This window comes from Catharus ustulatus, chromosome 32 (genome assembly GCF_009819885.2).
Source record: "Catharus ustulatus isolate bCatUst1 chromosome 32, bCatUst1.pri.v2, whole genome shotgun sequence".
NCBI classification, from domain to species: Eukaryota; Metazoa; Chordata; class Aves; order Passeriformes; family Turdidae; genus Catharus; species Catharus ustulatus.
Genome location: NC_046252.1, coordinates 1234600 through 1494181, shown reverse-complemented (window position 1 = coordinate 1494181; position 259582 = coordinate 1234600). Strand labels below are relative to the sequence as shown.

The following is a 259582-nucleotide window of genomic DNA, read 5'->3' as shown; positions in this document are numbered from 1 at the left end:
CACACCCATCACACCCCCGTAGTGCCACCCCCGAGTGACATACCCTTAGTGCCAATCCTGTGAGTGCCACCCCTGAATGTCACCCCTGAGTGTCACACTCTGAGTGCCACACCCATTGCCACCCCTGAGTGCCACACCCTGAGGGCCACACCCCCGAGTGTCACCCCGAATGCCACACCCCGTCACACCCCCTGAGTGCCACCTCCTCGATGTCACACCCCTCAATGCCACACCCAAACCCCGCCCACTTTAGCCCGCCCCCAGGTCCCCAAACACCCCCTCAGTCTGGAAAAGGGGCGTGGCCTGGATGGATGGGGCGGACCAATCCCGTGATGGCTGCTCCTGTCCCACCAATGGGAGCTCAGCTTGGGGCTTGGGGGCGGGGCTAGTGGGGTGGAAAGCGCGGGGCTTTACACTGAAGGGGCGGGGCTTTACACAGAAAGGGCGGGGCTTTACCACAGAATGGGGCGTGATTATGCACGGGTGGGAGGGGCCAAAAACCCCGAGCGGGGCTGTGGCCTCCCGTCTGACCCCGCCCCTTTTCAGGGCTCCATCTCAGCAGCCCCCGGCCGCAGGCGCGGGGGGGCCCGGGCGGGCCGGTGGGGAGCCCCCGAGGGCTACAAACCCCCAGCCCGGCCCGTCTCCAACTCCTCGTCCTTCCTGGGCTCCCTGTTCGGCAGCCGCCGCGGGAAAGGCCCCGCCGGGCCCCCCCCAGGCGCGGGGGGTCCCACCTCGGCCCTCGGCCTCCTCATCCTCGGCTTCTTCATCGCATCACCACCACCACGCCCCCCCCGCGGCGACCCCCGAGGGTCCCTCCAGCTGCAGGCCCTGCACGCCCAGTACTTGCCACGGGGCCCCGGGGGGCTGCTGGAGCTGGGGGGGGTCCGGGCCCCCCTCCGCCTCCCCCTTACCCGCAGCAGGCCGCCCCCTCCCACCCGCCCCGCGCCCCCCCCGCCGCTGCCGGCCATCGCCGCCGGGGCCCCCCCGCGCTTCCACGGCGGGCCCACCCCCCCTTATTATCGGCGCCCCCCCAGCAGCACGGCCCCCCCGGAGGGGGGTTCCCACCCCCGCACCCCCATTACACACATTACACCCTGCACCGGCCCGGCAAGAGGGGGGGGGGCTCCGCCCGGCGCCCCCCGGCAGCCGCTGTCCCCCCTGCCCCTCTACAGCCCCGCGCCCGCTCAGCCACGGCTGTCCCACGCGTACCCCCCCGGGCCCCCCCGCACCACCACCCCCCGCCGCCCCCGCGCCCCCGCCCAAGCATTTCGTGTTCGGGGGGGCGGCGGAGGAGTCGGGGGTCCGGCCGGGGGGGCTCTGCGGGGAGGGGGTGGGGGAGCGGCGCCCCCTCCCCATCATCACCATCATCATCATCACCACCACCTACGCGCCCCCTCCCCCACTCGCCCATCCCTCCCCACCCTTCCTACCCCCCCTGCCGCCCCCTTCGCCCACACGCCACTCAGTAGCCCCCACTCGCCCGCCGGCCCCACCTCGCCCCTGGCCCAGGCAGGCCGGGCCCCCCCCAAACCCAAGGGGGGGGAACCGCATCACCACGGTGGTCTGAGCCCCCCCCCGGCAGAGCCCGGACACAACTCGTGGCAGCGATGGACGGTGCCGGCCTGCTGGACGCGGTGGTTATTTTTGTAACCCCCCCGTTCCCCCCCCCCCCCAATCCCACCACCCCCCCCCCCCAAAAAAAAAACCAACCTGCACGTGGCTCGTGTTTGGCTGCTCGCGCCACCCCCCCGGGGGTGAAAGGGGGGGGGGGGAGGGGTCCCTGGACAGCCGGGTGTCCCCCCACCCCCGAACCATCCCGGGGGGTCCGGCAAGCGATGCTGCCCCCCCCTCCCCTCCCCACCCACCCGACCCCCCCCTCGTTCCCAGCTCAGGCTGAATGTCACATGGCACTTTAACCTCCCCCCCCCCTCCTCCCAGCCCCCCCCCCGGCCGCCTGGGGTCCCCCGGGGGTTTTTGGGGAGGGGTCCCAGGCGGCCGGGCCCCCCCCCGGGGAGCCCCCCAGGCACCCGCATGCGCCCGTGCCGGGCCCTGTATATAAGAGACTGTATATTTGATGCTTCATAAACGGACCGGCCGGCCCAGCCCTCGAGCTGTTTTTGGGGGGGTCGGGGGAGGGCGGGGACACGCCTATAGGGGCTATAGGGGATGGGGAGGGGGGCAGGGGGGTTTAAGGGATTGGGAGGTGTAGGGGCTCTTGGGTATAGGGGGTTGTAATAGGGACCATGGGGCTGTGGAGGTTCTGGGGGGCTATAGGGACCATGGGGGCTATAAGGGCCATGGGGCTATAGGGTCTATGGAGGTTATAGGGGCCATGGGGGCTATAGGAGTCCTGGGGATCCAGGGGTCCTTGGGGCTATAGAGGCCATGGGGGCTATAGGGATTCTGGGGGCTATAGGGTCTATAGAGGTTATAGGGATCCTGGGGCTATAGGGTCTGTGGAGGTTATAGGGGCCATGGGGGCTCTAGGGATCCTGGGGGCTATAGGGTCTATACAGGCCATGGGGGCTTATAGGGGTCCTGGGTGCTATAGGGGCTATGGAGGTTATGGGGGCCATGGGGGCTATAGGAGTCCTGGGAGATCCAGGGGTCCTTGGGGCTATAGAGGACATGGGGTCTATAGGGTCTGTGGAGGTTATAGGAGCCATGGGGGCTATAGAGGCCATGGGGCTATAGGGTCTATGGAGGTTATAGGGGCCATGGGGCTATAGAGGCCATGGGGGCTATAGGGTCTATGGAGGTTATAGCAGCCATGAGAGCTATGGGGCTTAGGGTCTATGGAGGTTATAAGGGCCATGGGGGCTATAGGGATCCAGGCAGCTATAGGGTCTGTGGAGGTTGTAGGGGCCATGGGGGCTATAGGAATCCTGAGGGCTATAAGGTCTATGGAGGTTATAGGGGGAATGGGGCTATAGGGATCCTGGCGGCTATAGGGGCTATGAGAGCTATAAGGACCATAGGGGCTATAGGAGTCCTGGGGGATCCAGGGTCCTTGGGGCTATAGAGGCCATGGGGGCTACAGGGATTCTGGGGCTATAAGGTCTGTGGGGATTATAGGGTCTATGGAGGTTGTAGGGGCTATGGGGGCTATAGGGTCTATGGGGGCTATAGGGTCTGTAGGAAGTTATAGAGGCCATGGAGGCTATAGGGTCTATGGAGCTTATAGGGGCCATGGGGGCTATGGGGCTATAGGAGCCATAGGGGCTATAGAGGCCATGGAGGCTATAGGGGGGCTATAGGGATCCTGGGGCTATAGGGTCTGTGGAGGTTATAGGGGCCATGGGGCCTATAGGGTCTATGGGGGGCTATAGGGTCTATGGAGGTTACAAGGGCCATGGGGGCTATAGGAGCCATAGGGGCTATAGAGGCCATGGAGGCTAAAGGGGGAGCTATAGGGATCCTGGGGGCTATAGGGTCTATGCAGGCCATGGGGGCTTAGAGGGGTCCTGGGGGCTATAGGGACCATGGGAGCTATAGGGATCCAGGTGGCTGTAGGGTCTGTGGATGTTATAGGGGCCATGGAGGCTATAGGTCTATGGGGGCTATAGGGGCTAAAGGGGTCCTGGGTGCTATAGGGTCTATGGAGGCTATAGTGGTTCTGGGTGCTATAGGGGTTGTGAGGGCTATAGGGTCTATAGAGGTTATAGGGGCCATGGGGGGCTATAGTGGTCCTGGGTTCTATAGGGGCCATTGGGGCTATAGGGGCCATGGGAGCTATAGGGCACACAGGGATTATAAAGGGCCTGGGGATCCTTAGGGGCTGCAGGGCTATAGGAGATCCAGGGGTTCAGGGTGTTTGTTGGGGTCTGTGGGTGTCCCATGGGTTTATAGGGTAAAGGGAGCACCCCATAGGGGTGGGGGTGTCTATAGGGGTCCATGGGGGTCCTGAGAGTCCATAGGCTCCAAAGGGTTCCATGGGGTCCTGGGGTCCTACAGGGCCCATAGGGATTCATGGGGGGATCCATGGGTGTCAGTGGGGGTTTATAGATCCCAAAGGGGTCCCATAGGGCTCTATAGGGTGCATGAGGGTCCCTGGGGTCCTGGGGTGTCCATAGAGGTCTATAGGGTCCACGGAGGTCCCTGGGGGTCCATTGGGGTCTATAGGGTCCATGGAGGTCCATTGGGGTCTATAGGATCTATAAGGGTCCCTGGAGGTCTATAGGGTCCATGAGGGTCCCTGAGGGTCCATTGGGGTCTATAGGGTCCATAAGGGTCCCATAGGGGTCTATAGGGTCCATAAGGGTCCATAGGGGTCTATAGGGTCCATGAGGGTCCCGGGGGTCTCGAGGAGGCCGCAGAGGTTCGGAGGGGCGTGGCCAAAGGGGGCGTGACTCGACCAAACCCCGCCCCCTCCGTGTGACACCGCCCTCCCCTCTGCCGCCGGCCGCGCATGCGCGGTGCGTCCCTTTAAACGTGCACATCAAGTCCCGGCTCCTCCGCTGACCCAGCCGCGGAGGCGAGCGGTGCCGTGGATCCCTCCGCCGCGAAGGGGCGGAGCCTGAGAACTATTTTCTCCATCCCTCATCCCACCACACCGCTTGCCGCCACCCGGAGCGCGGCGAGGGTGGCTCCAGTGTTGTTCTTCCCTTCTCCCTGTTCCCGCTCTCGCCGGCGGTCGCGGCGCTGTGGCGGCGCTCGGCGCGGTCCCGGTTTCCGCGGCGGAAGGACACGCGCACTCACTGCACCGCCCGCGGCGGCGTGCGCGGCCGCGCCTGCGCAGTGCGCGCGTGCGCGGGCGGGGGGGGGGCGGCAGGAGGAGGAGGATCCAAGATGGCGGCGGCGGCCCGGCCGGGGGGACCGGGCAGGCCTCGGGTGTGAGGCGGGCGGAGCGCGGGGCGGTGGGGCTGGAAGGGCCGGAGGGGCGGCGAAGGGGTCGCGGAGGGACCGGCGGGCGGCGGAGCTCGCGGGTGCTTGTTCTGACCCCCCCTTTCCCCGCGGTTCGGGGGGGGGGGCGGCCCGCGGCCTGTGAGGGGGCGGCGCGGGGGCGGCGGGGCCTCCATGGCCCCCTGAGGGGGTCCCCGCGGGCAGCCCGGGAACCCCCAGCTCCCCTCGGTGCGAGGCATGGAGGAGGGGGAGCAGCAGCGCGCAGGGGCCGGCTGGGCCGAGTGGGGGCCCGGCCCGGGGGGTCCCCGCCGTGGGTCCCCCCGCCGCCCGACGGGGATGAGGAGCCCAAGCGGGGCCGCGGCGCGGAGTGGGGGGGGTCGGAGCCCCCCGGGGACGCGGGGCCTCCCCCGGCCGGCGGCCGCGCCCCCCAAAGCGGCGGGGGACGAGAAGGCCGCGAGCACCCCGCGCCCCCCCCGGGCCGGGGGCGAGCCGCGGGGTAAGGCGGGGGGGGACCCGGCAAAGGGCCCGGGGGCGGCCCGCGGGAGAGGAGCGGAGCCCCCGCAAACCCCCCGAGGAGCGCGGGGCCCGCGGCGGGGAGCGGCCCGGGCCCGGAGGACAAGGCCCGGCGGCCTCTCGGGGGTCCCCGCGGCGGGGCCGGCCCGGAGCAGCGCGGCTGAGTGGGGGTCGTCCTGGTTGCCGGCCGAACCGGGAGCCCCCCGAGGACCTTTTTGCCCCCTCCCGAATGCCCGGTGTTCGAGCCCAGCTGGGCCGAGTTCAGCGACCCCCTGGGTTACATCGCCAAGATCCGCCCGATCGCCGAGAAAAGCGGCATCTGCAAGATCCGACCCCCGGCAGTGAGTACGGGGGGGGGTTTTGGGGAGGGGGGGTCACAATGGGGAACCCCCGTCCTGAGCGGGGCTGGGGGTCCTGACCCGTTGGGTGTGAAATCGTCCCCTTGGTGGGGTCATTTCTTAATTTAGGGGGCGGTCATTGCCCCCCCGTTTTGGGAGCAGTTCGGAATTAGGGGTACTCATCCTCCCGGGGAGAGGTATTTAAATTTGGGGGGATTTTTGCTTTTTTGGAGGTGTTTTGAGTTGGGGGGGTAATTGCCCCCATGGGGTACGGACGTTCCCAGTTTAGAGGGGGGGGTAATTCTCCTCCTCCCGGAGTAATTTCTCATTTAGGTGGATTAATGAACATTCCCATGGAGTAATTTCTCATTTAGGGGGTTAATGAGCCCCATTAGTGGAGTAATTGCCCCCCCGAATGCCTCAATACATCCTGGGGGGGGGGGGAATACCCCGGGGGGGGCAATTATGGACTCGAGGGGGTTAAATACCCCCGAGGTGGGGGCAAAACCTGACCTGGATGAGGGGATAAAAACCCCCTCCCCCCTTTAGGCATAACCTGAGGGGGGGGGCGCATGTGAGCCCCCCCCGATATGGGGCAACCCCGGACACGGGGGTGGATTTTGGGGTGGATTTTGGGGGTCCCGCACACCCCAAACCTCGTGGGGGGGGGGAGGGGGTCCAAACCCCCCAACTCCCCCCATTTCCCCCCCACCCCCCATCGTGGGGGGGGGGGGGGGGTGAGATCCGGGGGTGTCCCCCGGGGATTCCGGGGGGGTCTCGGTTCCCCCCAGCCGGATTTGAGGGGGGGTCCCCCCCCCCCGCGGCCTCACAACAACAACAGTGACACGGCCAATATGGCGGCAGCGCCGAGCCTTTGTCTGCGGCCGCGGGGGGGTCCGGCCGCTCCGGGGGGGGACCCCAGGCTCGGGCAACGACCCCCGGGGTGGGCGACAACCGGGGGGGGCAATGGGGGGGTGGGGCAGATGGCGGCTGAGCCCCCCGTCCGTACCGACCGCGCTGCCCCCTCCCCATTTCCCGGTTTGTTTTCCTGTTTTTGTGGGGGGGGTCGCGTTGTGTGGATGAGGTTTGGGGTTTCTTTGTCCCCCTGGGTGGTTTGGGGGGGTTCTGGTGGGGGAAGAACAGGCCGGGCCGGGCCGGTTCCCCCGGCTCGGGGAGGGAAAGGCTTCCGGGAGGGCCGGGCCGTGCCGTGCTGAGCCGTGCTGAGCCGTGCTGAGCCGTGCTGAGCCGTGCTGAGCCGTGCTGAGCCGTGCTGAGCCGTGCTGAGCCGTGCTGAGCCGGCTGGCGTCACCGGCCCCGCGGGGGCACCCCCGGGTGTCCCCTGGCCGAGGGGGGGGAGCCCCGATTGGGGCCGTGTCCCCCTTGTTTTGTTCTTGTCATCATCTTATTGTGGGGGCTGTGGCTGCTGAGACCCCCTGCCCCCCAAATTTGGGCTGTGTGTTCTCTGTACCCCCAAATTTGGGCTGTGTGTTCCCTGTGCCCCCCTAAATTTGTGTTGTGTGTTCTCTGTGCCCCCCAAATTTGAGCTGTGTGTTCTCTGTGCCCCCTAAATTCAGGCTGTGTGTTCTCCCCCAAATTTGGGCTGTGTGTTCTCCCCCAAATTTGGGCTGTGTGTTCTCTGTGCCCCCCAAATTTGTTGTGTGTTCTCTGTGCTCCCCAAATTTGGGTTGTGTGTTCTCTGTGCCCCCCAAATTTGGGCTATGTGTTCTGTGTTCTCCCCTAAATTTGGGCTGTGTGTTCTCTGTGCCCCCCCAAATTTGGGCTGTGTGTTCTCTGTGCCCCCTAAATTTGGGCTGTGTGTGCTGTGCCCCCTCAAATTTGGGTTGTGTGTGCCCCCCAAATTTGGGCTGTGTGTTCTCTGTGCCCCCCAAATTTGGGCTGTGTGTTCTCTGTGCCCCCCCAAATTTGGGCTGTGTGTTCTCTGTGCCCCCCAAATTTGGGCTGTGTGTTTTCCCCCAAATTTGGGCTGTGTGTGCTGTGCCCCCCAAATTTGGGCTGTGTGTTCTCTGTGCCCCCCCAAATTTGGGCTGTGTGTTCTCTGTGCCCCCCCAAATTTGGGCTGTGTGTTCTCTGTGCTCCCCAAATTTGGGCTGTGTGTTCTCTGTGCCCCCTAAATTCAGGCTGTGTGTTCTGTGCCCCCCAAATTTGGGCTGTGTGTTCTCTGTGCCCCTCAAATTTGGCTGTGTGTTCTCTGTGCTCCCCCAAATTTGGGCTGTGTGTTCTGTGTGCCCCCCAAATTTGGGCTGTGTGTTCTGTGTGCCCCCCAAATTTGGGGCTGTGTGTTCTGTGTGCTCCCCAAATTTGGGCTGTGTGTTCTCTGTGCCCCCCAATTGAGCTGTGTGTTCTCTGTGCCCCCCAATTGAGCTGTGTGTTCTCTGTGCCCCCCCAAATTCGGGCTGTGTGTTCCCCCTGCCCCCCCAAATTTGGGCTGTGTGTTCTCTGTGCCCCCCCAAATTTGGGCTGTGTGTTCTCTGTACCCCCCCAAATTTGGGCTGTGTGTTCTCTGTGGCCCCCAAATTTGGGCTGGGATTCTCTGTGCCCCCTAAATTTGGGCTGTGTGTTCTCTGTGCCCCCCTAAATTTGGGCTGTGTGTTCTCTGTGCCCCCTAAATTTGGGCTGTGTGTGCTGTGCCCCCTCAAATTTGGGTTGTGTGTGCCCCCCAAATTTGGGCTGTGTGTTCTCCCCCAAATTTTGCTCTGTGTTCTCTCTGCCCCCCCAAATTTGGGCTGTGTGTTCTCTGCACCCCCAAATTTGAGCTGTGTGTTCTCTGCTCCCCAAATTTGGGCTGTGTGTTCTCCCACAAATTCGAGCTGGGTGTTCTCTGTGCTCCCAAAATTCAGGCTGTGTGTTCTCCCCCAAATTCAGGCTGTGTGTTCTCCCCCAAATTTGGGCTGTGTGTTCTCTGAGCCCCCCAAATTTGGGTTGTGTGTTCTCCCCCCAAATTAGGGCTGTGTGTTCTCTGTGCCCCCCCTAAATTTGGGCTGTGTGTTCTCTGAGCCCCCCAAATTAGGGCTGTGTGTTCTCTGTGCTCCCCAAATTTGGGCTGTGTGTTTCTCTGTGCCCCCCAAATTTGGGCTGTGTGTTCTCTGTGCCCCCCCAAATTTGGGCTGTGTGTTCTCTGTGCCCCCCAAATTTGGGCTGTGTGTTCTCCCCCAAATTTGGGCTGTGTGTTCTCCCCTAAATTTGGGCTGTGTGTTCTCTGTGCCCCCCCAAATTTGGGCTGTGTGTTTTCTGTGCCCCCCAAATTTGGGTTGTGTGTTCCCCCCCCAATTTGGGCTGTGTGTTCTCTGTGCCCCCCAAATTTGGGCTGGGTGTTCTCTGTGCCCCCCCAAATTTTTTGTGTGTTCTTTGTGCCAGCTTGGGGAGGGAAGGCATTGCTTTTAACTCCCCCCCACCCCCAAATTTGGCCTTTATTCCCCTTTTTTCCCCCTGTGGAGCTCTCAGGGTTGCCCTGTCAGTGCCACACTGGGGGGTCCATGGCTGCTGACCCCCCAAACTCGGGCTGGGTGTCCCCCTGCCCATCCCTGACCCCCCCTTTGCCCCCTCCCCAGGACTGGCAGCCCCCCTTTGCTGTTGAGGTCGACAACTTCAGGTTCACCCCCCGCATCCAGCGGCTCAACGAGCTGGAGGTGAGTGGGGTTGGGGGCACATTGGGGGGGGTTTGGGGCTGATTTTGGGGTCTCACCCCCATCTTTGCCCCCTCATCTCACCCCCCTGCAGGCCCAGACCCGGGTGAAGCTGAACTACCTGGACCAGATCGCCAAATTTTGGGAGATCCAGGGTTCCTCCCTCAAGATTCCCAACGTGGAGCGGCGCATCCTCGACCTCTACAGCCTCAGCAAAGTGAGGAGGGGGCGAAATTGGGGGACCCCCACCCCTGCCTGGGGGGCTGAGCTTGGGGAAGGTGCCCCCCCAGTGGTAATGCTTCCTTTAGGGGGTATTTTCATATTTTTGGGGGTTAATTCCCCCAAAATTAGGGGTGTGTTCCTATCTGAGGGGGGATTGTTCCTCTGGGGGTGTTTTTATTTGGGGGTTAGTTGCCCTCCTTGGGGATGTTTTGCCTTTTAGGAATTTAATTAATTTTTAGGGAAATATTTTGTTGTTTTGCAAGATATTTCTCAGTTTTGGGGGCTAATTGCCCCTGTGTAGGGGGGAATCTTTCTGTAATTATTTTTCCTGGGGGGAGCATTTCCTAATCAGGGAATTAATTACTTCTGGAAGGGGAGAATGTTCCCATTTATGGGAATTAACTCCTTCTGTGGGGGTGTGTTCCCATTTTGGGGTCATGTCCCCAGTTCTGGGGTACAAATCCCAGCTGTGGGCATGGGTGGCCCTGGGGGGGGGGCTGTGGGTGGCCCTGGGGGGGGGCTGTGGGTGGCCCTGGGGGGGCTGTAGGTGGCCCTGGGGGGGGCTGTGGGTGACCCTGGGGGGGCTGTGGGTGACCCTGGGGGGCTGTAGGTGACCCTGGGGGGGCTGTAGGTGGCCCGTGGGTGGCCCTGGGGGGGCTGTGGGTGGCTCTAGGAGGACTGTGGGTGGCCCTGGGAGGGGCTGTAGGTGACCCTGGGCACTCAGTGTCCCCTCACAGGTGGTGATGGAGGAGGGTGTCTATGAGGCCATCTGCAAGGACTGGGGATGGCTCTGGGTGGTTCTGGGATGTCCCTGGGTGTCCCTGAGTGGCCCTGAGTGTCCCTGAGCACTCAGTGTCCCCTCCCAGGTGGCAATGGAGGAGGGTGGCTATGAAGCCATCTGCAAGGACCAGCAGTGGGCACGGGTGGCTCTAGGTGTCCCTGAGTGTCCCTGGGTGGCTCTGGGTGTCCCTGTGCACTCATTGTCCCCTCCCAGGTGGTTATGGGGGAGGGTGGCTATGAAACCATCTGCAAAGACTGGAGGTGGCTCTGGCTGGCTCTGGGGTGTCCCTGAGCACTGTCCCCTCCCAGGTGGTGATGGAGGAGGGTGACTTTAAGGCCATCTGAAAGGACCAGGGGTGGCCCTGGCTGTCCCTGGGATGTCCCTGAGCACTCAGTGTCCCCTCCCAGTGGTGATGGAGGAGGGTGGCTATGAGGCCATCTGCAAGGACTGGCAGTGGTCACAGGTGTCCCTGGCTGGCTCTGGGTGTCCCTGGGTGTCCCTGGCTGGCTCTGGGTGTTCCTGAGTGGCTCTGGCCGGCTCTGGAGCGTCCCTGGCTGTCCCTGAGTGTCCCTGAGCACTGTGTCCCCTCCCAGGTGGTGATGGAGGAGGGTGGCTACGAGGCCATCTGTAAGGACCGCCCGTGGGCACGGTGGCTCTGGGTGTCCCTGAGTGTCCCTGGCTGGCTCTGGGTGTCCTTGGGTGTCCCTGGGTGTCCCTGAGCACTCATAGTGTCCCCTCCCAGGTGATGATGGAGGAGGGTGGCTATGAAGCCATCTGCAAGGACTGGGGATGGTCACAGGTGTCCCTGGCTGGCTCTGGGTGTCCCTGGCTGTCCCTGGGATGTCCCTGAGCACTCAGTGTCCCCTCCCAGGTGGTGATGGAGGAGGGTGGCTATGAAGCCATCTGCAAGGACTGGCAGTGGTCACAGGTGTCCCTGGCTGGCTCTGGGTGTCCCTGAATGTCCCTGACTGGCTCTGGGTGTCCCTGAGTGTCCCTGGCTGGCTCTGGGTGTCCCTGAGTGTCCCTGACTGGCTCTGGGTGTCCCTGAGTGTCCCTGGCTGGCTCTAGGTGGCTCTGGTGGCTACAGGTGGCCCTGAGTGTCCCTGAGCGCTGTGTCCCCTCCCAGCTGGTGATGGAGCAGGGTGGCTATGAAGCCATCTGTAAGGACTGGGGGTGTCCGTGGCTGGCTCTGAAGTGTCCCTGGGTGTCCCTGAGCACTGTGTCACCTCCCAGGTGTTGATGGAGGAGGGTGGCTATGAAGCCATCTGCAAGGACTGGGGATGGTCACAGGTGTCCTTGGCTGGCTCTGGGTGTCCCTGGCTGGCTCTGGGTGTTCCTGAGTGGCTCTGGGTGGCTCTGGGATGTCCCTGGGTGTCCCTGGCATGTCCCTGATCACAGTGTCCCCTCCCAGGTGGTGATGGAGGAGGGTGGCTACGAGGCCATCTGCAAGGACCGCCGGTGGGCGAGGGTGGCTCTGAAGTGTCCCTGGCTGGCACTAGGTGTCCCTGAGTGTCCCTGACCAGCTCTGGGATGTCCCTGAGTGTCCCTGGGGTGTCCCTGATCACAGTGTCCCCTCCCAGGTGGTGATGGAGGAGGGTGGCTACGAAGCCATCTGCAAGGACCGCCGGTGGGCACAGGTGTCCCTGACTGGCTCTGGGATGTCCCTGAGTGTCCCTGGCTGTCCCTGATCACTGTGTCCCCTCCCAGGTGGTGATGGAGGAGGGTGACTCTGAAGTGTCCCTGGCTGGCACTAGGTGTCCCTGGCTGGCTCTGGAGTGTCCCTGGGATGTCCCTGATCACAGTGTCCCCTCCCAGGTGGTGATGGAGGAGGGTGGCTACGAAGCCATCTGCAAGAACTGGGGATGGCTCTGGGTGTCCCTGGCTGGCTCTGGGTGGCTCTGGAGTGTCCCTGGCTGGCTATGGGTGGCTCTGGGATGTCCCTGGCTGTCCCTGGAGTGTCCCTGATCACAGTGTCCCCTCCTAGGTGGTGATGGAGGAGGGTGGCTATGAGGCCATCTGCAAGGACCGCCGGTGGGCGCGCGTGGCCCAGCGCCTCTCGTACCCGTCGGGGAAGAACATCGGCTCTCTGCTGCGGGCGCACTACGAGCGCATCATCTACCCCTACGAGATGTACCAGTCTGGGGCCAACCTGGTGGTGAGTGCAGCCTCTGAAGGGGGGGGGGCTCTGAGGAGACCCCAGACCACGCTGAGGCTCCTCCCCACCCTCCTCCAGCAGTGCCACGCGCGGCCCTTCGAGAGCGAGGAGAAGGACAGGGAGTACAAACCGCACAGCATCCCCCTGCGCCAGTCCGTGCAGCCCTCCAAGTTCAACAGCTACGGCCGGCGTGCCAAGCGCCTGCAGCAGGAGGTGGGCACCCCCAAACCCTCTCCTGGCACCCCAAAAACCCCTCCTGGAACCCCCTGACACTGTTGTCCCACAGCCTGAGCCCACGGAGGAGGATATTGAGAAAAACCCCGAGCTGAAGAAGCTGCAGATTTACGGGGCCGGGCCCAAAATGTTGGGCTTGGGGTTGGTGGCCAAGGATAAGACTCTGAGGAAGAAAGGTATTGGGGACATCCCCTCTGTGGGGGTGCAGGGGTGGTTGGGGCTCCTGAAATCTTTCTGGGGAGCTCTGTGTCCTTTGGGGATTTTTCTGAGATCTCAAACTCCATCCCAGTGCCTCCCAGTCACCCCCAGTCCTTTCCAAACCCCTCAGTAACCCCCAATAAATCAATGATCAATCAAGGACCAATAACCCCCCAACCCCTCAGTAACCCCAATAAATCAATGATCAATAACCCCCCAATATATCAATGACCGATAAATCAGTGACCAATAACCGCCGAATAAATCAATGATCAATAACCCCCCACAAATCAATGACCAATAATTCCCAACCCCTCAGTAACCTTAAAAAATCAATGACCAATAACCCCCCCAACCCCTCATTAACTCCCACTAGATCAATGACCAATAATCCCCAATACATCAATACTCAATAGCTCACTGACCAATAATCCTCAACACATCAATAATCAATAAATCACTGACCAATAACCCCCAACACATCAATAAATCAATGACCAATAACCCCAGCACATCAATACTCAATAACTCACTGAGCAATAACCCCCAACACATCAATAATCAATAAATCACTGACCAATAACCCCTAACACATCAATAATCAATAAATCACTGACCAATAACCCCCAACACATCAATAATCAGTAAATCAATGACCAATAACTTCCAACCCCTCAGTATCCCCCAACAAATCAATGACCAATAACCCCCCAATCCCTCAGTAACCCAAATAAATCAATGACCAATAACCCCCCAACCCCTCATTAACCCCCAGTAGATCAATGACCAATAATCCCCCAATAGCTCACTGACCAATAACCCCCAGCACATCAATTCTCAATAACTCACTGACCAATAACCCCCAGCACATCAATACTCAATAACTCTCTGACCAATAACCCCTGTTACATCAATAATCAATGACTCCCTGATCGATAACCCCCACACATCAATAACCAATAACTCACTGCCCAATAACCCCCAACACATCAATAATCAATAAATCAATGACCAATAACCCCCCAGTCCCTCAGTAACCCCCAATAAATCAATGACCAATAACCCCCCAAAGCACTCAGTAACCCTCAATAAATCAATGACCAATAACCCCTAAACCCCGCATTAACCCCCAAGAGATCAATGATCAATAACCCCCCAACCCCTCAGTAACCTCCAATAAATCACTGAGCAATAACCCTCAGCACATCAATAATCAATAACTCACTGACCAATAACCCCCAACACATCAATGCTCAATAACTCACTGACCAATAACCCCCAACACATCAATAATCAATGAATCACTGACCAATAACCCCCAACCCCTTATTAACCCCCTATCCCAACACGTCAATGATCAATAAATCAGTGACCAATAACCCCCCAATCCCTCATTAACCCCCAGTAGATCAATGACCAATAATCCCCCAATAAATCAATGACCAATAATCCCCTAACCCCTCAGTAACCCCCAATAAATCAATGACCAATAACCCCCCAACCCCTCATTAACTTGCTACCCCAACACATCAATAATCAATAACTCACTGACCAACAATCCCCAATAGCTCACTGACCAATAACCCCGAACACATCAATAATCAATAAATCACTGATCAATAAGCCCCAACACATCAATACTCAATAACTCACTTATCAAAAACCCCCAGCACATCAATAATCAATAAATCACTGACCAATACCCTCCAACACATCAATAATCAATAAATCACTGACCAATAACCCCCAACACATTAATAATCAATAAATCAATGATCAATAACTTCCAACCCCTCAGTATCCCCCAACAAATCAATGACCAATAATCCCCAACACATCAATACTCAATAACTCTCTGACCAATAACCCCTGTTACATCAATAATCAATGACTCCCTGATCAATAACCCCCACACATCAATAACCAATAACTCACTGCCCAATAACCCCTAACACATCAATAATCAATAAATCAATGACCAATAACCCCCAACCCCTCAGTAACCCCAAAAAATCAATGACCAATAACCCCCCAACCCCTCATTAACCCCCAGTAGATCAATGACCAATAACCCCCCAATAAATCAATGACCAATAACCCCTTAGCCCCTCAGTATCCCCCAATAAATCAATGACCAATAACCCCCAACACATCAATACTCAATAACTCACTGCCCAATAACCCCCTACACATCAATAACTGATACATCAATGACCAATAAATCCTAAACCCCTCGTTAACCCCCATATAACTCACTGACCAATAACCCCCAACACATCAATAATCAATAAATCAATGACCAATAACCCCCCAACCCCTCAGTAACCCCAATAACCCCCCCAACCCTTCATTAACCCCCAATAAATCAATGACCAATAACCCCCAACACATCAATACTCAATAACTCCCTGACCAATAACCCCCTACACATCAATAATCAATAAATCAATGACCAATAACCCCTAAACCCCTCAGTAACCCCAAAAAATCAATGACCAATAACCCCCCCAACCCCTCATTAACCCCCAGTACATCAATGACCAATAATCCCCAATAACTCACTGCCCAATAACCCCCAATAAATCACTAATCAATACCCCCCTGATCAATACCCCGCAGACAAGGAGGGTCCCGAGTGCCCCCCCACGGTGGTGGTGAAGGAGGAGCCCCCGGGGGAGCCGCGGGGGTCTCCGGGCGCGCCGGGGCCGCGCGAGGAGCTGCGCCACAGCCCCGAGCCCTGCACCAAGATGACCATGAGGCTGCGGCGCAGCCACAGCAGCAGCAGCCAGTTCGTGAGTAGGGGGCTGGGAGACCCCTCCCCAAATCCTAAATCCCATCCCAAATCCACAGCAGCAGCCAGTTCGTGAGTAGGGGGCTGGGGGACCCCTCCCCAATTCCTAAATCCCATCCCAAATCCTGCCCCAAATCCACAGCAGCAGCCAGTTCGTGAGTAGGGGGCTGGGGGACCCCTCCCCAATTCCTAAATCCCATCCCAAATCCTGCCCCAAATCCACAGCAGCAGCCAGTTCGTGAGTAGGGGGCTGGGGGACCCCTCCCCAATTCCTAAATCCCATCCCAAATCCTGCCCCAAATCCACAGCAGCAGCCAGTTCGTGAGTAGGGGGCTGGGGGACCCCTGCCCCAAATCCCAAACCCCACCCCAAATCCACAGCAGCAGCCAGTTTGTGAGTAGGGGGCTGGGGGACCCCTGCCCCAAATCCCAAACCCCACCCCAAATCCACAGCAGCAGCCAGTTTGTGAGTAGGGGGCTGGGGGACCCCTGCCCCAAATCCTGCCCCAAACCCCACCCCAAATCCCATCCCAAATCCTGCCCCAAATCCACAGCAGCAGCCAGTTCGTGAGTAGGGGGCTGCGGGACCCCTGCCCAAATCCCACCCCAAATCCACTGGAACAGCCAGTTTGTGAGTAGGGGGCTGGGGGACCCCTGCCCCAATTCCCAAATCCCAAACTCCACCCCAAATCCACAGCGGCAGCAGCCAGTTCGTGAGTAGGGGGCTGTGGGAGCCCCGCCCCATTCCTAAATCCCATCCCAAACCCACAGCAGCAGCCAGTTCATGAGTAGGGGGCTGGGGGACCCCTCCCCAAATCCTAAATCCCAAATCCCAAATCCACAGCAGCAGCCAGTTTGTGAGTAGGGGGCTGCTGGGGCTGGGGGACCCCTCCCCAATTCCTAAATCCCATCCCAAATCCACAGCAGCAGCCAGTTCGTGAGTAGGGGGCTGGGGGACCCCTGCCCCAAATCCCAAACCCCACCCCAAATCCACAGCAGCAGCCAGTTCATGAGTAGGGGGCTGGGGGACCCACCCCCCAATTCCCAAACCCCACCCCAAATCCCACCTCAAATCCACAGCAGCAACCAGTTCGTGAGTAGGGGGCTGCGGGACCCCCACCCAAATCCTGCCCCAAACCCCACCCCAAATCCCAAACCCGCCCCCAAATCCTACCCCAAATCCACAGCAGCAGCCAGTTCGTGAGTAGGGGGCTGGGGGACCCCCACCCAAATCCCAAATCCCACCCCAAATCCACAGCGGCAGCAGCCAGTTCGTGAGTAGGGGGCTGTGGGACCCCTCCCCAAATCCTAAATCCCATCCCAAATCCTGCTCCAAATCCCAAATCCACAGCAGCAACCAGTTCGTGAGTAGGGGGCTGGGGGACCCCTCCCCCAATTCCTAAATCCCATCCCAAATCCACAGCAGCAGCCAGTTCGTGAGTAGGGGGCTGGGGCTGGGGAGACCCCTCCCCAATTCCTAAATCCCATCCCAAATCCTAAATCCACAGCAGCAGCCAGTTCGTGAGTAGGGGGCTGGAGGACCCCCACCCAAATCCCACCCCAAACCCCATCCCAAATCCCAAACCCCACCCCAAATCCACAGGAGCAGCCAGTTCATGAGTAGGGGGCTGGGGCTGCAGGGCCCCCTCCCCCAAATCCCACCCCAAATTCCAAACCCCACCCCAAGTCCACAGCAGCAGCCAGTTCGTGAGTAGGGGGCTGGAGGACCCCCACCCAAATCCCACCCCAAACCCCATCCCAAATCCCAAACCCCACCCCAAATCCACAGGAGCAGCCAGTTCATGAGTAGGGGGCTGGGGCTGCAGGGCCCCCTCCCCCAAATCCCACCCCAAATTCCAAACCCCACCCCAAGTCCACAGCAGCAGCCAGTTCGTGAGTAGGGGGCTGGGGCTGGGGGACCCCTCCCCAATTCCCAAATTCCACCCCAAATCCTGCCCCAAATCCCAAATCCACAGCAGCAGCCAGTTCGTGAGTAGGGGGCTGGGGCTGGGGGACCCCTCCCCAATTCCTAAATCCCATCCCAAATCCACAGCAGCAGCCAGTTCGTGAGTAGGGGGCTGGGGGACCCCTCCCCAATTCCTAAATCCCATCCCAAATCCTGCCCCAAATCCCAAATCCACAGCAGCAGCCAGTTCGTGAGTAGGGGACTGTAGGACCCCACCCCAAATCCTGCCCCAAATCCCAAATCCACAGCAACAGCCAGTTTGTGAGTAGGGGGCTGTGGGCCCCCTGCCCCAATTCCCAAATCCCACCCCAAATGCCAAATCCCAGCAGCAGCCAGTTCGTGAGTAGGGGGCTGTGGGACCTCTGCCCCAATTCTCTAATCCATCCCAAACCCCACTCCAAACCCCACCCTAAATCCTGCCCCAAATCCCAAATCTACAGGAGCAGCCAGTTCGTGAGTAGGGGGCTGTGGGACCCCCTCCAAATCCCTCCAAATCCCACCCCCATTCCACAGCAACAGCCAGTTTGTGAGTAGGGGGCTGCTGTGGCTGTGCCAGACTGGGACCCCCACCCCAAATCCTGCCTCCCCCACCCCATCTTGTGGGGTTAGAGCCCCCCTGATCTGTGGGGGTGGGGTTTGGGTCTGTGATTTGTGGGGAGGGGTCTCCTGACCCTCCCCAGTATCCCCCTTGTTTGGTTTCCTGTCGGGGGGGTGGCTCTGATTTGTGAGGAGGGGTCTCCTGACCCTCCCCAAACCCACCTTGTGTCCTGTCCTTGTCCTGTCAGGGGGTTTGGCTCTGTGATTTGTGAGGAGGGGTCTCCTGACCCTCCCCAATCCCCCCTTGTGTGGTTTCCTGTCAGGGGGGCTGGCTCTGATTTGTGAGGAGGGGTCTCCTGACCCTCCCCAATCCCCCTTTCCCCCCCAGGTGTGAGGAGGGGTCTCCTGACTCTCCCCAAATCCCCCTTGTGCTGTGTCCTGTCAGGAGGTTTGACTGTGATTTGTGAGGAGGGGTCTCCTGACCCTCCCCAAACCCTCTTTTCCCCCCAGGTGTGGGGAGGGGTCTCCTGACCCTCCCCAATCCCCCTTGTGTCCTGTCCTGTCAGGAGGTTTGGCTCTGTGGGGAGGGGTCTCCTGACCCTCCTGTCAGGGGGTTTGGCTCTGTGATTTGTGGGGAGGGGTCTCCTGACCCTCCTGTTAGGGGGGTTTGGCTCTGTGATTTGTGAGGAGGGGTCTCCTGACCCTCCTGTCAGGGGGTTTGGCTCTGTGATTTGTGAGGAGGGGTCTCCTGACCCTCCTGTCAGGGGGTTTGGCTCTGTGGTTTGTGAGGAGGGGTCTCCTGACCCTCCTGTCAGGGGGTTTGGCTCTGTGATTTGTGGGGAGGGGTCTCCTGACCCTCCCCAATCCCCCTTGTGTGGTTTCCTGTCAGAGGGGGCCAGCTCTGATTTGTGGGGAGGGGTCTCCTAACCCTCCCCCATCCCCCTTTCCCCCTCCCCAGGTGGATTCCTACATCTGCCGGATCTGCTCGCGGGGGGACGAGGACGACAAGCTGCTGCTGTGTGACGGCTGCGATGACAATTATCACATCTTCTGCCTGCTGCCACCCCTGCCCGAGATCCCCAAGGGCATCTGGCGCTGCCCCAAATGCGTCATGGCGGTGAGGGACGCCTGGGGACACCCCCGGGACCCCCCGTGTGGGGTGGGACCCCCCTTGTGGGTGTCCTGTCCTGTCAGGGGGATTTGGGTCTGTGGGGAGGGGGCTCCTAAATCTCATCCAGGGCTCCCTGTGGGGCTGGGGACCCCCATCTGTGGGGTTAGAGACCCCCTGATCTGTGGGGCTGGGGGCTCCTAAATCTCATCAAGGGCTGGCTGTGGGGCTGGGGGCTCCTAAACCTCATCCAGGGCTGCCTGTGGAGCTGAGACCCCCATCTGTGGGGCTGGGGACCCCCTGATCTGTGGGATGGGGGCTCCTAAACCTCATCGAGGACTTTTTTTAGGGCTGGGGACCCCCCTGATCTGAGACCCCCTTATCTGTGGGGCTGGGACCCCCCTTGTGGGGTGTCCTGTCCTGTCCTGTCAGGGGGGTTTTGGGTCTGTGGGGAGGGGGCTCCTAAATCTCATCCAGGGCTGTTTGTGGGGTTGGGGACCCCCATCTGTGGGGTTAGAGAGCCCCTGATCTGTGGGGCTGGGGGCTCCTAAACCTCACCCAGGGCTGGTTTTAGGGCTGGGGACCCCCCTGATCTTTAGGGCTTGGACCCCCCTTGTGGGGTGTCCTGTCCTGTCAGGGGGATTTGGGTCTGTGATCTGTGGGGTGGGGGCTCCTAAATCTCACCCAGGGCTGTTTGTGGGGTTGGGGACCCCCTGATCTGTGGGGATGGGACCTCACTTGTGGGGTGTTCTGTCCTGTCAGGGGGGGTTTGGGTCTGTGGGGAGGGGGCTCCTAAATCTCATCAAGGGCTCCCTGTGGGGCTGGGACCCCTCTTGTGGGGTTGGGGTCCCCCTGATCTGTGGGGCTGGGGGCTCCCAAATCTCACCCAGGGCTGGTTTTAGGACTGGGGACCCCCCTGATCTTTAGGGCTGGGACCCCCCTTGTGAGGTGTCCTGTCCTGTCAGGGGGGGTTTGGGTCTGTGGGGAGGGGGCTCCTAAATCTCACCCAGGCCTGGCTGTGGGGTTGGGGACCCCCTGATCTATGGGGCTTGGACCCCCCTTGTGGGGTGTCCTGTCCTGTCCTGTCAGGGGGGTTTGGGTCTGTGATCTGTGGGGTGGGGGCTCCTAAATCTCATCCAGGCCTGGCTGTGGGACTGGGGACCCCCCTGGTCTGAGACCCCCTTATCTGTGGGGCTGGGACCCCCCTTGTGTGGTGTCCTGTCCTGTTAGGGGTGTTTGGGTCTGTGGGGAGGGGGCTCCTAAACCTCACCCAGGGCTGTTTGTGGGGCTGGGGACCCCCTGATCTGTAGGGTTTGGACCCCCCCTTGTGGGGTGTCCTGTCTTGTCAGGCAGGTTTGGGTCTGTGATCTGTGGGGTGGGAGCTCCCCTCCCAGTGTCCCCTGACCCCTCCTGATGTCCCCAAGCCCCCCAACCCCTCCCAGTGTCCCCTGACCCCTCCTGATGTCCCCAAGTCCCCTGACCCCTACCAGTGTCTCCTGAGCCCTCTTGGTGGTCCCCAGTGACCCTTCCCTGTGTCCCCAAGCCCTTCTGACCCCCTCCCAGTGTCCCCAATGACCCCTCCTCGTGTCCCCTAACCCCTCCTGATGTCCCCAAACGCTCCTGACCCCTCCCAGTGTCCCCTGACCCCTCCCGGTGTCCCCAAGCCCCCTGATCCTGGTGTTCCCAATGACCCCTCCCGGTGTCCCCAAGCCCCCTGACCCCGGTGTCCCCTGACCCCTCCCGGTGTCCCCAAGCCCCCTGACCCCAGTGTCCCCTGACCCCTCCCGGTGTCCCCAAGCCCCCTGACCCCAGTGTCCCTTGACCCCTCCCAGTGTCCCTGGTGACCCCTCCTGATGTCCCCAAACCCCCTGACCCCGGTGTCCCCAGTGACCCCTCCCGGTGTCCCCAAGCCCCCTGACCCCGGTGTCCCCAGTGACCCCTCCCGGTGTCCCCAAGCCCCCTGACCCCGGTGTCCCCTGACCCCTCCCGGTGTCCCCTGACCCTTCCCGGTGTCCCCAAGCCCCCTGACCCCGGTGTCCCCAAGCCCCCTGACCTCTCCTGACCCCTCCCGGTGTCCCCAAGCCCCCTGACCCCGGTGTCCCCCCCAGGAGTGCAAGCGTCCCCCGGAGGCGTTTGGATTCGAGCAGGCCACGCGCGAGTACACCCTGCAGAGCTTCGGGGAGATGGCCGACGCCTTCAAGGCCGACTACTTCAACATGCCCGTGCACGTGAGTCCCCCAAAACCCCCCAGAATCCCCCCAAAACCCCCAGACCCCCTGGAGCCCCCCCAGACCCCCTGGAGCCCCCCCAGACCCCTCTGCATTCCCCCCAAAACCCCCCCAGGTTCTCTGAGCCCCCTAGAATCCCCTGAGTTCCTCCCTTTGGGGAGATGGATTAAGCCTACTTCAACATGCTCATGGATGTGAGCCCCCCAAAACCCCTCTGGATCCCCCTAAATCCCACCCCAAAACCCCTCTGGATCCCCCCCAAAACCCCCAGACCCCCTGGAGCACCCCCAGATCCCTCTGCATCCCCCAAAACCCCCCTGAGCTCCTCCCTTTGGGGAGATGGGTGAAGCCTTCAAGGCAGACTCCTTCAACATGCTCATGAATGTGAGCCCCCAAAACCCCTCAGGATCCCCCCAAAACCCCTCTGGATCCCCCCCAAAACCCCTCTGATTTCCCCAAAACCCCCAGACCCCCTGGATCCCCCCAGACCCCTCTGCATCCCCCCCAAAACCCCCCAGGTTCCCCTGAGCTCCTCCCTTGAGGAGATGGATTAAGTCTACTTCAACATGCTCATGAATGTGAGCCCCCCAAAACCCCTCTGGATTCCCCAAAACCCCCAGACCCCCTTGAGCCCCCCAGACCTCCCTCCCTTCAATGAGTTGGGTGAAGCCTTCAAGGCTGATTCCTTCCATGTTCTTGTCCACTTGAGCCCCCCAAAACCCTCTGGATCCTCCCCAAAATTCCTCAGGATCCCCCCAGACCCCTCTGCATCCCCACCCAAAACTCCCCAGGTTCCCTGAGCCCCCTAGAATCCCCTGACCCCCTCCCTTTGGGGAGATGGATTAAGCCTACTTCAACATGCTCATGATTGTGAGCCCCCCAAACCCCCTCTGGATCCCCCTAAAACCCCTCTGGATCCCCCCCAAAACCCCTCTGCATTCCCCCCAAAACCCCCAGACCCCCCTGGATCCCCCCAGACCCCTCTGCATCCCCCCCAAAACCCCCCCAGGTTCCCCTGAGCTCCTCCCTTTGGAGAGATGGATTAAGTCTACTTCAACATGCTCATGAATGTGAGCCCCCCAAAACCCCTCTGGATCCCCCTAAATCCCACCCCAAACCCCCTCTGGATCCCCCCAAAACCCCCAGACCCCCTGAGCACCCCCAGACCCCTCTGCATCCCCCCCAAAACCCCCCCAGGTTCTCCTGAGCTCCTCCCTTTGGGGAGATGGGTGAAGCTTTCAAGGCAGACTTCTTCAACATGCTCATGAATGTCAGTCCCCCAAACCCCATCAGGATCCCCCCAAAACCCCCCCAGACCCCTTTGCATCCCCCTCAAAACCTCCAGACCCCCTGGAGCAGCCCCCAGACCCCTCTGCATCCCCCAAAACCCCCCCAGGTTCCCCTGAGCTCCTCCCTTTGGGGAGATGGATTAAGCCTACTTCAACGTGCTCATGAATGTGAGCCCCACAAAACCCCTCTGGATCCCCCCCAAAACTTCTCTGGATTCCCCCTAAATCCCACCCCAAAACCCCTCTGGATCTCCCCCAAAAGCCCCCAGACCCCCTTGAGTCCCCCAGACCTCCCTCCCTTCAATGAGTTGGGTGAAACCTTCAAGGCTGATTCCTTCCATGTTCTTGTCCACGTGAGCCTCCTAAAACTCCTCTGGATCCTCCCCAAAATTCCTCTGGATCCCCCCAGACCCCTCTGCATCCCCCCACCAAATCCCCCCAGGTTCTCTGAGCCCCCTAGAATTCCCTGAGCTCCTCCCTTTGGGGAGATGGATTAAGCCTACTTCAACATGCTCATGAATGTGAGCCCCCCCAAAACCCCCTCTGGATTCCCTCACAATCCCTCTGGATCCTTCCCAAAGCCCCCAGACCCCCCTGAGCACCCCCAGACCCCTCTGCATCTCCCCAAACTCCCCCAGGTTCCCCTGAGCTCCTCCCTTTGGGGTGATGGGTGAAACCTTCAAGGCAGACTGCTTCAACATGCTCATGAATGTCAGCCCCCCCAAAACTTCTCTGGATCCCCCCAAAAGCCCCAGACCCCCTGGAGCCCCCTCAGAGACCCCTCTGCATCCCCCCACCAAAACCCCCCAGGTTCCCTGATCCCCCTAGAATTCCCTGAGCCCCTCCCTTTGGGGAGATGGATTAAGCCTACTTCAATATGCTCATGGATGTGAGCCCCCCAAAACTCCTCTGGATCCCCCCAAAACCCCTCTGGATTCCCCCAAAACTCCTCTGGATCCCCCTAGACCCCTCTGCATCCCCCCCCCAAAACTTCTCTGGATTCCCCAAAACCCCCAGACCCCCTGGAGCACCCCCAGACCCCTCTGCATCCCCCCCTAAACCCCCCCAGGTTCCCCTGAGCTCCTCCCTTTGGGGAGATGGGTGAAGCCTTCAAGGCAGACTCCTTCAACATGCTCATGAATGTCAGTCCCCCAAAACCCCCCCAGACCCCTTTGCATCCCCCTCAAAACCCCCAGACCCCCTGGAGCAGCCCCCAGACCCCTCTGCATCCCCAAAACACCCCCAGTTTCCCCTCAGTTCCTCCCTTTGGGAAGATGGATTAAGCCTACTTCAACATGCTCATGAATGTGAGCCCCCCAAAACCCCTCTGGATCCCCCCCAAACCCCTCTGGATTCCCCCCAAAACTTCTCTGGATTCCCCAAAACCCCCAGACCCCCTTGAGCCCCCCAGACCCCTCTGCATCCCCCCCCAAACCCCCCAGGTTCCCCTGAGCTCCTCCCTTTGGGGAGATGGATTAAGCCTACTTCAACATGCTCATGGATGTGAGCCCCCCAAAACCCCTCTGGATTCCCCCCAAAACCCCTCTGCATTCCCCCAAAACCCCCAGACCCCCTGGAGCACCCCCAGACCCCTCTGCATCCCCCAAAACACCCCCAGGTTCCTCTGAACTCCTCCCTTTGGAGAGATGGATTAAGCCTACTTCAACATGCTCATGAATGTGAGCCCCCCAAAACCCCTCTGGATCCCCCCCAAAACCCCTCTGGATTCCCCCCAAAACTTCTCTGGATTCCCCAAAACCTCCAGACCCCCTGGAGCACCCCCAGACCCCTCTGCATCCCCCCCAAAACCCCCCAGGTTCCCCTGAACCTCTCCCTTTGGGGAGATGGGTGAAGCTTTCAAGGCAGACTCCTTCAACATGCTCATGAATGTGAGCCCCAAAACTCCCTCTGGATCCCCCCAAAACTCCTCTGGATTCCCCAAAACCCCCAGACCCCCTGGAGCCCCCCCAGACCCCCTGGAGCCCCCCCAGACCCCTCTGCATCCCCCAAAGCCCCCCCAGGTTCTCCTGAGCTCCTCCCTTTGGGGAGATGGATTAAGTCTACTTCAACATGCTCATGAATGTGAGCCCCCCAAAACTTCTCTGGATCCCCCTAAATCCCACCCCAAACCCCCTCTGGATCCCCCTAAAACCCCTCTGGATCCTCCCCAAAACTCCTCAGGAATCTCCCAGACCCCTCTGGATCCCCCCAAAAACCCCAGACCCCCTTGAGCCCCCCAGACCTCCCTCCCTTCAATGAGTTGGGTGAAGCCTTCAAGGCTGATTCCTTCCATGTTCTTGTCCACTTGAGCCTCCCAAAACTCCTCTGGATCCCCCACAAAACCATTCTGGACCCTTCTAAGACCCTCAGACTCCACAGACATCTCCAAAACCCCCAAAAATCCTGCAAACCTCCCCAAAATCCCCCTAAACCCCTTCCCCACCTCCACTGAAGCCCCCTACCCACAGATGGTGCCCACAGAGCTGCTGGAGGAGTTCTGGCACCTGGTGAACAACCTCCAAAATCCCCCCTGAAAAACCCACAAAGCTCCCCCAAACCTGCCCTAAAAACCCCAAAACCTCCCCTAAAAACCCCTCAAATCCCCTCCTCATCCACCCTGAAGCCCCCTACCCCCTCCTGACGCCCCCTGCCCACAGATGTTGCCCACAGAGCTGCTGGAGGAGTTCTGGCACCTGCTGAACAATCTCCAAATCCCCCCCAGAAAAACCCACAAAACTCCCCCAAAGCTCGCCTAAAAACCCCAAAACCTGCCCTAAAAACCCCTCAAACCCCCCTCCAAATCCTTCCCCAGCTCCCCCAAAGCCCCCTGCCCCCCCTGAAGCCCCCTACCCACAGATGGTGCCCACAGAGCTGCTGGAGGAGTTTTGGCACCTGCTGAACAGCCTCCAAAATCCCCCCAGAAAAACACGCAAACCTCCCCTAAAAAACCCCAAAACCTCCCCCAAAATCCCCCAAAACCTCCCCAAATCCCCTCAAACCCCACCAAATCCCCTCCCCACCCCCCTGAAGCCCCCTACCCACAGATGGTGCCCATAGAGCTGCTGGAGGAGTTTTGGCAGCTGGTGAACAGCCTCCAAAATCCCCCCAGAAAAACACGCAAACCTGCCCTAAAAACCCCAAAACCTCCCCTAAAAACCCCAAAACCTCCCCTAAAAACCCCAAAACCTCCCCTAAAAACCCCCAAACCCTTCCAAATCCCCCCCCTGAAGCCCCCTGCCCACAGATGTTGCCCACAGAGCTGCTGGAGTTCTGACACCTGGTGATCAGCTTCCAAAAACCCCCCAAAAAACTCACAAAGCTCCCCCAAACCTGCCCTAAAAACCCCAAAACTCCCCTAAAAACCCCTCAAACCCCCCCAAAATCCCCTCCCCACCCCCCCTGAAGCCCCCTGTAGCCCCCTGCCCCAAGATGGTGCCCACAGAGCTGCTGGAGGAGTTCTGACACCTGCTGAACAACCTCCAAATCCTCCCAGAAAAACCCACAAAACTCCCCCAAACCTCCCCTAAAAACCCCAAAACTCCCCTAAAAACCCGTCAAACCCCCCCTAAACCCCTTCCCCACCTCCCCCAACGCCCCCTGCCCCCCCTGAAGCCCCCTGCCCCCAGATGGTGCCCACAGAGCTGGTGGAGGAGTTCTGGCACCTCGTGATCAGCTTCCAAAACCCCCCCAAAAAACCCACAAAGCTCCCCCAAAGCTCCCCTAAAAACCCCAAAACCTCCCCTAAAAACCCCAAAACCTCCCCTAAAAACCCCTCAAACCCCCCTCCAAATCCTTCCCTACCTCCCTCAAAGCCCCCTGCCCCCCCTGAAGCCCCCTGCCCACAGATGGTGCCCACAGAGCTGGTGGAGTTCTGGCACCTGCTGAACAGCTTCCAAAAACCCCCCAAAAAACCCACAAAGCTCCCCCAAACCTGCCCTAAAAACCCCAAAACTCCCCTAAAAACCCCAAAACCTCCCCTAAAAACCCCTCAAACCCTTCCAAATCCCCTCCCCACCCCTCCTGAAGCCCCCTGCCCCCAGATGGTGCCCACGGAGCTGATGGAGGAGTTCTGGCACCTGCTGAACAGTCTCCAAATCCTCCCCAGAAAAACCCACAAAACTCCCCCAAACCTGCCCTAAAAACCCCAAAACCTCCCCTAAAAACCCCTCAAACTCCCCTCCAAATCCTTCCCTACCTCCCCCAAAGCCCCCTGCCCCCCCTGAAACCCCCTGCCCACAGATTGTGCCCACAGAGCTGCTGGAGGAGTTCTGGCACCTGCTGAACAGTCTCCAAATCCCCCAAAAAACCCTCAGAGCTCCCACAAACCTGCCCTAAAAACCCCAAAACCTCCCCTAAAAACCCCTCAAACCCTCCCAAATCCTTCCCCAGCTCCCCCAAAGCCCCCTGCCCCCCCTGAAGCCCCCTGCCCCCAGATGGTGCCCACAGAGCTGCTGGAGGAGTTCTGGCACCTGCTGAACAGTCTCCAAATCCCCCCCAGAAAAACCCACAAAACTCCCCCAAACCTACCCTAAAAACCCCAAAACCTCCCCTAAAAACCCCTCAAACCCTTCCAAATTCCCCCACTGAAACCCCCTGCCCACAGATGGTGCCCACAGAACTGGTGGAGGAGTTCTGGCACCTCGTGATCAACTTCCAAAAACCCCCCAGAAAAACCCACAAAACTCCCCCAAACCTGCCCTAAAAACCCCTCAAACCCCCCTCCAAATCCTTCCCTACCTCCCCCAAAGCCCCCTGCCCCCCCAGAAGCCCCCTGCCAAAAGATGGTGCCCACAGAGCTGGAGGAGTTCTGGCACCGGTGAACAGTCTCCAAATCCCCCCCCCAAAAAACCCACAAAGCTCCCCCAAACCTGCCCTAAAAACCCCAAACCTCCCCTAAAAACCCCTCAAACCCTTCCAAATCCCCCCCCTGAAGCCCCCTGCCCCCAGATGGTGCCCACAGAGCTGCTGGAGGAGTTCTGGCACCTGGTGAACAGCCTCCAAATCCCCCCAGAAAAACCCACAAAACTCCCCCAAACCTGCCCTAAAAACCCCAAACCTCCCCTAAAAACCCCAAAACCTCCCCTAAAAACCCCCCCAAACACCCCAAATCCCCTCCCCTGAAGCCCCCTGCCCCCAGATTGTGCCCACAGACCTGCTGGAGGAGTTTTGGCACCTCGTGATCAGCTTCTAAAAACCCCCCAAAAAACCCACAAAGCTCCCCCAAACCTGCCCTAAAAACCCCAAAAACTCCCCTAAAAACCCCTCAAACCCCCCCAAATCCCCCCCTGAAGCCCCCTGCCCACAGATGGTGCCCACAGAACTGGTGGAGGAGTTCTGACACCTGATGAACAGCCTCCAAAATCCCCCCAGAAAAACACGCAAACCTCCCCTAAAAAACCCCAAAACCTCCCCCAAAATCCCCCCAAACCTCCCCAAATCCCCTCCCCACCTCCCCCAAATCCCCCCCTCACCCCCCTGAAGCCCCCTGCCCCAAGATGGTGCCCACAGAGCTGCTGGAGGAGTTTTGGCACCTGCTGAACAGTCTCCAAATCCTCCAAAAAACCCTCAGAACTCCCCCAAACCTACCCTAAAAATCCCAAAACCTCCCCTAAAAACCCACAAAACCTCCCCAAATCCCCTCAAACCCCACCAAATCCCCTCCCCACCCCTCCTGAAGCCCCCTGCCCCCAGATGGTGCCCACAGAGCTGGTGGTGGAGTTCTGGCACCTCGTGATCAGCTTCCAAAAACCCCCCAGAAAAACCCACAAAGCTCCCCCAAACCTGCCCTAAAAACCCCAAAACCTCCCCTAAAAACCCCTCAAACCCCCCCAAATCCCCTCCCTGAAGCCCCCTACCCCCTCCTGAAGCCCCCTGCCCCCAGATTGTGCCCACAGAGCTGCTGGAGGAGTTCTGGCACCTGCTGAACAACCTCCAAAATCCCCCCAGAAAAACCCACAAAACTCCCCCAAACCTGCCCTAAAAACCCAAAACCTCCCCTAAAAACCCCTCAAACCCCCCCAAATCCTTCCCCAGCTCCCCCAAAGCCCCCTGCCCACAGATGGTGCCCACAGAGCTGGTGGGGGAGTTCTGACACCTGCTGAACAGCCTCCAAAATCCCCCCAGAAAAACACGCAAACCTGCCCTAAAAACCCCAAAACCTCCCCTAAAATCCCCCAAAACCCCCTCCCCATCCCCCAAATCCCCTCCCCACCCCCCTGACGCCCCCTGCCCGCAGATGGTGCCCACAGAGCTGGTGGAGAAGGAGTTCTGGCGCCTGGTGAACAGCATCGAGGAGGACGTGACCGTGGAGTACGGGGCCGACATCCACTCCAAGGAGTTCGGCTCCGGCTTCCCCGTGCGCGACGGGAAACGGCGCCTGTCCCCCGAGGAGGAGGTGGGACATGGGGACTGTCACCTCTTCTGGGTCACTGTCACCTCCCTGTGGGTCACTGTCCCCCGAGGAGGAGGTGGGACATGGGGACTGTCACCTCCCCTGGGTCATTGTCACCTCCCCATGGGTCATTGTCAACTCCCTGTGGGTCACTGTCCCCTGAGGAGGATGTGGGACAGGGGACTGTCACTTCCCTATGGGTCACTGTCACCTCCCCTGGGGTCACTGTCACCTCCCCTGGGTCATTGTCACCTCCCTGGGGTCACTGTCACCTCCCTGGGGTCACTGTCCCCCGAGGAGGAGGTGGGACAGGGTCATTGTCAGCTCCCTGGGGTCATTGTCACCTCCCCATGGGTCACTGTCACCTCCCTGTGGGTCACTGTCCCCCAGGAGGAGGTGGGACGGGGACTGTCACCTCCCCGGGGTCACTGTCACCTCCCCTGGGGTCACTGTCACCTCTCCTGGGGTCACTGTCACCTCTCCTGGTGTCCCTGTCCCCCGAGGAGGAGGTGGGACATAGGGCAGTGTCACCTCCTCTGGGTCACTGTCACCTCCCTGTGGGTCACTGTCACCTCCCCTGGGGACACTGTCACCTCCCCTGGGGTCATTGTCACCTCCCTGGGGACACTGTCACCTCCCTATGGGTCACTGTCCCCCGAGGAGGAGGTGGGACGGGGACTGTCACCTCCCCAGGGTCATTGTCACCTTCCTGGGTCACAGTCCCTCGAGGAGGAGGTGGGACATGGGGCAGTGTCACCTCCGTGTGGGTCATTGTCACCTCCCTGTGGGTCACTGTCACCTCCCTGTGGGTCACTGTCCCCTGAGGAGGGGGTGGCTCAGGGACTGTCACCTCCCCTGGGGTCACTGTCACCTCCCCGGGGTCATTGTCACCTCCCTGTGGGTCACTGTCACCTCCCCTGGGTCACTGTCACCTCCCCGGGGTCACTGTCACCTCCCTGTGGGTCACTGTCACCTCCCCGGGATCATTGTCATCTCCCTGGGTCACTGTCATCTCCCCATGGGTGTCCCTGTCCCCCGAGGAGGAGGTGGGACAGGTGCTGTCACCTCTCTGGGGGGCACAGTGTCCCCTGTCCCCTTAGGGGTGCTGTCCTGGGGTGTCCCTGTCCCCTGGGTGGCCATGTCCCCATGTCCCCAGGAGTACGCAGGCAGTGGCTGGAACCTGAACGTGATGCCAGTCCTGCAGCAGTGACCCTGTCCCTGTGTCCCAGGAGGAATGATGCCATCCCCTGTCCCCTCCTGTCCCCCCTGACCTGTCCCCATGTCCCCAGGAGTACGCAGGCAGTGGCTGGAACCTGAACGTGATGCCAGTGCTGCAGCAGTGACCCTGTCCCCATGTCCCTGTGTCCCCACTGACCTGTCCCCATGTCCCCATGTCCCCAGGAATATGCAGGCAGCGGCTGGAACCTGAACGTGATGCCAGTGCTGCAGCAGTGACCCTGTCCCTGTGTCCCCTGACCTGTCCCCATGTCCCTGTGTCCCCAGGAGTACGCAGGCAGTGGCTGGAACCTGAACGTGATGCCGGTGCTGCAGCAGTGACCCTGTCCCCATGTCCCCACTGACCTGTCCCCATGTCCCCATGTCCCCACTGACCTGTCCCCATGTCCCCATGTCCCCTGACCTGTCCCCATGTCCCTGTGTCCCCAGGAGTACGCAGGCAGTGGCTGGAACCTGAACGTGATGCCAGTGCTGTGCAGTGACCCTGTCCCTGTGTCCCAGGAGGAATGATGCCATCCCCTGTCCCCTCCTGTCCCCCCTGACCTGTCCCCATGTCCCCTCCTGTCCCCAGGAATACGCAGGCAGCGGCTGGAACCTGAACGTGATGCCAGTCCTGCAGCAGTGACCCTGTCTCCATGTCCCCCTCCTGTCCCCATGTCCCCACTGACCTGTCCCCATGTCCCCACTGACCTGTCCCCATGTCCCCTGACCTGTCCCCATGTCCCCAGGAGTACGCAGGCAGTGGCTGGAACCTGAACGTGATGCCAGTCCTGCAGCAGTGACCCTGTCCCCATGTCCCCTTACCTGTCCCCATGTCCCTGTGTCCCCCCTGACCTGTCCCCATGTCCCCAGGAGTACGCAGGCAGTGGCTGGAACCTGAACGTGATGCCAGTCCTGCAGCAGTGACCCTGTCCCCATGTCCCCATGTCCCCTGACCTGTCCCCATGTCCCCTCCTGTCCCCAGGAGTACGCAGGCAGTGGCTGGAACCTGAACGTGATGCCAGTCCTGCAGCAGTGACCCTGTCCCCATGTCCCCATGTCCCCTGACCTGTCCCCATGTCCCCTCCTGTCCCCAGGAGTACGCAGGCAGTGGCTGGAACCTGAACGTGATGCCAGTGCTGCAGCAGTGACCCTGTCCCCATGTCCCCTGACCTGTCCCCATGTCCCCTCCTGTCCCCAGGAGTACGCAGGCAGTGGCTGGAACCTGAACGTGATGCCAGTCCTGCAGCAGTGACCCTGTCCCTGTGTCCCCGTGTCCCCCCTGACCTGTCCCCATGTCCCCATGTCCCCAGGAGTACGCAGGCAGCGACTGGAACCTGAACGTGATGCCAGTGCTGCAGCAGTGACCCTGTCCCCATGTCCCCATGTCCCCACTGACCTGTCCCCATGTCCCCTGACCTGTCCCCATGTCCCCAGGAGTACGCAGGCAGTGGCTGGAACCTGAACGTGATGCCAGTCCTGCAGCAGTGACCCTGTCCCCATGTCCCCTGACCTGTCCCCTGACCTGTCCCCATGTCCCCATGTCCCCTGACCTGTCCCCTCCTGTCCCCATGTCCCCAGGAGTACGCAGGCAGCGGCTGGAACCTGAACGTGATGCCAGTGCTGCAGCAGTGACCCTGTCCCCATGTCCCCTAACCTGTCCCCATGTCCCCATGTCCCCAGGAGTACGCAGGCAGTGGCTGGAACCTGAACGTGATGCCAGTCCTGCAGCAGTCCGTGCTGTGCCACATCAACGCCGACATCTCGGGCATGAAGGTGCCCTGGCTCTACGTGGGCATGGTGTTCTCGGCCTTCTGCTGGCACATCGAGGACCACTGGAGCTACTCCATCAACTACCTCCACTGGTGGGCACTGGGGGGGCACAGGGGGGGCACTTTGGGGTGCCAGGGGGTGACTTTGGGGTGTTTGGGGTGCCAGGAGGGTGACTTTGGGGTGTTTGGGGGATGACTTTGGGGTCTGTGGAGTGCCAGGGGGTGACTTTGGGGTGTTTGGAAGGTGACTTTGGGGTCTGTGGGGTGCCAGGGGGGTGACTTTGGGGTGTTTGGGACATCTGGGGGGTGACTTTGGGCTGTTTGGGGTGCCAAGGGGTGACTTTGGGGTGTTTGGGGGGTGACTTTATGGAGTGCCAGGGAGCGACTTTGGGTGTTTGAGGGTGACTTTGGGGTGTTTGGGGTGTTTGAGACAGTGACTTTGGGGTGTTTGGGGTGTTTGAGACAGTGACTTTGGGGTGTTTGGGGTGCCAGGGGGCGACTTTGGGGTGTTTGGGCGACAACTGTGGGGTGTTTGAGGGGCAACTTTGGGGTGTTTAGGGCATCTGGGGGGTGACTTTGGGGTGGTCAGGGAGGTGATTTTGGGGTCTGTGGGGTGCCAGGGAGGTGACTTTGGGGTGGTTGGGGGGCATTTGGGGGTGACTTTGGGGTCTGTGGGGTGCCAGGAGGGTGACTTTGGGGTGTTTGAGGGGTGACTTTGGGGTCTGTGGGGTGTTTGGGGGGTGACTTTGGGGTGTTTGGGGTGCCAGGGGGTGACTTTGGGGTGTTTGGAAGGTGACTTTGGGGTGTTTAGGGGGTGACTTTGGGGTCTGTGGGGTGCCAGGGGGTGACTTTGGGGTGTTTGGATGCCCAGGGGGTGATTTGGGTGCCTAGGAGGGGCAATTTTGGGGCATTTTGGATACCCAGGGGTGCAACTTTGGGGTGTTTGGGGTGCCAGGTGAACCACTTTGGGGCATTTGGATGCCCAGAGATGTGATATTGGGGCATTTGGATGCTCAGGAAAACAACTTTGGGGTGTTTGGGGTGCCAGGGGGGTGACTTTGGGGTGTTTGGGGTGCCAGGGGGGTGACTTTGGGGTGTTTAGGGGGCAACTGTGGGGTGTTTGAGGGGTGACTTTGGGGTGTTTAGGGCATCTAGGGGATGACTTTGGGGTGTTTGGGGTGCCAGGGGGGTGACTTTGGGGTGTTTGGGGGTGACTTTGGGGTGTTTGGGGTGCCAGGTGAGCGACTTTGGGGCATTTGGATGCCCAGAGATGGGATATTGGGGCATTTGGATGCTCAGGAACACAACTTTGGGGTGTTTGGGGTGCCAGGTGGGCCAATTTTGGGGCATTTGGATGCCCAGAGATGTGATATTGGGGCATTTGGATGCTCAGGAAAACAACTTTGGGGTGTTTGGGGTGCCAGGGAGTGACTTTGGGGTGTTTAGGGGGCAACTGTGGGGTGTTTGAGGGGTAACTTTGGGGTGTTTAGGGCATCTAGGGGATGACTTTGGGGTGTTTAGGTGGTCAGGGGTGCACTGAGGCGGTTTTTGGGGTGGTACAGGGTGAGATAAAGAGGGTTTTGGGGTGCACTGAGGTTTTTGGGGTCCCCCAGGAGTGAGCCCAAGACCTGGTATGGGGTGGAATAAGGAGGTTTAGGGTGGGATGAGAAGATTTTGGGGTGGTACAGGATGGGATTGAGGAGATTTTGGGGTGGTACAGGATACACTCAGCAGGTTTTTGGGGTACACTAAGAAGATTTTTGGGGTACACTCAGCAGGTTTTTGGGGTGGTACAGGGTGGGATAAGGAGGAGGTTTTTGGGGTGCACTCAGCAGGTTTTTGGGGTGGTACAGGGTGGGATAAGGAGGAGGTTTTTGGGGTGCACTCAGCAGGTTTTTGGGGTGGTACAGGGTGGGATAAGGAGGAGGTTTTTGGGGTGCACTCAGCAGGTTTTTGGGGTGGGATAAGGAGGTTTTTAGGGTACACTGAGGAGGTTTTTGGGGTGGTGCAGGGTGGGATAAGGAGGTTTTTAGGGTACACTGAGCAGGTTTTTGGGGCACACTGAGGAGGTTTTTGGGGTCCCCAGGGGCGAGCCCAAGACCTGGTACGGGCTGAAATGAGGAGGTTTTGGGGTGGTACAGGGTACACTCAGCAGGTTTTTGGGGTGGGATAAGGAGGTTTTTGGGGTACACTGAGGAGGGTTTTGGGGTGGTACAGGATGGGAGGAGGAGGTTTTTGGGGTGGTACAAGGTGGGATAAGGAAGTTTTTGGGGCACACTGTGGAGGTTTTTGGGGTACACTCAGTAGGTTTTTGAGGTACACCCAGGGGTGAGCCCAAGACCTGGTATGGGGTGAGATGAGGAGGTTTTGGGGTGGTACAGGGTACACTGAGCAGGTTTTTGGGGTGGGATAAGGAGGTTTTTGGGATGCATGAGGAGAGTTTTGGGGTGGTACAGGATGGGATGAGGTTTTTGGGGTACACTGAGGAGGTTTTTGGGGTCCCCAGGGGTGAGCCCAAGACCTGGTACAGGGTGGGATGAGGAGATTTTGGGGTGATACAGGGTGGGATGAGGAGGTTTTTGGGGTGGGATAAGGAGGTTTTTGGGGTGCACTGAGCAGGTTTTTGGGGTCCCCCCAGGGGTGAGCCCAAGAGCTGGTACAGGGTGGGATGAGGAGGTTTTTGGGGTGGTACAGGATGGAATGAGTGGGTTTTTGGGGTGGGATAAAGAGATTTTGGGGTGGTACAGGAATGGATGAGGAGGTTTTTGGGGTGCACTGAGGAGGTTTTTGGGGTCCCCAGGGGTGAGCCCAAGACCTGGTACGGGGTGGGATGAGGAGATTTTTGGGGTGGGATAAGCAGGTTTTTGGGGTGCACTGAGCAGGTTTTTGGGGTTCCCCCCAGGGGTCAGCCCAAGACCTGGTACGGGGTGGGATGAGGAATTTTTTGGGGTGCACTGAGGAGGTTTTTGGGGTGCACTGAGCAGGTTTTTGGGGCACACTGAGCAGGTTTTTGGGGTGCACTGAGCAGGTTTTTGGGGTCCCCAGGGGTGAGCCCAAGACCTGGTACAGGATGGGATGAGGAGATTTTTGGGGTGGTACAGGATGGGATAAGGAGGTTTTTGGGGTAGTATGGGGTGGGATGAGGAGGTTTTTGGGGTACACTGCGAACGTTTTTGGGGCACACTGAGGAGGTTTTTGGGGTCCCCAGGGGCGAGCCCAAGACCTGGTACGGTGTGGGATGAGGAGGTTTATGGGGTGGTACAGGATGGGATAAGGAGGTTTTTGGGGTGCACTGAGCAGGTTTTTGGGCTCCCCAGGGGCGAGCCCAAGACTTGGTACAGGATGGGATGAGGAGGTTTATGGGGTGGTACAGGATACACTCAGCAGGTTTTTGGGGTACACTAAGAAGATTTTTGGGGTACACTCAGCAGGTTTTTGGGGTGGTACAGGGTGGGATAAGGAGAAGGTTTTTGGGGTGCACTGAGCAGGTTTTTGGGGTTCCCCCCAGGTGTCAGCCCAAGACCTGGTACAGGGTGGGATGAGGAGTTTTTTGGGATGGGATAAGGAGATTTTGGGGTGGTACAGGGTGGGATAAGGAAGTTTTTGGGGCACACTGAGGAGGTTTTTGGGGTACACTCAGCAGGTTTTTGGGGTGGTACAGGGTGGGATAAGGAAGTTTTTGGGGTGCACTGAGCAGGTTTTTGGGGTGCACTGAGGAGGTTTTTGGGGTGGTGCAGGGTGGGATAAGGAGGTTTTTGGGGTACACTCAGCAGGTTTTTGAGGTGCACTGAGCAGGTTTTTGGGGTGCACTGAGGAGGTTTTTGGGGTGCACTGAGGAGGTTTTTGGGGTGCACTGAGCAGGTTTTTGGGGTGCACTGAGCAGGTTTTTGGGGTCCCCAGGGGCGAGCCCAAGACCTGGTACGGCGTGCCGTCCTTCGCGGCCGAGCACCTGGAGGAGGTGATGAAGAAGTTGACGCCGGAGCTGTTCGAGAGCCAGCCCGACCTCCTGCACCAGCTGGTCACCCTCATGAACCCCAACACCCTGATGGCCCACGGTGTCCCCGTGAGTTTGGGGGTGTCCCCTGTCCCCCCCAGGCTCTGTCCCAGCCCAGGTGTGAGCCCAGGTGTGTCCCCAGGTGGTGCGGACCAACCAATGCGCCGGCGAGTTCGTCATCACCTTCCCCCGCGCCTACCACAGCGGCTTCAACCAGGGCTACAACTTTGCTGAGGCTGTCAACTTCTGCACAGCTGACTGGGTGAGCTCTGGGGGGCTCCAAAATGTCTGGGGAGGGGCACCAAAAGTACCTGAGGGGGTCACAGAAAGCTGGGGGAATCAACAGAAAAAAAATTGGGGGAGAGCGAAGAAAAGCGATCATGGAAAAACAGCGAAATCTGGGGGTGGAGGGTATAAAAGGAAAGGAGAATTCAAATTTTAGGGGGGTTAAAAAGTACCTGGGGGGCATAAAAATATCTGGGGAGGGGCACAAAAAATACCTGAGGGGGTCACAGAAAACTGGGGGAATCAACAAAAATAAAATTGGGGAGGGTGAAGAAAAGCGATCATGGAAAAACAGTGAAGTCTGGAGGTGGAGGATGTAAAAAAATGGAGAATTCAAAATTTAGAGGGGATAAAAAGGACCTGGGGGGCATATAAATATCTGGGGAGGGGCACAAAAAATACCTGAGGGGGTCACAGAATAGCTGGGGGAATCAACAAAAAAAAAAAGGGAGAAGAGCAAAGAAAGGCATTCGTGGAAAAACAGCGAAGTCGGGGGGTGGTGGGTGTAAAAAAATGGAGAATTCAAATTTTTAGGGGGGTTAAAAGTGCCTGGGGGGCATAAAATTATCTGAGGAGGGCCACAAAAAGTACCTGAGGGGGTCACAGAATAGCTGGGGGAATCAACAAAAATAAAATTGGGGGAGAGCGAAGAAAAGTGAACAGGGAATCAGTGAAATGTTGGGGTAGAGGGTATAAAAGGAAAGGAGAATTCAAAGTTTAAGGGGGTTAAGAAGTGCCTGGGGGGCTTAAAAATATCTGGGGAGGGGCACAAAAAATACCTGAGTAGGTCACAGAAAACTGGCGGAATCAACAAGAATAAAATTGGGGGAGAGCGAAGAAAAGCGATCATGGGAAAACAGCAAAATCTGGGGGTGGAGGGTGTAAAAAAAAAAAAATGCAAATTTTAGGGGGATTAAACAGTGCCTGGGGGGCTCCAAAATATCTGGTGAGGGGCACAAAAAGTACCTGAGGGGGTCACAGAAAGCTGGGGGAATCAACAAAAAAAAAAAGGGAGGAGAGCAAAGAAAAGCATTCGTGGAAAAACAGCGAAGTCGGGGGGTGGAGGGTGTAAAAAAAAAAAAATGCAAATTTTAGGGGGATTAAAAAGTGCTTGGGGGGCATAAAAATATCGGGGGAGGGGCAGAAAATGGAGTTGGGGGGCACAGAAAGCTGGGGGAATCAACAAAATAAAATTGGGGAGAGTGAAGAAAAGCGTTCATGGAAAAACATGGGGCTGGAGGGTGTAAAAAAATGGAGAATTCAAATTTTAGGGGGATTAAAAAGTGCCTGGGGGGCATAAAAATATCTGGGGAGGGGCACAAAATGGAGCTGGGGGGCACAGAAAGCTGGGGGAATCAACAAGAATAAAATTGGGGAGGGTGAAGAAAAGCGTTCATGGAAAAACAGTGAAGTCGGGGGGTGGAGGGTGTAAAAGGAAAGGAGAATTCAAATTTTAGGGGGGTTAAAAGTACCTGGGGGGCATAAAAATATCGGGGAGGGGCAGAAAATGGAGCTGAGGGGCACAGAAAACTGGGGGAATCAACAAAAATAAAATTGGGGAGGGTGAAGAAAGGCATCCAAGGAAAAACAATGAAATCTGGGGGTAGAGGGCATAAAAAAGGGAGAATTCAAAATTTGGGGGGGTTAAAAAGTGCCTGGGGGCATAAAAATATCAGGGGAAGGGCAGAAAATGGAGCTAGGGGACACAGAAAGCTGGGGGAATCAACAAAAATAAAATTGGGGGAGAGCGAAGAAAAGCGATCATGGAAAAACAGCGAAGTCTGGAGGTGGAGGGTGTAAAAAAATGGAGAATTCAAATTTTAGGGGAATTAAAAAGTGCTTGGGGGGGCATAAAAATATCTGGGGAGGGGCACAAAAAGTACCTGAGGGGGCTCAGAATATCCAGGGGTATAAAAAAAATAAAAAACCTGAAGGAATGAAAAAAAAGAAAAATCTCAGGGGAACAAAAAAATTCTCCAGGTGGAGGCTCTGAAAGAATAAAAGGAACAAAAAAAATCTCAGAGAAGCCCCAAAAACTCCAGGCTGTGTTTGGGGGTGTCCCCCCAGGTTTGGGGGTGCCCAGCTGGGTTCAGGGCTGTGTTTAAGGGGAGGTCCCCCCTTTTTTGGGGTATTAGGGGCACCCCAAAAGCTCTGGGGAAGGGGTGAGGGGTGACAGGGAAGGGCACAGAGGAGTTGGGGGTGTTTAAGGGCACCCCAAAAACTTTGGGGAAGGGGTGAGGGGGGTGTTTGTGCCACCCTCAGGGGGTTCTGGAGGGGTTTAGGGTACAGGGAGCACCCCAAAATCTCCATGGGGGGGTCTGATGTTCCTTTTTTTGCCCCCCCAGGGTATCACAGGGGCAGAGCAGGAAGGGTTGGACCCACAGGGGGAAATTTTTATCCCTCTCAGGGGATCGAGAAGGGTTTGGGGGTGCAGGGGACAGCCTCACTCTTTGAGCCACGTTTCCCTGGCAGGGTTCAGGACTCTCTTTAAAGGGTTTTGGGGGGTCCCCCCATTTTTGTGGCACCCCCTGACCCCCTTTCCAGCTCCCTGCAGGCCGTCAGTGCATCGAACACTGCCCAGTTGAGTTCATGGGGGGATTCCCAGATTTGGGGGTTCAGCTCTGGGGATGCCCAGCTGGGTTCAGGGCTGTGTTTAGGGGTTCCCCAGATTTTGGGCCCCCCCTGACCCCCATTGCAGCTCCCTGCAGGCCGTCAGTGCATCGAGCACTGCCCTGTCAGTGACACAGGGGGTTCAGCCCTTGTTTTAGGGCTGTGTTTAGGGGTTCCCCCAGATTTTGGGGATCCTCTGATCCCCATTCCAGCTCCCTGCAGGCCGACAGTGCATCGAGCACTGCCCTGTCAGTGACACAGGGGGTTCCCAGGTTTGGGGATGCTCAGCTCTGGGTTCAGGGCTGTGTTTAGGGTGTCCCCCCATTTTTGGGGACCCCCTGACCCCCATTGCAGCTCCCTGCAGGCTGTCAGTGCATCGAGCACTGCCCTGTCAGTGACACAAGGGGTTCCCAGGTTTGGGGGTGCCCAGCTCAGTTCAGGGCTGTGTTTAGGGTGTCCCCCCATTTTTGGGATCCCCTGACCCCCTTTCCAACTCCCTGCAGGCAGGCAGTGCATCGAGCATTACCTGATCTGGGGGTACAGAGGGGTTCCAAGGTTTGGGGGTTCAGCAGCTGGGTTCAGGGCTGTGTTTAGGGTGTCCCCCAGATTTTGGGAATGCCCTGACCCCCTCTCCAGCTCCCTGCAGACCGACAGTGCATCGAGCACTGCCCTGTCAGTGACACAGAGGGATATCTCAGATTTGGGGGTTCAGCTCTGGGGATGCCCAGCTGGGTTCAGGGCTGTGTTTAGGGTGTCCCCCCAGATTTTGGGGCCCCCCTGACCCCCTTTTCAGCTCCCTACAGGCCGTCAGTGCATCGAGCACTGCCCAGTTGAGTTCATGGGGGGGTTCCCAGGTTTGGGGGTGCCCAGCTGGGTTCAGGCTGTGTAGAGGTTCCCCCAGATTTTGAGAATGCTCTGACCCCCTTTGCAGCTCCCTGCAGGCCGTCAGTACATCGAGCACTGCCCTGTCAGTGACACAGGGGGATATCTCAGATTTGGGGGTTCAGCAGCTCTGGTTCAGGACTATGTTCAGAGGTTCCCCCAGATTTTTGTGACCCCCTGACCCCCTCTCCAGCTCCCTGCAGGCCGACAGTGCATCGAGCATTACCTGCTCTGGGGGTACAGAGGGGTTCCCAGGTTTGGGGGTGCCCAGCTGGGTTCAGGGTGGTGTTTAGAAGGTTTTGTGGGTCCCCCCATTTTTGTGGCCCCCCTGACCCCCTTTGCAGCTCCCTGCAGGCCGTCAGTGCATCGAGCACTACTCAGTTGAGTTCATGGGGGATTCCCAGGTTTGGGGGTGCCCAGCTCAGTTCAGGGTTGTGTTTAGGGGTTCCCCCAGATTTTGGGGCCCCCCTGACCCCCGTTACAGCTCCCTGCAGGCCGTCACTGCATTGAGCACTGCCCTCTTCAGTGACACAGGGGGTTCAGCCCTTGTTTTAGGGCTGTGTTTAGGGGTTCCCCCCGATTTTGGGGATCCTCTGATCCCCATTCCAACTCCCTGCAGGCCGTCAGTGCATTGAGCACTACCCAGTTCTGTACATGGGGGGGATTCCCAGATTTGGGGGTTCAGCTCTGGGGGTGCCCAACTGGGGTCAGGGATGTGTTCAGAGGGTTTAGGGGTTCCCCCAGATTTTGGGGACCCCCTGACCCCCTTTGCAGCTCCCTACAGGCCATCAGTGCATCGAGCACTGCCCTGTCAGTGACACAGGGGGTTCCCAGGTTTGGAGGTACCCAGCTGGGTTCAGGGCTGTGTTTAGGGTGTCCCCCAGATTTTGGGAATGTTCTGACCCCCTCTCCAGCTCCCTGCAGGCCGTCAGTGCATCGAGCACTGCCCTGTCAGTGACACAGGGGGTTCAGCCCTGGGTTCAGGGCTGTGTTTAGGGGTTCCCCAGATTTTGGGAATGCTCTGACCCCCATTCCAGCTCCCTGCAGGCCGTGAGTGCATCAAGCACTGCCCAGTTGAGTTCATGGGGGATTCCCAGGTTTGGGGGTTCAGCCCTACAATTTGAGCCACGTTTCCCTGGCAGGGTTCAGGACTCAGTTTAAAGGGTTTTGAGGGTCCCCCCATTTTTGGGGACCCCCTGACCCCGTTGCAGCTCCCTGCAGGCCGTCAGTGCATCGAGCACTGCCCTGGCAGTGACACAGGGGGTTCCCAGGTTAGGGGGTTCAGCTCTGCAGTTTGAGCCAGGTTTCCCTGGCAGGGTTCAGGACTCTGTTTAAAGGGTTTTGTGGGTCCCCCCATTTTTGTGGCCCCCCTGACCCCCTTTCCAGCTCCCTGCAGGCCTTCAGTGCATCAAGCACTGCCCAGTTGAGTTCGTGGGGGGGTTCCCAGGTTTGGGGATGCTCAGCTGGGTTCAGGGATGTGTTCAGAGGGTTTAGAGGTTCCCCCATTTTTGGGGACCCCCTGACCCCCATTTCAGCTCCCTGCAGGCTGACAGTGCATCGAGCACTGCCCTGGCAGTGACACAGGGAGTTCAGCTCTGGTTCAGGGCTGTGTTTAGGGGTTCCCCAGATTTTGAGAATGCTCTGATCCCCATTTCAGCTCCCTGCAGGCCGACAGTGCATCGAGCACTACTCAGTTGAGTTCATGGGGGGATTCCCAGATTTGGGGGTTCAGCTCTGGGGGTGCCCAGCTGGGGTCAGGGCTGTGTTTAGAGGTTCCCCCAGACTTTCAGGACCCCCTGACCCCCATTTCAGCTCCCTGCAGGCTGTCAGTGCATCGAGCACTGCCCTGTCAGTGACACAGGGGGTTCAGCCCTGGGTTCAGGGCTGTGTTTAGGGTGTCCCCCAGATTTTGGGAATGCTCTGACCCCCTCTCCAGCTCCCTGCAGGCAGACAGTGCCTCGAGCACTGCCCAGTTGAATTCATGGGGGTTTTCCAGGTTTGGGGATGCTCAGCTCTGGTTCAGGGCTGTGTTTAGGGGTTCCCCCAGATTTTTGTGACCCCCTGACCCCCTTTTCAGCTCCCTGCAGGCCGCCAGTGCATCGAGCACTGCCCTGTCAGTGACACAGGGGGTTCCCAGGTTTGGGGGTGCCCAGCTGGGGTCAGGACTATGTTTAGGGTGTCCCCCAGATTTTGGTGACCCCCTGACCCCCATTTCAGCTCCCTGCAGGCAGACAGTGCATCGAGCACTGCCCTGTTGAATTCATGGGGGGGTTCCCAGATTTGGGGGTTCAGCTCTGGGGGTGCCCAGCTGGGTTCAGGGCTGTGTTTAGGGGTTCCCCAGATTTTGGGAATGCTCTGATCCCCTCTCCAGCTCCCTGCAGGCCGTCAGTGCATCGAGCACTGCCCTGTCAGTGACACTGGGGGTTCAGCCCTGGGTTCAGGGCTGTGTTTAGGGTGTCCCCCAGATTTTTGTGACCCCCTGACCCCCCTTACAGCTCCCTGCAGGCCGTCAGTGCATCGAGCACTGCCCAGTTGAATTCATGGGGGTTTTCCAGGTTTGGGGATGCTCAGCTCTGGTTCAGGGCTGTGTTTAGGGGTTCCCCCAGATTTTGTGACCCCCCTGACCCCTGTTACAGCTCCCTGCAGGCCGACAGTGCATCGAGCACTGCCCTGTCAGTGACACAGGGGGTTCAGCCCTGGGTTCAGGGCTGTGTTTAGGGTGTCCCCCAGATTTTTGTGACCCCCTGACCCCCCTTACAGCTCCCTGCAGGCCGTCAGTGCATCGAGCACTACCCAGTTGAATTCATGGGGGTGTTCCCAGGTTTGGGGGTTCAGCTCTGGGGGTGCCCAGCTGGGTTCAGGGCTGTGTTTAGGGTGTCCCCCAGATTTTGGGGCCCCCCTGACCCCCGTTACAGCTCCCTGCAGGCCGTCAGTGCATCGAGCACTGCCCAGTTGAATTCATGGGGGTTTTCCAGGTTTGGGGGTTCCCAGCTGGGTTCAGGGCTGTGTTTAGGGTGTCCCCCCAGATTTTGGGAATGCTCTGATCCCCATTCCAGCTCCCTGCAGGCCATCAGTGCATCGAGCATTACCTGGTCTGGGGGTACAGAGGGGTTCCCAGCTTTGGGGGTGCCCAGCTGGGTTCAGGGCTGTGTTTAGGGTGTCCCCCCAGATTTTGGGCCCCCCCTGACCCCCTCTCCAGCTCCCTGCAGGCTGTCAGTGCAGCGAGCATTGCCCTGTTGAGTTCATGGGGGGTTCCCAGGTTTGGGGGTTCAGCCCTGCAGTTTGAGCCAGGTTTCCCTGGCAGGGTTCAGGACTCTCTTTAAAGGGTTTTGAGGGTCTCCCCATTTTTGGGACCCCCTGACCCCCTTTCCAAATCCCTGCAGGCCAACAGTGCATCGAGCACTGTCAGTGCCCAGCTCCATTCAGTGCATGGGAGGTGTTCCCAGGTTTGGGGGTTCCCAGGTTTGGGAGTGTTCAACTAGGTTCAAGGTGGGGTTTAGAAGGTTTTGGGGGTTCCCCCATTTTTGGGCCCCCCCTGACCCCTGTTACAGCTCCCTGCAGGCCGACAGTGCATCGAGCACTGCCCTGGCAGTGACACAGGGGGTTCAGGGCTGTGTTTAGGGTGTCCCCCTGTGTTTTTGGCTGTGTTTTTGGGGACCCCCTGACCCCCTTTCCAGTTCCCTGCAGGCAGACAGTGCATCAAGCACTGCCCTGTCAGTGCCCAGCTCCATTCAGTGCATGGGGGGTTCCCAGGTTTGGGGGTGCCCAGCTGGGTTCAGGGCTGTGTTTCGGGGTTCCCCCAGATTTTGGGAATGCTCTGACTCCCGTTGCAGCTCCCTGCAGGCCGTCAGTGCATCGAACACTGCCCTGTCAGTGACACAGGGGGTTCCCAGGTTTGGGGATACAGCCCTGGGGGTTCAGCTCTGGTTCAGGGCTGTGTTTAGGGGTCCCCCAGATTTTGAGAATGCTCTGACCCCCTCTCCAGCTCCCTGCAGGCCGTCAGTGCATTGAGCACTGCTCAGTTCAGTGCATGGTGGGGTTCCAAGGTTTGGAGGTTCAGCAACTGGGTTTAGGGCTGTGTTTAGGGTGTCCCCCAGATTCTGGGGACCCCCTGACCCCCTTTCCAGCTCCCTGCAGGCAGACAGTGCATCGAGCACTGCCAGTCAGTGACACAGCGGGTTCCCAGGTTTGGGGATACAGCCCTGGGGGTTCAGCCCTTGTTTTAGGGCTGTGTTTAGGGTGTCCCCCCGATTTTTGGGACCCCCTGACCCCCGTTGCAGATCCCTGCAGGCCGTCAGTGCATCGAGCACTGCCCTGTCAGTGACACAGGGAGTTCAGCAGCTGCGTTCATGGCTGTGTTTAGGGTGTCCCCCAGATTTTTGGGCCCCCCCTGACCCCCGTTGCAGCTCCCTGCAGGCCGTCAGTGCATTGAGCACTGTCAGTGCCCAGCTCCATTCAGTGCATGGGGGTGTTCCCAGATTTGGGGGTTCAGCCCTGGGGATGCCCAGCTGGGTTCAGGACTGTGTTTAGGGTGTCCCCCAGATTTTGGGAATGCTCTGATCCCCTCTCCAGCTCCCTGCAGGCCGTCAGTGCATCGAGCACTGCCCTGTCAGTGACACAGGGGGTTCAGCTCTGGTTCAGGACTATGTTTAGGGGTTCCCCAGATTTTGAGAATGCTCTGACCCCCGTTGCAGCTCCCTGCAGGCCAACAGTGCATCGAGCACTGCCCTGCCAGTGACACAGAGAAATATCTCAGATTTGGGGGTTCAGCAGCTCTGGTTCAGGACTATGTTTAGAGGTTCCCCCAGACTTTCAGGACCCCCTGACCCCCATTTCAGCTCCCTGCAGGCCGCCAGTGCAGCGAGCATTGCCCTGTTGAGTTCATGGGGGGTTCCCAGGTTTGGGAGTTCAGCTCTGCAGTTTGAGCCAGGTTTCCCTGGCAGGGTTCATGGCTGTGTTTTGAGGTTCCCCCAGATTTTGGACCCCCCCTGACCCCCGTTGCAGCTCCCTGCAGGCCGTCAGTGCATCGAGCATTACCTGATCTGGGGGTACAGAGGGCTTCCAAGGTTTGGGGGTTCAGCCCTGGGTTCAGGGCTGTGTTTAGGGGTTCCCCAGATTTTGAGAACGCTCTGATCCCCTCTCCAGCTCCCTGCAGGCAGACAGTGCATCGAGCACTGCCCTGGCAGTGACACAGGGGGTTCAGCCCTTGTTTTAGGGCTGTGTTTAGAGGTTCCCCCCGATTTTGGGGATCCTCTGATCCCCATTCCAGCTCCCTGCAGGCCGTCAGTGCATCGAGCACTACCCAGTTGAATTCATGGGGGGGTTCCCAGGTTTGGGGGTGGCCAGCTGGGTTCATGGTTGTGTTTAGGGTGTCCCCCAGATTTTGAGAATGCTCTGACCCCTGTTACAGCTCCCTGCAGGCTGTCAGTGCATCGAGCACTGCCCAGTTGAGTTCATGGGGGGTTCCCAGGTTTGGGAGTTCAGCTCTGCAGTTTGAGCCAGGTTTCCCTGGCAGGGTTCATGGCTGTGTTTAGGGGTCCCCCAGATTTTGAGAACGCTCTGATCCCCTCTCCAGCTCCCTGCAGGCCGTCAGTGCATCGAGCACTGCCCTGGCAGTGACACAGGGGGTTCCCAGGTTTGGGGGTGCCCAGCTGGGTTCAGGATGGTGTTTAGAAGGTTTTGTGGGTCCCCCCATTTTTGTGGCCCCCCTGACCCCCATTTCAGCTCCCTGCAGGCCGCCAGTGCATCGAGCACTACCGCCGCCTGCGCCGTTACTGCGTGTTCTCGCACGAGGAGCTGATCTGTAAGATGGCCGCCAGCCCCGAGAAGCTGGACCTGAACCTGGCGGCCGCCGTGCACAAGGAGATGTTCGTGCTGGTGCAGGAGGAGCGCAAGCTGCGCAAGGCCCTGCTGGAAAAGGTGGGGACAGCCCTGGAAATGGGGGGTGGGGGGTCACCTGGGTGGGGGAGGGGTAAGGGGACATCTGGGGTGGGGTCACAGAGGGGTTGGGGGGCCTCGGAATTTCTGGGGAAAGGGTGAGGGGGATGTTTGTGTCACTCTCAGGAGGTCACAGAGGGGTTGGAGGACCCCAAAAGCTCTGGGGAATGGGTGAGGGGCGTGTTGGGGGCACCCTCCAGGGGTCACAGAGGGGTTGGGAGACCCCAAAATTTCTGGGGAAAGGGTGAGGGTTGTGTTTGTGTCACCCTGAGGGTGTCACAGAGGGGTGGGGGGAACCCAAAAGCTCCGAGGAAAGGGTGAGGGTTGTGGTTATGTCACCCTGAGGGGGTCACAGAGAAGTTGGGGGACCCTAAAAGCTCTGGGGAGGGGTGAGGGTTGTGCTTGTGTCACCCTCAGGGGGTTCAGGGTGCTGAGGGAACCCAAAAGTTCTGGAGAAGGGGTGAGGGGGGTGTTGGGGGCACCCTGAGGGGGTCACAGAAGGGTTGGGAGATCCCAAAATCTCTGGGTAAAGGGTGAGGGTTGTGTTTGTGTCACCCTGAGGGGGTTCAGGGTGCTGAGGGAACCCAAAAGTTCTGGGGAAAGGATGAGAGTTGTGTTTGTGCCACCCTCAGGGGGTCACAGAGGGTTTGGGGGACTTGAAAAGCTCTGGGGAAGGGGTGAAAGGGGTGTTAGGGGCACCCCAAAAGCTCTGGGAAAGGGTGAGGGTGGTGGTTGTGTCACCCTCAGGGGCTTGTGAGGGTGTTCAGAGTGCTGAGGGATCCCCAAAAGTTCTGGGGAAGGGGTGAGAGTTGTGGCTGTGTCACCCTGAGGGGGTTGGGAAGGGATTGAGGAACCCCAAAAGCTCTGGGGAAGGTGTGAGGGTGGTGGTTGTGTCACTCTCAGGGTGAGGGTTGTGTTTGTGTCACCCTGAGGGGGTCACAGAGGGGTTAGGGGACCCCAAAAGCTCTGGGGAAAAGGTGAGGGTTGTGTTTGTCACACTGAAGGGGTCACTGAGGGTTTGGGGGACCCCAACAACTTCAAGGAAAGGGTGAGGGTTGTGCTTGTGTCACCCTCAGGGGGTTGTGAAGGGATTGAAGAACCCCAAAAGCTCTGGGGAAGGGTGAGGGTGGTGCTTGTGTCACTCTCTGGGTGAGAGTTGTGTTTGTGCCACCCTGAGGGGGTTCTGAAGGGATTGAGGAACCCCAAAACCTCTGGGGAAGGGTTGAGGGTGGTGTTTGTATCACCCTCGGGGGATTATGGGTCCTTAGGGAACCCCAACATTTCTGGGAAAGGGGTGAGGGAGGTGTTTGTGCCACCCTGAGGGGGTCACAGAGAAGTTGGGGAACCCCAAAAGTTCTGGGGAAGGGGTGGAGAGGGGTGTTTGTCACGTTAAAGGGGTCACAGAAGGTTTGGGGGACCCCAGAATTTCTGGGGAAGGGGTGAGGGTGGTGGTTGTGTCACCCTCAGGGGGTCACAGAGAAGTTGGGGGACAACAGAAGCTTTGGGGAAAGGGTGAGAGGGGTGTTAGGGGCACCCTGAGGGGGTTATGGGTCCTTAGGGAACCCCAAAATTTCTGGGGAAGGGGTGAGAGTTGTGCTTGTGTCACCCTCAGGGGGTCACAGAGGGTTGGGGGGACCCCAAAAGCTCCGAGGAAAGGGTGAGGGTTGTGGTTATGTCACCCTGAGGGGGTCACAGAGGGGTTGGGGAACCCCAGAATTTCTGGGGAAGGAGTGAGGGTTGTGTTTGTGTCGCCCTCAGGGGGTTCTGAAGGGATTGAGGAACCCCAAAAAGCTCTGGGGAGAGGGTGGGAGGGAAGTTTGTGTCACCCTCAGGGAGTTATGGGTCCTTAGGGAACCCCAAAATTTCTGGGGAAAGTGTGAGGGGGGTGTTAGGGGCACTCTCAGGGGGTCACAGAGGGGTTGGGGGCCCCAAAAGCTCTGAGGAAGGGGTGAGGGTGGTGGTTGTGTCACCCTGAGGGGATTATGGAGGGGTTGGGGGACCCCAAAAGTTCTGGGGAAGGGGTGAGGGTTGTGTTTGTGCCACCCTGAGGGAGTTCTGAAGGGATTGAGGAACCCCAAAAGCTCTAGGGAAGGGGTGAGGGTGGTGGTTGTGTCTCTCTCAGGGTGAGAGTTGTGTTTGTGTCACCCTCAGGGAGTCACAGAGGGGTTGGGGGACCCCAAAAGTTCTGGAGAAGGGGTGAGGGTTGTGTTTGTGTCACCCTCAGGGAGTCACAGAGGGGTTGGGGGACTCCAAAAGCTCTGGGGAAAGGGTGAGAGGGGTGTTAGGGGCACCCCAAAAGCACAGGGAAAAGGTGAGGGTGGTGGTTGTGTCTCTCTCAGGGTGAGGGTTGTGCTTGTGCCACCCTGAGGGTGTCACAGAGGGCGTGGGAGGCCCCAAAAGCTCTGGGGAAAGGGTGAGGGTGGTGGTTGTGTCACCCTGAGGGGGTCACAGAGAAGTTGGGGGACCCCAAAAGTTCTGGGGAAGGGGTGGAGAGGGGTGTTTGTCACGTTAAAGGGGTCACAGAGGGTTTGGGGTACCCAGAATTTCTGGGGAAGGGGTGAGGGGGGTGTTAGGGGCACTCTCAGGGGATCACAGAGGGGTGGGGGGACCCCAAAAGCTCTGGGGAAGGGTGAGGGGGATGTTTGTGTCACCCTCAGGGGTTGTGGAGGGGTGGGGGGACCCCAAAAGCTCCAAGGAAAGGGTGAGGGTTGTGGTTATGTCACCCTGAGGGGGTCACAGAGGAGTTGGGGGACCCCAAAAGTTCTGGGGAAGTGGTGGAGGGTTGTGGTTGTGTCACCCTCAGGAGGTCACAGAGGGGTTTGGGGACAACAAAAGTTCTGGGGAAGGGGTGAGGACTGTGTTTGTATCACCCTGAGGAGGTCACAGAGAAGTTGGGGGACCCCAAAAGTTCTGGGGAAGGAGTGGAGGGGGGTGTTTGTCACATTAAAGGGGTCACTGAGGGTTTGGGATACCCAGAATTTCTGGGGAAGGGGTGAGGGGGGTGTTGGGGGCACCCTCCATGGGTCACAGAAGGGTTGGGAGACCCCAAAAGCTCTGGGGAAGGGGTGAGGGATGTGTTTGTGTCACCCTGAGGGGGTTGGGAAGGGATTGAGGAACCCCAAAAGCTCTGGGGAAAGGGTAAGAGGGGTGTTAGGGGCACCCCAAAAGCACTGGGAAAGGGTGAGGGTGGTGGTTGTGTCTCTCTCAGGGTGAGGGTTGTACTTGTGTCACCCTGAGGGGGTTGTGGAGGGGTTGGAGGACCCCAAAATTTCTGGGAAAGTGGTGAGGGGGATGTTTGTGCCACCCTCAGGGGGTTGTGGAAGGTTTGGGTGTGCTGAGGGAACCCCAAAAGTTCTGGGAAGGGGTGAGGAGGGTGTTGGGGGCACCCTCCAGGGGTCACAGAAGGGTTGGGAGACCCCAAAAGCTCTGGGGAAAGGGTGAGGGTTGTGGTTATGTCACCCTCAGGGAGTCACAGAGGGGTTGGGGGACCCCAAAAGTTCTGGGGAAGGGGTGGAGGGGGGTGTTTGTCACGTTAAAGGGGTCACAGAGGGTTTGGGGTACCCAGAATTTCTGGGGAAGGGGGGAGGATTGTGTGTGTGTCACCCTCAGGGGGTTGTGAAGGGATTGAGGAACCCCAAAAGCTCTGGGGAAGGGGTGAGAGGGGTGTTTGTGTCACCCTCAGGGGGTAACAGAGGGGTTGGGGAGGGCCCAGAATTTCTGGGGAAAGGGTGAGGGGGATGTTTGTGCCACTCTCAGGGGGTTGTGAAGAGATTGAGGAACCCCAAAAGCTCTGGGAAAGGGTGAGGGTTGTGTTTGTGCCATCCTCAGGAGGTTATGGAGGGGTTCAGGGTGCTGAGGGAACCCCAAAAGCTCTGGGAAGGGTTGAGGGTGGTGGTTGTGTCACCCTGAGGGGGTTATGGAGGGGTTGGAGGACCCCAAAATTTCTGGGAAAGTGGTGAGGGGGATGTTTGTGCCACCCTCAGGGGGTTGTGGAAGGTTTGGGTGTGCTGAGGGAACCCCAAAAGTTCTGGGGAAGGGGTGAGGGGGGTGTTGGGGGCATCCTCCAGGGGTCACAGAAGGGTTGGGAGACCCCAAAAGCTCTGGGGAAAGGTTGAGGGGGGTGTTTGTGTCACCCTCGGGGGATTATGGGTCCTTAGGGAACCCCAGCATTTCTGGGAAAGGGGTGAGGGGGGTGTTTGTGTCACCCTGAGGGGGTCACAGAGGGACTGGGGGACCCCAAAAGCTCTGGGAAGGGTTGAGAGTCGTGTTTGTGCCACCCTGAGGGGCTTGTGGAGGAGTTGGGGTACAGGGGACACCCCAAAATCTCCATGGGGGGATCTAATATCCCTTTTTTTTTGCCCCCCCAGGGCATCACAGAGGCAGAGCAGGAAGGGTTGGACCCACAGGGGGAATGTGACAGAATTTTTATCCCATTCAGGGGATCAGAATGTGTTTGGAGGTGCAAAAAAATCTCCATGGGGGGGGTCTAATATCCCTTTTTTTGCCCTCCCAGTGCATCCCAGGGGGCAGAGCAGGAAGGGTTGGACCCACAGGGGGGAATTTTTATCCCACTCAGGAGATCAGAATCTGCTTGGGGGTGCAGGGGACACCCCAAAATCTCCATGGGGGGGTCTGATATCCATTTTTTTGCCCCCTCAGACCATCACAGAGACAGAACAGGAAGGGTTGGACCCACGGGGGAGAATTTTTATCCCACTCAGGAGATCAGAATGTGCTTGGGGGAGCAGGGGACACCCCAAAACCTCCATTTGGGGATCTGATATCCAATTTTTTGCCCCCCAGTGCATCCCAGGGGGCAGAACAGGAAGGGTTGAACCCACAGGGGGAATCTGACAGAATTTTTATCCCACTCAGGGGATCAGAATGTGTTTGGAGGTGCAAAAAAATCTCCATGGGGGGGTCTGATGTCCCTTTTTTTGCCCCCCCCAGGGTATCACAGAGACAGAGCAGGAAGGGTTGAACCCACAGGGGGGAATCTGACAGAATTTTTATCCCACTCAGGAGATCAAGAAGGACTTGGGGGTGCAGGGGACACCCCAAAATCTCCATGAAGGGGGTCTAATATCCCTTTTTTTGCCCCCCCAGGGCATCACAGAGGCAGAACAGGAAGGGTTGGACCCACAGGGGGGAATCTTCATCCCACTCAGGGGATCAGAATGTGCTTGGGAGTGCAGGGGACACCCCAAAACCTCCACGGGGGGATCTGATATCCAATTTTTTGCCCCCCAGTGCATCCCATGTGCAGAGGAGGAAGGGTTGGACCCACAGGGGGGAATCTGACAGAATTTTTATCCCACTCAGGGGATCAAGAAGGACTTGGGGGAGTACAGGGGACACCCCAAAACCTCCATGGGGGGGTCTGATATCCATTTTTTTGCCCCCTCAGACCATCACAGAGGTGGAACAGGAAGGGTTGAGGCTGCAGGAGGGAATTTTTATCCCACTCAGGGGATCAAGAAGTGTTTGGGGATGCAGGGGACACCCCAAAACCTCCATGGGGGGGTTTGATATCCATTTTTTTTGCCCTTCCAGTGCATCACAGAGGCAGAGCAGGAAGGGTTGGACCCACAGGGGGAAATTTTTATCCCACTCAGGAGATCAAGAAGTGTTTGGGGATGCAGGGCACACCCCAAAATCTCCACGGGAGGGTCTGATATCCATTTTTTTTTGCCCCCCCAGGGCATCACAGAGGCAGAACGTGAGGCCTTTGAGCTGCTGCCTGATGATGAGAGGCAGTGTGACAAATGCAAGACCACCTGTTTCCTGTCAGCCCTGGCCTGCTACGACTGTCCCCAGGGCCTGGTCTGCCTCTACCACATGGACGACCTGTGCAAGTGCCCCCGCAGCAAGCAGTACCTCAGGTGGGGGGCTGGGGGCTTTGGGGGGGTGGGAGGGGGGTTGGGGGGCTTGGGGGGCTGGGAGAGGGGTTTGGGGGGCTGGGAGAGGGGTTTGGGGGGCTTGGGGGGGCTGGGAGAGGGGTTTGGGGGGCTGGGAGAGGGGTTGGGGGGGTTTGGAGAGGGGTTTGGGGGGCTGGGAGAGGGGTTGGGGGGGTTTGGAGAGGGGTTTGGGGGGCTGGGATAGAAATTTGGGGAGCTTGGAGAGAGGATTTGGGGTCTGGGAGAGGAGTCTGGGGGCTGGGAGAGGGGTTTTGAGGGGCTGAGAAGGATTTTGGGGGGCTTGGAGAGAGGATTTTGGGGAGCTGGGAGGGGGGTTTGAGGGGCTGGGAGAGGGGTTTGGAGAGCTGGGAGGGGAGTTTGGGGGGCTGGGGGAGGGGTTTGGGGGGGCTGGGAAAGAGATTTGGGGGGCTGGGAGAGGGGATTTGGGGGTGCTGATGTGCCCTTGGGGGGCACTGTAAGATTTGGGGTGAGGTTTTGGGGTGTTGGGGACCTTGATGTGACCCTGGGGACACACGTGGGGTCGAACTGGGGGGGCTGTGGGTGCCCCTGGCTGTGATTTGGGGGTGCTGTGGGTGCCCCTGGCTGTGATTTGGGGGTGCCCTGGGTCTGGGGGTGCCCCTGACTGCGATTTGGGGGTGCTGTGACCCCTGGCTGTGATTTTGGGGGGGCTATGGGTCCTGCTGTGACCCCTGGCTGTGATTTGGGGGTGCTGTGAGTCTGGGGGTGCCCCTGGCTGTGATTTGGGGGTGCTGTGAGTCTGGGGGTGCCCCTGGCTGTGATTTGGGGGTGCTGTGAGTCTGGGGGTGCCCCTGGCTGTGATTTGGGGGTGCTCTGGGTCTGGAGGTGCCCCTGGCTGTGATTTGGGGGTGCTCTGGGTCCTGCTGTGATTTGGGGGTGCTGTGACCCCTGGCTGTGATTTGGGGGGGCTGTGGGTCCTGCTGTGACCCCTGGCTGTGATTTGGGGGGACTGTGGATCCTGCTGTGATTTGGGGGTGCCCTGGGTCCTGCTGTGACCCCTGGCTGTGATTTGGGGGGATGCTGTGAGTCTGGGGGTGCCCCTGGCTGTGATTTTGGGGTGCCCTGGGTCTGGGGGTGCCCCTGGCTGTGATTTGAGGGTGCCCTGGGTCTGGGGGTGCCCCTGGCTGTGATTTGGGGGTGCTGTGACCCCTGGCTGTGATTTGGGGGTGCTGTGGGTCCTGCTGTGACCCCTGGCTGTGATTTGGGGGTGCTGTGGGTCTGGGGGTGCCCCTGGCTGTGATTTGGGGGGGGAACTGTGGGTCCTACTGTGCCCCTGGCTGTGATTTGGGGGGACTGTGACCCCTGGCTGTGATTTGGGGGGGCTGTGGGTCCTGCTGTGATTTGGGGGGACTGTGGGTCCTACTGTGCCCCTGACTGCGATTTGGGGGTGCTGTGGCCCCTGGCTGTGATTTGGGGGGACTGTGGGTCCTACTGTGCCCCTGGCTGTGATTTGGGGGGACTGTGGGTCCTACTGTGCCCCTGGCTGTGATTTGGGGGGACTGTGACCCCTGGCTGTGATTTGGGGGGGCTGTGGGTCCTACTCTGACTCTGGCTGTAATTTGGAGGTGCCCTGGCTCTGGGGTTGTCCCTGGCTGTGATTTGGGGGGGGGGGGGTTGACCCCTGGCTGTGATTTTGGGGGTGCCCTGGGTCTGGGGGTGCCCCTGGCTGTGATTTTGGGGGGGCTGTGGGTCTGGGGTTGTCCCTGGCTGTGATTTGGGGGTGCTATGACTCCTGGCTGTGATGTGGGGGTGCCCTGGGTCCTGCTGTGACCCTGGCTGCGATTTGGGGGTACTGTGAGTCCTGCTGTGATTTGGGGGTGCTGTGGGTGCCCCTGGCTGTAATTTGGGGGTGCTGTGGGTCTGGGGGTGCCCTGGCTGTGATTTGGGGGTGCTGTGGGTGCCCCTGGCTGTAATTTGGGGGTGCCCTGGGTCTGGGGGTGCCCTGGCTGCGATTTGGGGGTGCCCTGGGTCCTACTGTGATTTGGGGGTGCCCTGAGTCTGGGGGTGCCCCTGGCTGTGATTTGGGGGTGCCCCTGGCTGTGATTTGGGGGTGCTGTAACTCCTGGCTGTGATCTGGGGGTGCCCCTGGCTGTAATTCGGGGGTGCCCTGGGTCCTGCTGTGATTTGGGGGTGCTGTGACCCCTGGCTGTGATTTGGGGGTGCTCTGAGTCTAGGGGTGCCCCTGGCTGTGATTTGGGAGGGCTATGACCCCTGGCTGTGATTTGGGGGTGCCCCTGGCTGTGATTTGGGGGTGCTGTAACTCCTGGCTGTGATTTGGGGGTGCTGTGACCCCTGGCTGCGATTTGGGGGTGCCCTGGGTCCTGCTGTGACCCCTGGCTGTGATTTGGGGGTGCCCTGGGTCCTGCTGTGACCCCTGGCTGCGATTTGGGGGTGCCCTGGGTCTGGGGGTGCCCTTGGCTGTGACTTGGGGGTACTGTGGGTCTGGGGGTGCCCTTGGCTGTGATTTGGGGGTGCCCCTGTGAAGGCGCACACCCCCACGAGAGAACTCTGTTGATTTTTTGGATCCCAACACCCCAAACCCCGCCCTGTGCTCAGTCTGGGGGTCCCGTTTGTCCCCTTGGGGGGGCGCTGGGTGCCGTGGGGTGACCCCCAGTGCCCCCCAGGTACCGCTACACCCTGGACGAGCTGCCGGCCATGCTGCACAAGCTCAAGGTGCGCGCAGAGTCCTTCGACACCTGGGCCAACAAAGTGCGCATCGCCCTCGAGGTGGAGGACGGCCGCAAGCGCAGTGAGTGGGGCTGGGGGGGAGAATTTGGGGGGCTAAGGGGGGGCTCTGGGGGGTTTTGGGGGGTTAAGGGGGGGATTTGAGGGGCGTTGGGGGGGCTCTGGAGGGGTTTGAGGGGGTTCAGGGGGAGTTTTGGGTGGGGTCAGGGGGCTCTGGGGGGGTTTGGGGAGGGCTCATGGGGGTTTGGAGGGGTTCAGGGGGATTTTGGGAGGGGTTCTGGGGGGGTTTGGGGGAGTACAGGGGGATTTGGAGGGTTAAGGGGGGGATTTGAGGGGCGTTGGGGGGGAATTTGGGGGGTTTGGGGGGCTCAGGGGGATTTGGGGGGCTAAGGGGGGGCTCTGGGGGGTTTTGGGGGGTTAAGGGGGGGATTTGAGGGGGGTTGTGGGGGGTTCAGGGGGATTTATGGGGGTTCAGGGGGGATTTGAGGGGGGTCAGGGGGCTCTGGAGGGTTTTGGGGAGGTTCTGGGGGGGATTTGAGGGGATTTGAGGAGGGCTCAGAGGGGGTTTGGGGGGGTTCAGGGGGGATTTGGGGGGGTCAGAAGGCTCTGAGGTGTTTTGGGAGGTTTGGGGGGGTTCAGGGGGGGCTCTGGAAGGTTATGGGGGGGTTAAGGGGGGGGATTTGAGGGGGGTTGGGGGGGGTTCAGGGGGATTTATGGGGGTTCAGGGGGATTTGAGGGGGTTCAGGGGGCTCTGGAGGGGTTTGGGGGGGCTCATGAGGGTTTGGAGGGGTTCAGGGGGATTTTGGGAGGGGTTCTGGGGGGTTTGGGGGGGCTAAGGGGGGGATTTGAGGGGGTTTTGGGGGATTTGGGGAGGTTATAGGGGGCTCAGGGGGGATTTGAGGGGGTTTGGGGGGGCTCATGGGGGTTTTGGGGGGTTTTGGGGGGGTACAGGGGGGTTTTGGGGGCTAAGGGGGGGATTTGAGGGGGTTTTGGGGGATTTGGGGAGGTTATAGGGGGCTCAGGGGGGCTCTGGAGGGGTTTGGGGGGGTTCAGGGGGGTTTTGGGGGGTTTGGGGGGGTACAGGGGGGTTTTGGGGGCTAAGGGGGGGATTTGAGGGGGTTCAGGGGGGGCTCTGGAGGGGTTTGAGGGGGTTCAGGGGGAGTTTTGGGTGGGGTCAGGGGGCTCTGGGGGGGTTCAGGGGGTGCTCATGAGGGTTTGGAGGGGTACAGGGGGGCTCTGGGGGGTTTTGGGAGGGCTCATGGGGGTTTGGAGGGGTTCAGGGGGGATTTTGGGAGGGGTTCAGGGGGTTCTGGGGGGGTTTGGGGGAGTACAGGGGGATTTGGGGGGGCTAGGGGGGATTTGAGGGGGTTTGGGGAGGGCTCATGAGGGTTTGGGGGGGTTCAGGGGGGCTCTGGAGGGGTTTGGGGGGGTTCAGGGAGGGTTTTGGGAGTGGTTCAGGGGGCTCTGGGGGGGTTTTGGGGGGTTTGGAGGGCTTGGAGGGGTTTTGCGGGCTTCAGGGGTGTGTTTGGGGGCTCAGAGGGGTTTTAGGGAGGCTCAAGGGGGTTTGGGGATGGTCCTGGGGTCTCGGGGGGGGGGTTCTGGGACAGTTCAGGGGTACTCTGGGGTACTCAGGGGCGTTTTGTGGGGTTCAGGGGGGCTTTGGGATGGTTCTGGGGTCTCAGAAGTGTTCAGGGGCGTTTTGGGGAGCTCAGGGGGATGTTCAGGGGTTGGTTTTGGGGGCTCAGGGGGTTCTGGGGGGTTCCAAACCCCGCCCTGACCCCCATCCGTGCCCGGGCAGCGCTGGAGGAGCTGCGGGCGCTGGAGTCAGACGCACAGGAGGCTGTGCAGGGATTTTGGGGGTTCAGGGGGATTTTGGGGGGCTCAGTGAGGAGCTCAGGGCCTTCTGGGGGGCTCAGGGGATTTTCAGGGGTTGATTTTGGGGGCTCAGGGGGTTTTTGCGGGGCTCAGGGTGGGTTCAGGGGGTTCTGGGGGGTTCCAAACCCCACCCTGACCCCCTGACCGTGCCCGGGCAGCGCTGGAGGAGCTGCGGGCGCTGGAGTCGGAGGCGTGGGAGGCTGTGCAGGGATTTTTGGGGTCTCAGGGGATTTGGGGGGCTCAGGGGATTTTTGGGGGGCTCAGGCGGGTTCCAAACCCCGCCCTGACCCCCATCCGTGCCCGGGCAGCGCTGGAGGAGCTGCGGGCGCTGGAGTCAGACGCACGGGAGGCTGTGCAGGGATTTTGGGGGTTCAGGGGGATTTTCGGGGTTCAGGGGGATTTTGGGGGTCTCAGGGGATTTTTGGGGGGCTCAGTGGGAGGCTCAGGGGTTTCTGGGGGGTTCCAAACCCCGCCCTGACCCCCATCCGTGCCCGGGCAGCGCTGGAGGAGCTGCGGGCGCTGGAGTCGGAGGCGCGGGAGCGCAAGTTCCCCGAGAACGAGCTGCTGCACCGCCTCAAGGGCTGCCTGCGCCAGGCCGAGCGCTGCGTCTCCGAGGCGCTGGGGCTCATCAGCTCCCAGGAGACAGGGTCTGTGTCCCCAACTGTCCCCTCGGTGTCCCCAGCTGTCCCCTCAGTGTCCCCAGCTGTCCCCAGCAGCTCGGTGTCGCTGTGCTGGGTCCCTCTCCCTGTGCCTGTCCTGTTGTCTCGGTTTTGTGGTCCTTTTGTGCTTCCCTGTGTCCCTGTGCTGTCCCCACGGACACCCCCATGTCCCTGTGCTGTCCCCATGGGTGCCTTGGTGTCCCTGTCCTGTCCCCATGGACACCTTCATGTCCCTGTGCTGTCCCCACAGATCTTGGACACCTCCATGTCCCTGTCCTGTCCCCATGGACGTTGGACATTCCTGTGTCCCTATCCTGTCCCCATGGACACTTTCATGTCCCCATCCCATTCCCTGTAGATCTTCCACTGTCCCCATCCCCCTCCACGTCCCCATCCCATCCATGTCCCCATCCTGTCCCCTGTACATCTTCCATCTGTCCCCATGTCCCCAACCCATCCCTGTCCCCTCAGTGTCCCCATGGTGTCCCCAGCTGTCCCCAGCTGTCCCCAGCAGCTCGGTGTCGCTGTGCTGGGTCCCTCTCCCTGTGCCTGTCCTGTTGTCTTGGTTTCCTGGTCCTCTTGTGCTTCCCTGTGTCCCTGTCCTGTCCCCATGGACACCTTCATGTCTCCATGCTCTCCCCTGTACATCTTCCATCTGTCCCCATGTCCCCATCCCATCTCTGTCCCCACCATGTCCCCAACTGTCCCCTCAGTGTCCCCAGCTGTCCCCAGCTGTCCCCAGCAGCTCGGTGTCCCCGTGCTGGGTCCCTCTCCCTGTGCCTGTCCTGTTGTATCGGTTTCCTGGTCCTTTTGTGCTTCACTGTGTCCCTGTGCTGTCCCCATGGACACCTTGGTGTCCCTGTGCTGTCCCCATGGACACCTTGCTGTCCCTCTCCTGTCCCCATGGACACCTTCGTACCCTTGTTCTGTCCCCATGGACACTTTGGTGTCCTTGTCCTGTCCTCTGTCTGTGTCCCTGTCCTGTCCCCATGGACACCTTGGTGTCCCTGTCCTGTCCCCATGGACACCTTGGTGTCCCTGTCCTGTCACCATGGACACCTTGGTGTCCCTGTCCTGTCCTCTGTGCATCCTGGACACTCCTGTGTCCCTGTCCTGTCCCCACAGACACCTTCATGTCCCCATCCTGTCCCCATGGATGTTGGACATTCCTGTGTCCCTGTGCTGTCCCCATGGACACCTTGGTGTCTCTGTCCTGTCCCCATGGACAACTTTGTGTGCGTCCCTGTCCACTCTGTGTCCCAGCAGTGTCCCCTGTGTGTCCCAGCAGTGTCCCTGTCCCCTCTGTGTGTCCCAGCAGTGTCCCTGTGTCCCAGCAGTGTCCCTGTCCCCAGTGTCCCTGTGTCCCCGCAGTGTCCCTGTCCCCACAGTGTCCCTGTCCCCACAGTGTCCCTATGTCCCAGCAGTGTCCCCTGTGTGTCCCCTATGTCCCAGCAGTGTCCCTGTCCCCTGTGTGTCCCAGCAGTGTCCCTGTGTCCCCTCTTTGTCCCCTGTGTCCCAGCAGTGTCCCTGTCCCCACAGGGTCCCTGTCCCTGCAGTGTCCCCTGTGTGTCCCCTGTGTCCCAGCAGGGTCCCTGTGTCCCAGCAGTGTCCCTGTCCCCTCTTTGTCCCCTGTGTCCCAGCAGTGTCCCTGTCCCCAGTGTCCCTGTGTCCCAGCAGTGTCCCTGTCCCCTCTGTGTCCCAGCAGTGTCCCCGTGTGTCCCAGCAGTGTCCTTGTCCCCAGTGTCCCTGCAGTGTCCCCTGTGTGTCCCCTGTGTCCCAGCAGTGTCCCTGTGTCCCAGCAGTGTCCCTGTCCCAGCAGTGTCCCTGTCCCAGCAGTGTCCTTGTCCCCTGTGTGTCCCCTGTGTGTCCCAGCAGTGTCCCTGTCCCCACAGTGTCCCCTGTGTGTCCCAGCAGTGTCCCTGTCCCCGCAGGGTCCCTGTGTCCCAGCAGTGTCCCTGTGTCCCAGCAGTGTCCCCTGTGTGTCCCAGCAGTGTCCCTGTCCCCACAGTGTCCCCTGTGTGTCCCAGCAGTGTCCCTGTCCCCTGCAGTGTCCCTATGTCCCAGCAGTGTCCCTGTGTCCCAGCAGTGTCCCTGTCCCCCCCTGTGTGTCCCCTGTGTCCCAGCAGTGTCCCTGTCCCCTCTGTGTCCCAGCAGTGTCCCTGTGTCCCAGCAGTGTCCCTGTGTGTCCCAGCAGTGTCCCTGTGTCCCAGCAGTGTCCCTGTCCCCGCAGGGTCCCCGCGCCGGCGCTGACGCTGGAGGAGCTTCGGGCGTTCCTGGAGCAGATGAACCAACTGCCCTGTGTCATGCACCAGATCGGGGACGTGCAGGTGGGACAGGGCCACCGGGGCCACCGGGGCCACCGGGGTCACACAGGGTCACACAGGGTCCCAGGGGTGTCACACGGGGCCACACGGGGTCCCAGGGGTGTCACACGGGGCCACACAGGGTCACACGGGGTCCCAGGGGTGTCACATGGGGCCACACGGGGTCACTGGGGTCACACAGGGTCACACGGGGTCACACGGGGCCACACGGTGTCCTGGGGGTGTCACACAGGGCCACACGGGACCACACAGGGTCACACAGGGTCCCAGGGGTGTCACACGGGGTCACACGGGGTCACACGGGGTCACATGGGGTCACATGGGGTCACACGGTGTCCTGGGGGTGTCCTGTGTGTCCCAGGGGTGTCACGCAGTGTCCCAGAGTGTCACACAGTGTCCCAAGGGTGTCCTGGGGATGTCACATGGTGTCACTGCATGTCCCAGGGATGTCACATCGTGTCCCAGAGATGTCACACAGTGTCCCAGGGCGTGTTCTGTGGTGTCTCTCCATGTCCCAGGGATGTCACACAGTGTCTCAGAGATGTCACACAGTGTCCCAGGGATGTCACACAGTGTCCCTGCACATCCCAGGGGTGTCCTACAGTGTCCCTGTTTGTCCCAGGGGTGTCACACAGTGTCCTGGGAGTGTCCTGCAGTGTCTCCCTATGTCCCAGGGGTGTCACACGGTGTCCCAGGGGTGTCACATGGTGTCCTGCAGAGTCCCAGGGGTGTCACGCAGTGTCCCAGGGATGTCCCCGTGTGTCCCAGAGTGTCACACAGTGTCCCAAGGGTGTCCTGGGGGTGTCACATGGTGTCACTGCATGTCCCAGGGATGTCACATCGTGTCCCAGGGGTGTCACACGGTGTTCCAGGGGTGTCACACAGTGTCCCTGGGGTGTCCTGTGGTGTCCCTGCTTGTCCCAGGGGTGTCCCAGTGTCCCAGGGGTGTCCCTGCTTGTCCCAGGGGTGTCGCATGCTGTCCCAGGGGTGTCCTACAGTGTCCCTGTTTGTCCCAGGGATGTCACACAGTGTCCTTGGCGTGTCCTGCAGTGTCCCTGCATGTCCCAGGGGTGTCCTACAGTGTCCCTGTTTGTCCCAGGGGTGTCACACCGTGTCCCAGGGGTGTCCTCCAGTGTCCCAGTGGGTGTCCCTGCGTGTCCCAGAGATGTCACACAGTGTCTCAGGGGTGTCACACAGTGTCCTGTGGTGTCCCTGCATGTCCCAGAGATGTCACACAGTGTCCCAGGGATGTCACACAGTGTCCCTGCATGTCCCAGGGGTGTCACACGGTGTCCTGGGGGTGTCCTGCAGAGTCCCAGGGGTGTCATGCAGTGTCACACGGTATCCTAGGGGTGTCCCCGTGTGTCCCGGGGTGTCACACGGTGTCCCAGGGATTTCCTACAGTGTCCTGGGGGTGTCACACAGTGTCCCAGGGGTGTCCCTGCATGTCCCAGGGGTGTCCTGCAGTGTCCCTGCATGTCTCAGAGATGTCACACAGTGTCCTGCGGCTGTCACACAGTGTCCCTGCATGTCCCAGGGGTGTCCTACAGTGTCCCTGTTTGTCCCAGGGATGTCACACAGTGTCCTGGGGGTGTCCTGCAGTGTCCCAGGGGTGTCCCTGCGTGTCCCAGAGATGTCACACAGTGTCTCAGGGATGTCACACAGTGTCCCTGCATGTGCCAGGGGTGTCACACAGTGTCCCAGGAGTGTCCTGCAGTGTCTCTCCATGTCCCAGGGATGTCACACAGTGTCCTGTGGTGTCCCTGCGTGTCCCAGGGGTGTCCTGCAGTGTCCCTGCATGTCCCAGGGATGTCACACAGTGTCCTGGGGGTGTCCTGTGGTGTCCCTGCATGTCCCAGGGATGTCACACGGTGTCCCAGGGGTGTCACACAGTGTCCCTGCATGTCCCAGGGGTGTCACACGGTGTCCTGGGGGTGTCCCTGCATGTCCCAGGGATGTCACACGGTGTCCCAGGGGTGTCACATGGTGTCCCAGGGGTGTCACACAGTGTCCCAGGGGTGTCACACAGTGTCCCTGCACGTCCCAGGGGTGTCACACAGTGTCCCAGGGATGTCACACAGTGTCCCAGGGATGTCACACAGTGTCCCAGGGATGTCACACAGTGTCCTGTGGTGTCCCTGCGTGTCCCAGGGGTGTCACACGGTGTCCCAGGAGTGTCCTGCAGTGTCTCTCCTTGTCCCAGGGATGTCACACAGTGTCCCAGGAGTGTCCTGCAGTGTCTCTCCTTGTCCCAGGGATGTCACACAGTGTCCCAGGGATGTCACACAGTGTCCCTGCATGTGCCAGGGATGTCACATGGTGTCCTGGGGGTGTCCTGCAGTGTCCCTGCATGTCTCAGGGATGTCACACAGTGTCCCGGGGGTGTCACACGGTGTCCCAGGGATGTCACACAGTGTCCCTGCATGTCCCAGGGGTGTCCTACAGTGTCCCTGTTTGTCCCAGGGATGTCACACAGTGTCCCAGGGGTGTCCCTGCAGTGTCCCAGAGGTGTCACACAGTGTCCCTGCATGTCCCAGAGATGTCACACAGTGTCCTGTGGTGTCACACAGTGTCCCAGGGATGTCACACAGTGTCTCAAGGGTGTCACACAGTGTCCCTGCATGTCCCAGGGGTGTCACACGGTGTCCTGGGGGTGTCCCTGCTTGTCCCAGGGGTGTCACGCAGTGTCACACAGTGTCCCTGGGGTGTCCTGCAGTGTCCCTGCATGTCCTAGGGATGTCACACAGTGTCTCAGGGGTGTCACACAGTGTCCCAGGGATGTCACACAGTGTCCCCATTTGTCCCAGGGATGTCACACAGTGTCCTGTGGTGTCCCTGCGTGTCCCAGGGATGTCACACAGTGTCCCTGCACGTCCCAGGGGTGTCACACAGTGTCCCAGGAGTGTCCTGCAGTGTCTCTCCATGTCCCAGGGATGTCACACAGTGTCCCAGGGATGTCACACAGTGTCCCTGCATGTCCCAGGGGTGTCACACGGTGTCCTGGGGGTGTCCTGCAGAGTCCCAGGGGTGTCATGCAGTGTCACACGGTATCCTAGGGGTGTCCGCGTGTGTCCCAGGGTGTCACACAGTGTCCCAGGGGTGTCCTGCAGTGTCCTGGGGGTGTCACACGGTGTCCCAGGGGTGTCACATGGTGTCCTGGGGTGTCCTGCAGAGTCCCAGGGGTGTCACGCAGTGTCCCAGGGGTGTCCCTGTGTGTCCTAGAGTGTCACACAGTGTCTCAGGGATGTCACACAGTGTCCTGGGGGTGTCCCTGCATGTCCCAGGGGTGTCCTACAGTGTCCCTGCATATCCCAGGGGTGTCCTACAGTGTCCCTGCATGTCTCAGAGATGTCACACAGTGTCCCAGGGATGTCACACAGTGTCTCAGGGGTGTCACACAGTGTCCCGGGGATGTCACACAGTGTCCCTGCTTGTCTCAGGGATGTCACACTGGGGGTGTCCCTGCATGTCCCAGAGGTGTCACAAAGTGTCCTGGGGGTGTCCCTGCATGTCCTAGGGATGTCACACAGTGTTCTGCAGTGTCTTTCCATGTCCCAGGGATGTCACAGTGTTCCAGGAGTGTCCCTACATGTCCCAGGGTGTCCCACAGTGTGCCAGGGATGTCACACAGTGTCCTGGGGGTGTCCCTGCATGTCCCAGGGATGTCACACAGTGTCCTGGGGGTGTCTCAGGGTGTCCTGGTGCTGTACCCCTGTGTCCCCACCATGTCCCAGTGCCACCCCTGGCCCGCTGTCTCCACCATGTCCCCGCTGTCCCTGACCCATGTCCCCATGATATCCTTGTGTCTTTGTGTGTCCCCGTGTGTCCCCACAATGTCCCCCCTGTCCCCACGATATCCCTGAGTGTCCCCGTGTATCCCCACCATGTCCCCCCTGTCCCCACGATATCCGTGAGTGTCCCCACCATGTCCCCACCATGTCCCTACTGTCCCTAACCCCTGTCCCCACGATATCCCTGCATGTCCCCGTGTGTCCCCACAATGTCCCCTGAGTGTCCCCGTGTGTCACCACCATGTCCCCCGTGTCCCCACGATGTCCCCACCATGTCCCTGTGTCCCCACCATGTCCCCGCTGTTCCCTGACCCTTGTCCCCACGATGTCCCTGAATGTCCCCGTGTGTCCCCACCATGTCCCCGTGTGTCCCCACCATGTCCCCGTGTGTCCCCACCATGTCCCCACTGTCCCTGACCCCTGTCCCCACGATATCCCTGTGTGTCCCCACAATGTTCCCTCTGTCCCCACCATACCCCTGAGTGTCCCCATATGTCCCCACGATGTCCCCCCTGACCCCACGATATCCCTGCGTGTCCCCGTGTGTCCCCACAATGTCCCCGATCCCTGTCCCCGTGTGTCCCCACGATATCCCTGAGTGTCCCTGTGTGTCCCCACGATATCCCTGTGTGTCCCCATGATATCCCTGTGTGTCCCCACCATGTCCCTGTGTCCCCACCATGTCCCCGCTGTCCCCTGACCCTTGTCCCCACGATGTCCCTGAATGTCCCCGTGTGTCCCCACCATGTCCCCCCTGTCCCCACGATATCCCTGCATGTCCCCGTGTGTCCCCACAATGTCCCCTGATCCCTGTCCCTGTGTGTCCCCACGATATCCCTGCGTGTCCCCGTGTGTCCCCACCATGTCCCCGCTGTCCCTGACCCCTGTCCCCACGATATCCCTGTGTGTCCCCACGATGTCCCCACGATATCCCTGAGTGTCCCCGTGTGTCCCCACGATATCCCTGTGTGTCCCCGTGTGTCCCCACGATATCCCTGCGTGTCCCCGTGTGTCCCCACGATATCCCTGTGTGTCCCCGTGTGTCCCCACGATATCCCTGCGTGTCCCCGTGTGTCCCCACCATGTCCCTGTGTGTCCCCGTGTGTCCCCACCATGTCCCCGCTGTCCCTGACCCCTGTCCCCATATCTCTGAGTGTCCCCGTGTGTCCCCACCATGTCCCCCCGTCTCCACGATATCCCTCAGTGTCCCCACCATGTCCCCACAATGTCCCCCCGTCTCCACAGTATCCCTCAGTGTCCCCACGATGTCCCCACCATGTCCCTGAGTGTCCCCGTGTGTCCCCATGATGTCCCCCCTGTCCCTGACCCCTGTCCCCACGATATCCCTGCGTGTCCCCGTGTGTCACCACCATGTCCCTGTGTGTCCCCGTGTGTCCCCACGATATCCCTGTGTGTCCCCACCATGTCCCCACCATGTCCCCCCTGTCCCCACGATGTCCCCTGACCCCTGACCCCACGATATCCCTGCGTGTCCCCGTGTGTCCCCACCATGTCCCCTGTCCCCACGATATCCCTGAATGTCCCCGTGTGTCCCCACGATGTCCCTGCTGTCCCTGACCCCTGTCCCCACGATATCCCTGAGTGTCCCCATGTGTCCCCACGATATCCCTGTGTGTCCCCACGATGTCCCCACTGTCCCTGACCCCTGTCCCCACGATATCCCTGCGTGTCCCCGTGTGTCCCCACCATGTCCCTGAGTGTCCCCGTGTGTCCCCACCATGTCCCCTGATCCCTGTCCCCGTGTGTCCCCACAATATCCCTGCGTGTCCCCGTGTGTCCCCACCATGTCCCCGCTGTCCCTGACCCCTGTCCCCACGGTATCCCTGCGTGTCCCCACGATGTCCCCACAATGTCCCCCCAACCCCACGATATCCCTGAGTGTCCCCGTGTGTCCCCACCATGTCCCCCCTGTCCCCATGATGATAATCCCTGCGTGTCCCCGTGTGTCCCCACCATGTCCCTGTGTGTCCCCGTGTGTCCCCACCATGTCCCTGCTGTCCCTAATCCCTGTCCCCACGATATCCCTGAATGTCCCTGTGTGTCCCCACCATGTCCCTGAGTGTCCCCGTGTGTCACCACCATGTCCCCCCTGTCCCCACGATGTCCCCTGACCCCTGTCCCCACGATATCCCTGCGTGTCCCTGTGTGTCCCCACGATATCCCTGTGTGTCCCCACCATGTCCCTGTGTGTCCCCGTGTGTCCCCACGATATCCCATCGTGTCCCCACGATGTCCCCCCCGTCCCCACGATATCCCTGCTGTCCCCACCATGTCCCCACAATGTCCCCCCTGTCCCCACGATACCCCTGAGTGTCCCTGTGTGTCCCCACGATGTCCCCTGACCCCTGTCCCCACGATATCCCTGTGTGTCCCCACGATGTCCCCACCATGTCCCCCCTGTCCCCTGTCCCCATGATATCCCTGAGTGTCCCCACCATGTCCCTGTGTGTCCCCCCTGTCCCCACGATATCCCATCGTGTCCCCACGATGTCCCTGCTGTCCCCACGATATCCCTGAGTGTCCCCGTGTATCCCCACGATGTCCCCCCTGTCCCCACGATATCCCTGTGTGTCCCCGTGTGTCCCCACGATATCCCTGCGTGTCCCCACCATGTCCCCACCATGTCCCCCCTGTCCCCACGATATCCCTGAGTGTCCCTGTGTGTCCCCACGATATCCCTACATGTCCCCGTGTGTCCCCACGATATCCCTGCGTGTCCCCACCACGTCCCCACCACATCCCCTGTCCCCGCAGGCACTACTGGAGCGGGTGGAATCCTTCCAGGCCGAGGCTCGGGCCGCTCTGGACGTTCCCCCCTCCACGCCGGGGGCTCTGCAGGAGCTGCTGGAGCGCGGGGCCCGCCTGGGCGTGGAGGTGCCCGAGGGCCGGCGGCTGGAGCTGCAGCTGGCCCAGGCCACCTGGCTGGAGGAGGTGACGGCCACGCTGCGCTCGCCGCGCGCCCGCGTCCCCCTGGCCGTCATGCGCGGCCTGATCCAGGCCGGCCGCACCGTGGCCCCCAGCCCCGCCGTGGACGTGGCCATGGCCGAGCTGCAGGAGCTGCTGACCATCGCCCAGCGCTGGGAGGAGAAGGCTCAGATGTGCCTCGAGGCCAGGTCAGGGGGAGGGGGGTGTACCGGGGGGAGATAGGGGGGGTTGGGGTGGATCTTGGAGGGGAGGGGTTTGGGGTTGTGTCCTGGGTGGGGATAAAGAGGTTGGGGTTGTGTCCTGTGGGGGGATAAAGGGGCTGGGGGCTGTGTCCTGTGGGGGGATAAAGGGGCTGGGGGCTGTGTCCTGTGGGGGGATAAAGGGGCTGGGGGCTGCACCAGGGGGAGATAGGGGGGTTTGGGGGATGGATCTTGTAGGGGAGGGGGCTGGGGATGTGTCCTGGGGGGGAAAAAAGGGGCTGGGGGCTGTACCTCATAGGGGAGGGGGCTGGGGGCTGTGTCCTGTGGGGAAATAAAGGGGTTGGGGGCTGTCCTTGTGTCCCCTGTGTGGGGATAAAGGGGCTGGGGGCTGTGCTTGGGTGGGGATAAAGGGGCTGAGGGCTACACCAAGGGGAGGTGGGGGGGGTTTGGGGGATGGATCTTGGAGGGGAGGGGGCTGGGGTTGTGTCCTGGGGGGGAAAAAAGGGGCTGGGGGCTGCCCTTGTGTCCCCTGTGTGGGGATAAAGGGGCTGGGGGCTGTGTCCTGGGGGGAATAAAGGGGCTGGGGGCTGTGTCCTGGGGGAATAAAGGGGTTGGGGCTGTGTCCTGTGGGGATAAAGGGACTGGGGGCTGTGTCCTGTGTCCCCTGGGTGGGGATAAAGGGGCTGGGGGCTGTACCTCATAGGGGAGGGGGCTGGGGCTGTGTCCTGTGGGGATAAAGGGGCTGGGGGCTACACCAAGGGGAGGTGGGGGGGGTTTGGGGGATGGATCTTGGAGGGGAGGGAGTTGGGGTTGTGTCCTGTGTGGAGATAAAGGGGTTGGGGGCTGCATCCTGTGGGGATAAAGGGGCTGGGGGCTGCACCAAGGGGAGGTGGAGGGGGTTGGGGGATGGATCTCATAGGGGAGGGGGTTGGGGCTATGTCCTGTGGGGGGATAAAGGGGCTGGGGGCTGCAGCACATGGCTTTAAAGGGACATTAAGGGGGCTGGGGGCTGCCCTGGTGTCTCTGTAGGAACAGAAAGGGGCTGGGGGCTGCTCCCCCTGTGCCCAGGAGGGGATAAAGAGGCTGGGGGTGACTCTGGGGAGGGGGATGAAGGTTTGGGGTTGGTGCTGTGGGTCTGGGGGTGACTCTGTGGGGAGGGGGATGAGGGTCTGGGGTTGGTGTCTCTGTGGGGAGGGGGATGAGGGTCTGGGGTTGGTGTCTCTGTGGGGAGGGGGATGAGGGTCTGGGGTTGATGACTCTGTGGGGAGGGGGATGGAGGTTTGGGGTTGGTGTCTCTGTGAGGAGGGGGATGGAGGTCTGGGTTTGATGACTCTGTGGGGAGGGGGATGGAGGTCTGGGGTTGGTGTCTCTGTGGGGAGGGGGATGGAGGTTTGGGGTTGGTGCCCTGGCTCTGGGGGGATCTCTGGGGTCCCAGGAGCTCTGAGGGTGACTCTGTGGGGAGGGGGATGGAGGTTTAGGGTTGGTGTCTCTGTGGGGAGGGGGATGAAGGTTTAGGGTTGGTGACTCTGGGGAGGGGGATGGAGGTCTGGGGTTGCTGCTGTGGGTCTGGGGGTGACTCTGTGGGGAGGGGGATGGAGGTTTGGGGTTGTGTCTCTGGGGAGGGGGATGGAGGTTTGGGGTTGGTGCCCTGGCTCTGGGGGGATCTCTGGGGTGCCAGGAGCTCTGAGGGTGACTCTGTGGGGAGGGGGATGGAGGTCTGGGGTTGTGTCTCTGTGAGGAGGGGGATGAGGGTTTGGGGTTGGTGCCCTGGGTCTGGGGAGGGGGATGGAGGTCTGGGGTTCATGCCCTGGCTCTGGGGGATCTCTGGGGTGCCAGGAGCTTTGAGGGTGTCTCTATGGGGAGGGGGATGGAGGTCTGGGGTTGGTGTCTCTGGGGAGGGGGATGAAGGTTTGGTGTTGGTGTCTCTGTGGGGAGGGGGATGCAGGTTTGGGGTTGGTGTCTCTGTGAGGAGGGGGATGGAGGTCTGGGGTTGGTGTCTCTGTGGGGAGGGGGATGCAGGTTTGGGGTTGGTGCCCTGGCTCTGGGGGGATCTCTGGGGTGCCAGGAGCTCTGGGGGTGTCTCTATGGGGAGGGGGATGAGGGTTTGGGGTTGGTGTCTCTGTGGGGAGGGGGATGGAGGTCTGGGGTTGGTGTCTCTGTGAGGAGGGGGATGGAGGTTTGGGGTTGGTGACTCTGTGGGGAGGGGGATGAAGGTTTGGGGTTGGTGTCTCTGTGGGGAGGGGGATGAGGGTCTGGGGTTGGTGTCTCTGTGAGGAGGGGGATGGAGGTTTGGGGTTGGTGTCTCTATGAGGAGGGGGATGGAGGTTTGGGGTTGGTGTCTCTCTGGGGAGGGGGATGGAGGTCTGGGGTTGGTGCCCTGGGTCTGGGGGTGACTCTGGGGAGGGGGATGGAGGTTTGGGGTTGGTGTCTCTATGAGGAGGGGGATGCAGGTTTGGGGTTGGTGACTCTGTGGGGAGGGGGATGGAGGCCTGGGGTTGGTGCCCTGGCTCTGGGGGATCTCTGGGCTGCCAGGAGCTCTGAGGGTCCCTGGCTCTGACCCCCTGCAGGCAGAAGCACCCCCCAGCCACGCTGGCTGCCATCATCAAGGAGGCCGAGAACATCCCGGCGCTGCTGCCCAACATCCAGGCCCTGAAGGAGGCCCTGGCCAAGGCCCGCGCCTGGATCGCTGATGTGGAGGAGATCCAGGTGGGCTCTGCACCCCCTGGGATCCCTGGAACCCTGCACTGCACCCCCCTGGGACCCCTGGGACCCTGCACTGCACCCCTCTGAGTGTCACTAACCCCTGGGACCCTGCACTGCACCCCTCTGAATGTCACCAACCCCTGGGACCCTGCACTGCACCCACCCTGGTACCCCTGTGACCCTGCACTGCACCCCTTCAGTGCCACCAACCCCTGGGACCCTGCACTGCACCCCTCTGAGTGTCACCAACCCCTGGGACCCTGCACTGCACCCCTCTGAGTGTCACCAACCCCTGGGACCCTGCACTGCACCTCCCCATGAGTGCCACCCACACCTGGGACCCTGCACTGCACCCCATGAGTGTCACCAACCCCTGGGACCCTGCACTGCACCCCTCTGAGTGTCACCAACCCCTGGGACCCTGCACTGCACCCCTCTGAATGTCACCCAACCCCTGGGACCCTGCACTGCACCCCATGAGTGCCACCAACTCCTGGGACCCTGCACTGCACCCCCTCAGTGCCATCCACCCCTGGGACCCTACACTGCACCCCTCTGAATGTCACCCAACCCCTGGGACCCTGCACTGCACCCCTTCAGTGCCACCAACCCCTGGGACCCTGCACTGCACCCTCCTGAGTGTCACCAACCCCTGGGACCCTGCACTGCACCCACCCTGGGACCCCTGGGACCCTGCACTGCACCCACCCTGAGTGCCACCTACCCCTGGGACCCTGCACTGCACCCCCTGGGACCCTGCACTGCACCCCCTCAGTGCCACCAACCCCTGGGACCCTGCACTGCACCCACACTGAGTGCCACCAACCCCTGGGACCCTGCACTGCACCCCCTCAGTGCCACCAACCCCTGGGACCCTGCACTGCACCCACACTGAGTGCCACCAACCCCTGGGACCCTGCACTGCACCCCTCTGAGGGTCACCCACCCCTGGGACCCTGCACTGCACCCCCCTGAGTGTCACCAACCCCTGGGACCCTGCACTGCACCCACCCTGAGTGTCACCAACCCCTGGGACCCTGCACTGCACCCACCCTGAGTGTCACCAACCCCTGGGACCCTGCACTGCACCCCCCTGAGTGCCACCAACCCCTGGGACCCTGCACTGCACCCACCCTGGGACCCCTGGGACCCTGCACTGCACCCCCCTCAGTGCCACCAACCCCTGGGACCCTGCACTGCACCCCCTCAGTGCCACCAACCCCTGGGACCCTGCACTGCACCCCATGAGTGTCACCAACCCCTGGGACCCTGCACTGCACCCCTCTGAGTGCCACCAACCCCTGGGACCCTGCACTGCACCCCATGAGTGTCACCAACCCCTGGGACCCTGCACTGCACCCCTCCATGAGTGCCACCAACCCCTGGGACCCTGCACTGCACCCCCCTCAGTGCCACCAACCCCTGGGACCCTGCACTGCACCCCTCTGAGTGCCACCAACCCCTGGGACCCTGCACTGCACCCACCCTGAGTGCCACCAACCCCTGGGACCCTGCACTGCACCCCCTCAGTGCCACCAACCCCTGGGACCCTGCACTGCACCCCATGAGTGTCACCAACCCCTGGGACCCTGCACTGCACCCCATGAGTGTCACCAACCCCTGGGACCCTGCACTGCACCCCCCTGGGGCACCTGTGCTGTCCCCATGGATCCTGGACACCCCTGTGTCTCCATCCTGTGCTGTCCCCATGGATCCTGGACACCCCTGTGTCCCCATCCTGTGCTGTCCCCATGGACACTGGACACCACTCCTGTGTCCTTGTCCTGAACACTGGACATTCCTGTGTCCCCATGCTGTGCTGTCCTTGTCATGGACACTGGACACTCCTCTGTCCCAATCTTGACCTGTCCCCATGGACACTGGACACTCCTGTGTCCCCATCCTGTCCTGTCCCTGTCCCTGCCACCATGTCCCCATCCTGTCCCATCCCTGTCTCTGCCACATCCCTGCCGTGTCCCCATCCTGTCCCATCCCTGTCTCTGCCACATCCCTGCCGTGTCCCCATCCTGTCCCATCCCTGTCTCTGCCACATCCCTGCCGTGTCCCCATCCTGTCCCATCCCTGTCTCTGCCATGTCCCTGCCACCATGTCCCCATCCTGTCCCATCCCTGTCTCTGCCACATCCCTGCCATGTCCCCATCCTGTCCCATCCCTGTCTCTGCCATGTCCCCATCCTGTCCCATCCCTGTCTCTGCCATGTCCCCATCCTGTCCCATCCTTGTCCCTGCCATGTCCCTGCCATGTCCCCATCCCTGTCCCATCCCTGTCCCTGCCATGTCCCCATCCCTGTCCCTACCACATCCCTGCCATGTCCCCATCCTGTCCCATCCCTGTCTCTGCCATGTCCCTGCCATGTCCCCATCCTATCCCATCCCTGTCTCTGCCATGTCCCCATCCTGTCCCATCCCTGTCCCATCCCTGTCTCTGGCATGTCCTTGCGTGTCCCCATCCTGTCCCTTTTTCTGCCATGTCCCCATCCTGTCCCTCTTTGCCACACCCCTCCCACACCCCCTCCATGCCCCTCATCCCATCCTACCCCACACCCCCGTGCTGACCCCGTGTCCCCCCCAGAACGGTGACCACTACCCGTGCCTGGATGACCTGGAGGGGCTGGTGGCCGTGGGCCGGGACCTGCCGGTGCGGCTGGAGGAGCTGCGGCAGCTCGAGGTGCAGGTCGGCACCGCGCACTCCTGGCGGGACAAGGCCTCCCGCACCTTCCTCAAGAAGAATTCCTGCTACACCCTGCTCGAGGTGGGTGTGGGGTTAGTGAGGGGGTGACAGTGACAGGCAGGACAAACTGAGAAGTCTCTGTATTCTTGATATTTGTAATTTATTGCATAGGGTGTGGGTAAAGAAAGCACTGCTTGGAGCTGCCAGCTCAGAGCAGGGTGTAGGGTGGCAGAAGTTGTAAGAGAACAAGATAAGAGCTAAGAGAAAGAATTAAGAGCTAAAAGAGAGTTAAGAGAAGGAATAAAGAGTTAAGAGAGCGAGTTTCCCTCTACAACACAGTAAATCATCTTCTGTGTTGAATATTCTAATTTCCACTAACCAATCTAATAAAAGACACACCTTGCTCAAGAAGAACTCCTGCTACACCCTGCTCGAGGTGGGTGTGGGGTTAGTGAGGGGGGTGACAGTGACAGGCAGGACAAACTGAGAGATCTCTGTATTCTTGATATTTGTAATTTATAGGGTGTGGGTAAAGAGGGCCCTGCTCAGAGCAGGGCAGAAAGAGAGTGTAGGGTGGTAGAAGTTGTAAGAGGTAAGAGCTAAGAGAAAGAATTAAGAGCTAAAAGAGAGTTAAGAGAAGAAATAAAGAGTTAAGAGAGTGAGTTTCCTGTTATGGCACAATAAATCATCTTCTGTGTTGAATATTCTAATTTCCACTGACCAATCTAATACAAGACACACCTTCCTCAAGGAGAACTCCTGCTACACCCTGCTCGAGGTGGGTGTGGGGTTAGTGAGGTGGGGGGACAGTGACAGGCAGGACAAACTGAGAGATCTCTGTATTCTTGATATTTGTAATTTATAGGGTGTGGGTAAAGAGGGCACTGCTCAGAGCAGGGCAGAGAGTGTAGGGTGGCAGAAGTTGTAAGAGAACAAGGTAAGAGCTAAGAGAAAGAACTAAGAGCTGAGAGATTAAGAGAGTTAAGGAATAAAGAGTTAAGAGAGTGAGTTTCCCCTTACAACACAATAAATAATCTGTGTTGAATATTCTAATTTCCACTGACCAATCTAATACAAGACACACCTTCCTCAAGAAGAACTCCTGCTACACCCTGCTCGAGGTGGGTGTGGGGTTAGTGAGGGGGGTGACAGTGACAGGCAGGACAAACTGAGAGATCTCTGTGTTCTTGAAATTTGGGATTTATTGCATAGGGCGTGGGTAAAGAGGGCACTGCTCAGAACAGGGCAGAGTGTAGGGTGGGAGAAGTTCTGAGTAAGAGCACAAGGTAAGAGCTGAGAGAAAGAATTAAGAGCTAAAAGAGAGTTAAGAGAAGGAAAAAAGAGTTAAGAGAGTGAGTTTCCCCTTACAACACAATAAATCATCTTCTGTCTTCACTATTCTAATTTCCACTAACCAATCTAACACAAGATACAAATTCTCTAACATTCACATGCAACCTATAGAAATTACTTCCCATGTTTTATTACTTTCTTATCTCTAAACCTTACCTTGGACCCTTCCTGGAGAGGTTCTGTGCTGGCTCTTTGGTGTTTGTGACACCTGGCATTAACTGCTGTCATTTCTATCTCACCTATAGTTTCCATCTTGCTGCACAATCACATTGATAAGGTTTTCCTGATTGATCCTCCCCAACCCTGGGGTGTTTGGGGGTGGCCTGGCAGGGCACTGACCCCTCCCTGGTGTCCCCCCAGGTGCTGTGTCCCTGTGCTGACGCCGGCTCGGACAGCAGCAAGAGGCTCAAGTGGCGGCAGGAGCCGGGGCTGTACCGGCTGGACGCCGAGAGCCTGGGGCTGTCAGCGCAGGACCTGCGGGATCCTGGTGCTGTGGTGAGGAGGGGGGACACCAGGACACCCCCCCAGCCTGGCACTGCTCCTGTCCCTGCTGTCCCCACCCCGGGATTGGGGTGTTTGGGGTGGGGGGTGGCATATCCATCCCCAGTCCTTGTCACCTCACATTGCTTATTCCCCCTGTTTGTGGTGGTTTGAGTCACCCAAATGTCCCCAATCCTTGTCACCTCTCACTCCTTTATTCTCCCTGTTTGTGGTGGTTTGGGGTTTGGGTCACCCACATGTCCCCTGTCCCTGTCACCTCTCACATTCCTTATTCCCCCAGGTTTGGTGGTTTGGGGATGGGTCACCCAAATGTCCCCAATCCCTATCACCTCTCACCCCCTGCTGTCCCCCATCCCAGATTTTAGCATTCAGGAATTTGAGGATGGATCACACCCTGCACTCCCCCAATCCCTGTCACCTCTGACCCCCTGCTGTCCCCCCCATATTTTGGCATTCAGGGATTTGGGGATGGGTCACCCACATGTCCCCAATCCCTGTCACCTCTCACTCCCTGCTGTCCCCCCCAGATCGTGGCATTCAGGAGTTTGGGGATGGGGGACACACTGTGACCCCTCAATCCCTGTCACCCCCTGCTGTCCCCACCCCAGATTTTGGCATTCAGCGATTTGGGGATGGGTCACCCACATGTCCCCAATCCCTGTCACCTCTGACCCCCGCTGTCCCCCATCCTAGATCATGGAATTTTGGGTGGGGGACACCCTGTGACCCCCCAGTCCCTCTCACCCCCTGCTGTCCCCTCCAGATTTTGGCATTCAGGGATTTGAGGATGGGTCACCCACATGTCCCCAGTCCCTGTCACCTCTCACATTCCTTATTCCCCTTAGATTGTGGTGGTTTGGGGTTTGGGGATGTGTCACCCACATGTCCCCAATCCCTGTCACCTCTCACATTCCTTATTCCCCCTGTTTGTGGTGGTTTGGGGATGGGTCACCCACATGTCCCCAATCCCTGTCACCTCTCACATTCCTTATTCCCCCTGTTTGTGGTGGTTTGGGGATGGGTCACCCACATGTCCCCAATCCCTGTCACCTCTCACCCCTGCTGTCCCCCCACCAGATCAAAGCATTCAGTGATTTGGGGATGGGTCACACCCTGTGATCCCCCAATCACTGTCACCTCTCACCCCTGCTGTCCCCTACCCTAGATCATGACATTCAGGAATTTGGGATGGGTCACCCACATGTCCCCAGTCCCTGTCACCTCTCAAATTCCTTATTGCCCTTAGATTGTGGTGGTTTGGGTTTTGGGGATGGATCACTCACATGTCCCCAATCCCTGTCACCTCTCACCCCCTGCTGTCCCCCACCCCAGATTTTGACATTCAGGGATTTGGGGATGGGTCATCCACATGTCCCCTGTCACCTCTCAAATTCCTTATTCCCCTTTGATTGTGGTGGTTTGGAGTTTGGGTCACCCACATGTCCCCTGTCCCTGTCACCTCTCACCCCCTGCTGTCCCCCATGCCAGATCATGACATTCAGGAATTTGGGGATGGGTGACACCCTGTGACCCCTCAATCCCTGTCACCCCCTGCTGTCCCCCCCAGATTTTGGCATTCAGGGGTTTGGGGACGGGTCACCCACATGTCCCCAGTCCTCACATTCCTTATTCCTCTTTGATTGTAGTGATTTGGGGTTTGGGGATGGGTCACCCACATGTCCCCAGTCCCTGTCACCTCTCACTCCCTGCTGTCCCCACCCCAGATTTTAGCATTCAGGAATTTGGGGATGGGTCACACCAATCCCAATCCCCCAATCACTGTCACCTCTGACCCCCTACTGCCCTCCCCATATTTTGGCATTCTGGGATTTGGGGTGGGACACACCCTGTGACCCCCCAATCCCTGGCACCCCCTGCTGTCCCCTCTTTGGCATTCAGGGATTTGGGGACGGGTCACCCACATGTCCCCAATCCTCACATTCCTTATTCCTCTTTGATCGTGGTGATTTGGGGTTTGAGGATGGGTCACCCACATGTCCCCAGTCCCTGTCACCTCTCACTCCCTGCTGTCCCTCCCAGATTTTGGCATTCAGGAGTTTGGGGATGGGTGACACCCTGTGACCCCCTCAATCCCTGTCACCCCCTACTGTCCCCACCCCAGATTTTGGCATTCAGGGATTTGGGGATGGGTCACACCCTGCACTCCTCCAATCCCTGTCACCCCCTGCTGTCCCCCCCATATTTTGGCATTCTGGAATTTGAGAATGGGTCACCCACATGTCCCCTGTCCCTGTCACCTCTGACCCCCGCTGTCCCCCATCCTAGATCATGGAATTTTGGGTGGGGGACACCCTGTGACCCCTCAATCCTTGTCACCTCTCACCCCCTGCTGTCCCCCACCCCAAATCACAGCATTCAGGAATTTGGGGATGGGTCACCCACATGTCCCCAGTCCTGTCACCTCTCACCTCTGCTGTCCCCCCCAGATTTTGGCATTCAGGAGTTTAGGAATGGGTCACACCCTGTGACCCCCTCAATCCCTGTCACCCCCTACTGTCCCCCATCCTGGATCGTGGCATTCAGGAATTTGAGGATGAGTCACACCCTGTGATCCCCCAATCCCTGTCACCTCTGACCCCGCTGTCCCCCCTGCTCCAGATCATGACATTCAGGAATTTGGGGATGAGTTACCCACATGTCCCCTGTCACTGTCACCTCTCACATTCCTTATTGCCCTTAGATTGTGGTGGTTTGGGGATGGGTCACCCACATGTCCCCAGTCCCTATCACCCCCTGCTGTCCCCCATCCCAGATTTTGGCATTCGGGAATTTGGGGACGGGTCACCCACATGTCCCCAGTCCCTGTCACCTCTCACATTCCTTATTCCTCCAGGTTTGGTGGTTTGGGGATGTGTCACCCACATGTCCCCAGTCCGTCACCTCTCACCCCCTGCTGTCCCCCACCCCAGATTTTGACATTCAGGGATTTGGGGATGGGTCATCCACATGTCCCCTGTCACCTCTCAAATTCCTTATTCCCCTTTGATTGTGGTGGTTTGGAGTTTGGGTCACCCACATGTCCCCTGTCCCTGTCACCTCTCACCCCCTGCTGTCCCCCATGCCAGATCATGACATTCAGGAATTTGGGGATGGGTGACACCCTGTCACCCCTCAATCCCTGTCACCCCCTGCTGTCCCCCCCAGATTTTGGCATTCAGGAATTTGGGGATGGGACACACCCTACACTCCCCCAATCCCTGTCACCTCTCACCCCCACTGTCCCCCATCCTAGATCATGGAATTTTGGGTGAGGGACACCCTGTGTCCCCTCAATCCCTGTCACCCCCTGCTGTCCCCCCCAGATTTTGGCATTCAGGGATTTGGGGACGGGTCACTCACATGTCCCCAATCCCTATCACCTCTCACCCCCTGCTGTCCCCCATCCCAGATTTTAGCATTCAGAAATTTGGGGATGGCTGACACCCTGCACTCCCCCAATCCCTGTCACTCCCTGCTGTCCCCTCCAGATTTTGGCATTCAGGGATTTGGGGATGGGGTCACCCACATGTCCCCAATCCTCACATTCCTTATTCCTCTTTGATTGTGGTGATTTGGGGTTTGAGGACGGGTCACCCACATGTCCCCAATCCCTGTCACCTCTCACCCCCTGCTGTCCCCCACCGCAGATCATGACATTCAGGAGTTTGAGGATGAGTCACACCCTGCACTCCCCCAATCCCTGTCACCTCTGACCCCCACTGTCCCCCCCAGATCGTGGCGTTCAAGGAGGGCGAGCAGAAGGAGAAGGAGGGCATGCTGCGCCTCCGCCACGCCAACGCCCAGAAAGCCGCGCCCCCCCCTGCCGGGCCCGGGGCCACCATCCTGCGTGTGTGGGCAACCTGCAGGGCCCAGCATGCTGCAGTGCCAGCTCTGCCGGGACTGGTTCCACGGCTCCTGCGTGGCCTGGCCCCGCCTGGGCGCCCAGAAACCGTCACCAGCCTGGTGGGAGTGGGACGCCAAGTTCCTGTGCCCGCTGTGCCAGCGCTCGCGGCGGCCGCGCCTCGAGACCATCCTGGCGCTGCTGGTGGCCCTGCAGAAGCTGCCGGTGAGGCTGCCCGAGGGAGAGGCCCTGCAGTGCCTCACCGAGCGAGCCATCACCTGGCAGGACCGTGCCCGACAGCTCCTGGCGTCCCCGGAGGTGGCCGGGCCGCTGGAGCGCCTGGCGGCGCTGAGGCACCGACTGCACGGGGACAGCGACGGAGCCCTGCGCGAGGCCAGGGGCAACGAGCAGACCAAGGTGGGGATTGGGGGGTTTATAGGGGATTTATGGGGGTTTGGGGGGGATTTATGGGGTTTTGGGGGGATTTATTGGGATTTATGGGGGTTTGTGGTGTCAGGGCACTGCGCGAGGCCGGCCGCAACGAGCAGACCAAGGTGGGGACTGGGGAGTTTATGGGGTTTTGTGTGGATTTATGGGGGTTTGTGTGGATTTATGGCGGTTTGGGGGGTGATTCATGGGGGTTTGTGTGGATTTATGGGGGTTTGGGGGGATTTATGGGGGTTTTGGGGGGATTTATTGGGATTTATGGGGGGTCAGGGCACTGTGCAATGCCAGCCGCAATGAGCAGACCAAGGTGGGGATTGGGGGATTTGGAGGTTGATTTATGGGGGTTTTGGGGGGATTTATGGGGTTTTGGGGGGATTTATGGGGGTTTTGGGGTGATTTATGGGGTTTTGTGGGGGATTTATGGGGGTTTTGGGGGGTTTATGGGGGTTTTGGGGGGATTTATGGGAGGTTGGGGGTGATTTATGGGGGTTTTAGGGGGGATTTATGGGGGTTCCAATTGGGGGATTTGGAGTGTCAGGGCACTGTGCAATGCCAGCCGCAACGAGCAGACCAAGGTGGGGATTGGGGGTTTTGGGGTGATTTATGGGGGAGTTTTGGGGGGATTTATGGGGGGTTTGTGGGGTATTTATGGGATTTGTGGGGATTTATGGGGGGTTTTGGGGTGATTTATGGGGAATTGGGGTGATTTATGGGGGTTTGGGCGTGATTTATGGGGGTTTTAGGGGAATTTGGGGTGTCAGGGCCCTGCGCAATGCCAGCCGCAACGAGCAGACCAAGGTGGGGACTGGAGCATTTGTGTGTATTTATGGGGGTTTGGGAGGGCTTTATGGGGGTTTGTGGGGATTTAAGGTGGTTTTGGGGGGATTTATGGGGGTTTTGGGGGGATTTATGGGGGTTTTGGGGGGATTTATCGGGGGGGTTTGGGGTGTCAGGGCACTGCGTGAGGCCAGCCGCAATGAGCAGACCAAGGTGGGGATTGAGGGGTTTATAGGGGATTTATGGGGGTTTGGGGGGATTTATGGGGTTTTGTGGGGGATTTATGGGGGGTTGGGTGTGATTTATGGGGGTTTTAGGGGGTTTGGGGTGTCAGGGCCCTGCGCGAGGCCAGCCGCAATGAGCAGACCAAGGTGGGGACTGGGGGGTTTTATGGGGGTTTTGGGGGGGGATTTATGGGGGTTTTGGGGGGATTCATGGTGGGTTTTGGGGTGATTTATGGGGGTTGGTGGGGATTTATGGAGGTTTTGGGGTGATTTATGGGGATTTGGGGTGATTTATGGGGGTTTGGGGGGATTTATGGGAGGTTGGGGGTGATTTATGGGAGGTTGGGGGGGATTTATGGGGGTTTTGTGGATTTAAGGGGGTTTTGGGGGGATTTATGGGGGGGTTTGGGGTGTCAGGGCCCTGCGTGAGGCCAGCCGCAACGAGCAGACCAAGGTGGGGATTGAGGGGTTTATAGGGGATTTGTGGGGGTTTGGGGGGGGATTTATGGGGGTTTTGGGGGGATTTGTGGGGGTTTGGGGGTGATTTATGGGGATTTGTGTGGATTTATGGGGGTTTTGGGGGGATGTATGGAGGTTTTGGGGGGATTTATGGGGGGGTTTGGGGTGTCAGGGCACTGTGCAATGCCAGCCGCAACGAGCAGACCAAAGTGGGGATTGAGGGGTTTATGGGGGTTTTAGGGGGATTTATGGGGGTTTTGGGGGTGATTTGTGGAGGTTTGGGGGTGATTTATGGGGGGTTTGGAGGAATTTGGGGTGTCAAGGTCCTGCGTGAGACCAGCCGCAACGAGCAGACCAAGGTGGGGACTGGGGGATTTGTGTGGATTTAAGGGGGTTTGAGGGGGATTTATGGGGGTTTTGGGGGAATTTATGAGGTTTTGCGGGATGTATGGAGGTTTTGGGGGGATTTATGGGGGGGTTTGGGGTGTCAGACCCCTGTGCAAGGCCAACCGCAATGAGCAGACCAAGGTGGGGACTGGGGGCTTATGGGGTTTTGGGGGGATTTATGGAGGTTTGTGGGGATTTATGGAGGGTTTGGGGTGATTTATGGGGGGTTGGGGGGGATTTATGGGGGTTTGGGGGGATTTATGGGGGTTTTGGGGGGATTTATTGGGATTTATGGGGGGTCAGGGCACTGTGCAATGCCAGCCGCAACGAGCAGACCGAGGTGGGGATTGAGGGGTTTATGGGGGTTTTAGGGGGATTTATGGGGGTTTGTGGGGGTTTTGGGGGGATTTATGTGGGTTTGTGGGGGATTTATGGGGGTTTGGGGGGATTTATGGGGGTTTGAGGGGATTTGGGGTGTCAGGGCCCTGTGCGAGGCCAGCCGCAACGAGCAGACCAAGGTGGGGATTGAGGGGATTTATAGGGGATTTATGGGGGTTTGGGGGTGATTTATGGGGGTTTTAGTGGGGATTTATGGGGGTTCCAATTGGGGGATTTGGAGTGTCAGGACACTGTGCAATGCCAGCCGCAACGAGCAGACCAAGGTGGGGACTGGGGGATTTGGAGGTTGATTTATGGGGGTTTTTGGGGGATTTATGGGCGTTTGGGGGAGATTTCTCAGGGTTTTGGGGTGATTTATGGGGATTTGGGGGGATTTATGGGGAATTGGGGTGATTTATGGGGGTTTTAGGGGGGATTTATGGGGGTTCCAATTGGGGGTTTGGGGTGTCAGGGCACTGTGCGAGGCCAGCCGCAACGAGCAGACCAAGGTGGGGTTTGGGGGGATTTATGAGGATTTGGGGGGGATCTATGGGGAATTTGGGGTGATTTAGGGAAATTTGGGGTGTCAGGACCCTGTATGAGGCCAACCACAACAAGCAGACTGAGGAATGGGAATTGGGGCATTTGGGGTGATTTGTGAGTGTTTTGGGATGTCAGGGCCCTGTATGAGACCAAGAATTGGGAATTGAGGGATTTTGGGATGTGATTTGTGGGAATTTTGGGGTGCTGGTGCTCTGTGTGAGACCAGGGATTGGGAATTGGGGGATTTTGGGGTGCTGGTGCTCTGTACAAGACCAACCAAAGGTGGGAAGGTCTAGAGGGCAGTGGGGAGGTGTGGGGCTGATTTTGGGGCTCCAGGGCCAATTTTGGGGTTCCAGGGCAGGTTTTGGGTCTCCAGGGCCGGTTTTGGGGCTCCAGGACCAGTTCTGGGGCTCCAGGGTCAGTTTTGGGGTTCCAGGGCCAGTTTTGGGGCTCCAGGGCAGATTTTGGGGCTCCAGGGCCAGTTTTGGGGTTCCAGTTCTGGTTTTGGGGCTCCAGGGACAGTTTTGGGTTCCAGGACCAGTTTTGAGGCTCCAGGGTTCAGTTTTGGGGCTCCAGGGCCGATTTTGGGGCTCCAGGGTTCAGTTTTGGGGCTCCAGGGTCAGTTTTGGTGCTCCAGGGTCAGTTTTGAGGCTCCAGGGCCAGTTTTGAGGCTCCAGGGACAGTTTTGGGGCTCCAGGGACAGTTTTGAGACTCCAGTTCTGGTTTTGGGACTCCAGGGCCAGTTTTGGGGCTCTAGGGCAGGTTTTGGGGCTCCAGGGCTGGTTTTGGTGCTCCAGGGCTGGTTTTGGGGCTGCAGGGATCCGGTTTGGGGGCTCCAGGGCCAATTTTGAGGCTCCAGGGCCAGTTTTGGGGCTCCTGGGTCAGTTTTTGGGACTCCAGGGTCACTTTTGGGTCTCCAGGGCCAATTTTGAGGCTCCAGGGCTGATTTTGGGGACTCCAGGGCCAGTTTTGGGGCTCTAGGGCAGGTTTTGGGGCTCTAGGGCAGGTTTTGGGGCTGCAGGGCTGGTTTTGGGGCTCCAGGGTCGGTTTTGGGGCTCCACGGTCAGTTTTGAGACTCCAGATCCGGTTTTGGGGGTCCAGGGCCGGTTTTGGGGCTCCAGGGCCAGTTTTGGGTTCCAGGGCCAGTTTTGGGTTCCAGGACCAGTTTTGGGGTTCCAGGGCCAGTTTTGGGGCTCCAGGGTCAGGTTTGGGGCTCCAGGGTCAGTTTTTGGGGCTCCAAGATCAGTTTTGGGGCTCCAGGGCCGGTTTTGGGGCTCCAGGGTCGGTTTTGGGTCTCCAGGGTCAGTTTTGGGGCACCTGGGTCAGTTTTTGGGACTCCAGGGTCAGTTTTGGGTCTCCAGGATTCAGTTTTGGGGTTCCAGGGCAGTTTTTGGTGCTCCAGGGTCAGTTTTGGGTCTCCAGGACCAATTTTGAGGCTCCAGGGCCAATTTTGAGGCTCCAGGGTCAGTTTTTGGGACTCCAGGGCCGGTTTTGGGGCTGGTTTTGGGGCTCCAGGAACAGTTTTGGGTCTCCAGGGTTCAGTTTTGGGGCTTCAGGGTCGGGTTTTGGGGCTCCAGGGTCAGTTTTGGGGCTCCAGGGTTCAGTTTTGGAGCTCCTGGGTCAGTTTTGGGGCTCCAGGGTCAGTTTTTGGTGCTCCAGGTCAGCTTTGGGGTTCCAGGGCCAGTTTATTGGGCTGCAGGGTCAGGTTTGGGGCTCCAGGATCAGTTTTTGGGTCTCCAGAATTCAGTTTTGGGGCTTCAGGGTCAGTTTTGGGGCTCCAGGTCAGCTTTTGGGGCTCCAGGAACAGTTTTGAGACTCCAGATCTGGTTTTGGGACTCCAGGGCCAGTTCTGGGGCTCCAGGGTCAGTTTTTGGGTCTCCAGGGTCAGTTTTGGGGTTCCAGGGTCAGTTTTTGGGTCTCCAGGGTCAGTTTTGGGGTTCCAGGGTCGGTTTTGGGTCTGGGGGAGGCCGAGCTCCCCCCGATCACCCTCCCTCCATCCCCCCAGGTGTCGGTGGAGAACGGGGACGCCCCCAGCCCGGACAAGAACGGCCCCCTGCCCTCGGGTGAGCGGGGCTGGGGGGGATCCACGGTGTCCCTGCAGAGCTGGAGGCTCTGTGTCCCCATGTCCCTGTGGTGTCCCCGTGGTGTCCCCATGTCCCTGTGGTGTCCCCATGTCCCTGTGGTGTCCCCACGATGTCCCCGTGATGTCCCCACAGAGCTGGAGGCGCTGAGCGCGGCGCTGCCGCGGCTGCAGGGCCCGGTGTCCCCATGTCCCTGTGGTGTCCCTGTGGTGTCCCCATGTCCCTGTGGTGTCCCCATGTCTCTGTGGTGTCCCTGTAGTGTCCCCACGATGTCCCCATGATGTCCCCGCAGAGCTGGAGGCGCTGAGCGCGGCGCTGCCGCAGCTGTGGGGCCCGGTGTCCCCATGTCCCTGTGGTGTCCCCATGTCCCTGTGGTGTCCCTGTGGTGTCCCCATGGTGTCCCCACCATGTCCCCATGATGTCCTCCGCAGAGCTGGAGGCGCTGAGTGCGCTCTGTGTCCCCATGTCCCTGTGGTGTCCCCACGATGTCCCCATGGTGTCCCCATGTCCCTGTGGTGTCCCTGTGGTGTCCCCATGTCCCTGTGGTGTCCCCATGGTGTCCCCACCATGTCCCCATGATGTCCTCTGCAGAGCTGGAGGCGCTGAGTGCGCTCTGTGTCCCCATGTCCCTGTGGTGTCCCCACGATGTCCCCACCATGTCCCCGCAGAGCTGGAGGCGCTGAGTGCGGCGCTGCCGCGGCTGCAGGGCCCGGTGTCCCCATGTCCCTGTGGTGTCCCTGTGGTGTCCCCATGATGTCCCCATGATGTCCCCACGATGTCCCCGCAGAGCTGGAGGCGCTGAGTGCGCTCTGTGTCCCCATGTCCCTGTGGTGTCCCCATGGTGTCCCCATGATGTCCCCACGATGTCCCCATGATGTCCCCATGGTGTCCCCGCAGAGCTGGAGGCGCTGAGCGCGGCGCTGCCGCGGCTGCAGGGCCCGGTGCTGGAGCTGGCCGAGGGCACGCGGCGGCCGCTGGAGGAGCTGATGATGGAGGGGGACCTGCTGGAGGTGACGCTGGACGAGGCCCAGAGCATCTGGAGGCTGCTGCAGGCCACGCGCCCGCCCCCGCTGGCCCTGTTCCGCCTGCTGCTCGAGGTACGGACCCCAAACTGAGGGGGGACCCCAACACTGAGCTGGGGATAGGAACAAACCACAAACTGAGCTGGGGATACAAACAAACCCCAAACTGAGCAGGGAACCCCAACACTGAGCTGGGGATACAAACAAACCCCAAAACTGAGCTGGGGATAGGAACAAACCCCAAAACTGAGCTGGGGATAGGAACAAACCCCAACACTGAGCTGGGGATACAGAGCAAACCCCAAAACTCAACTGGGGATAGGAACAAACCCCAACACTGAGCTGGGGATAGGAACAAACCCCTAAAACTTGTCTGGGGATACAGAGCAAACCGCAAAACTGAGCTGGGGATAGGAACAAACCCCAAAACTGAGCTGGGGATACAAACCCCTAAAACTGAGCTGGCGATACAAACAAACCCCAAAACTGAGCAGGGAACCCCTAAAACTGAGCTGGGGATAGGAGCAAACCCCAAAACTGAGCTGGGGATACAGAACAAACCCCAAACTGAGCAGGGAACCCCAAAACTGAGCTGGGGATGGGAACAAACCCCAAACTGAGCTGGGGATAGGAACAAACCCCTAAATCTGAGCTGGGGATAGGAACAAACCCCAAAACTGAGCTGGGGATAGGAACAAACCCCTAAAACTGAGCTGGGGATACAAACAAACCCCTAAATCTGAGCTGGGGATAGGAACAAACCCTAAAACTGAGCTGGGGATACAAACAAACCCCAAACAGAGCTGGGGATAGGAACAAACCCTAAAACAGCTGGGGATAGGAACAAAGCCCTAAATCTGAGCAGGGAACCCCAAAACTGAGCTGGGGATAGGAACAAACCCCTAAAACTTGTCTGGGGATACAGAGCAAACCCCAAAACTGAGCTGGGGATACAGAACAAACCCCTAAAACTGAGTTGGGGATAGGAACAAACCCCAAATCTGAGCTGGGGATAGGAACAAACCCCAAACAGAGTGGGGAGCCCCAAAACTGAGCTGGGGATAGGAATAAATCCCAAAACTGAACTGGGGATAGGAACAAACCCCAAAACTGAGCTGGGGATAGGAACAAACCCTAAAACTGAACTGGGGATGGGAACAAACCCCAAACTGAGCTGGGGATACAGAGCAAACCCCAAAACAGAGCTGGGGATAGGAACAAACCCCTAAAACTGAGCTGGGGATAGGAACAAACCCCAAAACTGAGCTGGGGATAGGAACAAACCCCAAAACTAACTTGGGGATACAAACAAACCCCAAAACTGAGCTGGGGATACAGAACAAACCCCAAACTGAGGGGGGACCCCAAAACTGAGCTGGGGATAGGGGCAAACCCCTAACCTGAGCTGGGGATAGCAACAAACCTCTAAAACTGAGCTGGGGGATAGGAGCAAACCCCAAAACTGAGCTGGGGATACAGAACAAACCCTAAAACTGAGCTGGGGATAGGAACAAACCCCAAAACTGAGTGAGGAGCCCCGAAACTGAGCTGAGGATAGGAACAAACCCCTAAAACTGAGCTGGGGATACAGAACAATCCCCTAAATCTGAGCTGGGGATAGGAACAAACCCCAAAACTGAGCTGGGGATACAAACAAACCCCTAAAACTGAACTGGGGATAGGAACAAACCCCAAACTGAGGGGGGACCCCAAAACTGAGCTGGGGATAGGGGCAAACCCTAAAACTGAGCTGGGGATACAAACAAACCCCAAAACTGAGCTGGGGGTAGGAACAAACCCTAAAACTGAGCTGGGATAGGAACAAACCCCAAAACTGAGCTGGGGATGGGAACAAACCCCAAAACTGAGCTGGGGATACAGAGCAAACCCTAAAACTGAGCTGGGGATAGGAACAAACCCCAAAACTGAGCTGGGGATAGGAACAAACCCCAAAACTGGGCTGGGGATAGGAACAAACCCCAAACTGAGCTGGGGATACAAACAAACCCCTAAACTGAGCTGGGGATAGGAACAAACCCCAACACTGAGCTGGGGATAGGAACAAACCCCAAACTGAGCTGGGGATACCAACAAACCCCTAAATCTGAGCTGGGGATACCAACAAACCCCTAAAACTGAGCTGGGGATAGGAACAAACCCTAAAACTGAGCTGGGGATACAAACAAACCCCAAAACTGAGCTGGGGATACAAACAAACGCCAAAACTGAGCTGGGGATAGGAACAAACCCCTAAAACTGAGCTGGGATAGGAACAAACCCCTAAAACTGAGCTGGGGATAGGAACAAACCCCTAAAACTGAGCTGGGGATACAGAACAAACCCCTAAATCTGAGCTGGGGATACAGAGCAAACCCCAACACTGAGCTGGGGATAGGAACAAATCCCTAAAACTGAGCTGGGGATAGGAACAAACCCCAAACCTGAGCTGGGGATAGGAACAAATCCCAAAACTGAACTGGGGATACAAACAAACCCCAAAACTGGGCTGGGGATACAGAACAAACCCCAAACTGAGGGGAGACCCCAAAACTGAGCTGGGGATAGGAACAAACCCCAAATTTGAACAGGGGATACAGAACAAACTCCTAAAACTGACCTGGGAACCCCAAAACTGACCTGGGGATTCTGAACAAGCCCCAAAACTGACCTGGGGATAGGAACAAACCCCTAAAATTTGTCTAGGGATACAGAACAAACCCCAAAACTGACCCAGAGATCAAAACTGCCCCCAAAACCTGCCCAGGCACCCCCAAAACAGACCCAGGGACCCCCAAAACCTGCCCTGGGATACAGAAACAAACCCCTCTGGGACCCCAAACCTCTCCCTTTGCCCCTACTCACCACAGTGTGAGCATCCCCAAAACCCCTCAGGGACCCCAAATTCCTCCCCATGCCACTTCCCACCAACTCTTCATGGTGAGGGTCACCAAAACCCCTCAAGAACCCCAAAATTCTCCCTTTGCCCCTTCTCACCAACTCCTCAAGGTGAGGATCCCCAAAACCCCTCAAGAACCCCAAAATCCTCCCTTTGCCCCATCCCACCACAGGGTGAGCATCCCCAAAACTCCTCAAGAACCCCAAAATTCTCCCTTTGCCCCATCCCACCACAGGATGAGCATCCCCAAAACCCCTCAGGGACCCCAAATTCCTCCTTCCCCCGCCACTCCAGCCCCTCAGCCCACCCAGGACCCCCCAAACCCGGGTCACCCTGGCAGTGCAGGCAGTTTTGGGGTGCCTGATGGGGTGCGTCCCCCCCAGCTGGAGCAGGCAGAGCGCCGGGGGGCTCGAGCCCGCGGCAGGGACCCCGAGCGGCGCCGCAAGCGCCGGGCGGAGCGCGGCCACCTCCCCTCCGTGGCCAAGGAGGAGCTGGAGCCAAAGAGGAGTCGGGGGCCCGAGGGGGGGGGGGGACCCCCGGGACAGCCCCACAGCCGGGCCCCAGACCCCGGGGGTGAGTGTGGGGGGGGGGTAATGGGGTAAAGAGGGGGTAATGGGGGGGTGTATGGGGTAAAGAGGGGGGTAATGGGGGAGTTTATGGGGTACAGAGGGGGGTAATGGGGTACAGAGGGCAGTTATGGGGGAAATAATGGGGTACAGAGGGGGGTAATGTGGTAAAGAGGGGGGTAATGGGGGAGTTTATGGGGTAAAGAGGGGGATAATGGGGGGATTATGGGGTAAAGAGGGGGGTAATGGGGTACAGAGGGGGGTAATGGGGGAATTATGGGGTAAAGAGGGGGGTTATTGGGGAAATAATGGGGTACAGAGGGTGTTGATGGGGTACAGAGGGGGGTAATGGGATGCAGAGGGGGTAATGGGGGGGAGTTATGGGGTGCAGAGTGGGATTATGGGGGGGGTTATGGGGTAGAGAGGGGGATCATGGGGGAGATTAGGGGGTATAGAGTGGGGTTATGGGGTGCAGAGTGGGGTTATGGGGGGGTAATGGGGTACAGAGGGGGGTTATGGGGGAAATAATGGGGTACAGAGGGTGTTAATGGGGTACAGAGGGGGGTAAAGAGGGGGATTATGGAGTGCAGAGGGGAATAATGGGGAAAATAATGGGGTACAGAGGGGTTATTGGGAGGGTTATGGGGGGTTGTGGGGTACAGAGGGGGGTTATGGGGGAAATAATGGAGTACAGAGAGGGGTTATGGGGTACAGAGTAGTTATTGGGGGGGTTGTGGGGTACAGAGGGGGGTAATGGGGTAAAGAGGGGGGTATGGGGGAGTTTATGGGGTGAAGAGGGGGGTAATGGGGTACAGAGGGCAGTTATGGGGGAAATAATGGGGTACAGAAGGGTTATTGGGAGGGTTATGGGGTACAGAGGGGGGTAATGGGGGAATTATGGGGTAAAGAGGGGGGTTGTGGGGTTCAGAGGGGGGTTATGGGGGAAATAATGGGGTAAAGAGGGTGTTAATGGGGTGCAGAGGGGGTAATGGGGGAAATAATAGGGTACAGAGGGGGTAATGGGGGGATTATGGGGTACAGAGTGGGGTTATTGGGGGGGTTATGGGGTACAGAGGGGGGTAATGGGGTAAAGAGGGGGTAATGGGGGGGATTATGGGGTACAGAGGGTGGTAATGTGGTAAAGAGGGGGTAATGGGAGGGATTATGGGGTACAGTGGGGGTAATGGGGGGTTGTGGGGTACAGAGGGGGGTAATGGGGGAAATAATGGGGTACAGAGAGAGGTTTTGGGGTACAAAGTAGTTATTGGGGGGGTTATGGGGTACAGAGGGGGGTAATGGGGTAAAGAGGGGGGTAATGGGGGGGGATTATGGGGTAAAGAGGGGGGTAATGGGGGACTTATGGGGAAAAGAGGGGGGTTGTGGGGTTCAGAGGGGGGTTATGGGGGAAATAAGGGGGTATAGAGGGGGTAATGGGGGGTTATGGGGTAAAGAGGGGGGTAATGGGGTACAGAGGGGGTAATGGGGGGAGTTATGGGGTGCAGAGTGGGATTATGGGGGGGTTATGGGGTACAGAGGGGGATCATGGGGGAGATTATGGGGTATGGAGTGGGGTTATGATGGGGTAGTGGCATACATAGAGGGGTTATGGGGGGACTATGGGGTGCAGAGGGGAATAATGGGGGAAATAATGGGGTACAGAAGGGTTATTGGGAGGGTTATGGGGTACAGAGGGGGGTAATGGGGGCTTGTGGGGTACAGAGGGGGGTTATGGGGGAAATAATGGGGTACAAAGGGGGGTAATGGGGGAATTATGGGGTACAGAGGGGGGTAAAGAGGGGGATTATGGGGTGCAGAGGGGAATAATGGGGTACAGAGGGGTTATTGGGAGGGTTATGGGGGGTTGTGGGGTACAGAGGGGTGTTATGGGGGAAATAATGGAGTACAGAGAGGGGTTTTGGGGTACAGAGTAGTTATTGGGGGGGTTATGGGGTACAGAGGGGGATAATGGGGGAAATAATGGGGTACAGAGAAGGATTATGGGGTACAGAGTAGTTATTGGGGGGGTTATGGGATACAGAGGGGGATAATGGGGTACAAAGGGGGGTAATGGGGGAAATAATGGGGTGCAGAGGGTGGTAATGGGGGAGTTATGGGGTACAGAGGGGGGTAATGGGGTACAGAGGGTGGTAATGGGGGGATTGTGGGGTGCAGAGGGGGTAATGGGGTGCAGAGGGGTTAATGGGGGGGGATTGTGGGGTACAGAGGGGGGTAATGGGGGGATTGTGGGGTGCAGAGGGGGGATTTATGGGGTCTGGAGGGGTTTAATGGGGGATTACAGGGTGCAGAGGGGGCTGATGGGGTACAGAGGGGGTAATGGGGGGGTTATGGGGTACAGGGGGAGTTATGGGGGTGCATGGTGTGATTTTGGGGTGAGAGGGGTGCAGGATGAGAACTGGGGTGTTTATGGGGGAGTTATGGGGGTCCATGATGTGATTTTGGGGTGAGGGGGGTGCAGGATGAGAACTGGGGTGTCTGTGGGGGATTTTTGGGGTGAGATCACTCCATGAGGAGCAGGGACAGGTTCTGGGGTGCACAGGAGGGGACTTTGGGGGGGTTCCCCCATATTGGGGTACAGGGGAAGGAGCTGCCCTGATGATTTTGGGGTTGTCCCCCCTAAACCTTGTCCCCTGTGCCCTCCCCCCACCCAGGACTCGTGACGTGGAGCCCCCAGCTCGGACGGACGCGGTGACAGCGGTGGGGATGAACTGGGGGGGCCACACCGGGCCCTCCCCCACCCTGGGACCCCCCCCCCCCGACCCCTCCCCAATTTTGGGGGGCTCTCCCCTTCCCCCTCCTCCCCTCCCCCCCCCCCGCGATGTAATTATTTGAGTTGTTTCTTTTGTATCGTTCAGCCCCGGGGGGGTCTCACACAGCTGGGGGGGGGTCCCGGGGGGAGGGGGAGGGGTCCCCCCAAAATGGGGAGGGGGGGCCCCAACCAGCACAGCAGGGCCAGCCCCCCCCCCCACCCCTCCCACACCGGGTTTTTTATAGGATTGGGGGGTGGGGGCTGGGGTGGGATTTGGGGCCCCCCTGCCCCCCCCTGCCGACACTAACAAGGCTCGAGCTCTTTGTAGCGGGGCGGGGGCGGGGGGTCCTTATTTTATTGTATTATGATTTTTTTTATTATTATTAAACTTTGGAGGTTAAAAAAAAAAAAGGGGGGTTGGAGGTTATTGGGGGGTTGGGATTTTGGGGGGGAGTTTGGGATTTTGGGGGGGTTTGGGATTTTGGGGGTTCAGGGTTATTTGGGTTTGGAATTTTGAGGGTTTGGAATTTTGAGGGATTTGAATTTTAGGGGTTCAGGGTTATTGGGATTTGTAATTTTGGGGTTCAGGGTTTCTGGGGTTCAGGGTTATTTGGGTTTGAAATTTTGAGGGTTTAGGATTTTGAGGGATTTGAATTTTAGGGGTTCAGGGTTATTTGGGTTTGAAATTTTGAGGGTTTAGGATTTTGAGAGATGTGAATTTTGGAGGTTCAGGGTTATTTGGATTTGTAATTCTGGGGGTTCAGGGTTATTTGGATTTGAAATTTTGAGGCTTTGGAATTTTGGGGGGTTTGGGATTTTGGGGGGTTCGGGATTTTGGGGGTTCAGGGTTATTTGGGTTTGGAATTTTGGGGGTTTGGGATTTTGAGAGGTTCAGGATTTTGGGGGGTTTGGAATTTTGGGGTTTCAGGGTTATTTGGATTCGTAATTTTGGGGGTTCAGGGTTTCTGGGGTTCAGGGTTATTTGGGTTTGATATTTTGAGGGTTTGGGATTTTGAAGGATTTGAATTTTAGGGGTTCAGGGTTATTTGGGTTTGAAATTTTGAGGCTTTGAAATTTTGGGGGGTTTGGGATTTTGGGGGGTTCGGGATTTTGGGGGTTCAGGTTTATTTGGGTTTGGAATTTTGGGGGTTTGGGATTTTGAGAGGTTCAGGATTTGGGGGAGTTTGGAATTTTGGGGGTTCAGGGTTATTTGAATTCGTAATTTTGGGGGTTCAGGGTTTCTGGGGTTCAGGGTTATTTGGGTTTGAAATTTTGAGGGTTTAGGATTTTGAGGGATGTGAATTTTGGGGGTTCAGGGTTATTTGGGTTTGGAATTTTGGGGGTTTAGGATTTTGAGGGATGTGAATTTGGGGGTTCAGGGTTACTTGGATTTGTAATTCTGGGGGTTCAGGGTTATTTGGATTTGAAATTTTGAGGCTTTGGAATTTTGGGGGGTTTGGGATTTTGGGGGGTTTGGGATTTTGGGGGTGCAGGGTTATTTGGGTTTGGAATTTTGAGGGTTTGGGATTTTGGGGGGTTTGGAATTTTGGGAGCTCAGGGTTATTTGGGTTTGAAATTTTGAGGGTTCAGGGTTATTTGGATTTGAAATTTTGAGGCTTTGAAATTTTGAGGCTTTGGAATTTTGGGGGGTTTGGGATTTTGGGGGTTCAGGGTTATTTGGGTTTGGAATTTTGGGGGTTAGGGATTTTGAGAGGTTCAGGATTTTGGGGGGTTTGGGATTTTGGGGGTTCAGGGTTATTTGGATTTGAAATTTTGAGGCTTTGGAATTTTGGGGGGTTTGGAATTTTGGGAGCTCAGGGTTATTGGGAGTTTGTAATTTTGGGCGTTCAGGGTTATTTGGGTTTGGAATTCTGAGGGTTTGAGATTTTGGGAGGTTTGGAATTTTGGGGGGTTTGGAATTAAGGAGGTTCAGGGTTTGGAGCTGTTCAGAAATTTGGGGGGTTCAGTGTTTGGGGGTGTTCGGAATTTTGAGGGTTCAAGTTTATTTGGGGTTCAGGATTTTGAGGATTCAGGATTTTGGGGAGTTTGGAATTTAGGGGGTTTGGGATTTTAGGGGTTTGGGATTTTAGGGGTTCAGAGTTTGGGGGTGTTTGGAATTTTGGGGGTTCAGGATTATTTGGGGTTCGGAATTTTGGGAGTTCAGCATTTGGGGGGTCATGGTTATTTGGGGGTTCAGGGTTTGGGGGGGTTGGGGATTTTGGGGGTTCAGTGTTTTGGAGTTTGAGGGTTATTTGAGGTTTGGGATTTTGGGGGTTCAGGGTTATTTGGGGTTCTGAATTTTGGGAGTTCAGGATTTAGGGGGTTCAGGGTTATTTGGGGGTGCAGTGGGGGGTTCAGGGTTTGGGGATTGTGGGGGTTCAGTGTTTTGGAGTTTGAGGGTTATTTGAGATTTGGGATTTTGGGGGTTCAGTGTTTGAGGGTTGGGGATTTTTGGGGCTCAGGGTTTGGAGTTTCAGGGTTTTTTGGCGTTCAGGATTTTGGAGTTCAGAATTTTGGGAGTTTGGAATTTTGGGAGTTCAGGGTTTTTTTGAGGATCAGGATTTTGGGGGTTCAGGGTTATTTGGGGTTCGGTATTTTGGGGGTTCAGTGTTATTTGAGGTTCTGAATTTTGGGGGTTCAGGGTTATTTGGGGTTCAGAATTTTGGAGTTCAGAATTTTGGGGAGTTCGGAATTTTGGGAGTTCAGGGTTTTTTGAGGATCGGGATTTTGGGGGTTCAGTGTTTGGGGGTGTTCAGAATTTTGGGGGTTCAGGGTTTTTTGAGGATCGGGATTTTGAGGGTTCAGTGTTATTTGAGGTTCTGAATTTTGGGGGTTCAGGGTAATTTGGGTTTGGGGATTTTGGGGTTCACCCAACCCGAACTCCCCGCGCAGCCTCGCGGGGGCGCTCGCGGTGCCACTCACGGTCGGTGCCGCCTCCCCATTGGCCGCCGGCTCCACCAATGGGAGCGCGGGAGGGGCGGGGCCTGCACAGCGCGGGAAAGATGGGAGCGGTGCCTGCGCAACGTGGGGGGGCGGGGCCTGCACAGCGCGGGAAAATTGGGGTGGGGGGGCGGGGCCTGCACAGCGCGGGAAAATTGGGGTGGGGGGGCCTGCACAGAGCGGGAAACTCCACTCGGGGCGAGACCTGGTCCGGAGCGACGAACTCTCCGCGAGGTGAAAAACGCGCTCTCGTGAGGAAAAATTCACCTTTCCTAAGGTAAGAGCCTGCTTTTCTGAGGTAAAACCTTCCCCCCTCAGGTTAAACACGCCCTTTCCGGAAGTAAAATTCCCCGTTCTAAGGTGTGACTTGTTCTATCATGTCATAAAACCCAACCCTGTGAGGTAAAATCTGCGTTCCTGAGGTTAAAGTCCACTTTTCTGAGGTAAAGCGCTTTCTTGATGGGAACAGGTGTTTTTTCATGAGGTAAAACCCAATTCTGTGAGGTAAAAGTCCACTTTTCTGAGGTAAAACGCCGCTTTCTTGAAGGGAACAGGTGTTTTTTCATGCGATAAAAACCAATTCTGTGAGGTAAAAGTCCACTTTTCTGAGGTAAAACACTGCTTTCTTGAAGAGATCAGGTGTTTTTTCATGAGGTAAAACCCAATTCTGTGAGGTGAAAGTCCACTTTTCTGAGGTAAAGCGCTTTCTTGAAGGGAACAGGTGTTTTTTCATGCGGTAAAACTCAATTCTGTGAGGTAAAAACCCACTTTTCTGAGGTAAAACCTTCCCCCTTTAGGTTAAACACGCCCTTTCCGGAAGTAAAATTCCCCGTTCTAAGGTGTGACTTGTTCTTTCATGTCATAAAACCCAACCCTGTGAGGTACAATCTGCTTTCCTGAGGTTAAAGTCCACTTTTCTGAGGTAAAACACCGCTTTCTTGAAGAGAACAGGTGTTTTTTCATGCGGTAAAACTCAATTCTGTGAGGTAAAAGTCCACTTTTCTGAGGTAAAAAGCCGCTTTCTTGAAGGGAACAGGTGTTTTTTCATGAGGTAAAACTCAATTCTGTGAGGTGAAAGTCCACTTTTCTGAGGTAAAGCGCTTTCTTGAAGGGAACAGGTGTTTTTTCATGCGGTAAAACTCAATTCTGTGAGGTAAAAATCCACTTTTCTGAGGTAAAACCTTCCCCCTTTAGGTTAAACACGCCCTTTCCGGAAGTAAAATTCCCCGTTCTAAGGTGTGACTTGTTCTATCATGAGGTTAAAGTCCACTTTTCTGAGGTAAAGCGCTTTCTTGAAGGGAACAGGTGTTTTTTCATGAGGTAAAACCCAATTCTGTGAGGTAAAAGTCCACTTTTCTGAGGTAAAACGCCTTTTTTCATGAAAATAACAATTATTTTTATGACGTAAAACCCAATTCTGTGAGGTAAAACCCCACTTTTCTGAGGTAAAACGTCGCTTTCATGAAGAGAACAGGTGTTTTTTCATGAGGTAAAACCCAATTCTGTGAGGTAAAAGTCCACTTTTGTGAGGTAAAACGCCTTTTTTCATGAAAATAACAATTATTTTTATGACGTAAAACCCAATTCTGTGAGGTAAAACCCCACTTTTCTGAGGTAAAACGTCGCTTTCATGAAGAGAACAGGTGTTTTTTCATGAGGTAAAACCCAATTCTGTGAGGTAAAAGTCCACTTTTGTGAGGTAAAACGCCTTTTTTCATGAAGAGAACAATTATTTTTATGAGGTAAAACCCAATTCTGTGAGGTGAAAGTCCACTTTTCTGTGGTAAAAAGCCGCTTTCTTGAAGAGAACAGGTGTTTTTTCATGCGGTAAAACCCAATTCTGTGAGGTAAAAATCCACTTTTCTGAGGTAAAACGCCTTTTTTCATGAAGAGAACAATTATTTTTATGAGGTAAAACCCAATTCTGTGAGGTAAAAGTCCACTTTTCTGAGGTAAAACCTTCCCCCCTCAGGTTAAACACGCCCTTTCCGGAAGTAAAATTCCCCGTTCTAAGGTGTGACTTGTTCTATCATGAGATAAAACCCAACCCTGTGAGGTAAAATCTGCGTTCCTGAGGTTAAAGTCCACTTTTCTGAGGTAAAGCGCTTTCTTGAAGAGAACAGGTGTTTTTTCATGCGGTAAAACTCAATTCTGTGAGGTAAAAGTCCACTTTTCTGAGGTAAAACGCCGCTTTCTTGAAGGGAACAGGTGTTTTTTCATGAGGTAAAACTCAATTCTGTGAGGTGAAAGTCCACTTTTCTGAGGTAAAACGCCTTTTTTCATGAAAATAACAATTCTTTTTATGAGGCAAAACCCAATTCTGTGAGGTAAGAACCCACTTTTCTGAGGTAAAACCTTCCCCCCTTAGGTTAAACACGCCCTTTCTGGAAGTAAAATTCCCCGTTCTAAGGTGTGACTTGTTCTATCATGAGATAAAACCCAACCCTGTGAGGTAAAATCTGCGTTCCTGAGGTTAAAGTCCACTTTTCTGAGGTAAAACGCCGCTTTCTTGAAGAGAACAGGTGTTTTTTCATGAGGTAAAACTCAATTCTGTGCGGTGAAATCCACTTTTCTGAGGTAAAACGCCTCTTTCTTGAAGAGAACAATTATTTTTATGAGGTAAAACCCAATTCTGTGAGGTAAAAGTCCACTTTTCTGAGGTAAAATGCCTTTTTTCATGAAAATATCAATTCTTTTTATGAGGTAAAACCCAATTCTGTAAGGTAAAAACCCACTTTTCTGAGGTAAAACCTTCCCCCCTTAGGTTAAACACGCCCTTTCCGGAAGTAAAATTCCCCGTTCTAAGGTGTGACTTGTTCTTTCATGTCATAAAACCCAACCCTGTGAGGTAAAATCTGCGTTCCTGAGGTTAAAGTCCACTTTTCTGAGGTAAAGCGCCACTTTCTTGAAGAGAACAGGTGTTTTTTCATGAGGTAAAACCCAATTCTGTGAGGTAAAAACCCACTTTTCTGAGGTAAAACGCCTTTTTTCATGAAAATAACAATTCTTTTTATGAGGCAAAACCCAATTCTGTTAGGTAAAAGTCCACTTTTCTGAGGTAAAACACCGCTTTCTTGAACAGAACAGGTGTTTTTTCATGAGGTAAAACTCAATTCTGTGAGGTAAAAGTCCACTTTTCTGAGGTAAAACGCCGCTTTCTTGAAGGGAACAGGTGTTTTTTCGTGAGGTAAAACCCAATTCTGTGAGGTAAAAGTCCACTTTTCTGAGGTAAAACGCCGCTTTCTTGAAGGGAACAGGTGTTTTTTCGTGAGGTAAAACCCAATTCTGTGAGGTAAAAGTCCACTTTTCCGAGGTAAAACCTTCCCCCCTCAGGTTAAACACGCCCTTTCCGGAAGTAAAATTCCCCGTTCTAAGGTGTGACTTGTTCTATCATGTCATAAAACCCAACCCTGTGAGGTAAAATCTGCGTTCCTGAGGTTAAAGTCCACTTTTGTGAAGTAAAACGCTTTCTTGAAGAGAACAGGTGTTTTTTCATGAGGTAAAACCCACTTCTGTGAGGTAAAAGTCCACTTTTCTGAGGTAAAACGCCTTTTCTCATGAAGAGAACATTTCTTTTTATGAGGTAAAACCCAATTCTGTGAGGTAAAAGTCCACTTTTCTGAGGTAAAACGCCTCTTTCGTGAAGAGAACAATTATTTTTATGAGGTAAAACCCAATTCTGTGAGGTAAAAACCCACTTTTCTGAGGTGAAACGCCGCTTTCTTGAAGAGAACAATTATTTTTATGAGGTAAAACTCAATTCTATGAGGTAAAAGTCCACTTTTCTGAGGTAAAACGCCTTTTTTCATGAAAATATCAATTCTTTTTATGAGGTAAAACCCAATTCTGTGAGGTAAAAACCCACTTCTCTGAGGTAAAACGCCGCTTTCTTGAAGGGAACAGGTGTTTTTTCATGAGGTAAAACTCAATTCTGTGAGGTGGAAGTCCACTTTTCTGAGGTAAAATGCCGCTTTCTTGAAGAGAACAGGTGTTTTTTCATGAGGTAAAACCCAATTCTGTGAGGTAAAAGTCCACTTTTCTGAGGTAAAACGCCTTCTTTCATGAATAGAACAATTCTTTTTATGAGGTAAAACCCAATTCTGTGAGGTAAAAATCCACTTTTCTGAGGTAAAACCTTCCCCCCTTTAGGTTAAACACGCCCTTTCCGGAAGTAAAATTCCCCGTTCTAAGGTGTGACTTGTTCTATCATGAGATAAAACCCAACCCTGTGAGGTAAAATCTGCGTTCCTGAGGTTAAAGTCCACTTTTCTGAGGTAAAACGCTGCTTTCTTGAAGAGAACAGGTGTTTTTTCATGAGGTAAAACCCAATTCTGTGCGGTAAAAGTCCACTTTTCTGAGGTAAAACGCCTTTTTTCATGAAAATATCAATTATTTTTATGAGGTAAAACCCAATTCTGTGAGGTAAAAATCCACTTTTCTGAGGTAAAGCGCTTTCTTGAAGGGAACAGGTGTTTTTTCATGCGGTAAAACTCAATTCTGTGAGGTAAAAGTCCACTTTTCTGAGGTAAAATGCCTTTTTTCATGAAAATATAAATTATTTTTATGAGGTAAAACCCAATTCTGTGAGGTAAAAGTCCACTTTTCTGAGGTAAAACGCCTTTTTTCATGAAGAGAACAATTATTTTTATGAGGTAAAACCCAATTCTGTGAGGTAAAAGTCCACTTTTCTGAGGTAAAACGCCTTTTTTCATGAAAATAACAATTCTTTTTATGAGGTAAAACCCAATTCTGTGAGGTGAAAGTCCACTTTTCTGAGGTAAAACGCCGCTTTCTTGAAGAGAACAGGTGTTTTTTTATGAGGTAAAACCCAATTCTGTGAGGTAAAAACCCACTTTTCTGAGGTAAAACCTTCCCCCCTCAGGTTAAACACGCCCTTTCCGGAAGTAAAATTCCCCGTTCTAAGGTGTGACCTGTTCTTTCATGAGATAAAACCCAACCCTGTGAGGTAAAATCTGCGTTCCTGAGGTTAAAGTCCACTTTTCTGAGGTAAAACGCCGCTTTCTTGAAGAGAACAATTATTTTTATGAGGTAAAACCCAATTCTGTGAGGTAAAAGTCCACTTTTGTGAGGTAAAACGCCTTTTTTCATGAAGAGAACAGGTGTTTTTTCATGAGGTAAAACCCAATTCTGTGAGGTAAAAGTCCATTTTTCTGAGGTAAAACGCCCCTTTTATGAAGAGAACAATTTTTTTTTATGAGGTAAAACCCAATTCTGTGAGGTAAAAGTCCACTTTCCTGAGGTAAAACGCCTTTTTTCATGAATAGAACAATTATTTTTATGAGGTAAAACCCAATTCTGTGAGGTAAAAACCCACTTTTCTGAGGTAAAACCTTCCGCCTCAGGTTAAACACGCCCTTTCCGGAAGTAAAATTCCCCGTTCTAAGGTGTGACTTGTTCTATCATGAGATAAAACCCAACCCTGTGAGGTAAAATCTGCGTTCCTGAGGTTAAAGTCCACTTTTCTGAGGTAAAACGTCGCTTTCATGAAGAGAACAATTATTTTTATGAGGTAAAACCCAATTCTGTGAGGTAAAAGTCCACTTTTCTGAGGTAAAACGCCCCTTTTATGAAGAGAACAATTTTTTTTTATGAGGTAAAACCCAATTCTGTGAGATAAAAACCCACTTTTCTGAGGTAAAACGCCGCTTTCTTGAAGAGAACAATTTTTTTTATGAGGTAAAACCCAATTCTGTGAGGTAAAAGTCCACTTTTCTGAGGTAAAACGCCTTTTTTCATGAAGAGAACAATTATTTTTATGAGGTAAAACCCAATTCTGTGAGGTGAAAGTCCACTTTTCTGAGGTAAAACGCCTTTTTTCATGAAAATATCAATTCTTTTCATGAGGTAAAACCCTCTTTAAGTAAGGTAATTTTCACATTTCTGAGGCAATGTCTGCTGCCCTCAGGTGAAAAGTTCTTTCCTTACGGTAAATCTGTGTTCCACGAGGTAAAACTTGTCCCTTTCTTGAGGTAAACACCTCATTTATGAGGTAGAATTCACCTTTCCTGAGATAAAAATCCCTTCCTGTGGGCAGAAATGCATTTTCCTAAGGTAAAACCCTTTTCTGTGAGGTAAAATTCACTTTTCTTGTGGGAAATTCCATTTTGTGACGTAAAACACCCCTTCCATGAGGTAAAATCCTCCTTTCTGGGGCATAAAATGTTCTTTCATGAGGTAAAACCCTCTTTTGTGAGGCAAAATTTACCTTTCCTTGGGTAAAAAAAAACCTTTTGGGGAGGTAAAATTCCCCTCCTTGAGGAGAAAAATTAATAGTTAAACCTTGTTTTATGGGGTAAACTTTACTTTTCCTGAAGTAGAACATTCTTTTCTTTAGATAAAACCCTTATCTCTGAGGTAAAATTCACTTTTCTTGAGGTAAAAATCCACTTCTTGTGAGGTAAAATTCACTTTTTCTCAGATTATAAAAATCCTCGCGTGCCGGGGCCGGGCGGGAGTGTCGGGAGGGCGCCTGGGGCTGTGTTTAAATCTGTTAAAATATTTACAAATTCAGCACCTGCCAGTAAACTCCACGATCACAGGATTCTGTTACTATTTCGTTACTTGGTTGCACAGGGCGCGAATCTTCGCGGCAAAAAAAAAAAAGTGCGCCTTATAGTCCGGTGCGCCTTATGGTCGTGAAATTACTGTAATTTTTTTTCTAGAGGAAAACACCTTTTTTTTTTATAATTTTTTTAAATGTAACTCCCTCGTTTTTCTAAATTGTGGCAAAATCCCTCTTTTTTTTTTTGAGGGGAAAAAGTCCTTTTTGAGGAAAAAAATTGTTGTTTTGGAGGGTATGTGTGGTTTTAGGTGGGTTTTTTGAGGGAAATTTTTTGTGGTAAATTCATCTTTTCCTCAGGAAAAAACTTTTCTGATGATGTTTCCCTCCCCATCAAGGCATAGCTCTGTTCTAGACAAAAAAAATTCCTTTTTTTTGAGGTAAATCCCTTCCTTTTTTGAGGCACCCTCCCTTTCCCTGAGGAAAACACAGTTTGATTATTTTGAAGGAAAACACATTTCTCGCTTTTGAGTAAAAACTTTCTTTTTTTTGAGCTGAACACCCCTTTCCTGAGGGAAAAAAACCACTTTTCTTCAGGAAAAAAACATCCCTGAGACAAATATTCTTTTTCCAGAGAAAAACCCTAAGAAATTTTTAAATCCTGTTGATAAAAATCCCTTTTTTTCCCTGAGGTAACATCGCCCCCACACGGGCTGGTGCCGGGTTCTAGAGCTGGCCTTGCAGTGCTGGGTTCTAGAGCTGGCATCTGTGTGCTGGGTTCCAGAGCTGCCCAGACGATGCTGGGTTCTAGAGCCACTCTTGATGTGCCAGGTTCTAGAGCCAGCCTGATGGTGCTGGGTTCTAGAGTTGGCCTGGCAGTCCCCCAGTTCTAGAGCTGGTGTCGGCGTGTTGGGTTCTAGAGCCAGCATCTGAGTGCTGTGTTTTAGACCTGGCCTGATGGGCCCGGGTTCTAGAGCTGGTATTAGAATGCTGGATTCTAGATCTGACTTTGGAGTGCCAGGTTCTAGAGAGTCCACACACGGTGCTGGGCTGCTAGGTTCTAGAGCCAGCTTCAGATTGGCGGGTTCTAGAGCTGACATGGTGGTGCCAGGTTTGAGAGCTGGTCTTGGTGGGTTGGGTTCTAGAGCTGGTGTTGGTGTGCTGGGTTCTAGAGCCAGCATCTGAGTGCTGGGTTGTAGAGCCTGCCTTGGAACACCTTGTTCTAGAGCCGGCATGGTGACAACGGTTTCTAGAGTTGGCCTGGCTGTCACCAGTTCTAGAGATGGCCTTGGTATGCCTGGTGCTAGAGCCAGTGTCCATGTGCTGGGTTCTAGAGCCAGCCTGACAGCGCCGGGTTCTAGAGCATGCCTCAAAGTGCTGTGTTCTAGAGCCAGTCAGACAGCCCTGGTTTCTAGAGCTGGTTGTGACATGCCAGGTTCTAGAACATACTTCAGAGTGCCAGGTTCTAGAGCGTACACACACTGTGCTGCATTCTAGAGCCTGCATTACAGCACCAGGTTCTAGAGACTGCCTGATGATTCTGGGTTCTAGAGCCAGCCTCGGTGTTCCGTGTTCTAGAGTTGGCCTGGTGCTCCCCATTTCTAGAGCCGGTTCAGGGGGGTGTGTGCATGCCCGATTCTAGATCAGGTGTTGGGGGTGCTGGGCTCTAGACCCGGCCTCTGCCAGGTTCTAGACCTGGCCTCAGCATGCAGGGTTCTAGAGAGCGTGTGGTGCTGGGTTCTAGAGCTGGCCAGGCAGCCTCAGAGTGCCGGGTTTGAGAGCCAGCCTCTGTGTGCCATGTTCTAGAGCTGGCTTGGCGGGCCCGGGTTCTAGAGCCAGCCTCGGTGTGCTGGGTTCTAGAGCCAGCCTGGCATCACTGGGTTCTAGATCCAGCATCTGGTCACCATGTTCTAGAGCTGGTCTAGCACCCCTGGGTTCTAGAGCTAGCCTGGCACCCCTGGGTTCTAGAGCCAGCATGTGTGTGCCATGTTCTAGATCCAGCCTGGCACCCCTGCGTTCTAGAGCCAGCATGTGTGTGCCATGTTCTAGATCCAGCCTGGCACCCTGGGTTCTAGAGCCAGCACGTGTGTGCCATGTTCTAGAGCCAGCCTGGCACCCCTGGGTTCTAGAGCCAGCACGTGTGTGCCATGTTCTAGATCCAGCCTGGCACCCCTGGGTTCTAGAGCCGGCCCATCCACCCCCGTTGTGCCCGGCTCCAGCTCACGGTGCCAGGTTCTAGACCCCTCCCCAGCCCATCTCGTCGGCCAGCTCCTCCTCGGCCGGCGGCCGCAGCGGTTCCTCGTCGCTGTAGACGGCGGGCGTGGGCGCGGGCGCGGCGCGGCGCCGGGTCAGCAGGTCGGCGGCCGCGCTCTCCATCTCGTCCATCGTCATGTCGCACGCGTCCGCGATCTCGCGCTTGGCCACGGCCACGAACTTGGGGTCGCGGGCGAACAGGCCGAGCCCCTCCGAGATCAGCACCTGGGTGGGGAGGGGGCGAGGGGGGGGCGCTGGTACCGGCACCGGGGGAGTCCCTGTGTCCCCACCGTGACCCTGCCGTGTCCCTGTGTCCCCACTATGTCCCCGTGTCCACGCCGTGTCCCTGCCGTGTCCCTGTGTCCCCGCCGTGTCCCTGCGTACTCACCATGTCCTTGTGTCCCTGCCCTGTCCCTGTGTCCCCGCCATGTCCGCGCCGTGTCCCCGTGTCCTTGCCGTGTCCCTGTCCTTACTGAGTGCATCCACCAGGCTGTCAGCTAAGCTGTGCCACCCCATGTCCCCCACCAGGCTGTCAGCCAAGCCATGTCATCCCAAGTCCCCCCATGTCCCCCACACATGTCCCCAACCAGGCTGTTGGCAATGTCACCCCATGTCCCCCCATGTCCCCCTACCCATGTCCCCCCACTCATGTCCCCCACTCACGGCCTCCACCAGGCTGTCAGCTCAGCAATGTCACCCCAAGTCCCCTCCATGTCCCCAACCAGGCTGTCAGCAATGTCACCCCATGTCCCCCAACCCATGTCCCCCACTCACAGCCTCCACCAGGCTGCCAGCTGAGCAATGTCCCCCCGTGTCCCCCCCATGTCCCCCACTCACGGCCTCCACCAGGCTGTCAGCTGAGCAATGTCACCCCATGTCCCCCCGTGTCCCCCCACCATGTCCCCCACTCACAGCCTCCACCAGGCTGTCGGCAATGTCACCCCCTGTCCCTACTCATGTCCCCCCACTCATGTCCTCCACCAGGCTGTTGGCAATGTCACCCCGTGTCCCCCCCCGTGTCCCCCCACCCGTGTCCCCCACTCACAGCCTCCACCAGGCTGTCAGCTCAGCAATGTCACCCCATGTCCCCCCACCCATGTCCCCCACCAGGCTGTCAGCTGAGCAATGTCATCCCCAGTTCCCCCCCCATGTCCCCCACCAGGCTGTCAGCAATGTCACCCCATGTCCCTCAACCCATGTCCCCCACTCATGTCCTCCACCAGGCTGTCAGCTGAGCAATGTCACCCCATGTCCCCCTACCCATGTCTGCCACTCATGTCCTCCACCAGGCTGTTGGCAGTGTCACCCCGTGTCACCCCCATGTCCCCCACTCACAGCCCCCACCAGGCTGTCAGCCAAGCAATGTCACCCCGTGTCCCCCCGTGTCCCCCCACCCGTGTCCCCCACTCACGGCCTCCACCAGGCTGTTGGCAATGTCACCCTGTGTCCCCCAACTCATGTCCCCCACTCACAGCCTCCACCAGGCTGTCAGCTGAGCAATGTCACCCCATGTCCCCCTACCCATGTCTGTCACTCATGTCCTCCACCAGGCTGTCAGCAATGTCAACCCCTGTCCCTACTCATGTCCCCCCACTCATGTCCTCCACCAGGCTGTTGGCAGTGTCACCCCGTGTCACCCCCATGTCCCCCCCGCCATGTCCCCCACTCACAGCCTCCACCAGGCTGTCAGCTGAGCAATGTCACCCCAAGTCCCCTCCATGTTCCCAACCAGGCTGTCAGCTGAGCAATGTCACCCATGTCCCCCACTCACGGCCTCCACCAGGCTGTTGGCAATGTCACCCATGTCCCCCCGTGTCCCCAACTCACGGCCTCCACCAGGCTGTCAGCTCAGCAATGTCACCCCATGTCCCCCCCGCCATGTCCCCCACTCACAGCCTCCACCAGGCTGTCAGCTGAGCAATGTCCCCCCGTGTCCCCCCACCCATGTCCCCAACTCACAGCCTCCACCAGGCTGTTGGCAATGTCACCCCGTGTCCCCCCCGTGTCCCCCCACCCGTGTCCCCCACTCACAGCCTCCACCAGGCTGTCGGCCGAGCCTCGGGCCAGCGCCTCGTGGGGCGCGCAGGGTCGCAGTCGCAGCGGCGCGGGGGGGAACCAGCGGTTGAGGGGGGGCAGGCTGCCCCCCGCCCCCGCCGCCGGAGCCCCCTCCACCAGGATGAGCGGCGCGTACAGAACGTGCCCGCGGGCCGGGGCCGCCCAGGCCTGCGAGGAGCCCCCCAGGCGCCAGGTCTCGGAGCTGCCGTAGCCCTGGGGGCGGCAGGGGGTCAGTACGGGGGTGGCACTGTCACAGTGTCCCCCCCCCCGCTCCGTCTGTCCCAGCTCCAGCGGTACCTGCGGGCGGGCGGGGCCCGGCGGGCCCGAGGGGTTGTAGGTGCCCGGGATGGGCTCGTCCTCGCAGCTACCCTGGCGCCGCAGGCACTGGATGGTGAACGAGGGCTTGCGGCCTGGGGGGCAGCGGGGAGGGTCAGTCCCGGCCAGGGACCCTCGGGAACACCGGGAAGGGTCACCCACACCGGCCAGGGATCCTTGGGAACACCGGGAAGGGTCAGCCCCGGGCCAGGGACCCTCGGGAACAGCGGGCAGGGTCACCCACCCTGGCCAGGGGTCCTCGGGAACACCGGGAAGGGTCAGCCCCGGGCAGGGACCCTCGGGGAAACCGGGCAGGGTCAGTCCCGGCCAGGGACCCTCGGGAACACCGGGAAGGGTCAGCCCCGGGCAGGGACCCTCAAGGAAACCCTGCAGGGTCAGCCCCGGCCAGGGATCCTCGAGAACACCGGGAAGGGTCAGCCCCCGGCCAGGGACCCTCGGGAACACCGGGCAGGGTCAGCCCCCGGCCAGGGACCCTCGGGAACACCGGGCAGGGTCACCCACCCCGGCCAGGGACCCTCGGGAACACCGGGCAGGGTCACCCACCCCGGCCAGGGACCCTCGGGAACACCGGGGTCACGCACCCCGGCCAGGGACCCTCCGAAAAAACGGAGCAGGGTCACCCACCCCGGCCAGGGACCCTCGGGGAAACGGAGCAGGGTCAGCCCCGGCCAGAGACCCTCGGGAACACCGGGCAGGGTCAACCCGGGCAGGGACCCTCGGGAACACCGGGCAGGGTCAGTCCCGGCCAGGGACCCTCGAGGAAACCGGGAAGGGTCAGCCCCGGCCAGGGACCCTCGGGAACACCGGGGTCACGCACCCCGGGCAGGGACCCTCGGGGAAACGGAGCAGGGTCAGCCCCGGGCAGGGACCCTCAAGGAAACCCTGCAGGGTCAGTCCCGGCCAGGGACCCTCGAGGAAACCGGACAGGGTCAGCCCCGGGCAGGGACCCTCGGGAACACCGGGAAGGGTCAGCCCTGCCCAGGGACCCTCGGGAACACCGGGGTCACCCACCCCGGCCAGGGACCCTCGGGAACACCGGGAAGGGTCAGCCCCGGGCAGGGACCCTCAAGGAAACCCTGCAGGGTCAGCTCTGCCCAGGGATCCTCGGGAACACCGGGAATGGTCACCCACCCCGGCCAGGGACCCTCGGGAACACCGGGCAGGGTCAGCCCCGGCCAGGGATCCTCCGGAAAACCAAGCAGGAGCCCTTCGGGCTATCGGAGGGCACCGGGCAGAGTGACTCCCGGCTCTCGGAACCTTCCGGGGCACCTGGGGACACCAGGAGGGGTCACCCCCACCGATCAGGGACTGCGGGACATCACCATCGGCCACCGACTCTGCAGGGCACCACCGAGGGACATCTCCCCGCTCCATCAGCCCCAGGGACCCTCCCGGGCTACCGGGGAACCATCCCGGGCTACGGGAGGAGCTTTGTCAGCGCTGCCGGAGGGTGTCTCTGGAGGCCCCGGCCCCTCGCAAGCCCCCCGCCCCTTTCCCGGCCGTACCCGCGGGGGTGGGGGGCAGGAGCCGGCGCCGTTTCAGCTGCTGCCCCTCGCGAGCGCCGCTGCCCAGCGCGAAGTGCCGGGGGGGCAGCGGCAGCGACCCCCCCCGGGGCAGCTCCGCCTCCCAGCGCGGGGGTCCCGGTGCCCTGGGGGGAACAAGGGGGGTCAGCCGGGGCTGGGGACACCCCCTTCCCCCAGCGCCCCCTCCCCAGTTACAGGCACAGGCCCCTCCTTGCGGGGATGCCAGCCCGGCACGGGGACAGCGACAGGGCTGACGGGACCCCCTCCCCCCTGCAGGGACCCCTCCAGATGGGGATCCCTCCCCTCTCCAGGGGCTCGGGGGTCGCGGTACCTGTCCCCAGCCCAGCGGTGCCGGGGCGGTGCCGGCCTCTCCAGGTCCTCGTCGTGGCTGACGTCCCCCGGGTCCCCTCCCGGCTCCTCCACGTCCTCGGCGGGGGCTTCCTCGTCCTGTTCGCCGCCCTCGGAGCGCCGCCTGCGCACGGAGCCGTGAGCACCGCCCCGTCCTCCCCGGGGAACCCGTGTCGGGGTGTCCCCAGCCCCCCCGTACCTGCCGCCAGGGCGGGGGGCTCCCCCGTGGGAAGGGGGCGCGGGTTCCTCCCCCTCGGTGGGGGCCGGGCTGGGGACGGGGGGCGGCTCCGAGAGCAGCGGGGAGCCCGGGGCAGAGCCGTACAGCGTCTCGGGGGCCTGCGGGGAGAGGCGGGGTCGGTGGGCGGGGCCACGGCACAGGTGTGGGGGGCGTGGCCATGGAACAGGTGAGGATGGTGGGCGTGGCCATGGGACAGGTGAGGATGGGGGCGTGGCCATGGGACAGGTGAGGATGGGGGCGTGGCCATGGGACAGGTGTGGGGGCGTGGCCATTGGACAGGTGATAATGGTGGGCGGGGCCACGACACAGGTGTGGGGGCGTGGCCATGGGACATGTGAGGTGGGCGTGGCCAATGGACAGGTATAGATGTGGGCGTGGCCAATTGACAGGTATAGATGGTGGGCGTGGCCAAATGGACAGGTATAGATGGTGGGCGTGGCCAAGTGACAGGTGTGGATGGTGGGCGTGGCCATGGGACAGGTATAGATGGTGGGCGTGGCCATGGGACAGGTGAGGATGGTGGGCGTGGCCATGGGATGTGTGGTATTTGGTGTGGATTTTGGACAGGCGTGGCTAGTGGGCGTGGCCATAGGACAGGTGTGCTGGGTGGGGATGGCCATGTGACAGGTGTGTTGGGTGTGGCCATGTGACAGGTGTGCTGGGCGTGGCCATAGGACAGGTATTGTGGGTGTGGCCATAGGACAGGTATTGTGGGTGTGGCCATAGCACAGGTGTGCTGGGCGTGGCCATAGAACAGGTGTGCTGGGTGGGCGTGGCCATAGGACAGGTGTGCTGGGTGTGGCCATAGCACAGGTGTGCTGGGCGTGGCCATAGGACAGGTATTGTGGGTGTGGCCATGTGACAGGTGTGCTGGGCGTGGCCATAGGACAGGTATTGTGGGTGTGGCCATGTGACAGGTGTGCTGGGCGTGGCCATAGCACAGGTGTGCTGGGCATGGCCATGTGACAGGTGTGGTGGGCGTGGCCATGTGACAGGTGTGGTGGGTGGGCGTGGCCATAGGACAGGTATTGTGGGCGTGGCCATGTGACAGGTGTGCTGGGCGTGGCCATGTGACAGGTGTGCTGAGTGGGCGTGGCCAGGGTGGGCGTGGCTCACTGCATAGGTGAGTGGCTCCTCCGAAGGGGCGTCCCCGCCCTCATCGCCCTCCAGGTCACTCAGTGCCCGGCGCATCTCAGGGCCCAGCGCCTGCAGCGTCTGCAGCCCGGCCTGGGGGGACACAGGAGGGTCGGGGGGGGTCACCTGGTGACACCTGGGACCCCCCCCCCAGCCCCGCCCCGGGGGTGTCGCACCTGCAGCGCACACTCATTGCTGGGCCCCGCGCTGGCCCCCAGCATCCCCCGCTCCTTGCGCCGCCGGAACTTGCGGAAATAATCCTGGATCAAGAATGTGGCGTAGAACTTCCCGACGGTGACCTCCTCCTCTGGGGACACGGAGGGTCAGGGGACAGCTGGGGGGGGTCTGAGGGGACAGGGGAGGGGACACGGCCCTCACACACCCTCGGGTGGGGGGATGACCTCGTCCAGCAGCTTCGGCTTCGTCCTCTTCCAGATCTTCTTCACCACTGCCCGGAGCTCCTTGTTGGCCACATCCAGGTTCCCTGCAGGGAGGGGACACAGTGGGGGGGGGGGGACACACAGCCATGACTGTCACCCCCTGCTGTCCCCTGTCCCCCCCACCCCAGACCCTCCCAGCTCCCAACCTTCCGTCTTGATCTTGAGGGAGGTGCGGACCAGCGCGAAGAGCGTGGCGTTGAAGGTGACGGTCCCGTCCGAGTTGAGGGGCATGTTCATGGCCACCAGGCGCTGGGCAGGGGACAAGAGGGGGTGAATCTGCGTGGCTCCTCCCCACCAGGAACCCCCCAAATCCCCCCAGAACCCCCCCAGACCTTGCAGGCCACGCGGTGTGGGCAGAGCTTCCCGAAGCCCAGCGGGGGCTGGATCCGGCGCAGCAGCGTCACCACGTCCAGGTGCTTGATGCGGCCCCTGGGGAGGGGGACAGGGGGTCACAGGTGGTCTGGACACCTGAGCTCCCCCAGGCTGGGGACAAGGGGACAGTTACACACTTGGCTGCGGGGTCGTACTCGGACCACACGCGCTTGAACTCGTCCAGGTGGTGCGGGCCCAGGATGGACCAGTCGCGCGTCAGGTAATCGAAGTTGTCCATGATCACAGCCACGAACAGGTTGATGATCTGGGGGGGGTCAGGAGGGGTCAGGATGCCCATGGGGGTGCTGAGGGTGCGGGGCAGGATCCTGTGTCTCACCAGGAAGGCGCAGAGCATGAAGAAGCTGATGAAGTAGGCGATGGCGAAGTTGCTGCCGCAGGTGAACTCCTCCCCTGGGCCCGCGTCCGACTCGGGGTCGCAGCGCTTGCCCGGCAGGCTGGCCAGCATGATCTCCTGCCACGCCTCCCCCGTGGCACACCTGCACCCCAGGGCACACACCTGTACCTCTGTGGGGCACACCTGCACCCCTATGGCACATCTGTACCTCTGTGGGACACACCTGTACCCCTGTGACACACCTGTACCTCTGTGGGACACACCTGCACCCCAGGGGACACACCTGTGCCTCTGGGGCACGTGTACCTCTGTGGGGCACACCTGTACCCCTTGACACACCTGTACCCCTGTGGCACACTCCTGTACCCCTGTGACACACCTGTACCCATGGGGCACACCTGTACCTCTAGGGCACACCTGTACCCCTGTGGCACACCTGTACCCCTGGGACACACCTGTACCCCTATGGGACACACCTGTACCCATGGGGCACACCTGTACCTCTGTGGGGCACACCTGTACCCCTATGGGACACACCTGTACCCATGGGGCACACCTGTACCCCTGTGACACACCTGTACTCATGGGGCACACCTGTACCCCTGTGGCACACCTGTACCCATGGGACACACCTGTACCCCTGTGACACACCTGTACCCCTATAGGACACCTATACCCATGTGACACACCTGTACCCATGGGGCACACCTGTACCCCTGTGACACACCTGTACCCCTGTGGGGCACACCTGTACCCCTGTGACACACTTGTATCCATGGGGCACACCTGTATCCATGGGACACACCTGTACCCCTGTGACACACCTGTATCCATGGGGCACACCTGTATCCATGGGGCACACCTGTATCCCTATGGGACATATCTGTACCCCTGTGACACACCTGTGGGGCACACCTGTACCCCTATGGGGCACACCTGTACCCCTGTGGGACACACCTGTACCTCTGTGGGACACACCTGTACCCCTATGGGACACCTGTACCCCTGTGACACACCTGTACCCATGGGGCACACCTGTATCCATGGGGCACACCTGTACCTCTGTGACACACTTGTACCCAAGGGGCACACCTGTACCCCTGTGACACACCTGTACCTCTGTGGGACACACCTGTACCTCTGTGGGACACACCTGTACCTCTGTGACACACTTGTATCCCTATGGGACACACCTGTACCCATGGTTCACCTGTACTTCTGTGGGACACACCTGTATCCATGGGGCACACCTGTACCCCTATGGGACACCTGCACTTCTGTGGGGCACACCTGTATCCCTATGGGACACCTACACCCCAGGGGACACACCTGTACCCATGGGGCACACCTGTACCCCTATGGCACACCTGTACCTCTGTGACACATCTGTATCCATGGGGCACACCTGTATCCCTGGGGCACACCTGTACCCCTATGGGACACCTGTACCCATGGGGCACACCTGTACCTCTGTGGGACACACCTGTATCCCTGTGGCACACCTGTACCTCTGTGACACACCTGTACCCATGGGGCACACCTGTACCCCAGGGGACACACCTGTGCCTCTGGGGCACGTGTACCTCTGTGACACACCTGTATCCATGGGGCACACCTGTATCCCTATGGAACACACCTGTACCTCTGTGGGGCACACCTGTACCCCTATGGGACACCTGTACCTCTGGGGCACACCTGTACCCCTGTGGGACACCTGTACCCCTGTGACACACCTGTATCCATGGGACACCTGTACCCCAGGGGACACCTGTACCCATGGGGCACACCTGTACCCCTATGGCACACCTGTACCTCTGTGACACACCTGTACCCCTGTGACACACCTGTACCCATGGGGCACACCTGTACCCCTGTGACACACCTGTACCCAAGGGGCACACCTGTACCCCAGGGGACACACCTGTACCTCTGTGACACACCTGTATCCATGGGGCACACCTGTACCTCTGTGGGACACACCTGTACCTCTGTGACACACCTGTATCCATGGGGCACACCTGTACCTCTGTGACACATCTGTACCTCTGTGGGGCACACCTGTACCCCTGTGACACACCTGTACCCCTATGGGACACACCTGTACCCCTGTGACACACCTGTACCCCTGTGACACACCTGTACCCCTATGGGACACACCTGTACCCCTGTGACACACCTGTACCTCTGTGACACACCTGTACCCCTATGGGACACACCTGTACCCCTGTGACACACCTGTACCCCTATGGGACACACCTGTACCTCTGTGACACACCTGTACCTCTGTGACACACCTGTACCCCTATGGGACACACCTGTACCCAAGGGACACACCTGTACCCCTATGGCACACCTGTACCCCTGTGACACACCTGTACCCCTGTGACACACCTGTACCCCTATGGGACACACCTGTACCTCTGTGACACACCTGTACCTCTGTGACACACCTGTACCCCTATGGGACACACCTGTACCCAAGGGACACACCTGTATCCCTGTGACACACCTGTATCCCTGTGACACACCTGTACCCCTGTGGGACACACCTGTATCCCAACCCCCCAGCCCCACCTGAAGAGCAGCAGCACGGCCTGGGGAAAGGTCTGGAAGTTGTTGTTGCGGTTGATCTGGGTCCCGTCCTGCAGCGCCACCTTCCCGAAGGTCTGGGGGGGACAGAGCAGGCCTGGGTGGCCGGGGGCTCACAGGACACGACCCCCCACATCCCTGGGACCCCTCACACCTCCCCCAGGACCCCTCACACCCCCCAGGACCCCTCACCTGCATCCCGATGACGGCGTAGATGAAGAAGATCATAGCGATGAGCAGAGCGACGTAGGGCAGGGCCTGGAGACAGAGCAGGGGTCAGGGGGTGCTGTCCCCCACTCCATGTCCCCTGTGTCCCCCCCCCGTGTCCCCCCCATCCCACCTGGAAGGATTTGACGAAGGTCCAGAGCAGGGTGCGGATGCCCTCGCCCTTGGAGAGCAGCTTCACCAAGCGCATGACGCGGAAGAGGCGGAAGAAGGTGATGGAGATGCGGGAGCTGTCCTCCGAGCTCTGCGGGGAGCAGGGGTCAGGGGCACCCCAAAACCCTGCTCAGCCCCCCCCCAGAAATCCCCCAGATGGGGACACCTCTCCCTACCTCACCAACGTGTCCCCCGTTCTGTGACAGGCAGGTGGGACGGTGGAAATGGAGACGATGGAGATGATGGAGACGGAGATGATGGAGACAACGGAGATGGAGACAATGGAGGTGGATATGATGGAGATGATGGAGGTGGAGACGGAGATGATGGAGGTGGAGACAGAAGGACATGAGGACACGGACAGGGAGACACCCAGACATCCAGCACCACCCCAAAACACGAACCCCCTGAGCCAGGGGACAAGGAGGGTGACTCACGTTGACCTCGGTGACGGCGATGTCCACCACGCTGCCCACCACGATGAGGGCGTCGAAGGTGTTCCAGGCGTCACAGAAATAATGCTGGGGGTAGAGGGGAGGTGGGCAGGACCCCTCAGTGTGACAGTCCCACTGCCCTGTGTGACCCTCAGTGTGACAGCCCCCCTGCCCTGTGTCACCCCCTGTGAGGGTCAGTCTGAAGATTGCCTGATCTGCCTCACAATCATCCTCAGAGACTCTTGAGACCCCTGGACCCCACCCCTCACTGTGGGCAGGAGTTCTGCTCTGGCCAAGGTGGGTGCTTGCCAAGGGACTGTGTCAGGTTTGTGCTGCACTGTCACGGTACAACGGACTCGGGCAGGTACAGGGCTGGAACAGCCAAACTTTCTGCACCTGATTCTTGAAGCCATGGTCCTCTGAACACAACAGTCCATAGAGCTCCCCTCCACCTTTTGGCCAGTGGCCCCTCGCCTTGAAATGAACTATAAAATTATTACTCTCTGAAGAGACTTTGAGACTTCTTTCTCCCCATGGGTGGAAGACATCGCTGGATGATCTGAGGACGTCCCATCTGTTGGTAGCTGTTCCACTATTCTTTCTGTCTCTCTGTCTCTCTCTGTCTCCCTCTCTTTGCCACTCTTTTATGTCTCTTTTTCTCACCATTACCCCAAAACAGAATTGTTGACCCTCAATAAATTGCTTTGCTGCTTGCTGCTGAACAGAACCTTGGTCTCTTGTGTTGTCCTTTGCACCCCGCGGTCGAACGAACCATCACGACCCCGCTCAGGTTGTGTGGACCGTGACACCCCCTGTGACAGCCCCTCTGTCCTGTGTCACCTCCAGTGTGACAGCCCCCCTGTCCTGTGTCACCTCCAGTGTGACAGCCCTCCTGCCATGTGTCACCTCCAGTGTGACAGCCCCCCTGTCCTGTGTCACCTCCAGTGTGACAGCCCTCCTGCCATGTGTCACCTCCAGTGTGACAGCCCCCCTGTCCTGTGTCACCTCCAGTGTGACAGCTCCCGTGCCCTGTGTCACCCCCTGTGAGGGTCAGTCTGAAGATTGCCTGATCTGCCTCACAATCATCGTCAGAGACTCTTGAGACCCCTGGGCCCCACCTCTCACTCTGGGCAGGAGTTCTGCTCTGGCCAAGGTGGGTGCTTGCCAAGGGACTGTGTAGAGCTGTGTGTGCTGCACTGTCACGGTACAATGGACTCGGACAGGTACGGGGCTACAACAGCCGAACTTTCTGCACCTGATTCTTGAAGCCATGGTCCTCTGAACACAACAGTCCATAAATCTCCCCTCCACCTTTTGGCCAGAGGCCCCTCGCCTTGAAATGGACTGTAAAATTATTGCTCTCCAAAGAGACTTTGAGACTTCTTTCTCCCCATGGATGGAAAACATCGCTGGATGATCCGAGGACGTCCCATCTCTTGGTAGCTGTTCCCCCTATTCTTTCTGTCTCTCTCTCTCTTTGTCACCCTTTTATCTCTCTCCTTCTCACCATTACCCCAAAACTGAATTGTTGACCCTCAATAAATTGCTTTGCTGCTTCCTGCTGAACAAAACCTTGGTCTCTTGTGTTGTCCTTTGCACCCCGCGGTCGAACGAACCATCACGACCCCGTTCAGGTTGTGCGGACTGTGACACCCCCTGTGACAGTCCCCTTTCCCTGTGTCACCCTCAGTGTGACAGCACCCTGCCCTGTGTCACCCCCCAGTGTGACAACCCTCTGCCCTGTGTCACCTCCAGTGTGACAGCCCCCCTGCCCTGTGTCACCCCCTGTGAGGGGTCAGTCCGAAGATCGCCTGATCTGCCTCACAATCATCGTCAGAGACTCTTGAGAGCCCTGGGCAGGAGTTCTGCTCTGGCCAAGGTGGGTGCTTGCCAAGGGACTGTGCAGAGCTGTGTGTGCTGCACTGTCACGGTACAATGGACTCGGGCAGGTACAGGGCTACAACACCCGAACTTTCTGCACCTGATTCTTGAAGCCATGGTCCTCTGAACACAACAGTCCATAAATCTCCCCTCCACCTTTTGGCCAGCGGCCACTCGCCTTGAAATGGACTGTAAAATTATTGCTCTCCAAAGAGACTTTGAGACTTCTTTCTCCCCACGGATGGAAGACATCGCTGGATGGTCCAAGGACATCCCATCTCTTGGTAGCTGTTCCCCCTATTCTTTCTCTCTCTCTCTCTCTCTCTTTGTCACCTTTTTATCTCTCTCACCATTACCCCAAAACTGAATTGTTGACCCTCAATAAATTGCTTTGCTACTTGTTGCTGAACAGAACCTCGGTCTCTTGTGTTGTCCTTTGCACCCCACGGTCGAACGAACCATCACGACCCCAGTCAGGTTGTGTGGACCGTGACACCCCCTGTGACAGCCCCCCTGCCCTGTGACACCCCCTGTGACAGCCCCCCTGCCCTGTGTCAGCCCCAGTGTGACAGTCCCCCTGCCCTGTGTGACCCTCAGTGTGACAGCCCCCTGCCCTGTGTGACCTCCAGTGTGACAACCCCCTGCCCTGTGTGACCCTCAGTGTGACAGTCCCCCTGCCCTGTGTCACCTCCAGTGTGACAGCCTCCCTGCCCTGTGTGACTCTCAGTGTGACAGCCCCCCTGTCCTGTGTCACCTCCAGTGTGACAGCCCCCCTGCTGTGTGACACCCCCCTGTGACAGTCCCCCTGCCCTGTGTCACCTCCAGTGTGACAGCCCCCCTGCCCTGTGTGACCCCCTGTAAGGGTCAGTCCCAAGATCGCCTGATCTGCCTCACAATCATCATCAGAGACCCTTGAGAGCCCTGGACCCCTCCTCTCACTGTGGGCAGGAGTTCTGCTCTGGCCAAGGTGGGTGCTTGCCAAGGGGCTGTGTAGAGCTGTGTGTGCTGTGCTGTCACGGTACAAGGGACTCGGGCAGGTACAGGGCAGAACAGCCGAACTTTCTGCACCTGATTCTTGAAGCCATGGTCCTCTGAACACAACAGTCCATAAATCTCCCCTCCACCTTTTGGTCAGAGGCCCCTCACCTTGAAATGGACTGTAAAATTATTGCTCTCCAAAGAGACTTTGAGACTTCTTTCTCCCCATGGGTGGAAGACATCGCTGGATGATCCAAGGATGTCCCATCTGTTGGTAGCTGTTCCCCCTATTCTTTCTGTCTCTCTGTCTCTCTTTGTCACCTTTTTATCTCTCTCTTTGTCACCATTACCTCAAAACTGAATTGTTGACCCTTAATAAATTGCTTTGCTGCTTGTTACTGAAAGAATCTTAGTCTCTTGTGTTGTCCTTTGCACCCCGTGGTCGAACGAACCATCACGACCCCGCTCAGGTTGTGTGGACTGTGACACCTCCTGTGACAGTCCCCCTGTCCTGTCACCTCCAGTGTGACAACCCCCTGCCCTGTGTCACCCTCAGTGTGACAGCCCCCCTGCCCTGTGTCACCTCCAGTGTGACAGCCCCCTGCCCTGTGTGACCCTCAGTGTGACAGTCCCCTGTCCTGTGTCACCCCCTGTGAGGGTCAGTCCTAAGATTGCCTGATCTGCCTCACAATCATCGTCAGAGACTCTTGAGAGCCCTGGACCCCACCTCTCACTCTGGGCAGGAGTTCTGCTCTGGCCAAGGTGGGTGCTTGCCAAGGGACTGTGTAGAGCTGTGTGTGCTGCACTGTCACGGTACAATGGACTCGGGCAGGTACGGGGCAGAACAGCCGAACTTTCTGCACCTGATTCTTGAAGCCATGGTCCTCTGAACACAACAGTCCATAAATCTCCCCTCCACCTTTTGGCCAGTGGCCCCTCGCCTTGAAATGAACTATAAAATTATTGCTCTCCAAAGAGACTTTGAGACTTTTTCTCCCCATGGGTGGAAGACATCGCTGGATGATCCGAGGACGTCCCATCTGTTGGTAGCTGTTCCCCCTATTCTTTCTCTCTCTCTCTCTCTCTTCGCCACCCTTTTATGTCTCTTTTTCTCACCATTACCCCAAAACTGAATTGTTGACCCTCAATAAATCGCTTTGCTGCCTGTTGCTGAACAGAACCTTGGTCTCTTGTGTTGTCCTTTGCACCTCGTGGTCGAACGAACCATCACGACCCCGGTCAGGTTGTGCGGCTGTGACACCCCCCTGTGACAGCCCCCTGCCATGTGTCACCTCCAGTGTGACAGCCCCCTGCCCTGTGTGACCCTCAGTGTGACAGTCCCCCTGCCCTGTGTCACCCTCAGTGTGACAGCCACCCTGCCCTGTGTCACCCCCTGTGAGGATCAGTCTGAAGATTGCCTGATCTGCCTCACAATCATCCTCAGAGACTCTTGAGACCCCTGGACCCCACCTCTCACTCTGGGCAGGAGTTCTGCTCTGGCCAAGGTGGGTGCTTGCCAAGGGGCTGTGTAGAGCTGTGTGTGCTGCACTGTCACGGTACAATGGACTGGGACAGGCACAGGGCTGGAACAGCCGAACTTCCTGCACCTGATTCTTGAAGCCATGGTCCTCTGAACACAACAGTCCATAAATCTCCCCTCCACCTTTTGGCCAGAGGCCCCTCGCCTTGGAAAATGACTATAAAATTATTGCTCTCCAAAGAGACTTTGAGACTTTTTTCTCCCCATGGGTGGAAGACATCGCCGGATGATCCAAGGATGTCCCATCTGTTGGTAGCTGTTCCCCCTATTCTTTCTGTCTGTCTCTCTCTGTCTCCCTCTCTTCGCCACCCTTTTATCTCTCTTTTTCTCACCATTACTCCAAAACTGAATTGTTGTTCCTCAATAAACTGCTTTGCTGCTTCCTGCTGAACAGAACCTTGGTCTCTTGTGTTCTCCTTTGCACCCCGCGGTCGAACGAACCATCACGACCCCCGCTCAGGTTGTGCGAACTGTGACACCCCCTGTGACAGCCCCTCTGCCCTGTGTGACCCTCAGTGTGACAGCCCCCTGCCATGTGTGACCTCCAGTGTGACAGCCACCCTGCCCTGTGTGACCCTCAGTGTGACAGCCCCCCTGCCCTGTGTCACCTCCAGTGTGACAGCCCCCTGCCCTGTGTCAGCCCCAGTGTGACAGTCCCCTGCCCTGTGTGACCCTCAGTGTGACAGCCCCCTGCCCTGTGTGACCTCCAGTGTGACAGCCCCCTGCCGTGTGTGACCCTCAGTGTGACAGCCCCCTGCCCTGTGTGACCCTCAGTGTGACAGCCCCCTGCCCTGTGTCACCTCCAGTGTGACAGCCCCCCTGCCATGTGTGACCTCCAGTGTGACAGCCCCCCTGTCGTGTGTGACCCTCAGTGTGACAGCCCCCCTGCCCTGTGTGACCCTCAGTGTGACAGCCCCCTGCCCTGTGTGACCCTCAGTGTGACAGCCCCCCTGCCCTGTGTCACCCTCAGTGTGACAGCCCCCCTGCCCTGTGTCACCTCCAGTGTGACAGCCCCCTGCCCTGTGTGACCTCCAGTGTGACAGCCCTCCTGTCGTGTGCGACCCTCAGTGTGACAGCCCCCTTGCCCTGTGTCACACCCCTGTGACAGCCCCCCTGCTGTGTGACACCCCTCTGTGACAGTCCCCTTTCCCTGTGTCACCCCCAGTGCGACAGCCTCCCCTCCCTTGTGTCACTCACCCTGTGTCACCCCCAGTGTGACAGCCCTCCTGCCATGTGTCACACCCCCCTGTGATAGCCCCGTTTCCCTGTGTCACCCCCAGTGTGACAATCCCCCTGTCCCTTGTCATCCCCCTGTGCCACCCTCCACCCTGTGTCACCCCCCTGTGCCACCCCTCGCCCCGTGTCACCCCCAGTGTGACAATGCCCCTGCCCTGTGTCACCTCCCTGTGCCACCCCTCGCCCCATGTCACCCCCCAGTGTGACAATCCCCCTGTCCCGTGTCACCCCCCTGTGCCACACCCCTGCCCTGTGTCACACCCCAGTGTGACAATCCCCCTGCCGTGTGTCACACTCTGGTGTGACAATCCCCCTGCTCTGTGTCACACCCCTGTGCCACACCTCTGCCCTGTGTCACCTCCCTGTGCTACCCCTCACCCTGTGTCACCCCCCGTGCCACCCCTCGCCCCGTGTCACCCCCCAGTGTGACAATCCCCCTGCTCTGTGTCACACCCCTGTGCCACACCTCTGCCCTGTGTCACCCCCCAGTGTGACAACCCCCCTGCCCTGTGTCACACTCTGGTGTGACAATCCCCCTCGCCCTGTGTCACCCCCCTGTGCCACACCTCTGCCCTGTGTCACCCCCAGTGTGACAATCCCCCTGTCCCATGTCACCCCCCAGTGCCACCCCTGTCCCGTGTCCCCCCCAGTGCCACCCCCGGGCGTACCCGCGGTTTGAAGGCGATGATCTTGAGCACCATCTCCACGGTGAAGAGCCCCGTGAACACCATGTTCAGCAGGTCCATCACGTAGTTGAAGGGCTTGGACTGCTCGTAGTGCTGGGAGGGGACACGGGGGTCTGGCACTGTCCCCTGTGTGACCCCCCAGGTGTCCCCCCAGGTGTCCCCCCACCCACCTGCACGGCCAGCGCGATGGTGTTGAGCAGGATGAGCACGAACATGATGTACTCGAAGGCGGTGGAGTTGACCATGGCCCACACGCGGTACTGGGTGCGGTTCTTGGGGATGTAGCGGCGCAGCGGCTGCGCCTTGAGCGCGTACTCCACGCACTGCCGCTGCGGGGACACGGGGACAGCTTGGGGACAGTGCAGGGACACGGCCAGCACACTGCCACCTCACGCACTGCCGCTGCGGGGACACGGGGACAGCTTGGGGACAGCGCTGGGACACGGCCAGCCCACGCACTGCCGCTGTGGGGACATGGGGACAGCTTGGGGACAGCGCGGGGACACGGCCAGCACACTGTCACACACTGCCACCCCACGCACTGCCACTGGGGGGACACGGGGACAGCTTGGGGACAGTGCAGGGACACGGCCAGCACACTGCCACTCCACGCACTGCCGCTGTGGGGACACGGGGACAGCTTGGGGACAGCGCTGGGACACGGCCAGTACACTGTCACACACTGCCACCCCACACACTGCCACTGGGGGGACACGGGGACAGCGTGGGGACGGCTTGGGGACACGGCCAGCACACTGTCACACACTGCCACTCCACGCACTGCCGCCGCGGGGACACGGGGACAGCTTGGGGACAGTGCTGGGACACGGCCACCTCAATGCCACACACTGCCATCCCACACACTGCCGCTGGGGGACACGGGGACAGCTTGGGGACAGTGTGGGGACATGGCCACCCCACACACTGCCGCTGCAGGGACAGCTTGGGGACACGGCCAGCCCACTGCCACCCCACACACTGCCGCTGCGGGGACACGGGGACAGCTTGGGGACAGCGCGGGGACACGGCCAGCACACTGCCACACACTGCCACCCCACACACTGCCGCTGCGAGGACATGGGGACAGCTTGGGGACAGTGTGGGGACACGGCCAGCCCACTGTCACCCCATGCACTGCCGCTGCGGGGACACGGGGACAGCTTGGGGACAGCGCGGGGACACGGTCAGCACACTGTCACACACTGCCACCCCACACACTGCCGCTGCGGGGACACGGGGACAGCTTGGGGACAGCGTTGGGACACGGCCAGCACACTGTCACACACTGCCACCCCACGCACTGCCGCTGTGGGGACACGGGGACAGTGTGGGGACAGCGCTGGGACACCGCCAGCACACTGTCACACACTGCCATCCCACACACTGCCGCTGTGGGGACATGGGGACAGCTTGGGGACAGCGCTGGGACACGGCCACCCCACACACTGCCGCTGTGGGGACACGGGGACAGCTTGGGGACAGCGCTGGGACACGGTCAGCCCACTGCCAGGCCACACACTGCTGCTGCAGGGACACGGGGACAGCTTGGGGACAGCACTGGGACACGGCCACCTCAATGCCACACTCTGCCACCCAACACACTGCCACTGGGGGGACACGGGGACAGCGCTGGGACAGCATTGGGACATGGCCAGCCCGCTGCCATCCCACGCATTGCCGTTGGGGGGACACGGGGACAGCTTGGGGACAGCGTTGGGACATGGCCAGCCCACTGTCACACACTGCCACCCCATGCATTGCCGTTGGGGGGACACGGGGACAGCTTGGGGACAGCGCGGGGACACGGCCAGCCCACTGCCACCCCACACACTGCTGCTGCGGGGACACAGGGACAGCTTGGGGACAGCGTTGGGACACGGCCAGCACACTGCCACACACTGCCATCCCACGCATTGCCGCTGGGGGGACACGGGGACAGCTTGGGGACAGTGTGGGGACACGGCCACCCCACACACTGCCACCTGGGGGACACGGGGACAGCTTGGGGACAGTGCAGGGACACGGCCACCTCAATGCCACACACTGCCATCCCACACACTGCCACTGGGGGGACACGGGGACAGCGTTGGGACATGGCCAGCCCGCTGCCATCCCATGCATTGCCGCTGGGGGGACACGGGGACAGCTTGGGGACAGCGCTGGGACACGGCCAGCACACTGTCACACACTGCCATCCCACACACTGCCACTGGGGGGACACGGGGACAGCTTGGGGACAGCGCAGGGACACGGTCAGCACACTGCCACCCCACGCACTGCCGCTGCGGGGACACGGGGACAGCTTGGGGACAGCTTGGGGACACGGCCAGCACACTGCCACCCCACGCACTGCCGCTGTGGGGACACGGGGACAGCTTGGGGACAGCGCTGGGACGCGGCCACCTCATTGCCACACACTGCCACCCCACGCACTGCCGCTGTGGGGACACGGGGACAGCTTGGGGACAGCGCAGGGACACGGTCAGCACACTGCCACCCCACGCACTGCCGCTGCGGGGACACAGGGACAGCTTGGGGACAGCTTGGGGACACGGCCAGCACACTGCCACCTCACGCACTGCCGCTGTGGGGACACGGGGACAGCGCTGGGACAGCATTGGGACATGGCCAGCCCGCTGCCATCCCATGCATTGCCGCTGTGGGGACACGGGGACAGCTTGGGGACAGCGCTGGGACGCGGCCACCTCATTGCCACACACTGCCACCCCACACACTGCCGCTGGGGGGACACGAGGACAGCTTGGGGACACGGCCAGCCCACTGCCACCCCACACACTGCCACCTGGGGGACACGGGGACAGCACGGGGTCAGCGCTGGGACACGGCCACCTCAATGCCACACACTGCCATCCCACACACTGCCACTGGGGGGACACGGGGACAACTTGGGGACAACATTGGGACATGGTCAGCCCACTGCCCCCCACACACTGCTGCTGCGGGGACACGGGGACAGCTTGGGGACAGCATTGGGACATGTCCAGCCCGCTGCCATCCCACGCATTGCCGCTGTGGGGACACGGGGACAGCGCGGGGACACGGCCACTGCCACACACTGCCGCTGGGGGGACATGGGGATGGCATGGGACAGCACGGGACCATGGGGGCACCACAGGGTCATGGGGACACTGCAGGGCCATGGGGACATCACAGAGGCAAGGGGACACCATAGGGCCACAGGGACACCACAGAGCCATGGGGACAGCACAGATCCAAGGGGACACCACAGAGCTGTGGGGACACCACAGGACCATGGGGACACCACAGATCCAAGGGGACACTGCAGATCCAAGGGGACACCACAGAGCCGTGGGGACACCACAGGACCATGGGGACACCACAGAGCTGTGGGGACACCACAGGACCATGGGGACACCACAGATCCAAGGGGACACTGCAGATCCAAGGGGACACCACAGAGCCGTGGGGACACCACAGGACCATGGGGACACCACAGATCCAAGGGGACACCACAGAGCCAAGGGGACATCACAGAGTCATGGGGACACCACAGAGCCGTGGGGACACCACAGAGCCGTGGGGACACCACAAAGCCAAGGGGACACCACAGTGTCATGGGGACACCACAGATCCAAGGGGACACCACAGAGCCAAGGGGACACCACAGAGCCATGGGGACACCACAGGATCACAGGGACACCACAGATCCAAGGGGACACCACAGGGACACCACAGATCCAAGGGGACACCACACAGCCATGGGGACACCACAGAGCCAAGGGGACACCACAGATCCAAGGGGACACCACAGAGCCAAGGGGACACCACAGGACCACGGGGACACCACAGATCCAAGGGGACACCACAGATCCATGGGGACACCACAGAGCTGTGGGGACACCACAGAGCCATGGGGACACCACAGGGACACCACAGATCCAAGGGGACACCACAGAGTCATGGGGACACCGCAGGGACACCACAGAGCCGTGGGGACACCACAGATCCATGGGGACACCACAGGTCCAAGGGGACACCACAGAGCCATGGGGACACCGCAGGGTCACAGGGACACCGCAGGGTCATGGGGACACCACAGGGCTCTGGGGACACCACAGATCCATGGGGACACCACAGATCCAAGGGGACACCACAGAGCTGTGGGGACACCACAGGACCATGGGGACACCACAGGATCATGGGGACAGCACAGAGTCATGGGGACACCACAGAGCCATGGGGACACCACAGAGTCACGGGGACACCACAGGGACACCATAGATCCAAGGGGACACCACAGAGCCATGGGGACACCACAGATCCAAGGGGACACCACAGGATCATGGGGACACCACAGATCCAAGGGGACACCACAGGACCATGGGGACACCACAGATCCAAGGGGACACCACAGAGTCATGGGGACACCGCAGATCCAAGGGGACACCACAGATCCAAGGGGACACCACAGAGCTGTGGGGACACCACAGAGCTGTGGGGACACCACAATGTCGTGGGGACACCACAGAGCCACGAGGACACCACAGAGCCATGGGGACACCACAGGATCACGGGGACATCACAGCCCCACGTCCCCACACCTGGTTCTTGTCGAGCTCGCAGTTGCGGTACTCGCTCTCGCCCTGCGCGCGGAAGGTGATGATGACGAAGCCCACGAAGATGTTCATCATGAAGAAGGCGATGACGATGATGTAGACGATGAAGAAGATGGAGATCTCCACCCGGTAGTTGTAGATGGGCCCCTGGTTCTCGGCGTTGGCGTCGATGGCCTTGTAGAGCAGCCTGGGGAGGGGGGACACGGTGATGGGACTGTCCCCACAGGGGGTGGCAGTGTCCCCGTGCCCTCCCCGGGGACTCACGCGGGCCACCCCTCGAAGGTGGACACGGTGAACAGCGCCATCATCCCCGCCAGGACGTTGTCGAAGTTGAAGTCGCTGTTGAGCCAGAGGCGCTCCCGTACCGAGGGGTGGGACACGTCCCCGTCCTTGTACACCAGGAATGTCCCCCTGGGATGGGGACACGGGGACAATGAGGGTGAGACACCCCATGGACACTGCCACCGCTGAGGGGTGGGACACGTCCCCGTCCTTGTACTCCAGGAATGTCCCCCTGGGATGGGGACAGTGAGGGTGAGACATCCCATGGACACTGCCACCACCGAGGGGTGGGACATGTCTCTGCCCTTGTACACCAGGAATGTCCCCCTGGGATGGGGACATGGGGACAGTGAGGGTTATACATCCCATGGACACTGCCACCACTGAGGGGTGGGACACGTCCCTGCCTTTGTACACCAGGAATGTCCCCCTGGGATGGGGACATGGGGACAGTCAGGGTGAGACCCCAACAGGACACTGCCACCACCAAGGGGTGGGACACATCACCGTCCTTGTACACCAGGAATGTCCCCCTGGGATGGGGACATGGGGACAGTAAGGGTGAGACACCCCCTGGGATGGGGACATGGGGACAATGAGGGTGAGACAACCCCTGGGATGGGGACACGGGGACGATGAGGGTGAGACCCCAACAGGACACTGCCACCACCAAGGGGTGGGACACGTCCCCGTCCTTGTACTCCAGGAATGTCCCCCTGGGATGGGGACACGAGGACAATGAGGGTGAGACCCCAACAGGACACTGCCACCACCAAGGGGTGGGACACATCCCTGTCCCTGTACACCAGGAGTGTTTGACAGGGACATGGGGACAGTGATGGTGGGATCCCAACAGGACACTGCCACCACTGAGGGGTGGGACACGTCACCATCCTTGTATTCCAGGAATGTCTCCCTGGGATGGGGAGATGGGGACAGTCAGGGTGAGACCCTCCTTGGGACAGGGACATGGGGACAATGAGGGTGAGACACCCCATGGGATGGGGACATGGGGACAAGGAGGGTGAGACCCCAACAGGACACTGCCACCACTGAGGGGTGGGACACATCACCGTCCTTGTACACCAGGAATGTCCCCCTGGGATGGGGACAGTGAGAGTGAGACACCCCATGGACACTGCCACCACCGAGGGGTGGGACATGTCCCTGTCCTTGTACACCAGGAATGTCCCCCTGGGATGGGGACATGGGGACAGTGAGAGTGAGACCCCCCCAGGGACAGGGACAAGGGGCAGTGAGGGTGAGACCCCAACAGGACACTGCCACCACCGAGGGGTGGGACACATCACCGTCCTTGTACACCAGGAATGTCCCTCTGGGATGGAGACACGGGGACAGTGAGGGTGAGACCCCCCATGGGACAGGGACAAGGGGCAGTGAGGGTGAGACCCCAACAGGACACTGCCACCACCGAGGGGTGGGACACGTCCCTTCCCTTGTACACCAGGGATGTTTGACAGGGACACAGGGACAGTGATGGTGAGACCCCCCCAGGGACAAGGGGCAGTGCGGGTGAGACCCCAACAGAACACTGTCACCACTGAGGGGTGGGACACGTCCCCGTCCTTGTACACCAGGAATGTCCCCCTGGGATGGGGACACGGGGACATTGATGGTGGGATCCCAACAGGACACTGCCACCACTGAGGGGTGGGACATGTCCCCATCCTTGTACACCAGGAATGTCCCCCTGAGATGGGGACATGGGGACAATGAGGGTGAGACCCCAACAGGACACTGCCACCACTGAGGGGTGGGACACGTCCCCGTCCTTGTACACCAGGAATGTCCCCCTGGGATGGGGACACGGGGACAGTCAGGGTGAGACCTCCCATGGGACAGGGACATGGGGACAGTGAGGGTGAGACACCAACAGGACACTGCCACCACCGATGGGCGGGACATGTCCCTGCCCTTGTACTCCAGGAATGTTTGATGGGGACATGGGGACATTGATGGTGGGATCCCAACGGGACACTGCCACCACCAAGGGGTGGGACACGTCCCTGTCCTTGTACACCAGGAATGTCCCCTGGGATGGGGACATGGGGACAGTCAGGGTGAGACCCTCCTTGGGACAGGGACATGGGGACAATGAGGGTGAGACCCCCCCAGGGACAGGGACATGGGGACAGTGATGGTGAGACCCCAACAGGACACTGCCACCACCGACAGGTGGGACATGTCCCTGCCCTTGTACTCCAGGAATGTCCCCCTGGGATGGGGACACAGGGACAGTGAGGGTGAGACCCCAGCACGGGGTGGGACACCGTGGGGACACCTCTGGAGTGAGATTTGAGGTGCAGGGGTCACTTTGGGCTGTGGGGACATTTTGGGGGTGACACTCACTTGCACTCTCCTGGCGTGTGCTTGGCCTCGTCGGTGCAGCTGTAGAACTTGCCCTGGGGGGACAGGGGGGTCAGGGACACCCCTCGGGGGGGTGGGGACACCCTTCAGGGGTTGGGGACACCTCGGGGGGGGGTGGGGACACCTCGGGGGGGAGGGGACCCCACCTTGAAGAGCTGCACCCCGATGCAGGCGAACATGAACTGCAGCAGCGTGGTGACGATCATGATGTTCCCGATGGTGCGGATGGCCACGAACACGCACTGCACCACGTGCTGGGGACGGGACAGGGACAGGGACAGTGTCACCGGGGCGTGGGGACAGGGACAGGGACAGGGACAGTGTCACCGGGGCGTGGGGACAGGGACAGGGACAGTGTCACCGGGGCGTGGGGACAGGGACAGGGACAGGGACAGTGTCACCGGGGCATGGGGACAGGGACAGGGACAGTGTCATCGGGGCATGGGGACAGGGACAGGGAGAGTGTCACCAGGGCGTGGGGATGGGACAGGGACAGGGACAGGGACAGTGTCACCAGGGTATGGGGACAGGGACAGGGACAGGGACAGTGTCACCAGGGCATGGCGACAGAGACAGGGACAGGGACAGGGACAGGGACAGTGTCACCGGGGCATGGGGACAGGGACAGGGACAGTGTCACCAGGGTATGGGGACAGGGACAGGGACAGGGACAGTGTCACCGGGGCGTGGGGACAGGGACAGGGACAGGGACAGGGACAGTGTCACTGGGGTGTGGGGACAGGGACAGGAACAGGGACAGGGACAGTGCCACCGGGGCATGGGGACAGAGACAGGGACAGTGTCACTGGGGCATAGGGACAGGGACAGGGACAGGGACAGGGACAGGGACAGTGTCACTGGGGGACAGGGACAGTGACAGTGTCACCAGGGCATGGGGACAGGGACAGGGACAGGGACAGGGACAGGGACAGTGTCACCAGGGCATGGGGACAGGGACAGGGACAGGGACAGGGACAGGGACAGTGTCACCGGGGCGTGGGGACAGGGACAGGGACAGTGTCACCGGGGCATGGAGACAGGGACAGGGACAGTGCCACTGGGGCGTGGGGACAGGGACAGGGACAGGGACAGTGTCACCGGGGCATGGCGACAGAGACAGGGACAGGGACAGGGACAGTGTCACTGGGGCATGGGGACAGGGACAGGGAGAGGGACAGGGACAGTGTCACCGGGGCATGGGGACAGGGACAGGGACAGGGACAGGGACAGTGTCACCGGGGCGTGGGGACAGGGACAGGGACAGGGACAGTGTCACCGGGGCATGGGGACAGGGACAGGGACAGGGACAGGGACAGTGTCACCGGGGCGTGGGGACAGGGACAGGGACAGGGACAGGGACAGTGTCACCGGGGCATGGGGACAGGGACAGGGACAGGGACAGTGTCACCGGGGCATGGGGACAGTGCCACTGGGGCATGGGGACAGGGACAGGGACAGTGTCACCGGGGCATGGGGACAGGGACAGGGACAGTGTCACCACAGCATGGGGACAGGGACAGTGTCACTGGGGCACGGTGATGCCATGTGCTGCAGACAGGACAGGGACAGGGACAGTGTCACCCAGGCATGGGGACAGGGTCAGGGACAGGAACAGGGACAGTGTCACTCAGGCATGGGGACAGGGTCAGTGTCACCAGGGCACAGGGACAGTGACAGTGTCACCGGGGCATGGTGACAACAGTGGTTTCTGGTGACCCAGGGACATGGGGACAAGGACAGTGGGACAGTGTGACATGGGACACCGAGGCCACTGTGTGCTGGGGACACCTGTGACATTGCCACCTTGGGGCACTGGGGACCCTGGTGCCACCAACAGCATGGCGTGCTGGGGCGCTCCCAGTGCTCCCAGTGCCTCCCAGTCCCTCCCAGTGCTCCCAGTCCCTCCCAGTGTCCCCAGTGCTCCCAGTCCCTTCCACTGCTCCCAAATCCCTCCCAGTGCCCCCAGTACCTCCCAGTGTTCCCAGTCCCTCCCAGTCCCTCCCAGTGCTGCCAGTGCCTCCCAGTCCCTCCCAGTGTCCCCAGTGCTCCCAGTGTCCCCAGTGCTCCCAGTCCCTTCCAGTGATCCCAGTGCTCCCAGTTCCTCCCAGTCCCTCCCAGTGCTCCCAGTGCTCCCAGTCCCTCCCAGTGCTCCCAGTGCTCCCAGTCCCTCCCAGTTCTCCCAGTCCCTCCCAGTGCCTTCCAGCCCTCCCAGTGCTCCCAGTCCCTCCCAGTGCTCCCAGTCCCAGTCCCTTCCAGTGATCCCAATCTCTCCCAGTGCTCCCAGTGCTCCCAGTCCCTCCCAGTGCTCCCAGTCCCAGTCCCTTCCAGTGATCCCAATCTCTCCCAGTGCTCCCAGTGCTCCCAGTGCCTCCCAGTGCTCCCAGTCCCAGTCCCTTCCAGTGATCCCAATCTCTCCCAGTGCTCCCAGTGCATACCAGTGTCCCCAGTGCTCCCAGTCCTTCCCAGTTCTCCCAGTGCTCCCAGTCCCTCCCAGTCCTTCCCAGTGCTCCCAGTGCCTCCCAGTCCCTCCCAGTGCTCCCAGTCCCTCCCAGTGCTCCCAGTGCTCCCAGTCCCTCCCAGTTCTCCCAGTCCCTCCCAGTTCTCCCAGTCCCTCCCAGTCCCTCCCAGTGCCTCCCAGTCCCTCCCAGTTCTCCCAGTCCCTCCCAGTGCTCCCAGTCCCTCCCAGCATTCCCAGTCCCTCCCAGTGCCTTCCAGCCCTTCCCAGTGCTCCCAGTCCCAGTCCCTTCCAGTGATCCCAATCTCTCCCAGTGCTCCCAGTGCCTCCCAGTGCTCCCAGTGCCTCCCAGTGCTCCCAGTGCCTCCCAGTTCTCCCAGTCCCTCCCAGTTCTCCCAGTCCCTCCCAGTCCCTCCCAGTCCCTCCCAGTGCCTCCCAGTTCTCCCAGTCCCTCCCAGTGCCTCCCAGTGCTCCCAGTCCCTCCCAGTGCTCCCAGTGCCTCCCAGTGCTCCCAGTCCCTCCCAGTCCCTCCCAGTCTCTCCCAGTGCTCCCAGTGCTCCCAGCATTCCCAGTGCTCCCAGTCCCTCCCAGTGCTCCCAGTCCTTCCCAGTGCTCCCAGTCCCTCCCAGTGCTCCCAGTCCCTCCCAGTGCTCCCAGTCCCTCCCAGTTCTCCCAGTCCCTCCCAGTTCTCCCAGTCCTCCCAGTGCCTCCCAGTGCTCCCAGTCCCTCCCAGTGCTCCCAGTCCCTCCCAGCCCTCCCAGTTCTCCCAGTCCCTCCCAGTCCCTCCCAGCATTCCCAGTCCTTCCCAGTGCTCCCAGTCCCTCCCAGTCCCTCCCAGTGTCCCCAGTGCTCCCAGTGCCTCCCAGTGCTCCCAGTTGCCCACCTTGAGGCCCTTGGCCCTGTTGATTGCTCGCAGCGGCCTCAGGACCCGCAGCACCCGCAGGATCTTCACCACCGAGATGGCGCTGGAGCTGCCCGGGGACACACCAGTGCTCCCAGTAACGCCCCCAGTGCTCCCAGTAACGCCCTCAGTGCTCCCAGTAACGCCCTCAGTGCTCCCAGTAACGCCCCCAGTGCTCCCAGTAACGTCCCCATGCTCCCAGTAACGCCCCCAGTGCTCCCAGTAACACTCCCAGTGCTCCCAGTAACATCCTCAGTGCTCCCAGTAACGCCCCCAGTGCTCCCAGTAACGTCCTCAGTGCTCCCAGTAATGTCCCCAGTGCTCCCAGTAACGTCCCCAGTGCTCCCAGTAACGCCCCCAGTGCTCCCAGTAACGCCCCCAGTGCCCCCAGTAACGCCCCCAGTGCTCCCAGTGCCCCCCAGTGCTCCCAGTAACGTCCCCAGTGCTCCCAGTAATGCCCCCAGTGCTCCCAGTAACGCCCTCAGTGCTCCCAGTAACGCCCCCAGTGCTCCCAGTAACACCCCAGTGCTCCCAGTAACGCCCCCAGTGCTCCCAGTAATGCCCCCAGTGCTCCCAGTAACGCCCTCAGTGCTCCCAGTAACGCCCCCAGTGCTCCCAGTAACGCCCTCAGTGCTCCCAGTAATGCCTCCAGTGCTCCCAGTAACGCCCCCAGTGCTCCCAGTAACGCCCCCAGTGCTCCCAGTAACGTCCTCAGTGCTCCCAGTAACGCCCCCAGTGCTCCCAGTAACATCCTCAGTGCTCCCAGTAACGTCCCCAGTGCTCCCAGTAACGCCCCCAGTGCTCCCAGTAACGCCCTCAGTGCTCCCAGCAGTGCTCCCAGTGTTGAGCCTGACCCCTCCCAGTGCTCCCAGTGCTCCCAGTGTTGAGCCTGACCCCTCCCAGTGCCCCCCAGTGCTCCCCGCGGTGCTCCCAGTGCTCCCAGTGTTGAACCTGACTCCTCCCAGTGCTCCCCAGTGCTCCCAGTGCCCCCAGTGTTGAACCTGACCCCTCCCAGTGCTCCCCAGTGCCCCCCAGTGCCCCCAGCGGTGCTCCCAGTGCTCCCAGTGCCCCTAGTGGGGCTTCCAGTGTTGAGTCTGACCCCTCCCAGTGCTCCCAGTACTCCCAGTGGTGCTCCCAGTGCCCTCAGTGCTGAGCCTGACCCCTCCCAGTGCCCCCCAGTGCCCCCAGCGGTGCTCCCAGTGCTCCCAGCGCTGAGCCTGACCCCTCCCAGTGCTCCCAGTGTTGAGCCTGACCCCTCCCAGTTTCCCCAGTGCTCCCAGTGCTCCCAGTGTTGAGCCTGACCCCTCCCAGTGCTCCCAGTGGTGCTCCCAGTGCTCCCAGTGTTGAACCTGACCCCTCCCAGTGCTCCCAGTGTTGAGCCTGACCCCTCCCAGTTTCCCCAGTGCTCCCAGTGCTCCCAGTGTTGAGCCTGACCCCTCCCAGTGCTCCCAGCGGTGCTCCCAATGCCCCCCAGTGCTCCCAGTGCTCCCAGTGCTCCCCAGTGCCCCCCAGTGCTCCCAGTGCTGAGTCTGATCCCTCCCAGTGCCCCCCAGTGCTCCCAGCAGTGCTCCCAGTGCTCCCAGTGTTGAGCCTGACCCCTCCCAGTGCTCCCAGCGGTGCTCCCAGTGCTCCCAGTGTTGAGTCTGATCCCTCCCAGTGCCCCCCAGTGCTCCCAGTGCTCCCAGTGTTGAACCTGACCCCTCCCAGTGCTCCCAGTGCTCCCAGTGGTGCTCCCAGTGCTCCCAGTGTTGAGCCTGACCCCTCCCAGTGCCCCCCAGTGCTCCCAGCGGTGACCCCATTGCCCCCCAGTGCTCCCAGTGGTGCCCCCAGTGCCCCCCCAGTGCTCCCAGCGGTGCTCCCAGTGCCCCCCAGCGCTCCCAGTGCTCCCAGTGCTCCCAGCGGTGCTCCCAGTGTTGAGCCTGACCCTTCCCAGTGCTCCCAGTGTTGAGCCTGACCACTCCCAGTGCTCCCAATGCCCCCCAGTGCTCCCAGCGGTGCTCCCAGTGCTCCCAGTTGCCCCCAGCTCACTGCATGCCGAAGGAGATGAGGGACACGCCGACCACCAGCACGTCCAGGAGGTTGAACCAGTTGCGGAGGAAGGAGCCTTTGTGCAGGAACCCCCCGAACACCGTCATCTGTGGGACAGCGTGAGCCCCGCGCTGGGGACACCCCAAATCCTGGGCACCCCAAATCCTGGGCACCCCAAATCCTGGGGACCCCAAATCCTGGGAGCCCCAAATCCTGGGGACCCCAAATCCTGGGGACACCCCAAATCCTGGGAACCCCAAATCCTGGGAACCCCAAATCCTGGGAACCCTAAATCCTGGGGACCCCAAATCCTGGGAACCCCCAAATCCTGGGGACTCCAAATCGTGGGAACCCCACAAACCCTGAGAACTCTCCACCCCAAATCCTGGGGACCCCAAATCCTGGGAACCCCACAAACCCTGAGAACTCTCCACCCCAAATCCTGGGGACCCCAAATCCTGGGAACCCCAAATCCTGGGAACCTCAAATCCTGGGAAAACCAAATCCTGGGGACACCCCAAACCCTGGGGACCTCATATCCTGGGGACACCCCAAATCCTGGGAACCCCAAATCCTGGGGACACCCCAAATCCTGGGGACTCCAAATCCTGGGAACCCCACAAACCCTGAGAACTCTCCACCCCAAATCCTGGGGACACCCCAAATCCTGGGGACCCCAAATCCTGGGAGCCCCAAATCCTGGGAACTCTCCACCCCAAATCCTGGGGACACCCCAAATCCTGGGAAGCCCAAGTCCTGGGAACCCCACAAACCCTGAGAACTCTCCACCCCAAATCCTGGGGACACCCCAAATCCTGGGGACCCCAAATCCTGGGGACCCCAAATCCTGGGAACCCCAAATCCTGGGAACTCTCAACCCCAAATCCTGGGAACCCCCAAACCCCGGGAACCCCAAAAACCCTGAGAACCCTCCACCCCAAAATCCTGGGAACCCCCAAATCCTGGGAGCCCCAAATCCTGGGAACCCCCATCCCAAAATCCTGGGAACTCTCAATCCCAAACCCTGGGAACCCCCAAACCCCAGGAACCCCAAAAACCCTGAGAACCCTCCACCCCAAACCCCAGGAACCCCACAAATCCTGGGAACTCTCTACCCCAAATCCTGGGGACCCCCCAAACCTTGGGAACACTCCCCCCAAACCCTGAGAACCCTCCATCCCAAATCCCAGGAACCCCACAAACCCTGGGAACCCCAAAAACCCTGAGAACCCTCCACCCCAAACCCCGGGAACCCCTCTCAAAACCCTGAGAACCCTCTATCCCAAATCCCAGGAACCCCCCAAACCCTGGGAACCCCCATCCCAAACTCATGGAACCCCCCAAACCCTGGGAACCCCAAACCCCAGCGATCCCCCCGCACCTTGAGCAGAATCTCCACGGTGAAGATGGAGGTGAAGGCGTAGTCGAAATAACCCAGGATCTGCAGGGTGGGGTGGGGAGGGGGCAACGGGGTGACCCCCACCCCCCTCAAACCCCCCCTCAAACCCCCCTCAAACCCCCCCCAACCTCCTGGACCCCCCCAAACCCCCCCAGATTTCCCCCCCAACCCCCCATTTCTGCCCCCCAATTCCAGGCGTGCAGATCCCGCACGGTTACGGGGGAATTCCCCCAGTTCTCCCAGTCCCTCCCAGTTCCCCCAGTCCCTCCCAGTTCCCCCAGTCCCTCCCAGTTCCCCCAGTCCCTCCCAGTAGCCCACGTGGTTGCGGGGCGAGTGGGCTCGCACGGGGTCCTCCGCGGCCAGGGAGATGCTGCTGAGGATGATGAAGACGAGGATGAGGTTGGTGAAGATGTGGTGGTTGATCAGGGCGTGGCACTTCACCCGCAGCCTGCGCCGGGCACACGTCAGCTCCCAGTGCTCCCAGTGCTCCCAGTTTGTGCAGTCCCAGTGCTCCCAGTGCTCCCATTTCGTGCAGTCCCAGTGCTCCCAGTGCTCGCAGTCCCAGTGCTCCCAGTCCCCCCAGTTCGTGCAGTCCCAGGGCTCTCAGTTTGTGCAGTCCCAGTGCTCCCAGTGCTCCCAGTTTGTGCAGTCCCAGTGCTCCCAGTCCCCCCAGTTCGTGCAGCCCCACTGCTCCCAGTCCCCCCAGTGCTTCCAGTGCTCCCAGTGCTCCCAGTGCTCTCAGTCCCCCCAGTTTGTGCAGTCCCAGTGTTCCCAGTGCTCCCAGTTTGTGCAGTCCCAGTGCTCCCAGTGCTCCCAGTGCCCCCAGTCCCTCAGTGCTCTCAGTCCCCCCAGTGCTCCCAGTCCCTCAGTGCTCCCAGTGCTCCCAGTTCGTGCAGCCCCAGTGCTCCCAGTGCTCGCAGTCCCAGTGCTCCCAGTCCCCCCGGTTCGTGCCGTCCCAGTGCTCCCAGTCCCTCAGTGCTCCCAGTTCCCCCAGTTTGGGCAGTCCCAGTGTTCCCAGTTCCCCCAGTTTGGGCAGTCCCAGTGTACCCAGTCCCCCCAGTTCGTGCAGCATCAGTGCTCCCAGTGCTCCCATTTCGTGCATTCCCAGTGCTCCCAGTCCCCCCAGTGCTTCCAGTCCCTCAATACTCCCAGTCCCCCCAGTTTGTGCAGTCCCAGTGCCCCCAGTGCTCCCACTGCTCCCAGTCCCCTCAGTGCTCCCAGTCCCTCAATGCTCCCAGTGCTCCCAGTGCTCCCAGTCCCTCAATGCTCCCAGTGCTCCCAGTGCTCCCAGTCCCTCAGTGCTCCCAGTTCCCCCAGTTCGTGCAGTCCCAGGGCTCCCAGTTCGTGCAGTCCCAGTGCTCCCAGTGCCCCCCGTGCTCCCAGTTTGTGCAGCCCCAGTGTTCCCAGTCCCCCCAGTTCGTGCAGCACCAGTGTCCCCAGTGTCCCCAGTACTCTCAGCACATGTCCCCAGTGTCCCCAGTGCCCCCAGTGTCCCCAGTGCCCCCAGTGCTCTCAGCACCAGTGTCCCCAGTGCTCTCAGCACATGTCCCCAGTGTCCCCAGTGCCCCCAGTGTCCCCAGTGCCCCCAGTGTCCCCAGTGCTCCCAGTCCCTCAGTGCTCCCACTCCCCCCAGTTTGTGCAGTCCCAGTGTCCCCAGTGTCCCCAGTACTCTCAGCACATGTCCCCAGTGCCCCCAGTGCCCCCAGTGCCCCCAGTGTCCCCAGTGCCCTCAGTGCTCTCAGCACCAGTGCCCCCAGTGCTCTCAGCACATGTCCCCAGTGTCCCCAGTGTCCCCAGTGTCTCCAGTGCCCCCAGTGCCCCCAGTGTCCCCAGTGTCCCCAGTGCCCAGTGGCACTCACGGGTTGGTGCTGCTCAGCACGAAGAAGGCGCTGCCCTCGGGGATCGGGGTCACCTTGGGCTTGGGGGCCTCCTCCAGGGACTCCAGCCGGGCCCTGCCCAGGCTGTCCCGCTCCCCCCCGGCCTCCTCGTCCCCTGCAAGGGACCCGGTGTCTGGTCATTGTCACACCCCATGGACCCCGCGTTCAGTCATTGTCACACCCCAGGGACCTCCTGTCTGGTCATTGTGACACCCCAGGGACCCCGTGTCTGGTCATTGTCACACCCCAGGGACCCCGTGTCTGGGCATTGTCACACCCCAGGGACCCCGTGTCTGGTCATTGTCACACCCCAGGGACCCCGTGTCTGGTCACTGTCACACCCCAGGGACCCCGTGTCTGGTCATTGTCACACCCCAGGGACCCCGTGTCTGGTCATTGTCACACCCCAGGGACCCCGTGTCTGGTCATTGTCACACCCCAGGGACCCCGTGTCTGGTCATTGTCACACCCCAGGGACCCCGTGTTCAGCCATTGTCACACCCCAGGGACCCCGTGTCTGGTCATTGTCACACCCCAGGGACCCCGTGTCCTGTCACTGTCACACCCCAGGGACCCCGTGTCTGGTCACTGTCACACCCCAGGGACCCCGTGTCTGGTCATTGTCACACCCCAGGGACCCCGTGTCTGGTCACTGTCACACCCCAGGGACCCCGTGTTCAGTCATTGTCACACCCCAGGGACCCCGTGTCTGGTCATTGTCACACCCCAGGGACCCCGTGTCTGGTCACTGTCACACCCCAGGGACCTCCTGTCTGGTCATTGTCACACCCCAGGGACCCCGTGTCTGGTCACTGTCACACCCCAGGGACCTCCCGTCCAGCCATTGTCACACCCCAGGGACTCCGTGTCTGGTCATTGTCACACCCCAGGGACCCCGTGTCCTGTCACTGTCACACCCCAGGGACCCCGTGTTCAGTCACTGTCACACCCCAGGGACCCCGTGCCTGGTCATTGTCACACCCCAGGGACCCCGTGTCCTGTCACTGTCACACCCCAGGGACCCCGTGTTCAGTCACTGTCACACCCCAGGGACCCCGTGTTCAGTTGTCACACCCCAGGGACCCCGTGCCTGGTCATTGTCACACCCCAGGGACCCCGTGTTCAGTCATTGTCACACCCCAGGGACCCCTTGTCCGGTCATTGTCACACCCCCAGGGTCCCTGTCTCTGGGCATTGTCACCTCCCCACCTCAACACTGTCACCTCCCCAGGGTCCCCTTGTCCAAGCACTGTCACCTTCCCCCCCTTTGTCCAGGCACTGTCACCTCCCCAGGGACCCTGTCTCTGGGCGTTGTCACTTCCCCTTGTCCAGGCACTGTCACCTCCCCAGGGTCCCTTTGTCCAGCCACTGTCACCTCCCCAGGGTCCCTGTCTCTGGGCATTGTCACCTCCCCACCCTAGGCACTGTCACCTCCCCAGTGTCCCCTTGTCCCGGCACTGTCACCTCCCCAGGGTCCCCTTGTCCAGCCACTGTCACCTCTCCAGGGTCCCTGTCTCTGGGCATTGTCACCTCCCCACCTCAACACTGTCACCTCCCCAGTGTCCCCTTGTCCAGGCACTGTCACCTTCCCAGGGTCCCTGTCTCTGGGCATTGTCACCTCCCCACCTCAACACTGTCACCTCTCCAGGGTCCCCTTGTCCAGCCACTGTCACCTCCCCAGGGTCCCTTTGTCCAGGCACTGTCACCTCCCCAGGGTCCCTGTCTCTGGGCACTGTCACCTCCCCACCCCAGGCACTGTCACCTCCCCAGTGTCCCCTTGTCCCGGCACTGTCACCTCCCCAGGGTCCCTTTGTCCAGCCACTGTCACCTCCCCAGGGTCCCTTTGTCCAGCCACTGTCACCTCCCCAGGGTCCCTGTCTCTGGGCACTGTCACCTCCCCATCTCAACACTGTCACCTCTCCAGGGACCCCAGGTCCAGTCACTGTCACCTCCCCAGTGTCCCCTTGTCCAGGCACTGTCACCTCCCCAGGGTCCCTGTCTCTGGGCATTGTCACCTCCCCACCCCAAGCTGGGCATTGTCACCTCCCCAGGGACCCCTTGTCCCGGCACTGTCACCTCCCCAGTGTCCCCTTGTCCAGGCACTGTCACCTCCCCAGGGTCCCTGTCTCTGGGCACTGTCACCTCCCCACCTCAACACTGTCACCTCTCCAGGGTCCCTTTGTCCAGCCACTGTCACCTCTCCAGTGTCCCTTTGTCCAGCCACTGTCACACCCCAGGGTCCCTGTCTCTGGGCATTGTCACCTCCCCACCCCAGGCACTGTCACCTCCCCCAGGGTCCCCTTGTCCAGCCACTGTCACCTCCCCAGGGTCCCTGTCTCTGGGCATTGTCACCTCCCCACCTCAACACTGTCACCTCTCCAGGGACTCCATGTCCCGTCACTGTCACCTCTCCAGGGTCCCTGTCTCTGGGCACTGTCACCTCCCCACCTCAACACTGTCACCTCTCCAGGGTCCCCTTGTCCAGCCACTGTCACCTCCCCAGGGTCCCCTTGTCCAGGCACTGTCACCTCCCCAGGGTCCCTGTCTCTGGGCACTGTCACCTCCCCACCTCAACACTGTCACCTCTCCAGGGTCCCCTTGTCCAGCCACTGTCACCTCCCCAGGGTCCCCTTGTCCAGCCACTGTCACCTCCCCAGGGTCCCTTTGTCCAGGCACTGTCACCTCCCCAGGGTCCCTGTCTCTGGGCATTGTCACCTCCCCACCTCAACACTGTCACCTCCCCAGTGTCCCCTTGTCCAGGCACTGTCACCTTCCCAGGGTCCCTGTCTCTGGGCATTGTCACCTCCCCACCTCAACACTGTCACCTCCCCAGTGTCCCCTTGTCCAGCCACTGTCACCTCCCCAGGGTCCCCTTGTCCAGGCACTGTCACCTCCCCCTGGGAACCCCCACCCCAGGCACTGCCACCCCCTGCAGGGACCCCATCTCAACACTGTCACCTCTCCAGTGTCCCTTTGTCCAGGCACTGTCACCTCCCCAGGGTCCCTGTCTCTGGGCACTGTCACCTCCCCACCCCAGGCACTGTCACCTCCCCAGTGTCCCCTTGTCCCGGCACTGTCACCTCCCCAGGGTCCCCTTGTCCAGCCACTGTCACCTCCCCAGGGTCCCTGTCTCTGGGCATTGTCACCTCCCCACCTCAACACTGTCACCTCTCCAGGGTCCCTTTGTCCAGCCACTGTCACCTCCCCAGTGTCCCTTTGTCCAGGCACTGTCACCTCCCCAGGGTCCCTGTCTCTGGGCACTGTCACCTCCCCACCTCAACACTGTCACCTCTCCAGGGTCCCCTTGTCCAGCCACTGTCACCTCCCCACCCCAAGCTGGGCATTGTCACCTCCCCAGTGTCCCCATGTCCAGGCACTGTCACCTCTCCAGTGTCCCTGTCTCTGGGCACTGTCACCTCCCCAGTGTCCCCATGTCCAGGCACTGTCACCTCCCCCTGGGAACCCCCACCCCGGGCACTGCCACCCCCTGCCGGGACCCATCTCACGTCACTGTCACCTCCCCCGGCACCCTGATGTTCTGTCACACCCCCCCTTCCAGGGACCCCCACATCAGGGCACTGCCACCCCCCAGTGTCCCCAATGTCCCCAGTGTCCCCAATGTCCGGGTGTCACCTTCCTCCGCCTCTTCCTCCTCCTCCTCTTCGTCCTGCGGCTGATCCCCCTCAATCTGGGGAGGGGAGGGGGAGGGGTGAGGGCTGTGCACCCTTGGGGGGCAGGGAGGGACCCCCAGGACCCCCCAATCATTGTCACCCCCCCCCCAGGGACCCCTCCTCACCTTCACAGCCACGTCCTGTCCCTCTGTCCCCGCTTCTGCCTCCCCGGCCTTGTCCCTGGGGTGGGGAAAAGGGGGGGCTCAGCCAGGGGGTCCCGGGGGTCCCAGGGGCTGGGTGTCCCCTCAGTCACCCCAAAAAGAGTCCCAAGATTTGGGTGTCCCCCTCAGTCACCCCAAAAAGGATCCCGGGGGTCCCGGGGGTCCCAGGGGCTGGGTGCCCCCTCAGTCACCCCAAAAAGGATCCCGGGGGTCCTGGGGGTCCTAGGGGCTGGGTGCCCCCTCAGTCACCCCCAAAAAGGGTCCCAGGGTTCCCAGGGGCTGGGTGCCCCCTCAGTCACCCCAAAAAGGGTCCCAAGGGCTGGGTGTCCCCCTCAGTCACCCCAAAAAGGGTCCCGGGGGTCCCAGGGGCTGGGTGCCCCCTCAGTCACCCCCAAAAAGGGTCCCAGGGGCTGGGTGCCCCCCTCAGTCACCCCAAAAAGGGTCCCAAGATTTGGGTGCCCCCCTCAGTCACCCCAAAAAGGATCCCAGGGGCTGGGTGTCCCCCTCAGTCACCCCCAAAAAGGGTCCCAGGGGTTGGATGCCCCCCTCAGTCACCCCAAAAAGGATCCCAGGGGCTGGGTGTCCCCTCAGTCACCCCAAAAGGGTCCCAGGGGCTGGGTGTCCCCTCAGTCACCCCAAAAGGGTCCCGGGGGTCCGGGCTCACTTTTTGTCCCCCCCCGAGTTGATGTTGTCACCGTCCGCCAGGTTGTCCACAGCGATGGCCAAGAAGACGTTGAGGAGGATGTCTGAGGGGAGGGAGGGGCTCACCAGTGCTCCCTGTATCCTCCCAGTATCCTCCCAGTCCCTCCCAGTGCCTCCAGTCCCTCCCAGTGATGCCAGTTCCTCCCAGTCCCTCCCAGTCCCTCCCAGTCCCTCCCAGTGCCTCCCAGTCCCTCCCACTCCCTCCCAGTCCCTCCCACTCCCTCCCAGTCCCTCCCACTCCCTCCCAGTCCCTCCCAGTTCCCCCAGTCCCTCCCAGTCCCTCCCAGTGCTCCCAGTCCCTCCCAGTCCCTCCCTGTTTCTCCCAGTCCCTCCCAGTGCCTCCCAGTGCCCCCAGCCCCTCCCAGTCCCTCCCAGTCCCTCCCAGTGCTCCCAGTGCTCCCAGTCCCTCCCAGTCCTCCCAGTGCCCCCAGTTCCCCCAGTCCCTCCCAGTCCCTCCCAGTTCCCCCAGTCCCTCCCAGTGCCCCCAGTGTCCCCAGTCCCTCCCAGTCCCTCCCACTCCCTCCCAGTGATCCCAGTGCCCCCAGTGTCCCCAGTCCCTCTCAGTTCCCCCAGTGTCCCCAGTCCCTCCCAGTTCCCCCAGTCCCTCCCAGTCCCTCCCAGTCCCTCCCAGTCCCTCCCAGTTCCCCCAGTGTCCCCAGTCCCTCCCAGTTCCCCCAATGCCCCCAGTCCCTCCCAGTGCCCCCAGCTCCTCCCAGTCCCTCCCAGTGCCCCCAGTCCCTCCCAGTTCCCCCAGTCCCTCCCAGTCCCTCCCAGTGCCCACGCACAGTTGCCGCAGATGAAGAGGATGACGAAGTAGACGCAGACGAGCATCCCGGGGAACACGGGGCCGCCGTAGGCCATGATCCCATCGTACATCACCGCGTTCCAGTCCTCCCCCGTCAGGATCTGGGGGAGTTGGGGGGTCCCCAAACACCAGGGGCACCCCAAAACCTCAGTGCCACCCCTCACCAGTGCTCCCAGTACAGCGCTGCCTCCCAGTTCTGGGTGTGCAGCCTCACCCCAAGGTGGTGATGGGACGGTTTGAGGGGGGCTCGTGGGTTTTGGGGTCTCCCTGCAGGTTTAGGGGACCTGTGGATGATACAATTCTTCCAAAACCATCTTCCCCTGGAACTTGCTGTAGTAGATAAGGTCTCCTAGATACCAAGGTTGAGCCAAATTCCTTAAGAATTTGGTCACTCTCCTAACACTTTGGAAGATAATTACAGTAATTTCACGATTATAAGCCGCACTGAGTATAAGCCGCACTTCTGGGTTTCAGCAACTTTTTGTTCTTTGTCCATACATAATCTGCACCTGATTATAAGCCGCATGTTACAATACAAAAGGGATCTGTTCTATCACCATCTGTTGGGGGTGGGGCAGTGATCCTTATCTCTGTGGGAGATATTCTGTTAATGAGCCATCCATCGAAACCAGGCAGGGCATTGTTCTTTATCTTTGTGGGGATATCTCCTGTTAATGGCCAAATTTTATAAACCAGGCAGGGCATTGTTCTTTATCTCTGTGGGATCTCTCCTGTTCATGACCAAATTTTATAAACCAGGCAGGGCATTGTTCTTTATCTCATGGGATATCTCCTGTTCATGGCCATGTTTTATAAACCAGGCAGGGCAGTGTTCTTTATCTCATGGGATCTCTCCTGTTCATGACCAAATTTTATAAACCAGGCAGGGCATTGTTCTTTATCTCTGTGGGATATCTCCTGTTTATGACCAAATTTTATAAACCAGGCAGGGCAGTGTTCTTTATCTCTGTGGGGATATCTCCTGTTCATGGCCATGTTTTATAAACCAGGCAGGGCATTGTTCTTTATCTCCATGGGATATCTGCTGTTAATGGCCAAATTTTATAAACCAGGCAGGGCATTGTTCTTTATCTTTGTGGGGATATCTGCTGTTAATGGCCATGTTTATAAACCAGACAGGGCATTGTTCTTTATCTCTGTGGGGATATCTCCTGTTAATGGCCATGTTTTATAAACCAGGCAGGGCAGTGTTCTCTATCTCCATGGGATATCTCCTGTTCATGACCAAATTTTATAAACCAGCTGGGGCAGTGTTCTTTATCTCTGTGGGGATATCTGCTGTTAATGGCCATGTTTTATAAACCAGGCAGGGCACAGTTCTTTATCTCCATGGGATATCTCCTGTTCATGGCCATGTTTTATAAACCAGGCAGGGCAGTGTTCTTTATCTTTGTGGGGATATCTCCTGTTTATGACCAAATTTTATAAACCAGGCAGGGCAGTGTTCTTTATCTTTTCACAACCCATCCTTCCTCCAGCCAGTCATTTTCTGCTCATGGCCATTGAGTCCCACTGTGGCACTGATAAAATTTCTGCATCCCATTGAAAGTTGCTCCAGCCAGGGGGAAGGGCCCAACATTTCTTACCAAGATAAAAACAGAGGTTTTGGGACACTAATGGAGCCCCTTTCTCCACTGGACTCCAGAGGAAAAATCAGATTTCTCCACATCACCACTGGAGCTCCGGAGGGAAACTGCACCTTGTACAGGAGCACTGCTCCAACTGAGCCACATCTGTCACTACAAAAGGACTACAGCCACTATTTAATCACTATTTAAACTGCTGCCAACACCCTGCTTGACGGGTGTCAGGTTGTATCTGACTGTGTCAGGGTTTGGGGTTTGTTCTTTGTAGTGCTGTATTTCTATTTTAATTTCCCTAGTAAAGAATTGTTATTCCTAATTCCCATATCTTTGCCTGAAATCCCCTTGATTTCAAAATTATAATAATTTGGAGGGAGGGGGTTTACATTCTCCATTTCAAAGAGAAGCTCCTGCCTTTCTCAGCAGACACCTGTCCTCCAAACTAAAACAACAACTTTTTGTTCTTTGTCCATAAATAAGCCGCACCTGATTATAAGCCGCACTTTGGACCAAAATTTTAGTCAAAATGGTGCAGCTTATAATTATGAAATTACTGTTAGCCTGTATAATTGGTCAGTTCACCTTTAGAATTTCTCACTCAGATTGGATGCTGTTCTTTGTATAAAATTTATTGGCTGTAGTTTGAATCCCCCCTGAACTTATAAATATGACTTTGTTCGGAGAGAATCCTGCTTGATACCCTTGGCATGAAATAAAAATTTTTGTGGAACTCATCAAGCAAGGCTCTGGTCTTTCTCTGCTGGATAAATGTGATTTTCTGAGAGATGTCTAAATGATATCAGCACTCTCAACTCCTGATAAAACAACCACCAGGGACCAAAAAAAAGCCACAGGGACCCGCGAGATTCAAGGTCCCTCACGGCTGTTGGGATCTCTCACAGTTTTTAGGGTCTCCAGTGGGTCTGGAGTCTCCCACAGATTCCAGGTTTCCCCATAGTTTGGGGGTTTCCTCGTGACTGTTCATTTTGGGGTCTCCCCACAAATTTCAGGGACACCCTGCAGGCTTTGGGGTCTCTTTGAGGGATTTCAGGATCCCCCCCCATTCATTGTGGGGTCTCCCCACAAATTTCAGGGACACCCTGCAGGTTTTGGGGTCTCCCTGAGGGATTTTAGGATCCCCCACAAATTTCAGAGCCTCCCATGGATTTCAGGGACACCCTGCAGGCTTTGGGGTCTCCCTGAGGGATTTTAGGATCCCCCATTCATTTTGGGGTCTCCCCACAAATTTCAGGGACACCCTGCAGGTTTGGGGTCTCCCCGAGGGATTTTAGGATCCCCCACTCATTTTGGGGTCTCCCCACAAATTTCAGAGCCTCCCAGGAATTTTAGGGACACCCTGCAGGCTTTGGGGTCTCTTTGAGGGATTTCAGGATCCCCCCCCATTCATTGTGGGGTCTCCCCACAAATTTCAGGGACACCCTGCAGGTTTTGGGGTCTCCCTGAGAGATTTTAGGATCCCCCACTCATTTTGGGGTCTCCCCACAAATTTCAGAGCCTCCCAGGAATTTTAGGGACACCCTGCAGGCTTTGGGGTCTCCCTGAGGGATTTTAGGATCCCCCATTCATTTTGGGGTCTCCTGAAAAATTTCAGGGACACCCTGCAGGCTTTGGGGTCTCCCTGAAGGATTTTAGGATCCCCCATTCACTTTGGGGTCTCCCCACAAATTTCAGGGACACCCTGCAGGTTTTGGGGTCTCCCTGAGGGATTTTAGGATCCCCCATTCATTCTGGGGTCTCCCCACAAATTTCAGGGACACCCTGCAGGCTTTGGGGTCTCCCTGAAGGATTTTAGGATCTCCCATTCATTTTGGGGTCTCCCCACAAATTTTAGGGACACCCTGTAGGTTTTGGGGTCTCCCCGAGGGATTTTAGGATCCCCCATTCATTTTGGGGTCTCCCCAGAAATTTCAGGGACACCCTGCAGGCTTTGGGGTCTCCCTGAAGGATTTCAGGATCCCCCATTCATTTGGGGTCTCCCCAGAAATTTCAGGGACACCCTGCAGGCTTTGGGGTCTCCCTGAGATATTTTAGGATCACCCATTCATTTTGGGGTCTCCCCACAAATTTCAGAGCCTCCCAGGGGTTTCAGGGACACCCTGCAGGTTTTGGGGTCCCCCTGAAGGATTTTAGGATCCCCCATTCATTTTGGGGTCTCCCCACAAATTTCAGGGACACCCTGCAGGTTTTGGGGTCTCTTTGAGGGATTTCAGGATCCCCCACAAATTTCAGAGCCTCCCATGAATTTCAGGGACACCCTGCAGGTTTTGGGGTCCCCCTGAGGGATTTTATGATCCCCCCCATTCATTTTGGGGTCTCCCCACAAATTTCAGGGACACCCTGCAGGCTTTGGGGTCTCCCTGAGGGATTTTAGGATCCCCCATTCATTTTGGGGTCTCCCCACAAATTCCAGGGACACCCTGGCGGCTTTGGGGTCTCCCTGAAGGATTTTAGGATCCCTCCCCATCCATTTTGGGGTCTCTCTGAGGGATTTTAGGATCCCCCATTCACTTTCGGGTCTCCCCGAGGGATTTTAGGGTCCCCCATCATTTTGGGGTACCTGGAACACGGTGAGCAGGGCCTGGGGGAAGGTGTCGAAGGTGCTGCGCTTGGTCTGGGTCTCGTCGAAGCTGAAGCGGCCCCCGAAGAGCTGCATGCCCAGCAGGGCGAAGATGATGATGAAGAGGAAGAGCAGCAGCAGCAGGGAGGCGATGGATTTCATGGAGTTCAGCAGCGACCCCACCAGGTTGCTCAGCGATGCCCAGTGCCTGCGGGACACGGGGGTTACTGGGGGCACTGGGAGCACTGGGAAGGGCTGGATGGACAGTGCAGAGCCAACAAATGGAGGAGCTGACCCAGGAACTGGGGTTACTGGGAGCACTGGGAGCACTGGGAAGGGCTGGATGGACAGTGCAGAGCCAACACCGGGTGGAGCTGGCCCAGGAACTGGGGTTACTGGGAGCACTGGGAGCACTGGGAAGGGCTGGATGCACAGTGCAGAGCCAACACCGGGTGGAGCTGGTCCAGGAACTGGGAGCACTGGGAGCACTGGGAAGGGCTGGATGGACAGTGCAGAGCCAACACCTGGTGGAGCTGGTCCAGGAACTGGGAGTACTGGGAGAACTGGGAGAACTGGGAAGGGTTGGATGGACAGTGCAGAGCCAACACCTGGTGTAACTGGCCCAGAAACTGGGAGCACTGGGAGCACTGGGAGCACTGGGAAGGGCTGGATGGACAGTGCAGAGCCAACATCTGGAGGAGCTGGCCCAGGGACTGGGGTTACTGGGAGCACTGGGAGCACTGGGAGCACTGGGAAGGGCTGGATGGACAATGTAGAACCAACACCCGGTGTAGCTGGCCCAGGAACTGGGATTACTGGGGCTACTGGGAGCACTGGGAGCACTGGGAGCACTGGGAAGGGCTGGATGCACAGTGTAGAGCAAACACCTGGTGGACCTGGTCCAGGAACTGGGAGCACTGGGAGCACTGGGAGCACTGGGAGCACTGGGAGCACTGGGAGCACTGGGAGCACTGGGAGCACTGGGAAGGGCTGGATGCACAGTGCAGAGCCAACACCGGGTGGAGCTGGCCCAGGAACTGGGGTTACTGGGAGCACTGGGAGCACTGGGAAGGGTTGGATGGACAGTGCAGAGCCAACACCTGGTGGAGCTGGCCCAGGAACTGGGAGCACTGGGAGCACTGGGAGCACTGGGAAGGGCTGGATGGACAGTGCAGAGCCAACACCGGGTGGAGCTGACCCAGGAACTGGGGTTACTGGGAGCACTGGGAGCACTGGGAGCACTGGGAAGAGCTGGATGGACAGTGCAGAGTCAACATCTGGAGGAGCTGGCCCAGGAACTGGGAGCACTGGGAGCACTGGGAAGGGCTGGATGCACAATGCAGAGCCAACACCTGGAGGAGCTGACCCAGGAACTGGGAGCACTGGGAGCACTGGGAGCACTGGGAGCACTGGGAAGGGTTGGATGGACAGGGAGAGCCAACACCTGGTGGAGCTGGTCCAGGATCTGGGGTTACTGGGAGTACTGGGAGCACTGGGAGCACTGGGAGCACTGGGAAGGGCTGGATGGACAGTGCAGAGCCAACACCTGGTGGAGCTGACCCAGGAACTGGGAGCACTGGGAGCACTGGGAGCACTGGGAAGGGCTGGATGGACAGTGCAGAGCCAACACCTGGTGGAACTGACCCACGAACTGGGGTTACTGGGAGCACTGGGAGCACTGGGAAGGGCTGGATGCACAGTGCAGAGCCAACACCTGGTGGAGCTGATCCACAGCTTGCTCAGCAATGCCCAGGGACTGGGAGCACTGGGAGCACTGGGAGCACTGGGAAAGGCTGGATGGACAGTGCAGAGCCAACACCTGGTGGAGCTGGCCCAGGAACTGGGATTACTGGGGCTACTGGGAGCACTGGGAGCACTGGGAAGGGCTGGATGGACAATGCAGAGCCAACACCTCATGGAGCTGACCCAGGAACTGGGGTTACTGGGAGCACTGGGAGCACTGGGAGCATTGGGAAGGGCTGGATGGACAGTGCAGAGACAACACCTGGTGGAGCTGATCCACAGCTTGCTCAGCAATGCCCAGGGACTGGGAGCACTGGGAGCACTGGGAGCACTGGGAGCACTGGGAAGGGCTGGATGGACAGTGCAGAGCCAACACCCAGTGCTGGGGGGTGTTGCACTATTGGGGTGTCACCAGTTTGGGACATCACAGCATTAGGGCATCACTGCTTTGGGACATCGCAGGGTTGGGGCGTTGGGGTGTTGGGACATTGTTACAGTGTTTGGGTGTCCTGGTGTGGGGACATTGCAGTTGTCACAGTGTCCTGGTGTCAGGGTGTCAGGACATGGCACTGTGTGTCCTGGTATTGGGATGTCCTGTTTCCTGGTGTCCTGTTGTTGGGCTGTCCTGTTGTCGGGGTGCCCTGGTGTTGGGATGTCCTGGTGTCCCAGTGTTGGGGCACTGGGGTGTCCCATTGTTGGGGTGTCCCAGTGTCAGGGTGTCCCAGTATTGGGGTGTCCTGGTGTTGGGGTGTCTCACTGTTGCAGCACCAGGCCGTCAGGCCATGGCTCTGTCCCAGTATTGGGGTGTCCCACTATCGGGCTGTCCCGCTGTTGGGCTGTCCCGCCGCCGCAGGCCCAGGCTGTCAGGTCGTGGCTCTGTCCTGGTATTGGGCTGTCCCGGTATTGGGATGTCCCGGTATTGGGGTGTCCCAGTGTCAGGGTGTCCCGGTGTCGGGGTGTCCCGGTATTGGGGTGTCCAGTGTCAGGCTGTCCCACTTCCACAGCACTGGGCCATCAGGCCATGGCTCTGTCCTGGTATTGGAGTGTCCTCTTTTTGGGGTGTCCCAGTATCGGGCTGTCCCGCTATCGGACTGTCCTGTTTTCGGGCTGTCCCGCTATCGGGTTGTCCCCTGCCGAGCCCCACACTGTCTGGCCATGGCTCTGTCCCAGTATCGGGGTATCCCTGTGGCAGGGTGTCCCGCTATCGGGCTGTCCCATTTTCGGGCTGTCCCGGTATTGGGGTATCCCATTTTAGGACTGTCCCACTATTGGGCTGTCCCACTATCGGGCTGTCCCATTATCGGGCTGTCCTGCTATCGGTCTGTCCCACTATCGGTCTGTCCCACTATTGGTCTGTCCCACTATCGGGCTGTCCCGCTGTCCGGCTGTCCCGCTGTCGGGCTGTCCCGCTATCGGACTGTCCTACTGCCAAGCCCCACACTGTCAGGCCATGGCTCTGTCCCGTTTTCGGGGTGTCCCGGTATTGGGGTGTCCCACTGTCGGGCTGTCCCGCTATCGGGATGTCCCGTTTTCAGGCTGTCCCGTTTTCAGGTTGTCCCGCTATCGGGCTGTCCGCTGCCGAGCCCTGGGCTGTCAGGCCACGACTCTGTCCCAGTATCGGGGTATCCCAGTGTCAGGGTGTCCCAGTGTCGGGTTGTCCCGTTTTTGGGCTGTCCCGCTGTCGGGATGTCCCGCTGCCGCAGCCCGGGGCTGTCAGGCCATGGCTCTGTCCCAGTATTGGGGTGTCCCCTTTTTGGGGTGTCCCGCTGTCGGACTGTCCTGCTGCCAAGCCCCGCGCTGTCTGGCCATGGCTCTGTCCCGTTTTCGGGCTGTCCCGCTATTGGGCTGTCCCGTTTTTGGGCTGTCCCGCTATCGGGCTGTCTGCTGCCGAGCCCCGGGCTGTCAGGCCACGACTCTGTCCCAGTGTCAGGGTGTCCCAGTGTCAGGGTGTCCCAGTGTCGGGTTGTCCCGTTTTTGGGCTGTCCCGCTGTCGGGGTATCCCGCTATCGGACTGTCCCGTTTTTGGACTATCCCGCTATCGGGCTGTCCCGCTATCGCAGCCCCGGGTTGTCAGGCCATGGCTCTGTCCCAGTATTGGGATATCCCGTTTTTGGACTATCCCGCTATCGCGCTGTCCCTCTGCCGAGCCCCGCGCTGTCTGGCCGTGGTTCTGTCCCGTTTTCGGGGTGTCCCGGTATTGGGGTGTCCCGTTTTTGGGCTGTCCCGCTATCAAGCTGTCCCGTTTTTGGACTATCCCGCTATCGGACTGTCACCTGCCGAGCACCGGGCTGTCAGGCCATGGCTCTGTCCAGTTTTCGGGATGTCCCAGTATTGGGGCATCCCGTTTTGGGACTGTCCCGCTATCGGGCTGTCCCGTTTTTGGGCTGTCCCGCTATCGGGCTGTCCCGTTTTTGGACTATCACGCTATCGGGCTGTCCCGTTTTGGACTATCCCGCTATCGCGCTGTCCCCTGCCGAGCCCCGCGCTGTCAGACCATGGCTCTGTCCCGTTTTTGGACTATCCCGCTATCGAGCTGTCCCGCTATCGGGCTGTCCCGTTTTTGGACTATCCCGCTATCGGGCTGTCCCGTTTTTGGACTATCCCGCTATCGCGCTGTCCCCTGCCGAGCCCCGCGCCGCCTGTCGCTCACCGGGTCACCTTGAAGACGCGCAGCAGGCGCACGCAGCGCAGCACGGAGATGCCGAGCGGCTCCATGGCCCCGCGCTCCACCAGCGCGGTCTCCAGCACGCCCCCGCACACCACGAAGCAGTCGAAGCGGTTGAAGAAACTCGCGAAGTAACACGAGGGGCCGAGCGCGTAGAGCTTCAGCACCATCTCGGCGGCGAAGAGCGACAGCAGCGCCTTGTTGGCGTAGGCTGGGGAGGGGACACCGGGGGGGACACGGCCGGGTCACCCCCGAGCCAGGGAGGGGGCGGGGGAGCGCCCAGAGCTCGGGGGGGGACGGGAGCACTGGGGGATGCCGGGGGGTGTGGGGAGTTTGGGGGGTACTGGGGGTGTTGGGGGGTACTGGGGAGGGTGGGGAGCACTGGGAGGTGTCGGGGGCACTGGGAGGTGTCGGGGGGCACTGGGAGGTGTCGGAGGGCACTGGGAGGTTTTGGGGGGCACTGGCAGGATTTGGGTAGCACCGGGAGGTGTTGGGGGGTACCTCAGGATTTGGGAGGCACCGGGAGGTGTTGGGGGGCACCGGGAGGTGTCGGGGCGTACCACAGGATTTGGGAAGTACTGGCAGGTGTTGGGCGGCACTGGGAGGTGTCGGGAGGCACTGGGAGGTGGCGGACGGCACTGGGAGGTGTCGAGGGGTACCGCAGGATTTGGGCGGCACTGGGAGGTGCTGGGGGGCACCGGGAGGTGTTGAGCGGCACTGGGAGGTGTCGGGGGGCACCGGGAGGTTTGAGAGACACTGGGAGGTGTTGGGTGGCACTGGGAGGTGTCGGGGGACACTGGGGAGGCATTGGGTGGCACTGGGAGGTGGCGGGGGGCACTAGAGAGGTGTCGGGGGGCAAGGCAGGTGTCAGGGGGCACTGGGGAGGTGTTGGGTGGCACTGGGAGGTGTTGGGTGGCACTGGGAAGTGTGGGGGGGCACTGGAGAGTTTGGGAGGCACTGGGGAGGTGTTGGGGGGCACTGGGAGGTGTTGGGTGGCACTGGGAAGTGTGGGGGGGGCACTGGAGAGTTTGGGAGGCACTGGGGAGGTGTTGGGGGGCGCTGGGGAGGTTGGGCGGCACTGGGAGGTGTTGGGCGGCACTGGGAGGTGTTGGGTGGCACTGGGAGGTGTCGGGGGGCACTGGGAGGTGGCGGACGGCACTGGGAGGTGTCGGGGGGTACCTCAGGATTTGGGAGGCACTGGCAGGTTTTGGGCTGCACTGGGACGTGTCGGGGGCCACTGGAGAGTTTTGGGAGGCACTGGGAGGTGTTGGGTGGCACTGGGGAGGTTGGGGGGCACTGGGAGGTGTCAGGGGGCGCTGGGGAGACTGGGGGGCAGTGGGAGGTGTTGGGCGGCACTGGGAGGTGTCGGGGGGTATTGAGAGGTGTCGGGGAGTACCTCAGGATTTGGGAGGCACTGGGAAGTGTTGGGAGGCACTGGGGAGGTTGGGCGGCACTGGGAGGTGTCGGGGGGCACTGGGGAGGTGTCGGGGGGTACCGCAGGATTTGGGAAGTACTGGCAAGTGTCGGGCGGCACCGGGAGGTGTCGGGGGGCACTGGGGAGGTTGGGAGGCACTGGGAGGTGTCGGGGGCACTGGGAACTCTCCGGGGGTACCGCAGGATTTGGGAGGCACTGGGAGGTGTCGGGGGCACCTCAGGATTTGGGAGGCACAGGGAGGTGTCGGGGGGCACTGAGGAGGTGTTGGGGGACACTGGGAGGTGTTGAGGGGTACCGCAGGATTTGGGAGGCACCGGGAGGTGTCGGGGGGCACCTCAGGATTTGGGAGGCACCGGGAGGTGTCGGGAGGCACTGGGAGGTGTCGGGGGGTACCGCAGGATTTGGGAAGTACTGGCAGGTGTCGGGGAGCGCCTCAGGATTTGGGCGGCATTGGGAGGTGTCGGAGGCACTGAGGAGGTGTCGGGTGGCACTGGGAAGTGTCGGGGAGCACTGGAGAGTTTGGGAGGCACTGGGGAGGTTGGGCGGCACTGGGAGGTGTCAGGGGACACTGGAGAGGTGTCGCGGAGCACCTCAGGATTTGGGAGGCACTGGCAGGTTTTGGGCTGCACTGGGACGTGTCGGGGGCCACTGGAGAGTTTTGGGGGTACTGGGAGGTGACAGGGGGCACCGGGAGGTGTTGGGTGGCACTGGGAGGTGTCGGGGGGTACCGCAGGATTTGGGAAGTACTGGCAGGTGTTGGGCGGCACTGGGAGGTGTCAGGGGACACCAGGAGGTGTCGGGGGGCACCTCAGGATTTGGGAGGCACTGGGAGGTGTTGGGAGGCACTGGGAGATGTCGGGGGGCACTGGGAGGTTTTGGGGGACACTGGGAGGTGTCGGGTGGCACTGGGAGGTGTCGGGGCGCACCGCAGCCTTTGGGTGGCACTGGCAGGTTTTGGGGGGCACCGAGAGGTGTCAGGGGTCACCAGGACGATCCCGGGGGCCGTACCCTGTGTCTCGGTGAGCCAGGGCGGCTGCCCGTGGTGCTCGGAGGCGATGGTCAGCGTGTTGAGGAACACGAGCAGCAGCACGGTCCAGTAGAAGGACACGGATTTCACGGCAGCGCGGCAGCGCCGGCGCCACAGGCGGTTCAGGCGGCGCAGGCGGCGGCTGGGGGGGCAGAGGGGAATTTGGGGGACAAAAAGGGGGTTTGGGGGACAAAAAGGGGGTTTGGGGGACAGAGAGGGGGTTTGGGGGGACAGAAACAGCCCCACATCACGTGGGAGGAGGTGAAGGGTGTTTGGGTTGGGGGGGGAATTTAGGGGTCACACAGAATCCCAGAATCACCAGGTTGGAAGTGACCACGGTTACCGAGCCCAATTAACCCAAATTAACCACAATTAACCACAATTAACCACAATTAATTAACCACGGCACCGAGAGCCACGTCCAGTTTTTTTTTTTTAAACACATCCAGAGATGGTGATTCTGCCACCTCTCCGGGCAGATATTCCAGTACTTCATCACTCTTTCCATAAAAAAAACTTTTATCCTAATATCCAACCTTTATTTCCCTCAAGGTAGGGACAAGGAGGGGGATGGGAATTCGGGGTAGAGGGGGTGTTTTGGGGAACGTGGAGGAATTTGGGGTACAGGATGGTGGGAGGGGCTGGGAGGCTTTAGGGGGGTCCCACTGCAGCCCTCCCCCCTTTTTTTCCACACCCCCCCATTCATCTCCCCACTCACCAGAATTTTGTCTTTGTAATTTTGCCCCTGGGGAAAGAAAAGCAGAGTCACCCCAAAATTTGGGGATTCTGAGGGGGTCCCTTGGCCATGGGGGAATATCTAGGGGGGTGCTGGGGTCGGGTTTGGTTTTGGGGGGCGTAGAGGATCCCTGAGGCTATGGGGGGTGTTGAGGTACCTGGGGGTGGTCATAAAGGCGCTGGGATCATTTTTGGGGTCCTGGGGGGAGTATGGGGGGTCCATGGGGCTATGGAGGGGTCCCAGAGGGCTTTGAGGGGCTGTGGGGGTCAGCTCTGGGGTCTCAGGGGGGCATCTGGGGGTGGGGTCGCTCAGGCTATGAGCGGTATTGAGGGGATACGGGAGGGTCCCAAATTATTCTGAGGTGTTGTTGGTGTCAGGTTTGGGGTCCCAGGGATCTGTGGGGTGTCCCTGGGGTCATGGGGGGATCCCTGGTAGGGTCGGGGGTCCCGTGACCCCCCTGGGGCTCACAGGCAGCGGTCACAGGCGGTCGGAGTTGTCTCCTCATCCCCCACAGTCTCCGTGTTGACCGAGGTGGTCTCGCTGCCGGGGAGGCTGGCTGGGGAGGGGGCACCGCTCAGCCGGGGGGCTTGGGGTGCCCGGCCCGGGGGGATTTGGGGTGCTCGGCCCCAGGGGGATTTGGGGGTGCCCAGCCCCAGGGGATTTGGAGTCCCCAGACCCGGGGGGCTTGGGGTGCCCGACCCCAGGGAGCTTGGGGTGCCCAGGTCTGCGGGATTGGGGTGCCCAGGTCTGTGGGATTTGGGGTACCCAGCCCCAGGGGATATGGAATGTCAGGGTTCAGGGGATTTGGAGTACCCAGCCCTGGGGGGATTTGGGGGTGCCCAGTCCCGGGGGGATTGAGGGTACCTAGACCCAGGGGATTTGGGGTTCCCAGCCCCAGGGGATTTGGGGGTGTTCAGCCCCGGGTGATTTGGGGGTGCCCAGGTCTGGGGGATTGGGGTGTCAAGATCCAGGGGATTTGGGAGTGCCCAGTCCCGGGGGGTTTGGGGTGCCCGACCCCAGGGGAATTGGGGTGCCCAGGTCTGTGGGATTTGGGGTGCCCAGACCCACGGGATTTGGAATGTCAGGGTTCAGGGGATTTGGGGTACCCAGCCCTGGGGGTGGGATTGGGGTGCCCAGGTGTGGGGGATATGGGGGTGCCCAGCCCCGGGGGGTTTGGGGTGCCCAGGTCTGGGGGATTTGGGGTGCCCAGCCCCGGGGGATTTGGGGTGCCCAGGTCTGGGGGATTTGGGGGTGCCCAGGTCTGGGGGATTTGGGGTTCCCAGCTCTGGGGGATTTGGGGTGCCCGGACCCAGGGGATTTGGGGTGCCCAGACCCAGGGGATTTGGGGTGCCCAGATCTGGGGAATTTGGGGTGCCCAGACCCAGGGGATTCGGGTGCCCAGGTCTGGGGGATTTGGGGTGCCCAGGTCTGGGGGGTATGGGGGTGTCCAGCCCTGGGGGTGGGATTGGGGGGCCCAGCCCTGGGGGAATTTGGGGTGCCCAGACCCAGGGGATTTGGGGTTCCCAGCCCCAGGGGATTTGGGGTGCCCAGCCCGAGGGGATTTGGGGTGCCTGGGTCTGGGGGTTTGGGGTGCCCAGACCCAGGGGATTGGGGTGCCCAGGTCTGGGGGATGTGGGGTGCTCGGCCCCAGGGGATTTGGGGTTCCCAGCCCCGGGGGGATTGGGGTGCCCAGGTCTGGGGAATTTGGGGGTGCCCAGACACAGGGGATTGGGGGTGCCCAGCCACGGGGGGTTAGGGGTGCCCAGGTCTGGGGGGATTTGGGGTGCCCAGGTCTGGGGGTTTGGGGAGCCCAGCCCTGGGGGGTTTGGGGTGCCCGACCAAGGGGGATTTGGAGTCCCCAGACCCGGGGGGCTTGGGGTGCCCGACCCCAGGGGATTTGGAATGTCAGGGTTCAGGGGATCTGGGGTACCCAGCCCTGGAGGGATTTGGGGGTGCCCAGGTCTAGGGGGATTGGGGTGCCCAGCCTCAGGGGATTTGGGGTGCCCAGCCCCGGGGGATTTGGGGTTCCCAGGTCTGTGGGATTTGGGGCTCCCAGCCCCAGGGGATTTGGGGATGCCCAGACCTGGGGGGGTTTTGGGGGTGCCCAGGTCTGGGGAATTTGGGGGTGCCTAGCCCCAGGGGATTTGGGGTGCCCAGCCCGAGGGGATTTGGGGTGCTCGGCCCCGGGGGATTTGGGGGGCCCAGCCCCGGGGGGATTTGGGGGTGCCAAGACCCAGGGGATTTGGGGTGCCCAGGTCTGGGGGATTTGGGGTGTGAGACCCGGGGGATTTGGGGTTCCCAGCCCCGGGGGGATTGGGGTGCCCAGGTCTGGGGAATTTGGGGGTGCCTAGCCCCAGGGGATTTGGGGTGCCCAGCCCCAGGGGATTTGGAGTCCCCAGACCCGGGGGGCTTGGGGTGCCCGACCCCAGGGAGCTTGGGGTGCCCAGGTCTGCGGGATTGGGGTGCCCAGGTCTGTGGGATTTGGGGTACCCAGCCCCAGGGGATTTGGAATGTCAGGGTTCAGGGGATTTGGAGTACCCAGCCCTGGGGGGATTTGGGGGTGCCCAGTCCCGGGGGGATTGAGGGTACCTAGACCCAGGGGATTTGGGGTTCCCAGCCCCAGGGGATTTGGGGGTGTTCAGCCCCGGGTGATTTGGGGGTGCCCAGGTCTGGGGGATTGGGGTGTCAAGATCCAGGGGATTTGGGAGTGCCCAGTCCCGGGGGGTTTGGGGTGCCCGACCCCAGGGGAATTGGGGTGCCCAGGTCTGTGGGATTTGGGGTGCCCAGACCCACGGGATTTGGAATGTCAGGGTTCAGGGGATTTGGGGTACCCAGCCCTGGGGGTGGGATTGGGGTGCCCAGGTGTGGGGGATATGGGGGTGCCCAGCCCCGGGGGGTTTGGGGTGCCCGACCCCAGGGGAATTGGGGTGCCCAGGTCTGTGGGATTTGGGGTACCCAGCCCCAGGGGATTTGGAATGTCAGGGTTCAGGGGATTTGGGGTACCCAGCCCTGGGGGGATTTGGGGGTGCCCAGGTCTAGGGGGATTGGGGTGCCCAGCCTCAGGGGATTTGGGGTGCCCAGGTCTGGGGGATTTGGGGTGCCCAGCCCCGGGGGATTTGGGGTGCCCAGGTCTGGGGGATTTGGGGGTGCCCAGGTCTGGGGGATTTGGGGTTCCCAGCTCTGGGGGATTTGGGGTGCCCGGACCCAGGGGATTTGGGGTGCCCAGACCCAGGGGATTTGGAATGTCAGGGTTCAGGGGATTTGGGGTACCCAGCCCTGGAGGGATTTGGGGGTGCCCAGGTCTAGGGGGATTGGGGTGCCCAGCCTCAGGGGATTTGGGGTGCCCAGCCCCGGGGGATTTGGGGTTCCCAGGTCTGTGGGATTTGGGGCTCCCAGCCCCAGGGGATTTGGGGATGCCCAGACCTGGGGGGGTTTTGGGGGTGCCCAGGTCTGGGGAATTTGGGGGTGCCTAGCCCCAGGGGATTTGGGGTGCCCAGCCCGAGGGGATTTGGGGTGCTCGGCCCCGGGGGATTTGGGGGGCCCAGCCCCGGGGGGATTTGGGGGTGCCAAGACCCAGGGGATTTGGGGTGCCCAGGTCTGGGGGATTTGGGGTGTGAGACCCGGGGGATTTGGGGTTCCCAGCCCCGGGGGGATTGGGGTGCCCAGGTCTGGGGAATTTGGGGGTGCCTAGCCCCAGGGGATTTGGGGTGCCCAGGTCTGGGGGATTTGGGGTGCCCAGGTCTGGAGGATTTGGAGTGCCCAGTCCCAGGGGGTTTTGGGGGTGCCCAGGTCTGGGGAATTTGGGGGTGCCCAGCCCCGGGGGTTTGGGGTGCCCGGCCCCAGGGGATTGGGGTGCCCAGGTCTGGGGGATTTGGGGTGCCCAGGTCTGGGAGATTTTGGTGTGCCCAGCCTCAGGGGGATTTGGAGTCCCTAGCCCCGGGGGGATTTGGGATTCCCAGCCCCGGGGGATTTGGGGTGCCCGGCCCCAGGGGATTTGGGGTGCCCAGGTCTGGGGGGATTTGGGGGTGCCCAGGTCTGGGAATTTGGGGGTGCCTAGCCCCAGGGGACTTGGGGTGCCCAGGTCTGGGGGGTTTGGGGTGCCCAGGTCTGGAGGATTTGGAGTGCCCAGTCCCAGGGGATTTGGGGTGCCCAGACCCAGGGGATTCGGGTGCCCAGGTCTGGGGGATTTGGGGTGCCCAGACCCAGGGGATTGGGGTGCCTAGGTCTGTGGGATTTGGGGTGCCCAGGTCTGGGATATTGTGGGGTGCCCAGACCCAGGGGATTTGGGGGTGCCCGGCCCCAGGTGATTTGGGGGTGCCCAGACCTGGGGGGGTTTTGGGGGTGCCCAGGTCTGGGGGGATTGGAGTGCCCAGCCCCGGGGGTTTGGGGTGCCCGACCCCAGGGGAATTGAGGTGCCAAGACCCAGGGGATTTGGAATGTCAGGGTTCAGGGAATTTGGGGTGCCCAGCCCGGGGAAGGGCGTGGTTGGGGTGCCCAGGCCTGGGCAATTTGAGATGTCAGGATTCAGGAAATTTGGAGATGCCCAGTCCAAGGAATTCAGAGTGCCCAGGTCTGCATTCAGGAAATTTGGGATGCCTGTGTTCAGGGAATTTGGCATGCCCAGGTCTGGAGGATTTTCAGGTACCCAGGTTCAGGGAATTTGGGGGGTCTGAGTTCAGGGAATTTGGGGATGCCTAGGTCAAGGGAACTTGGGGTGTCCAGGCTCAGGAAATTTGGAGTGTCCAGGCTCAGGGAATTTGGAGTGTCAGGGCTCAGGAAATTTGGGGTGTCAGGGCTCAGGGAATTTGGGGTGTCCAGGCTCAGGGAATTTGAGATGCTTGGGTTCAGGGAACTCGGTGTGTCCAGGCTCAGGGAATTTGGGGTGTGAGGGCTCAGGAAATTTGGGGTGTCCAGGCTCAGGGAATTTGGGGTGTCCAGGCTCAGGGAATTTGAGATGCTTGGGTTCAGGGAACTCGGTGTGTTCAAGCTCAGGAAATTTGGGGTGTCCAGGCTCAGGAAATTTGGGGTGTCCAGGCTCAGGGAATTTGAGATGCTTGGGTCCAGGGAACTTGGTGTGTTCAAGCTCAGGAAATTTGGAGTGTCCAGGCTCAGGGAATTTGAGATGCTTGGGTTCAGGGAACTCGGTGTGTCCAGGCTCAGGAAATTTGGAGTGTCAGGGCTCAGGGAATTTGGGATGTCCAGGCTAAGGGAATTTGGGGATGTCCAGGCTCAGGAAATTTGGGGATGTCTAGGTCCAGAGAATTTGAGCTGCTTGGGTTCAGGGAACTTTTTGTGTCCAGGCTCAGGAAATTTGGAGTGTCCAGGCTCAGGGAATTTGAGATGCTTGGGTTCAGGGAACTTGGTGTGTTCAAGCTCAGGAAATTTGGGGTGTCAGGGCTCAGGAAATTTGGGGTGTCCAGGCTCAGGGAATTTGGGGTGTCAGGGCTCAGGGAATTTGGAGTGTCCAGGCTCCGGGAATTTGGGGTGTCAGGGCTCAGGGAATTTGGGATGTCCAGGCTCAGGGAATTTGGAGTGTCCAGGCTCAGGGAATTTGAGCTGCTTGGGTTCAGGGAACTTTGTGTGTCCAGGCTCAGGGAATTTGTTGTGTCCAGGCTCAGGAAATTTGGTGTGTCCAGGCTCAGGAAATTTGGGGTGTCCAGGCTCAGGGAATTTGGGGTGTCAGGGCTCAGGGAATTCGGGATGTCCAGGCTCAGGGAATTTGGGGTGTCCAGGCTCAGGGAATTTGGGGTGTCAGGGCTCAGGGAATTTGGGGTGTCAGGGCTCAGGAAATTTGGGGTGTCCAGATCCAGAGAATTTGAGCTGCTTGGGTTCAGGGAACTTTGTGTGTCCAGGCTCAGGAAATTTGGGGTGTCAGGGCTCAGGAAATTTGGGGTGTCCAGGCTCAGGAAATTTGGGGTGTCAGGGCTCAGGAAATTTGGAGTGTCCAGGCTCAGGGAATTTGGGGTGTCCAGGCTCAGGGAATTTGAGCTGCTTGGGTTCAGGGAACTTTGTGCGTCCAGGCTCAGGAAATTTGGGATGTCCAGGCTCAGGGAATTTGAGATGTCCAGGCTCAGGGAATTTGGGGTGTCCAGGCTCAGGAAATTTGAGATGTCCAGGCTCAGGGAATTTGGAGTGTCCAGGCTCAGGGAATTTGGGATGTCCAAGCTCAGGGAATTTGAGCTGCTTGAGTTCAGGGAACTTTGTGTGTTCAAGCTCAGGAAATTTGAGGATGCCTAGGTCCAGAGAATTTGGGATGCTTGGGTTCAGGGAATTTGAGGTGCCAAATTCCCAGCTCTGGGGGATTTAAGGGTGCCCAGCCCAGGGGATATGGAGTGTCTGGGCTCAGGGTACCGTGGGTATCAGTGGAGTGACTCGCGTGGCGCAGCCACTTCAGCCTCGGCTTCCTCTTCCCCATCAGGTCCTCAGCGGTCAGGCCTGGGGGAAAGGAGGGTCACAGAGGTTTGGGGGGCTCAGCATTTGAGGATTGCCCCCTCCCAGCCCCACTCACGGTGCTTCTCGTGCTCCCCCTCCTCCTCATCCCCCTCCAGCTCAGCCTGGGTGATCCAATCCATGTAGCCCCGCAGATCTTCCTCCAGCTGCTGCTTCTCCCGAAGCTTCTGGAAATCCCCACGAGCCTTGGCTTTCTCTCTCTCCTTGGAGAATTCCCTGGGGATGGGGGGGACAGGTGTGACCCCCCAAAAACACCCAGGATGTGACTCGTGCCCCCCTGGCCTCACTCACCCGCTCAGCACCCCCAGCACCAGGTTGAGGACGAAGAAGGAGCCGAAGATGACGAGGCTGACGAAGTAAATCCAGGGCAGCTCGTGGCCCATCGCGTCCTGCATCTGTGGGGGGAAATTTGGGGTGATGGGGGTGGGGGGAAAACCCCAAATCCCTGCTCAGGTGAGGCCAGTGACATCCAGCAGGGAGGTTTGGGGCTCTGCTCTGGCCCTGGGGAGGTTTGGGGAGGGTTTGGGGTCTCAGGGATTTGTGTGAGGATTCTGGTGAGGATTTTGGGGGCGCTCAGTGATTTCTGTGAGGATTTTGAGGAGGCTCAGGGATTTGTGTGAGGATTTTGGGGGGCTCAGTGATTTGTGTGAGGATTTTGGGGGGCTCAGGGATGTGTATGAGGATTCTGGGGGCTCAAGGAGAGGTTATAAAGATTTGGGGGGCTCAGGGAAGGGCTGTGAGGATTTTGGCATCTCAGGGAGAGGATGTGAGGATTTTGTGGAGCTCAGGGATTTGTGTGAGGATTTTGGGGTCAGGGATTTGTGTGAGGATTCTGGGGGGCTCAGGGATTTGTGTGAGGATTTAGGGGAGCTCGGGGAGGGGATGTGAGGATTTTGGGGGGCTCAGGGATTTGTGTGAGGATTTTAGGGGCACTCAGTGATTTGTGTGAGCACTTTGTGGAGCTCAGGGATTTGTGTGAGGATTTTGGGGGGCTCAAGGAGAGGTTATGAGGATTTTGGGGTCTCAGTGATTTGTGTGAGGATTTTGGGGTCTCAGGGATTTGTGTGAGGATTTTGAGGGGCTCAGGGAGGGGCTGTGAAGTTTTTGGGGGCTCAGGGATTTCTGTGAGGATTTTAGGGGCGCTCAGTGATTAGTGTGAGCACTTTGAGGAGCTCAGGCTCTCACCCAGTACAGCACATCGGTCCAGCCCTCCATGGTGATGCACTGGATTTGGGGGCTCAGGGAGGGGCTGTGAGGATTTTGGGGGGCTCAGAGATTTGTGTGAGGATTTTGGGGGGCTCAAGGATTTGTGTGAAGATTTTAGGGGCTCAAGGAGGGGTTGTGAGGATTTTGGGGGCTCAGGGATTTGTGTTAGGATTTAGGGGGGCTCAGGAATTTGTGTGAGGATTTTGGGGGCTCAGGGATTTGTGTGAGGATTTTGGGGGCTCAGGGATTTGTGTTAGGATTTAGGGGGGCTCAGGAATTTGTGTGAGGATCTGGGGGACTCAGGGAGGGCTTGTGAGGATTGTGGGGGGCTCAGGGATGTGTGTGAGCACTTTGAGGAGCTCAGGGATTTGTGTGAGGATTTTGGGGGCTCAGGGATGTGTGTGACAATGCTGGGGGGCTCAGGGAGGGGTTGTGAGGATTCTGGAGTCTCAGTGATTTGTGTGATGATTTTGAGGAGGCTCAGGGAGGGGTTGTGAAGATTTTAGGGGTGCTCAGTGATTTGTGTGAGCACTTTGAGGGGCTCAAGGAGATGTTACAAGGATTTAGGGGGGCTCAGGGAGGGGTTGTGAGGATTTGGGGTCTCAGTGATTTGTGTGAGGATTTTGGGGGGCTCAGGGATGTGTGTGAGGATTTTGAAGGGGTTCAGGGATTTGTGTGAGGATTTTGGGGGCTCAGGGATTTGTGTGAGGATTTTAGGGGCGCTCAGTGATTTGTGTGAGGATTTAGGGGGCTCAAGGATGTGTGAGAGGATTCTGGGGTCTCTGATTTGTGTGAGGATTTTGGGGTCTCAGGGATTTGTGTGAGGATTTTGGGGGGCTCAGTGATTTGTGTGAGCACTTTGAGGAGCTCAGGGATTTGTGTGAGGATTTTGAGGAGGCTCAGGGATGTGTGTGAGGATTTAGGGAGACTCAGGGAGGGGATGTGAGGATTTAGGGGGGCTCAGGGAGGGATTGTGAAGATTTTGTGGGGCTCATTGACTTGTGTAAGGATTTTGGGGGTCTCAGGGATTTGTGTGAGAATTTGGGGGACTCAAGGAGGGGTTGTGAAGATTTTGGGGGCTCAGGGATTTGTGTGAGGATTTTGGGGGCTCAGGGATGTGTGTGAGGATTTAGGAGCGCTCAGTGATTTGTGTGAGGACTTTGGGGTCTCAGGGATTTGTGTGAGGATTTAGGGGAGCTCAGGGAGGGGTTGTGAGGATTTTGAAGAGGCACAGGGATTTGTGTGAGGATTCTGAGGGGCTCAGGGAGGGGATGTGAGGATTTGTGGGGCTCAGGGATTTGTGTGAGGATTTTGAGGAGGCTCAGGGATGTGTGAGAGGATTTTGGGGTCTCAGTGATTTGTGTGAGGATTTTGGGGGACTCAGGGATTTGAGAGAGGAATTTGGGGGACTCAGGGATTTGTGTTAGGATTTAGGGGGGGCTCAGGGATTTGTGTGAGGATTTTGGGGGGCTCAGAGAGGGGCTGTGAGGATTCTGGGGTCTCAGGGATTTGTGTGAGGATTTTGGGGGCTCAGGGATTTGTGTGAGGATTTTGGGGGGCTCAGGGATTTGTGTGAGGATTTAGGGGGACTCAGGGAGGGGATGTGAGGATTCTGGGGTCTCAGGGAGGGGTTGTGAGGATTCTGGAGTCTCAGTGATTTGTGTGATGATTTTGAGGAGGCTCAGGGTGGGGCTGTGAAGATTTTAGGGGCGCTCAGTGATTTGTGTGAGCACTTTGAGGGGCTCAAGGAGATGTTACAAGGATTTAGGGGGGCTCAGGGAGGGGTTGTGAGGATTTTAGGAGTGCTCAGTGATTTGTGTGAGCACTTTGAGGAGCTCAGGGATGTGTGTGAGGATTTTGAGGGGGTTCAGGGATTTCTGGGAGGATTTTAGGGGTGCTCAGTGATTTATGTGAGCACTTTGGGGGCTCAGGGGTCTCACCCAATAAAGCACATCACTCCAGTTCTCCATGGTGATGAACTGCATTTGGGGACTCAGTGATTTGTGTGAGGATTCTGGGGGGCTCAGGGATTTCTGTGAGGATTTTAGGAGCGCTCAGTGATTAGTGTGAGGATTTTGGGGTCTCAGTGATTTGTGTGAGGATTTTGGGGGGCTCAGGGAGGGGCTGTGAAGATTTTGGGGGCTCAGGGATTTCTGTGAGGATTTTAGGGGGTCTCAGGGATTTGTGTGAGCACTTTGAGGAGCTCAGGAACCTCACCCAGTACAGCACATCGGTCCAGCCCTCCATGGTGATGCACTGGATTTGGGGACTCAGGGAGGGGCTGTGAGGATTTTGGGGGGCTCAGGGAGGGGATGTGAGGATTTGGGGGGCTCAGGGATTTCTGTGAGGATTTTAGGGGGGCTCAGTGATTTGTGTGAGCACTTTGAGGGGCTCAAGGAGATGTTACAAGGATTTGGGGGGGCTCAGGGAGGGGCTGTGAGGATTTTAGGAGCGCTCAGTGATTTGTGTGAGCACTTTGAGGAGCCCAGGAGCCTCACCCAGTAGAGCACATCGGTCCAGCCCTCCATGGTGATGCACTGGATTTGAGGGCTCAGGGAGGGGCTGTGAGGATTTTGGGGGGCTCAGGGATTTGTGAGAGGATTCTGGGGTCTCAGGGATTTGTGTGAGGATTTTGGGGGGCTCAGAGAGGGGCTGTGAGGATTCTGGGGTCTCAGGGATTTGTGTTAGGATTTAGGGGGGCTCAGGGATTTCTGTGAGGAATTTGGGGGGCTCAGGGATTTCTGTGAGGATTTTGGTTGGCTCAGGGATTTGTGTGAGGATTCTGGGGGTCTCAGGGATTTGTGTGAGGATTTTGGGGGGCTCAGAGAGGGGCTATGAGGATTTTGGCGGCTCAGGGATTTGTGTGAGGATTTAGGGGTCTCAGGGATTTGTGTGAGGATTTTGGGGGGCTCAGAGAGGGGCTGTGAGGATTCTGGGGTCTCAGGGATTTGTGTTAGGATTTAGGGGGGCTCAGGGATTTCTGTGAGGAATTTGGGGGGCTCAGGGATTTCTGTGAGGATTTTGGGGGGCTCAGAGAGGGGCTGTGAGGATTCTGGAGTCTCAGTGATTTGTGTGATGATTTTGAGGAGGCTCAGGGAGGGGCTGTGAAGATTTTAGGAGCGCTCAGTGATTTGTGTGAGGATTTAGGGGGGCTCAGGGATTTGTGTGAAGATTTTGGGGGCTCAGGGATTTGTGTGAGGATTCTGGGGTCTCAGGGATGTGTGTGTGGATTTTGGGGGCTCAGGGATATGTGTGAGGATTCTGGAGTCTCAGCAATTTGTGTGAGGATTTTGGGGGCTCAGTGATTTGTGTGAGCACTCTGAGGAGCTCAGGGATTTGTGTGAGGATTCTGGGGGTCTCAGGGATTTCTGTGAGGATTTTGGGGAGCTCAGGGATTTGTGTGAGGATTCTGGGGTCTCAGTGATTTGTGTGAGGATTTTGGGGGCTCAGGGATTTGTGTGAGGATTTAGGGGTCTCAGGGATGTGTGTGAGGATTCTGGGGGGCTCAGGGAGGGGCTGTGAGGATTTTGGGGGGCTCAGGGACGTGTGTGAGGATTTGGGGGGCTCAAGGATGTGTGAGAGGATTCTGGGGTCTCAGGGATTTGTGTGAGGATTTTGGGGGACTCAGAGATTTGAGGGAGGAATTTGGGGGTCTCAGGGATTTGAGGGAGGAATTTGGGGGTCTCAGGGATTTGTGTGAGGATTTTGGGGGCTCAAGGAGAGGTTATGAGGATTTTGGGGGACTCAGGGAGGGGTTGTGAGGATTTTAGGAGCGCTCAGTGATTTGTGTGAGGATTTTGGGGGGCTCAGGGAGGGGTTGTGAAGATTTTAGGGGGGGCTCAGTGATTTGTGTGAGCACTTTGAGGGGCTCAAGGAGATGTTACAAGGATTTAGGGGGGCTCAGGGAGGGGCTGTGAGGATTTTAGGAGCGCTCAGTGATTTGTGTGAGCACTTTGAGGGGCTCAGGGATTTGTGTGAGGATTTGGGGGGCTCAGAGAGGGGCTGTGAGGATTCTGGGGGCTCAGGGATTTGTGTGAGCACTTTGAGGAGCTCAGGGATTTGTGTGAGGATTTTGGGGGCTCAGGGATGTGTGTGACAATGCTGGGGGGCTCAGGGAGGGGTTGTGAGGATTCTGGAGTCTCAGTGATTTGTGTGATGATTTTGAGGAGGCTCAGGGTGGGGCTGTGAAGATTTTAGGGGCGCTCAGTGATTTGTGTGAGCACTTTGAGGGGCTCAAGGAGATGTTACAAGGATTTAGGGGGGCTCAGGGAGGGGTTGTGAGGATTTTAGGAGTGCTCAGTGATTTGTGTGAGCACTTTGAGGAGCTCAGGGATGTGTGTGAGGATTTTGAGGGGGTTCAGGGATTTCTGGGAGGATTTTAGGGGTGCTCAGTGATTTATGTGAGCACTTTGGGGGCTCAGGGGTCTCACCCAATAAAGCACATCACTCCAGTTCTCCATGGTGATGAACTGCATTTGGGGACTCAGTGATTTGTGTGAGGATTCTGGGGGGCTCAGGGATTTCTGTGAGGATTTTAGGAGCGCTCAGTGATTAGTGTGAGGATTTTGGGGTCTCAGTGATTTGTGTGAGGATTTTGGGGGGCTCAGGGAGGGGCTGTGAAGATTTTGGGGGCTCAGGGATTTCTGTGAGGATTTTAGGGGGTCTCAGGGATTTGTGTGAGCACTTTGAGGAGCTCAGGAACCTCACCCAGTACAGCACATCGGTCCAGCCCTCCATGGTGATGCACTGGATTTGGGGACTCAGGGAGGGGCTGTGAGGATTTTGGGGGGCTCAGGGAGGGGATGTGAGGATTTGGGGGGCTCAGGGATTTCTGTGAGGATTTTAGGGGGGCTCAGTGATTTGTGTGAGCACTTTGAGAAGCCCAGGAGTCTCACCCAATAAAGCACATCGGTCCAGCTCTCCATGGTGATGCACTGGATTTGGGGAGCTCAGGGAGGGGTTGTGAAGATTTTAGGGGTGCTCAGTGATTTGTGTGAGCACTTTGAGGGGCTCAAGGAGATGTTACAAGGATTTGGGGGGGCTCAGGGAGGGGCTGTGAGGATTTTAGGAGCGCTCAGTGATTTGTGTGAGCACTTTGAGGAGCTCAGGCTCTCACCCAGTACAGCACATCGGTCCAGCCCTCCATGGTGATGCACTGGATTTGAGGGCTCAGGGATGGGTGTGAGGATTTTGGGGGGCTCAGGGATTTGTGTGAGGATTTTGGGGGGCTCAGAGAGGGGCTGTGAGGATTCTGGGGTCTCAGGGATTTGTGTTAGGATTTAGGGGGGCTCAGGGATTTCTGTGAGGAATTTGGAGAGGCACAGGGATTTCTGTGAGGATTTTGGGGGGCTCAGGGATTTGTGTGAGGATTCTGGGGGTCTCAGGGATTTCTGTGAGGATTTTGGGGAGCTCAGGGATTTGTGTGAGGATTCTGGGGTCTCAGTGATTTGTGTGAGGATTCTGGGGTCTCAGTGATTTGTGTGAGGATTTTGGGGAGCTCAGGGATTTGTGTGAGGATTCTGGGGTCTCAGGGATTTGTGTGAGGATTTTGGGGGGCTCAGAGAGGGGCTATGAGGATTTTGGGGGCTCAGGGATTTGTGTGAGGATTTAGGGGTCTCAGGGATGTGTGTGAGGATTCTGGGGGGCTCAGGGAGGGGCTGTGAGGATTTTGGGCGGCTCAAGGATGTGTGAGAGGATTCTGGGGGTCTCAGGGATTTGTGTGAGGATTTTGGGGGACTCAGAGATTTGAGGGAGGAATTTGGGGGTCTCAGGGATTTGTGTGAGGATTTTTAGGGGCTCAGGGATTTGTGTGAGGATTTTGGGGGACTCAGGGATTTGAGGGAGGAATTTGGGGGTCTCAGGGATTTGTGTGAGGATTCTGGGGTCTCAGTGATTTGTGTGAGGATTTTGGGGGGCTCAGGGATTTGTGTGAGGATTTTGGGGGCTCAAGGAGAGGTTATGAGGATTTTGGGGGACTCAGGGAGGGGATGTGAGGATTTTAGGAGCGCTCAGTGATTTGTGTGAGCACTTTGAGGGGCTCAAGGAGATGTTACAAGGATTTAGGGGGGCTCAGGGAGGGGCTGTGAGGATTTTAGGAGCGCTCAGTGATTTGTGTGAGCACTTTGAGGGGCTCAGGGATTTGTGTGAGGATTTGGGGGGCTCAGAGAGGGGCTGTGAGGATTCTGGGGGCTCAGGGATTTGTGTGAGCACTTTGAGGAGCTCAGGGATTTGTGTGAGGATTTTGGGGGCTCAGGGATGTGTGTGACAATGCTGGGGGGCTCAGGGAGGGGTTGTGAGGATTCTGGAGTCTCAGTGATTTGTGTGATGATTTTGAGGAGGCTCAAGGAGGGGCTGTGAGGATTTTAGGAGCGCTCAGTGATTTGTGTGAGCACTTTGAGGAGCCCAGGAACCTCACCCAGTAAAGCACATCGGTCCAGCCCTCCATGGTGATGCACTGGATTTGGGGGACTCAGGGAGGGGTTGTGAAGATTTTGGGGGCTCAGGGATTTCTGTGAGGATTTTAGGGGCGCTCAGTGATTTGTGTGAGCACTTTGAGGAGCTCAGGGATTTGTGTGAGGATTTTGGGGGCTCAGGGATTTGATTGAGGATTCTGGGGGGCTCAGGGAGGGGCTGTGAAGATTTTAGGGGTGCTCAGTGATTTGTGTGAGGATTTTGGGGGGCTCAGGGATTTGTGTGAGGATTTTGGGGGCTCAGTGATTTGTGTGAGGATTTTGGGGGGCTCAGGGATTTGTGTGAGGATTTTAGGAGGGCTCAGTGATTTGTGTGAGGATTTTGGGGGGCTCAGGGATTTGTGTGAGGATTTAGGGGGGCTCAGGAATTTGTGTGAGGATTTTAGGAGGGCTCAGTGATTTGTGTGAGGATTTTGGGGGGCTCAGGGATTTGTGTGAGAATTTGGGGGACTCAAGGAGGGGTTGTGAAGATTTTGGGGGCTCAGGGATGTGTGTGAAGATTTTGAGGGGGTTCAGGGATTTCTGTGAGGATTTTAGGGGCGCTCAGTGATTAGTGTGAGCACTTTGAGGAGCTCAGGGATTTGTGTGAGGATTTTGGGGGCTCAGTGATTTGTGTGACAATGCTGGGGGGCTCAGGGAGGGGTTGTGAGGATTCTGGAGTCTCAGTGATTTGTGTGATGATTTTGAGGAGGCTCAGGGATGTGTGTGAGGATTTTGGGGGCTCAGGGATTTCTGTGAGGATTTTAGGGGTGCTCAGTGATTTGTGTGTGCACTCTGAGGAGCTCAGGGATTTGTGTGAGGATTTTGGGGGCTCAAGGATGTGTGAGAGGATTCTGGGGTCTCAGGGATTTGTGTGTGGATTCTGGGGTCTCAGGGATTTGTGTGAGGATTTTGGGGGACTCAGGGATTTGAGGGAGGATTTTGGGGGGCTCAGGGATTTGTGTGAGGATTTTGGGGTCTCAATGATTTGTGTGAGGATTTGGGGGGGCTCAGGGATGTGTGTGAGGATTCTGGGGGCTCAAGGAGAGGTTATGAGGATTTTGGGGTCTCAGGGATTTGTGTGAGGATTTTGGGGGACTCAGAGATTTGAGGGAGGAATTTGGGGGTCTCAGGGATTTGAGGGAGGAATTTGGGGGTCTCAGGGATTTGTGTGAGGATTCTGGGGGGCTCAGGGAGGGGTTGTGAAGATTCTGGAGTCTCAGGGATTTGTGTGAAGATTTTGGGGGTTCAGGGATTTCTGTGAGGATTTTAGGGGTGCTCAGTGATTTGTGTGAGCACTTTGAGGGGCTCAAGGAGATGTTACAAGGATTTAGGGGGGCTCAGGGAGGAGTTGTGAGGATTTGGGGGCTCAGGGATTTCTGTGAGGATTTTAGGGACACTCAGTGATTGTGTGAGCACTTTGAGGAGCCCAGGAGCCTCACCCAGTACAGCACATCGGTCCAGCCCTCCATGGTGATGCACTGGAACACGGTGAGCATGGCGAAGAAGAAGTTGTCGAAGTTGGTGATGCCGCCGTTGGGGCCCTCCCAGCGGCCGCGGCACTCGGTGTTGTTCTGCAGGCAGGCGCGGCCGTGGCCCGAGAAGGCGCAGGGGGACGGATCGTCCTCCGACTCCAGGTCTGGGGACAGGCGACAGCGGGACCTGGGGACAGCTCCGGGCGGGGCGAGCCCGCTCGGTGCCCTCACACAGCTCCGGGGACAGCTCTGGTGACAGCTCTGGGGACAGCTCCGGGGACAGCTCTGGGGACAGCTCTGGGGACAGCTCTGGGGACAGCTCTGGAGACAGCTCCTGTCCCCACCCACAGCTCCGGGGACAGCTCCGGGGACAGCTCCGGGGACAGCTCTGGGGACAGCTCTGGGGACAGCTCCGGGGACAGCTAAGGGACAGCTCCGGTGACAGCTCTGGGGACAACTCCGGGGACAGCTCTGGGGACAGCTCCGGGGACAGATCCTGTCCCCTCTCCTGTCCCCTCTCACAGCTCCTGTCCCCTCTCAGCTCCTGTCCCCTCTCCTGTCCCCTGTCAGCTCCTGTCCCCTCTCCTGTCCCCTCACAGCTCCTGTCCCCTCTCACAGCTCCTGTCCCCTCTCCTGTCCCCTCTCCTGTCCCCTCTCAGCTCCTGTCCCCTCTCCTGCCCCATCACAGCTCCTGTCCCCTCTCCTGTCCCCTCTCACAGCTCCTGCCCCATCACAGCTCCTGTCCCCTCTCCTGCCCCATCACAGCTCCTGTCCCCTCTCCTGTCCCCTCTCACAGCTCCTGTCCCTTCTCCTGTCCCCTCTCCTGTCACCTCTCCTGTCCCCACTCACAGCTCCTGTCCCCTCACAGCTCCTGTCCCCTCTCCTGTCCCCTCTCCTGTCCCCTCTCACAGCTCCTGTCCCCTCTCCTGTCCCCTCACAGCTCCTGTCCCCCTCACAGCTCCTGTCCCCTCTCCTGTCCCCTCTCACAGCTCCTGTCCCCTCTCCTGTCCCCTCACAGCTCCTGTCCCCTCTCCTGTCCCCTCTCACAGCTCCTGTCCCCTCTCCTGTCCCCACTCACAGCTCCTGTCCCCTCACAGCTCCTGTCCCCTCACAGCTCCTGTCCCCTCTCCTGTCCCCTCACAGCTCCTGTCCCCTCTCCTGTCCCCTCTCCTGTCCCCTCACAGCTCCTGTCCCCTCTCACAGCTCCTGTCCCCTCTCCTGTCCCCTCTCACAGCTCCTGTCCCCACTCACAGCTCCTGTCCCCTCTCACAACTCCTGTCCCCACTCACAGCTCCTGTCCCCATCACAGCTCCTGTCCCCATCACAGCTCCTGTCCCCTCTCCTGTCCCCTCTCCTGTCCCCTCTCACAGCTCCTGTCCCCTCACAGCTCCTGTCCCCATCACAGCTCCTGTCCCCTCTCCTGTCCCCTCACAGCTCCTGTCCCCACTCACAGCTCCTGTCCCCTCTCCTGTCCCCTCTCCTGTCCCCTCTCACAGCTCCTGTCCCCACTCACAGCTCCTGTCCCCTCTCCTGTCCCCTCACAGCTCCTGTCCCCTCACAGCTCCTGTCCCCTCTCCTGTCCCATCACAGCTCCTGTCCCCTCTCACAGCTCCTGTCCCCACTCACAGCTCCTGTCCCCTCTCCTGTCCCCTCTCCTGTCCCATCACAGCTCCTGTCCCCTCTCACAGCTCCTGTCCCCTCTCCTGTCCCCTCTCAGCTCCTGTCCCCTCACAGCTCCTGTCCCCTCTCCTGTCCCCTCTCCTGTCCCCTCACAGCTCCTGTCCCCTCTCCTGTCCCCTCTCCTGTCCCCTCACAGCTCCTGTCCCCTCTCCTGTCCCCTCTCACAGCTCCTGTCCCCTCTCAGCTCCTGTCCCCTCTCCTGTCCCCTCTCCTGTCCGCTCTCCTGTCCCCTCTCACAGCTCCTGTCCCATCACAGCTCCTGTCCCCTCTCCTGTCCCCTCTCCTGTCCCCTCACAGCTCCTGTCCCCACTCACAGCTCCTGTCCCCTCTCCTGTCCCCTCTCAGCTCCTGTCCCCTCTCCTGTCCCCTCACAGCTCCTGTCCCCTCGCCTGTTCCCCACTCACAGCTCCTGTCCCCTCTCCTGTCCCCTCTCCTGTCCCCTCTCCTGTCCCCTCTCACAGCTCCTGTCCCCTCACAGCTCCTGTCCCCTCTCCTGTCCCCTCACAGCTCCTGTCCCCTCTCACAGCTCCTGTCCCCATCACAGCTCCTGTCCCCTCTCCTGTCCCCATCACAGCTCCTGTCCCCTCTCCTGTCCCCTCACAGCTCCTGTCCCCTCACAGCTGCTGTCCCCAAGTGTAATTCCTGTCCCCGCTGTCCATTCCCTGTCCCTGAGCTCCTCTCCCACCTGCACTCAGACCCCTGCTGTCCCCACTCTTGTCCCTCCCGGCTGCTCACACCCTGATGTTGCTGTCCCAGGAGCCTTGTAGGGGATCAGGGGTGCTGGGGTGTTCTGGGGGGCTGCTCAGGGAATTCAGGGGTTTCTCAGTGTGTTAAGGACCCCCAGGGACACCTCCTGAGGGATCCTCAGTGCTGGGGAGGTCTCAGGGGTTTTAAGTGAATCTCATTGAGGGCTGTCCCTGGGTGATGCTGGGGCAGGGTGGTGCTTTAAGGGGGTCTCAGTGTGTTAAAGAGCCCCAGAACTGCTGGGGTGTCCCTGGGGGATCCCCAGTGCTCAGGGGGGATGATATCAGGAGTTTTAGGGTGTCTCAGTGTGAGGTGAGGGTGGGGCTTTATGGGGGTCTCAGACTGTTAAAGAGACCCAGAACCCTGCTGAGGTGTCCCTGGGGGATCCCCAGTGCTCAGGGGGGATGATCTCAAGAGTTTTAGGGTGTCTCAGTGTGGGATGTCCCTGGGGGAACCTCAGTGCTCATGGGGGATAATCTCAGGAGTTTTAGGGTGTCTCAGTGTGAGGTGTCCCTGGGTCTCAGGAGTTTTAGGGTGTCTCAGTGTGAGGTGTCCCTGGGTCTCAGGAGTTTCAGGGTGTCTCAGTGTGAGGTGTCCCTGGGGGATCCCCAGTGCTCAGGAGGGATGATCTCAGGAGTTTTAGGGTGTATCAGTGTGGGGTGTCCCTGGGTCTCAGGAGTTTTAGGGTGTCTCAGTGTGGGGTGAGTGTGGGGTTTTAAGGGGGTCTCAGTGAGTTAAAGAGCCCCAGAACCTGCTGGGGTGTCCCTGGGGGATCCCCAGTGCTCAGGGGGGATGATCTCAGGAGTTTTAGGCTGTCTCAGTGTGGGGTGAGGGTGGGGCTTTAAGGGGATCTCAGACTGTTAAAGAGCCCAGAACCTGCTGGGGTGTCCCTGGGTCTCAGGAGTTTTAGGGTGTCTCAGTGTGGGGGTGTCCCTGGGGGATCCCCAGTGCTCAGGGGGATGATCTCAGGAGTTTTAGGGTGTCTCAGTGTGGGGTGAGGGTGGGGCTTTAAGGGGGTCTCAATGTGTTAAAGAGCCCCAGAACCTGCTGAGGCATCCCTGGGGGATCCCCAGTGTTCAGGGGGATGATCTCAAGAGTTTTAGGGTGTCTCAGTGTGGGGTGTCTCAGTGCGGGATCCCCAGTGCTCAGGGGGGATGATCTCAGGAGTTTCAGGGTGTCTCAATGTGAGGTGTCTCAGTGTGGGATCCCCAGTGCTCAGGAGAGATGATCTCAGGAGTTTCAGGGTGTCTCAATGTGGGATGTCCCTGGGGGAACCCCAGTGCTCATGGGGGATGATCTCAGGAGTTTTAGGGTGTCTCAGTGTGGGGTAGGGTGGGGTTTTATGAGGGTGTCAGTGTGCTAAAGAGCCCCAGAACTGCTGGGGTGTCCCTGGGTCTCAGGAGTTTTAGGGTGTCTCAATGTGGGGTGTCCCTGGGTGATCCCCAGTGCTCAGGGGGGATGATCTCAGGAGTTTTAGGGTGTCTCAGTGTGGGATGTCCCTGGGGAATCCCCAGTGCTCATGGGGATGATCTCAGGAGTTTTAGGGTGTCTCAATGTGGGATGTCCCTGGGTGATCCCCAGTGCTCAGGGGGATGATCTCAGGAGTTTTAGGGTGTCTCAGTGTGAGGTGAAGGTGGGGTTTTATGAGGGTGTCAGTGTGTTAAAGAGCCCCAGAACCTGCTGGGGTGTCCCTGGGTCTCAGGAGTTTCAGGGTGTCTCAGTGTGGGATCCCCAGTGCTCAGGGGGGATGATCTCAGGAATTTCAGGGTGTCTCAGTGTGGGGTGTCCCTGGGGGATCCCCAGTGCTCAGGGGGGATGATCTCAGGAGTTTTAGGGTGTCTCAATGTGAGGTGTCCCTGGTGGATCCCGGTCCCTGGGCTGGGACACCTGAGAGCACTGAGGGACCCCTGAGCAGGATCCCTGACTCTGGGGGTGTCCCAGGGCAGGGGGGGACACCCGGGGTGACCCCCCTGTGCCTACCAGAGCCGATGAAGAAGCAGGTCTTGTGCATGCGGCCGATGAAGAGCTCGAGGCCGATGATGGCGTAGATGATGATGACGAAGAGTACGAGCAGCGCGATGTGCAGCAGCGGCACCATCGCCTTCATGATGGAGTTGAGCACGATGTGGAGGCCTGGGGGAGGCACGGGGGGGTCGGCAGGAGGTTGAGGAGGACCCCAAACCCCCCCATTCCCTGCGGGGTCTCACTGGGGACGCCGGAGACGAGGCGCAGCGGGCGCAGCACGCGGAAGGCGCGCAGGGCCTTGACGTCGAAGCCGCCCGGTTTGCCGCTCATGTGGTGAGCGTCGCCCGGTTTGTGGGACACCTGCTCCAGGATCACGCTGAACAGCCTGTGGGGACATCAGAGTGTCACTCAGCTCTGTCCTCACCTCCTCACCTGGCTGTCCCCGTCCCCAGAGAGGCGCTGACCCCACGATGACGATGACGAAGTCGAGCAGGTTCCAGCCGTTGCGGATGTAGGCGCTGGGGTGCAGCACCAGCCCGTAGGCGATGATCTTCAGGAACGTCTCCACCGTGAAGATGATGAGGAACACGTACTCCACCTGCTCCTGGAGGGGGGACACGGCGGGCAGGGGTCACCCAGTGTCCCCTTCCCCTTTTGGGGACCCTCCTACCCCGACACCCTGACCCCTTTTTCAGGAGGGCGTTGCAGGACAGCTCTGTCCCCTCTCTGCTCACGGTGTCCCCTTCCCTGGGGATCAGGGACATTTCCTGTCCCCTCTCTGCTCACGGTGTCCCCTTCCCTGGGGATCAGGGACATTTGAGGACCCTCATTGATCCCCCCCCACCCCTTCCAGCACCCCCAGGGGATGTTCGGGGATCCCCCTCCCAGGATGTTCTGCTGAGAGATGTTTGTCCCTTTTTGGGGACAAGAGAGGGGACACTTAGGAACCGCCCTACATCCCCTTCCTTTTGGGGACAAGGACACTCGGGGACCCCTCAGCCCCTCCCACCTGCCAGCGCCCCCCTCCCCTGGGTACAACACTTCAGGACCCCCCCTCAGGACCACCCTCAGCTTTCCCTTTGCCCGTGCACGAGTGACAGGGGGGACATTTGGGGTGTCATGCCCCAGTGGCTCCTCCCTCGGGGTGACAAGGGACATTCCCCCCCCTCCCCCCCCTCCCAGTGTCCCCTCTGTGGGTGACTGGGGCGGCTCAGCCGGGATTAACCCCCCCGGCGGCGGCAAAGCGGATTAAGGAGCGGCACAGAAGTGTGCCAGGGGACACGTGTGACACACCGACCCCCCCCGCCGTGTCCCCGCACGGTGCCACCTCTGTCACCTCCAGCCCCACCACGAGGTGTCACCGCCCAGCCCAGGAGCAGTGAAGGTGCTGGCAGGGTGGGGGGCGTCCCCCGTTCCTGGGGGGGTCTGGGGGCGCTCACCAGGTTGTGGTTGGAGGCGTTGGAATCATCCTCGGGGAAGGGGATGTAAACCCCCAGGGCCACGCAGTTGGCGAAGATGGTGGCGAGGATGAGGATGTCAAAGGGTCTGGGGGGAAAAGGGGGGGGTAGCAGGTGTGGAGGGGTCCCCAAACCCCCCTGAGCCCCCCCAAACTCCCCAAATTCCCACTCACTCCCACTCCACGATGCTGATGGTGAACCCCAGCCCCCCAAAGCCCCCCGAAGCCCCCGAGCCCCCCACTCACTTCCACTCCACCATGCTGATGCTGGCCCCCCAAACCCCCCCACCCCCCCCAAACCTCCTCAGCCCACCCAAAGCCCCCCAAGCCCCCCACTCACTTCCACCCCATGATGCTGATCCTGGCCCCCAGCCCCCCTAAACCCCCCCCCGAAGCCCCCCAGCCCCCCACTCACTTCCACTCCACCATGCTGATGCTGGCCCCCAGCCCCCCCCAAACCTCCCCAGCCCCCCAAAATCCCCCCAGCCCCCCCTAGCCCCCCACTCACTTCCACCCCACGATTCTGACAGGGGCCCTCAGCCCCCCCCAGCCCCCCACTCACTTCCACCCCACGATGCTGACAGTGGCCCCCCAAACCCCCCAGTCCCCCCAAACCTCCCCAGCCCCCCTGAAGCCCCCAAAGCCCCCCCTGAGCCCCCCAGCCCCCCACTCACTTCCACTCCACGATGCTGATGGTGGCCCCCAGTCCCCAAAGCCCCCCCAACCCCCCCCAAATCCCCACTCACTTCCACTCCACGATGCTGATGGTGGCCCCCAGCCCCCCCCAAACCTCCCCAGGCCCCCCAAACCCCCCAAGGCCCCCCCAAAGCCCCCCAAATCCCCCCACTCACTTCTACCAGACAATGCTGATGGTGTCCCTCAGCCCCTCCAAACCCCCCTGAGACCCCCCAGCCCCCCACTCACTTCCACTCCACGATTCTGACAGTGGCCCCAAACCCCCCCCAGCCCCCCACTCACTTCCACTCCACGATGCCGATGGTGGCCCCCAAAACTCCCCAAAACCCCCCCAAATTCCCCCAGCCCCCCACTCACTTCCACTCCACAATGCCGATGGTGGCCCCCAGCCCCTCCAAATCCCCCCAGCCTCCCTGAGCCCCCCACTCACTTCCCACGATTCTGACAGTGGCCCCCAGCCCCAGAAATCCCCCCAAACCCCTCCAGCCCCCCCACTCGCTTCCACTCCAGATGTTGATGGTGGCCCCCAGCCCCCCCCAAACCTCCCCAGATCCCCCAAATCCCCCCAACCCCCGAGCCCCCCATTCACTTCCACTCCACGATGCTGATGCTGGCCCCCAAAATTCCCCAACCCCCCCCCAAATTCCCCCAGCCCCCCACTCACTTCCACCCCACGATGCTGATGCTGGCCCCCAGCCCCCCCAAACCCCCCAGCCCCCCCTAGCCCCCCACTCACTCCCACTCCACGATGCTGACAGTGGCCCCCAGCCCCCAAAATCCCCCCAAACCCCCCCAGCCCCCCACTCACTTCCACTCCAGATGTTGATGGTGGCCCCCAGCCCCTCCAAACCCCCCAAAGCCCCCCACTCACTTCCCACGATTCTGACAGTGGCCCCCAGCCCCAAAATCCCCCCCAAACCCCCGAGCCCCCCACTCACTTCCACCCCACAATGCTGATGGTGTCCCCCAGCCCCCCCAAAACCCCCCAGCCTCCCTGAGCACCCCCAGCCCCCCTGAGCCCCCCACTCACTCCCACTCCACGATGCTGATGGTGGCCCCCAGCCCCCCCAAACCTCCCTAGCCTCCCCAAACCCCCCCAGCCCCCCACTCACTTCCACTCCACGATGCTGATGGTGGCCCCCCAAACCCCCCCACCCCTCCAAACCCCCCCAGCCCCCCCAAAGCCCCCCAGCTCCCCACTCACTTCCACTCCACGATGCTGATGGTGAATCCCAGCCCCCCAAATCCCCCCAAACCCCCCAGCTCCCCACTCACTTCCACTCCACGATGTCGACGGTGGCCCCCAAACCCCCCAAACCCCCCCAAACCCGCCAAAGCCCCCCCAAATTCCCACTCACTTCCACTCCACGATGCTGATGGTGGCTCCCAGCCCCCCTCAAACCCCCCCAAGCCCCCCCAAACCCCCCGAGCCCCCCACTCACTTCCACTCCACCATGCTGATGGTGGCCCCCAGCCCCCCCAAAACCCCCCAGCCCCCCACTCACTTCCACTCCACGATGGTGATGGTGTCCCCCAGCCCCCCAAAACCCGCCTGAGACCCCCCAGCCCCCCACTCACCTCTACCAGACAATGCTGATGGTGTCCCTCAGCCCCTCAAAGCCCCCCTGAGACCCCCCAGCCCCCCACTCACTTCCACTCCACAATGCTGATGGTGGCCCCCCAAACCCCCCCAGCCCCCCAAAACCTCCTCAGCCCCCCAAACCCCCCAAGCCCCCCACTCACTTCCACTCCACGATGCTGATGGTGCCCCCTAGCCCCCCCAAACCCCCCCAAACCCCCCAAAGATCCCCCCAAATCCCCACTCACTTCCACTCCACGATGCTGATGGTGAACCCCAGCCCCTCCAAACCCCCCTGAGAATCCCCCAAATCCCCCGAGCCCCCCACTCACTTCCACTCCACAATGCCGATGGTGGCCCCCAGCCCCTCCAAATCCCCCCAGCCTCCCTGAGCCCCCCACTCACTTCCCACGATTCTGACAGTGGCCCCCAGCCCCAAAATCCCCCCCAAACCCCCGAGCCCCCCACTCACTTCCACCCCACAATGCTGATGGTGTCCCCCAGCCCCCCCAAAACCCCCCAGCCTCCCTGAGCACCCCCAGCCCCCCTGAGCCCCCCACTCACTCCCACTCCACGATGCTGATGGTGGCCCCCAGCCCCCCCAAACCTCCCTAGCCTCCCCAAACCCCCCCAGCCCCCCACTCACTTCCACTCCACGATGCTGATGCTGGCCCCCAGTTTCCCCAAACCCCCCAGCCCCCCACTCACTTCCACCCCACGATGCTGATGGTGGCCCCCAAAACTCCCCAAAACCCCCCCAGCCCCCCACTCACTTCGACTCCACGATGCTGATGGTGGCTCCCAGCCCCCCTCAAACCTCCCCAGTCCCTCCAAACCTCCCCAGCCCCCCCAAATCCCCCCAAGCCCCCCACTCACTTCCACCCCACAATGCTGACAGTGTCCTCCAGTCCACCCAAACCCCCCCAGCCCCCCACTCACTTCCACCCCACGATGCTGATGGTGTTCCCCAGCCCCCCCAAACCTTCCCAAACCCCCCAAAGCCCCCCCAAATTCCCACTCACTTCCACCCCACGATGCTGATGGTGAATCCCAGCCCCTCCAAACTCCCCCAGACCCCCCCCTAGCCCCCCACTCACTTCCACTCCACGATGCTGACAGTGGCCCCCAGCCCCCCCAGCCCCCCCAAACCCCCCAAAGCCCCCGAGCCCCCCACTCACTTCCACTCCACGATGCTGATGCTGGCCCCCAGCCCCCAAACCCCCCCAAACCCCCCAAAGATCCCCCCAAATCCCCACTCACTTCCACTCCACGATGCTGATGGTGGCCCCCCAAACCCCCCATCCCCCCCCGAGCCCCCCACTCACTTCCATTCCACGATGCTGATGGTGTCCCCCAGACCCCCCCAAACCTCCCCAGGCCCCCCAAACCCCCCAAAGCCCCCCCAAAGCCCCCCAGCCCCCCACTCACTTCCACTCCACGATGCTGATGCTGGCCCCCAGCCCCACCAAACCCCCCCCAGCCCCCCCAAATCCCCACTCACTTCCACCCCACGATGCTGATGGTGCCTCCCAGCCCCCAAACCCCCCCAAACCCCCCAAAGCCCCCCAAATCCCCACTCACTTCCACTCCACGATGCTGACAGTGGTCCCCAGCCCCCCCAAATCCCCACTCACTTCCACTCCACGATGCTGATGGTGGCTCCCAGCCCCCCCAAACCTCCCCAGATCCCTCAAATCCCCCCAACCCCCCTGAGCCCCCCACTCACTTCCACTCCACGATGCTGATGGTGCCCCCCAGCCCCCCAAACCCCCCAAAGCCCCCCCAAACCCCCCAGCCCCCCACTCACTTCCACTCCACGATGCTGATGGCCGCCCGGCGGATGGGGTTGTTGAGTCGGAGGCAGAAGAGGGCGCGGGGGGAGCGATGGACACCCCCGGTGCCCCCCTGACCTTTGTGTTTGGGGTGGGGGGGGCGGCGCTGTCGCTGCCCCGGGGGGGTCCCGCCGCCCCCCGCCCCCCCGGGGCCATCGCTGGAGCCCCAGCCCAGGGGCTGCCCCATGGCCTCGGCCAAGGGTGACAACTCCTTGGGGGGGCCTGTGGGGGACAAGGGGTGGTCAAGGATAGCGAGGGACCCTCCCCCCAAAACCATTCTGAGACCCTCAAACCCTCCTGCTCCTTCCAAGAGCCTCACACCCCTGAACACACCAATCCCGTAGAGCAGAATCCCTTCCAAGTCTTTCTGGGACCCTTCCAGACTGCTCCTGTCTCCCCCGGATTCCTCCTGGACACCCCCAACCCTCCTGAAACCCTTCAAACCCTCCTGAGCCCCCCTAAATCTCCCAGGACACCCCCAACCCTCCTGAAACCCTTCAAACCCTCCTGGATCCCCCAACCCCTCCTGAAACCCTTCAAACCCTCATGGACACCCCCAACACCTCCTGGACCTCCTCAAACCCTCCTGGGCAGCCCCAAAACCCTCCTGAACACCCCACATCCCTCCTCAAACCCTTCAACCCCTCCTGGACACCCTCCAAAACCCTCCTGGACCCCCCAAAACCCTTCTAAAACCCTTCAAACCCTCCTGGACACCCCAAACCTTCCAGGAAACCCCCAAGCCATTCTGAAAACGTTCAAACCCTTCTGGGCTCCCCCAAAACCCTCCTGGACACCCCCAAACCCTCCTTAAGCCCTTCAAACCCTCATGGACCTCCCCAAAACCTTCCAGGGGCTTCTGAAACCCTTCAAACCCTCATGGACCCCCCAAAAAACCCTCCTGGACACCCCCAACCCCCTTACAAAAGCCTTACAAAACCTCCTGGACACCCCAAAACACCCCTGCCACCCCCAAACCTTTCAGGACACCCCAAACTCCTCCTGAAATCCTTCAAACCCTCCTGGACCCCCCAAAACCCTCCTGAAACCCTTCAAACCCTTCTGGGCACCCCCAAACCTTCCAGCCCTTCTGAAACCCTTCAAACCCTCATGGACCCCCCAAACCCCTCCTGGACACCCCAAACCCCTCCTGAAACCCCTCAAACCCTCCTGAGCCCCGCCACACCTTCCAGGACACTCCCAAGCCCTTCTGAAACCCTTCAAACCCTCCTGGACACCCCCAAAATCCTCCTGGACACCCCCAAACCTTCCAGGACACCCCCAGGCGCTTCTGAAACCCTTCAAACCCTCCTGAGCCACCCAAACCCTTCCTGGACTTCCTCAAACCATCCTGGGCCCCCCAAAAACTCTCCTGAAACCCTTCAAACCCTCCTGGACCTCCCAAACCCCTTCCAAAACCCTTCAAACCCTCTTGGACCCCCCTAAAACCCTCCTGGGCACCCCCAAACCTTCCAGGACACCCCCAGGCGCTTCTGAAACCCTTCAAAGCCTCTTGGACCCCCCAAAACCCTCCTGGACACCCCCAACCCCTTCCAAAACCCTTACAAAACCTCCTGGACACCCCAAAACACCCCTGCCCCCCCCAAACCTTTCAAGACACCCCAAACCCCTCCTGAAATCCTTCAAACCCTCCTGGCCCCACCAAAAACCGTCCTGGAGCCCCCCAAAACCCCTTCTGGACCTTCTCAAACCCTCCTGAGCCCCACAAAACCTTCCTGGACACCCCCAAACCTTCCTGGACACCCCCAACCTCTCCTGGACCTCCTCAAACCCTCCTGGGCGCCCCAAAACCATCCTGGACCCCACCAAACCCTCCTGAAACCCTTCAAACCCTCCTGGACACCCCAAAAACCCTCCTGAAATCCTTCAAACCCTCACAGACCCCCCAACACCTCCTGGACACCCCAAAACCTTCCAGGACACCCCCAGGCGCTTCTGAAACCCTTCAAACCCTCATAGACCTCCCCAAAACCGTCCTGGACACCCCCAAACTCTCCTGACACCCTTCAAACCTTCCTGGGCCCCCTCAAAACCCTCCTGGACACCCTAAAACCCTCCTGGACATCCCAACCCCTCCTGGACCTCCTCAAACCTTCCTGAGCCCCCCCAAACCTTCCAGGACACCCCAAATCCCTCCTGAAACCCTTCAAACCCTCCTGGACACCCCAAAACACCCCTGCCCCCTCCAAACCTTCCAGGACACCCCCAACCCCTCCTGAAACCCTTCAAACCCTCCTGGACAACCCAAACCGTCCTGGACCCCCCAAACCCCTTCTGGACCTCCTCAAACACCCCTGCCCCCCCAGAACCCCTTCCAAAACCCTTCAAAGCCTCGTGGACCCCCCCAAAACCCTCCCGGACACCCCCAACCCCTCTACCCCGCAAACCCTTCCAACCCTGGGACCCCCAGACACGCAGTGCCCACCTCTGAGCCCCCATCCCATAAACCACGGACCCTCAGGAACACTCAGGGACCCCCCCAAACCCTCAGAGACCCCCCCTCAAATCCTCAAAGCCCCCCAGACTCACCCTCTCCGTTCTCCTCTGACTCTGACATGCTGGGGGGGTTTGGGGGGGCTTCTGGAGGGGTGGGGGAGGTTTGGGGGTGTCTGGGAGGGATGGGAGGGGGGTCCAAAGGAATTTCAAGGGGATTTGTGGGGTCTGTTGGGGTTTGGGATCATCGAGGGGGTGGATTGGGGGGCGGTCGGGGGAGTTTAGGGGGGTTTAGGGGGGTTCGGGGGTATTTAGGGGGGTCCGGGGGTGTTTAGGGGGGATCAGGGGACTTCTGGGGTGTTTAGGGGGGATCAGGGGGGTTCGGGGGTGTTTTTTTATGGGGGGTTTGGGGGTGTTTAGGGGGGATCAGGGGGGTTTGGGGGTGTTTAGGGGGGATCAGGAGGGTTCTGGGGTGTTTGTTTAGGGGGGGATTTGGGGGTGTTTAGGGAGATTTGGGGGTGTTTAGGGGGGTTTAGGGGGGTTCGAGGGTGTTTAGGGGGGATCAGGGGGGTTCAGGGCTGTTTGTTTAGGGGGGTTCAGGGGTATTTGGGGGTGTTTAGGTGGGTCGGGGCTGTTTGGGGGGGTTTAGGGGGGTTGGAGGGTGTTTAGGGGAGATCAAGGGGGTTCTGGAGTGTTTGTTTAGAGGGTTTCAGGGGTATTTAGGGGGGTTCAGGGGTGTTTGGGGGTGTTTAGGGGGGATCAGGAGGGTTCTGGGGTGTTTAGGGGGGTTCGGGGGTGTTTGGGGGGGCTCAGGGGGCTCGGGGGGTTTGTTTAGGGGAGGTTCGGGGTTTTTAGGGGGTTCAGGGGTATTTAGGGAGGGTTCGGGGGTGTTTAGTGGGGATCAGGAGGGTTCGGGAGTGGTTTTTTGGCGGGGTTCAGGGGTGTTTGGGGGTGTTTAGGGGGGTTCAGGGGGGTTCGGGGAGGTTGGTTTAGGAGGGTTCTGGGGTGTTTAGGGGGGTTCAGGGGTGTTTGGGGGGTTTAGGGGGGATCAGGGGGGTTCGGGAGTGGTTTGTTTAGGGAGGTTTGGGGGTGTTTAGGAGGGTTCTGGGGTGTTTAGGGGATTCAGGGGGGTTTGGGGGGCTCAGGGGGTTCAGGAGTGGATTTTTAGGGGGGTTCAGGGGTGTTTAGGGAGGGTTCGGGGGTGTTTAGGGGCGATCAGGGGGTTCGGGAGTGTATTTTTGGGGGGTTCAGGGGTGTCTGGGGGGATTCAGGGGTGTTTAGGGGGATTCAGGGGGGTTCGGGAGTGGTTTTTTAGGGGGTTTCAGGGGTGTTTGGGGGGTTTAGGGGGGCTCAGGGGGTTCGGGAGTGGATTTTTAGGGGGTTTCAGGGGTCTCTGGGGCGGCTCGCGGAGTCTGCAGGCACCGGGATCTCTCCGAGGCCTCCCCAGGGCTCGTCCCTGCTCGTCCCTGCCGGGGATTATCGGGGATTAACGGGGGGGGGCTCGGGGACAGCGCTGCCCACGTGTCCCGGAACACGCGTGGGAGAGGCCGGGACAGAGAGGGGACGGGGACGGGGACAGGTGTGGGACAGGTGTGGGGATGGGACAGGTGTGGGGATGGGGACAGGTGTGGGGATGGGGACAGGTGTGGGGACAGGTGTGGGATGGGGACAGGTGTGGGGATGGGGACAGGTGTGGAGATGGGGACAGGTGTGGGGATGGGGACAGGTGTGGGGACAGGGACAGGTGTGGGGATGGGGACAGGTGTGGGGATGGGGACAGGTGTGAGGATGGGACAGGTGTGGGGGTGGGGACAGGTGTGGGGACAGGGACAGGAGTGGGGATGGGGACAGGTGTGGGGACAGGTGTGGGGATGGGGACAGGTGTGGGGGATGGGGACAGGTGTGGGGATGGGGACAGGTGTGAGGGATGGGGACAGGTGTGGGGGATGGGGACAGGTGTGGGGATGGGGACAGGTGTGGGGGATGGGGACAAGTGTGGGACAGGTGTGGGGTTGGGGACAGGTGTGGGGACAGGTGTGGGGATGGGACAGGTGTGGGACAGGTGTGGGGATGGGACAGGTGTGGGGATGGGGACAGGTGTGGGGACAGGTGTGGGGATGGGACAGGTGTGGGGACAGGTGTGGGACTGGGACAGGTGTGGGGGATGGGGACAGGTGTGGGGATGGGGACAGGTGTGGGGATGGGGACAGGTGTGGGACAGATGTGGGGGATGGGGACAGGTGTGGGGATGGGACAGGTGTGGGGATGGGGACAGGTGTGGGGACAGGTGTGGGGATGGGGACAGGTGTGGGGATGGGGACAGGTGTGGGACAGATGTGGGGGATGGGGACAGGTGTGGGGATGGGACAGGTGTGGGGATGGGGACAGGTGTGGGACAGGTGTGGGGATGGGACAGGTGTGGGATGGGGACAGGTGTGGGGACAGGTGTGGGGGTGGGGACAGGTGTGGGGATGGGGACAGGTGTGGGACTGGGACAGGTGTGGGGATGGGGACAGGTGTGGGGATGGGGACAGGTGTGGGGACAGGTGTGGAGATGGGGACAGGTGTGGGGATGGGGACAGGTGTGAGTGATGGGGACAGGTGTGGGACAGGGACAGGTGTGAGTGATGGGGACAGGTGTGGGACAGGTGTGGGGATGGGACAGGTGTGGGGACGGGGATGGGACAGGTGTGGGGATGGGGACAGGTGTGGGGATGGGACAGGTGTGGGGACAGGTGTGGGGATGGGGACAGGTGTGGGACTGGGGACAGGTGTGGAGATGGGGACAGGTGTGGGGATGGGGACAGGTGTGAGTGATGGGGACAGGTGTGGGACAGGGACAGGTGTGAGTGATGGGGACAGGTGTGGGGACAGGTGTGGGACTGGAACAGGTGTGGGGATGGGGACAGGTGTGGGATGGGGACAGGTGTGGGACAGGGACAGGTGTGGGGATGGGGACAGGTGTGGGGACAGGTGTGGGGATGGGGACAGGTGTGAGGGTGGGACAGGTGTGGGGACAGGTGTGGGACAGGTGTGGGGAACTGGGACAGGTGTGGGGATGGGGACAGGTGTGGGGATGGGGACAGGTGTGGGACAGATGTGGGGGATGGGGACAGGTGTGGGGATGGGACAGGTGTGGGGACAGGTGTGGGGGACTGGGACAGGTGTGGGATGGGGACAGGTGTGGGGATGGGTCAGGTGTGGGGACGGGGACAGGTGTGGGACAGGTGTGGGATGGGGACAGGTGTGGGATGGGGACAGGTGTGGGACTGGGACAGGTGTGGGGGACAGGGACAGGTGTGGGGACAGGTGTGGGGATGGGGACAGATGTGGGGACAGGTGTGGGGATGGGGACAGGTGTGGGGGATGGGACAGGTGTGGGGGTGGGGACAGGTGTGGGATGGGGACAGGTGTGGGACAGGTGTGGGGATGGGGACAGGTGAGAGGGACAGGGACAGGTGTGGGGATGGGGACAGGTGTGGGGACAGGTGTGGGAACTGGGACAGGTGTGGGGATGGGGACAGGGACGGGGACAGGTGTGGGGATGGGGACAGGTGTGGGGACAGGTGTGGGACTGGGGACAGGTGTGGGGATGGGGACAGGTGTGGGGATGGGGACAGGTGTGGGGACAGGTGTGGGGATGGGACAGGTGTGGGGACAGGTGTGAGGGTGGGACAGGTGTGGGGGATGGGGACAGGTGTGGGGAATGAGGACAGGTGAGAGGGATGGCGTCACACCCATGTGAAGGGACAGGAACAGGTGTGTGAGGGACGCGATGCCACCACATCCCACAGGTGTCACACTGTCCCCAACAGGCGCCATTTTCCCCTCAGACCCCACAGCTGCCATTTCCACAGAATCACACAATTGTTCAGGTCGGATAAAACCCCCAAAACCATCGGCTCCCCTCGTTCCTCCTGCACTGCCAGGGCCACCCCTGAACGTGTCCCCAGCTGCCACATCCACACATTTCTCCCCTCAGCCGCCCCTCACAGGTTCCATCTCCCCGACCGCCCTCATGGGCTCCGTCTTCCCCCTCAGCAGCCCCACACGTGACATTTTCTGCTCTCCCACCCCTCACGGGCACCGTTTTCCCCTCAGACACCTCCTGGATGCCATTCCTTCCCCTCATCCCCTCATCCCCTCACGGCCTCCCTCACACCCCGCCCGCCATTTTCCCACCCTTCGCGCCCCTGCAATTTCCCGCCACAAGCCGCTGCCTACAACTCCCATCATGCTCCGCTACCGCCGCCTACAATTCCCGTCATGCTCCGCTACTTCCGCCTACAACTCCCATCACGCTCCGCCATTGCCGCCTACAACTCCCGTCATGCTCTGCTACTGCCGCCTACAACTCCCATCATGCTCCGCTACTGCAGCCTACAACTCCCATCATGTCCCGCGCTTCCACCGCCTCTGCCTACAACTCCCATCGTGCCCCGCGCGCGGCGCCTCGCCCCTTTCCCCTCACGTGACCGCGGCGGTCGCGCGCTGGGTGCGGGAGCCCCCCCGCTCTCTCCTCATTCCCCCCTCCCGCAGAATTTGGGGACCCCCCCGAGCCCCCCCAGCCATGGAGGAGGTGGACAAGATCCTGATCCACTCCCTGCGCCAGGCGGGGACGTGAGTGGGGCGGGAACGGGAGGATTTGGGTGGGGGGGACCCGACCCGCGGGGATATGGGGGGGTGGGGGGTCAGGGTGGGGGAGCCTGGGGGGGGGGGTCTGGGGAATCTGGGGAGTCTGGAAGGGCAGAGGGACACCCCGATGGAGTTTGGGTGGGGGTCCCTGGGCGAGATTCGGGGGTCTGACTGGATATTTGGGGGTCCCTGAGAGGGGGATTGGGCGCAGACCCTTTTGGTGGGGGTAGATTTGGGGGGTCTCTGGGGGACACGAACACTTTTGGGAGTCTGGGGGAAGATGGGGTGTGGGGGCTCACCCTGAGGGTTTGGGTTATGGGATTGCTGTGCCCCGCGGGGAGGGGGAGTCAGGATTTGGGGGTGCCCAGGGAGGGGCTGTCAGGGTCTGAGGATGCTCAGGGTCTGGGGGTGTTCGGGGTCTGGGGGCTGTCAGGGACTGGGGGTGCTCAGGGTCGGGGGATGCTCAGGATCTGGGGGCTCTCAGGGTCTGGGGGCTCTCAGGGTCTGGTGGCTGTCAGGGGTTTGGGGGTGCTCAGGGTCTGGGGGTGTTCAGGGTCTGGGGGCTCTCAGTATTTGGGGGTACTCGAGGTGTCCCCACAGCCATTCCCCACATGGAAGGGGCTGTCAGGGTCTGAGGGCTGTCAGGGTCTGGGGGCTGTCAGGGTCTGGGGGTGCTCAGGGGGTCCCCACGGCCGTGCTCCCCCCCAGGGCCGTGCCCCCCACATAGAGGGGACTGTCAGGATTTGGGGGCTCTCAGGGTCTGGGGGCTCTCAGGGTCTGGGGGTGCTCAGGGGAGTCCCCACAGCCGTGCCCCCCACATGGAGGAGGCTCTCAGGGTCTGGGGGCTGTCAGGATTTGGGGGTGTTCAGGGGCTCCCCACAGCCGTGCTTCCCCCCCAGGGCCGTGCCCCACATGGAGGGGGCTGTCAGGATTTGGGGGTGCTCAGGGTCTGGGGGTGTTCAGGGTCTGGGGGCTCTCAGTATCTAGGGGCTCTCAGGGGTCTGGGGGTGCTCAAGGTCTGGGGGCTCTCAGTATCTAGGGGCTCTCAGGGGTCTGGGGGTGTTCAAGGTCTGGGGGCTGTCAGTATCTGGGGGCTCTCAGGGTCTGGGGGTGTTCAGGGTCTGGGGTCTCTCAGTATCTGGGGGTGCTCGAGGTGTCCCCACAGCCATTGCCCACATGGAAGGGGCTGTCACAGTCTGGGGGCTCTCAGGGTCTGAGGGTGCTCAGGATTTGGGGGTGCTCAGGGTCTGGGGGCTCTCAGGGTCTGGGGGTGCTCAGGGTCTGGAGGTGCTCAGGGGGATCCCACGGCCATGCCCTGCAGCGAGGGGGCTGTCAGGGTTTGGTGGCTGTCAGGGTCTGGGGGGTGTTCAGGGTCTGGGGGTGCTCAGGGTCAGGGGGCTGTCAGGGTCTGGGGGCTGTCAGAGTCTGAGGGTTCTCAGGGTCTGGGGGCTCTCAGGGTCTGGGGGTGTTCAGGGGCATCCCCATGGCCGTGCCCCACATGGAGGGGGCTTTCAGGGATCTGGGGGTGTTCAGGGTCTGGGGGCTCTCAGGGTCTGGGGGTGCTCAGGGTCTGGGGGCTGTCAGAGTCTGGGGGTGCTCAGGGGCTCCCCATGGCCATTCCCACATGGAAGGGGCTGTCAGGGGTCTGGGGTCTCTCAGGATCTGGGGATTTTCAGGGTCTGGGGGTGCTCAGGGGCTCCCCACGGCCATTCCCACATGGAAGGTGCTGTCAGGGGTCTGGGGGCTCTCAGGGTCTGGGGATTTTCAGGGTCTGGGGGCTGTCGGGGTCTGGGGGCTCTCAGGGTCTGGGGATTTTCAGGGTCTGGGGGCTGTCGAGGTCTGGGGTTGCTCAGGGTCTGGGGATTTTCAGGGTCTGGGGTCTCTCAGGGTCTGGGGGCTGTCAGGGTCTAGGGGTGCTCAGGGGCTCCCCACAGCCGTGCCCCGCAAGGAGGGGGCTGTCAGGATTTGGGGGTGCTCAGTGTCTGGGGGCTCTCAGTGTCTGGGGGCTCTCAGGGTCTGGGGGCTGTCAGGGTCTGGGGGCTCTCAGTGTCTGGGGGCGCTCAGGGTCTGGGGACTTTCAGGGCCTGAGGATGCTCAGGGTCTGGGGGCTGTCAGGGTCTGGGGGTGCTCGGGGGGGTCCCCACGGCCATTCCCCACATGGAGGGGGCTGTCAGGGTCTGGGGGCTCTCAAGGTCTGGGGGTGTTCAGGGTCTGGGGGTGCTCAGGGGCTCCCCACGGCCATGCCCCACGTGGAGGGGGCTGTCAGGGGTTTGGGGGTGTTCAGGGTCTGGGGGCTCTCAGGGTCGGGGGGTGTTCAGGGTCTGGGGTGTTCAGGGTCTGGGGGCTCTCAGGGTCGGGGGGTGTTCAGGGGCGTCCCCATGGCCGTGCCCCACATGGAGGGGGCTCTCAGGGTCTGGGGGCTGTCAGAGTCTGGGGGTGCTCAGGGTCTGGGGGTTGTCCGGGTCTGGGGGCTGTCGGGGTCTGGGGGTGCTCAGGGGGGTTCCCGTGGCCATTCCCCGCAAGGAGGGGGCTGTCAGTATCTGGGGGCTGTCAGGGTCTGGGGGTGCTCAGGGTCTGGGGGTGCTCAGGGTCTGGGGGCTCTCAGGGTCTGGGGGCTGTCAGGATCTGGGGATTTTCAGGGTCTGGGGGCTGTCAGGGTCTAGGGGCTCTCAGTATCTGGGGGCTCTCAGGGGTCTGGGGATGTTCAGGGTCTGGGGGCTGGCAGGATCTGGGGTTGCTCAAGGTCTGGGGGTGTCAGGGTCTGGGGGCTCTCAGGGTCTGGGGGTGCTCAGGGGGATCCCACGGCCATACCCTGCAGCGAGGGGGCTGTCAGGGTCTGGGGGCTCTCAGGGTCTGGGAGTTCTCAGGGCCCCCCCACAACCATTCCCCCCCCCAGGGCCGTGCCCCCCGAGGTGCAGAGCGTTCGGGACCTGACCCCGGAGCTGGTGGTGGAGGCGGCCGTGCGCTGTGTCCGGGCCGTGCGCCCCGCGCTGGGCACCGCCCTGAGCCCCCTGCTGCCCCCCGGCATCTCCGCCCGCTTCCGCCTCGCCTCCGACCTCGCTGCCGCCTGCCAGGTACCCCAGAACCCCCCAAAAACGGGGATCCCCTCACCTCTGGGCACCCCAAATCTCGCTGCCGCCTGCCAGGTACCCCAAAACACCCCAAAAACGGGGATCCCCTCACCTCTGGGTACCCCAAATCTCGGTACTGCCTGCCAGGTACCCCAGAACCCTGGGACACCCCAAAAACGGGGATCCCCTCACCTCTGGGTACCCCAAATCTCGCTGCCGCCTGCCAGGTACCCCAGAACCCCGGGACACCCCAAAAACGGGGATCCCCTCACCTCTGGGCACCCCAAATCTCGCTGCCGCCTGCCAGGTACCCCAGAACCCCGGGACACCCCAAAAACGGGGATCCCCTCACCTCTGGGTACCCCAAATCTCGCTGCCGCCTGCCAGGTACCCCAAAACCCCGGGACACCCCAAAAACGGGGATCCCCTCACCTCTGGGCACCCCAAATCTCGCTGCCACCTGCCAGGTACCCCAAAAACGGGGATCCCCTCACCTCTGGGCACCCCAAATCTCGCTGCCGCCTGCCAGGTACCCCAAAAACCGGGACACCCCAAAAACGGGGATCCCCTCACCTCTGGGTACCCCAGATCTCGCTGCCGCCTGCTAGGTACCCCAGAACCCCGGGACACCCCAAAAACGGGGATCCCCTCACCTCTGGGCACCCCAAATCTCGCTGCTGCCTGCCAGGTACCCCAGAACACCCCAAAAACGGGGATCCCCTCACCTCTGGGCACCCCAAATCTCGCTGCCGCCTGCCAGGTACCCCAGAACCCCGGAACACCCCAAAAACGGGGATCCCCTCACCTCTGGGTACCCCAAATCTCGCTGCCGCCTGCCAGGTACCCCAGAACCCCGGGACACCCCAAAAACGGGGATCCCCTCACCTCTGGGTACCCCAAATCTCGCTGCCGCCTGCCAGGTACCCCAGAACCCCGGGACACCCCAAAAACGGGGATCCCCTCACCTCTGGGCACCCCAAATCTCGCTGCCGCCTGCCAGGTACCCCAGAACCCCGGGACACCCCAAAAACGGGGATCCCCTCACCTCTGGGTACCCCAAATCTCGCTGCCACCTGCCAGGTACCCCAAAAACGGGGATCCCCTCACCTCTGGGCACCCCAGATCTCGCTGCCGCCTGCCAGGTACCCCAAAAACCGGGACACCCCAAAAACGGGGATCCCCTCACCTCTGGGTACCCCAAATCTCGCTGCCACCTGCCAGGTACCCCAAAAACGGGGATCCCCTCACCTCTGGGCACCCCAGATCTCGCTGCCGCCTGCCAGGTACCCCAAAAACCGGGATCACCTCAAAAACGGGGATCCCCTCACCTCTGGGCACCCCAAATCTCGCTGCCGCCTGCCAGGTACCCCAGAACCCCGGGACACCCCAAAAACGGGGATCCCCTCACCTCTGGGCACCCCAAATCTCGCTGCCGCCTGCCAGGTACCCCAAAAACCGGGACACCCCAAAAACGGGGATCCCCTCACCTCTGGGCACCCCAAATCTCGCTGCCGCCTGCCAGGTACCCCAGAACCCCGGGACACCCCAAAAACCGGGATCACCACACCAATCACCTGGGATTTTTGTGGGGTTTGTGGTACCAAATCCTCAGTACCGCCAGCAAATCATCAAAAGGGTGGGACATCAATAATTTTGGGTGTTCTCATTCCCACAGGAGTTGGGATTTGGGGGTGACGTGGGGTACCAGACCTTCCTCTACAGCTCCGAGCACGACACGCGGCGCCTGCTCCTCTTCCTCGTGGAGAAACTCCCGCGGGACGAGGGCGAGCGCGGCGCCGAACCCCCCGGTGCGGATTTGGGGAGGGGTTTTCTCTCTGGGATTTTGGGGGGATTTTGAGCTTTTGAAGGGTTTGTCCCCCCCCAGGGAAATCGGGGGCGTTGCTCAGAGCCATCGGTGCCCGGATCCAGGAGCAGCTGGGGACGCCCTGGGTGCCCCCCCTGTGCCGCACGCCGCGGCTGCAGCGGCTGCAGGTGAGCTGGGGGGGGTCCTGGGGGGCTTCCCTCTTCGTTTGGGGGGGTAATTAACTCATTCATTAACTCTGTGCAGGGTGCAAGTCACCTCCGTCCTTTCACTACCTGTCCCCTGGTGCTGCCACAAAGTGGGGGATCCCCAGGTGAGAGCTGGGGGGGTTGGGGGATCCCCAGGTGAGAGCTGGGGGGGTTTGGGGGATCCCCAGGTGGGTTGGGGGATCCCCAGGGGGGTTTGGGGATCTCCAGGGGGGGTTTGGGGGATCCCCAGGGGGGTTTGGGGGATCCCCAGGTGAGAACTGGGGGGGTTTGGGGGATCCCCAGGGGGGTTTGGGGGATCCCCAGGGGGGTTTGGGGATCTCCAGGGGGGGTTTGGGGGATCCCCAGGGGGGTTTGGGGGATCCCCAGGTGAGAACTGGGGGGGTTTGGGGGATCCCCAGGGCGGTTTGGGGAATCCCCAGGTAAGAAAACTGGGGTTTGGGATTTGGGGATCCCCAGGGGGATTTGGGGGATCCCCAGGTGAGAGCTGGGGGGATTTGGGGATACCCAGGGGGGTTTGAGGGATCTCCAGGGGGGTTTGGGGATCCCCAAGGGGGTTTGGGGGATCCCCAGGTGAGAGCTGGGGGGGTTTGGGGGATCCCCAGGGGGTTTGGGGGATCCCCAGGTAAGAACTGGGGGGGTTTGGGGATACCCAGGGGGGTTTGGGGGATCCCCAAGGGGGTTTGGGGATCCCCAGGTAGGAGCTGGGGGGGTTTGGGGGATCCCCAGGAGGGTTGGGGTGATCTCCAGGGGGGTTTGGGGATCCCCAAGGGGGTTTGGGGATCCCCAGGTGAGAGCTGGGGGGGTTTGGGGATCCCCAGGGGGGTTTGGGGATCCTCAGGGGGGTTTGGGGGATCCCCAGGGGGGTTTGGGGATCCCCAGGGGGGTTTGGGGGATCCCCAGGGGGTTTGGGGGATCTCCAGGGGGTTTGGGGGATCCTCAGGTGAGAGCTGGAGGGGTTTGGGGGATCCCCAGGTAGGAACTGGGGGGGTTTGGGGGATCCCCAGGGGGATTTTGGGCATCCCCAGGTAAGAGCTGGGGGGGTTGGGGAATCCCCAGGGGGTTTGGGGGATCTCCAGGGGGGTTTGGGGGATCCCCAGGTAAGGTTTGGGGTTTGGGGGATCCCCAGGTAAGAAAACTGGGGTTTGGGGTTTGGGGGATCCCCAAGGGGGTTTGGGGGATCCCCAGGTGAGAACTGGGGGGTTTGGGGGATCCCCAGGGGGGTTTGGGGATCCCCAGTGGGGTTTGGGGGATCCCCAGGGGGGTTTGGGGATCCCCAGGGGGGTTTGGGGGATCCCCAGGTAAGAAAACTGGGGGGTTGGGGGGTCCCCAGGGGGGTTTTGGGAATCCCCAGGTAAGAACTGGAGGTTTTGGGATGTTGGGGGGAGGTCGTTGTTGCCTCAAATTTGGGGATGTCCCTGTGAAATCTGGGGGTGACATTTGAGGGTTCTGTACCCCAAAAAAAAGAGGTGTCACAATTTTGGGGAGAGGGCGATGATTTGGGGACGAGTTGATGATTTGGGGACGAGTTGATGATTTGGGGACGAGTTGATGATTTGGGATCTCCTTGTTTTTGGGGGTGGGTTTCTGCTCATCCCCTGCTGTCCCCCCACAGAGCTGCAGGAATATTTTGGGGGTGCTGCCCCCCCAGTGCCAGCACAGCCCCCCCTTTCCCTGCTGACCCCCCCAGCCCTGCTGGAGGCGCACACGGCCCAGCTCAGCGCCCGCCACGACTGGGACGCCGAGTGGGGGGGTCCCGGCCTGGCCTCACGCCTGCCCCCCCAGGTGAGACCCCCACGGGTGAGACCCCCACGGGTGAGACCCCCACGGGTGAGACCCCCACGGGGGGCTGGGGGTCCCCAGGGTTTGGGGGGGGGGGGGCTCTGGGTTCCCTTTTTCTCACTGCCAGGAGTTTGAGGGAGGCTCAGAGGGATTTTGGGGTGCCCTGATCTATCCCTCCCATCCCTAGACAGGGTCAGGGAGGCTCTGGGGGATTTTGGGGTGCCCTGGTCCATCCTCCCCATCCCTAGACAGGATCAAGGGAGCTCTGGGGGGATCACTGGAGGATTTTGGGGTGCCCTGACCCATCCCCACAATGCCCAGGCAGGGTCAGGGGGGGCCCAGAGGGATTTTGGGGTGCCCTGACCAATCCCCTCCCATGCCTAGGGAGGCTCTGGGGGGGCTCTGGGGGATTTTGGGGTGCCCTGATCCATCCCTCCCCATGCCCAGGCAGGGTCAGGGGGGGCACAGAGGGGATTTTGGGGTGCCCTGACCAATCCCCCTCCATGCCCAGGCAGGGTCAGGGGGGGCCCAGAGGGATTTTGGGGTGCCCTGACCAATCCTCCCCATCTCTAGACAGGGTCAGAGGGGTTCTGGGGGGGCACAGAGGGATTTTGGGGTGCCCTGACCAATCCCCCTCGTACCCAGGCAAGGTTGGGGGAGCACTGAAGGGTTTTGGGGTGCCCTGATCCATCCCTTCCATTTCTAGACAGGGTCAGGGGGACTCTGGGGGATTTTGGGGTGCCCTGACCAATCCCCACCATACCCAGGCAGGGTCAGGGGGGCTCTGGGGGAGCACAGAGAGATTTTCGGGTGCCCTGACCAATCTCCCATACCCGGTCAGGGGGGCTCTGGGGGATTTTGGGGTGCCCTGACCAATCCTCCCCCATGCTCAGGCAGGATCTGGGGGGCACAAAGGAATTTTGGGGTGCCCTGATCCATCCCCCAATGCCCAGGCAGGGTCAGGGGGCTCTTGGGGGGGCCTAGAGGGATTTTGGGGTGCCCTGATCCATCCCCTCCATGCACAGGCAGGGCTGGGGGGGCACAGAGGGATTTTGGGGTGCCCTGACCAATCTCCCCCATCTCTAGACAGGGTCAGGGGGGCACAGGGGGATTTTGGGGTGCCCTGATCCATCCCCACCATGCCCAGGCAGAGTCAGGGGGGCTCTGGGGAAGCACAGAGAGATTTTGGGGTGCCCTGGTCCATCCCCACCATGCCCAGGTAGGGTCAGGGGGGGCACAGAGGAATTTTGGGGTACCCTGACCGACCCCCCCAATGCCCAGGCAGGGTCAGGGGGGCTCTGGGGGGGCACAGTCAGATTTTGGGGTGCCCTGATCCATCCCCCCACCATGCCCAGGCAGGATCTGGGGGCCCAGAGGGATATTGGGGTGCCCTGATCCATCCCTCCCATCCCTAGACAGGGTCAGGGGGGCACAGGGGGTTTTGGGGTGCCCTGACCAATCCCCCATCATACCCAGGCAAGGTTGGGGGAGCACTGGAGGGTTTTGGGGTGCCCTGATCCATCCCTCCCACCTCTAGACAGGGTCAGGGGGGCTCTGAGGGGGCACAGGGGGATTTTGGGGTGCCCTGATCCATCCCTCCCATCTCTAACCAGGGTCAGGGGGGCTCTGGGGGGGCACAGAGAGATTTTGGGGTGCCCTGATCCATCCCTCTCCATACCCAGGCAGGGTCAGGGGGGCACAGGGGGATTTTGGGGTGCCCTGATCCATCCCCACCATGCCCAGGCAGGGTCAGGGGGGTTCTGGGGGGCACAGAGGGATTTTGGGGTGCCCTGACCAATCTCCCCCATGCCCAGGCAGGGTCAGGGGGGGCACAGAGGGATTTTGGGGTGCCCTGATCCATCCCCCACATCTCTAGACAGGATCAGGGGGGCTCTGGGAGGGCCACAAAGGAATTTTGGGGTGCCCTGATCCATCCCCACCATACCCAGGCAGGGTCAGGGGGGTTCTATGGGGGGCACAGAGGGATTTTGGGGTGCCCTGACTGATCCCCCCATGCCCAGGCAGGGTCTGGGGGGCACAGTGGGATTTTGGGGTGCCCTGATCCACCCTCCCCATCCCTAGACAGGGTCAGGGGGGCTCTGGGGGGGGCACAGAGGGATTTTGGGGTGCCTTGACTGACCCCCCCCCCCCCCATGCTCAGGCAGAGTCAGGGGGGCACAGAGGGAATTTGGGGTGCCCTGACCAATCTCCCATACCTGGTCAGGGGGGCTCTGGGGGATTTTGGGGTGCCCTGATCCATGCCCCCATGCCCAGGCAGGGTCTGGGGGATTTTGAGGTGCCCTGACCAATCCCCTCCCATCCCTAGGGAGGCTCTGGGAGGGGCACAGGGGGATTTTGGGGTGCCCTAATCCATCCCTCCCATCCCTAACCAGGGTCAGGGGGGCCCAGAGGGATTTTGGGGTGCCCTGACCAATCCCCCTCATACCCAGGCAAGGTTGGGGGAGCACTGGGGGGTTTTGGGGTGCCCTGATCCATCCCCCCCATACCCAGGCAGGGTCAGGGGGGCACAGAGAGATTTTGGGGTGCCCTGATCCATCCCTCCCATCTCTAGACAGGGTCAGGGGAGCTCTGGGGGGGCACAGAGAGATTTTGGGGTGTCCTGATCCATCCCTCTCCATACCCAGGCAGGGTCAGGGGGGCACAGGGGGATTTTGGGATGCCCTGACCAATCCCCCCCCATCCCTAGACAGGGTCAGGGGGGCTCTGGGGGGTTTTGAGGTGCCCTGATCCATCCCCACCATACCCAGGCAGGGTCTGGGGGGGCCACAGGGGGATTTTGGGGTGCCCTGATCCATCCCCCCTCCCATCTCTAGACAGGGTCAGGGGGGCTCTGGGGGATTTTGGGGTACCCTGACCAATCCCTCCCATCCCTAGACAGGGTCAGGGGGACTCTGGGGGATTTTGGGGTGCCCTGATCCATCCCTCCCCATGCCCAGGCAGGGTCAGGGGGGCACAGAGGGATTTTGGGGTGCCTTGACTGACCCCCCCCATGCTCAGACAGGGTCAGGGGGGGTCTGGGAGGGGCACAGGGGGATTTTGGGGTGCCCTGATCCATCCCTCCCATCCCTAGACAGAATCAGGGGGGCTCTGGGGGGGGCACAGAGAGATTTTGGGGTACCCTGACCAATCCTCCCATACCCAGGCAGATTCAGGGGGGGCTCTGTGAGGGACTTCCTCTGTACTATGAGCTTATTTTGGGGTGGCTATTGAGATTTTTGGGGGTCCCTACACCTCTGACCCCTCCCCATTTTATTCTCCCCCCCCTCCCCAGGAGTACCTGGAGCGAAAGCGGCTCCGGGCGCGGCTCCGGGCGCTGGAGCCCCTGCGCCAGGCCTGTCCCCCCCTCCCCCAGGGACCCTCAGGGCCCCCCCTGGACCCTGCCTGGCTCCAGGAGGCTTTTGGGGCTGGGGGAGTCGGGGGGGCCCTGCCCAAGGGGTCCAGATTCACCCGCAGCCAGCACCTGACCCACCAGCAGGTGTGGGGAGGGGGGGTGGGGGGGTTGGGGGGGCTGGGGGGCATTTTTGGGGGGCTGGGGGTGGTTTTGGTGGGTCTGGGGGTTGGTTTGGGGGGGCTGTGGGGTGTTTATGGGGGGCTGGGGTTGGTTTTGGGGGGTCTGGGGGTTGGTTTGGGGGGCTGTGGGGTGTTTTTGGGGGCCTGGGTTGGTTTTAGGGGGTCTGGGGTTGGTTTTGGGGAGTCTGGAGTTGGATTTGGGGGGCTGTGGGGTGTTTTTGGGGGAGTCTGGGGTTGGTTTTGGGGAGCTGAGGCTTTGTTTGGGGGGCTAGGGGGTGTTTATGGGGGACTGGGGGTGGTTTTGGGGGAGTCTGGGGTTGGTTTTGGGGGGGGCTGGGGGGTGTTCTTGGGGGACTGGGTTGTATTTAGGGGGTCTGAGGGTTGGATTTGAGGGCCTGGGGTTGGTTTTAGGGGGCTGGGGCTTTGTTTGAGGGGTCTGGGGGGTGTTTTAGGGGGCTGGGGCTTTGTTTGGGGGGGGCTGGGGCTTTGTTTGGGGGCGCTGTGGGGTGTTTTTGGGGGCCTGGATTGGATTTAGGGAGTCTGAGGGTTGGATTTGGGGATCTGGGGTTGGATTTGGGGTGTCTGGGGTTTGGTTTTGGGGGGTCTGGGGGTGTTTTTGGGGAGCTGGGGCTTTGTTTGGGGGGTCTGGGGGTTGGATTTGGGGGGTCTGGGAGTGGTTTGGGGGGTCTGGGGGTGATTTTGGGGCACTGGGGATTGGTTTTGGGGGGGCTGGGGGTGTTTTGGGGAGTCTGGGGTTGGTTTTGAGGGGTCTGGGGGTTGTTTTGGAGGGACTGTAGGAACTGGTTGGGGGGCTGGAGGTTGTTTTCGAGGGGCTGGAGTTGGTTTTGGGGAGTTTGAGGTTGGTTTTGGGGGGTCTGGGGGTTGTTTTGGAGATACTGTAGGGGCTGGGGCTTTGTTTGGGGGGGCTGTGGGGTGTTTTTGGGGGGCTATGGGTTGGATTTGGGGGTCTGGGGTTGGATTTGGGGGCTGTGGGTTGGTTTTGGGGGGGCTGTGGGTTGGATTTGGGGGCTGTGGGTTGTTTTTGGGGGCTGGGGTTGGATTTGGGGGTCTGGGGGTTGTTTTGGGGGGACTGTAGGCGCTGGGGCTTTATTTGAGGGGGACTGGGGGTCGTTTTTGGGGGGCTGGGGGTGGTTTGGGGGGGTCTGGGGGTTGGTGTTGGGGGTCTGGGGGTGTTTTTGGGGGGCTGGGGGTGGTTTTAGGGGTCTAGGGGTGTTTTTGGGGGGCTGGGGGTTGGTTTTGGGGGTCTGGGGGTTGGATTTGGGGGGTCTTGGGGGTGTTCTTGGGGGACTGGGGGTGTTTTAGGGGGGCTGGGGCTTTGTCTGGGGGTTGTTTTTGAGGGGCTGGAGCTTTTTTGGGGGGACTGGGGGTGGTTTTGGGGGAGTCTGGGGTTGGTGTTGGGGGGCTGTGGGGTGTTTTTGGGAAGCTGGGGCTTTGTTTGGGGGGCTAGGGAGTGTTTTTGTGGGGCTGTGGGTTGGGTTTGGGGGACTGGGGGTTGATCTGGGGGGCTGGGGTTGGTTTTTGGGGGGCCTGGGGTTGGATTTGGGGAGCCTGGGTTGGATTTAGGGGCTCTGAGGGTTGGATTTGAGGGGCTGGGGTTGGTTTTGGGGAGTCTAGGATTGGTTTTGGGGGGCTGGGGGTTGTTTTGGGGGGACTGTAGGAGCTGGGGCTTTATTTGAGGGGGACTGGGAGTCGTTTTTGGGGGGCTGGGGCTTTATTTGGGGGACTGGGGGTTGATTTGGGGGTCTGGGGTTGGATTTGGGGGGCTGTGGGGTGTTTGTGGGGGGCTGGGGGTGGTTTTGGGGGCCTGGGTTGGATGTGAGGGCCTGGGGTTGGATTTGGGGGGGCTGGGGCTTTGTTTGGTGGCTAGGGGTTGTTTTTGGGGAGTCTGGGGGTGTTTGTGGGGGGTCTGGGGTTGGTTTTGGGGGGCTGTGGGGTGTTTGTGGGGGGCTGGGGATTGGTTTGGGGGGTCTGGGGGGTGTTTTAGGGGGGCTGGGGCTTTGTTTGGGGGGGCTGGGGTTGGTTTTGGGGGGCTGGGGGTTGTTTTGAGGGGACTGTAGGGGCTGGGGCTTTGAGGGGGACTGGGGGTGTTTATGGGGGGCTGGGGGTGTTTTAGGGGGGCTGGGGGTTGGTTTGGGGGGGCTGTGGGGTGTTTTTGGGGGCCTGGGTTGGATTTAGGGGGTCTGAGGGTTGGATTTGAGGGCCTGGGGTTGGTTTTAGGGGGCCTGGGGTTGATTTTGGGGGGCTGGGGGTTGATTTTGGGGGACTGGGGTTGGTTTTATGGGGCTGGGGGTATTTCTGTGGGGCTGGAGCTTTGTTTGGAGGGGGCTGTGGGGTGTTTATGAGGGGCTGGGGTTGGTTTTGGGGGGTCTGGGGGTTGTTTTGGGGGGACTGTAGGAGCTGGGGCTTTATTTGAGGGGGACTGGGGGGTCGTTTTTGGGGGGCTGGGGTTGGTTTTGAGGGGGCTGGGGTTGGATTTGGGTGGCTGGGGGTTGGTTTTGGGGAGTCTAGGGTTGGTTTTGGGGAGCTGAGGCTTTGTTTGGGGGGCTGTGGGGTGTTTTGTGGGGCTGGGGCTTTGTTTGGGGGGGGCTGGGGTTGTTTTGGGAGGTCTGGGAGTTGTTTAGGAAGGGCTCTAGGAGCTGGGGCTTTGTTTGGGGGAACTGAGGGGGTGTTTTTGGGGGGCTGGGGTTGTTTTGGGGGGTCTGGGGGGTGTTTTGGAGGGACTGTAACAGCTGGGGCTTTATTTGGGGGGGGCTGTGGGTTTTTTTGGGGGGGCTGGGGGATGTTTAGGAAGGGCTGTAGGAGCTGGGGCTTTGTTTGGGGGGACTGGGGGGGTATTTTTAGAGGGCTAGGGTTGGTTTTGGGGGGCTGGGGTTGATTTTGGAGGGACTGTAGGAGCTGGTTGGGGGGCCTGGGGCTTTGTTTGGGGGCTGTGGGTTGGTTTTGGGGGTCTGGGGTTGGATTTGAGGGGCTGTGGAGTGTTTTTGGGGGGCTGGGGTCCGTTTTTGGGGGGTCTGGGGTTGGATTTGGGGGTCTGGGGTTGGATTTGGGGGTCTGTGGGTTGGATTTGGGGGTCTGGGGTTGGATTTGGGGGTCTGTGGGTTGTTTTTGGGGGGTCTGGGGTTGGATTTGGGGGTCTGTGGGTTGGATTTGGGGGTCTGTGGGTTGGATTTGGGGGTCTGTGGGTTGTTTTTTGGGGGTCTGGGGTTGTTCTGCCCCCTCCCCAGCCCCTGACCCGCTCTGGGGTCCCCTCCCCAGGACCCCCAGGTGCTGCTGCAGCAGCTCCAGGCAGCGACCGAGACCCTTCAGAGCCCCACGGGCCCCCAGGAGGTGAGGGGGGGGGTTGGTCAGTCTGGGCCCCCTGGTCACTGATTGGTCACTCTGGGCCCTCTGGTCACTGGGTGGTCACTCTGGGCCCTCTGGTCACTGGGTGGTCACTCTGGGCCCTCTGGTCACTGATTGGTCACTCTGGGCCCTCTGGTCACTGGGTGGTCACTCTGGGCCCTCTGGTCACTGATTGGTCACTCTGGGCCCTCTGGTCACTGGGTGGTCACTCTGGGCCTCTGGTCACTGGGTGGTCACTCTGGGCCCTCTGGTCACTGAGTGGTCACTCTGAACCCCCTGATGACTGATTGGTCACTCCAGCCCCTCTGGTCACTGATTGGTCACTCTGGGCCTCTGGTCACTGATTGGTCACTCTGACCCCCCTGGTCACTGAGTGGTCACTCTGGACCCACGGATGGCTCTGAGTGGTCACTCTGACCCCACTGGTCACTGATTGGTCACTCTGGCCCCCCACTGGTCACTGAGTGGTCACTTTGGACCCCACTGGTGACTGAGTGGTCACTCTGACCCCTCTGGTCACTGAGTGGTCACTCTGGACCCCACTGGTCACTGAGTGGTCACTCCAGACCCCACTGATGGCTCTGGGTGGTCACTCTGAACCCCACTGATGACCAGTGGTCACTCTGGACCCCACTGGTCACTCTGAGTGGTCACTCTGGACCCACTGATGGTTCTGGGTGGTCACTCTGGACTCACTGGTCACCAGTGGTCACTCTGGACCCCACTGATGGTTGAGTGGTCACTCTGGACCCCTCTGGTGGCTCTGAGTGGTCACTCCAGCCCCTCTGGTGACTGAGTGGTCACTCCAGCCCCACTGGTGGCTCTGAGTGGTCACTCTGGACCCCACTGGTCACTGATTGGTTACTCAGACCCCCCTGATGGCTGAGTGGTCACTCTGGACCCACTGATGTCTCTGGGTGGTCAGTTTGGACCCCACTGGTCACTGATTGGTCACTCTGGACCCCACTGATGGCTCTGGGTGGTCAGTCTGAACCCACTGATGACTGAATGGTCACTCTGACCCCACTGGTCACTGATTGGTCACTCTGGACTCAGTGGTCTCTGAGTGGTCACTCTGGACCCACTGATAGCTCTGGGTGATCACTCTGGACCCCTCTGGTCACTGAGTGGTCACTCTGGACCCCACTGGTCACTGAGTGGTCACTCTGGACCCCACTGATGACCAGTGGTCACTCCAGACCCCGCTGGTCACTGAGTGGTCACTCTGGACCCACAGATGGCTCTGAGTGGTCACTCCAGCCCCACTGATGGCTCTGGGTGGTCACTCTGGACCCACTGATGTCTCTGGGTGGTCAGTTTGGATCCCACTGGTCACTGATTGGTCACTCTGACCCCCCCTCTGGTCACTGAGTGGTCACTCTGACCCCCCTGGTCACTGAGTGGTCACTCTGACCCCACTGGTCACTGGGTGGTCACTCTGGGCCCTCTGGTCACTGGGTGGTCACTCTGGGCCACTGGTCACTGATTGGTCACTCTGGGCCCTCTGGTCACTGAGTGGTCACTCTGGGCCCTCTGGTCACTGAGTGGTCACTCTGGGCCCTCTGGTCACTGATTGGTCACTCCAGACCCCACTGGTCACTGATTGGTCACTCCAGACCCCCCTAGTCACTGATTGGTCACTCTGGACCCCTCTGGTGGCTCTGAGTGGTCACTCTGGACCCCCCTAGTGATCAGTGGTCACTCTGGACCCCCGATAGCTGAGTGGTCACTCTGGACTCAATGGTGGTCTCTGAGTGGTCACTCTGGACCCACTGATAGCTCTGGGTGATCACTCTGGACCCCTCTGGTCACTGAGTGGTCACTCTGAACCCACTGGTCACTGAGTGGTCACTCTGACCCCACTGGTCACTGATTGGTCACTTTGGACCCCACTGGTCACTGATTGGTCACTCTGAACCCACTGGTCACTGAGTGGTCACTCTGACCCCACTGGTCACTGATTGGTCACTTTGGACCCCACTGGTCACTGAATGCTCACTCTGGACCCCCTGATGGCTGAGTGGTCACTCTGTACTCATTGGTGGCTCTGAGTGGTCACTCTGGACCCACTGATGACCAGTGGTCACTCCAGCCCCACTGGTCACTGATTGGTCACTCTGACCCCCACTGGTCACTGATTGGTCACTCTGACCCCACTGGTGGCTCTGAGTGGTCACTCCAGCCCCTCTGGTGGCTCTGATTGGTCACTCTGCCCCCCCCCGATGGCTGATTGGTCACTCTGGCCCCCTGGTCACTGAGTGGTCACTCTGACCCCCCTGGTCACTGATTGGTCACTCTGACCCCCCTGGTCACTGAGTGGTCACTCTGGACTCACTGATGGCTCTGGGTGGTCACTCCAGCCCCTCTGGTGGCTCTGAGTGGTCACTTTGGACTCACTGGTGACCAGTGGTCACTCTGGACCCCAGTGCTGGCTCTGAGTGGTCACTCTGGACCCCCCTGGTCACTGAGTGGTCACTCTGCCCCCCCCGATAGCTGAGTGGTCACTCTGGACTCAATGGTGGCTCTGAATGGTCACTCCAGGCCCCATGGTGGCTCTGAGTGGTCACTCTGACCCCCCTGGTCACTGAGTGGTCACTCTGACCCCCCTGGTCACTGATTGGTCACTCTGACCCCCCCTCTGGTCACTGATTGGTCACTCCAGACCCCCCTGGTCACTGATTGGTCACTCCAGCCCCCCTGGTCACTGAGTGGTCACTCTGACCCCACTGGTCACTGAGTGGTCACTCTGCCCCCCCTGTGGTCACTGATTGGTCACTCTGACCCCCCTGGTCACTGATTGGTCACTCTGACCCCCCCTCTGGTCACTGAATGGTCACTCTGACCCCCCTGGTCACTGATTGGTCACTCTGGACCCCACTGGTCACTGAGTGGTCACTCCAGGCCCCATGGTGGCTCTGATTGGTCACTCTGACCCCCCTGGTCACTGAGTGGTCACTCTGACCCCCCAGGCCCCCCGGTCCCATCCGGCCGCCGAGGAGGAGGCGGCGCTGGAGCAGAGCCTGGCCCGGCTGGAGGCCGAGCTCGAGGGGTGCCGGGGGCAGATCCGGGCGGCGCAGCTCAGCCTCAACCAGGTGGGCACGGCCAGGGGGCTGGGGGGGTTTGGGGTGCCCTGACAGACCCCTCCCCATCCCTAGACAGGGTCAGGGGGGCTGGGGGGCACAGGGGGGTTTGGGGTGCCCTGATCCATCCCCAGGCAGGGTCAGGGGGGCTCTGGGGGGCCACAGGGGTTTTGGGGTGCCCTGATCCATCCTCCCCCATGCCCAGGCAGGGTCAAGGGGGACTCTGGGTGGGCACAAAGGGGTTTTGGGGCGCCCTGACCAACCCTCCATACCCACCCAGAAGTACAGGGGGGCACTGGGGGGGCACAGAGGGATTTTGGGGTGTCCTGATCCATCCCTAGACAGGGTCAGGGGGGCTCTGGGGTGGCACAGGGGGGTTTTGGGGTGCCCTGATCCATCCCCCCCATGCCCACTCAGAAGTACAGGGGGTCTCTGGGGGGGCACAAAGGGATTTTGGGGTGCCCTGATCCATCCCCAGGCAGAGTCAGAGGGGCTGGGGGTGGGCACAGTGTGATTTTTGGGGTGCCCTGATCCATCCTCCCCCATACCCACCCAGAAGTACAGGGGGGCTCTGGGGGGTTTTGGGGTGCCCTGACCAATCTCCTCCCATGCCCAGGCAGGGTCAGAGTGTCTCTGGGATGGGCACAGTCGGATTTTTGGGGTGCCCTGCTCCATCCTCCCCACTCCTAGCAAGGGTCAGGGGGGCTCTGGGGGATTTTGGGGTGCCCTGTCCAATCCCCCCCATGCCCAGGCAGGGTCTGGGGTGCACAAGGGGGTTTTGGGGTGCCCTGATCCTTCCCCCCCATGCCCACTCAGAAGTACAGAGGGTCTCTGGGTGGGCATAGAGGGGTTTTGGGGTGCCCTGACAGACCCCTCCCCATTCCCAGGCAGGGTCTGGAGGAGCACAGAGGGATTTTGGGGTGCCCTGATCCATCCCTAGACAGGCTCAGGGGGGCTCTGGGGTGGCTCTGAGTGGTTTTGGGGTGCTCTGACCCATCTTCCCCCATGCCCACTCAAAAGTACAGGGGAGCACAGAGTGATTTTTGGGGTGCCCTGATCCATCCCTCCATATCCACTCAGAAGTACAGAGGGTCTCTGGGGGTACACAGAGGGATTTTGGGGTGTCCTGATCCATCCCTAGACAGGGTCAGGGGGGCTCTGGGTGGCACAGAGGGGATTTTGGGGTGCCCTGACCAACCCTCCATACCCACTCAGAAGTACAGGGGGGCACTGGGGGGTTTTGGGGTGCCCTGATCCATCCCTAGACAGGGTCAGGGGGGCTCTGGGAGGGGCACAGAGGGGTTTTGGGGTGCCCTGATCCATCCTCCCCATCCCTAGACAGGGTCAGGGGGGCTCTGGGGTGGCTCTGGGTGGTTTTGGGGTGCTCTGACCCATCTTCCCCCATGCCCAGGCAGGGTCAGGGGTGCACAGAGGGATTTTTGGGGTGCCCTGACCAACCCTCCATACCCACCCAGAAGTACAGGGGGGCACTGGGGGGTTTTGGGGTGCCCTGATCCATCCCCTCCATGCCCAGGCAGGGTCAGGGGGGCTCTGGGATGGGCACAGTCGGATTTTTGGGGTGCCCTGATCCATCCTCCCCACTCCTAGCAAGGGTCAGGGGGGCTCTGGGGGTGCACTGGAGGATTTTGGGGTGCCCTGACTGATCCCCCCCATACCCACTCAGAAGTACAGAGGGGCACTGGGGGGACACTGGAGGGTTTTAGGGTGCCCTGATCCATCCCCACCATGTCCAGGCAGGGTTAGAGGGTCTCTGAAGGGGCACAGGGAGATTTTGGGGTGCCCTGATCCACCCTCCCCATCCCTAGACAGGGTCATGGGGGCTCTGGGGGTGCCCTGATCCATCTTCCCCCATGCCCAGGCAGGGTCTGGGGAGCACAGAGTGATTTTTGGGGTGCCCTGATCTACCCTCCCCATCCCTAGACAGGGTTAGGGGGGCACAGGGGGTACACAGAGGGATTTTGGGGTGCCCTGATCCATCCCTCCCATGCCCAGGCAGGGTCAGGGGAGCACTGGGTGGGCACAGAGGGGATTTTGGGGTGCCCTGATCCATCCCCTCCATACCCACTCAGAAGTACAGGGGGGCACTGGAGGGTTTTGGGGTGCCCTGATCCATCCCTAGACAGGGTCAAGGGGGCTCTGGGTGGCACACTGAAGGATTTTGGGGTGCCCTGATCCATCCCCCCCATGCCCAGGCAGGGTCAGAGGGACTGGGGGTGGGCACAGTCAGATTTTGGGGTGCCCTCACTGATCCCCCCCATGCCCAGGCAGGGTCTGGGGGGCACAGTGTGATTTTGGGGTGCCCTGATCCACCCTCCCCATCCCTAGACAGGGTCAGGGGGTCTCTGGGTGGGCACTGGAGGATTTTGGGGTGCCCTGACCGGTTTCCCCCACATACCCAGGCAGGGTCAGGGAGGCACAGAGTGATTTTTGGGGTGCCTTGACCAACCCTCCATACCCACTCAGAAGTACAGGGGGGCTCTGGGGGGGGCACAGAGGGATTTTGGGGTGCCCTGACCAACCCTCCCCATCCCTAGACAGGGTCAGGGGGCTCTGGGTGGGCACAGAGGAGTTTTGGGGTGCCCTGATCCATCCTCCATACCCACTCAGAAGTGCAGAGGGGCACTGGGGGGGCACAGAGGGATTTTGGGGTGTCCTGACTGATCCCCCCCATGCCTAGACAGGGTGTGGGGGGCACAGTGTGATTTTTGGGGTGCCCTGATCCATCCCTCCATACCCACCCAGAAGTACAGGGGGGCACTGGGGGGGCACAGAGGGATTTTGGGGTGTCCTGATCCATCCCTAGACAGGGTCAGGGGGGCTCTGGGGTGGCACTGGAGGATTTTGGGGTGCTCTGACCCATCTTCCCCCATGCCCAGGCAGGGTCTGGGGAGCACAGAGTGATTTTTGGGGTGCCCTGACCAACTCTCCATACCCACTCAGAAGTGCAGGGGGGTGCTGGGGTGTTTTGGGGTGCCCTGATCCATCCCCCCATCCCTAGCCAGGGTCAGAGGGGCTGGGGTTGGGCACAGTGTAATTTTGGGGTGCCCTGATCAATCTCCCCAATCCCTAGACAGGATCAGGGGGGCTCTGGGGGTGCCTTGATCCATCCCCCCCATGCCCACTCAGAAGTACAGAGGGTCTCTGGATGGGCACAGTCGGATTTTTGGGGTGCCCTGATCCATCCTTCCCATCCCTAGACAGGATCAGGGTGGCTCTGGGGGTGCCCTGATCCATCCTCCCATACCCAGGCAGGGTCAGAGGGACTGGGGGTGGGAACAGTCAGATTTTGGGGTGCCCTGACTGATCCCCCCCCATACCCAGGCAGGGTCTGGGGGGCACAGTGTGATTTTGGGGTGCCCTGATCCATCCTCCCCATCCCTAGACAGGGTCAGGGGGGCTCTGGGTGGGCACTGGAGGATTTTGGGGTGCTCTGACCCATCCCCCCAATGCCCAGGCAGGGTCAGAGTGTCTCTGGGATGGGCACAGTCGGATTTTTGGGGTGCCCTGACTGATCCCCCCATGCCCAGGCAGGGTCTGGGGGGCACAGGGGGATTTTGGGGTGCCCTGATCCATCTTCCCCCATGCCCACTCAGAAGTACAGAGGGTCTCTGGGGTGGCACAGAGGAATTTTGGGGTGCCCTGATCCATCCCCCCCATACCCACTCAGAAGTACAGAGTGTCTCTGGGAGGATCACTGGATGATTTTGGGGTGCCCTGACCAGTTCTCCCCCATACCCAGGCTGAGGCCGAGGTGCAGCAGGGCCGGGGGGCTCTGGGGGGACGTGAGGACGCGCTGAGGGTCAAGGCCAGGGCGGTGGAGCTGCTCCCAGACGCCCAGAACAACATGGCCAAGCTGCAGGTGAGGGGCTGGGGGGGGTCTGGGGGTCCCAGCAGATGTGGGGAGGGGTTTGGGGGGTCCCAGCAGATGTGGGGAGGGGTTTGGGGCAGGATTTGGGGGTCCCAGCAAATGTGGGGAGGGGTTTGGGGGTCCCAGCAGATGTGGGGAGGGATTTGGGGGAGGATTTGGGGGTCCCAGCAGATGTGGGGAGGATTTGGGGGTCCCAGCAGATGTGGGAAGGGGTTTGAGGGGGGATTTGGGGGTCCCAGCAGATGTGGGAAGGGGTTTGGGGGGGGATTTGGGGGTCCCAGCAGATGTGGGGAGGGGTTTGGGGGTCCCAGTAGATGTGGGGAGGGGTTTGGGGGGGGATTTGGGGGTCCCAACAAATGTGGGGAGGGGTTTGGGGGACCCAGCAAATGTGGGGAGGGGTTTGGGGCAGGATTTGGGGGTCCCAACAAATGTGGGGAGGGGTTTGGGGGTCCCAGCAAATGTGGGGAGGGGTTTGGGGGTCCCAGCAGATGTGGGGAGGGGTTTGGGGGGGGATTTGGGGGTCCCAGCAGATGTGGGGAGGGGTTTGGGGGTCCCAGCAGATGTGGGGAGAGATTTGAGGGAGGATTTGGGGGTCCCAGCAGATGTGGGGAGGAGTTTGAAGGGGGATTTTGGGGGTCCCAGTAGATGTGGGGAGAGATTTGGGGGAGGATTTGGGGGTCCCAGCAGATGTGGGGAGGGATTTGGGGGGGGATTTGGGGGTCCCAGCAGATGTGGGGAGGGGCTCAGTGAGGATTTGGGGGTCCCAGCAGATGTGGGGAGGGGATTGGGGGAGGATTTGGGGGTCCCAGCAAATGTGGGGAGGGGATTGGGGGAGGATTTGGGGGTCCCAGCAAATGTGGGGAGGGGTTTGGGGGAGGATTTGGGGGTCCCAGCAGATGTGGGGAGGGGTTTGGGGGTCCCAGCAGATGTGGGGAGGGGTTTGGGGGTCCCAGCAGATGTGGGGAGGGGTTTGAAGGGGGATTTGGGGGTCCCAGCTGATGTGGGGAGGGGTTTGGGGGTCCCAGCAGATGTGGGGAGGATTTGGGGGAGGATTTGGGGGTCCCAGCAGATGTGGGGAGGATTTGGGGGGGGGATTTGGGGTCTCAGTGGGGGGCAGGTGAAGGAGGGTGGTTTTGGGGGGTCTCAGCAGTTTGGGGGGGATTTGGGGGTGTCAGTTTGGGGGGTGTCTGGGGGGTGTCACCGGTTTGGGGGGACAGTTTGGGGGGTCTCAGCAGTTTTGGGGTGTCAGTCCGGGGGGGTCTCAGTGGTTTTGAGGTGTCAGTCCGGGGGTCTCAGCAGTTTTGGGGGGTGTCAGAAGTTTGGGGGTGCATTGCAGGGGGTGTCAGCAATGTGGGGGGGGTCTCAGCAGTTTGTGGGGATCAGTCCGGGGGTCTCAGCCATTCGGGGGGGGGTCAGTCCGGGGGGGTCTCAGCGGTTTTGGGGGGTCAGTCCGGGGGTCTCAGCAGTTTTGGGGTGTCAGTCCGGGGGTCTCAGCCATTCGGGGGGGGGTCAGTCCGGGGGTGTCAGCAGTCTGGGGGCGGGGGTCTCAGCAGTTTTGGGGTGTCAGTCCGGGGGTCTCAGCGGTTTGGGGGGTCAGTCCGGGGGGTCTCAGCAGATTTGGGGTGTCAGTCCGGGGGTCTCACCCATTCAGGGGTGTCAGTCCGGGGGTCTCAGTGGTTTTGGGGGGGTCTCAGCAGTTTTGGGGTGTCAGTCCGGGGGTCTCAGCGGTTTGGGGGGTCAGTCCGGGGGTCTCAGGGCTCTCAGCAGTTTGGGGTGTCAGTCCAGGGGAGTCTCAGCAGTTTTGGGGTGTCAGTCCGGGGGGGTCTCAGCAGTGTGGGGGGGTCAGTCCGGGGGTCTCAGCAGTTTTGGTGGGGGGGTCTCAGAAGTTTGGGGGGTCGGTCCGGGGGTCTCAGGGGTCTCAGTGGTTTTGGGGTGTCAGTCCGGGGGTCTCAGCAGATTTGGGGGGTCAGTCCGGGGGGTCTCAGCGGTTTTGGGGGGTCAGTCCGGGGGTCTCAGCCATTCGGGGGGGGTCAGTCCGGGGGGGTCTCAACGATTTTGGGGTGTCAGTCCGGGGGTCTCAGCAGTTTTGGGGGGGGTCTCAGTGGTTTTGGGGTGTCAGTCCGGGGGTCTCAGCGTTTTTGTGGGGTCAGTCTGGGGGTCTCAGGGGTCTCAGTAGTCTGGAGGGGTCAGTCGGGGGGTGTCAGCAGTTTGAGGGAGTGTCAGGAATTTGGGGATGCATTCCAGGGGGTCTCAGCAGTTTTAGGGGGTCAGTCCGGGGGTCTCAGTGGTTTTGGGGGGTCGGTGCGGGGGTCTCAGCAGTTTTGGAGGGGGGGTCTCAGCAGATTTGGGGTGTCAGTCCGGGGGTCTCAGCCTTTTGGGGGGGTCTCAGCAGTTTTGGGGGGTCACTCCGGGGGTCTCAGCAGTTTGGGGGGTCAGTCCGGGGGTCTCAGCAGTTTGGGGGGTCGGTCCGGGGGTCTCAGCAGTTTGGGGGGTCGGTCCGGGGGTCTGAGTGGTTTGGGGTGTCAGTCCGGGGGTCTCACCCATCCGGGGGTCCCTGGCCCTGCCCACAGCTGGTGGTGGGGTCTCAGCAGTTTTGGGGGGGATCTCAGCGGTTTTGGGGGGTCAGTCCGGGGGTCTCAGCAGTTTTGTGGGGTCAGTCCGGGGGTCTCAGCCGTTCGGGGGGGGTCATTCCGGGGGTCTCACCCATCCGGGGGTCCCTGTCCCCGCCCCCAGCTGGTGGTGGAGTCCAGCAGCCGCCGCATCGTCAGCCTGGCCGGGCAGTGGGAGCGGCACCGCGGGCCCCTCCTGGCCGAGTTCCGGCAGCTGCGAGCCCTGCGCGACTCTGCCCAGGTACCGAGACCCTCCCTGGGGCTGGGCTGGGGGCTGGGGGCTGGGCTGGCGGGGCTGGGGGCTGGGCTGGCAGGGGTGGGGGCTGCAGCTGCCTCTCCACACGGTTTGGGGGGCCCTCGTTCTCTAATGGGGGATTTGGGGGTCCCCAGTTCCTTCCCTGGCTGGTTTTGGGGTTTTTGGGATCCCTTCCCCAGTGGATTTGGGGGTCCCCAGGTCCCTCCCAGGTTGATTTTGGGGGTTCCTGGGGTATGCCCCCCATGGGTTTAGGGCTGCCCAGGTCCCTCCCTGGGTGATTTTGGGGTTCCTGGGATCCCTTCCCCATGGATTTGGGGGTTCCCAGGTCCCTCCCTATTTCGTTTTGGGGTTCCTGGGGTCTCTGAAGTTCCTTTGTAGTAAGTTTGGGGTGCCCAAATTCCCCAAAATAGGGTTTAGGGGTTCCTGAGATCCCTTCCCCATGGGTTTGGGGTTTCCCTGGTTGGTTTTGGGGTCCCTGTGGTCTCTGAAGTCTCTCTGTAGTGGGTTTGGGGTGCCCAGATTCCCCAAAATGGGATTTGAGGGTTCCTGGGGTCCCTTCCCCCACAGGTTTGGGGCTTCCCTGGTTGGTTTTGGGGTTCCTGGGGTCCCTTCCCCATGGGTTTGGGGCTTCCCTGGTTGGTTTTGGGGTCCCTGAGGCCTCTGAAGTCCCTCTGTAGTGGGTTTGGGGTGCCCAGATTGCCCAAAATAGGGTTTGGGGTTCCTGGGGTACGCCCCCCATGGGTTTAGGGCTGCCCAGGTCCCTCCCTGGGTGGTTTTGGGGTTCCTGAGACCCCTTTGCCACAGGTTTGGGGCTTCCCTGGTTAGTTTTGGGGTTCCTGGGGTCCCTTCCCCCACAGATTTGGGGCTCCCCAGGTTGGTTTTGGGGCTCCTGGGCTCTCCCCTCCATGGGTTTGGGGCTCCCCAGGTCCTTCCCTGGGTGGTTTTGGGGTTCCTGAGATCCCTTCCCCACGGGTTTGGGGCTTCCCTTGTTGGTTTTGGGGTTCTTGGGGTCCCTTCCCCAGTGGATCTGGGGGTCTCCAGGTCCTTCCCTGGTTTATTTTGGGGTTCCTGGGGTCCCTTCCCTATGGGTTTGGGGCTCCCCAGGTCCCTCCCTGGTTGGTTTTGGGGTCCCTGTGGTCTCTGAAGTTCCTCTGTAGTGGGTTTGGAGTGCCCAGATTGCCCAAAATGGGGTTTGGAAGTTTCTGGGGTCCCTTCCCCAGTGGATCTGGGGGTCTCCAGGTCTCTCCCTAGATGGTTTTGGAGTTCCTGAGATCCCTTTGCTAGGGGTTTGGGGTTTCCCTGGTTGGTTTTGGGGTTCCTGGGGTCCCTTCCCCAGTGGATTTGGGGGACCCCAGGTCCTTCCCTGGTTGGTTTTGGGGTCCCTGGGGCTTCTGAAGTTCCTTTGTAGTGGATTTGGGGTGCCCAAATTCCCCAAAATAGGGTTTGGGGTTTCTGGGGTCCCTTCCCCACGGGTTTGGGGCTCCCCAGGTTGGTTTTGGGGCTCCTGGGCTCTCCCCTCCATGGGTTTGGGGCTGCCCAGGTCCCTCCCAGGTTGATTTGGGGGTTCCTAAGATCCATTTGCCAGGAGTTTGGGGATTCTCTGGTTGGTTTTGGGGTTCCTGTGGTCTCTGAAGTCCCTTTGTAGTGGATTTGGGATGCCCAGATTGCCCAAAATAGGGTTTGGGGGTTCCTGGGGTCCCTTCCCCACGGGTTTGGGACTGCCCAGATCCTTCCCTGGTTGGTTTTGGGGTTCCTGAGATTCCTTTGTCACGGGTTTGGGGCTTCCCTGGTTGGTTTTGGGGTTCTCAGGGTCCATTCCCCAGTGGATTTGGGGGTCCCCAGATTCCTCCCTGGTTAGTTTTGGGGTTCCTGCAGCCTCTGAAATTCCTTTGTAGTGGGTTTGGTGTGCCCAGATTCTCCAAAATAGGGTTTGGGGGTTCCTGGGGTCCCTTCCCCAGTGGATTTGGGGGTCCCCAGGTCCCTCCCTGGGTGGTTTTGGGGTTCCTGGGGTCCCTTTGCCATGGGTTTGGGGCTTCCCTGGTTTATTTTGGGATTCCTGGGGTCCATTCCCTATGGGTTTGGGGCTCCCCAGGTCCCTCCCTGGTTGGTTTTGGGGTCCCTGTGGTCTCTGAAGTTCCTCTGTAGTGGGTTTGGAGTGCCCAGATTGCCCAAAATGGGGTTTGGAAGTTTCTGGGGTCCCTTCCCCAGTGGATCTGGGGGTCTCCAGGTCTCTCCCTAGATGGTTTTGGAGTTCCTGAGATCCCTTTGCTAGGGGTTTGGGGTTTCCCTGGTTGGTTTTGGGGTCCCTGGGGCTTCTGAAGTTCCTTTGTATTGGGTTTGGGGTGCCCAGATTCCCCTAAATAGGGTTTTGGGGTTCCTGGGGTCCCTTCCCCATTGGTTTGGGGGTCTCCAGGTCCCTCCCTGGTTGGTTTGGGGTCCCTGTGGTCTCTGAAGTTCCTTTGTAGTGGATTTGGGATGCCCAAATTCCCCAAAATAGGGTTTGGGGGTTCCTGGGGTCCCTTCCCCAGTGGATTTGGGGCTGCCCAGGTCCCTCCCTGGTTGATTTGGGGGTTCCTGAGATCCCTTTCCCACAGGTTTGGGGCTTCTCTGGTTGGTTTTGGGGTTCCTGTGGTCCGTTCCCCGCGGGTTTGGGGCTCCCCAGTCCCTCCCTGACTGGTTTTGGGGTTCCTGAGACTCCTTTGCCACGGGTTTGGGGCTTCCCTGTCTGGTTTTGGGGTTCCTGGGGTCCCTGCCCCACAGGTTTGGGGCTGCCCAGGTCCCTCCCAGGTTGATTTGGGGGTTCCTGAGATTCCTTTGCCAGGAGTTTGGGGCTTCCCTGGTTGGTTTTGGGGTCCCTGGGGCTTCTGAAGTTCCTTTGTAGTGGGTTTGGAGTGCCCAGATTCCCCTAAATAGGGTTTTGGGGTTCCTGGGGTCCCTTCCCCAGTGGATTTGGGGGTCCCCAGGTCCTTCCCTGGTTGGTTTTGGGGTTCCTGAGATCTCTTCCCCACGAGTTTGGGGCTGCCCAAGTCCCTCCCTGGTTGGTTTTGGGGTCCCCATGGTCTCTGAAGTTCCTCTGTAGTGGGTTTGAGGTGCCCAGATTGCCCAAAATGGGGTTTGGGGGTTCCTGGGCTCTCTCTCCCCCATGGGTTTGGGGCTCCCCAATCCCTCCCTGGGTGGTTTTGGGGTTCTCAGGGTCCCTTCCCCACGGGTTTGGGTGTCCCCAGGTCCCTCCCTGGTTGGTTTTGGGGTCCCCATGGTCTCTGAAGTCCCTTTGTAGTGGATTTGGGGTGCCCAAATTCCCCTAAATAGGGTTTTGGGGTTCCTGGGGTCCCTTCCCCACGGGTTTGGGGTTCCTGGGCTCTCTCCTCCATGGATTTGGGGCTCCCCAGGTCCCTCCCAGGCAGATCCTGGGACCCCCTGGTTCCTCTGAGATCTCTTCTCAGTAAGTTTGGGGTGCTCAGTTTCCCCCAAAACCGGGGTGCCTGCTGTCCATTCCCTCTGGGTTTTGGGATCCCCAGGTCTCCTTGGTAGGTTTTAGGGTTCCTTGGGGTTTTGGGGTCTCTTCCCAGGAAGTTTTGGGGTCCCTGGAGAGCATTCCCTGTGCCCTTTGGGGTCCCCACATCTTTCCCTCGTTTATTTTGGGTTCCTCTCATGATTTTGTGACCCTGGAGCGCATTTTTGACCACTCTGGCGTGTCCAGTTCCACCTCCTGGTCGGGTTTGGGGGTTCCCTGTCCCCCCTGGACCCGAGGTGATTTTGGGGACCCCCCCCGTGTCCCCCACCCAGCGAGAGTCGTCGCGGCGCCTGGCGGAGACGCGGGCGCTGCTCCAGCGCAGCCGCGCGGCCGCCGAGGAGGCGCGGAGGAAAGAGACTCTGCACGGGCAGCTGGTGAGACTGGGGGCACTGGGGGCACTGGGGGGCACTGGGGGGGCACTGGGGGGCACTGGGGGGGCACTGGGGGGGAACACTGAGGTGTTCTGGTGGCACTGGGGGGGCACCCTGAGGTGTTCTGGTGGGACTGGGGGCACTGGGAGGGCACTGGGAGGCACTGGGGGACACCCCGAGGTGTTCTGGTGGGCACTGGGGGGGCACTGGGGGCACTGGGGGGGAACCCTGAGGTGTTCTGGTGGGACTGGGAGGCACTGGGGGGACACCCTGAGGTGTTCTGGGGGTCACTGGGGGACACCCTGAGGCGTTCTGGGGGCACTGGGAGGTGCTGGGAGGGCACTGGGGGGGCACTGGGAGGGCACTGGGAGGCACCCAGAGGTGTTCTGGTGGGACTGGGGGGCACCCAGAGGTGTTCTGGGGGCACTGGGAGGCACCCAGAGGTGTTCTGGTGGGACTGGGGGCACTGGGAGGGCACCCTGAAGTGTTTTGGGGGGCACTGGGGGGCACTGGGAGGCACCCTGAGGTGTTCTGGTGGGACTGGGGGGGCACTGGAGGGCACTGGGGGGGCACCCTGAGGTGTTCTGGGTGGCACTGGGGTGTCCTGGAGGGTCCCTGGGGGGCACCCCGACGTGTTTTAAGGGGACTCAGGGGTCACTGAGGGGCACCCTGAGGTGTTTTTGGGTGGCTCAGGGGTCACTGGGGAGGTTTGGAGGGTCACTGGGGGGCACCCTGAGGTGGTTTTGGGGGCTCAGGGGGCACTGGGGGGACACCCTGAGGTGTTTTTGGGAGGCTCAGGGGTCACCCCAAGGTGTTTTGGAGGGACTCAGGGGTCATTGTGAGGCACCCTGAGGTGATTTTGGGTGGCCCAGGGGTCACTGGAGTGGCCTGGAGGGTCACTGAGGAGACCCTTGAGGCGTTTTTGGGGGGCTTAGGGACCACTAGGGATGTCTGGAAAGTCACCGAGGGGCACCCCGAGGTGTTTTGGAGGGACTCAGCGTCATTGGGGGACACCCTGAGGTGTTTTGGGGGACTCAGGGGTCACTGTGGGGGCACCCTGAGGTGTTCTGGTGGGACTGGGGGCACTGGGGGGGCACCCTGAGGTGTTCTGGTGGGACTGGGGGAACTGGGGTGGCACCCTGGAGGTGTTTTGGGGGGTTCAGAGGTCACTGAAGGGCACCCTGAGGTGTTTTGGGGGGACTGGGGGCACTGGGGGGGACTGGGGGGGCACCCTGAGGTGTTCTGGGGGGCACCCTGAGGTGTTTTGAGGGGCTCAGGGGTCACTGGGATGGCCTGGAGGGTCACTGAGGGGACCCTTGAGGTGTTTTTGAGGGGCTCAGGGGTCATTGTGAGGCACCTAGAGGTGATTTTGGGAGCCTCAGGGGTCACTGGGGTGGCCTGAGGGGCACCCTGAGGTGATTTTGGGGGGCTCAGGGGTCACCCCGAGGTGTTTTTGGGGGCTCAGGGGGCACTGGGGGGCCCTGGGGGGAACCCTGAGGTGTTCTGGTGGGACTGGGGGGGCACCCTGAGGTGTTCTGGTGGGACTGGGGGGGGCACCCTGAGGTGTTTCAAGGGGCTCAGGGGTCACTGGGGAGGTCTGAAGGGTCACTGGGGGGGCACCCTGAGGTGTTCTGGGGGGTTCAGAGGTCACTGAGGGGCACCCTGAGGTGTTTTTGGGGGGCTCAGGGGTCACTGGGGATGCCTGCAAGGTCACTGGGGGGGCACCCTGAGGTATTTTGGGGGGTTCAGAGGTTGCTGGGGGGCACCCTGAGGTGTTCTGGTGGGACTGGGGGCACTGGGGGGCACTGGAGGGGAACCCTGAGGTGTTCTGGGTGGCTCAGGGATCACTGGGGAGGTTTGGAGGGTCGCTGGGGGCACCCTGAGGTGTTTTGGGGGACACTGAGGGGCACCTTGAGGTGTTTTTGGGGGACTCAGGGGTCACTGGGGGGCACCCCGAGGTGTTTTTGGTGGGACTCAGGGGTCACTGAGGAGACCCTTGAGGTGGTTTTGGGGAGGTTTAGGGACCACTGGGAAGGTTTGGAGGGTCACTGGGGGCACCCTGAGGGGTTTTGGGGGGTTCAGATGTTGCTGGGGGACACCCCAAGGTGTTCTGGTGGCACTGGGAGGGCACTGGGGGGCACCCTGAGGTGTTCTGGTGGGACTGGGGGCACTGGGGGGGCACTGGGGGGCACTGGGGGGCACCCTGAGGGGTTCTGGGGGCACTGGGGGGGAACCCTGAGGTGTTCTGGTGGGACTGGGGGCACTGGGGGGGCACTGGGGGGCACTGGGGGGGCACTGGGGGGGGAACCCTGAGGTGTTCTGGTGGGACTGGAGGGGACTGGGGGGTCACTGAGGAGACCCTTGAGGTGTTTTTGAGGGGCTCAGGGGTCATTGTGAGGCACCTAGAGGTGATTTTGGGAGCCTCAGGGGTCACTGGGGTGGCCTGAGGGGCACCCTGAGGTGATTTTGGGGGGATCAGGGGTCACCCCGAGGTGTTTTTGGGGGCTCAGGGGGCACTGGGGGGGCCGGGGGGGCACCCTGAGGTGTTCTGGTGGCACTGGGGGGCACTGGGGGGGCACCCTGGAGGTATTTTGGGGGGTTCAGAGGTCACTGAAGGGCACCCCAAGGAGTTTTTGGGGGGCTCAGGGGTCACTAGGGAGGTCTGAAGGGTCACTGGGGGGGCACCCTGAGGTGTTTTGGGGGGTTCAGAGGTTGCTGGGGAGCACCCAGAGGTGTTTTGGGTGGCTCAGGGGTCACCTCGAGGTGTTTTGGGGGGGCTCAAGGGTCACTGAGGGCCACCCTGAGGTGTTTTGAGGAGGCTCAGGGGTCACAGGAGTGGCCTGGGGAGCACCCCGAGGTGTTTTGGGGGGCACTGGGGGGCACCCCGAGGTGTTTTTTGGGGGACTCGGGGGTCACTGAGGAGACCCTTGAGGTGTTTTTGGGGGGCTTAGGGACCACTGGGGAGGTTTGGAGGGTCACTGGGGGGCACCCCGAGGTGTTTTGGGGGGCTCAGGGAGGTTTTTGAGGTGCTATGGGAAGTTTCTGGGGGTGCCCAGGCGATTTTGGAGGTGCCTGGGGGGATTTTTGGGGGTGCCCAGGAGATTTGGGGGGGCTCAGGAAGGTTTTTGAGTTGCCCAGGGGAATTTTTGGGGTGCCCAGGTGATTTTAGGGTGCCCTGGGGGATGTTTTGGGGGTACCCAGGAGATTCTGGGGGTGCCCAGGGAGGTTTTTGAGGTGCCCATGGGGAGTTTTTGGAGGTGCCCAGGTGATTTTGGGAGGCTCAGGGAATTTTTTGGGGTGCCCAGAGAAGTTTGGGGCTCAGGGAGGTTTTGGGGTGCCCAGGGGATTTTGGGAGGGGCTCAGGAAGGTTTTTGAGGTACCACGGGGGATTTTTAGGGGTGCCCCGGGGATTTTGGGGTGCCCAGGAGATTTTAGAGGTGCCCAGTGGGGTTTTGGGGTGCCCAGAGGATCGGGGGGGGCCCTCAGGGATATTTTGGGATGCCCAGGTGATTTTAGGGGTGCCCAGGGGGAGCTTTTGGGGATTCTGGGGGGCTCAGGGAGGTTTTTGGGGTGCCCAGGAGATTTTGGGTGACTCAGGGATGTTTTGAGGAGCCATGGGGATTTTTTTGGTGACTCAGGGAATTTTTTGGGGTGCCCATAGGAGTTTGGGGCTCAGGGAGGTTTTGGGGGTCCTCAGGTGATTTAGGGGTGCCCAGGTGATTTTGGAGGTGCCTGGGGGGATTTTTGGGGTGCCCAGGGGGAGTTTTTGGGATGCCCAGGTGATTTTAGGGTGCCCAGGGGGATGTTTTGGGGGTACCCAGGAGATTCTGGGGTGCTCAGGGAGGTTTTTGAGGTGCCCAGGTGATTTTGGAGGTGCCCAGTGGGGTTTTGGGGTGCCCAGAGGAATTTGGGGGGTGCCCAGAGGATCTGGGGGTGGCCTCAGGGATATTTTGGGATGCCCAGGTGATTTTTGAGGTGCCCAGGGGGAGCTTTTGGGGATTCTGGGGGGCTCAGGGAGGTTTTTGGGGTGCCCAGGAGATTTTAGGGTGCCCAGAGGGATGTTTTGGGGTACCCAGGAGATTCTGGGGTGCTCAGGGAGGGTTTGAGTTGCCCAGGTGATTTTGGAGGTGCCCAGGGGGATTTTTGGGGTACCCAGAGGATCTGGGGGGGGCCCTCAGGGATATTTTGGGGTGCCCAGGTGATTTTAGGGTGCCCAGGGGGATGTTTTGGGGGTACCCAGGAGATTCTGGGGTGCTCAGGGAGGTTTTTTGAGGTGCCAGGGGGATTTTTGGGAGTGCCCAGGTGATTTTAGGGGGCTCAGGGAGAATTTTGAGATGCCATGGGGAGTTTTTTTGGGGTGCCCAGGAGATTCTGGGGGGCTCAGGGAGGTTTTTGAGTTGCCCAGAGGATTTTTGGGGGTGCCCATGGGGAGTTTTTGGGGGTGCCCAAGAGATTTTGGGGTGCCCAGAGGATCTGGGGGGGTGCCCAGGAGAATTTTTGGGGATGCCCTCAGGGATATTTTGGGGTGCCCAGGAGATTCTGGGGGGCTCAGGAAGGTTTTTGAGGGGCTCAGGGAGGTTTTTCAGGTGCCCATGGGGATTTTTGGGGTGCCCAGGAGAATTTTTGGGGTCTCATTCCCCCCCTCCCCACAGCTGGCCGAGCTGGAGGCGCTGCCCAGGGACGTTTCCCGCGCCGTTTACACGCAGAGAATCCTGGAGATCGTGGGGAACATCCGCAAACAGAAGGAGGAGATCGGCAAGGTGGGGCTGGGGGGGCATTCTGGGGGGGCTCTGACGATTTTTGGGGGGCTCTGACAGTTTGAGGAGACCCCAACTCTTTTTAGAGGGGCAGGGAGGGAATTTTGGGGTCCCTCAGGCTGCCTAAGGGAGTTGGAGTTTGGTGCTGCTTGAGGTTTTTGGGGGGGCTCTGACAATTTTTGGGGGGGCTGTGAGCACCCCGAAATTGGGGAGGGGTCCCTGCCAAGGCTGAGACCCCCCTGGGGACCCCAACTCGTGTTTGGGGGGGACAGAGAAAGAATTTTGGGGTCCCTCAAGCAGCCTAAAGGGGGTTGGAGTTTGGTGCTGTTTGAGGTTTTTGGGGGGGCTCTGACAGTTTTTGGGGGATCTTTGAGCACCCCGAAATTGGGGAGGGGTCCCTGCCAAGGCTGAGACCCCCTGGGGACCCCTCCCCACCAGATTTTGGAGGACACAAGGGCGCTGCAGAAGGAGATCAACGCCCTGGTGGGGAAACTGGAGAGGACGTTCAGCGTCACCGACGAGCTGCTCTTCAAGGTGGGGACAGGGACCCCCAAAATGGGGAGGGGGGGGACACGGGGACACCTAAAATAGGGGGAGGGGGACACAGGGACCCCCAAAATTGGGGAGGGGGAGACACAGGGACCCCCAAAATTGGGGAGGGGGAGACACAGGGACCCCCAAAATGGGGTGGGGGGGGACAGAGACCCCTAAAATGGGAGGTGGAGGGACACAGGGATCCCCAAAATTGGGTGTGGAGGGGCACAGGGATCCCCAAAATTGGGGAGAGGGGCTCAGGGACCCCCAAAATGGGGTGGGGGGGGGCACAGGGACCCCTAAAATTGGGGTGGGGAGACACAGGGACCCCCAAAATTGGGGATGGAGGGGGACAGGGATCCCCAAAATTGGGGTGGGGGACACAGGGACCCCCAAAATGGAGTGGGGGGAGGACAGGGACCCCCAAAATTGGGGTGGGGGGACACAGGGACCCCCAAAATTGGGGAGGGGGGGACACAAGGACCCCCAAAATTGGGGTGAGGGGACACAGGGATCCCCAAAATTGGGGAGGGGGACACAGGGACCCCCAAAATTGGGGAGGGGGGACACAGGGACCCCCAAAATTGGGTGGGGGGGACACAGGGACCCCTAAAATGGGGATGAGGGGACACAGGGACCCCCAAAATTGGGGTGGGGGGGGATACAGAGACCCCTAAAATGGGGTGGGGGACACAGGGACCCCCAAAATTGGGGTGGGGGAGACACGGGGACCCCCAAAATTGGGGGAGGGGGGGACACAGGGACCCCCAAAATTGGGGTGGGGGGACACAGGGACCCCCAAAATTGGGGTGGGGGGCACAGGGATCCCCAAAATGTTGGTTGGGGGGTCTCAGGGACCCCCAAAATTGGGGTGGGGGGCACAGGGACCCCCAGAATTGGGGTGGGGGGCACGGGGACCCCCAAAATTGGGGTGAGGGGACACAGGGACCCCCAAAATGGGGGGAGGGGCACAGGGACCCCCAAAATGGGGTGGGGGGGCACAGGGACCCCCAAAATGGGGTGGGGGGAGGACAGGGACCCCCAAAATGGGGTGGGGGGGGCACAGGGACCCCCAAAATTGGGGAGGGGGGGCACAGGGACCCCCAAAATTGGGGGGAGGGGGACACAGGGACCCCCAAAATTGGGGGGAGGGGGACACAGGGACCCCCAAAATGGGGTGGGGGGCTCAGGGACCCCCAAAATGGGGTGGGGGGAGGACAGGGACCCCCAAAATGGGGTGGGGGGGGCACAGGGACCCCCAAAATTGGGGTGGGGGGGACACAGGGACCCCCAAAATTGGGGAGGGGGGGCACAGGGACCCCCAAAATTGGGGGGAGGGGGACACAGGGACCCCCAAAATTGGGGGGGAGGGGGACACAGGGACCCCCAAAATGGGGTGGGGGGCTCAGGGACCCCCAAAATGGGGTGGGGGGAGGACAGGGACCCCCAAAATGGGGTGGGGGGGGCACAGGGACCCCCAAAATTGGGGTGGAGGGGGGCACAGGGACCCCCAAAATTGGGGTGGGGGGACACAGGGACCCCCAAAATTGGGGAGGGGGACACGGGGACCCCCAAAATTGGGGAGGGGGACACAGGGACCCCCAAAATGGGGGTGGGGGGACACGGGGACCCCCAAAATTGGGGTGGGGGGGACACAGGGACCCCCAAAATTGGGTGGGGGGGGACACAGGGACCCCTAAAATGGGGGTGGGGGGACACAGGGACTCCCAAAATTGGGGGGAGGGGGACACAGGGACTCCCAAAATGGGGGTGGGGGGACACAGGGACCCCCAAAATTGGGGAGAGGGGCTCAGGGACCCCTAAAATGGGGGTGGGGGGTGGCACAGGGACCCCCAAAATGGGGGTGGGGGGGCTCAGGGACCCCCAAAATGGGGGTGGGAGGGGCACAGAGACCCCCAAAATGGGGAGTTGAGGGCACAGAGACCCCCAAAATTGGGGGGAGGGGGACACAGGGACCCCTAAAATTGGGGTGGAGGAGACACAGGGACCCCCAAAATTGGGGAGGGGGACACAGGGAACCCCAAAATGGGGGTGGGGGGCACAGGGACCCCCAAAATTGTGGAGGGGGACACAGGGACCCCTAAAATTGGGTGAGGGGAGGACACAGGGACCCCCAAACTTGGGGTGGGGGGACACAGGAACCCCCAAAATGGGGATGGGGGGGAGGACAGGGACCCCCAAAATTGGGGTGGGGGACACAGGGACCCCCAAAATTGGGGTGGGGGACACAGGGACCCCCAAAATGTGGGAGGGGGGACACAGGGACCCCCAAAATGGGGAGTTGAGGGCACAGAGACCCCCAAAATGTGGGTGGGAGGGGCACAGAGACCCCCAAAATGGGGGTGAGGGGACACAGGGACCCCCAAAATTGGGGTGAGGGGACACAGGGACCCCCAAAATTGGGGTGGGGGGCACAGGGACCCCCAAAATTGGGGTGAGGGGACACAGGGACCCCCAAAATTGGGGTGAGGGGACACAGGGACACCCAAAATGGGGTGGGGGGGACACAGGGATCCCCCAAAATTGGGGTGGGGGGCACAGGGACCCCCAAAATTGGGGTGAGGGGACACAGGGACACCCAAAATGGGGTGGGGGGGACACAGGGACCCCCAAAATGGGGTGGAGGGGGGCACAGGGATCCCTAAAATGGGGTGGGGGGGGACACAGGGACCCCCAAAATTGGGGGGAGGGGGACACAGGGATCCCCAAAATTGGGGAGGGGGACACAGGGACCCCCAAAATTGGGGTGGAGGGCACAGGGACCCCCAAAATGGGGTGGGGGGACACAGGGACCCCCAAAATTGGGGTGGGGGGGGCACAGGGACCCCCAAAATGGGGATGGGGGGCTCCCCCAAAATGAGGTGGGGGGGCACAGGGACCCCCAAAATTGGGGTGGGGGACACAGGGATCCCCAAAATTGGGGAGGGGGCACAGGGACCCCCAAAATTGGGGGGAGGGGGACACAGGGATCCCCAAAATTGTGGGGAGGGGGACACAGGGACCCCTAAAATGGGGAGAGGGGGACACAGGGACCCTCAAAATGGGGGGAGAGGGGCACAGGGACCCCCAAAATTGGGGGAGGGGGACACAGGGACCCCCAAAATGGGGTGGGGGGGACACAAGGACCCCTAAAATTGGGGTGGAGGGCACAGGGATCCCCAAAATTGGGGGGAGGGGACACAGGGACCCCCAAAATTGGGGTGGGGGGCTCAGGGACTCCCAAAATTGGGGTGGGGGGTGGCACAGAGATCCCCAAAATATGGGTGGGGGGGCACAGAGACCCCCAAAATGGGGATGGGGGGCACACCCAAAATGGGGTGGGGGACACAGGGACCCCCAAAATGGGGGAGAGGGGCACAGAGACCCCCCAAAATTGGGGTGGGGGGACACAGGGACCCCCAAAATTGGGTGAGGGGCACAGGGACCCCCAAAATGGGGGGAGGGGGACACAGGGACCCCCAAAATGGGGATGGGGGGCACACCCAAAATGGGGTGGGGGGCACAGGGACCCCCAAAATTGGGGGAGAGGGGCACAGGGATCCCCAAAATTGTGGGGGGGGGACACAGGGACCCCTAAAATGGGGTGGGGGGGCACAGGGACCCCTAAAATTGGGGTGGAGGGGGCACAGGGACCCCCAAAATTGGGGTGGGGGGACACAGGGACCCCCAAAATTGGGGTGGGGGGACACAGGGACCCCCAAAATGGGGTGGGGGGCACAGGGACCCCTAAAATGGGGGGAGTGGAACACAGGGACCCCCAAAATTGGGGTGGGGGACACAGGGATCTCCAAAATGGGGATGGGGACACAGGGACCCCCAAAATGGGGGTGGAGGGGCACAGGGACCCCCAAAATGGGGTGGGGGACACAGGGACCCTCAAAATTGGGGTGGGGGGGGACAGGGACCCCCAAAATGGGGATGAGGGGACACAGGGACCCCCAAAATGGGGTGGGGGGGTCACAGTGGGATTTGGGGAGGGGGCTGGGGGGGGAGGGGAGCATTCAGTGGCACTCTGTGTATGGGGTGAGGGGCTGGGACCCCCCCCAAATTGTCACATGTGCCCCCTAAAGTGGCCAAACTGTGCCACCTAAAGTGTCCCAGTGACCCCCCCAAACTGTCACATGTGCCCCCCAAAGTCTCCCTGTACCCCCCAAACCATCTCAGTGCCCCCCAAAGTGTCCCTATACCCCCCAAACTGTGCCCCCTAAACTGTCCCTGTGCCCCTCAGACTATCTCAGTGCCCCCCCAAAGTGTCCCTGTACCCCAAAACTGTGCCCCACAAACTGTCCCTGTGCCCCCCAAAGTGTCCCTGTGCCCCCCAAACTGTGTCCCCAAAGTGTCCCTGTGCCCCCCAAACTGTACCCCCAAAATGTCCCTGTACCCCCTAAACTGTCCCTATGCCCCCCAAATATGTCCCTGTACCCCCCAAACTGTGCCCCCCAAAGTGTCCCTGTGCCGCCCAAATTGTCACATGTGCCCCCCAAAGTGTCCCTGTGGCCCCCCAAACCATCTCAGTGACCCCCCAGTGTCCCTGTGCCCCCTAAACTGTCCCTGTCCCTCCAAATCGTCCCAGTGCCCCCCAAACCATCTCAGTGCCCCCCCAATATGTCCCTGTGCCCCCCAAAATGTGCCCTCAAAATGTCCCTGTACCCCCCCAAGCCATCTCAGTGACCCCCCCAGTGTCCCTGTGTCCCCAAACTGTCCCTGTGCCCCCCAAATTGTCACATGTGCCCCCCCAAAGTGGCCAAACTGTGCCACCTAAAGTGTCCCTGTGCCCCCAAACCATCCCAGTGCCCCCCAAATATGTCCCTGTACCCCCAAAAGTGTCCCTGTACCCCCTAAACTGTGCCCCACAAACCGTCCCTGTACCCCCAAACCATCTCAGTGCCCCCCAAAAGTGTCTCAGTGCCCCCCTAAAGTGGCCAAACTGTGTCCCCAAAGTGTCCCAGTGCCCCCTCAAAGTGTCCCTGTACCCCCCAAACTGTGCCCCCTAAACTGTCCCTGTGCCCCCCCAAACTCTCCCAGTGCCTCCCCAGTGTCCCTGTGCCCCCCAAAGTGTCCCTGTACCCCAAAACTGTGCCCCACAAACTGTCCCTGTCCCCGCAAAGTGTCCAAACTGTGCCACCTAAAGTGTCCCAGTGACCCCCAAAGTGTCCCTATACCCCCCAAACTGTGTCCCCAAAAGTGTCCCTGTGCCCCCCAAACTGTCCCTGTACCCCCAAAGTGTCCCTGTGCCCCCAAATTGTGGCCCACAAAGTGTCCCTGTGCCCCCAAAATGTCCCTGTGCCCCCAAACTGTGCCCCCTAAACTGTCCCTGTGCCCCTCAGACTATCTCAGTGCCCCCCAAAGTGTCCAAACTGTGCCCCCCAAAGTGTCCCTGTCCCCCAAATCGTCCCAGTGCCCCTCCAAATTGTCCCTGTGCACCCCCCAAACCATCTCAGTGCCCCCCAAAGTGTCCCATGTGCCCCCTAAAGTGGCCAAACTGTGCCACCTAAAGTGTCCCTGTGCTCCCCCAAACTGTCCCTGTACCCCCCAAACCATCCCTGTACCCCCAAAGTTTCTCTGTGTCCCCCAAACTGTCCCTGTGCCCCCCAAACTGTGCCCAACTGTCCCTGTGCCCCCCCAAACCATCTCAGTGCCCCCCAAAGTGTCCCTGTGCCCCCAAAGTGTCTCAATGCCCCCCGCTCTGTCCCCCCAGGACGCCAAGCGGGACGAGGTGGTCAGGAAAGCCTACAAGTACCTGGCAGCTCTGCACGAGGTGAGGGGGGGTCCAGCAGGAGCTGGGGGGGTCTCTGGGGGAAAAGGGGGCGCTGGAATTTGGGGAGGGGTCCCTATAACCCCCTGTGTTTGCCTCCCCCCACCCCAGAACTGTGCCCAGCTGATCCAGACCATCGAGGACACCGGGACCATCCAGAGGGAGATCCGGGACCTGGAGGAGCAGGTGGGGCTGGGGGGGCTGGGGGGCTCAGTTTGGGGGGCTTGGGGGGGTTGGGGGGCTCGGGCAGGGTGGATTGAGGGGGTTGGGGGGCTCAGTTTGGGGGGCTTGGGGGGTTGGGGGGCTCGGTCTGGGGGACAGGGTGGATTTTGGGGGGCTTGGGGGGATTGGGGGGCTCGGTTTGGGGGCTTGGAGGGCTTGGGGGGGATTGGGGGGCTTGGGGAGGCTTGGAGGGCTTGGGGGGCTCGGGCAGGGTGGATTGAGGGGCTTGAGGGGCTCGGTTTAGGGGCTTGGGGGGCTTGGGGGGCTCGGGCTGGGGGGCTTGGGGTGGTTGGAGGGCACAGTTTGGGGGACAGGGGGATTGGGGGGCTCGGTTTGGGGGTTTGAGGGGGTTGGGGGGCTCAGTCTGGGGGGCTTGGGGAGATTGGGGGGTTTGGTTTGGGGGGGCAGGGGGCTTGGGGGGCTCAGTCTGGAGGACACAGTTTGTGGGGCAGGGGGGCTTGGGGGGTTGGGGGCTTGGTCTAGGGGGTTTGGGGGGCTTGGGGGCTCGGTCTGGGGGGGCAGGGAGTGTTGGGGGCTCGGTCTGGAGGGTTTGGGGGGTTTGGGGGGCTCGGTCTGGGGGCTTGGGGGGTTAGGGGAGCTTGGTTTGGGGGGTCTGGGGAGATTGGGGGGCTTGGTTTGGGGGGCAGGGGGGCTTGGGGAGCTCGGTCTGGGGGATGTGGGGGGCTTGGGGGGCTTGGGGGGCTCAGTTTGGGGGGTTTAGGGGGCTTGGTTTGGGGGGCAGGGGTATTGGGGGGCTTGGTCTGGGGAGCTTGGGGGCTCGGTTTGGGGGGGCAGGGGGATTGGGGGCTTGGGGGGGCTCGGTCTGGGGGGCAGGGAGTGTTGGGGGGCTCAGTCTGGAGGGTTTGGGGGGCTCGGTTTGGGGGGCTCGGTCTGGGGAGATTGGGGGGGCTCGGTTTGGGGGGTTTGGGGGCTTGGGGGACTTCGGGGCTTGGGCTGGGGGGCAGGAGGGTTGGGGGGCTTGGGGACTCGGTCTGGGATCTTGGGGGGCTCGGTTTGGGGGGCAGGGGGGTTTGGGGGCTTGGTCTGGGGGGCTTGGGGGGGTTGGGGGGGCTTGGTTGGGGTGTTTTGGGGGGCACAGTTTGGGGGGCAGGGGGGCTTGGGGGGCTCGGTCTGGGGGGATTGGGGGGGTTGGGGGGTTTGGTTTGGGGGGTTTGGGGGACTTGGTTTGAGGGGTTAGGGTGTACTGGGGACCCCAAAGGCCAGAGGGATTTTTTCCCCCCCTCCCATTTCTCCCCCTCATTTTCCCCCTCCCATTTTTTTCCCTTAATTCTTACCCCCCCACAATTCCCTCTCCCATTTTCCCCCCTAATTTTTCCCCCCCATTTTTCCCTCCCATTTCCCCCCCACTTTTTACCCCACATTTTCCCCCTCCCATTTTTCCCTCTCATTTCTTCTCCCATTCCTCCCTCCAATTTTCCCTCTCCCAATTTGCCCCCCCAATTTTTACCCCTCATTTCCCCTCTCCCATTTTTCCCCCTATTTTTCCCCCCCCCCAATTCTTCCCTCACATTTTCCCCCTCCCATTTCTCCCCCTAATTTTTACTCCTCGTTTTCCCCCTCCCATTTTCCTCTCTAATTTTTACCCCCCAACTTTTCCCCCTCATTTCTTCCCCTACATTTTCCCCCTCCCATTTTTACCCCCCCCAATTTTTCCCCCCTCATTTTCCCCCTCCCATTTTTGTCCCTCAATTTCCCCCCCCCATTTCTTCCCCCACATTTTCCCCCTCCCATTCCCCCTCCCACATTTTTTCCCCTACATTTTCCCCCTCCCATTTTCCCCCCTAATTTTTCTCCATTTCCCCCCCCACTTTTAACCCCACATTTTCCTCCTCCCATTTTTACCCTTAATTTTTCCCTCCCATTTTTACCCCCCAATTTTTACTCCTCATTTTCCCCCTCTCATTTTTTCCCTTAATTTTTACCCCCCAACTTTTCCCCCTCATTTTCCCCCTCCCATTCCCCCCCACACATTTTTTCCCCACATTTTCCCCCCTAATTTTTTTCCCCCATTTTTCCCTCCCAATTTTCCCCCCTATATTTCCCCCTCCCACTTTGCCCCCCCATTTTTTAACCCCGTTTTCCCCTCTCTCGTTTTCCCCCCACAACTTTGGCCCACTCCAATTTTTACTCTTCATTTCCCCCCCACTTTTTTGCCCCCCAATTTTTCCCCTTAATTTTTACCCCCCAACTTTTCCCCTTAATTTTTACCCCCCAACTTTTCCCCCTCGTTTTCCCCTTCCCATTCTTCCCCCCCCATTTCTTCCCCCACATTTTCCCCCCTCCCCTTTCACCCCCCCAATTTTTACTCCTCATTTTCCCCTTCCCATTTTTACCCCCCTATTTTTCCCCCCATTTTTTCCCCTACATTTCCCCCCCCATTTTTTTCCTCCCCATTTTCCCCCCTACATTTTCTTGCCCATTTTTTCTCCCCACATTTTTCCCCTCCCATTTCCCCCCTAATTTTTACCTCCCATTTTTCATTCCAAATTTCCCCCCTCATTTTCCCCCTCCCATTTTTCCCCCTATTTTTCCCTCCCATTCCTTCCCCCTCATTTCCCCCCTCCCATTTTCCCCTCTAATTTTTACCTCCTATTTTGCCCCCCCATTTCTTCCCCCTCATTTTCCCCCTCCCATTTTTGCCCCCCCCAATTTTTCCCCACATTTTCCCCCTCCCATTTCTCCCCCCCAATTTTTACTCATTTTCCCCCTCCCATTTTTGCCCCCCTATTTTTCCCCCCATTCCTTCCCCCTCATTTCCCCCTCCCATTCCCCCCCCATTTTTTCCCCTACATTTTCCCCCTCCCATTTTCCCCCCTAATTTTTCCCCTCCATTTTTCCCTCCCATTTTCCCCCCCACTTTTTCACCCCACATTTTCCTCCTCCCATTTTTCCCTCTCATTCCCTCTCCCATTCCCCCCTCCCATTTTGCCCCCCCAATTTCTACTCCTCATTTTCCCCCTCCCATTTTTTCCCTTAATTTTTACCCCCCAACTTTTCCCCCTCATTTTCCCCCTCCCACTTTGCCCCCCCAATTTTTACCCAATTTTCCCCCTCCCATTTCCCCCCCTAATTTTTACCTCCCATTTTTCATTCCCAATTTTCCCCCCTCATTTTTCCCCCCCATTTCTTCCCCCACATTTCCCCCCCATTTTTCCCCCCTATTTTTTCCCCCCTCATTTTTTTTACCCCCCCAGATTGAGGGTGAGAGCAGCTCCAAGCTCCCGGCCAGCCTGGAGCGGATCCTCAGCGACTGCCGCGCGCTGCGCGAGGAGAACGCGCTGCTGGCTGCCCGTGCCCGCCACGCCTGACCCCAAAATCTGGGGGGGATCTGCACCCCAAAACCCCCTCCCACACAGCACGGTTTGGGGGTGTAACCCCCTCCCCAAAATGCACCCACAATGAGAACGGGGAGAAATTTCTACATGAAGTTTATTGTTTCAATAAACACCGGTGCCGCAGTTTGGGGGTGTCCTGTTGTTCGTGGCAGGGAGGATTTGGGGGTGTCCGAGGATTTGAGGATTTGGGGGTGTCCTGTTCCTCCTGGGATGGGAGTGTGGGGTCGTTTTTGGGGTTTTCCCCCCTCTCTCAACTTCGTGGGGGCATAAAATACTTGAGGTCACAATCCCTGCGGAGGTTACACAGCGTGGTTATGGGGGGGGTGTTGTGCACTCCCCGGGTTTTTGGGGTGTTTTGGGGGGGTTGTTGTGCACTCCCCGGGTTTTTGGGATGTTCTGGGGGTTGGTTTTGGGGTACCTGAGGTAACGCTGGCCCCGCTTGCGCCGGAACTCGGCCTCGTCCACGGTCCAGACGGCGCCGCGCGCGGCCTCGACCCGCACGAAGCATTTGTGCAGGCTCAGGTTGTGACGTACGGCGTTCTGGGGGGGAAAGGGGACACCCCAAAATCGGGGAGGGACCCCAGAATTGGGGAGGGGGCTGGACAGCACCCCCTGATATTCCCTGAGGGGTTTTGGGGGGTTTTTTAGGGGTTTGGAGGGTGTTAGGGAGGGGTGCGGGTCTCTGCTGTGGGAGATTTTTGGGGTTCTAAGGAGGTTTTGAGGGTGTTAGGGATTATGGGGGTCTCTGCTGAGGGAGATTTTGGGGTTCTAGGGGGGTTTTAGGGGTTTGGAAGGTGTTAGAGAAGGGTGGGGGTCTCTGCTGTGGGAGATTTTAGGGGGTTCTAGGGGGTTTTTTAGGGGTTTTGAGGTTTTGAGGGTGTTAGGGATTATGGGGGTCTCTGCTTTGGGAGATTTTGGGGGGTTCTAGGGGGGTTTTTTAAGGGTTCTGAGGTTTTTAGGGTGTTAGGGAGGGGTGGGGGTCTCTGCTGTGGGAGATTTTTGGAGTTCTAAGGAGGTTTTTAGTGTGTTAGGGATTATGGGGGTCTCTGTTTTGGGAGATTTTGGGGGGTTCCAGGGGGGTTTTAGGGGTTTTTTAGGGTGTTAGGGATTATGGGGGTCTCTGTTTTGGGAGATTTTGGGGGGTTCTAGGGGGTTTTAGGGGTTTTTAGGGTGTTAGGGATTATGGGGGTCTCTGTTTTGGGAGATTTTGGGGGGTTCCAGGGGGGTTTTAAGGGTTTTGAGGGTGTTAGGGATTATGGGGGTCTCTGTTTTGGGAGATTTTGGGGGGTTCCAGGGGGGTTTTAGGGGTTTTAAGGGTGTTGGGGAAGGGTGGGGGTCTCTGCTGTGGGAGATTTTGGGGGGTTTTTAGATTTTTTGAGGGTGTTAGGGAGGGGGGAGGTCTCTGCTGTGGGAGATTTTGGGGGGTTCTAAGAAGGTTTTTAGGGTGTTAGGGATTATGGGGGTCTCTGTTTTGGGAGATTTGGGGGGTTCTAAGGAGGTTTTAGGGGTTTTTAGGGTGTTAGGGATTATGGGGGTCTCTGCTGTGGCAGATTTTGGGGTGCCACCCCCGTTTTGAGGGTCCCACGTGTGGTGTGGTGACATTTTGTGCAGGCTCAGGTTGTGACGTACGGCGTTCTGGGGGGGGAAAGGGGACACCCCAAAATCGGGGAGGGACCCCAGAACTGGGGAGGGGGCTGGACAGCACCCCCTGATATTGCCTGAGGGGTTTTTGGGGGTTTTAAGGGTGTTAGGGAGGGGTGGGGGTCTCTGTTTTGGGAGATTTTGGGGGTTCTAGGGGGGTTTTTTTAGGGGTTTGGAGGGTGTTAGGGATTATGGGGGTCTCTGCTGTGGGAGATTTTGGGGGTTCTAAGGAGGTTTTAGGGGTTTGGAAGGTGTTAGGGAGGGGTGGGGGTCTCTGCTGAGGGAGATTTTGGGGGGTTCCAGGGGGTTTTTTTTGGGGTTTTGAGGTTTTTAGGGTGTTAGGGAGGGGTGGGGGTCTCTGCTGAGGGAGATTTTGGGGGGTTCCAGGGGGGGTTTTAGGGGTTTTAAGGGTGTTGGGGATTATGGGGGTCTCTGTTTTGGGAGATTTTGGGGGTTCTAAGGAGGTTTTAGGGGTTTTTAGGGTGTTAGGGATTATGGGGGTCTGTGCTGAAGGAGATTTTGGGGGTTCTAGGGAGGTTTTAGGGGGTTGGATTGTGTTAGAGAAGGATGGGGGTCTCTGCTGTGGGAGATTTTGGGGGTTCTAGGGGGGTTTTAGGGGTTTTAGGGTGTTAGGGATTATGGGGGTCTCTGTTTTGGGAGATTTTGGGGGTTCTAGGGGGATTTTAGGGGTTTTTAGGGTGTTAGGGATTATGGGGGTCTCTGCTGTGGGACATTTTGGGGTGCCACCCCTATTTTGGGGGGGTCCCACGTGTGGTGTGGTCACATTTTGTGCAGGCTCAGGTTGTGACGTACGGCGTTCTGGGGGGGAAAGGGGACACCCCAAAATCGGGGAGGGACCCCAGAATTAGGGGAGGGGGCTGGACAGCACCCCCTGATATTCCCTGAGGGGTTTTTGGGGGTTTTAAGGGTGTTAGGGAGGGGGGAGGTCTCTGCTGTGGGAGATTTTGGGGGGTTTTTAGATTTTTTGAGGGTGTTAGGGATTATGGGGATCTCTGCTGAGGGAGATTTTGGGGGGTTCTAAAGAGGTTTTAGGGGTTTTTAGGGTGTTAGGGATTATGGGGGTCTCTGTTTTGGGAGATTTTGGGGGGTTCTAGGGGGGCTTTAGGGGTTTGGAAGGTGTTAGGGAGGGGTGGGGGTCTCTGCTGTGGGAGATTTTGGGGGGTTCTAGGGGGGTTTTTTAGGGGTTTTGAGGGTGTTAGGGAGGGGTGGGGGTCTCTGCTGAGGGAGATTTTGGGGGTTCTAGGGGGGTTATAGGGGTTTTTAGGGTGTCAGGGATTATGGGGGTCTCTGCTGAGGGAGATTTTGGGGGTTCTAGAGAGGTTTTAGGGGGTTGGAGGGTGTTAGAAAAGGGTGGGGGTCTCTGTTTTGGGAGATTTTGGGGGGTTCTAGGGAGGTTTTAGGGGTTTTTAGGGTGTTAGGGATTATGGGGGTCTCTGCTGTGGGAGATTTTGGGGGTTCCAGGGGGGCTTTAGGGGTTTTTAGGGTGTTAGGGATTATGGGGGTCTCTGCTGTGGGACATTTTGGGGGGTTCTAAGGAGGTTTTTTAGGGGTTTTTAGGGTGTTAGGGATTATGGGGGTCTCTGCTGTGGGAGATTTTGGGGGTTCTAGGGAGGTTTTAGGGGTTTTTAGGGTGTTAGGGATTATGGGGGTCTCTGCTGTGGGAGATTTTGGGGGGTTCCAGGGGGATTTTAGGGGTTTTAGGGTGTTACGGATTATGGGGGTCTCTGCTGTGGGAGATTTTGGGGGGTTTTTAGATTTTTTGAGGGTGTTAGGGAGGGGGGAGGTCTCTGCTGAGGGAGATTTTGGGGGGTTCCAGGGGGGTTTTAGGGGTTTTAGGGTGTTAGGGATTATGGGGGTCTCTGTTTTGGGAGATTTTGGGGTGCCACCCCCCTTTTGGGGGTCCCACGTGTGGTGTGGTGACATTTTGTGCAGGCTCAGGTTGTGACGTACGGCGTTCTGGGGGGGAAAGGGGACACCCCAAAATCGGGGAGGGACCCCAGAACTGGGGAGGGGGCTGGAGAGCACCCCCTGATATTGCCTGAGGGGTTTTGGGGGATTTTTTAGGGGTGTTTAGGGTGTTAGGGAGGGGTGGGGGTCTCTGCTGTGGGAGATTTTGGGGGTTCTAGGGGGGTTTTGGGGGGTTGGAGGGTGTTAGGGATTATGGGGGTCTCTGCTGTGGGAGATTTTGGAGGTTCTAAGAAGGTTTTTAGGGTGTTAGGGATTATAGGGGTCTCTGCTGAGGGAGATTTTGGGGGTTCTAAGGAGGTTTTAGGGGTTTGGAAGGTGTTAGGGAGGGGTGAGGGTCTCTGCTGAGGGAGATTTTGGGGGGTTCTAGGGGGGTTTTTTAGGGGTTTTGAGGTTTTTAGGGTATTAGGGATTATGGGGGTCTCTGCTGAGGGAGATTTTGGGGGTTCTAGAGAGGTTTTAGGGGGTTGGAGGGATGTTAGAGAAGGGTGGGGGTCTCTGTTGAGGGAGATTTTGGGGGTTCTAAGGAGGTTTTAGGGGTTTTTAGGGTGTTAGGGATTATGGGGGTCTCTGCTGAGGGAGATTTTGGGGTGCCACCCCCGTTTTGGGGGTCCCACGTGTGGTGTGGTGACATTTTGTGCAGGCTCAGGTTGTGACGTACGGCGTTCTGGGGGGGGGAAAGGGGACACCCCAAAATCGGGGAGGGACCCCAGAACTGGGGAGGGGGCTGGACAGCACCCCCTGATATTCCCTGAGGGGTTTTTGGGGGTTTTGAGGGTGTTAGGGAGGGGTGGGGGTCTCTGCTGTGGGAGATTTTGGGGGTTCTAAGGAGGTTTTGGGGGTTTTTAGGGTTTTAGGGATTATGGGGGTCTCTGTTTTGGGAGATTTTGGGGGGTTTTAGGGGGGTTTTTTAGGGGTTTTGAGGTTTTTAAGGTTTTAGGGATTATGGGGGTCTCTGCTGTGGGAGATTTTGGGGTGCCACCCCCGTTTTGGGGGTCCCACGTGTGGTGTGGTCACATTTTGGGGTGCAGGGGGGGGTTGGGGTGTCCCAGGAGTTTGTGGAAGTCCCAGGGATGTTTGGGGGTTTTGGGGGGTTCCAGGGTGGTTTTTGGGGTGTTGGGGATGGCAGGAATGTTTGTGTGTTCTGGGGACACGTGGGGGTCATGGGGGTGTGTTTGGGGGGGGTTGTTTGGGGTTCCTGGGGTGTGTTTGGGGTCCCGAGGGGTTGTTTGGGGGTCCCAGGGTGTGTTTGGGGGTCTCAGAGGGTTCCAGGAGGTACTTCAGAGGTCCCAGGGTTGTTGTTTTGGGGGTCCCAGGAGGTTGTTTGGGGGTCCTGAGGGGTCCCAGAGGTGGTTCAGGTTTCCTGGGATTGTTTTGGGGGTCCTGGGGTTGTTGTTTCGGGGGTCCAGGGTTGTGTTTGGGGATCCCGGGCTGTGGTTGGGGTTCTGGGAGGTTCCTGGGCTGTGTTTGGGGGTCCGGGGCGTTGTTTCAGGGGTCCCAGGGGTTGTTTGGGGGTCCCAGGGAATTCCCAGGGTGTGTTTAGGGGTCCTGGGGGGCTGTTTGGGGGTCCCAGGGGGTTGTTTCAGGGGTCCCAGGGTGTTGTTTCGGGGGTCCCGGGGGCTGTTCGGGGGTCCCAGGCTGTGTTTGGGGGTCCCAGGGTGTTGTTTGGGGGTCCCGGGGGTTGTTTCAGGGGTCCCAGGGTGTTGTCTGGGGGGTCCCGGGGGGTCCCAGGCTGTGTTTGGGGGTCCCGGGGTGTTGTTTGGGGGTCCCAGAGTGTTGTTTTGGAGGTCCCAGGGAGTTCCCAGGGTGTTGTTTTGGGGGTCCTAGGGGGTCCCCGGGGGGTTGTTTGGGGGTCCCGGGGATTGTTTCAGGGGTCCCAGGGGATTGTTTGGGGGTCCCAGGGAGTTCCCAGGGTGTGTTTGGGGGTCCCGGGGGCTGTTTGGGGATCCCAGGGTGTTGTTTCGGTGGTCCCGGGGGGTCCCGGGGGATCCCGAGGAGTTCCCAGGGTGTTGTTTGGGGGGTCCCGGGGGGTCCCAGGGGCTTGTTTCTGGGGTCCCAGGGGGCTGTTTGGGGGTCCCAGGGTGTTGTTTCTGGGGTCCCGGGGGTCCCGAGGGTTGTTTCGGGAGTCCCGGGGGTCCCGGGAGCTGTTTGGGGGTCCCAGGGGGTTTTTGGGGGGTCCCGGGGGTTGTTTGGGGGTCCCGGGGGTCCCGAGGGTTGTTTCGGGGGTCCCAGGGGTTGTTTTGGGGGTCCCGGGGGTCCCGAGGGTTGTTTCGGGGGTCCCAGGGTGTTGTTTTGGAGGTCCCAGGGAGTTCCCAGGGTGTTGTTTCGGGGGTCCCAGGCTGTGTTTGGGGGTCCCAGGGGGCTGTTTGGGGGTCCCGGGGCGTTCCCGGGGGTTGTTCAGGAGTCCCGGGGGGTCCCAGGGTATTGTTTCGGGGGTCCCAGGGTGTTGTTTTGGGGGGTCCCGGGGGTCCCGGGGGTTATTTCGGGGGTCCCAGGGGTTGTTTTGGGGGTCCCGGGGGTCCCGGGGGTTATTTCGGGGGTCCCAGGGGGTTGTTTGGGGGGTCCCAGGGGCTGTTTGGGGGTCCCAGGCTGTGTTTGGGGGTCCCAGGGTGTTGTTTGGGGGTCCCGGGGGCTGTTCGGGGGTCCCAGGGTGTTGTTTGGGGGTCCCGGGGGTTGTTTTGGGGGGTCCCGAGGAGGTCCCAGGCTGTGTTTGGGGGTCCCAGGGTGTTGTTTTGGGGGTCCTGGGCTGTGCTTGGGGGTCCTGGGGGGTCCCAGGGGGTTGTTTCGGGGGTCCCAGGGGCTGTTTGGGGGTCCCGGGTGTTGTTTCGGGGGTCCCAGGGGTTGTTTTGGGGGGTCCCGGGGGTCCCAGGGGTTGTTTTGGGGGTCCCGGGGGTCCCAGGGGTTGTTTTGGGGGGTCCCGGGGGTCCCAGGGGTTGTTTTGGGGGGTCCCGGGGGTCCCAGGGGTTGTTTTGGGGGGTCCCCACCTTCCAGGTGCGGGTGTTGTGCCGGAAGAAGCCGAACCTGCGGCTGAACCAGTGATAAATCTCCGCCAGGGGGCGCTGCCGCTGCGGGGACTCCAGGATGGCCTGGGGGGGGCGGGGACATTGGGGACACATTGGGGACATTGGGGACATTGGGGACATTGGGGACATTGGGGACATTGGGGGGCATTGGGGGGCATTGGGGACATTGGGGACATTGGGGACACATTGGGGACATGGGGGACATGGGGGACATAGGGGACATTGGGGACACATTGGGGACATTGGGGGACATTGGGGACCTTGGGGACATTGGAGGCATGGGGGGACATTGGGGACACTGTGGGGTACAGGGGACATTTGGGACACTGGGAATATTGGGGACACTGCGGGGACATTGGGGAAATTGGGGACATTGGGGGACATTGGGGGGACATTGGGGACATTGGGGGACATTGGGGACATTGGGGACATGGGGGGACATTGGGGGGTATTGGGGGACATTGGGGGACATGGGGAGATACAGGGAACACTGGGGACATTGGGGACATTTGGGACATTTGGGACATTAGGGACACTGGGGACATTGGGGACATTGGGGACATTGGGGGGACATTGGGGGACATTGGGGACATGGCGGACATTGGGGACACTGTGGGGTACAGGGGACATTTGGGACACTGGGAATATTGGGGACACTGCGGGGATATTGGGGAAATTGGGGACACTGGGGACATGGGGGGATACAGGGGACATTGGGGGCATGGGGGACATTGAGGGACACTGGGGGTATTGGGGACATAGGGGACATTGGGGGACATTGGGGATATTTGGGACGTGGAGGACATTGGGGACACTGGAGATATTGGGGACACTGCAGGGATATAGGGGACATTGGGGACCCGGGTGGGATATAGGGGACATTGGGGACACTGGGGGGACACTGGGGAACATGGGGGGACATTGGGGACACTGGGAATATTGAGGACACTGAGGTGATATTGGGGACATTGGGGACACTGGGGACATTGGGGGATACAGGGGACATTGGGGACATTGGGGACACTGGGGACATTGGGGACATTGGGGGCATGGGGGACACTGGGGATATTGGGGACATTGTGGGGATACAGAGGACACTGGGGACACTGGGGGGACACAGGAGACACTGGGGACATTGGGGACACCGGGGGCACACAGGGGACATTGGGCACATTGAGGGGCCAGGACAGAGTTGGGGACAAACTTTTGGGGGAGCTTTGGGGACAGTTTAGGACGGTTTAGGGGAGCAGTGTGAGGACATTTGGGGGTGGCTCTGGGGAGGATCCAGGGTACAGCACACATCTGGGGACATTTTAGGGGAGCATGACACGTTTGGGGACATTGGAGGTGACATTGTGGGTGGCCTTTGGGGACAATTTGAGGGGTTGGGGACATGGAGGAGCCCCAAGATGGGGAAATTTGGGGTGGGGGGGGGAAGCTACAGGGAAACTTGGGGGGCAATTCCCGGAGGGGAGAGCGGGGCTGGGGGGGTTTGGGGGTGCACAGGGGGGGATGTGGGGAACCCGGGGGGGTTTGGGGGTGCAGGGAGAGTTTGGGGTTCAGGAGGGGTTTGGGGGAAGCCTGGAGGGGTTTGGGGGTGCAGGGGAGGGGTTTGGGGGTGCAGGGGGGGGATGTGAGGAACCCAGGGGTGATGTGGGGGTGCAGGGAGGTTTGGGGGTGCAGAGGGGGGGATGTGGGGAGCCCAGAGGGGTTTGAGGGTTCAGGGGGGTTTGGGGGTGCAGGGGAGGTTTGGGGTTCAGGGGAGGATTTGGGGGTGCAGGGGAGGATTTGGGGGTGCAGGGGGGGTTTGGGGGTACAGGGGGGTTTGGGGGTTCAGGGGGGGGATGTGGGGAGCCTAGAGGGGGTTGTGGGGAGCCTGGAGGGGTTTGGGGGTTCAGGGGTGGTTTGGGGGTGCAGGGGGAGGGTTTGGGGGTTCAGGGGAGGGGTTGGGGGTTCAGGGGAGGGTTTGGGGGTGCAGGGGAGGTTTGGGGGTGCAGGGGGGTTTTGGGGGTGCAGAGGGGGGGATGTGAGGAACCCAGGGGGGGATTTTGGGGGTTCAGGGGAGGTTTGGGGGTTCAGGGGGGGGATGTGGGGAGCCCGGGGGGGTTTGGGGGTGCAGGGGAGGTTTGGGGGTTCAGGAGGGGATGTGGGGAGCCCAGGGGGGGATGTGGGGAGCCCGGGGGAGGATTTGGGGGTGCATGGGGGGGAGGTGGGGAGCCTGGAGGGGTTTGGGGGTTCGGGGGTTGGGGGTGCAGGGGGGAGTTTGGGGGTACAGGGGGAGGTTTGGGGGTGCAGGGGGGAGTTGTGGGGAGCCCAGGGAGGGTTTGGGGGTTCAGGGGGGGTTTGGGGGTGCAGGGAGAGTTTGGGGATGTGGGGTGGGTTTGGGGGTTTAGGGTGGGTTTTAGGGTGGGTTTGGGGGTACAGGGGAGGTTTGGTGATGCAGGGGGGTTTTGGGGGTGCAGAGGGGGGGATGTGAGGAACCCAGGGGGGGATTTTGGGGGTTCAGGGGAGGTTTGGGGGTTCAGGGGAGGGTTTGGGGTTGCAGGGGAGGTTTGGGGGTGCACATGGGGGGGTTTGGGGGTGCAGGGGGGTTTGGGGGAAGCCTGGGGGGGTTTGGGGGTGCAGGGGAGGGGATATGGGGAGCCTGGGGGGGATTTCAGGGTTCAGGGGAGGATTTGGGGGTTCAGGGGGGAGCTGTGGGGAGCCCGGGGGGGATTTGGGGGTTCAGGAGGGTGTTTGGGGGTGCAAGGGGGATTTGGGGTGCAGGGGGGTTTAGGGGTTCAGGGGAGGGGATGTGGGGAGCCTGGAGGGGTTTGGGGGTTCAGGGGAGGGTTTGTGGGTGCAGGGGGGGTTTGGGGGTTCAGGGGGGGGATGTGGGGAGCCTGGGGTGGGTTTGGGGGTGCACAGGGGGGATTTGGGGGTTCAGGAGGGGTTTGGGGGTTCAGGGGGGGTTTGGGGTACAGGGGGGGGATGTGGGGAGGCTGGGGGGGTTTGGGGGTACAGGGGGGGTTTGGGGGTTCAGGAGGGGATGTGGGGAGGCTGGGGGGGTTTGGGGGTGCAGGGGAGGTTTGGGGGTTCAGGGGGGATGATGTGGGGAGCCCGGGGAGGATTTGGGGGTGCAGGGGGGTTTGGGGGAAGCCTGGGGGGGTTTGGGGGTTCAGGAGGGGATGTGGGGGTTCAGGGGAGGTTTGGGGGTTCAGGGGGGGGATGTGGGGAGCCCGGGGGGGATTTGGGGGTTCAGGGGGATTTGGGGTGCACTCACCCAGCGGATGAGCGTGGCGTAGGTGTAGGGGGGCCGGGCAGTGCTCAGCCTGTAATACTCCAATTCTGGGGGGGTCGGGGGGGGGGTCAGCCTCACCCAGCCCCCTCCCCTTATTTAGGGGGACACCCCCACCCCCCCAAAGCCGGCACTCACCTGGGTAGAGCCCCCCACGCTCCCAGGGGGGGGGCAGCATCACCTCGGGGTCCCCCTCAGCCTCAGCAGGGGCTGCAGGAGCCCAAAGCGGGGGGAGCCCGGCCTGGCCCTTCCCGGGGGGGCCCTGGAGGGGTGGGGGGACACAGGCATTGATGGGAGGGGGTCCCAACCCCCCTCCCCAGTTTTTTTGGGGGGTGTTTATTCCCCTTACCGTGCTGGGGGGGCCCCTCCGGAGGAGCTGAGCCTGTAAGAGCCCCAGGCGGTGCCGCTCCCGGGCCAGCTGGGGGGGAACAAATTTGGGGGGGTTAAAAAACGGGGTTTGGGGGGGGACAAATTTGGGGGGTCACACTCGGGGTTTGGGGGGTCACACACGGAGTTTGGGGGGGGACAAATTTGGGGGGGGAAAAGGTTTGGGGGGGTCACACACCGGGTTTGGGGGGTCACACACGGGGTTTGGGGGGTCACACACAGGTTTGGGGGGTCACACACCGGGTTTGGGGGGGGACAGGTTTGGGGGGTCACACACGGGGTTTGGGGGGGGACAAATTTGGGGGGTCACACACAGGGTTTGGGGGGGGGAAAAGGTTTGGGGGGTCACACACCGGGTTTGGGGGTCACACACCGGGTTTGGGGGGGTCACACACCGGGTTTGGGGGTCACACACCAGGTTTGGGGGTCACACACGGGGTTTGGGGGTCACACACCGGGTTTTGGGGGGGGAAAAGGTTTGGGGGGTCACACACGGGGTTTGGAGGGGGACAAATTTGGGGGGTCACACACGGGGTTTGGGGGGGACAGGTTTGGGGGGTCACACACGGGGTTTGGGGGGTCACACACGGGGTTTGGGGGGGACAGGTTTGGGGGTCACACACCGGGTTTGGGGGGGGACAGGGTTTGGGGGGGGAAAAGGTTTGGGGGGGTCACACACCGGGTTTGGGGGTCACACACGGGGTTTGGGGGGGGACAGGGTTTGGGGGGTCACACTCGGGGTTTGGGGGGTCACACTCGGGGTTTGGGGGGTTTGGAGGGGTCACACACGGGGTTTGGGGGGGGAAAAGGTTTGGGGGGGTCACACACGGGGTTTGGGGGTCACACACCGGTTTGGGGGGGGACAGGTTTGGGGAGTCACACACCGGGTTTGGGGGGGTCACACACCGGGTTTGGGGGTCACACTCGGGGTTTGGGGGTCACACACGGGGTTTGGGGGTCACACTCGGGGTTTGGGGGTCACACACGGGGTTTGGGGGGGTCACACACGGGGTTTGGGGGTCACACATGGGATTTGGGGGGGACAGGGTTTGGGGGGTCACACACCGAGTTTGGGGGTCACACACCGGGTTTGGGGGTCACACTCGGGGTTTGGGGGTCACACACGGGGTTTGGGGGTCACACTCGGGGTTTGGGGGTCACACACGGGGTTTGGGGGGTCACACACGGGGTTTGGGGGGTCACACTCGGGGTTTGGGGGGGGACAGGGTTTGGGGGGGTCACACACCGGGTTTGGGGGGCACACTCGGGGTTTGGGGGGTCACACACGGGGTTTGGGGGTCACACACCGGGTTTGGGGGGGGACAGGTTTGGAGGGGTTAAAACACGGGGTTTGGGGGGGGGAAAGGTTTGGGGGTCACACATGGGATTTGGGGGGTCACACACCGGGTTTGGGGAGGGAAAAGGTTTGGGGGTCACACACCGGGTTTGGGGGGGGGAAAGGTTTGGGGGTCACACTCGGGTTTGGGGGGTCAGACACGGGGTTTGGGGGGTCACACACCGGGTTTGGGGGGGGTCACACTCGGGTTTGGGGGTCACACACCGGGTTTGGGGGGGGTCACACTCGGGGTTTGGGGGGGGAAAAGGTTTGGGGGGGTCACACATGGGATTTGGGGGGTCACACACCGGGTTTGGGGGTCACACACCGGGTTGGGGGGGTGGTACAGGGTTTGGGGGTCACACACGGGGTTTGGGGGGTCACACTCGGGGTTTGGGGGTCACACACAGGGTTTGGGGGGTCACACACCGGGTTTGGGGGTCATGGGGGTGGTACAGGGTTTGGGGGGTCACAGGGTTGGTCAGGGGGATGAGTTGGGGGGTGCAGGTTTGGGGGGGCACAGGGAGGAGGTGGTTTGGGGGTCCCAGATCTGGGGGGGACACAAAGGGCACAGGTTTGGGGGTTCTGAAATCTGGGGGGAACAGGAGTGGAACAAGTTTGGGGGGTCCCAGATCTGGAGGGGACAGGGAGGACATGGTTTGGGTGGCACAGATCTGGGGGGCACAAGAACAGCACAGGTTTGGGGGGATGCAGGTTTGGGGGGGCACATGGAGGATGTGGTTTGGGGGGTCCCAGAACTGAGGGGAACAGGAATGGAACAGGATTTGGGGGACACAGATCTGGGGGGGACAGGAGTGGAACAGATTTGGGGGGTCCCAGAACTGGGAGGGGACAGGAATGGCACAAGTTTTGGGGGATGCAGGTTTGGGGGGGCACAGGGAGGATGTGGTTTGGGGGGTCCCAGATCTGGGGGGGACAGGAATGGAACAGGATATGGGGGACACAGATCTGGGGGGGACAGGAGTGGAACAGGATGGGGGGGACACAAAGGGCACACAGTTTTGGGGGTTCTGAAATCTGGGGGGAACAGGAGTGGAACAGATTTGGGGGGTCCCAGATCTGGGGGAGACACAAAGGGCACAGGATTGGGATACACAGATCTGGGGGTACAGGAGTGGAACAGGTTTTGGGGATGCAGGTTTGGGGGGGCACAGGGAGGACGTGATTTGGGGGGTCCCAGATCTGGGGGGTACATGGAGGATGTGATTTGGGGGGGACACAGATCTGGGGGGGACACAAAGGGCACAGGTTTGGGGGGACACAGACCTGGAGGGGACAGGAGTGGTACAGGTTTGGGGGAGCACAGGGAGGACATGGTTTGGGGGGTCCCAGAACTGGGGGGACCACAAAGGGCACAGGTTTGGGGGGTCCCAGATCTGGGAGGCACAGGAATGGCACAGGTTTGGGGGACACAGATCTGGGGGGACAGGAGTGGCACAGGTTTGGGGGGGCACAGGGAGGTCGTGGTTTGGGGGGGTCCCAGATCTGGGGGGGACAGGAGTGGAACAGGATTTGGGGGGGACACAGAATTAGGGGCCACAGGAATGGCACAGGTTCGAGGGGACACAGATCTGGGGGCACAGGAATGGCACAAGTTTGGGGGGATGCAGGGAGGATGTAATTTGGGGGGGACACAAAGGGCACAGGTTTGGGTGGGCACAGATCCGGGGGGCACAAGAACAGCACAGGTTTGGGGGATGCAGGTTTGGGGGGGCACAGGGAGGATGTGGTTTGGGAGGTCCCAGATCTGGGGGGGACACAAAGGGCACAGGATTGGGGGACACAGATCTGGGGGGACAGGAGTGGCACAGGTTTGGGGGGGACACAGATCTGGGGGGACAGGAAAGGCACACGATTGGGTGGGCATAGATCTGGGGGGGACACAAAGGGCACAGATTTGGGGGTTCTAAAATCTGGGGGGGACAGGAGTGGAACAGGTTTGGGGGGGCACAGGGAGGATGTGATTTTTGGGGGGAACACAAAGGGCACAGGTTTGGGTGGGCACAGATCCGGGGGGCACAGGAACAGCACAGCTTTGGGGGAGGAGTTATTTTTTTGGGGAGGAAGTCCCAAAAAGGACACTTGGGGGTCCCAAGGCACTTGGGATAGGGGCCGGATCATGATTTGGGGAGGGGGTCAGGGGGGATTTTCGGGGTCCCCTCACCTGCTGCTCCAGCTCCTGGATCCTCTCCAGCTGCCGCAGGCACTGAGCCACCTCCCCCGGCTCACGGCGGGGGGGCCTGGGGGCGATTTTTGGGGATTGGGGAGGTGAGGAAAAATTGGGGATCCCCCCCCAAACCCCCCCCAAGACCCCCCCCAAGACCCCCCACTCACCTGGGGGGCTGCGCAGCGCCGGGGGGCGGTGGGGGGGGGTCGCTGCTGGCAGGGGCTGGGGAGGGGTCTCTATCGCGGCCGGGGGGGTCTTTAGGACCCCATTCAAAACCTGGAGGAGTTTTTGGGGGGGTTCCCAAAAGGGGAGGAGACCCCCGGAAGAGGGGAAGGGTGGGGGAGGGGTCTGAGGGGGGGGCTCACCGTGCGCTGGGGGCAGCCGGGTTCGCATCACCAACACCCCGGGGTGCAGCAGGGGGGGGCACGACCCCCCCTCGGGTGGCACCTGTGAATTTGGGGGGGGGGAAAACAGAGGTGAAACCCCCTCCCCATCATGATGCACACCCCAAAGCCCCCTCCCCAAATTGCTGTTGGGGTCTGTCCCGTACCTGGGTGCGCCGTGGGACCCCCCCGTCCGCGCGGGTCAGCACCGTGGGTCGGTCCTGGGGGGCGCGGGGGGGGCGGCGCTGCCTGGGGGGGGGGGGGGGGGGGGGGTCAGGGGGGGTGAGACCCCTCCCCATCGCTCCCCTCCCCCTCCCCAAGGTGTGACACACGCGTGTGCCAGGCCTGGACACGTGTCCCCTGTGTCACCGCCGCTCCCAGTGACCTCCCAGTGCTCCCAGTAACGTCCCAGTGCTCCCAGTGACCTCCCAGTGCTCCCAGTGACCTCCCAGTGCTCCCAGTGAGCTCCCAGTGCTCCCAGTAACGTCCCAGTGCTCCCAGTAACGTCCCAGTGCTCCCAGTGACCTCCCAGTGCTCCCAGTGACCTCCCAGTGCTCCCAGTGACCTCCCAGTGCTCCCAGTAACGTCCCAGTGCTCCCAGTGTCCTCCCAGTGCTCCCAGTAACCTCCCAGTGCTCCCAGTAACCTCCCAGTGCTCCCAGTGACCTCCCAGTGCTCCCAGTGAGCTCCCAGTGCTCCCAGTGACTTCCCAGTGCTCCCAGTAACGTCCCAGTGCTCCCAGTGTCCTCCCAGTGCTCCCAGTGACCTCCCAGTGCTCCCAGTGACCTCCCAGTGACCTCCCAGTGCTCCCAGTAACGTCCCAGTGCTCCCAGTGAGCTCCCAGTGCTCCCAGTAACGTCCCAGTGCTCCCAGTGACCTCCCAGTGCTCCCAGTAACGTCCCAGTGCTCCCAGTATGGGCTGAGCCCGCTCCCATCTTGCACTGGTGCTGCTCATCCCATCCACCGTCACCCTGCTGGGATCCCAGTCCATCCCAGTTCATCCCAGTCCATCCCAGTCCATCCCAGTCCCTCCCAGTCCCTCCCAGTCCATCCCAGTCACTCCCAGTCCCTCCCAGTCCCTCCCAGTCCCTCCCAGTCCATCCCAGTCCATCCCAGCAAGCACCGAGTCAATCCCAGTTTCCCCCAGTCCTTTCCAGTATTCCCAGTGAGCCGCAGTCCCTCCCAGTCCTTCCCAGTGCCTCCCAATCCCTCCCAGTATCTCCCCAGTCCATCCCAGTCTATTCCCAGTGCCTCCCAATCCCACCCAGTATCAATCCAGTGCCCCCCTGTCCCATCCAGCATCACACCAGTACCCCCCAGTATCCCCCAGTGCCTCCCAGTCCCTCCCAGTATCAATCCTGTGCCCCCCAATCCCACCCAGCATCACCCCAGTACCCCATAGAGTGCTCCCAGTACCTCCCAGTCCCACCCAGTATCAATCCCGTGCCCCTCCAGTCCCACTTAGCATCACACCAGAACCCCCCAGTGTGCTCCCAGTACCTCCCAGTATCAATCCAGTACCTCCCAGTCCCACCCAGCATCACCCCAGTGCCCTCCAGTGTGCTCCCAGTGCCTCCCAGTCCCTCCCAGTCCCACCCAGCATCACGCCAGTACACCCCAGTCCCTCCCAGTACCAATCCTGTGTCCCCCAGTCCCACCCAGCATCACCCAGTATCCCCCGGTGGTGCTCCCAGTGCCTTCCAGTGCCTCCCAGTCCCTCCCAGTATCAATCCTGTGCCCCCCAGTCCCACCCAGCATCACCCCAGTACCCCCCAGTGTGCTCCCAGTCCATTCCAGTGTGCTCCCAGTGCCTCCCAGTCCCTCCCAGTGCCCCCCAGTGTGCTCCCAGTGCCTCCCAGTATCAATTTTGTGCCCTCCCAGTCCCACCCAGTATAAATCCTGTGCCCCCCAGTCCCACCCAGCATCACACCAGTGATCCCCAGCTCACCAGCATCACCCCCCAGTATGCTCCCAGTGCCTCCCAGTGCCTCCCAGTGCCTTCCACTCCCTCCCAGTCCCTCCCAGTATCAATCCTGTGACCCCCAGTCCCACCCAGCATCACACCAGTACCCCCCAGTGTGCTCCCAGTGCCTCCCAGTCCCACCCAGTATCAATCCTGTGCCCCCCAGTCCCATCCATCATCACCCCACAACCCCCCAGTGTGTTCCCAGTGCCTCCCAGTCCTTCCCAGTCCCACCCAGTACCAATCCTGTGCCCCCCAGTCCCACCCAGCATCACATCAGTACCCCTCAGTGTGCTCCCAGTGCCCCCCAGTCCCTCCCAGTATCACACCAGTACCCCCCAGTGTGCTCCCAGTCCCTCCCAGTCCCACCCAGCATCACACCAGTACCCCCAGTGTGCTCCCAGTGCTTCCCAGTCCCTCCCAGTCCCACCCAGTATCAAATCTGTGCCCCCAGTCCCTCCCAGTATCACACCAGTGCCCTCCAGTGTGCTCCCAGTGCCTCCCAGTCCCTCCCAGTATCAATCCTGTGCCCCCCCAGTCCCACCCAGCATCACCCCAGTACCCTCCAGTGTGCTCCCAGTGCCTCCCAGTGCCCTCCACTCCCTCCCAGTCCCACCCAGTATCAATCCTGTGCCCCACAGTCCCATCCAGCATCACACCAGAACCCCCCAGTGTGCTCCCAGTGCCTCCCAGTCCCACCCAGTATAAAATCTGTGCCCCCAGTCCCTCCCAGTATCAATCCTGTGCCCCCCAGTCCCACCCAGCATCACACCAGTGCCCTCCAGTGTGCTCCCAGTGCCTCCCAGTGCCTCCCAGTCCCTCCCAGTATCAATCCTGTGCCCCCCAGTCCCACTCAGCATCACCCAGTATCCCCCGGTGGTGCTCCCAGTCCCACCCAGTATCAATCCAGTACCCCCCAGTCCCACCCAGTAGCAATCCTGTGCCCCCCAGTGTGCTCCCAGTGCCTCCCAGTCCCTCCCAGTCCCATCCAGCATCACGCCAGTACACCCCAGTGTGCTCCCAGTCCCTCCCAGTATCAAATCTGTGCCCCCCCAGTCCCACTTAGCATCACACCAGTACCCCCCAGTGTGCTCCCAGTGCCTCCCAGTCCCTCCCAGTGCCCCCCAGTGTGCTCCCAGTGCCTCCCAGTATCAATCTTGTGCCCCCCAGTCCCACCCAGCATCACACCAGTACCCCCCAGTGTGCTCCCAGTGCCTCCCAGTCCCTCCCAGTATCAATCCAGTACCTCCCAGTCCCACCCAGCATCACGCCAGTACCTGTCAGTGTGCTCCCAGTGCCTCCCAGTCCCACCCAGTCCCATCCAGCATCACGCCAGTACACCCCAGTGCCTCCCACTCCCTCCCAGTATCAAATCTGTGTCCCCCCAGTCCCACCCAGTATCAATCCAGTACCCCTCAGTGTGCTCCCAGTGCCCCCCAGTCACATCCAGCATCACACCAGTACACCCCAGTGCCTCCCAGTCCCTCCCAGTGCCTTCCACTCCCTCCCAGTCCCACCCAGTATCACACCAGTACCCCGCAGTGTGCTCCCAGTGCCTCCCAGTATCAATTCTGTGCCCCCCCAGTCCCACCCAGTAGCAATCCTGTGCCCCCCAGTGTGCTCCCAGTGCCTCCCAGTGCCCCCCAGTCCCTCCCAGTGCCCCCCAGTCCCTCCCAGTGCCCCCCAGTGTGCTCCCAGTCCCTCCCAGTGTGCTCCCAGTACCCCCCAGTGCCTCCCAGTCCCACCCAGTCCCATCCAGCATCACCCCAGTACCCCCCAGTGTGCTCCCAGTGCTCCCCAGTCCCTCCCAGTCCCTCCCAGTGCCCCGCAGTGTGCTCCCAGTCCCTCCCAGTGCCCCCCAGTGCCCCCCAGTGTGCTCCCAGTCCCTCCCAGTGCCTCCCAGTCCCTCCCAGTCCCTCCCAGTGCCCCCCAGTCCCTCCCAGTGACCCCCAGTGTGTTCCCAGTCCCTCCCAGTCCCTCCCAGTGCCCCCCAGTCCCTCCCAGTGCCCCCCAGTCCCTCCCAGTGACCCCCAGTGTGTTCCCAGTCCCTCCCAGTGCCCCCCAGTCCCTCCCAGTCCCTCCCAGTCCCCCCCAGTGCCCCAGCTCACGGCTCCCGGGCTCCCGCCATGGCTCTGGGCGACACCGGGCGCTTCCACCCCCGATTTATAGACGGGAAACCACAGCCCTGAGTCACGGCGGGGGCGGGGGGCCGGGCTGGGCCCCCCCAGACCCCAACAGGCAGCCAGGACAGACACCCCAAAAAGCAGAGAAATGCCCCAAAACAACAAAAAAAAACGCCCTGAAATGTGCGGGGTGAAGCGGCGCAAAATAGGAATAAACGGCACAAATGGGGAGGGTGGAGACGCCCCAAAATGCAGAAAAATGCCCTAAAAAGAGCAGATAAAACACCACAAATTGGCCAGAGATATTTAAGAAATTAATCAAAACAGACATCCTGAAAGAACCAGGGAGAAAATCCTCAAAATTTGCAGAAATTCCCCGAAATGGCGACACCCTGAATCGGTTGGACACCCCAAAATGCAGAAAAATGCCCTAAAAATACCAGATAAAACACCACAAATTGGTCAGAAATATTTAAGAAATTAATCAAAATAGAGACACCCTGAAAGAACCAGGGAGAAGCTCGTCAAAATTTGCAGAAATTCCCCGAAATGGCGACACCTTGAATCGGTTGGACACCCCAAAATGCAGAAAAATGCCCTAAAAAGAGCAGATAAAACACCACAAATTGGCCAGAGATATTTAAGAAATTAATCAAAATAGAGACACCTTGAAAGAACCAGGAAGAAACTCCTCAAAATTTGCAGAAATTCCCCAAAATGGTGACACCTTAAATCGGTTGGACACCCCAAAATGCAGGAAAATACCCTAAAAAGAGCAGATAAAACACCACAAATTGGCCAGAGATATTTAAGAAATTAATCAAAACAGACATCCTGAAAGAACCAGGGAGAAGCTCCTCAAAATTTGCAGAAATTCCCCGAAACGGCGACACCCTGAATCGGTTGGACACCCCAAAATGCAAAAAAATGCCCTAAAAATACCAGATAAAACATCACAAATTGGCCAGAGATATTTAAGAAATTAATCAAAACAGACATCCTGAAAGAACCAGGGAGAAACTCCTCAAAATTTGTAGAAATTCCCCGAAATGACGACACCTTGAATTGGTTGGACACCCCAAAATGCAGAAAAATGCCCTAAAAAGAGCAGATAAAACACCACAAATTGGCCAGAGATATTTAAGAAATTAATCAAAAGAGAGACACCCCAAAATGCAGAGAAATGTTCCCAAATTATGAAGCACAGACACCCCAAAACAGCCAGGCAGAGACGCCCCAAAATCCCAAAAAAATGCCCCAAAACAACAGAGCAGAAACGCCCCAAATGCCCAGAGAGAGACAACAAAAAATGAGGAGAAAAGGCTCAAAATGAGGAGAAAAGACTCAAAATAATGGAAATAATGGCACAGCCACCCCAGAATGGTGAGAGAAATCCCAAAATGAGGCAAAATGCCCCAAAAAATGGCTAAGGAAACACAAAAATGAGGCAAAATGCCCAAAAAATGGTTAAGGAAACCCAAAAATGAGGCAAAATGCCCCAAAAAATGGTTAAGGAAACCCAAAAATGAGGCAAAATGCCCCAAAAATTGGCTAAGGAAACCTAAAAATGAGGCAAAATGCCCCAAAAAATGGTTAAGGAAACCTAAAAATGAGGCAAAATGCCCCAAAAAATGGTTAAGGAAACCTAAAAATGAGGCAGAATGCCCCAAAAAATGGCTAAGGAAACCTAAAAATGAGGCAAAATGCCCCAAAAATGAGGCAGAATGCCCCAAAAATAGCTAAGGAAAACCAAAAATGAGGCAAAATGCCCCAAAAAATGGTTAAGGAAACCCAAAAATGAGGCAAAATGCCCCAAAAATTGGCTAAGGAAACCTAAAAATGAGGCAAAATGCCCCAAAAAATGGTTAAGGAAACCTAAAAATGAGGCAAAATGCCCCAAAAATTGGCTAAAGAAATCTAAAAATGAGGCAAAATGCCCCAAAAAATGGCTAAAGAAACACAAAAATGAGGCAAAATGCCCCAAAAATTGGCTAAAGAAACCTAAAAATGAGGTAAAATGCCACAAAACAGCCAGGCATAAACACCCTAAAAATGGTCGTAAAGAGGTAATTAAAAATGTGGAGAAACCCCAAAAAAACTGGGCAGGGACGCCCCAGATTTGTCAGGCAGAAAAAACCCAAAATGTCTCAATAGAGCCCCCAAAATAAGGAGAAAAACCCCAAAACAACCAGGCAAAAACACCCTAAAAAAACCCAAATATTCACCCGAAAATGGCCAGGCAGAAACGCCCCGAACCGACCAGGCTGAGACGAGGAGAAACGCCCTCAAATAAACTCAAAAATACCCCAAAAAATTCAATAAAACACCGCAAAATTGGTGGGTAGAGATACCCCTAAACCAACCAGGCAGAAAAATCCCAAAATCGGAGTTTTGAACCTTTTGGGGGTCCCAAAAATTGTGGAAATTTGTTCTTCCCCCCCCCTCATTTCCCATCCCCCACAAACTCCGTCAGAAATGCCCCAAAGTGACGCTGTCGGAAAAATCAGCTTTAACACCTCCTCTAAAAATCCGATAAACGGCCCCAAATCGTTCGGGTTCCTCCAAAATCCTTAAAATCTTCTCAGAAAAGGGGAAAGACTCCCCCCACCCAAATTTTGTTTTTTTTTTCCACCTTCAGGCCCTGAGTTTTGTCCCATTTTTTTTTTTTTTCAATGCAAACGGCCTCAAATCCATGGTTAAAAATCAATTTTTTTGACGTTTTTTGTCGTTTTCCAGCCCCGAATTCACCGGGTTTTACCCCAGAGCAGCTCTGGGTGTAGCACCCTGGACCCCTCCCCATTTTCGGGGTGGGGTTGGGAGTTTTTTTCACCCCCCCAGGGAATTCCCCAGCTCGAAAAGACGTGAAACTGAGGCCGAGGTGGCAGGAAATAAGGAGGGGAGGGGGGTGGATTTTTGATTTTTGATTTTTGGAGGGGGGGTGGAGCAGAGTTGGTGTTTGCCCACCCCATGGGGACCCTCGTGGGGAGGGGGTTTAAGGCACAGCCCCCTCCCCAAAATCTGCTGCACCTCGATTTTTATGGACCCCCAGTGATGTCAGAGAACCTGGAGGGGGTCCTGGGCTTCTCTTCCATCAGCACCCGAATTTTCATTTGTGCCGAGGCTCGGTTTTATTTTATTTTATTTTTTTTATTTTTTTTTGGTGGGGGGGGGATGAAGGGAACCCCCAGTACCGCACCCAGGGGTGCAGCGTGGGGAGCTCGGAGCCCCCCAAATCTCCAGGACCCCCCAAAAACCCCTTGGGAGAGAGACAAAGCCCCCCTAGAGACCCTACCCCCACCCAAGGGGAGCAGATATTGGGGGGGGGGGTCCCTCTTTGTTCCTCCACACCCTGGGGACACATCAAAGCACCCCCCAATCTCCAAGACTCCCCAAAATATCTTTGGGGTACCCAGGGGACCCCAAAAATCTGCAGACACTGGGGGGGGACATGATTTGCTCCCCAAGAATGGTCCTTTACCCCCTCCCCTTTGTGACCCCGACTCTCCTGGGGGTCCCCCCAATCTCCAGGACACCCCAAAACATCTCTGGGGCCCTAAGGGGACCCCGATTCACTCTCAGTGCTCCCCAAACTGTGGTGGGGGACACGTTTTGCCCCCCCAGAAATGGTCCTTTACCCCCTCCCCTTTGTGACCCCGACCCTCCTGGGGTCCCCCCAATCTCCAGGACTCCCCAAAACATCTCCAGGGCACTCAGGGGACCCCGATTCACTCTCAACGCTCCCCAAACTCTGGGGGGGACACGCTTTGCCCCCCCCAGAATGGCCCTTTACCCCCTCCCCTTTGTGACCCCGACCCTCGGGGGGTCCCCCCAATCTCCAGGACACCCCCAAACATCTCTGGGACCCTAAGGGGACCCCGATTCACTCTCAGCGCTCCCCAAACTCTGGGGGGGGACACGCTTTGCTCCCCAGGAATGCCCCTTTAACCCCTCCCCTTTGTGACCCCGACCCTCGGGGGTCCCCCCAATCTCCAGGACTCCCCAAAACATCTCCGGGACACCCAGGGGACCCCGATTCACTCTCAGTGCTCCCCAAACTCTGGGGGGGGACATGATTTGCTCCCCAAGAATGGCCCTTTACCCCCTCCCCTTTGTGACCCCGACCCTCCTGGGGTCCCCCCAATCTCCAGGACTCCCTCCGGGTGTCCCCTCAATCTCCAGGACACCCCAAGACATCCCCGGGGGTACCCAGGGGACCTCGATTCACTCTCAACGCTCCCCAAACTCTGGGGGTGGGACACGCTTTGCCCCCCAAGAATGGCCCTTTACCCCCTCCCCCTTGTGACCTCGATCCTCTGGGGGGGTCTCCCCAATCTCCAGGACACCCCAAAACATCTCTGGGACTCTAAGGGTACCTCGATTCACTCTCAGCATTGTCCAAACATCCCCGGGGCACTCAGGGGACCCCGATTCACTCTCAACGCTCCCCAAACATCCTCGGGGCACCCAGGGGACCCCGATTCGCTCTCAGTGCTCCCCAAAAATCTGCAGACACTGGGGGGGACATGGTTTGCTCCCCCAGAATGGCCCTTTAACCCCTCCTCCCCCTTGTGACCTCGATCCTCTGGGGGTCCCCCCAATCTCCAGGACTCCCTCCGGGTGTCCCCTCAATCTCCAGGACACCCCCAAACATCTCTGGGACCCTAAGGGGACCCCGATTCACTCTCAGCGCTCCCCAAACTGTGGTGGGGGACACGCTTTGCTCCCCAGGAATGCCCCTTTAACCCCTCCCCTTTGTGACCCCGACCCTCGGGGGTCCCCCCCAGTGTCCAAGAGCCCCTCAATGAACCCAGCACAGCATGGGGGGGGGTTCCCCTTTCACAGCCCCTCCCCCAAGGACCCCCAACTCTCCCCCCATCCCCATCCCCGCTGGCCCCGCCCCTGGCCCCGCCCCCCGGGCCTGGCCCCGCCCCCGCGCTGCGGCTCCCGGCCCCGCCCCTCCGCCATGGCCCGGGCTCCCGCCTCCGCCCCGGCGCCCCCCCCGTGGCCGGACTCCCGGCGTGCCCCGCGCGGGGGGGGCCCCTCCCAGCCCCCCCCGCGCCCCGGGACCCCCCCCCAAACCCCCGGGACCCCCCCCTCAACCCCTCATGACCCCTCAACCGCTGGGACCCCTCTCCCACCTTCCTCGACCCCGTCCCCCCCACTCCCGGAGATCCCCGAGCCCCCTCCGGGGGTCCCCGAAGGTCTCGGTGCGCCCCCCCCGGGGGATCCCGACAGCCCCGCGCCCCCCGGTGTGGGCGGGGGGTCCCGGCGGGTTCTTTTCGCCGACGCTCTGGGGCTGCCCCTGACCCGCTTGCGGCAATACCGGCCCTGGGACCCTCGGGGGCGGGGGGGGCCGCCGGGGGGGGGCGGGGGGGGGCTCCCCGTAAGTGGGGAGGGGGGCGCGGTGGGAGAGCCGCCCCCCCCCGGGATCTGGATGAGGCCTGGGAAGGGCAGGTAAGAGATGGGAGGGGGGGAGGATCTGCATGGGGGACCCCCAAAAATGGGGTCAACCCCTCAACCCCCCCCTCCCCCGCATGTGCCCCCCGAATTTTTTTTTGGGGGGGGGCTGTGGCGCATGTCTGGGTTCCCCCCGGACCCCTCGGGCCCCGGATGTGGGTCACATTTTGGGGGGGGGGTGTGCAAATGCTGCTCCCCCAGCCCTAATTTGGGGTGGGGGGGTTGGGGGGCAATGAGTCCTCTCCGGTGACCCCCCCCACACCCGTGTCCCCCCAAAAGGCCACAGGAGGCAGAGGACGTGCAGCCCCCACCCCCCGACCACAGCACAGGTAAGTATCGCTGCCCCAGCAAATTTGGGGGGGGGGTGCACCCCCAATTACTGGGGCACCCTCCAGTTTTGGGGGGATCCCCCCGAATTTTGGGGGTCCCTCACCCTCCCCTTTCTCTCCCACAGAGCCTGACCCTGCCCCAACGCCCCCCCAGGATGCGGAGCAGCCCCCAGCACAGGTGAGACAACACCCTCCCCTCCCCAAAAGTGGGGTACCCCCCTCCCCACAAGGAGGGGGGCTCCCCGAGGATGGGGGTACCCCAAACTGTGCCCCCCACCCCTCTCAGGGCGCCGAGGACGAGGCGGTGGCGCGGGAGCTGGAGCAGCTCTACCTGTCCCACCTGCGCCGGCTGCGGGGGGACCCCGGCGACAGCGACCCCCCCCCGAGAAACGGGGGTCCCCCCTTTCCCGAGCGAGCCCCCAACACCTCGCTGGCCAACGAGATGGCCCTGCGCTATGAAGGGGGGGGACGCTGCAGCCCCCCGGTGCTGCTGGGGAGGGGGGGGGCCGGTGGAGGGAGCGCTGGTGGTGCCGGCGCGGCCCCCCCGGGGGAGGGGGAGCAGTTTGGGGGGTGCCCTGAGGGGGTGCGGGGTGGTTCTGGCCTTGGCCGTGCTGGTCCCGGTGGCCTGGGGGGACGGGGGGGGTCCCACGGCCGCGCTGGCCTTGGGGCTTTACCTGGCGCTGGCCTGGCTCACGTGAAATTGGGGGGGGGGGATAAAACCCAAATGTCACCACCCAAAATTGTCACCTCCCAAATCGTCACAGCACTTTCCCCCCCCCCCATCTCACCTTGGAGAAAAGCGTTGGACACCCCTAAATCCATCGGGGGAGGGGGGGAGGCTGAGTTGCGATGGAAGGGCACCCCCGAATTGTCCCCAACCACTCTGGGGGGTGTGGGGGCACTGTCACTTTGTGGGACCCCCCCCCCCACCCCCACTCATGTGCACCCCACCCGGGTTTTGGGGCGCCCCTGTGTACATACAGCCATGGAACGACGGTGTCCCCGAGTTCTTGTCATGGGGGGCGCTTTGGGGGAGAAGGTTGGGGTGGGGTGGGATTTAGGGGAGGGTTGTCTGTCTCTGTTTAAGGGGTGGGGGCCGGGTCCCCCCCCGCTCCCCTCCCTCCTGCTGTCACTGTCGCAGCCATTTCCTGTCCCCGGGGAAGGTCCCAGCAAAGGTCACGGGGCCCGTGGATGACAAACACCCCCCCCAGGCCCCCAGGCTCACCTTTGGGTGACATCTCGTGGGTGCCTTGTCGTGACAGAAGGGGCTGTGACCTCCGGGGAGCAGACGGGGGGGTCCTGAGTGTCCTGGGAGCAGATGGGGTGGGGGTCGAGCCCCCTGGAAGAATTGGGGGGTCCTGAATGTCCTGGGAGCAGATAGGGTGGGGGTCTTGAGCCTCCTGAAAGAACTGGGGGGGTCCTGAATGTTCTGGGAGCAGATGGAGTGGGGGATCCTGAGCCTCCTGAAAGAACTGGGGGGGTCTGAATGTCCTGGGAGCAGTTTGGGTAGGGGTCCTGAGCCCCCTGGAAGAACTGTGGGGGTCTTGAGTATCTAGGGAGCAGCTGGAGAGAGGGGGTCATGAGCCCCCTGGAAGAACTGGGGGTTCCTAAATATTCTGGAACAGATGGGGTGGGGGTCCTGAGCCCCCTGGAAGAACTGAGGGGGTCCTGAATGTCCTGGGAACAGCTGGAGTGGGGGTCTTGAGCCGCCTGGAAGAACTGGGGGGGTTCTGAGTGTCCAGGGAGAGATGGGGTGGGGGTCTTGAGCTGCCTGGAAGAACTGGGGGGGTTCTGAATGTCCTGGGAGCAGATGGGGTGGGGGTCTTGAGTCACTCCTGGAGAACTGGGGGGGTCCTGAGCCTCCTGGAGGTGGTCAGGAGGGGCTTGCCAGCCCCCAGTGAAGCTGCTGAGGGGATTCTCAGTATTCAGGGAGGGTCCTCCCCGCCCTGGATCCAGCCAAAGGAGGGTCCTGTGCCCTCAGGTGACATCGGGGTGGTCCCATCTGTGAGGGTCTCCCACCCTCCTTGAGGGTCCTGCTCCCCCTGCAGTCTCTGAGCCCTCTGGGGGACAGTGTAGGGGGGTCCCAGCCTTTTTGGAGTCACAGAGTGGGGGGTGGTCCTGTCCCTCCTGTCCACCCCCGCAGTCCCTCAGGTGACAGCAGGGTGGGGAATGGGACGACACAGCCCTTCTGAAGTCACTGTGGGGGACTCTGGACTCACAGGTGTGGGAAGTGCCATCCCCTATGGTGTCCTCCTCCCCTCAGCTCCTCAGGTGACAGCAGCAGGGTGTGTCCCAGCCACCCTAGACTCACTGTGGCGGTATCCCGTCATGTCCGGATATTCCACTCCCTCTGTAGTCCCTCAGTTCTTTGGGTGACATCGTGTGGGAGTCCCAGCCCCTCTGAGGACGGGGCCGGGCAGCCCCTCTGAAGTCACCGTGGGAGGGTCCCAGTCCCTCAGGTGATAGTGAGGGGCCCCAGCCCCTCTATACACACTGAGGGCGGGGGGGAGTTCTGTCCCCTTCGGGGGGATCCTGCCTGCCCCCACGGTCCCTCAACCCTTCAGGTCACTGTAGGAGGGGGCCCCAATCCCTCAGGTGAGAGTGTGGAGGGGAACCCATCCCGTCCAGGGTGGTCCCGCTGCCCCCGCGCTCCTTCAGCCCCTCATGGCGGGAGTGGGGCGGGGCCTCTCCCCTCACGGCGGGGCTCCCGCGCTTCCCGCACGTGCGCTCCTCGCTCTGCGCATGCGCGCGGCTCTCCCGCCCCGCCCACCGGGCTCCCCGAGCCCGCCAAAGCAGCGCGCGCTCATTGGCTGCCTCTTTCCCGCCCGCCCCGCGCGATGGGCGTCGCCATGGCAACCGGCCAATAGGCAGCGCGCGCGTGACGAGCGGGTGGGCGGGGCCTCGGCGGCGGCGGCGGCGCGCGCGCTTTTTCGGCCGCTGCTTCGGCCCTGGCGGGCGCCGGAGCCGCCGCCATGAGCGGGGCCGGGGCCGGGACGGACCGGCCGTCCCCGGCCAAGCTCCGCCGCCTGGATGAGCCCACCGGAACAGGCCCTGCCGCCGCCGCTAGCCGCGGGAAGACGGCCCATTCCCCCACCCCCGCCGGAGGTCGTGGTGAGGGCCGCAGCGCGCGCGCGCGGGGCGACGGGTCCGGGCATGCGCGGGGCGGCGGCGGCGGGGACGCGCGCGCGCCCCCTGGCGGCGACCCGGAGATCGCGGCTTTGGCCGGGGAGGGGCAGGGGCCGGACACCCCCGGGGAGGGCACGGGGGAGCCCAAAACCACCGGAGAGGTCATGGCCAGCCTGGACACCACCGAGGAGGACAAGGGGAGCCTGGAGACCACAAGTGATGACTGCTTGGAGCGAGAAAAAGGGAACCTGGAGACCACTGGAGGGGTCGCAGAGGGCCTGGAGAGCACCGGAGAGGCTGCAGGGAGCGTGGAGGGCACCAAGGGGAGCCCGGAGACCACCAAGAGATGCGAAGGAAGCCTGGAGACCACGAGTAGTGACTGCTTGGAGCAAGAAAAAGGGGGTTTGGAGACCACCAGAGAAGTCACAGAAGGGATGGGGACCACCAGAGAGGCCGTGGGGGACGTGGAAGTTGCTGTCACACGCTCCTTGGAGCAGAACAAGGCTGTCCTGGAGACTCCTGAGGAATCCAAGGAAAGCCTGGAGACCACCAGAGAGGCCACGGGTGGTCTGGAGACCAGCAGGGAGGTGACAGGGAGCCTTGGGACCACCAATGGGCGCAAAGGGAGCCTGGAGACGGCCGTCACTCGCTGCTTGGAGCAAGGGAGAAGGAGCAAAGGAGGCCTGGAGAACACCACCAAGGTCCTGGGGAGCGTGGAGAGCGATGCTTCTCCCACTGGGGAGCTGAAAAGCACCAGCAGGCGCAAGGCAAAGACCCCTGCGAGGCCCAGGGCGAGTGTAAAGACTGGCAGTGCCCAGTGCTTGGAGTGGGAGAGGAGCAGGGAGGGGGAGCTGGAGCCCAGCAGGGAGGACACAGAGAGCCTGGAAACCATCACTGGCCAAGTGGAGCAGGACAGAGAGCAAAAAGGAGGCTTGGAGTCCACCACAGAGCCCGAGGAGGGCCTGGAGCCCACCCCCACAGCCTGTGTGGGGCAGAGCCGAGGTGGCCCCGGGCTCCCAGATCTCGTGGGGGTCCCAGAGCCCGCGGGGGTCCCGGTCCCCAAGGAGCACGTGGCTGAGGAGAGCGCGGTGATCTCCCTGGATGAGGACGAGGAGGAGGAAGAGGAGCGGGATGAGGGTCCAGCACGGTACCTGGCAGCGCTGGAGGCCGTGCAGCTGGAGCTGGAGGCCGTGGAGGAGGAGGCAGCTCGAGCCTTTCGCCGCCTCCGCGCCCGCTTCTGCCTCCGCCGCCGGCCCCACCTGCAGCGCCGCAACCGCCTCATCCAGCACATCCCCGGCTTCTGGGTCACCGCCGTATCCTTGGGGGGCTGCATTTTGGAGTGGGGGGGGTTTGTGGGAACCCCCAGCTCCATCTTTTCCTTGACACCCCCATCCCCAGTTCCTGAACCACCCGCAGCTCTCGGCCATGATCAGCGACCGCGACGAGGACGCGCTGAGCTACATGACGAGCTTGCAGGTGCCTGGAGGGGATTTTGGGGGGATGATTTGAGGTTGTGTGACCCCTCCTGAGGTAACACACCTGGGCCCACAGGTGGAGGAGTTCGGCCAGAGCCGCCACGGGTGCCGCATCCGCTTCTTCTTCAGCGTCAACCCCTATTTCCAGAACGACGTCGTGGCCAAGGAGTTCGTGCGCGGCCCCTCCGGTGGGTTTTGGGGCAGGGGGGGCATCCCCACCTCCTACAGCCCGAGGAGGGCTCCAGAGTGACCCCCTCACGTGTTGTCCCTCCTCCCAGGTCACCTGGTGTCCCACTCGACCCCGATCCGGTGGTGGCAGGGGCAGGACCCCCGGTCCCGTCCCCACAAGGGTCCCCCAGCCCCCCGCAGCTTCTTTGCGTGGTTTGGGGATCACAGCTTCCCTGCGGGGGACCGTGTGGCTGAGGTGAGCCCAGTGCTCCCAGTAACACCTCCCAGTGCTCCCAGTAACACCTCCCAGTGCTCCCAGTACCCCCCTGACCTCCCCATCTCCTCCACCCAGATCATCAAGGAGGAGCTTTGGCCCAACCCGCTCCAGTTCTACCTGCTAGGGGAGGGTGCTGAGGGACCCCTTGACAGGTGAGCTGCACCCCAGAGGAGCTGGGGGAGCCCTGAGGGTTTGGGGGGGACCAGGGGAGGGAACCCCAAACCTTCAAACCCCCCCCAATTAACACCCCCTCCCCAGTGAGAGCGGCGAGGACTGCGTGGTGATCCTGGACGATGATGAGGACGTGCAGGAGATCCCAGATGATGGGGATGGTGAGTGACCAACTCCCCCCTCTACCCTGGGGGGACCCCAAAATTCCTCACCTGAGGAAATGGGGGGCTGGACATCCCCCCAGAATCCTCTTGGAAGGGGAGTAGGGGCTGATTTTGCATCCCCCAATCCTCCCTTCCAGGCAGTGGAGTGGAAGAGATCCCAACTGAGGAGCCCCCCAACAACCCCCCCGTGGGGCAGAAAAACCCCAACAGGGGTAGAATTTAATTGGGAGGGGGGATTTGGGGGTGCTGCACATCTCTGCCCCCCAACCCCCACCTCAGCATTGCGGGTAATGAGGGGCTGGGGGCCCCCAACACAGCTCAGGGTGTTCGAAGGCCTTTCACCCCCCTTCCCCCCAACTTTTCATGACCCTTCCCCTCCGGGGACCCCCCAATCTCCCCAGCTCCATCACCTGGGGGGTGGGGGGGGTCTCCCTAAATCCCTCCCACACACACACACCACACAAAAGGGGAGAAACACAACCAGTTCCTGACTGTTTTTGTACATTTTGGGTTAAAAACTTGTAAAATTTTCTTTTTATATCTAAAAATATATTATAATAAAGAGAAAGTTTTAACAGATTCACAGAGACCTCCCTTGAACCCTAAAGGAGTGGGGGGGATTTCAGGGTGATTTTATTCCCCTGGGTCATTCCCCTCCTCACCTGGTGTTGGGGTGAGGGGCTCCCCTGGCTCTGGGGGGGGGCTGGACCAGCCCCTGCATTTGGCATGGAGGGAGGGAGACCCCCAAAGTGCCAGGGACCCCCACGAGTGCCCCACAAAGAGAGGGAGGCACCCAGATGGAGCCATCAGACACCCCCACCCCGACAGAACCATTTCCCTCCTCACACCCACCCCAATCTGCTGCCGGTTCCCCTAAAACCCCTCCCAGTGCAAGACCCCACCCCAGACCCCCCCTTCTCCTCTGGGCAAGGCTCCCCCAATGCACCTGACCTCAATCCCATTGCTGGTGCTCCACGACCCCCCCTCAAATTGCTCCTGGTACCTCACAGAACCTGCTGTGAAAGTCACCCCATCGTAGTGGGGTACCCCCCCATTTCCAGCCCCTTTCCAGTGCCCCCATCCCTCTGGTACCAGTGATCACCCCCCATTTCCAGTCTGTTCCCAGTGCCCCCCCACCCCATTTCCAGCCCCTTTCCAGTGCCCCCATTCCTCCGGTCCCAGTGACCCCCCCACCCCTCTCCATTTCCAGCCCTTTCCCAGTGTCCCCATCCCCCCACTCCCAGTGACCACCCCCATTTCCAGCCCGTTCCCAGTGTCCCCGTCCCCCAGGTCCCAGTGCCCCCCTACCCCATTTCCAGCCCGTTCCCAGTGCCCCCCCACCCCATTTCCAGCCCCTTTCCAGTGTCCCCATCCCTCCGGTACCAGTGACCACCCCCATTTCCAGCCCTTTCCCATTGTTCCTAGCCCCTCAGTACCAGTGACCACCTCCATTTCCAGTCCTTTCCCGGTGACCACCCCCCCACCATTTCCAGCCCTTTCCCAGTGTCCCCATCCCCCCGGTCCCAGCGATCACCCCCCATTTCCAGCCCGTTCCCAGTGCCCCCATCCCCCAGGTCCCAGTGCCCCCCTACCCCATTTCCAGCCCGTTCCCAATGTCCCTAGCCCCTCAGTACCAGTAACCACCCCCGTTTCCAGCCCTGTCCTAGTGCCCCTCATTTCCAGCCCTTTCCCAGTGTCCCTATCCCTCCGGTCCCAATGCCCCCCCACCATTTCCAGTCCTTTCCCGGTGCCTCCATCCCCCAGGTCCCAGCGACCCCCCATCCGTCCCCATTTCCAGCCCGCTCCCAGTGACCCCTCCCTCACTTCCCAGCCCGCTCCCAGAGCCCCCCACCATTCCCCCGGTCCCAATGTCCCCCTACCCCTCAGCGTGGCCGCCACCGGGCTCAGCTCCTCCCGCATCTCCCGTGTCCAGCACGGCCTGCAGCGGCTCCCCGAGCTCCGCTTGCCCCCGCGGGAACCCGAACCGCCCGCGAACCGCGGGGAGATCGGCGGCGGGGGAAACGCCCCGGATGCGTTCCGCCGCCCCCGTAGGCACCAGCACGGCCTGTCCCGGCAGTGGGGAGCAGCAGAACGGGGCTCCAGCCCGTTCCCGGTCTCGTTCGCGCTGCCCCAGCCCCGCTCCGGTCCCGGTTCTGGTCCCGGTTCCAGCCCCGCTCCTCCCCGCCCTCCGCATGGGGGCGCCACCGCTGCGCGTCTCCACCAATCAGCGAGCGGATCTTAAACGCAGGCCGCGCCCCAACCAATCAGCAGGCGAAGGACCAGCAGAAGCCACGCCCCCTTGCAGCACCACATATGGGGGCGTGGTCAATTCCAAGCCCCGCCCCGCCGCTTTGCCCTAAGGGGAGGGGGCGAGACCCCGCCTTGATCCCCCCAAAAAAAGCCACGAGCACCCCCAGATCAGGGTCACACACACAGACACAGCACAGGCTGGACACAGAGGGGCTTTACTACCCCCCACAAGAACCGCGGGTGGGTCCCCAGGGGCTCCCAGTGGTCTGGGGAACCCCGGGGGGATCCCAGGGATTTTGGGGGGGTTCCTGGGGGTCCCTATGAGGCGGAGTCGGAGGCCTCGGAGCTGTCCTTGACGTCGGTGCTCTCGGTGGTCTCGCTGACCTCGCTGACGTCTTTGCTGTCGCCCCCTCCATCCTCGTGGTGCTGAGATCCCGTGGAGGGGTTGGAGGGAGGCCCCCCCGAGCCGCAGACCCCATCCCCACCCCGAGGGGGCTCGGCGGGGGCCAGGGGCCGGCCTCGCTCCTTCTGCTCCATCTGCCTCCTCAGCTGGGCAGGGGTGAGGCAGAGAGGGGGTTAAAAGAGGCCAGGAAAGGGGGTGGGAGCCCCCCCAGATCCCAGGGGGGCTGTACCTCATCTGCCATTTGGGTGAGGTCCCGTTTCATGGCGTACGCGTCCTCCCCATCCGCGTAGTACTTGGGCTCCACCTCGCTGATCCTGGGGAGCGATTTGGGGGGCTCACACATGAGGGTGTGCCCCCCAAACCCCACCTTTCCTCCTGCATCTCCCCCTCAAACCTCCTTTCCCCCCTGCCCCAGACTCACTGGAAGTTGAGGGTGTTGGAGTAGAGGTGCAGCGCTGCCCGGTTGCTGCCAAGGACAAACGGGGGGGTTATTTTGGGGGTGGTCCCGGGGTTCTAGGGGGGATTTGGGGGGTCGGGGGAGGGGGGTCTCACCTCTTGCGGACGTGCAGGGACACGTATTTGGCATTGAAGTTCTCGATCATGGCCCGGGATGCCTGGTCCATGAGTTTCTGTGCCAGCCCCAGGCGCCGGTGCGAGCGTTTCACTGCCTGGGGAGGGCCCAAAATGGGCTGGGGACACCCCAAAAAACTCCCAGGGCACCCCAGAAACAGTCAAAGAGCCCTCAGGGCACCCCTAGACCCAGCCAAGGGACGGTGGGAATATTTCAGGACCAAAATTGGGAGACCAAAATTGGGAGACCAAAATTGGCTGGAGATCCCAAAACATCTGTGAGATGCCAGAAACCAGTTGGGGAACCCCAAAATTCCCACAATGGGCTTCCAAAAACACCAGGGTAGCCCCAAAATCAACCCAGGTGGAAGTTGTTTCACTGTCTGGGGGTCCCCAAACATCCTGGGGGTGAGCACCTCAAACCCACCCAAGACACATTAAAAAAAACCCAATTGCACCCCAAAAACCACCCCACACCCCTGGGACATCCCCAGACTGGTTCCCAAAAAGCCCCCAAAGCCTCAGGACCCCTCCATGAGACCCTCAGAGGCCAACAAAGACCCTAAAAGAGCACCCCAAAACCCTCCAAGCAACCCTGAAGTGCATCCCAAGAGCTCAGACCTCATCCAAAAGCCCCCAAAGACCATCAAGGAACGCCCCCCAGTGCTCAGGCTCCCTCCAAGAGCCCACTAAACCCCTCAAGAAACCTCCCAAACTCTCCTGTGACCCTAAAGACCCTCAAGGAGCCCCCCAAAACCCTCTGACCTACTCCCAACCCCCCATAACCCCTCTGCCTCACCAGCGATGTGATATGTCCATGTGGGACATCATCGGGATCTTCCTCCCTGTGCA

General features: G+C 60.1%; 7 protein-coding genes across 7 annotated transcripts in view; 4 read left to right on the top strand and 3 right to left on the bottom strand.

Moving 5' to 3' along the window:
- Nucleotides 1-5079: 5079 nt before the first annotated feature.
- KDM5C (lysine demethylase 5C) lies at nucleotides 5080-89996 on the top strand. Its single transcript, XM_033083469.1, is given in 29 exon segments — nucleotides 5080-5338; nucleotides 5521-5696; nucleotides 9263-9340; nucleotides 9432-9554; nucleotides 12325-12495; nucleotides 12574-12708; nucleotides 12782-12905; nucleotides 15547-15719; nucleotides 19179-19337; nucleotides 21437-21556; nucleotides 29081-29239; nucleotides 32135-32316; nucleotides 36124-36286; nucleotides 36360-36479; nucleotides 45719-45913; nucleotides 51632-51813; nucleotides 54492-54616; nucleotides 56927-57074; nucleotides 59317-59413; nucleotides 65977-66335; nucleotides 68915-69053; nucleotides 71643-71822; nucleotides 73455-73589; nucleotides 77328-77434; nucleotides 77436-77853; nucleotides 82657-82714; nucleotides 83630-83829; nucleotides 87034-87223; nucleotides 89886-89996. Coding segments are annotated over 29 exon segments (4716 nt in total). The 3' UTR covers nucleotides 89927-89996.
- Nucleotides 89997-101678: 11682 nt separating this feature from the next.
- CACNA1F (calcium voltage-gated channel subunit alpha1 F) lies at nucleotides 101679-179384 on the bottom strand. The gene is made up of 46 exons (XM_042780086.1): nucleotides 179357-179384; nucleotides 176782-177028; nucleotides 172683-172788; nucleotides 171708-171847; nucleotides 171486-171628; nucleotides 171259-171411; nucleotides 166822-167018; nucleotides 158016-158119; nucleotides 157783-157940; nucleotides 157626-157709; nucleotides 151743-151830; nucleotides 151257-151283; nucleotides 150520-150680; nucleotides 148062-148287; nucleotides 143669-143876; nucleotides 139467-139587; nucleotides 138644-138725; nucleotides 137944-137998; nucleotides 137781-137835; nucleotides 134130-134280; nucleotides 132589-132718; nucleotides 132253-132312; nucleotides 130872-130978; nucleotides 128826-128913; nucleotides 125634-125741; nucleotides 125470-125522; nucleotides 123082-123228; nucleotides 122803-123004; nucleotides 118390-118548; nucleotides 118202-118312; nucleotides 111902-111985; nucleotides 111427-111555; nucleotides 111279-111344; nucleotides 111072-111163; nucleotides 108480-108639; nucleotides 108280-108407; nucleotides 108103-108199; nucleotides 107917-108019; nucleotides 107713-107814; nucleotides 107507-107637; nucleotides 107313-107423; nucleotides 105942-106294; nucleotides 105593-105735; nucleotides 104049-104161; nucleotides 103728-103964; nucleotides 101679-101921 (listed from the first exon to the last, which is right to left on the bottom strand). The coding sequence occupies exons 1-46, from the start codon at nucleotides 179382-179384 to the stop codon at nucleotides 101679-101681; spliced, it is 5991 nt and encodes a 1996-aa protein (XP_042636020.1).
- Nucleotides 179385-183720: 4336 nt separating this feature from the next.
- On the top strand, nucleotides 183721-226157 carry CCDC22 (coiled-coil domain containing 22). Its single transcript, XM_033083573.2, has 17 exons — nucleotides 183721-183880; nucleotides 186792-186969; nucleotides 188642-188774; nucleotides 188852-188958; nucleotides 189035-189101; nucleotides 190610-190779; nucleotides 194069-194272; nucleotides 197584-197655; nucleotides 200640-200762; nucleotides 204511-204630; nucleotides 207373-207489; nucleotides 211291-211392; nucleotides 216042-216149; nucleotides 216585-216680; nucleotides 222400-222459; nucleotides 222568-222642; nucleotides 225894-226157. Exons 1-17 carry the CDS (start codon nucleotides 183831-183833, stop codon nucleotides 226005-226007), a joined length of 1896 nt encoding a protein of 631 aa, XP_032939464.1. The 5' UTR covers nucleotides 183721-183830; the 3' UTR covers nucleotides 226008-226157.
- Nucleotides 226111-245013, bottom strand: LOC117009354 (forkhead box protein P3-like). Its single transcript, XM_033083605.1, has 11 exons — nucleotides 244326-245013; nucleotides 240423-240504; nucleotides 240235-240319; nucleotides 240040-240154; nucleotides 239870-239945; nucleotides 236311-236379; nucleotides 236100-236223; nucleotides 235947-236011; nucleotides 232646-232747; nucleotides 226453-226574; nucleotides 226111-226324 (listed from the first exon to the last, which is right to left on the bottom strand). Exons 1-11 carry the CDS (start codon nucleotides 244343-244345, stop codon nucleotides 226285-226287), a joined length of 900 nt encoding a protein of 299 aa, XP_032939496.1. The 5' UTR covers nucleotides 244346-245013; the 3' UTR covers nucleotides 226111-226284.
- Nucleotides 245014-249426: 4413 nt separating this feature from the next.
- Nucleotides 249427-252530, top strand: LOC117009228 (translation initiation factor IF-2-like). Its single transcript, XM_033083467.1, has 5 exons — nucleotides 249427-249794; nucleotides 250077-250126; nucleotides 250252-250304; nucleotides 250413-251165; nucleotides 252483-252530. Exons 1-5 carry the CDS (start codon nucleotides 249775-249777, stop codon nucleotides 252528-252530), a joined length of 924 nt encoding a protein of 307 aa, XP_032939358.1. The 5' UTR covers nucleotides 249427-249774.
- Nucleotides 252531-253098: 568 nt separating this feature from the next.
- On the top strand, nucleotides 253099-256086 carry TSPYL2 (TSPY like 2). The gene is made up of 7 exons (XM_033083466.2): nucleotides 253099-254565; nucleotides 254651-254728; nucleotides 254804-254915; nucleotides 255006-255151; nucleotides 255248-255324; nucleotides 255431-255504; nucleotides 255645-256086. Exons 1-7 carry the CDS (start codon nucleotides 253099-253101, stop codon nucleotides 255728-255730), a joined length of 2040 nt encoding a protein of 679 aa, XP_032939357.1. The 3' UTR covers nucleotides 255731-256086.
- A 1867-nt stretch (nucleotides 256087-257953) lies between these two features.
- NAA10 (N-alpha-acetyltransferase 10, NatA catalytic subunit) overlaps nucleotides 257954-259582 on the bottom strand; it is a 3456-nt gene continuing 1827 nt past the window's right edge. The window contains exons 4-8 of the mRNA XM_033083614.2: nucleotides 259530-259575; nucleotides 258713-258828; nucleotides 258582-258626; nucleotides 258390-258474; nucleotides 257954-258306 (exon numbers count right to left, since the gene is read on the bottom strand). Coding sequence (XP_032939505.1) covers nucleotides 258076-258306; nucleotides 258390-258474; nucleotides 258582-258626; nucleotides 258713-258828; nucleotides 259530-259575 — 523 coding nt within the window. The 3' untranslated portion in view covers nucleotides 257954-258075. The remainder of the gene's footprint in view (nucleotides 258307-258389; nucleotides 258475-258581; nucleotides 258627-258712; nucleotides 258829-259529; nucleotides 259576-259582) is intronic.

Excerpts from the sequence above, each read along its gene's own strand:
- LOC117009228 (XM_033083467.1), top strand. The coding sequence starts at position 249,775 with ATGAGGCCTGGGAAGGGCAG. Across the intron at positions 249,795-250,076 it reads ATGAGGCCTGGGAAGGGCAG|GCCACAGGAGGCAGAGGACG; the intron begins GTAAGAGATGGG and ends TCCCCCCAAAAG. Across the intron at positions 251,166-252,482 it reads GGGGCGCTTTGGGGGAGAAG|TCCCTCAGTTCTTTGGGTGA; the intron begins GTTGGGGTGGGG and ends CTCCCTCTGTAG.
- CACNA1F (XM_042780086.1), bottom strand. The coding sequence starts at position 179,384 with ATGTCAGAGTCAGAGGAGAACGGAGAGG. Across the intron at positions 171,629-171,707 it reads TTCGTCATCGTCATCGTGGG|GCTGTTCAGCGTGATCCTGG; the intron begins GTCAGCGCCTCT and ends ATGTCCCCACAG. Across the intron at positions 132,719-134,129 it reads GTGCTGAGCAGCACCAACCC|GCTGCGGGTGAAGTGCCACG; the intron begins GTGAGTGCCACT and ends TGCCCGGCGCAG.
- TSPYL2 (XM_033083466.2), top strand. The coding sequence starts at position 253,099 with ATGAGCGGGGCCGGGGCCGGGACGGACCGGCCGTCCCCGGCCAAGCTC. Across the intron at positions 255,152-255,247 it reads CGGGGGACCGTGTGGCTGAG|ATCATCAAGGAGGAGCTTTG; the intron begins GTGAGCCCAGTG and ends TCCTCCACCCAG. Across the intron at positions 255,325-255,430 it reads GCTGAGGGACCCCTTGACAG|TGAGAGCGGCGAGGACTGCG; the intron begins GTGAGCTGCACC and ends CCCCCTCCCCAG.
- CCDC22 (XM_033083573.2), top strand. The coding sequence starts at position 183,831 with ATGGAGGAGGTGGACAAGATCCTGATCCACTCCCTGCGCCAGGCGGGG. Across the intron at positions 188,775-188,851 it reads GCGCGGCGCCGAACCCCCCG|GGAAATCGGGGGCGTTGCTC; the intron begins GTGCGGATTTGG and ends GTCCCCCCCCAG. Across the intron at positions 216,681-222,399 it reads CCGACGAGCTGCTCTTCAAG|GACGCCAAGCGGGACGAGGT; the intron begins GTGGGGACAGGG and ends CTGTCCCCCCAG.
- LOC117009354 (XM_033083605.1), bottom strand. The coding sequence starts at position 244,345 with ATGGCGGGAGCCCGGGAGCC. Across the intron at positions 240,505-244,325 it reads ATGGCGGGAGCCCGGGAGCC|GCAGCGCCGCCCCCCCCGCG; the intron begins GTGAGCTGGGGC and ends CCCCCCCCCCAG. Across the intron at positions 232,748-235,946 it reads ACGCCACGCTCATCCGCTGG|GCCATCCTGGAGTCCCCGCA; the intron begins GTGAGTGCACCC and ends CGCCCCCCCCAG.